The sequence below is a fragment of the Anoplopoma fimbria genome, chromosome 9, assembly GCF_027596085.1.
Source record: "Anoplopoma fimbria isolate UVic2021 breed Golden Eagle Sablefish chromosome 9, Afim_UVic_2022, whole genome shotgun sequence".
NCBI classification, from domain to species: domain Eukaryota; kingdom Metazoa; phylum Chordata; class Actinopteri; order Perciformes; family Anoplopomatidae; genus Anoplopoma; species Anoplopoma fimbria.
The window spans coordinates 12,241,472-12,469,598 of NC_072457.1; the positions used below are offsets into that span (position 1 = coordinate 12,241,472).

The window sequence follows — 228,127 nt, forward strand, 5'->3', positions numbered from 1 at the left end:
ATCCTTGACATAACCACCTCCAACCCCTTTTATCTGTTTTCCTTTTCCTCCCAATCTTAATATTCATTTTGAATATTAAACCACGATCCTGGTCTCCTCTGTCCTTGAGTTTGCATCCTACACAGGAGACCTTGCACTCCTCCCTTCAAGTCACCTTTTTTTTTTTTTTTTTTTACTCCTTCTATACCTCTCCTAGCTTTTGTTTTCCTCTTCATCACATTCCTCCTTTCTTTTTGTTATGTATAATTAACAATGGTGTGAAGAACCCTCCGTTCAGGAATTAAAAAGAAATAATTCCACTTTTTAATCCCCCCTCCCTTCTCGAATATATGCTAATGATGTCGTTTTCCTTTATCTTTTTATAATAAAGGATTAGGCCAGGACTGTCTCTAGCTGCAACTCGGGGACCAATTTAGCTGGGATCCAGGAGAGACAAACCCTTGTGGTTAATTACCATTCATTAACATAGTTTGCATCTTTTCTTCCTCTCCAATACCCAGGAGCCAGCTATTGTCAATATTTGTCCCATATAAATTTCTGCAGTTTTTTTCCCCCGTCACTGTCCTCCAGGGTAATGCGGCTAATGACAAACATTAATAACTCAGAGAAATCCGGTGGCGCAGTGGGTATAAAAGAGCAAAGCATCGGTTGCCACGCAAATTATGTCGGAGCGCCCCCCCACCCCTTTGCTGTCTGACTGTCTCTATTTCTCTCTCTCTTCCTTTTAGCGTGTAATGCATAGTCAACATGTTTGCTCGCCGAGCCCCGGCCTCGGCTGACACACTCGTGCTATTTCTATGACATATTCAAATGTGGGCCCCCTCAGCTGGTACTCCCTTGGGTTTAATTAACCTGGCCTTGCCTCTGACGCTCCCTCAGTGAAGACGTTAAAACGATCTTGAAAACACCCTTCAAACAACCCCCCACCCAACACACGCACACACACACACACACACACACCATGTCTTCCACTAGGCGCTGTATACGATTCATCTCTTCATTCTCTGTGTAGGAATGGCGTGCTGCTCCCTTCTTTTCTTCTCTTTCACTCTCCTTGTCTTCCACCCTTCTTTTCTTGTACAGCTCTCATTAAGAGAGGTTTCCTGTGGGAATTACTTTGATCAGTAGTTCCAAATGCAAAGTTTTCCTCCCTTCCTCTTTTATTCATTCCAACACAATCAACTTGGTGTCATTTTTTTTTCTCTCCGTCTTTATCTCTTTCTCTCCCCCGACTTCTTTTCAAATCCAACTTTCTTGTATTTTTTTTTTTCTTTCCACTGATTCCTGCAGGAGATTGTTCCTGGAGGGCTAGAGGAGGTCAGGGTCACGGGTTGACTTTGGGGTCGATCGATGATTTGTGTATGTGTGTGTGTGTTTGTGTGTGTGTGTTTGTGTCCCAAGGCTTCTCTGTGGTACTTTTAAGTTCCCTCAGTCTGGTGTGAGTGCGTGCCACTTGGGTGGGAAGGCGGGAAGCTCACAGTACAAAGAACAGTCGAAGCACAGACCGAGAATTTCTGCAGCCTCCAACTGATGCACAATTAGTCCTTGCAGATCTCGTCAACCAGCTGTGGAGTGAGTAGAAAACAGCCTCTGGTGATTTCCCTTTACTTCACTGACACAGTTTCACACCCGACTATTGCTGCCAATAATCAGTCTGCTTTGATTTCACACGCGCAGACACTTGGCACTGTCTTAAATAACAAGGTACTTGGGACGTACAGCCAAATGTGTTTTTGACAAATGTATAATGCAACATGTTTACAGTTTCATTGTGTCTACCCTTCATGTTTGATCCATAGGGAGGAGGTTCGGAAACAAAAGGTAGATGCTGAGGGTATGACAGAAATCTCACCACGCTTTTGTATTTATCTCGAACTGTTGTGTGAATTTTTAGTCAAGAGCCTACTTATTATTATTTTCAACTTTTAGATCACAGATACAGTACGACTCCTCAATGCTTCCATGTATAATTTTCTTTTTCATTATATCAGATGCCACCTTAAAAAGAAAAAAGGGATCACACTCTCCTGATGCACATATGCTATGTATACAACATCATTGATCTTCACTTCAACAAGTCCCTTATCCTCCTCTACAGCACTCCAGACATGAAACGGCAGCAGATTATGGGTGGATGCGGCCCGCCGTGGGAAGCTAGGGAGCAGATAAAAAGGCCAGCCACTCCGGGGACTAAAGCTATGTTTTGATGCTGTGTGATAAAGCAGAGGCATAGGGCAAGAGGAAGGGGAAAGTTACAGGATCTATATATATATATATATATATATATATATATATATATATATATATATCATCTGGTTTCTCTTTTTTGGATTTATCTCCCCTCCCTCTCACCTCTTTGTCTTGTCCATAGTAACCAAGCTGTTCCTGCACTTTTCTTGTACTCTGACACTCACACTTTCTCCGTCCCCAGCGGACTGTCCTAAGCCTTGCTCATGGCGGCTGTCTCTCTAAAGCCATGGCCTGAGCTCCTGGGGAGAAAAAAAAGAGGGGAAGAAAGAATGGGAGAAGGGTTGCTCTGGTCTCTAATCCACCTCCTCTTACAGCGTAGGAGGGAAGCTGCAGTCCTCAACATCACCTCGGAGAGAAGCGACTCTTTGAATGCGACCAGCTGAACCCTCTGGTGTCCTTATGACTAATCTGGGATGTTGTCTCTAACGGTGTAGAAAATGTGTCGCTGAATATCACAGTTCAGTCAGACTGTCATTCTTGGCTATACTATATTTTTATCAGAGATTTCATGCTTTAAGATAAGCCAAGCTTCGAAGCAGGGGATTTTCTTTTTTTTTTTTTTTGAGAGGCTCTTGAGTTCATCAATTGGCACACTGTCCAGAGGACCGTTTTGTTTAGTGCATTCAGAATCAAAGTAAACGGCTCAAGCAGTATCTGTCTTCATTGGTCCTAGCTGTTATAAAATAGAGAGCATCCTTTGTTTTCTGCTCCGGCATATATAATAACACCTTAGTCCGCGGTGTATAGCTCCTCAAAGCACCTCTCCACCTTGACTAACTTTTCCAAGCGCTCATTAGCGGACTGGCTGAAGTTTGGAGGGTATGAAGCGGGCTGGCAGATTACCCCCTGTAAAGTAGCACACCTCAGGTAATCACACTAATGAATTCAAGCACCCCCACCTTCTCCCCATTCACCCACCCCTTATTCCTTTTCTCCTTTTCCCTTTACTTACTTTCTCCCTTTCTTCCACAGTGGCGGGTCGGTGCAAAGAGTGCCAAACAACAAAGAAGTGTTTGTTTGCATAATATTAGCACTGCACGCTCGCACACAGTGGCGGGGGCCTGACTGCAGGACTGACTGGAGGCTTCCCATGAACACAGGTGGAGCAGGGCGAGCATCACTGGGACCAATTAGAGCAGAGCACAGGTACATTAGCATGTTTGAGTGGAGTGGGATGGCGTGGGGGATTGGTAGGCATTACGAAACACATGAACACATGACCGTGGCCTGGTGTGTGTTAGTGGTTTGTCTCCAGTGACACCACTGGCATATGTGTGACAAATGACCCCTGGTCCGCTCTCCCAGCCCATCCTGTCTAGTCCATCTGCACCTACACACACACAATTTCCCCACAGATTCTATTGCAGCTTTCGTGAACGCAGCTTGTTCGTTTCTCTTTTTATGATGAAGTGTAAACATGACAATTTGCTAATGTTTTAAAGATTAATTTGAAGGAGTGAAAGTCAGTTTCTTGAGGGTTGTTGCCTCTAAGGCGAACAGAAAGAAGCAGGAAGATGTGATTCAAATGTGACTAGTTCACACATGCAGAAAATGAATATAATTGAGTGTGAGTGTAAGAGCAGGTGCTCCTGAGCATTTAACGGGATCGTCTTAGCAAAGCTACCATGGTGAAATTAAAATAAACAATTAATTAGGTTGTTCTGTGTCGGCCCGTCTGTTGTCTCCTCACAGTTAGGTGACCCCAGAAAAACTGCTACAAAGAGGATTCCTGATTTTTGAGTGACCCTGCAGAGGCCACTTGTACCTCCGGTCTCCTTTTTATGGTGACTGCCAAGAGAGCTTATGATCATACGTGATGGTTGGAACTGGATGGCAGTGGCGTGAAGTTGTAATAAAGGACTCCAGTACATAATATTATAATGGGCCCTAGTGCACACTAGTAACTAGTTATGAAGCTCACACACACTTTTTTCACTGACGCTTTTATGTTTCAAAGGCATGACTGCTCGCTCGGCTTGCAGATCTGCTCAGCTTGTCAGTCTTGACAGATTTGCACCTAAACTAGCTACCGTCTATCATATCGTCTCGTCACATGATCAAATAGTAACTTGACATTAACCAACATTAATATAACCCAACAATCATCATTGCATATATGTATTTTTTTTATTTTTTAAACCAAATAAAAGAAGAAATTGTTCATTTAATTCTGGCGATTTAGGAAGAGAAGCTGGGTAGGGGGGAACTGTTGACCTCAACCAGGAATATTAGGATGTTGTTAGTAACACTGTGCTCTGTGGACAAGATAGAGTTGATAAAGCTGTTGTTGGTAGAGCTCTGAATTTTGTTTTGCTGTCTTGATTTACATGCAGAGGTCATGATTAGTGCTTATTGATTGGCAAATATGAGTAGTGTACCTGTTTTTAAAAAAGTGGAGTGAAGTGGGAACCCAATAATCGTGATCCTCACAAAATGATATACGAGGCTGCTGGAAGGGATGATCCGGCCAAAGCAGATTCCATCATAGTCGAGACAAAGGAGACCAGCTCTTTACTTTTGCAGAGATAAGAGAGGGAGGAGTGGTAGTTTGCCCATCAAGACTACATATCAGTCTGTGATTTAAATGAACACAACGTCTAGGCTCGGGTGAGGATTTTGCCGTTTGGTGACTTCAGTACTGCGTCTGCTCTTTTGAGTTCTGTGGACCTCATTGGACCGTTGATTTTTAGCTGAAACCTCTGGCTCCTGTCATCAGTGTATGAATGGGTGTGAATGGGTGATTGATTGGTAATGTAGGTCTGAGGACAGAAAATATGTTGATCATCAGGTTGGGAGAAAGTTGATGTTCCAAGTGACCGAGTTCAAATATCTCTAAGGCTTGTTCACATGTGGGTTTTGAACATGAGTTTGACAGATATTGTTATGATATCTTTTTAATAGGGTCTTAAAGTTAAAAATATTAACATCAGTTAGCGTTGAAAATGAAGAAAAGCTTTTGAAATATGAATATATATTGGATTCGGCTCTAAATCCAACATATACTGCAAAAAAATAAGATTTTAGAAGTAGAAATATGACTTTCATACATGTTAAAAACGTATCACCGTCCCGTTATAAACATGAACGTGTCAGTAATGTGTTAATCAGAAACTTCATACCGTTCCAAGAGATGATGACAAAAAATTAGACCAGTGGTCAGTGTAATAAAGTTAATGGCAACAATCTCATATTTCTTTTGAGCTCAGCCTCCATCTGTCTGCTCAGTGCAGGTGAGATTTATCGCCTCATGAGTTAAGACAAATGGACACTCACTTCAGGCCACACACGCACATACCGATCACTGAGCCGTGGGACCAGGCACTTTATCAGAGCTGCCCGCCGAGGCCAGCGAGCAGGAAAACTGAGCAAAGAGCTGCACTCAGGTCACTGTCAGCGGGTTTGATGTATCACTCCTAATTCCTGTTAGCCAACAAGAGCTACTCAGACAAAACAGGTGTTCAGGGGGCTCCTGTGTTATATCAAATATACACTCGTACGTATTCAGCTTTCACTGTGGAGCTGGTCGGATCTGATTCATTCAACATACTGTAATCACATGTGTTGCATGGCAGTTTTCAACCTCATACACACATATGCATCATGATTGCTGCATCATTTCCAACCACCAGGTGGAAGCAAAGCATCATAGATTGTAAATTATTGGGCGGTGGGCAGAGCTGCATAATGTATAAAAACAGGAGTTTTATTTGCTTTGAACATATAGAATTGTATAGAATTTTAATTTCGACATCCTCAGTAATTATATATTTTTTTACTTTTGACCCTTTAAATAATGTATTTTTGTGATGTAGACTCTGCATATTGTGGTGTCTCAAGTAAGTAAAAGGGATTTATGCATCAGGGATTTAGAAACGATTTAATTGCCTTTGCAACCCATTTTCAGGATGAACTTCTTGACATTTCAATAAAAGCACAAGTTTTGTTTGGTGACAGACAGACATACGGTTAAATAGACAGATGGATGGATCGATAGATGGATAACTCCTTTGTTCTTCCACAGGATGGCGCCACTAACATACCAAATGTTTGTCCTCACTTTAACCAGCACTGCCTGCTTAAATAATCCGTTGTGGTGGAGTTTGATCATTACAGGACTACATTATTAGACACTTATTTGAGAACAAAAGCACAATATGATGCAGCAATCAAACCGCAGTTTAGATAATGATGGAGTTGTGGAACAACAAATAAGTCATTAAAAAGCTACAAAGAGGTTGTGTGCCTGTAATTAACTTTTAATATTAAAAACACACAGCCTACGTGTGATTTTGCATTCCTAACACCCAGTTTGTGGTCTAATGGGGAGGATTGTGTACACTACTCGTTGAATCGTTGTGGTACCTGGACCGTAGTCGTGCCTCCTGCTGTGAGCCGACTGACACCCACTGCTACTTCGATTATTATTATTAGTCACATTACTATCCCTATTTTCATGGCTATAATTCTACTGTAATAATTGCTGCTGTTATTATAAGTAGTCTTATTATATGAATCATTTATGTCATATACATTGAATGTGTTGTATCTCTGTTATGCTGTTCATTCTGTACACATAACATCTATTGCATTCTGTCCATCCTGGGAGAAGGATCCCTCCTCTGTCGTTCTCCCATAGGTTTCTTCCTTTTTTCTCCCTGTTAAAGGGGTTTTTTAGGGGAGTTTTTCCTGTGCCGATGTGAGGGAAGGACAGAGGATGTCGCATGTGCACAGATTGTAAAGCCCTCTGAGGCAAATTTGTAATTTGTGATTCTGGGCTATACAAAATAAACTGAATTGAATTGAATTGAACTGCACACATTAATTACGGCAGTTTTATGGCCTGTTGTGTACATATATTGTGTTTACTTTTAAATTTCGTATCGAGATCAAGAGACGAGCTGTATTTAAACACTTTTCTAATATTAGAAAGGAACGGGTACATGATGAAGGGAATAAATATAACTTCTCACAACTCTATATCCTAAAGGCTGCATCTCTCGACTGCATATTGTAAATTTCCTACAAGGTAGCTCGAATAATCAGCCTTTATTTGTTTTATTTGGACATTTCATGTCCATAGTTAAGATATAATATCCCATTTTGTGATTGTCACGCAGAGTCTTATTCCAGGGCTGTAACTGGGCCATATGGGATCCGTCTCTGACTTTCCACCCAAAGTAGTCCTACCATAATCGACCAGCCATCTGGTGCCTGTGAGCTGATAAATGTGTGCAGGTGACTTCTTAACTTTAATTCAGAGCCATTATTCGCATTAGTGCCGCAGATCTGTGCAGGATTTTAATCCTATCAGCCAAATGATATCGTGATGACCCGAATTTGATTTTGGGTGGGCGTAGCAGACCAACACAGTGCGGTTAAGAATGTGTGCATTAGCAGAAATATTTTTTTTTAATACATTATTTTTTTTCGTTTTATACACATTATATGACACTTAAAAGCCCACATCCACTATTGTTTGTAAATTATCTCATCTCATCTTCAGTTTGTTTTATATAAAACACACGTGATTTGGAAAGTTAGAAGCTTTGTTTTGTCCACAATGTGGAAATCTGCTGACAAAACAATGTCACCACAAGGTCCTTTATGCAAGTGTTAAGAAAAATGAAAATATGATCATCTACAACTCCATCAAAACGGGGAAAATTCTTGAGGAAGATCGTGTGATACGATCAAAAGCTCCAGAACATCTACTGATGGACCTTGGGGTGAGATTGAAAAAAATGTTGATTGTCGACTGCTGAATTCAGGGTCAAACATTAACTTTTGAAATCGACGTAAATTCAGTTATTAACAATGGATCTCAGTAAACTTCCTCAAGCTGCAGTAAAAAACATAAATGTTGTCTTGATAATTTTCTTTAAAACCAAGGTATGATTTTTTTTATATATATATTTTTTATATATATATATATATATATATATATATATATTCTCATGTGAATGCACTGCTGTATTTCTCTTAGCTCACTTAAGTGTGTGAAAGTGTGCACGTTTGCATGCCTCATTGCTTTTCTTTTATAAGTCCCAGTGTATGTGTGTGTGTAAATAAGCATTTTACACTTTGACATTCTGTGTTTTCATCCATTATTCTGTTTGTACTGTAGAGTCAGTTTCACTGGATGGAAAAGGAGGAGAGTTAGTTACTCTCTCTGTTGATGGGCGCTGTCCAAGGTGCTGGAGTAGTGGTGCCTGTTAAAGGCTTCTCCTTACAAGTCATTCCGACTCATCAAAAGTGCAAGCACTTAAATAACTCTCTTTATTTCTCAGGTGATGGTAGTGTAAAGCCCCTTCATCTGATTTGAAACAAAGACAATAATACCTACAGTAAAGCACGTCACTACAAAAACTTTAAATAGCAATGCTGATTTATGTTATGTTATATGTACTCTTCATTTCATCCTGATGTCAAAGGCTGAGTCTAAACCAGAGGATTCAGATCATTTACCAAAGTAAAAACTACTTATACTCCAATACAAGTAAAAGCCCTGCATTCAGAAACCTTACTTAAGTAAAAGTGTGTAAGTATTCTCAGTAAAATGTACTTAAAGTATCCAATGTAAAAGTACTCATGCTGTATTCACAGTATTTTACTATTAAATGGGATGTTTGGGATTAGAATCCCTGCTGCAAGGATCTGGAAGTTGCATTTTACGGCTGTAGATGTTTAAGGTTGTGTTCATTTTCAGTACTTTATGTACTGCTGGATAGTTTAATATACAGCATTGCACAATATGCTATACTGTAAGATCATGATATGTTTAAGAATCATCTTAAAGCCAACTTTTCATAAGAAAAATAGCCCAGTGTTCAGCTTGGTGACAACGCATTTCCAAGCTTGTCCAAGAGAGTTTTTAATTATTTTGCCTATTTTTCTCGACACAAGGGAACACTGAGGTCCTTTAGTTTATCAGAAAAAAAAAAAAAAAATCAGTTACATGGTTTTCATTGGACAGGAAGGGAATGATACAAAGTATTATCTGAAAATAAACTAAAGCTGTAAAATGAATAAAGTGGAGTAGAAAGTGCAATAGGTGACTCTGAGAAGAAGTAGAGTATCATTTATCATAAGTATTAAAATGCATAAAATGGAAAATACTCATGTACAAGTACTTCGACTTTGCAAGCACAGTACTTGAGTAAATGTGCTTGGTTACAGTCCAGCACTGGTCTAAACACATGTCCTCGTCCATCTACTAAAGCAGTTTAGATTAGAAACAGCTCAGCCTCCTGAGAGAGACGCCTACTCATCCGTGGAAGAGGAGGCGGCCGCTTTAAGAGGAGCTGGCTCCGACGTCAGCGCCGTTTCAGACATGTGTGTCTGCCGTCCAATAGCCTGACCGGGACTTTAGTCAGCCCCCTTTCCTCACAGGACATCCCTCTGCTGAAGAACCAGCGTAGACAGGGGTTAGCCACGATTGCGAGATCATCACCAGATACAAAATTAGGGCCGAGATTTCTGTTCCTCCCTCACCAACCCTCCAGCACCGAGTTCATAATTATTCCCAGCTAGATCCACCGTGCAGCAACCATGTCTGTAGCGGGGCTGAAGAAGCAATTCCACAAAGCCACTCAGGTAAGAGGCAGGCGGACACCCTGAACACCACACATACCCCCCCCTCAGATCTGCATGTTGGAGCGTGTTATTCATACTCATCTTATAGGTGGAGTGGCGTTTTGGATCGTGGAGATTTGTCTTAATTTAAACACCTCGTGATGCTCTGTAACCAGCTGCTGTAGTCGTTTCTCCATCTGCTCCCTCTACATCACTTACTCATTGCTTTCCTGGTGCTGAAATCCGCTTAAAAAAAAAAAAAAAAAAAAAAAAGATGGTGCAGCGTTGCACCAATAGAATAATTGATGAGGAATGCTCGTGTTTTTGCACCGCGTTGTAATTCACCGTGTTGATTTGATGCATTACGCGAAAGACGCGCACGGTTCATTCGGGGCGCGTTCCTGTGTGTGTGTCACGACAGTGTGATGGTCGTGATGATCGGGGGGGGGGGGGGGGTCCTCTCCTCTCCTCTCCTCTCCTCTCCTCTCGGTACCCTTCAGATGACATTCCCGCACAGTAAAGCACCAGAGCTGCGGTTCATGGCAGCCGCTCGGCTCTGATGCTCAGGTTGTTGCCCCCCAAACGAAGGGCTCTTTAAATCGGTGTTTCTTTCACTAACCCTAACCACGGTGGGAATTCCGACGCGCACGACGTTATGCAATCGTTAAGTGCGCCTTGGCGGAAATCCGCTCCTACCAGCAGCTGCACGCAATGACCTCGGCGCCCTCTAAACGCACTTATCTTCTATTGCGGGACACAGTGATATGAATAAAATCACGTTTACCTTTTTCTTATGATGAATCACGTGATATGTTTTTTTAAATGCAGGCCCTTAATGCATGAGAAGATATGCAGCTCAAGGTTACTCAGAGGCTTCCTCAACCCATCCCTAGTTATTTTTGAATCAAACATCGGAGGCCGTCAGAGATCTTAATGGTCAAAGACTGATCTGTCCCCGCAGCCTTCCTCTTACTCCGGGGGCTTTGAGTTGACTTTTATTTCCGGTGATGGCTGGGAGCTCCAGCGTTGGCGGAAGGTTGTCTCTAGGGGTGAGTCACAGTAACACTGGGAGTCATCTTCAGGCCTCACACAGCAGGAGACCCAAAGCCTGGTTGAGTCACACACAAACACACTCTGCTGGATCCTGTTTTTTGTTCTCCAGTTCACCAAGTCTCCAAATTGGAGAAAAGAGTTACAGCTCCCAGTTTGCTTCATTCCTCATCTTTATAATTCTCAATTGTGACACTTGTAATAGCGTATCTCTTGAAGGTCAGCGCCTGTAGAAATTGAAACTCTATTAACTACTTGTTAGACCTGAAACCCTGAGACTAATTCAGCAGTTTGTGAAGACAGGAGTTCATTTAATCATTTAACAGCTGGGATCCAATATGGCAACACACTGGGGTCTAGTGTTGTATTTTTAGTTCATATATGCTGCCATTAGTTATTTATATTTTTGCTAATGTCATGTGACGTTTGAGAGCCTTGTGATGATGTTGAAAGCCAGACTCAGGGATGTTGTTATTGTTGAAGAGCAGCACTTGCAGATCAGAATAAAACGTTATCTGAAAGTTTCATCATATTGAAGGATTAAATAAAAAGAACAATTGAAAAAGCTTTTGTTCTGCTGTTAACATACTCAGTTTTAAAGCTCTTTTGATCAGATTGGAAGCCGACAGCAGTTCACACAGGACATTAAATGGCTGCACAGATTGTGTTCATTTTATGTGATGAGTGTATTGTCACTCATTATGACAGCCCGGTCTCTCCCTGCAGATGTTCCTCTACGGCCTCAAATGCTTCTGTGTGTGAGGCGAGTGTGCATCAGAGCATTTCTATCTGTAAATATGCATACAGTTATGTGGCTCTCAGTGTGCATGCATAAAGAGGTGTGGTTGAGTGTGTAAATATGCAGGAAATGTGCCTGAATTTGTATATTTTTACAGTCTTCATTACTCCGTTTTACTCCCAGTGCAATTATGGCAGCTCGAGGCTCTGAGTTAGCTGTCTCTGTGGTCTCCTGTCGTCTGTTCCTCAGCATTACACACACACACACACACACACACACACACACACACACACACACACACACACACACACACACACACAGTCATGGTCCCCAGACTCCCAGTGGCAGAAGGCTCCTATCAACCCCTCTGTTACTGTGCCACAGCTCTGTAATCCAGGCCCAGACTCACCAAGGCACCGACCCAGCAATCTGGCTACTTACACACACATCCTCCAATCAGACCATGGCAGTGCCTCCACCCCAACACATGAAGAGGGATTAAGGGATGCGATCAGGGATTTAAAAAAGAATCAGACAGGGGTTTGGCAGAATGGTTATCAGCATTAAAGGAATGGTTAGAATTTTGAATAAATCTGCTTTTTCGCTTTATTGCCGAGATTTAGACGAGAAGATCGATGCCACTCACATGTCTGTACAGTAAATATGACTCTACCTCCAGCAACCAGTTATCTTAGCTTAGCATAAAGACGGGAAACAGGGGGAACAGCTAGCCTGGTTCTGTCCATCGGTAACAAAACCTGTTTCCTGGGGGTTTATGTGCTGGACTATGTCTTGGTTGGGACCAGTATCCTGGAGTCTCCGCTGATTAAAACTGGTCCAAGCCAAGAAATTGTCCATCATATAATCCACTGTAAAAAGGTTTATTGACATTTTTTACAATGTGGTTTCTGTATGGATTAAACAAGCAAGATATAACATGCTAATTTGTGGGCTTAAGAGATGCTGGTATGAAATTGAAATACAATAGGTAAATGGCTGGCAAATATCACAATATTTTTAGCTAAATACCTCAATTTTAAAATTGCTACCAGCTTCCACAAAATATTTACACAATGAGACTTTTGTTTAATTATCGTCAGTAATGTGGATATAAGTGGGTAAAGGCGAATAATAGAACATTTAAAACAGTTTTGTAAGTTCAGAACATTTAAGCACTTTACTGTGATGCAGCTTTTACAACCAGGAAAATACAAAACTTATGCCCCATTACAATATTCAAAATCTAAGACAATATCTAGTCTCATATTACGATATTAATATGATATCAATATTTTAACTAGCCCTACAAAAAAATGTATTTACCATTTAATTTGTCTCAAGCTATGGAAAGCAGAGCCGTATGGACAGCAGAGGACAGGACATTTTAGGCCTAATATCTGTGAATACATAACATTAATCAGAACATTCAAATAAGGAAGTGGAGCTGAGATAATGTCAACTGGTTTATTTGTAGATTAGAGCAGATGGCACATCCTAAAATGCTGCATTGACCTTATTGCCCCATGCATCACTAATTTCTAATTAGCTGTGCGGCTTTGTCTGACATTAAGTGTACTGCATCTGCTGTGTGAGAGATGGAAAAATCCTCATTCTTGTGCATGGAGTCTTGCAACATTTCTTCATTATAAACTTTGTACACTCTGCAGAGACAAACGGCCAATAAAACGCTGACAAACACACACATGCTCACACAGCCTCAGCTTCACCTTCTCAAATACATCACTGAGCAATTTATTGTTTATTTAATGGTAAAAAAGTAATTTATTTCACACAACCACAAACACACTTTCCTCTGATGGATGACAACTCTCTCTCTCTAACCCAAGGACATCCGTGCTCATAGTGGTGAATTAATCACAGGGGCCATTTTAAAAAGAATGGAAGCACGGGGCATGAAGGATAAAACCCAACAGGTCTGCTGCAAATTGCCTGTTAAAAGAAAAGTGTATTTATTTATCCAGCCATCCAGTTCTCATTCTTGTGTTATATATGCTTCTTCATACAGTGTAATATATATGAATACCTTAGGACTATTTGTACTTTAAAAATAACATCAGCCTTCTGTAAGAATTCCATCTTATACACTCCTCCTTACCATTTTAAGCTAAGACACAATGTTTCCGTCACGCATATTTTTTATAAAGGAAGCAATTGCTGGCTTTCTACGTCACAAGTCAACTTCACCTCAGAGTCACATGAGTCATGCTTTGAGCAGATGCTACTTTCATGATGGCGCTGTTCTCATGGAGAGAGTCACGTATGTGTGCAAATGGGCTGATATGGAGAGGCTTATTTTTCGGGGCTGTTATATCCTCAACTGATGGAGAAAGAATGAAAACTGCGTTGTGCGTCTACTTAATACTGCTTGTTGTTACATTTCAATCAAACCCCAATTTAAAACACTGGTTTTTATATTTTTCTTACGGCTGCAGAGAGAAAATACTTCGTCTCTGTGGAGCGAGTGTGTGCTGCCAGCAGGAAGACAAAAATATGTTCATTAAGTAGAAACATGAGAGCATGAGAGAGATGGGAGATGGGAGATGAAGAGGACGGCAAGACAGCTAGAGAAAGTGTGCCAGGGTGAGTGAGAGGAGGGAAACAAAAGGAAGAGTCTTTGGGGAGGTTGGTCTTGCAGCTTTTTCCAGATAAAATGGTTGCTTTGCTTCTTGTCAATGTCAGAAAAACGTCATCGAGTTTCCCCACAGGTTTGGCCGCTTACACATGCACGTCATGTTTAAATCTATTGAGTCTGAATCTCCCTTATTCTATTTTTTCCCCTATCAGGTTAGTGAATTTGAGAGTTAGCTGAACACTACATCCATTACTACATCCTTATCGTACCACTTTTAGACCCTGCTGCATCTCAAATACTGAGGAATCCTTTGCTCTTAATCAGGTCCACATTAGTTCACTAAACAAAACTTACAATAAGATATGAAGTATCTGTAAGTGATTATTGTGTGCTAAATATACGTCTATAATCTTAATCTTTATTCCTATTCTGCATACAGTCCATTACCTTTAACATAATAATCATAATCATGAAATGAATGAATTAAATCTAATCATGGTGATCAATTTTGGACGTCAGGACAACTGATTCATTATATCATCAATAACACCAGATTTGAATCAACACCATGTACATTTCATTCCAAATTTAGATACTTGGTGTTTAAAATTTAAAACAAAATACGCAAGGAAATTTACTGGCAGCAAAAGAGAAGTGAGAAAAGTCTGAGTACCCGGCCAAGACACCATTGCTGTAGCGCTGTAGAGACAGCATGAAGTGTTATGTAACCCATGTTCTGTATTTAAACAAAATGATCAGTCAAGGTACAGTAGCTACAGTACGTAATGAATCTGTCTGGGTCCTTTTTAGGTTTTAAGAAACAGCGATCACATTTGGATGGTGTATATTTTTCACAGTTGGTAACTGAGCAGTAATCCTTTGTTTTGTAGTCAGCCCTTGTTCGACTAGAGGTTTTGTGTGCTGAATACTGATGAGTACTACTACACGTCTCACTCTCATTGTATTGTGCGAAACACTATGATTTGGCAATTGGAAACAGTCTTGTTTTAGCTCGTTGCTTAAAGGCAAGTAGTTAAGGAATTTCTTGGTCCATTTAATATGAATTCTTCATTTCCGAGGCATTTCCGGGATTACTTTCCTCACAAAAGGGTATGTGCACGCGTGCATGTGAGTGTGCATAGTTGTACATCCGCCCGTGACGGTGGACAGCAGTGGGGTCTTTGGATGTGACTGACGCCTGCAGGGCTTTAGGGCAGCAGATTGTGAGTGGGTGACTCATCCAGCCTGGATCCTCACTCGGGCCTACTGCAGTGCAGCGTAAAACAGATCCAGCTGGGCGATAACAGATGGGTCGGGAGGGGCAAAGAGAGTGGAGCAAGGAAAGAGGGGTAAGAGAAGAAAAGAGAGGGGTAAGAGAAGAAAAGAGAGGGGAAAGAGAAGTAGAAAGCCTTGAGCAGTAGAAGGGAGTGGCAGAGAGATAAAGGGAGAATTCAAGCCAAGAGATACTGAAGGCGAGAGCAGGAGGAAGGACTCAGCCAAGTCAAACAGGAGGAAGTGTGGAGAGCGCTCGATCTGCAGGGAATTCGGGGATTCATGTTCTTGCAGGCTTTAGGAGAAACTGAATTATCAGGTGCTATTGGTACTACGCAGTTTGTTTTTAACTCGTAATTCACAGTAGGGCTGCAACTGACAATTGCTTTCTCCAATTATTGTGGCAATACTTTTTTTCAATTAATCCATTGCCAAAAAAAATAAAAATGCCAATCAAATTCCCTCAGTGCTTTTCAAACTAACGTCAGTCCAAATCCCCCCCCAAAAAAGACATTTTTTGGAAGCAAAAACAATATTTGTTTGGTATTTTGGCCGGAACTATTAAAATTTGTTTCTAATCAGTTTTTTGTAGATCAACAAAGATTGAGAATCTTTGTGATGTCTACGAATAGTGGTAACCCATTTGCCACATTGGTTTCAAAGAGAGTAGAGTACAAGTACCTCAGAATATTACTGAAGTACAATAGGCTACTCACTTAGTACTTAGTTTCCAGCCATAATTGCATCTACAGCAGTTAAAGCTCGGGTCTGTAACACTGGAGAAACCAGCAGAGGAGGATAGATCTTGAAAGCCCAGTCTTACCAACTAGGCTGGGTTTTTGGGCAGCCGGCGTGCAGGAGAGTAAGTAGACAGGCAGGTTTGTTGTTTCATTCAGCCATTTCTGCCATAATTTCATTTGACTCACATGAAGTGATTGAACAGGTTAATTACAGTCCTGCAACAGCAGGAGTTATTTTTGTCGGAGCATTTGATTTATTGATTGCTGTCAGGATGTAAACCTGAAATGTTAATTTCAGGTTAGAGAGACCATGCGTGAGAGTCAAACGTACTAAGCACTTCTCCACCACCCCGACCCTCTACACCCTCACTTCGTGCCCCACTACACATGTTGCATTGTCATTGAATTTTGACGTTGGAGAAGAAACTTGAGGTACAGAATTGACCAACATGGGCGTGACTGCGATGGATACAGGGCTGAACATCAGAGGTAGACGCTGTGTGGCGTGTCAGGTCCGTCATTTGTTTATTAATCAGAGGACAGAGACTCATTGTGGAAATGATAACTAAAGAACTGAATGCACTCGTCCTATCCGACCTAGAGCTTCTAGTTTGTTCCAAGTGTGAATCAGCAATGCAGCAAAAGTGATGCTGCGCTGGATCCAGTCCAGCAGTACAGTCCCCTGCAGCAATAAACCTCCCATCTTTTTATCTTGATGTATTTCTTCCTTGACAGGTACTCTTTTACTTTTCACTTTGGCTTGTTATTTGACTTTCAGCTTAAAAACAAGTTTTTACACACCGCACTAGAGCCCTTTCTCTGAAATGTCTCCATCAGGACACTCTGCTGTCCTTTGCTTGGGCTTGCTAACCAGGCATACATTTCTTTTAGCCTCTGACAAGTGCAAACTGTATATTTTTCTCAGATATTTAATCCCAGCTTCTGAAGGCTGCTCCCTTCCTGAGGTTTTCAAACAGGGAAATCTTTTTCAGCAGCAGTGACACTTTTTTAAGTGTGAATGAAAAATGTCACCTCCATCGCCTCTAACAAATGCTCTTATTAATTGCCCGGATACCTCATAAATCCTTTGGCGATCATAACAACAACAACAACAACAACATTTTTGTTAAATCTTGAACATGTGATGAGCATGACTCGCCATCCTCAGAGTTGCTGCTACACGTTAGAGGTGTGGCCAGACACAATACGGTAAGTCTGACATGCTGGATATCTAAATCCCATAGATAACTAAAAGTATTAAGGGTGAACTCTTAACAGAAGCTTATAATATACTGTCAGCGGTATTGCTTTTGACAGGCGTGCACATGAAGTACCCAAAGGGTTGAAAACTGGACTGCGGCGTTCTCAGCGTTCTGTCGTCAGCTCTGTTCTGGAGGTTAATGACAGACGGACACCAGTCCTATTCTTGGCACACCCTGTGGTCAGATGCTGGCGGCACATTTTCAATAAGAGCACTGGCGAGGTAAACTCATTGAATGTTAAGCCAGTTTAAAAATCTGTGAAAAAAAGAAACATTGGTGTCCTGCAGGTTTCAGTCATTGTTTTGAAAGTGATGGTCGCTGTTTTGTTTTTGGTTTGTACATAGAAAGTGAGCTGTTGTTTTTCACTGTGCATGGTTTCTCTCTGCTCTTTTCCACTCCCTTATTTCTCATCCTACCTCTTTCCCAACATCAGTATTCAGGCCACGGTTGATGTTTTATTCAAGACTTGCATATTATGTATTCTGGGCAATAACCACTGCAGGAGAGACGGGCGATGGCTTGGGTTTTGAAAAGGGAAATTCCTAGGACCTGTTATTAAGTGATGGGTAAAGGTTTCTCTAATCAAACATAATTAGTAAGAAGAATGAGCTTTGGTACTTTAGTATTCTGCATATTCCCCCTTTTGACCATTAAAGTTCAGTAATATTACCCAACCAAATTATACCATTAGGTTTTCGTTAAATGATTATTCCACAGTTAATATGTCACGATAGACTAAACCAATTTCCTTTTCGTTTTATTTATTTAATCCTATTTAATCCTTTAATTAGACATTCTCATTGAGATCCTGAGAACAAGAAGCATTCACAAGATCACAATCAGTAAAACAGAAGGAACACAACTGCACAATAATCAGGAAATAAAACAGTAATAATACATGGAAATGGCCGGACATTGATAAGACTAAATTAAACCACCTCAGTACTCATAAACACAAACACACTTCTCCTTCGGGGACATTCAGGTCACATAATTATCACAAAAATCTATAATCCAAAAGCCTTTACATACACTCTCATCCAAACTCATTCACCATGTGTGTTATTGGCTTTTGTTGTAACTGCCGTCCTGTTGTAGATATAATGAAGGGCAATGCAAAGTAATTTGCAGATATGGATGTTTTTACGTCCCCAGAGACCTAAAAATAAGAGTCTACAACCACTGTGGCATCTCCTTGAAGCTGTCATGTACATTGTATGTTAGAGAAGAGTTGAAGACTGTTATGGCTTTAGTGATAATGCAATAATGGCCAGATGTTGGTGTCAGAATAAAGGTCTTGGGCAACGTATATCAGGTTGGGAGAGGAGATGTGTGTGGCAGTACTACATCTATTATTTATTTTAGCCCCGTCATTTGTGGCTTTTGCAGAAATATCTCAATAACTTTCGGATGGATTGCAATAGATTTTTTTACACATAACCATGGTGCATGTTGACTCAGTCCTATTGACTTTAATGATCTTCTGACCTTTACTCTAACGACACCATGAAGGTGACATTTGTCAATGCCATCATCAGGTCAAAATTGGTCCAATACTTGTCATATACAAGATGGTGACTGACAGAGGATCCCCAAAGTTCACAAAAAACAAAGATATTGGATTCCTTTCATGACAGTCATAAGATATTTTAATAAAAATACAAATGTCAACTTGCTGTGAGAAGGGTTCATCATCTGGGGATATGAATGTCTGTTAAATTCACAGCAGAATGACCTCTAACCTATGACAAGCATGGCTAAAAACATGAAGAGGCTAAATAGAATGACAATTACATTGTGGATGACGCATTTACTCCTTTGCTGGATATTATGCTGGACATGTGTGCATTGAAATAGTGGAACAGAAAGGAAGAAAGCAGGAGGAAACATGATATAAAAAGGGAATGAAGCTAGCACAGAGCAGGAAGCGATGAGAGGAGGAAGTAATGTAGAGAGGAGCATGATGTTGGTAACAAAAGAGAAGAGGAGGCTTTGCTTACAGGCAGCTGCAGCATCATGCGCTCAGTCTAATGCCTAATTTGGCTCATGAGAGGACAGTAATGAGGGATGGGAGGGAACAGAACAGGCTTCATTCTATTTTTATGTTTGCCAAAGCGAGGGTCCAGCATGTTTTGGGGAGACAGAATGTATCATATTGTGCTTGTATGCTTCCCTTTGTAAAGAAAAGGCCATGTTAGTTGATGTAGCCGTGGACACAGTTGCCCGCTAACCCTGTGCACACACACAGCGTCCTCCCACCAACTGCAGAGCCGAGACGGAATGGCTTGTCAGGGATTATTCTGAGATTAATCAGTGCACAGTGACTTTGCATCCTATATTGGAGCTGTGTGTGAGTCAGAATCAGAGCGCCGCAGTGGTAATCTGTTAAACGTGGCGCATGTGCCGGACCAAGCCGTCAAATGTACCATGTGACGGATTCAGAGAATCACAACCCCTCCTTGTTGTTTCTAGAATATTTTTAGTTGCTTTCCTCTGGGGATTTTAGTGCCGACTTCACATCTATTTTCAAATTATAAATCACCACTTCACTTCACTTTATGTTCCTTTACACTTTACACTCAAAAATGTTTAAGGATGATCATGTGAAGAGGTAGATACAGCATATAGCTTAAACTTTAAGTCTTATCATATGATAAATAATTATCACTAAACCCGTACAACTATGTGTAATTGCTTTAATGCTTATGTTTACCGTGCTGTTGAGTCATGCATAATTGAATCACGCTGGGGCTTTGTGTAAACAAGCCTCTCCATCATCTTCTCGACTGCCTTTCAGACTTGATGTGACAAACACCGCCCACAGACTGAGCTGTGGATTAGACACCTTGAATTAAATGCAGATGAAAAATACATTTCTAATTGGATTTAATTGTATGGTCTACACTAGGAAACATGTAGGTGTCTGTGTTTGCACAGCCATGTAAGCAGGTGTTTGCAGAGTAGATTAATTAAATCAAATAGATAACTGGTATGTTTTGCAGGGACTAAAGTTAAGGAAGTATGACAATCCTTGAAAAAATTAGTCTTAATATTAATTGAATTGATTTAGATTTTAGTTTTTTTTTCTCCTGCATAAAGCACATCTAAATAATATTAAATATGTACAATATTTTTGGAAAATGTAATTATTTGATATGTCATTTGGGCAAGACTTTACCTCAAGTCCCCTCATTTAGAAATCATGAACATTATAAAAACACTCAATGAATAATTTGTAACACACTATAATGCAGCAGATATTTTATTGATATATTTGTCAAAAACTGTAACTTCTCCTGTGATCACCCATAGGTGAAGGTTGGTGTATAAACAGATAATAAATTATAATAGTAAAACACAGTTGTAACGATGTCTCCATTGGATCAATTATGATTGTTGGCAAATAGTGTACATGAATAAATACTGTTTGCTTTAAATTTTCTAGCTTCCTTTTGGCATATTCCCTTAAAAAATCTCATGAAGTTTGTGTCCCACCACTAACATGAGAGCAAACATTATTTACTGAATTTGTCTCTTTCCAGTTTGCAAAATATAAAGTGCCACTGACGGTAAACAAAATCACGGCAGAGCTTTCAATATGAAAAACATTCAAACCTCCACACGGTAAATACACAAGCCATGTAAAAAAACACACAGTGTGTCTGGGCTTGAATCCATAAATTATTGATCCTTAACCTACTTTGTTCGCATGGGCACAAACACTGAAGCATTGCTGACCAGCTAAACTCTGTTGCCAGTTTATGAATAACACTTAGCTAAAACTAATGCAGTTACAGTCCTTCAATAAATCCTACATTCATGAAGGATATAATGTTCAATTTGTTTTGTAACTGTGTTAGAGAAGTGTTGATTCAATTGTGTGGTCATTTAGGAGACAATTATTTGTGTGCTGTTGAATTGTATTGCATTATACTGACAGTAGTTTCTGTTCTATCTATTGAAATATTATCGGTACTTTATTTTTGAATTTACCGATTTTGTTGACCTGTATTTAACCCTTATGTCTTTTCACTGCTAACATTTTTCGTGCTTCAACTATAACTATAACTATGGATTAACTCGCTGTTTATTTCCTCATTGAATAGTTTTGTTAATAAAATGCAAAACATATGCCCATGAGAATTTCCAATCATTTTGATATTGCTTGTTTTGTCTGACCAAGAATGCAAAACCTAAAGATATTAGGGTTTACCATCATGAAGAAAAGCTTCAAATCAGCACATTTGAGATTTTTTTTTTGCCTTGTTTTGCTTGAAAAAGCCACTTAATTTTCTTTCAGAAGACAAATCAATTAATCGAATAATCCTTTCAGCTCTTAATATTGTGTTATTTATTATGATATTAATGTTGTAAAACATTTTCCTCAGTGCATGTCTCTCATTGTATGAAGTTAAAGGTTCTGCAGTACCCATCGGTATTCTGGGTATCATTTTATTTCTGGTCAACCTCCTGAAGTGATCTTCTTCATGGAGTGGAAATCTAATCAAATCAGACCACTGTTGAATAGCAGATAGTCAATATCAAATATAGAGGATGCTGATCTGCTGAGGCTTTTCAATTTTCTCCTCTTTTAAATGGGTCATGCCGGCCTCTGGATGTATTAATATTATTGTTTATTTTGGGAGGAATTGATGCAGCATGATTGAAAGTCTGTTCTAGTGTTTGGAGGGTAAAAAATCTGTTCTGTTTTTTTTTTTCTCCTTTCTTATTGATTTTTGTGTAAAAGCCCAGCTGCTTGCTTCTTGCAGAATCCATTATTGTGCTGCTAGTTGATTTAGCCTGAAGTTAGAAGTGAAGACATTTATCTTCCTCAACAATGATAATGAATCTTCTCTCATGCTAGGCAGCATTTGCTGCAGTCCTATCTGGCGTTGTATGAAAAGCTCTTGTGAAACGATGTGTTGCGTTCAGGGAGCCTAGTGGAGTGTTGGTGTGTCCTGCGCTTTCACAAACGACAGGAACGGCCTGTTCACTCCTGGTGAAATTAATTTTCCCCTAATGCTGCAAACACAGTTTCTCTGCAGGCATGTTGTCAGAGAATAAACAGCCTGATTTTAACATTATTCTCTTATTTGTTCTGTTGCTGCTCCAGATCGCTGACCTTTCATCTCTTTTTTCTAATATGTTTATTTAATTATTTTTATTTATCAAGTTTATATTACATAATAAATTATGAACCGGCCTTGATGTTTGCTTTATTGTTCATTGAGTGGCCTTGCACTTGAATACAACAAAGGTAAATGAAACCACACAACAAATCAGTAGAAAAAACGCTTTCCTCGATACGTAATTGAGAGTGCAGTTTAGTTGGTTGGGAACATTATTTTGTAGGAGACAGGGTTGAGATTTCAGTGAGTTTCACTTGTTTTTGTTTGGCTCTGTGGGAGGATTGGTTTGCACATGGACTGATTGAGTGCAGCTACGCTCTGTTGTTAAGTGATCATTTTGCTGAGTTTTATACTATCGGCACATTTTGAGCCTTCCTGTCATTGTTCAGTGTGACTGTATGTGTGTGAATCAGACAGAGCAATTTGTGTGAAAGGTCAAACAGCTCATGAGGAGGACAGAGCAGCGAGGGTCTCCCAGCTAGGAGACACATGGCAGCATCTTTCCTGAACCTCTGTCACTGTCCCTCCAGAGACCAAAAGGATAGAAAAATGAACACCATGACTTTCATCAACAAGTCGAGGCAGCAGCAGATTTATAAAATGGCCGCTGTTTCCACTGAATATTATTATATGGTTTTTTTTTTTCTTCATTCCCCGCGTATGAAAGCCTTATTGTAGAGTGAACTGAATCCCACTGGGTCACTTATGATGAAGATCAATGTGTTTTATGTAAAACAGTTCAACTGCTCTTTGATAGCAATAACTCATCTCAAGAAATATTATTGATCAGATTGGATATCACTCAAAATGGACAAGACAATATGAGGAGCACTTTGATATAAAATCAATAGAAATGGAACTAATAAAAGCTGAAAGTTGTCCAACGTTTTATGTCTAATAAACTGAAGTGCAACACGACAGGCGGCTGGACAATAATCTTAAATATGAATGATGTGGTCATGACACATCTGTGAATTAAAGATACCCACACACAGTGCCAGCAGCAGCCTGAGCTTTAATAACTATCATCAATACAGATTTTCAGCGCTCATGATCCTAGACAACCCCGTCATTATACCCATGCAGATTAAGCTCATGACACTGATGGGTAAACATTAAAATGATATTACTGTGAACTCGCTCTATGAATATAACATGTTTCCCTTCTCAGTTAAGTCCTGGGAAAAGTTGAGTCCTCTACCGGCCTCAAAGCTCTGTGATTATTTCTTCAAAGAGATACTTTGCGTTTGAAATGGAAATTGCAGAGTGGCGATGGAGTACAGAGAACGAGAGAAGTGTGTTGTTTATGTAGCTTCTACAGTAGGTTTGTCCAGGAGTGTGTCTGAGTGATGGTGAGTCACTCTATGGGAGGATAAAATATCATCTATAAATTATTGTTTCAGGGTCATGGTCCTCTCTCTGTCTGCTGGTGATGAATGGATTTGAGAGACATTTAATATTTTTTTAATGTTTATGCTAATAGCTGATATTTTATGCAAATAGTCATTATCTTATAATGGTCTCATTTTGATGCAGGAACATGTCAAGTATTCAGTTCCTCCTCCAGGCTGTCTCCAGAAAAAAGCCTCTCAAGCTACTTTTTTTTATTGTAAGCTACATTCATTAAGCACAAATGCTTTTATTCTGCAGCGTCCTGCTTCCAGTACGCTGTAGTGTTCTAGTAGGACAACCAGTACAACCACAGTCTTGACCCGTTTGCCACTGAATAATGTTACTTTCTGGAGGAATTAATTATGTTTTTGCTTAAATGTCTTGTTTTTGTTCTATCCTGGTTTCTGGTATCTTGTGTTGTACAAGTGTACAACTTTGGATAAAATGATTTGCAGACATAAAATCTCTTTAATTGGCTCATTTGGTCAATGTAAGAATAATTAAATCTTCACTCCTACCAACCACTTTTGCAGCTTCAGTGTCAACAAAAAATGACATTGCGGGACATATTCATTACTCTCTACGGGCTGGTTACAACAAAATACAACAAAATAACCATCCTCCCAACAAGAAATCAGCTAACATAAACACAATGCCAGGCTGTATGAATGACATGATACAAAATGGTAATGCAGTTTGATTATCAGGCTATAATTATTTATTATGAATGTCTAGAATAAAAGGACAAAGTCTGAACAAAATGAGCAAGAAAGGTAGTAAGGGTTTTGAAAATGATACTGAGAGGGAATTAAAAGAGAGAGTTGAACACATTGAGTGTTTTCACACTTTCTCATGGTTCCGATAGGTGGTCTGGTGAAGTGACTGAGAACACTGAGAATGTTATTGTGTGCTAACAAAGTACAGTTCATTAAGCAACTGCAAAGATAAGCACAATGGATGAAGGATTATTTTCTTTACTTACAGTTCTATTTGATTGTTCACTCCTGTGTTACCCTTCCAATTTCCCAAAACTGAATACACAGATCTGTTTTGCTGTCTTGCCATGAATTGTAAAAACAATAGGAAAAATGCAAGAAACTACAACAACCAAACCTGAAAACATACAAATAATAACTGTCTTGAAGTGAATATGCAGTAAACAGATTCAGATGCATTTCACAATCAATCCAATCCAATAGCTTGACATATCGCAGCCATCATTCATGTCGTGTGTCATTACTCAGTTTTGTCTCATCACTATCATCACGTATCCCAGTGCACACAATCTCTGGCACGCTTTCCTCTCTCTCACACACACAAACACACACACACGGTGCCAGCTGGTCCCCCCCCCCCCTGTTCACCGAGCGGTACATGGATAAATTTGAGTGTGCACACATCTCTGCAGCTACAGACTCATCCCTGCTGCTGTTACATAAGAGCCATGCAAAAGCTTACAAATGAGATTATAATAGCCACAGGCCGCACACTCCGGGAGGATAGAGGTCAGAGAAGCAACATGGAGGGCCAGTGGACTGATGCTGGCGCGAGTCTGAACAGAGGAAATGCTGGCACCCTGTCCTGTCTGGGTCCAGTCAGTTGGTACTCGATCCCCATCTGTCCTGCAGGTATTGAATTGTCGGATCTGAGCATTCAATTTGGGGTTCCACTTAGTAAAACTGTCACCGCTTGTTTGTCTGTTGTTTTGTACAACATAACAACCTTGCGTAGTGTTGAATTCTGTTCCCACTAATGCCGCCCCGGGCCCTGATGCTCTGTGGGATTACTGTCATCCTGAAACAGCCGTAGTTGAAGCAGGAATCAGCCACCCCTACATTGGCTTTAGGAATAACAAATGGATTTTCCTTGATTCCACGAGGTCTATTCTCAGGACAGTCTGTACAATTATAAAGTTGCTTCTAAATCCATTATGAATATCCATCCACAGTTTGGTTCCTCTGCTGCTATAGTTTGTATAGGTTTAACAGTGGCAGTGTAGATTCCAGTTAAGATGAATGTGGTCGTACATTTTGTCGAGCACAGTCCAGCAGTGAATGAACTCAGTGCAGTGTTGCATGAGAAACGTGACAATGAGAACAGGGAGGCCTTGAGGGTGTTTGGAGGTGAGAAGAGGAAAAAAAGGGAGTGTGGAACGAAGGGAGGGAAAACTCAAGAGAGGCAATCTGAAAAAAGGAGACAAGACAAAGATCTTCTGGGCTTTGTTATGCAATTGTTTTTAACTTTTCAAGATTTGTCAGTTTTTTGTTATTTTCCCAACTGACCAAAGCCTTCCTGTTTCTCTACCCCTGACCTCATTCATCCTCCTTTTATTCTCCCGCAACAAAAAAATGGAAGTGAAAATGGAGAGTTTCAAGGCGAGAAATAGGTGAAAAATATATCATTTGAAACCTGTAAATGAGAGGAAGAAACAAGCTTGGAGATGCTTCCACCGGAGTAAAAGCAGGTTGGTGTCAGGAAAGTCAGATCCTCCTGTTATTGTCCGGCAGCAGAGGCCGTCCACCTAATAGCCTCACTAATCACTCTTGTCATTTTTAATCTCCCTCTTCCACCCTGCGCGTATTTAAAGCAGCGGCCTCCATGTGCCCAGCCGGGATTAGACTAGTGAGCAGGGGAGGAGGGAGGAGGGAGGCGTGTGGCGTGTGAGGCAAGGGGGAGGAGAGCAGCAGCAGCATCGGCAGCACACTCCTTTTGCGCCTCACATTGGGTGCCATGTGACTGATGCTAATGCTAACAGTACAGTTGTGAATGCTTAAAATAAAGGCTAGCACAAATGTGCACTGGCTGATGGGTGCACAGCAGTAAAGATGTTATTGAAAAAAACATGTTAACTAGATTATTAGAGTGTTAGTAGAGTATGTTTGTGTCTCAGTAGGTGAAGGATCGATGGACCTCTGTATTTATTCATATATCAATAACATAATGAACCAAAGTCAATTTAAAATTCATCATATTTTTATGCTTCAGCTCTGGCAACTGCCGTGGCCGGAGGCATTATGCTTTTGGGTTGTCTTGCATAACTCCCATTCTCATGAACGTGCTACCTCAGGAATGCCTTAAAGGAATTCCTTCAAATTTAGCACAAACGTCCAACATGTTCTGTGAGGCCAAAGGTCACTTTGACCTCACAGAACATGATTGTGATCATGAAAGATGATCATGAAACACTTTTCTGATCGTTATTCAACATTATTCAAAGTCAAGGCAAATCTTTTTTATTTATATATTCCTGTGTCACAAATCAAAAACTTGCCTCAAGGGCCTTAAATCTACACAGCGACATTCTCTATCCTTGGACCCTCGACTCAGATGAGGAACAACTCCCAGGCTTTGATCTTGTCCTTCATCAAACTGCCAATCTGCCACAGCTTGTTGTAGAGAGGGTGAGCAGGGTGATCCAATGCGTCTTTGATTTTGCCCCCGGTGCCGTCCTCTCCACCACTGCCTCCACACTGTCCAATTCCAACCTGATCACATATAGCATGTTGAGACTGCTGACCTCCAAGCCTTAATGCCACCAACCCAGAACACCACCTTTCTTCAAAGCAGGTGTATCCTTCAAAGTCTTCGCTACATGTATTGTATGTGTCTGGATTAACATGGATGTAAACTGCAACATCACTGGTTGGCCGAGGCGTACTGTACACACATCAGGCGGTCATTCTAGGGTTATCCTGTTTTAACAAACAGTATCAGCTAAATTTTTCTTTTACTCTTAATAAAAATTAAATAATATACATTTAGCAAGAAAAGGCAACACAACTTTTAGGAAACAAGGAGGGAATTGTTGAGGGAGGTGCACAGTTTGTCCGTACATGTAGTCAATGCTTTGAACAATTAGAGTTCTTGTGTTAAGGAATCTGACATGGAATTATTTTTTAGGAAGTCCTTGAAATAAGCCCAAATCTTTTCAAAGTCCTTGGCTTTCCCCTTGATTACAAATGTAACCTTTTCTACCAATACAGAGCTTGATGATTCTTTTAACAACTGAGACACAGAAATGACAGATGATTTTTCACAACACAGCAATTGCTTATTTTGCAGGCAAATAGGAGAAAAACATATTTTTCTTTATTCATATCAAGTAAAGCAAACTAAATTCATAATGTTACGGCTACATATCGGACCATGAATAATGTATGTACACATCACCAGGGTGGAAGTTTACTACATAAATTGAAAGAGAGAGAGATGAACAATATAAGCAGTAGGTTCAGCCCACAAACCAGCACAACTGCTTTTTAGAGTTAATAAGTCCTCAGCCATTTAATAGCATTAGCTCAGGATGTCTTACACAGGTGTAAAACCCTGCTGTTTAAACTCTCCGGCTGTGTTTCCATTAATCTGTGTGAGCAGGTCTCTTTAAGAAATACTGTCAGTCTGCTGATTTCATATAACAGAGTGGGATCCAGTAACTGGTAATGGTTTGTTAGTTTGGGGACAGGAAGATTAATTACAACATTTATCAATGTTGGCTGAAACTCTTAAGGTCTGGGGCAAGACATTCTTCATATTTTCTCCTTTTAAGGAACATTTTCGGAAAAAACATGTATTTGTTTTCTTGCTGAGAGTTATGAGAAGATTTAATGCCACTCTAGGAAATAAATAGTGCTATCAATCCTCTCATGTAAATCTCGTCAAAAAAGTGAATAAGTGTGTTTCTCAAAATGTTGAAATAATGTTTTAAACTTTCAAGGTGTTTTTTGTTTTTTTAAATATTGATGTGAAATATGGGCATTAATCAGTTTAGTCAGTTTGTTCATCAAATCTCCCTTATCTTCTTGACCTCAGACTCCTCCTCAGGCTTAAGCTCTCATATCGCTCTTCCTGCTAAAATGTATTCTCAAAATGTGACTTACAATTTAATACAAACACATGAGACTGCTAAAGATCAATTGTGTCATATTATTTAGATTTACATATTCTTGAAAAACATTTTTAATGTTGTTGTCCCAAGTTTACAGATTATTTACTTTTGACCTCTGCTCTTACTTAAGATAAAAAAAATACTGTGAACAACAAATTATTTAATTGTTAAGTTCAGTCTTTAGTGTCCTGCATGGGAAATTTGCAGCATGGCAAGACACATCAGACTCATCCATCTGTAATAAATAAGAAAAAGAAATACAAGTTTGACAAAGTATCACACAGCAGAAATTAAACATAAATTTAACAAAAACTAAAACCAGAAAATAAGTTAAAGGAGAATTTCCTGACTTGAACTTTTGGGGTTGTGAGTAGAGAATCCCTCTCAGCAGTAAATACACTTTAATTTGACCTGTTACATCAAGCTGGTTTACTCACACCCTGTTTTGTCACCTGAGCCTCTAAATGCTGATGTACTCTTAAGAGATCCACTGTGAGAGCACGTCAGGACAGTCTGTACCGTGGGGTGATGCAAGAGATTTCCACCAGGGGAGGATGCCCTGCAGCCTTTGGACAAATCTCTGGGCTATTTTTTCTCCACATTTAATCTGGTCCGATTTGGTTGACTTAGATGCCAGTTGGAGAGAAAATTCGAGAAGGAGAGAGAGTTAGAGGTTTTCTGTGTGTAGTTCAGGTTATAATTCAGATTTTGTTATCACTGTTTTGTTTTGTTGGCTTAATATTTATGATGGTCGGTCCACCACTTTGGTCCAGATGAAATGCAGTTATATATATATATAAAACCAGTTAGGACTTTATTAATGTTCCTTTGGCTTCCTTCAAATCAGTGTTAAAGTTCCCCTCCAGTCAAACATGTGTTTTGGTTATTACCACTTCTCTTGGATGGCTGATCTTTACGCTGCAGAATTATGTATATGGAAGGCTGTTTTCAAAATCATATGCTGAAGGAGGAATGCTCTTTGACTCAATTTAAATCTGAGTTTATCACGTGGACAAATTTGTATGAGAGCGAGTCGTAGTTTAATTTACAGCTTACATAAGTGTGATATTAAAACTTAAAACCTCCAATGCACAGACAATGACAATTGACTCTTCAGTGAAGTATAAGACTTCTGGTTTCCAACATTTTAAACTTTGAAATGAACAACATCTGCATGTCATATATGCTGGATTTTTCAATGATGAGAAAGAACTTTTAACTAGTTATTTGATACCTTTTTTTAATAAAAACAAAAACATTGTGGACACAAACTATTATTCAAGGCTAGATATGTTTATATGTCTTTAAACATGTCCAAGGCATTTTTTTTATTAAATTATAATACAATGCAACTGCTGAAACATTTTAGAAATAACACAGCACTTGCCCTGCAGTGAAACCTTATCCCTGCATTGCCTCTTTGTCTGGAGGCGTCACATATCAGCTGCATGTTCATTTATTGCATATATCAGCACTGTGCAGGACAGCCTGTACTACTACTACGAGTGCTTTGCATATAACGTAGCAGCCTGTGATGTCCCAGGTTACATATCATCTACGCCACTGCTGTTATTTCCCAGTAGCCAACTGCGCATTCTACTCTTCTCTGTAAGGTTCACTTCACACTGCCTCTACTGCTGCGCAGTTCACCTTGTCGTGTCCTTCCCCTGCAGGAAGGAAGAGGAGTGGGAGGGCCAATAGAGAGTGAAGGGTGGAGAAGGAAAAGGGTGATTTTGGTTGTGGAATGAGGGACAGATAATGGGGACAAAAAGAGATCAGTGGTGTCCTGGTGCTGCTTCCCCGGGAGGAACTAGATTGCTGTTTTTGTTGGGCATTAGGCGAGATTGGTGGCTTGGTACACATTTACCTAGCGTGTAGGAACTCACTGTGGTGAAGGATCAATCATCAGTCCCGTGGTTATTAGCTGTGACGTGCTATATAGTCCTTTAGTGTCTCTGAGTGTGTGCATGTTCGTCCTGGCATGCTTTCCTCATCACTGTACAGCTTGCAGCCATGAAAGCATAAGACTGGCTCCGTCTTTGCTCTCCACTTTGCAAGTGTCTGGGGGTTGAACATGCGTTGACAGCAGCCATGGGCAGCAGCCTGCACAGCAGCACAGTTCCACTTACTCCAAACAGCCACCACCAGCTCATTTTTATTCATTCATTGCTCTTCCCCTGCCAAGCTACACGCATGTCCCCACAGGCAACTAGACTGAGTTGTTTTTCATCCATTTAGCTTAAAAAATAACTGACTTCCTCTGACTCTGACACCCATCACTCTCACTATTTCTGAGGGGACACACAGGCTCACACACAAAAATTAAGCTTTGAATACTCTGGAGGGTGGGTCTTTCTGCTTCACTCCAATTCCCATACTGTTTATTCATCAGTATTGCTCTATCACGTACCAATTACTATCTTAATACTTAATTCACGCACTTTGTGATGAAGTGTTTCTGGTGTAATTATTGTAAGTGTTTCCTGCTCAAAGAAGCTGTGACAAGAGGAAGACATGTAGTTTGAAATGTAGGTAAATTGTTTCATAATTTGTACTATAATTGATGTAATTATTCAATTAGTTTGAAAGCTCATTGACAGGGAATTTGATCGCAGTTAATCGATTTGATCATTAATCATTTTAGTCATTCCTCGATTTACTGAAAGAAATTTCAGATAAATGGACAAGATAATGATTGTCCCTTTAAATCCTGCATGTACATACTACAGTATGCAGGCAGCATATTTGCTGACTACCTTATCTTTCCAGTTGAGTCACTCATGGAAAACAAATGAATGGATAGGTATAAGCTTATTGACACAAAACTAAGTAAACCTACTAAAATGTTTAAGTTCCTGCGTGAAGTCAATTTTTTGTTATATAAATCTTAGTCATCATGAAGCTGTTCAATTAGCATGAATTATTAATCATCATCCTGGGTGAGAATATCGGACTAATTCTCTCTGTACAGACAGAAAACTTGGTAAAATCTCCAAAAGGACCAAATGGTGACTTTGTCATTAAGCACAGCCTCGACTCACTGCTATACACCATGAGAACAAAAGATTAGATCTTCCCAAAAAGTCCTCCTTTTGATGTAATCCTTCTCTTTGTCAATACTTGTGTTTCACCTCAGATGATTAATTAAAGTATGTGTGTCTTTGGTGTAAAGCATATGTGAATACCCGTTTCTTTCTGAAAGGAGGCCATATTCTTTTGTATATTTACGTCACATATACGTCTGAAACCAGGTAGAAATTTCATGTACTGTAACTCCAGTCACATTGTATCCCAGGTGTCATATTGGACAGTACAGTATGTGAATAGACCGCTTGGTTGAACACCAGAAGTGTCACTACGTACATCGATTTTGGTGGCACAGCTGCGGCTCACAAGCACACACACATAAACGTGGACCATGTCAGACATTTACACTACACATCGCTATTTTACAGACAAACTTTCGACATGTACATCTCCATCGTTGACAGCTCAGTTTGTCGAAGTCTTCCAAGCAGTGGTGTCGTTTACATCGTGAGGCTTGTTTCCCTATTCTGTCTCTGATCATCATGGACTGACAGAAAAAAGATTGAGAGAAATAACAGGAAGTTACCGATGCTGAGGCGCGCAGTACACACTGTACCTTATAAGCCAAGCATGGGCAGGTACCTGTTTCCATGGTAACCAGCTAAAGGAGGATTTGAAGACATTGTAGTGATGTGCAGGTGAAGCTAATGACAGGAAATGTGGGTCGCTGTTAGACTATACTATGTGTGTGTGTGAGAGAGTGGGTTTTGCATTGCTGTCAGAATATTGAGCAGTTTCACAAGTGGGATCAGAGGACACTTTGGGTAAGATGACTCATAGAGCACCAATCCTAAGAAAGTCTTGCGCTGCATAAACTGCTGTCACAGGCTTAGTCTTATAACCACCCTCCCTCCCTGCTCTCTATCCCAGATCACCCCTTTTTACTCGTTCAATTTAATCTACTTCCCTATTTCTGTAAAAGTCAAAATAGATCTTATTTTTGCTATATTTCTGGGATGATAGAAATGTGATTGGACAAGCTTTGTGATATGATGCTCAAAATATCTAAAGATATTAATATATATTATGTTATATATTATAATTATTATTTTATTATATATATAGAAGAAGTAAATGAATTGTATCGTTTTTTGTTGTCGCATATTCGAGGAAAGACTTCATCCACTGACCTTACCTTTCATGGTTTCTTTAGTCACGCGTCGTGACGTTCCCTGAAATCTTTTTTCCCTCCCTCAGTCCATCCTCTGAGGGCCTTGTCTGGCCTCGTTGTGTCAGATTGCTGTCCCCTCAAGCCATCTGGTTACATCACAGACTGGAGCTGGATGGTGGCAGAGGTGGAAATATTATGAGAGAGGGGACAAGAGCCCAACGGAGTTATTTCTGTGTTTATGTCTGTGCACGTGGATCTGTGCCATATCTGAAGCTATAAGGGCCAACGCTCTTAGCTTGTTGCTGCCCATACTTTGTCTCTTCCTCTCTCCCGCTGCAAATGTCTGCAGCAGTAATGGAGAATCCCTGCATTGGTTATCAGTGAGCCTTACACTGTCATGTCTAAGGCAGGAGCCAACAGACTGCCTGTGGTTTAGACTGAGTTAGAGAAGTGTATGTGCATAAATATGTGGGTTAAAATATGCATTCCTATTTTAGCTGCAAGAAAAAAAGCGCTTTTAAAAAGACGCATTGCAACAAAGTGTTGAAGATCGACATTGTTGAATTTAAAGGGGACACAAGCTTTAAAAGGTTTGGGCAACTAATGCTGTAGGAGTTTTTTGTCAGTTCTACAGACACATGAAGGCCGTTTATAACACATTAATACCAGTACTAATCTGTTTAAGATCATTAACACTGATGGGAACATCAGTTACAAACTCCTCACATTGTTATCCATGAGCACCGGTGTTACTGCACTCAGAGGTTAGGCTCACATCGCTGTATGTTCATTAATGTAATGGGTTTACGGTTATGTGAGGCACAAGTTCAGGGTGATATTTGTGCCTTTATTGTTAGACATTATCTTAATGGAGACGTTGTGACCCTGATGTTGCAGAAATCAAATCACATAACATGTGATTTACTGTAGAAGAAGAGAAGCATCCAACTAGTTTCTGATAGACCTATGACCCAAGCTGCACTTTTAAATATAAACATAATTTAATGATCCATATACATAATATATATCAATATACATCTCCATTTTGACAAATGCAGTCTGAGAAAGAAAATTTCTAATCTGTGAGATTTCCTTCATTTTTCTGTGCAAAGTATCAATGTGCAATTTACTTTTAAAGTTGCTCTAACAACGGATCACCAATATTGTTTTTGCAGAGGTTTTTATTCTGTGTCATTTCCATTGTGAGCTTCACCTCAGTATTGAGCATTGTAGAAATGGATTGAACTTTCTGGAATTTGCAACATTAGCAACCATTAGACCATATTTTTTTCAAGCTGACAAAAGCTTTTAAACTCAACATGTTTGTGTTTGTTTGTTTTGCAGAAAGTGAGCGAGAAAGTTGGAGGTGCAGAAGGAACGAAGCTCGATGATGACTTCACTGAGATGGAAAAGGCGAGTCTTATCTCTTTCAATTATCACCTTTTGAAAAATTAGTGCTTCAGTTTATTATAAGTTAACCAGAAACTTATCAAAATGTTTTGGGATTTGAACAGACTTGAGTTTAAGAGATATCACTATAACCATATCTGCTGTCATGTTGGAAAACTGCTTGCAAGTTATTAGATAGTTTGAATAAACAAAGGTCCACCAGAAATATTTCTCTTAATCTAAAATGGGAAACATTTCTTAAAAGTCAACATTTTGTGACTGGGTTTTAATGGAGATTCACCTGAAACACTGGTTATGTGCTTAATATGTATAATATGACCAACTCTGGTGAAAAAAATAAAGAGAGCCAGAGCCGTCGGGAGCTGGCGAGTCTCATCACACTAATCAAGAGCATCATGACCAGCTCTCAGCTCTGCACGTCTCTCTCTCACACTGCAGAACAAAGCAACACTTTCTTTTATCTTGTTTCTCTCCCCACCGGATGCATAAATTATTCTATCAGTTATATTCATCTCATCCTCTCCAACAATCCTTCAGTGGTTACCTATTTCTGTTTCTGTCCACATCTTTTCTTAACTGTTATTTCTGTCTCCCTCTACATGTTGTTTTACATTGTGGTGTACAGAAAATGGACACCACTGCTCGGGCAGTGATGGACATCATCACCAAGACCACTGAGTATCTGCAGCCAAACCCAGGTGACATAAATTAGCTGTGCAAGATGTGTAAAATGTGATGTATTGTTTACTTCACTACAGACCAAAGCCTTGTCTCCCAGGAGTCAATATTAGAATAATCAAATAAATTTCAAAAATATACCATGTAGCATTTATGTACCCACACACATCATATATACATAGTCACATTTTTTAACTCAATATGGCGCATCAGACATTGTTTTAAAACATGGCCTAACATATGGCCCAGTGGTGCTTGTTTTCATTAGTGCTTTGCCTTCACAGCCACCAGAGCCAAGATGAGCATGATGAACTCCATGTCGCGTATGCGGGGACAGGAGAAGGGGCCGGGCTACACGCAGACCGAGGCCATCCTGGGAGAGTCCATGCAGAGGTTTGGCAGGGAGCTCGGAGAGGAGTCTAACTTTGGTGAGCTGCAGCCCATTAAAGCTCCTCAGCAGAAACAGAAGAACACTTTTTTTTATATAAATGCTTCACAAGAACATAGTGGCATAATTGTATTCCCTCAAGGATGCAATGTTATGAAAAATGCATGAGCCTATTTTTCAGACAGTGGTGGTACTAAAGAGAAATCCTTGTCTTCAAAATCTGATGTGGATTCTAAGGAGATAATGTTACTGCAGATGAACCTTTTTATATTTTACGCTGAGCTGTAAACTATTCATGTTTTTGGTTTTAGTGTCTAAATGTGTCTTTACTTTTCCAGGCCTTTCTCTGATTGATGCTGGGGAAGCCATGCGTGAGCTTGGAGAGGTTAAGGACGCTCTGGACATGGAGGTCAAGCAGAACTTTATTGATCCAATGCAGAACCTCCATGAAAAAGATCTCAAGGAGATTCAGGTACGAGTGCAGAACACTGATTCACAACCATGAAAAGAAATGCAACCAGTAATCTAAAAGTAATTTATTAGTGAAAGATTCAGCTTTACTCTCTGGACTTCTTTTGCAGCATCACCTGAAGAAAATGGAGGGTCGTCGTCTGGACTTTGATTATAAGAAGAAACGTCAGGGCAAAGTGACCGAAGACGAGCTCAAACAGGCACTTGAGAAATTTGACGACTCCAAGGAGATTGCCGAGCTGAGCATGTTCAACCTATTGGAGAGTGATGTAAGGATTCTTTTTTATCATTTGTCACTTAACCTTGACACAGCAGTTTTTTTCTGGTTTGTTTTTGGTGTTTTGTTGAGTCCGTCAACACATTTAATTTACTATTCTGTCTTACACTTTCTACTTACGTTAAGGCCACCTACCTGAACTATTCCCTTTATACTTTTGTCCTCCCCAAACCATGTTAATCACTGGGGGTCATCACCCTATTCTTGTTTTCTGTATAAACAATTGATCAAATGATTACATGTAACATATTACATGTATTCATTTAATTAAAAGGAAAACGATGCAAAAAATGTCAGTCTTATATCCACCAGGTGGACTGAAACCAGTGAATTCTAATGATACTGTGTCTACTGGATGTGGCAACAGCTGTTTGCTTCAACTTATTTGCATCACTCATTTTTTTATGTCATAATAATAATTTATATATTTTGGAACCGAGGGGGGAAAAAAATTAATACAGTTGTGAAGCCATCAGGAACATTAGTTGAGCCAAATCACCCCAAGGTCCATTAATAGCTGCTCTCGAGTTTTCTATCAAATCACACAATCTACCTCAGCGCATATGAAGGACTTATTGTCCATGTTGGCTTAAAAACATCAACAATTCCGTAATAACAACTAAAGGGCGATAGCATTGGAAGCTCCAAAACAGCTGCTAATGCACCTAGCTGCAAGATTGTTTTGTCTAACTGCTGTTTCTAAGGTAAAAATAAACTGGGATCTCAACTTGTGTTTGCTTTCAACAGTCATCCTGTAAATCACCAAAGAGCACTCATTGTCTATTACTTTTAGCACCTGACTGTGAGTCCAGGTCTACTTAACTATCCTCATAAGAGGTGATGTGTACCAGCAGTCATATGTCAATGAGTAACAGCAGACATCTCTACCAGATTGAACAGGTGAGCCAGCTGGCTGCACTGGTACATGCTCAGGTGGAGTACCACAGTCGCGCTGCTGAGATCCTCACACAGCTCTCCAGTAAGATTGACGAACGGTCAGTACTCGCACTTCCTGTTAAACATTTTATTTTATTTTACCGTACATAACTGAATGAACTAACAATGACATGTAGAATTTCATTGTCATGAACTGATGTTTACCATTGCAGCATTGCCTCAGAAACACGCTGTGGTTTTTTTAATCTCTATTATTTGTTCATTGAGGGGTTCTGTTATTGTTGCAGGATAAAGGACACTTCCGTCAAACCGAGGAAAGAGTTTGCTCCTAAACCACGTACGTCTCTGGACTTCTCCATCAGTGAGAACCACAATGGAGGCATCCATGGTGCCCGCTCTCCAGGTGAGACTCAGAGTACATTTGCTCATGCTCAGAAACATGTCCAGAAACTAGTCCTGGTACTATAAATACACCGTAGTATCTCACTGGCAGTTTCTTCTTAAATTTATGCGAAGTAAGAACAATAACATTTGTTGATGTATTTTCCTGTAAAGGAAAGTTTCTGGGCTAGTTTTCTATGAATTTTTGATCTTTTAACAACCCTTTCTTTGTTTTTAATTTGTACTATAAGTTCTCAAATAAAAACCCAAACTGATGCTTGTGGGTGAGAAAAAATGCAGTAGATGCATAATAGTGCATTGCACACATTGCACACAGTCACATACACGACGGAACACATAACCTGTAAGCCTGGAGGAGATGATAACAAAACAATACTACAAAAAAATGATTTAGTGAAATATGATATAAATATCATTAATCCTATATTCAAACAGGCTCATTGAGATCTGTTTAGAGAACAAATTGTGCACAATAACATATATAATATATATGAGTAGAGACAAAAATACATGTCAACACATAATTTACACACATGATAGATATTAATTCCACATTAAAGAAAACAAATCCAATTGTGCTTCTAATTAGCAGAAGAGATTCATGATTAGTTTTCATAGCATAATATTGTGAAAGTAAAATAGAAAGTGCTTTCATTAATTAAGTAAAAAGGCAGATATTTGAGAATTTTACAGTGTTTGCTAATTGCTTTCTTTTTCCCAACTCTTTCAGTTCCCAACATTTCAGTTATTATCTGTACTGAACAGAATATCCCTCAAACTACAACTAATCAAAACAACTATGCACTCTTCTCTTTCCCCTTTATGATTTTTGATCATTATTCCAGGGGCGAGGTCTCCAGGTGAGCCAGGTCAAACTTATCTGTCAATACGTTTTCTCTGTCTGTGTTCTCACCAATTTATTTCTTCAACATCATCCTTCATTTACACAAAACGAACCCTCAAAATTACTTCTACTGCTTTCCTTTCCCGCCTCCCCCTGGTGTTGTTTCTTCTTAACTCTTTGCAGCAAGGTCTCCAGGTGAGACTAAAGTGAATCTCTGGAGAGATACAACAATATCTCTTCAATCACTTTGTCATCTTTTGTCCACCTCTCTTTTTGTTTGTCTTTGTCATAAGAAAATTGTTGCAATCAAATAAAACAAATGACAACAGAAAAACAAGTGCCGTCTGCTCACTGTTCAAAGAATGGCCCAACCTACGATAACAATGAAAATCTTGGCAGCGGACGAGCATTTGCTGTTTCTGTTTTGTTCTCATGTCAATCTTCTCATCAGCTTATCCTCCTGTTGGCCTCTCTTTCAATTCATTCTCCAACTTGTGTTTCTTCTTGTTTTGTTTATTGACCTTTTCATTGCTCCGCCTGCTGCACATACCCATCAAATCGTCATTTATCCATCTAGAGAAATACAAGTAAACAAAAACGCATCTGCTCTTTGTTCACCTATGTTTTTCCCCTTTCCCCTTTGCAGCAAGATCTCCAGGTGAGCAAGGGTGACTTGGGAAGAGATGCAAAATCTCTCTATCACTCTTATTTTTATCCTTCTTTATTGACTTTTGTGCAAGTGTATTTGTGTTCGCAGTGCAGCTCGTCTGCAGTGCTGTTTCTGTCCTGTATAACCCCTGGTTTCACTTTTGTCCCCTTTTCATCATTCTTTTATTGTTAAAGGAATTGTTTGGCATTATGGAAATGCATTTACTAGCTTATTCTCTCTGAGCTTGATAAGAAGATTAATACAACTCTTATGTCTGGATGCTAAATATGAAGCTGCAGCTAGTTAGCTTAGCATAAAGACTGACAGCAGGGGGAAACAGCTAGAGCTGGCTCCACCCAAGGGTCCAAAACATCTAAAGCTCACAAATTAGATAGTTGTATGTGCTGCACTAGTTTTTGGCCAGGAGCAGTAACGTCTTGGATTCAAAGAAGCACCAGGGCCCAAAAAAAACCAACAATCCCACCTAAATGGCAAATCGTCATTCTTACAATTTGTTTAAATTAAACTTACACGATATAACATGTAATTAATCAAGCTTTAGAGAAGCTGGTAGATAGGTTCTGTAACAGTTGTACAGAGCCAGGCTATCTGTTTCCCCTAGCCCTGTTGGTGACTGTCTCATCCACTGCATGGTGCTGGATAGTTGAGAAACGCAGTTCTAGTAGCTTTTTTACCTCAAAGGCCACAAGGGGCAACAACGAGTCCATCCCACACTCGTATAACAAACTTCAACAAGCAACACTAAGGAGAGATTTATGCTTTATCAAAGAATCATTTGTTTTTTGATAGAGAAAAAACTTCAAGGATAAATACTAGCTGGTTGGTTTGTCAAATGTACGTCTGGTTAACCTCCCGACCTCTGTTAAAGAGCAGCACACAGAGTCGTTTCACTGCGTTTACCACACAGTGTATGACACATTTTATCTCCTGTTTTCAGTCGTAATGCTAAGCTAAGCTAGCTTTCCGGCTATGGCCTTAACAGACAGATATGAGAATTGTATCAATTGTCCTATCTACCTTTAAGCGAGAAAGATTATAAGCATATATCTCAAATGTATAACTATTCTTTTAACCATGGTATGCCTCATTGTTTCTATCTGTTAACTGATGGTCATGTTTTGTGTCTCTCTCTTTTGCTTTCGGTCTACTCCTCTCTGCATCTTCCTCTTCTCTTTCCCTCTTCCAGCCAGATCTCCAGGTGAGCCTTTCACAAGCAATCATTATCTCTCAAATTTTTATGCAACATGTTATCGCTTACCTCGAGTTTTACATCTAACTCTGCTTTTCTTCTCTTATCTCCACAACTCTTTTCTCCAGCTCCCTTGGACCAGCCCTGCTGTCGTGCACTGTACGATTTTGACCCAGAGAATGAAGGTGAGCTAGGCTTCAAGGAAGGCGACATCATCACCCTGACCAATAAGATCGATGACAACTGGTATGAGGGGATGCTGCATGGCAACTCTGGCTTCTTCCCCATCAACTATGTGGATATCCTGGTGCCGCTGCCCCACTAGGACGTCACCATCACCAGCTACGAAGGTGATTAAACAGATCCCCCCCCTGTATTCCCAGTAACCTTTTCCTTAACATTCCTATCAACCACCAGTACTTCGCTTTAAAGGAGTAAAAACAGCAACAACACAATAACAAACGAAGATTGATGACAAGTAAGCACCAATTGAGCGTAAAAACTTTAAATAAGGAAAAATCTGCCTTTATGTTGTTGCTTCCCCCTTATCCCAGGAGGTAAATTCAGGCTTCCATAGTCATTTTATCAATTACTGTCCCGGCTTCTGTCTCGGTTTAAGTTGGCTGTCAGTCCGTCATAATTTTGTGAGTTTATCAGAGCAGCTTTGCAAAATCACGCTTTTCTCTCATTCACTGTACTTTGTGGAAACCTCTACAGTAGATAGAAACTTTTCTCTCACATACTAGGAAAAAAAATGGTTCACGTGCTTCATGTTTGTTAGAGACTCTAGGTCAAGCATGGTTTCAAATGTTTAACGTTTTATCTTATAAAAAAATATGTTGAGCTGATTTTGTTTTGTTTTGAATATTCCTCTTTTTTAATGGTTGTCGGCTTCCACAATTCTGTCCATCGTATGTCCTCACCTTTTTAACTATTCATAGTTTTGACAATAATTGTAGACAAGTTCATCGAGTTGATAACTAACAGCCAAGATTACCCATCCTATTTTTATTTTATACATATCAACATGTGCATGTGATTGGTCATATGTGATTTAGATACCAAAGTTACCTGCAAAAACAAGAGTCAACTCCAATTTTAGCTTCAAGATTTTCACACAGCACGGTGTCAGTGAATCTGTTCGATGTAACAGGATGAAGCTTTGCAATCTGTAGTTCTTTGGTATTTTAATCAGGAAGAGTGAAACTGTATTCTTAAGTATGTGACATTACCTCTCTGAGCCAGTGATTAATGGAGTGATATGAGTGGACATGATTTGCAAAAACAAGTTGTGCAGTTTAAACAGTTTGAAGTGATGTAAGAAATCTTTGGTGCATACGTTTCAATCCTCCAACGTGTATTTTATCAGCAGCTTTTGTGAAAAATGGTTGATGTATTGTGATATAATAACTTGTAGGAATTAACTGCTCTTTGGGGCAACTGTTTCTTCTGCAGCCGAAGGTTAAGTTCTTTTTGATGCTGCCCTACTAATCCGATTGGTATTCTGTAATTTAGCTGTCTATAAGCTATTGATTAAGAAGAACTAGACATGGCCAGAAGTGCACAAATGGCTGTATGGAATGAGAATTTATTTTTTTGTCTTGGTGGAAATGTTTTATTCATTGGAATGATGCAACTTACAATAAAAAAAAAAAAAAAAATTCTCCAGCATAATATAGACTAAAAGTTGCTGGTTTACCCTCATTTAAGTCCTCAGAAGAAATGCAAGAATATATACATTGTTCAATTATCTCTCACCAGCTATATGGTTGTATGCAGTATTGTGAGGGATTTAATGTTAATTTATGTACTGATAATTCTAGAAGTCAAACCAGACTTAGTAATTACAGTACGTTTTAGTCATCTGAGCAGTAAGGTGCTGTCAGGCACACGTTATCCCTGGGGTTTTATTCTCTGTGATGTTGATGAAGTATTAACCCTACTGCAAAATAATCTGTGCAGCAGTTAACACTATGTTTCACCCATCTTGTAGTAATGTTGTGCGTGTACTTTGGGGGAGGGTTTCAGGTTTGCATACAGTGAATGTGGTGCACAGGGACAGGGTTGCAGAGGACATCTAATGTTGAGGTATTTCAGATATACTGTCTCTGACAGTGTTCCACATTAAACAAACATGGATGTCTCTTAAATCAAAGGACCAATTACTTATATTCAGTAGAATTACAATAAATGATGCAAGATCAACTGATACCCATATTAAGTGTTGTTTTTTTTTCAAGGGAAGCACAACTTTAACGGACAGTATACTTGTTTGCTGAAGAAGAAGAATAACAGTTTAAAGGTCATAATTTATTTTTTAAAGGCGAAACAATTCCTTCTTTACTCTTTTCTCACTTTTTTTTTAACAATTGTGTGTGTATCTTTGCCCTCAATGAGGACTGTACAGCTTTTCTTTGATTTGTTTCACCTTGTGTGTATAATTGCGCATCCACAGTAACGTATCTTATTTTTGTAACTGTGACAAGAGTATACACATACAGTATAGATGTATATACACAGTATATTATCCAAAAGCAATGTGAAAGGAGGGATTCTCTGTGCTGCACATGATTGTCTTTGGATTTGTTTTTCTGTTTGTTTTTTTCTTGCAATGGATTCTAAGACTGTATGCTTGATGTAAAGAAAAAATGTGATAAGTCAATGTAATTTATTCAAATAAATACAAAGAAATAGATATGGCCCCGATGACTTTCTGTTCAAAGATAAACACACCTCTTTATTTTAACTCAAGCCAAAAAATATGTTGCAGGCACAAATCTGTTAATAACACCTTTTCAAAATAATTAAGACGCAAGCTAAATGTGAAATAATTTGATATCTTGCGTACCATCTATTTTCCTTCACCACTATCTCGAGCTGTTGTTTTCAGAATATAGAGAACACAGAGCAGGGACTTGGCTCACAAAACCGAGGAAGAAGATAGATGCATTATTCATTTTCCTGCGGGTTTCCTTCATGCCCTCTTGCAAGAATCTAAACGGAGAAAATAAGTTCAGGTAAGAAAATCTCTCCCTAGCACCTCAAAGACAACTTATTAATTATCCTGTTAGTGCACCACTATCAAAGTCTGTCCTAATACTTCAGGCATTTTGAAGACTACAAAAGATATTAACATATGCATGTGTGAGCTGGGATGTACATACAAACTTTGTAAAACACGTTCTATACAAAAAAGATTTATAGCAGGGTTTAATCCTGAAGTAATATAGTGCATCCTAAAATAGCAAGAGTAGTATGTCATTAAAAACATTAAAAAAGCCATAGAGCAGTATGACATAAAAAATGTTCATTACAAAAGTCATTGTATTGTGAAAAAACGTCATAGTACAATATTTCTATAAAATGTTTAAAAAGAATGTCATAGTATAGAATGTCCTTTAAAAATGCCATATAATTATATTATTGTCCAATATCATAAGCAGTCAGAGTATTGTGTCATAATAAAGTCAAAAAAAGTATCATAATATAGTTTGCTATAAAAAGTTATAGTATCTTGAAAAAAGTATTTTTAAAGCATGTTGAAAAAAGTCTTGTAAAATTCATAATTTAGAATGTGCAAAAAAGGTCTCAGTCAAGTATGTTGAAAAAAGTCTTAGTATATAATGTTGAAAAAAGTAATATTAATGTATGTCAATAAAAGTCAGTATAGTATGTTGAACATAATCATTACAAAAAAGTCATAGTATATTATGTAGAAAAGAATAATTAAATCATAATAATATAGTATCACAAAAAAAGTAATGTTATGGTATGTAGAGAAAGTGTTTAAAAAAATGTTTAAATAAGTGAAAAAAAGGTCTAAGTATAGTATGTCAAGGAAGGAAAGAAAAGTCATAGTATAGTATGTCGAAAAAAGGGAAAGAAAGTCATAGTATAGTATGTCGAAAAAAGTTGAAAAAAATAATGGTATAGTAGATTGAAAAAAGTCATAGTATAGTATGTTGAAAAAAGTCATTTAGTTTTACATTGCCATCCTGTTTTTTTAACTGTTGAATTAAAGCTCATGTAATGTTTTTATCTGTATGTCGAAAAAAGTCATAGTATAGTATGTCGAAAAAAGTTGAAAAAAAGAATAGTATGATGGATAAATTCATAGTATAGTACCTTTTACGACATACTATACAATTATTTTTTTCAACTTTTTTCGACATACTATACTATGACTTTTTTTTAACTTTTTTTGACATATTATACTATGACTCTTTTTTCAACATACTATACAATTATTTTTTTCAACTTTTTTCGACATACTATACTAAAAAAGGGGTAAGAAGTTGAAAAAGTTAGAAAAAATCCCAGTTATAGTATGTCGTGAAAAGTAAAAAAAATAATAGTATATAATGTCAAATAAAGTCATATGTAAAGTCGTATGTTGAAAAAAAACAAAAAAAGTCATAGTATAGTATGTCGAAAAAAGGGAAAAAAAGTCATCGTATAGTATGTCGGAAAAAGTCATAGTATTGTATGTCGAAAAAAGTTGAAAAAAAGTCATAGTATAGTATGTCTAAAAAAGGGAAAAATTTCATTATAGAGAATGTAGAAAAAAGTCATAGCATAGTATGTCGAATAAAGTCAGTATAGTATGTCTCAAAAAGGGAAAAAAGTAATTATATAGTATGTAGAAAAAAGTCATAGTATAGTATGTTGAAATAGTCATAGTATTGTATGTTGGAAAAAGTCATAGTATAGTATGTCGAAAAAAAGTCACAGTATAGTATGTGGAAAGAATTTGAAAAAATAATTGGATAGTATGTCGAAAAAAGTTAAAAAAATAATGGTATAGTATGTCGAATAAAGTCATAGTATAGTATGTCGAAAAAAGTCATTTAGTTTTACATTGCCATCCTGTTTTTTTAACTGTTGAATTAAAGCTCATGTAATGTTTTTATTTGTATGTCGAAAAAAGTCATAGTATAGTATGTGGAAAGAATTTGAAAAAATAATTGGATAGTATGTCGAAAAAAGTTAAAAAAATAATGGTATAGTATGTCGAATAAAGTCATAGTATAGTATGTTGAAAAAAGTCATTTAGTTTTACATTGCCATCCTGTTTTTTTAACTGTTGAATTAAAGCTCATGTAATGTTTTTATTTGTATGTCGAAAAAAGTCATAGTATAGTATGTTGAAAATAAAATCATAGTATAGTATGTCGAAAAAAGTCATAGTATTATATGTTGAAAAAAGTCATGGTATAGTATGTGTAAAAAAAATAATTTAGTTTTACATTGCCATCGTGTTTTTTTGAACTGTTGAATTAAAGCTCATGTAATGTTTTTATTTGTATGTCGAAAAAAAGTTATAGTATAGTATGTCGAATGAAGTCATAGTATAGTATGTCGAAAAAAGGGAAAAAAGTAATTATATGGTATGTAGAAAAAAGTCATAGTATTGAATGTTGAAAAAAAAGTCATAGTATTGTATGTTGAAAAAAGTCGAAAAAGTCATAGTATAGTATGTCGAAAGAATTTGAAAAAATAATTGTATAGTATGTCGAAAAAGTTAAAAAAATAATGGTATAGTGTGTCGAATAAAGTCATAGTATAGTATGTTGAAAAAAAAGTCCTAGTATTGTATGTTGAATAAAGTCATGGTATAGAATGTTGAAAAAAGACGAAAAGTCTCATGGTATACTATGTCGAAAAAAGGGAAAAAAGGTCATAGTATAGTATGTCGAAAAAAGGAATAAAAAGTCATAGTATAGTATGTCGAAAAAAGTCATAGTATTGTATGTTGAAAAAAGTCATAGTATAGTATGTCGAATGAAGTCATAGTATTGTATGTTTAAAAAAAGTCCTAGTATTGTATGTCGAATAGTCATAGTATAGTATGTCCAAAAAAGGAAAAAAAAGTCATAGTATAGTATGTCCAAAAAAGATGAAAATAAGTAATAGTATAGTATGTTGAAAAAAGACTAAAAAGGTCATAGGATACTATGTCGAAAAAAGGAAAAAAAAGTCATGGTATAGTATGTCGAAAAAAGAGAAAAAAAGAATAGTATGATGGATAAATTCATAGTATAGTATGTCGAATGAAGTCATAATATCGTATGTTTAAAGAAGTCATAGTACAGTATGTCGAAGAAAGTTGAAAAAAATAATAGTATAGTATGTCGGATAAAGTCATAGTGTAGTATGTTGAAAAAAGAGTCATAGTATTGTATGTTGAAAAAAGTCGAAAAAGTCATAGTATAGTATGTCGAAAAAATGTGAAAAAATAATTGTATAGTATGTCGAATAAAGTCATAGTATAGTATGTTGAAAAAAAAGTCATAGTATAGTATGTCGAAAAAAGTTGAAAAAAAGTCATAGTATAGTATGTCGAAAAAATGATTGTATAGTATGTCGAATAAAGTCATAGTATAGTATGTTAAAAAAAGTCATAGTATAGTATGTCGAAAAAAGTCATACTATAGTATGTCGAAAAATTGTGAAAAAATAATTGTATAGTATGTCGAATAAAGTCATAGTATAGTATGTTGAAAAAAGAGTCATAGTATAGTATGTCAAAAAAAGTTGAAAAAAAGTCATAGTATAGTATGTCGAAAAAAGTTGAAAAAAAGTCATACTATAGTATGTTGAAAAAGTCAAAAAATGTTGAAAAAAAAAGTCATACTATAGTATGTCGAAAAAATGTGAAAAAAGAATTGTATAGTATGTCGAATAAAGTCATAGTATAGTATGTTGAAAAAATGGAAAAAGGTCATTATAGAGAATGTAGAAAAAAATCATAGTATAGTATGTTGAAAAAAGAGTCATACTATAGTATGTCGAAAAAATAATTGTATAGTACGTCGAACAAAGTTGAAAAAAATTATAGTATGTCGGATAAAGTCATAGTATAGTATGTTGAAAAAAGAGTCATCGTATAGTATGTCAAAAAAAGTAAAAAAAAAAGTCATAGTATAGTATGTCGAAAAAGGTTGAAAAAAATTCATAGTATAGTATGTCGAAAAAATGTGAAAAAAATAATTGTATAGTAAAAAAAGTCATAGTATAGTATGTAAAAAAAAGTAAAAAAAGTCATAGTATAGTATGTAAAAAAAAAGTCATACTATAGTATGTTGAAAAAATGTGAAAAAAAGTCATACTATAGTATGTCGAAAAAATGTGAAAAAAGAATTGTATAGTATGTCGAATAAAGTCATAGTATAGTATGTTGAAAAAAAAGTCATAGTATAGTATGTCGAAAAAATGATTGTATAGTATGTCGAATAAAGTCATAGTATAGTATGTTGAAAAAAGAGTCATAGTATAGTATGTCAAAAAAAGTAAAAAAAAAAGTCATAGTATAGTAGTCGAAAAAGTTGAAAAAAAAATTATAGTATGTCGGATAAAGTCATAGTATAGTATGTTGAAAAAAGAGTCATCGTATAGTATGTCAAAAAAAAAAAAAAGTCATAGTATAGTATGTCGAAAAAGGTTGAAAAAAATTCATAGTATAGTATGTCGAAAAAATGTGAAAAAATAATTGTATAGTATGTCGAATAAAGTCATAGTATATTATGTAAAAAAAACAAAAAAAAAGTCATAGTATAGTATGTCGAAAAAAGAGTCATAGTATTGTATGTTGAAAAAAGTCGAAAAAGTCATAGTATAGTATGTCGAAAAAATGTGAAAAAATATTGTATAGTATGTCGAAAAAATAAAGTCATAGTATAGTATGTTGAAAAAAAAGTCATAGTATAGTATGTCGAAAAATGTTGAAAAAAAAAAAAGTCATAGTATAGTATGTCGAAAAAAGTTGAAAAAAAGTCATACTATAGTATGTCGAAAAAAATTGAAAAAAAAGTCATACTATAGTATGTGAAAAAAAAAAATGTGAAAAAAGAATTGTATAGTATGTCGAATAAAGTCATAGTATAGTATGTTGAAAAAAAAGTCATAGTATCGTATGTCGAAAAAATGGAAAAAGGTCATTATAGAGAATGTAGAAAAAAATCATAGTATAGTATGTTGAAAAAAGAGTCATACTATAGTATGTCGAAAAAATTTGAAAAAATAATTGTATAGTACGTCGAACAAAGTTGAAAAAAATTATAGTATGTCGGATAAAGTCATAGTATAGTATGTTGAAAAAAGAGTCATCGTATAGTATGTCAAAAAAAGTAAAAAAAAAAGTCATAGTATAGTATGTCGAAAAAATGTGAAAAAATAATTGTATAGTATGTCGAATAAAGTCATAGTATATTATGTCAAAAAAACAAAAAAAAAAGTCATAGTATAGTATGTCGAAAAAAGTTGAAAAAAAGTCATAGTATAGTATGTCGAAAAAATGTGAAAAAATAATTGTATAGTATGTCGAATAAAGTCATAGTATAGTATGTTGAAAAAAGAGTCATAGTATAGTACAGTGCCCTCCAGAATTATTGGCACCCTTTAGTAAAAATGAGAAAAATGAGATGCGAAAAAAAATCTTTATTGTTTATCCTCATGATCTTCCATTCAAAATATTCACAAAAATGTAACCTTTAACTGAAGAAACATAATTGAAAGAAACATTAAATTCTTATCATGAAACAAATATTTTTCTCAAAAATATATGTGCCACAATTATTGGCACCCCTTCATTTAATATTTTGTGCAGCCTCCCTTTGCCAAGATAACAGATCTGAGTCTTCTCCTATAATGCGTGATGAGGTTGGTGAACACATGGCACTGGATCTGAGACCATTCCTCCATGCAGAATCTCTCCAGATCCTTCAGATTCCAAGGTCGACGCTTGTGGACTCTCCTCTTCAGCTCATCCCACAGATTTTCTATGGGGTTTAGGTCGGGGGACTGTGATGGCCATGGCAAAACCTTTATTCTGTGGTCGGTGAACCATTTTTGTGTAGATTTTGAGGTGTGCTTCGGATCATTGTCCTGCTGGTATGTCCAACCACGGCCCATTTTAACCTTCCTGGCAGAGGCTGTTAGGTTTTCATTTAATATCTGCTGGTATTTGATGGAGTCCATGATACCATGTATCCTAACAAGATGTCCAGGGCCTTTGGAAGAAAAACAGCCCCAGAACATCAAAGATCCGCCACCATACTTCACAGTGGGTATGAGGTGCTTTTCTGTATGGCTATCTTTCTGTCTACGCCAAACCCACCTTTGATGTTTGTTGCCAAAAAGCTCTATTTTGGTCTCATCTGATCATATAACCCGGTCCCATTGAAAGTCCCAGTAACGTTTGGCAAACTGTAGGCGCTTTAGTTTGTTGTTGATTGACAGCAGAGGCTTTTTCTGGCAACCCTCCCAAACAACTTGTGGTGATGTAGGTGGCGTCTGATGCTAGTTTTGGAGACTTTCTAACCCCAAGACTCAATTAACCTCTGCAATTCTCCAGCTGTGATCCTTGGAGATTCTTTTGCCAGTCGAACCATCCTCCTCACGGTGCGTGGGGTCAATGTACACACACGTCCTCTTCCAGGCTGATTCTTAACATCTCCTGTCGCTTTAAACTTCTTAATTATGCCCTGATAGTGGAAATGGGTATTTTCAACTGTTTAGAGATTTTCTTATATCCATTTTCTGATTTGTGCAGCTCAACAACTTTTCGTCGCACATCGTCACTGTGTTCTCGGGTCTTTCCCATAGTGATGAATGACTAAGGGAATTTGGCCTGTGTCACCTCATATTTATACCCCAGTGAAACAGGAAGTCATGGTTGACCACTTAAGAGTTCCTAATCAAACAGGTGAATTTAAAAATGTAAAATATGACTGGAATTATACTTCAGTTAGATTGTAATCATGAGATTTTCTAGGGGTGCCAATAATTGTGACACACATGTTTTGGAGAAAAATATTTATTTAATGTCAACATTTTTTTTTTCTTTCAATAATTTTACTTCAATGAAAAGGTAAGATTTTTGTGAATACTTTGAGTGAAAGACCAAGAGGATAAACAGCAAAGACATTTTTTCACAGCCTGTTTTGCTCATATTCACTAAGGGTGCCAATGATTCTGGAGGGCACTGTATGTCAAAAAAAGTTTAAAAAAGTCATAGTATAGTATGTCGAATGAAGTCATAATATAGTATGTTTTAAAAAGTCTTAGTATTGTATGTTTAAAAAAAGTCATAGTATAGTATGTCGAAAGAAGTTGAAAAAAACTAATAGTATAGTATGTCGGATAAAGGCATAGTATGTTGAAAAAAGAGTCATAGTATTGTATGTTGAAAAAAGTCATAGTATAGTATGTCGAAAAAAGTCATACTATAGTATGTCGAAAAAATGTGAAAAAATAATTGTATAGTATGTCGAATAAAGTCATAGTATAGTATGTTGAAAAAAGAGTCATCGTATAGTATGTCAAAAAAAGTCATAGTATAGTATGTCGAAAAAGGTTGAAAAAAAGTCATAGTATAGTATGTCGAAAAAATAATTGTATAGTATGTCGAATAAAGTCATAGTATAGTATGTTGAAAAAAAAGTCATAGTATAGTATGTCGAAAAAAGTTGAAAAAAAGTCATAGTATAGTATGTCGAAAAAATTATTGTATAGTATGTCGAATAAAGTCATAGTATAGTATGTTAAAAAAAGTCATAGTATAAGTATGTTGAAAAAAAGTCATACTATAGTATGTCGAAAAATTGTGAAAAAATAATTGTATAGTATGTCGAATAAAGTCATAGTATAGTATGTTGAAAAAAGAGTCATAGTATAGTATGTCGAAAAAAGGGAAAAAGGTCATTATAGAGAATGTAGAAAAAAGTCATAGTATAGTATGTTGAAAAAAGAGTCATACTATAGTATGTCGAAAAAATGTGAAAAAATAATTGTATAGTACGTCGAACAAAGTTGAAAAAAATTATAGTATGTCGGATAAAGTCATAGTATAGTATGTCGAATGCAGTCATAGTATTGTATCTTTAAAAAAAGTCATGGTATAGAATGTCGAAAAAAGGGAAAAAAAAGTCATAGTATAGTATGTTGAAAAAAGTTGAAAAAGTCATAGTATAGTATGTCGAAAAAAGTCATAGTATAGTATGTCGAAAAAATTTGAAAAATAATAATTCATATGAGGATAATAATTCCTGAGTGTCAGGTTGGATAAATGATGTAATTCCAATTCACTCCTAAACATTGAGCCTAATAAAATAATTCCAGTGTTTGGGAGAAAACAATCATATTCTGGATTATTTAATATTGACAGCACAATCCGAATTTCAAAACATACAGACGTTAATAATTAATAAATAAGACAAACGCATTTCGCCGGTAGAAAAATGAGCAGGACACAGAACATAGTATAAATACTCAGAACACAGTATAAATACGCAGAACATAGTATAAATACTAAGAACATAATATAAATACACAGAACACAGTATAAATACTCAGTGCAGTTAGTTAGACAGGGCTGCAGAGAGAAATACATTTCTACTCGGCAGTGATGATTACTTTGTGTCTTTATTAATATTAGTACAGTGATCATGTGTGCAGACATAAAATCAAAAGTCTCTCCAGTTGTTAAAGCCGACTGACAGCTGATCCGCTGTGATCAGCGGCCGCCGTCATCAGAAACGGACGTCGCTCCACGTGATGCTTCGGAGGAAAGGACGTCTTATGTCTCTTGAAACACATTTCCTCGTTTCCTCTCTCCTCGCATGCGTCTCTCCATGCATCCCTGGTGGGAGGGACTAAGACGCAAGGAAACGATGCAAGTGAGGAAATCGAAGAGACAATTTAAGAGACTTGGGATGCACCCATAGTATAATATGTCGAAAAAAGGGAAAAAGGTCATTATATAGAATGTGGAAAAAAGTCATAGTATAGTATGTTGAAAATAAAATCATAGTATTGTATGTCAAAAAAAGTCAGAGTATAGTATGTCGAAAAAAGTCATAGTATTATATGTTGAAAAAAGTCATGGTATAGTATGTGTAAAAAAAAAAATTTTAGTTTTACATTGCCATCGTGTTTTTTTGAACTGTTGAATTAAAGCTCATGTAATGTTTTTATTTGTATGTCGAAAAAAGTCATAGTATAGTATGTCTAAAAAAGGGAAAAAAGTAATTATATGGTATGTAGAAAAAAGTCATAGTATTGAATGTTGAAAAAAAAGTCATAGTATTGTATGTTGAAAAAAGTCGAAAAAGTCATAGTATAGTATGTCGAAAGAATTTGAAAAAATAATTGTATAGTATGTCGAAAAAGTTAAAAAAATAATGGTATAGTGTGTCGAATAAAGTCATAGTATTGTATGTTGAATAAAGTCATGGTATAGAATGTTGAAAAAAGACAAAAAGTCTCATGGTATACTATGTCGAAAAAAGGGAAAAAAGGTCATAGTATAGTCTGTCGAAAAAAGTCATAGTATTGTATGTTGAAAAAAGTCGAAAAAAGTCATAGTATAGTATGTCGAATGAAGTCATAGTATTGTATGTTTAAAAAAAAGTATTGGAAAAAAAGTCATAGTATAGTCTGTCGAAAAAAGAAAAATAGTATTGTATGTCGAAAAAAGTCATAGTATTGTATGTTGAAAAAAGTCATAGTATAGTATGTCGAATGAAGTCATAGTATTGTATGTTTAAAAAAAGTCCTAGTATTGTATGTCGAAAAAAGGAAAAAAAAGTCATAGTATAGTATGTCGAAAAAAGGAAAAAAAAGTCATAGTATAGTATGTCGAAAAAAGTTGAAAATAAGTAATAGTATAGTATGTTGAAAAAAGACTAAAAAGGTCATAGGATACTATGTCGAAAAAAGGAAAAAAAAGTCATGGTATAGTATGTCGAAAAAAGAGAAAAAAAGAATAGTATGATGGATAAATTCATAGTATAGTATGTCGAATGAAGTCATAATATCGTATGTTTAAAGAAGTCATAGTACAGTATGTCGAAGAAAGTTGAAAAAAATAATAATATAGTATGTCGGATAAAGTCATAGTGTAGTATGTTGAAAAAAGAGTCATAGTATTGTATGTTGAAAAAAGTCGAAAAAGTCATAGTATAGTATGTCGAAAAAAGTCATAGTATAGTATGTTGAAAAAAGAGTCATAGTATAGTATGTCAAAAAAACTAAAAAAAAAGTCATAGTATAGTATGTCGAAAAATGTTGAAAAGAAGTCATAGTATAGTATGTCTATAAAAGGGAAAGATGTCATTATAGAGAATGTAGAAAAAAGTCATAGTATAGTATGTCGAATAAAGTCAGTATAGTATGTCTAAAAAAGGGGAAAAAGTAATTATATAGTATGTAGAAAAAAGTCATAGTATAGTATGTTGAAAAAAAGTCATAGTATTGTATGCTGAAAAAAGACAGAGTATAGTATGTCGAAAAAAGGGGGGAAAAAACCATAGTAGTATGTCGAAAAAAGTCATTTACTTTTACATTGCCATCCTGTTTTTTTGAACTGTTGAATTAAAGCTCATGTAATGTTTTTATTTGTATGTCGAATGAAGTCATAGTATAGTATGGTGAAAATAAAGTCATAGTGTAGTATGTTGAAAAAATTTAATAGTATTCTATGTTGAAGAAAGTCGAAAAAACTCATGGTATAGTATGCGGAAAAAATATAATTTAGTTTTACATTGCCATCGTGTTTTTTTGAACTGTTGAATTAAAGCTCATGTAATATTTTTATTTGTATGTCGAAAAAAGTCACAGTATAGTATGTCGAAAAAAGTTGAAAAAAGTCATACTATAGTATGTCGAATGAAGTCATAGTATAGTATGTCGAAAGAAGTTGAAAAAATAATTGTATAGTATGTCGAATTAAGTCATAGTATAGTATGTCGAAAAAAAGTCATAGTATTGTATGTTGAAAAAAGTCGAAAAAAGTCATAGAATAGTATGTCGAATGAAGTCATAGTATTGTATGTTGAAAAAAGTCGAAAAAGTCATAGTATAGTATGTTGAAAAAATAGTCATAGTACAGTATGTCAAAAAAAGTTTAAAAAATCAAAAAAAAAAATGTAAAACATTAAATCACATGATCATTGCTCAAACATGGTTCATGTTTATCTCTACATATAAAGATCAATTATACAATGCGACATGTTCAAAAATATTTCTCCCCATTCAAATAATAAACTTAACAACATCATTGCAACATAATTGCTAATCACTTCTCCACCACTGCATTACACGTCTTTTCTATTGGTAACTGTCAAAGCATTGTGATGAATTCCAGTCCAACAGTTGCCTTGGCTCGTTTTGCTTTGGCAGAATTTCAATGTCAGTGCAAACAAAGTGTAATACACTAAATCATTTACACATATTACTTGTTTTAATGCTTATTACTAAATGTACTGATCACTTAAACAATGCAACTCTAAATGCAACAAATTCTCCTTATTTTAGCATTATTGCAACATCACTTCACCAGCACTGCAAACAATTCGAACAATTCCTTTTTTACTGTGGAGTAAATTGTTATTTACACTATTAAAATAAAATAGTATTACATGACCTTGCTGTATTTTTAATGAACAACCTATGATGAGGGGTAAAAATATCTAATATTTGAAGTAAGGATAAAAGAAACACTAACTTTGTGGAAGACAATATAAAGAGTAACGAACATAAAGACAAGTAATAATAATTTCGTCTCATATTAATGGAATTATTGTATTGTTAAACCGGACTTCTGAGTACAATACTAGATTCCTACTCCAGTGTAATTTAATAGATTAAAAAAAAGTTTTCTAAAGGAATTCTAACACAATGATATTTTAGATACTTCTGTGTAAATTGGAAAAAGAAGTTTGCTGCTATTTGTAAAATCTTTCAAGTAACCATTGCACAGCTTGCATATGTTTTCAAGAGGATAATGACCATTTTAGTTTTAATGCAATTGTGATTCAAATTTATCAATAATAAAGAAACACAATGTTTTGGTGTTTCTGATGAACTTGTAAACGCATTTAACATGGGCCCTTAATTAAGTGATTTGCACAAAACAAACTCTTTTGTAAAATAGGTGCAAATACATTTTCAAATACCTGTGATAATATAATATACTCTGCCTTTCCTGCATCAGATATGAGGGACGGTGAGACAATCTGATAAGCCAGCTCATAACTGTATGACAGTTGTTAACATCAAACCTGGGGTGACACATTTAGGTCCCCACCCATTATCTGTCACGACCAGTCAATCTGGCTACACCCTTTCTTCAAGCTAACAGTTTAACCCTACTCTCCCCCGTTACACACATACAAACATATTAAACACACACACTAAAATGGAGCCCTGCTGTGTTGACACTGGTCCAGTTTAGGGGTCTTGCAGCTGGATTAGTCAGCCAGGTCTTTTAACAGCATCAGAGCATGTCTCCCTCACAGTCACACACCCTGAGCCTTTCGCTCTACTGCAAACTCAAATATAGACACAGCCCACAGTTTGTTTGACATTTTGCAGGTAAGATAAGTCTACAAACACTTGTGCCAACCACAAGATACAGTGGCTGCCATTGTTATGTGTGTACAGGTGGAAACTGTGAATATAGGGCGTCTCCTTTTAAATGCTGTGTTTGAAACGGTGCCAGCTTGGTGTTTGATTCGCAGTCACTCTGCTGCTGGGTAAAATTTACTAGAAGTGAAGCGTCCTCTAGTGGTGGAAAACTACCTGTGCTCAGTGTGGGGTTTCACACATAGGATCACAGGTAATGACTGAATCTTTACGCTCTAAAAGTGAAAGAGTAGAATAAAGGGAATTACGGATCCATAACACAGTAGGGTTTAAAAAAAAAGACACAAGTATTACACTATACATCAGTTACTGATATATACAGGCAAACCACACTGTGTTAAACATAAAAGTCCTCGAGTCCCTATCCCTATTGATTGGGTCACTTGCAGTAGGTCACTGAGCAAGTGGCCAAAGATCCATAAAACTGTTATTTCCTTTCATTTTTGCAGAAACAAAATCTCAATACCAGAATGTTTAAGTGGAAGGGTGTTATGCATTTTTTTCAGCAATTAGAAGCTTCTCAAACAGTTGCAGTTTTATATATTTTATGGTAGGAGAAATAAACACTCCTACTCTGGAGCTCTGATCTGTTGATCAGACAAAACAAGCAATTTGATGACATCACCTTGCGTTTTTCACTATTTTCTGACAATTTATAGACAAAGATTAATCCATGAAAATCGTGATTTACGAAACCTCAGTTGACATGTGCAAATTGCTTGTTTCATACGACCAAGAGTCCAGCGCCCAAAGATATAAACTTTACAGTCATAAACTATGAAGAAACCAGCAAATATTTGCACATAATCTTGTGAATTTTCAGATTACAAAAAAATGTAAGGTTCTCCTTCATTTTAGCATTGAACTTTTCTAAATCTTTTGAGTTATTTACATAATTTTCTGTCCATTGACTAATCATTTCAGGTCTGTATCAACTGTAAGAAAAAGAAAAGCCCTATTGTGCAGTCTTTCCTTAAATAGTCTGTCAGCGAGATGGATAAAAGAAAAAAAGGAACCACCAACTTAAAACCACAACACTGGTGGTCAGAGTGCACGTGGAAAATCAATGTCCAGGCAAACAAAAACACACTGACTACACGCACAAACACACACTCCTCTCTTCCAGGTAATGTATGTAATGGCACTTCTGACGCATGCCCCCCCCCCCCACACACACACACACACACACACACACACACACACACACACACACACACACACACACACTTACACACATTGTACACACACACACACACACACACATTTACAGACATTACAACATTTACAGACACACACACACACACACACACACACACACACACACACACACACACACACACACACACACACACACACACACACACACACACACACTGTAGGTCTGAGGAGAAGGGGGGGACAAGACAAGCAATCCGGTAAAAAGCATTCCTCAGACCCTCTCTCCTGGTGGGTGGCCCGCTTGGACGCTGCTCTACAGAGAGACAGCAGCTCGTTTTCCAAAAAAATCCTTCACAGCCATTGTGTCTGCCCCCGTTGTCCTGTGTAAGAGCCACTGACTCACTTACGTAGCTGCTGAACATTTCTAACAACTGATCTTGATGTGTTTAAACGCCAAATGATCCTTGACCACCACAGACACAGATCTTTTTAAACACGTGATGACGGACTGGTTGTTTATCAGCTGCTTATATGTATTTTAGAATAAAGCTAATCTTGTGTTTTTAATCAGAGCAGCTTATTTGATCTAAGTTGTAAAAGTCCTTCCTTCCAAATCTCTCTTAACAGGCCTGTCTTGCAGGAGTTGGGTTCAACGTTTCATTTAGTTCGCGTGTAAAGAGGAGCGATGCAGCACACTCAGTCAGCCGCCCAGCTAGCCTACCATGGCAAGCTTAAACTGGCAGTGTAGTCAGACACTCCATCATATCTGACACTTGAATCAGCCACAGCTCTTAATGCATGAATGGCAAGCTGCATCTGTTTTATGGCCAACCCCAAACCGCAGCAGACCGCAAGACACCCACACCAGTTACAGACATGTTCCACATATTCACGGAGGCCGAGGGAACAATAAGTATCAAACTCAGGTAACTCCCACGACAATAAACTTGTTCTACTAGTTAACTGCATATGCAATAGATACTGAAAACATTGTGTATATTCTCAAAAGGCATTTGATGACAAACAAAACACCCTCATCAAACTCTAAAAATTACTCTAAAACTAACATTGAATCAAATTCATCTTAATTGTATTTTTTTTAACAGCATTGTGTTATACTGAGAGGTTTTTCCAGTTTTTGTCAACCCTTATTTGGTAAAAATGGGGTGGACAATTTTTTTTTCATGGCAGCCCTCCATGTGACCTATCGTCTCCATTCTCAGTCGCAATGTTAGTGTCGTTAGTGTATATTTTACAGCGTTTTTAATATGGTGATTTTTATATTGCATCTTTCGCTCCCTAACTTCCAATCAACTTTACTACTAACTGTAATAAAGCCATAACAATGCACCAGAAAGACTTATAAAATGTACAGTAAATAAAATGAAAAATAAATCTCTGGCATTCTAAAGGCACCCAACTTTGGGTAGGACTGTATAAGACTGCATTAGTTTTAGTCTGGTGTACCTAATAAACTGGCAGGTGAGACTGTTTTTAGGAATTGTGTTATCCTCCAACGAAATGGTGTAGTCATAACAAAACGTCTTAGGTGTGCATATTTGACTCGATATGAAGCACTAAACAGCGGTTGTTTAAAGGCATGTAAAAGTAAACAAGTATGAACAGCTAAATATACTTGCAGAAATAAAAGTAAAGCACTCTTTATATACGTATGAATGAAGTATTTAATTGTTTCAGCTGGTATAGGTGGAGCTAGTTTTAACTACTTTTTGAGTCACTAAGCAGTTTGATTTAAACATGGCATCATTATTTACAAACTTTTCAAATGTTTCGTATGAATAATCTCACAAGAAGTATAAAGGAGCAAAAAATGGATACATTCAAGTAAGGCACTGAGTATAAGTACTTCAAAATACCAAAATGACCCTTTGCTAACCCCCGTCTACCGACGCTAGTCCGTCAAACTGTCAGAGCTACGTTTCCATGGAGCACACACTTACTGCACTCACTGAATAAATACCATTTCATTTTTGGAAAAACAAAAAAGGGATTTCAGAGAGAGGCAGAAAGAAAGGGTGTACAATATGTGTTTAAATGGAAATAGGCTAATGGGATAGGCCATTTTCTTCATTAATTGAAACTATCTGTAAAGTTTAGGTCTTTTAGTTTAGCAACATTTTGTTGTAATGTAGGATTTTTACTTGTAATGGAGCAATTCTATAATGTGGTATTGCTACTTTTACTTAAGTGAAGTCTGTCAGTTCCTCCTCCACTTCTCTCCTCCTTTTACAAACACTTAAAATCACACACCTTCGAAGAAGTTCCAGGAAAAAAAGTATAAGAAAAGAGAAATAAAGATAAGCGGAAAAAGAAATTCAAAAAAATTAAGAGTTAAGAATGCTGAGACACACACGCACACACTCGTCCACTCTGAGGAGCAGCTGTTGGTGGGAGTGTGCCAGTGTGTGTCATTACATGTTTTCCTGTGGCGTTCATACATAGTTTCTCTATTCAGCAGGAAAGCCCAGCTCTCAACACCAGACAGAGGCAGCTAATACCCCTGTCTGTCAGGACCGCTCAAAGAGCAAGTGATTGGCGATGACAAATGAGGCAGTAAGACAGGTCCAGCAGCTACACGGCATCAGAGAGAGGGAGGTAAAAGGAGAGGAGGCGTGGACTGGAAGGAGCATGTAAGTGCCAACAGGGCCGAGGTATTTCGGGTGAGTGTGTGTGTGTTTTGCATATTTGTTAATAATACCGTGAGGGTCTCTGGGGGTCTGACGCCACGCTTGTCCGTCAGTCTGAAAGAGGATGAAGTTTGTTTCCGGCTCGGGATTCACTTCCAAAACCCCGGCTCTGTCCCCATGAGGGTCTCTGTCAGTCAGGATTACACACTGGAATCTAAAAGACGAAGAAAAAGTTTGTGTGTCTGAAAATGTATCCACAAACTCCTCCATTTGTAGAAAAAAGTCATAACCTTGGTGTGACAGGCCTTACCTCTCCTCAGCAGGCTTCGTTTTGGTACAGAACGGTGTTTCAAGGTTGGATGTTGAATCAAAAAGGGTTAGAGGCTTCTTAAGGACCTGCCCTGATAATGAAGTACATCAAACTACATCACACAATGATTGTGAAAGAATACTTTTACTCACTTTATTCACCGTTTCCATCCTTAAACTTTCATAAGGTACATCACACAGGAAACTGACACACATGGTTTATTGTAGTCCTCATTTACACTTAATTTCTTTATCTATTATCACCAGATAAAATATAAGTTACCCTCATTCCACTGGGGAAACCCTTATTCTTCTGTTAGGAGAGGATCATATTGATGATACACAGAATGTGGCTGATGTGAACACATCTGTTAACTTCTCACTAACTTATAACCTTGTTTCATGTGGGTAGTTTAAAAGGTTACTTGTAAAATAACTTCAACAAATTAAATAAATGTAGGTATGTTATATGGTGCATTCACGGAAATAAGGCTTTTGAAGGTCAATATTTATACATATATATCTGAGTCAACATTTCTGATATTGAATATGTTGTCATGATGATCAATTATTTAATATTTCTTGATTTTAAGTATACAACTTAAAGTTAATAAATTATTTAATCTCTGTATTTAAAGCCAAAATGTTGTTTTTTTTAGGCAGGTTAGAAGCTGTTCAGAAGCTGATAAGATAGGTTTAATTAAATAATCAATTAAATTGAACAAATTAAACATGTTTTAATAGCTTTCTACACTATTCCTCCAAACATAAACATTCTATGTCTTTCTTTCCCTTTTTGGAAGCTTTGACCTTTTTCACAGTTGCATAATCATTTTCAGGTGACAAAAGGAACAATTTGTATCTTCTGTCCTGTTCATCTGTCAGTTAACGCAAGAGTACACAAAGACATAAAATGAAGGCAAAATACTTGAAAACACAAACAAAAAAATATGACATATATCTTTTGTGGAAATTAATTGAAAAAGAAAAAAGTAGCATGAAAGATTTGACTTAAATTGTAAAATTTATTAAAAAAGGTAAATCAAGACTTATAACCAAACCAAGGTGCAAAAAAGTACCAAGTTTAACTGTAATGATATACAATGATGTGAACAATGATAACAACAACAAAAATAATAATAATAATAATAATAAAACAGTTTTAGGCTTAAAATACATATATTAATAAATAATATGTGAGGTTCATAATATCAGTATCTTCAGGGCTGATAAAACACCTGCAGACTGGATGACGCTTCTGTTCGGTTATATCTTATGTACACTAAACAATTTGCTTACCCTGCACTAAACCCGCCAATAGAACTGGGTTTTAGATCATTTATTTTTTTAAGACTGAACTCATTAACTTCAGTGTAGCTTATTCCTGGTCATAAATAGTTCACAGTGGTTTAGCTTGTAAAAGGTTTTTGAAAGTGTGAGCCAGAGAAAAGGGCTCTTATCATGACAAATGGTGCCAGACAGAGCGCCAGCCGCACAGCATGCAAAACATTACAATGGGACAACATTTGGTGTGCAAATCCACCAGTCCATTCAAATAGTGTCCATAACAAAAAGTTGATACACAAACAAATCAATTAACCTGAGGGAGGGGAATGGGGGGGGGGAGTTTAACATTCAACAACTCAGACTTAAACAAACTAAACTTAACTCCCACTGCTGCAGATACTGTGTCATTAAAGAGTGTGAGGATTTCTCTGATCGGTGTTAAGGAGGAGTCTCAAAGCGGTGGAACCTGTCCGTTTCTGGATCTATTCTCCTGCTTTAATCCCGGAGACAGTCACACCCATCACACTGCCATTGTGCAGCTGAAACCTCTCTATGCATGACAGAGTGTGGGTGCTAGAGTTTATCACCCTAGAAGCTCAGCCTGAATCACACACATATACACACACACACACACACAAATGTACATGTATACATGTGCAACCTCACGTGCAACCTCAATGCCACACACGCAATTCAAAGCCTTGGCTTTAAGTCCATGTGCATTAATAACCTAAGAACTGTTTACCTACAGATTTAGGGCCTCAACCTTTATCTGGGTGTTAAACACTACCTCTCATTCTCGCCGATTCTGGTCGGATTTGCTCTTTATGGAGAAATTAAGACCAAGACATGAAAATAAAGTCTATTATTTTCTGACAGAATCCAGAATAACTGGTCTGGCAGCAAAGCCTCAGCCTGATGTTACATGTACAGATGAATATGTTTTCCTTTACCTAGACTAAATCCTTTTCTTTTCAGATTTGCTAATAAAACATCTTAACTCCTTTCATGCCAATTCCTGTTTACTATAACTTGGGTCTTGTTTTTGTAGTTTTGCTTATGGCTTGTATCGGTTATGCTAACATTGTACAATTAAATTTATGAATGAATTGATTCATTAATTGCTGAGATCTGGAACCAGAGCAACCTCACTAGAATGCATTACGGCAGGGCAAGAAATGTGAGCATTCAGATGATCAGTCAATAATTAAGACAGATTACAGAATATAAACCAATTTTCTTTGGAGGTAAAGCCGAAAGTCAGAACACAAAATAATCGCTTATTACACATGAACAACTACAGTCAGCAGAGTACGTCAAATTTTAACCAGGAGCTCGATCTGTAAACTGTGATTGACGTTGTCAACAGACAGTTTGTGAAATAAATTTACCTTTCACCTTCGTTTTCTCCCCGAATAAATTTGGCTAAACTGTAGGTTTGTTTGTCTAATCTTCTTGACTGCTCGTTTTCTTGCCCAGACAGAATTCTTACTTTTAAGTCATTAGCTCTCAGCAATTAACTTAAACTTAAATGGTAAATAGACTTGTATTTGTATGGCGCCTTTCTAGTCTTCTGACCACTTTCACAAGGTGCCAACAGCACATCAGGGTTTAATCTAAATATACATTCACACTATGATGGCGCAGCAATTAGTGATTCAGTATCTTGCCAGAGGACACTTTGACATGCGGCATGGAGGAGCCAGGGATCTATCTCCATACATTCAATCTGTATCATATGAGCTTTAAATGTATTTGATTTGTTGATATTTGGCTTAATGGGCGATCTTGCGTCACAGCAATAAGGTTCTGGTTTTGAACCTGTCAGCCAGCTGCGGCTTTACTGTGAGGAGTTTACATGTTCCACTGGTGACTGTGTGGGTGCTCTGGTTTCCGCCCGCAGCCCAAAGACATCCATCAGGTTTGGTTAAATGGCGACTCTAAGATGCCTGTAGGTGTGAATGTGGGGGCGTGAATAGTTTGTCTCTACTGTATGTGTCAAACCCTGTGACCCTCCAGGATGAGCGGTTATAGCTAATGGATGGATGGATGATCAGGCATTGAATCTTTGTGAATACAAAGTTTCCCACCGACACACTATTAGAATGAACTTTTTCGATGACCTCCCTACTTCTGTCCTACCTATTCCATACACAGCATGAATAAAAATAGACATACAGTTTATTATGTCAGTTGATATAAACCCCCTGACAGCATAGATGATGAACAGACCATGACAACACCTGTGGAAGCTAAACAAAGAAAGGGAAAGTGTCTGCTTTGGGACCGACTTCCACCTGCAGCTGCACAGTGAGAAATCCAGGTGAGTAGGTTTCTAATGAGAGAGATTATCATCATTGTTCAACAGTATTTCCTCTCATCTCTCTCTGGCTTACTCACTCGCACATATTGTTTCCCTCAACTGTTGACCCACCTTTAACCCGTGTTTGCACCTGAATTTCGGCTATCTTTGCCAAGCACAAGCACAGGGCACCTCATGAAAAAACCTCAAAGACCATTTATCATCCAATGCACTAAACATCAGCAGGATAAATCCTTATTGTGTCACATTAGGCATCAATCTAAAACGGTTTTAAGACAATATTGCTTCAGGGTGTCAGTGTGTGTGTTTTTTTTCAGTGTTAGATTTGTAATTAGGAAGGGTTACATTGAAATAACATTCTTTTAAATGTATAATTACAGCAATTATACTGGTAGCAGATCTTTAAAAGACTGTGTCCACAAAGGGAAAGATATGTTGTGTTTGAGTGCCTGATTGCTTGCACACAAGATGTGGCTTGTATTGGCTTTTTCCTCTAAGTACAGATAATCCACATGTGTCAGTGATTGAGGAGGTACAAATCCCACTGTAACAGACACACAGGTGGCACTGGAAAGACACAGCATACCAGTCTAGATTTCTCTCTCTCTGGCCAATTGCCATGCACGGCTGAGTCAGAAGGACCTCCCTCCGCACAACCAAGATACAGGTATGCATGAGATCTACAACACCCAAAACACTGATACCTCTCTTTTATTTTTAAGACACACACTCACACTCACAGACACACACACACACACAGACACACACACACACACACACACACACACACACACACACACACAGAGACACACACACACACACACACACACACACACTGATACAAGTTGACCGCTCTGCACCGCATCCTGTTTAAGTGGTCATGCTCGAGAGTCACAGTCAATTCATCCATAAAATTGTGCTGCCACCAATGCCATGCATGTGTGTTATCTCTCGTAGATCGAAGGAGCTTTAATTATCTGGGAATAAATTGTTACCAGACAATGCAATGTATAACTTCTCAACGATAATGACCCATAATTACTAATAAACATCCAACAACAAAGGATATATTTATCTTAACCTTCAAAGAGCTGAGGCAGACTCTCATCCAGCTTTGATACTATATAACATAATTGAGTACTAAATAAACTCATAAAGAAGTGTAAATAACACTTTACAAGTGTGCGGTTCTTGATTTATGGGCTGCAATATGATTGACAAGATTGGAAAGAAGAAGAAGGAAAAGCTCAGACATTAGTCAGCTTGAGATAAAGCATCAAAAACAGTCCTTGCTTGGCAGCTATGGTTACCATGAAGCCATAAAGTAACGTGTATCACATGTATCTAACTTTAAGACCTTCCAGCGGTGTATTCAAAACCCGGCGACCCACATGGCCTTAGCATCAAGGATTTATTTTTAATGTACTTCTATGTATGTGTTTTTAAGATGTTTTTTAGATTAGTTACAGTGGGGCGGCACAGTTGGAAACATAGATATGAAGGTTGGAAAGCTCACCAACCATCTGTTGGTTAAAATGTGATTGCACTTTAGGAAACAGCAGGTCTGAGATCTGTGTTCTTTACCCTCACACTATAGTTACCTAGCAACCTTAGCTAGCCAGCCAAACTGTCAGTAACGGAATCTGTGTTATAAACCCTTTTAAGATTCAAATCCGGGATTCCGTCCGTGACTCTGTCATCAAAGAAACTATTTGGCACTATCTTAATGCTGTCTTCAGTCTGACACTGGCTCACGCCAAGCTCCCATAAAAAAAATTACTTTTCTGGATTAAACCCTGCATTCATTTTTTTTTTCGACAACTCTTAGACGGAATGATTTCAAAATTGGTTCCGACATTCATGTCCCCCTCAGGATGAAATGTAACGTTAATGACTACGGTGATACCCTGAACTTTCCTGTTATATGTATTTATGTTTATGACCAAATACCATACGACGAATACCTGAAAAATGTATGACATTAACATCAACAACAGCTGTACTTTGTGTTTCGTGCTAATAATCAAATGTTAGTAAAGATGATGAACATGTTAGCATGCTGATGTTGTTTGCTCAGTGCACCGCCTTCTCCATCATAGTTAAAGATAGATAAACTATGCAGTTTCCTCATTCAACATATCCTCCTACAACCGTTTGGCTGTTATCTTATATAAAAAAAAATTCAAGTGTTCCCATATGAATATCAAGCAACATAAAGTAAGTGTTTGCTTCGTAACTTACGTATGTGGAGCTTATTAAGTACCTAAGTTGTAACAAAAGTAAGTCTCCTGTGTGAAAGTCCTGTGTTTGTTTGACCCATCCATCCATCCCGACCTCCTCTCTATGTGGACCCGTCACTCTTTATACTATGTCACCCGACTTTCCTAGAGCCAGCCAAGAATTTACAGCTCACGATTACATGAGTTTTATACAAATTATAGTGCATTTGGATACTTTTCGTAGGTATAAGTACAAACAGTGAATGAAAATAGCCTTCGTCATTTAAGGAGGTTTTAACAATTATTTTACAAAATCCACTTACTGTTTATGATTAATGTATATACAAATCATTCATCTCTTCATATTAAAAAAAATCAACAGGTTCAACATCGTACAATGACAAACATGCATTTTCAGAGCCAAGGCCCTTTCCACAATTGCTTCATCTGCCAAGCTTAAAAAGACATGTCAGGAGTTTGACAGCTGAAAAAACACACCACTATGCTCAAGGATATCGGTGGAAGCTGGATGAATACCTGTATCTTCCTGCTTAGGAATCAGAGGATTTAGGCGGCGGTGAAAGCCTGTCAGCAATGACACACACTAAAACCTTGTTGTGCATCAATGAAAAATTGCAATACCTGCAACCAAAGAAGCAATGAAGTTAAGATAGAAGAAAAAACTGTAGATTATTGCTGTAGGATGGAGATACTATTATGACAGGGTGTCTTTCTCTTAGGTGGAAAATTGTAAGTGTGTTTGTTGATTTTGGGACATTTGGGAAAATGCACTTGTTTTGCTTTCTTGCCCAAAGTTGCTGGGAGTAGATCAATTCCACTATCAAGTCTATGTGGTAAATATGAAGCTACAGCCTGTAGCCGCTTAGCTTAGCATAGCATAAAGACTGGAAACAGGGGAAAAAAGCTAACCTGGCTATGTCCAAAGGTAACAAAATGTACTGACCAGCATGACGTTATGCTAAGAATTAACCATGTTAATAATACATTTTGTTACTTTAATACATTAAATTAAATTTAACATGTTACATATCATTTTGTTTATTCTGTACAAAAACAAAATATAAAAACAGTCATTTGTGGATCTACCTCGAGTTATGAGCGGAATTGTTTCCTGCAATTCTTACAAATTAAAAAATCAAGATGTTAATGAATGAACTTTAGAGCTGCAAGTAGGCATATTTCGTTACCTTTGGAAGGAGCTGGGCTAGCTCTTCCCCCTGTTTTCAGTCTTTGTGCTAAGCTACGCTAAGTGTCTGTGGGCAGTAGCTTTATATTGTAGGGAGTGGTATAAATCTCCTCATCTAACTCTACATGAAAGGAAATAAGGGTACTTCTTAAAAGAAAGACTGAAGTTTTTCTTTAAAAGTATTTTTTTAAACGTTATGTAGAACAACCTGCTTTTAAAGCTAGGGTAAAAATTATGACACAACGTGGGCAACTCGCGATTAAACCTTAAAAACAGAATGCTGGATCCTTGATGTCAATAGCATTAAAGGACAGAAATTGCCAAAATACGCCCAAAACGTCCGTGAGGCAATATTTAAAAGTCAAATTGGTCCTGGTCCTGGTCTTTTCTTTTAAATCTAGTGTAGGCAAATTATCTATAAGTATTTTTTGTTATATCTGTTGAAATTCTCATTCTTTACATCCCGTCACTGAAGCAAAAACAAAATAAATAAATTTGCTATCTTTGGATGTCGCTGTCCATTTTGCCAGTATGAAATGTTTGGCGCTCTCTCATGGACTCGTCCTTCATCAGTAGTATAAACTCGGTGCACGTACATTGATTTTGGCTTTCGAGGGAGGCCTGAAGGGAGGGGACAGTATTCTTTGGGTTGGATACTTAAAAAAATACTAATTACTCTTGCTGGTTTCTCCAAAGTTGCCAACCCCAGCTTTAAATGACATGACTTTGTAGACTGAATTGCGTGCCATTATGTGCCCACACACAGAAGGCGCTGCATTGCACAACGCAAGAGGAAAGACAGCCAAAGCTTTACTTCATGGGAAATACTTTGCCAAAGCCACAATAGCTCTGTGTGGTAACAACCCATCTCCGCTGACTCTTCCCCGCTCCCCCCTCCTCTCTACCTTTCTGTGAGACAGCAGACACACACACAGAAATGAATCTGTGTTAATGAAGTAGAACAAAATAAGGAGGATAGTGCTCGACTTCTATAACCATCCCAATGTGCGATCCTGTTGTGCAGCTGTGGTTCCTTTCAGGTGCAGGCACGGGTAAAAATGCTCATGTGCAGCCGCCTGGACTCTGTGCAGGCTGAGACATCTACGAGGTGTTGACACATGGATCCTAACAGTGCCCAACTGACATAGATGCACTGACATTTGCAACCAGGCATGACTATAATTGTGTGCTCTGTTACAGTGCAGGAGAGAGATACTGTGGTAAGCAGTGAGTCATTCTGAGTATGAATCATCCAAAGTAAACCTGATCCACAACTGACTATGAATCGCGATTTAAAAGGTGTATCATTTGATAATCTACTGATAAATTCACTGAATGTATAAATGAATAGATAATGTATATTCTCATTATCTTGGTCATTTTCCTCCTCAGATCTTTCCCTCAGCTTTGGAATCGCACCTCTCAACTTCCAGCATTAATATGTGTTGATCTTTTCAGTGATAATTAGTTGACAAGTGCTGATTGAAGTGTCACTGGCTGACTCATGGAGCTGGTCTTGCTCTAATGCAGCTGTATAAATTAAATTACGTTGAATGCAGATGCAGTGTTTGTTTTTTAAGCTGTTTGGTATCGGCATGTTTACATAGATTTTGTGGCTGAAACCACAGACTTTTAAAGTTTTAAGCCTGTACAAACAGCACAACTAGTATTTTTAGGAATGAAGACCTAAAAGAGTAAACATTTTTCCAGGGTTGCCAGTAATCCAAACAACATTGTCTATCCTAGTGCTATGCAGAGACTAAGCATAACCTTCTTTTTGGCCTTTATTTGACAGAAGGATAAGAGGATGTTGACACAGAAGTCATATGATGAATTGACATGATTTCAGATGTGAAGAAATGTGGAACTTCTTGTCTGAAGGACTTCAATAAAGCGCTGTCAGGAACTTTCAGCCTTAATGCCAATTTATGCTCAAGAAGAACTAGTTCGTACGACATGTCGTCTGAACATGCCAGAAGGCAAACTGAGAGGAGGAAGTTGAAATAATTGTTTGGACAAATCGTTCCTGGAAGGCATTCATAGTATTGCACTTAAGTATGCACACAAAAAGTGACAGAAGTAGTAGTAGTAGTAGTAGAAGTAGTGCTTATCACGGCGTCAAGTAAGTGAGTGGGAATCAGCCGGTGGTTTTGCTAGAGAAATACAAAAGCAGTGAAGTTACAGCAGCATTGTAATTAATTAATTTGGAGTCGACCTGATGAATGTAATGCCAATATCCCCTCTCCTTTTAGCTCTGCTTTTGGTCTCTACCAACGCTTGAGGAATATATCTGTCTTTTTAGCTGCAAAATTTTCTAAGAAGTTCACCAGCCAGTTGCTAGTAGTCCATCGGTGTGGACTGGATGTTGCATGAATGTTAGTTAGAGTCTGATGGTGGCACCTTGCATGGTAGCCTGTCATCAGTGTGTGAATGGGTGAATGATATGTAATATACTACTGATTGTAAGTCGCTTTGGATAAAAGCGTCTGCTAAAATGACTGTAATGTAATGTAATGTCTTTTTTTTTTTAGCTTTCCATTGAAAACTGTAGCTTGTTAAGGCACAAAAAATTAAACCATGAGATTGAACCATAAACGTTTAGTTGTCCTCTCAGTGAGTTGTACTGATAAACTATAAGCTGAATCTCTATAAAGGTATTTAAAGGTGCTGATTCAGGTCATAATTCTAAGTCTTCACATTTCTATCTGATACTTTGTTATTAGAGAAATATATTAAAGCCTTAAAGTTTATATATTATGGTTTAAAAAAAGCCCAAAATATATTCATAAAAAGGCATGATTTATTTAATATACAATATAAATAATTTAGAAAGAGAAGGTTTCCCTTTGTTCAAGCAGTGGATATCATGTTGTTAGATGGACCCTTTTAAGTCTATTTGAAATTGAGTCTACTGCTGTTTGTCTGTGTGTGTTTGTGTGTGTGTAAATGTGTGTGTGTGAATGCTGACCCAGTCAGGCCACTGTGAAGCAAGTGAGAGTTTCTTGTTTGCATTAGCAGCTGCAGGGGCTTGGTGAGGATGCAAAATCCTGACGGTTGACTTGATCCAAACCCGGGCCAGTTTACATAACTGAAGCACTGCACTGCCCGGGAGCCTGCCGTTAAATCAATGTGTGTGTGTGTGTGTGTGTGTGTGTGTGTGTGTGTGTGTGTGTGTGTGTGTGTGTGTGTGTGTGTGTGTGTGTGTGTGTGTGTGTGTGTGTGTGTGTGTGTGTGTGTGTTTGTGTGTCTCTCATAGACACATTTCCAATTAGGAATAAACATGTGGATGAAGTATAAGAAAAAGCATTAAATAGATGATTCACCTTCATGATGTGGAGCTAAACAGGAGCTGACTTTCAGCTCATCGTTTAGCTGTATGGTACATTTTTTCATATACGCCTGTCAATGATACTCGCTATATTAAAAGTAATCTCTGATCTCTTAAGATCCTCCATTGTCTGCTCTTTTCCCCTACTTTTGAACATGTGCCCTGTTTTCATCTAGTATCGGCCTTAAAGTCATCCACCATTTGTATCTCTGCAACCATCAAATGGTTAAAGGCAAAAGTGTTCAAATTCAAATGTCTAATTTGTTTGTCTTTGTTTGGAGAGAGCCGTTTCTCTCTGGCACAGACAGAAGTATATGTGAGACACAAAGTGAAGGGCTCTTCATTTGCCTTGGCTGCAGCCGTGCTCTCCTGTGCAGCTGTCCCAGCCTCCAGCAGTCATTTGCTTCTCCACGCTGTGCTGTGATGGACAGGTGGAGGCCTCTCATGGCGGCATCAATGCATGGCTCCAGGGCCCTTAGCTGCGGAGGCCCTAAAGTATTCTCAGTGATGCCAAACACAAGTACACTTCAACAGGAAAACTCAGTTTGGATGCACGCTGAGTTTCCATGTGAGAATACAAAGGATAGACCAAATTTATGAAAAAATGTACTAAAAACTTTAAGGTAATTAAATCTCCATTTCAAGTACAACAACAAAAGTGAGTTATCAATGCATCAGATTTGTCGACTTTCATACTACAGCTTACTAACAGTCTGTAATGACCTCGCAAGTAATACCCTCCAGCTCTGTATTGGTCTCCACTAACTCTTGTTGGGAATATATGTCTGTTTAGATGCTAAAGTTCCAGGTAGTTGCTAATTGTGTCGTTTTGTTTCGCTGTTTGGTGCAAGGGAGGAGGTGTACAGTTGGTTTTATTTGTCTGGGCTGGAAAACCAAAACAATGAGCCAAGAAAAAGCTCCATAGACCTGAAGGCAACTTTTGATTTGAATAATAATGTCCTGTGGGTTTGACGCTAGGAGTGTCATTTCATCCGTTGTTAATATAGAAAAAGTGATAAGAGCAGTTTTAAGAGTTAAGAAAAACAAGCAATTAAAAAGAATAATTATAAGATTTGTATTCATCGTTAGCCAGTAAAATATTGATTTTGAGTGAAAGTTTGTTTTCTTTCTCAACAAGAACTATCCTTTCAAGTCACACAACACAACCCATTTGGCACTATTGTTGACAGTAGTCACCTCTCAGCAGTATAACTCATATTTTTAATCCACTAGCACGAACACTGAGATAAAAGGCTCATGAACAAATATTAACAGTAAATGCTGTGCGAGTGCCAGATTGTGAGGCATAAGCAAACTATGGCAACTATGAGCCTGAGCTCCCATAACAACAACTGCCTGAGAAATTGCTCACCACTAATTGTTCGTTGCAATAAAGCATAAGAAGCTGTCTTAAGTAAAGGGTGAGGTCCATCACATCTGTCAGAAGTTGAAGTGAAGAAACCACACAATCAAACACATTATTAGAGTCATTTGGATTAGAGTGCATTAATTTAATGCAATATTCCCAGTGTTTTCATTGTGTCTTAAGACAACAAATGTTCTGTTTAACATGTGTTTAAACCAGTTTAAACTTGTTTCTATTTTGTCTTGTTTTATTTATTTCCGTGCACATATATCTCTCAATTCTTGTATGTGTAAAATGATGTGTATTTGTGAAATACTTCGGTGCAAAACCTGTTGGCTTTTAAAATGCTATATACATTAAATTAAATAAATACAAATGAAATAAAAATTCTTTAAGATTTGTACAAAGAAATTTGTTTTGATTTTAAATGCAATAGATGTCTTATTTTTATAAAACAAAAACTGCCGCTTTAAAAACTTCATCCTTATTCCTACTCTATGTCACACTTTGTACTGTATATTTGCACTTTATACTGTATTCTTTGATTTATTGTTTTACCATGTGTTCATTGTTTTAATGTTACATTGTAGCAGAAAAATAAGAAATCAACATCTATTTTCCTACAGATGTTAACTCTTGTTATTGTTTTGAATAATGGTGCATCTAAGAGCAGCTTCATAAACTTGGTCTTTCACCTCTAATTTAAGTATATTGACATATTGTTTTATTAGATTTTAGTAATATTTAGATAAGAGAACCAAATTGAAAATCCACACTCCCATTCTTTCATTTAAGTTTTTCGATTCCAGCCTAGTATTAACGTTAGGGCTGCAACTACTAATTATTTTCTTTATATATGTTGATTATTCATTTAATTAATTGCCAAGGTGACATATGTACAACACAATTTTCCAGAGCTCCTTGTGACATCTTTGCTCCTTTTGTCAAAATTCAAGTTTTGCTTGTGAAACGACTTTAACGATAATCAAAATAAAGGAATTTTTGCCAAATGTATTTACATTTTGGCTGTAAATTGTCAGAAAATAATTCTATCCACTGGGATCCAGTAGCAAGTGTATCCGCCTCTCCTTTCACTGACGGAGTTGTCAGGTAGCTTTGCATGCCCTATGCACACACACACACACACACACACACACACACACACACACACACACACACACACACACACACACACACACACACACACACACACACACACACACACACACACACACACACACACACACACACACACACACACACACACACACACACACACTGTGCGCTTTAAGAGAAGTACATGCTTGGTTTCAATAACGCATACAAAAATAACAGGATGGTTATAAATCACAGACTAAGGTAATATAAACATATTCTAAATTAAATAACATCAATAATTGCACAATTCTGCAACTGTGACTTCTAATGAAAGTCTCTCTCATTATTTGATAATAATCTTATCATAATATTTCATAATAATAAAATAAAGGAATAAAGACCGATAGATTATAAAGATATCTAAAATATTTCTGGATATACCTGGATATTTCAGAGTGTAAATTGAAATTGTTGTGCAACTTAAAATTTTATTTTTTTAAACAATCGTCTTGTTTTTTTTCTAGTTTTTCTCTGTTTTTAGGAAGATGCACAATCTTGGAATGACAAGACTTTGTTTTGCATAATTACAAATTTGAATTCCAACTAACAGGTGTGTGGACTCTCATGTTAGCCCATCATAAACCCCACAAAATCTTATAACAGGATGCTGCAGGTCCAGCCCAGGAAAGCCCAGGAGAGCCACAGGACTAAACCTTTCATCAGGCTGTTTGTCTGAGCGAAACCACGCTCTCTCACCACGCTCCCGCTCTGACACATGCCCGCAGTGCTAACCCAGCCTGGTGATGAGCGGTGGGAGTGTGCTGCCGTGTTTTTCTCAGTTTGTTTAAAAGATTAAGGTGGTGAACCCTAGCCCTGTGGAGTCGCCGGACTTCATACCACCTGAGCTGCTCAGAGAGTCAGCATTGTCTCCATCATTGCTGCCGGTGAAATTTAATAGTGTTTAAAGTAAGCTTAAAAGCAGATCTTTTCACAGATTAGACTTTCCAAGAATGGGCATGGTAATTTAAAAATCGCATGAATGTCAGCACTTAAAAATAAGGCTAATGTAGAGAAAAAACGTCTAAACATGTCCAGCACATATTACCAACAATTCCTTGAAGAGGCACTCACAATAAAAATCAATTTCAATGAGAAAAGTCAATGTTGAGAGTTTGTTATTCCCGTCTCTCGGGTTGCATCCAGGGATTGTGATGATGGCCTATATTTTGCATGCTGAAATCACAGGACGGCCTTTGTCTGGAAAACATTTACATCTCTTAACACAGCTGGCTCGTCCAACCACTGGCACAAAACAAACAAGGAAGCAAGGTAGAAAAACAACACGTAGATTAAGTTACCACTAAAGAGGTCTTTTAGTGTTAAACGTTTAAACAACATGGACCATTTTGGATTTTTTAAAGTAAACCGAGGTCGACTTGGTAGGAACATTTGAATATCAAGAGGAAACAATATTTGTTTGGACAGTTCTGGTCTATGAAACTAAAAAAAGGCCCTGCATTGAATAAATATGAAGCAAATACATAAAATGTACACAAAAGTGAACACTGAATATTCTGTGCTTAGTTTTTTGAAAATTTGAAAAATAGATCTTGATTCACTTTTTTTTGCCATTTAAGGACATAAAAAATGTATTACAGCTACATTTAAAATACATTAAAAAAAACCTTGAAATAGAAATTACCACCACAAAGTATGCAGACTTTGACGAACCTGAACAATAGACCCTTATAGAGCCGAGGTATGTCAAGAGCATGTGATGCTTATGGGGGTGTGGCCCTTCAGGTGCTCTGTGGAGGTAATACACTCCGACGCTTAGTGACTCATTCTCACACACACCTTACAACATCACGCATGGTGCTCTCACACCTTAACTCTTCAACTTCACCTGACAACAAACTGTGGGAATTTGCTAAACGAGCACAGCGCTTATTGAAACGGGATCTCTTTTAAAAAGCTAATTATTTCCATTGCATTTGAAGAGCTGCTGGATGTTGGACTTAAAGGCAGTGAGTTGTCGTTTACAATTGTGATCTTTCTACCGGGATAGGCTGCTCTGCTGATCTCTTGTTTTGACTTCCACCATCCAGGAATCAATCAGAGGGAAATTCATCTAAACTGAGGAAGTAATAATACGGTGCAGCATTTGCAGTTTGCTTTATATTCTTTCTTTTGTGGGAAATTTCTGAACTGTTCATGACAATGCCGGTGGTCAAAGTGGAGAAAGACTCTCCAGCAGACAACACCATGTCTGCCTCCAACCCTCTACAGCATTCAGAGGAGCAGCCCAGAGGTCGGAGAAGGAAGAGACCTCTCCAGCGAGGGAAACCCCCCTACAGCTACATTGCACTCATTTCCATGGCCATAGCCAACTCCCCGGACCGCAAGCTGACTTTGGGGGGAATCTACAAGTTCATCACAGAGCGCTTCCCTTTCTACAGAGACAATTCAAAAAAGTGGCAGAACTCAATCCGTCATAACTTGACTCTCAATGACTGCTTCATCAAGATCCCCAGAGAGCCGGGGAGGCCAGGAAAGGGCAACTACTGGGCCTTAGACCCGAACGCGGAGGACATGTTTGAGAGCGGCAGCTTCCTGAGGCGCAGGAAGAGGTTTAAGCGCTGTGACTTGAGCACATACACCTCATACGTCCACGACACTCCAGTTTTCTCTTCTGTCCAGATTGCCAGATCGGCTGCATACACCAACTCAGTCTACAACAACATGACAGTCAATCCGGCCTACGGGCAGCAGCTGACCTCTGCATATTACCCCTCTTCCTCTCCTTCTGGGTTTGGACCTGGTCAGACCCGCATGTTCAGCATCAATAACCTCATAGGACACCAGACTCCATCCAGCATGTTGGGAGGTCAAGGGCCAGAGGTGATGCAGCAGCCTGGCCGGAGCTTCAGTCCCGAGGGTCTCCCAAACGGATCCAGTCCCTGCAGTCTGGGGGCCCCAGCTTTCCAGAGCCAACCATGTGGAGGGTCGGTATCGTCGCGGTCCTCTACGCATCCCGGGTTCACCTACTCCGGGCCAAACGGCCACCCACACCACCATACACACCAGGGCTCGTATGGACAGGGCCACACCCAGGGGTATGCAGGGACGGGACGCCTCCACTCCTCAGCCCACGGGTCTGTGGAGAGCATGGACCATTACGGGAGGGTCTCCCCAGTGCAGTTGGGCTCTTTCTCCCAGTATAACAGTGCTGCAGGTCCTATCCCCAACTCTGGGGGTTATCTGAGACACCCGACGTACCCGGGGAATATGGACAGGTTTGTGTCTGCTATCTGAGCTACTGAGAATCTAGATCGGAGCATCTCACTACCTTGTTAATAGAACATCGGAGATTTGAGACGGCGCCCAGTGAGCCGGACTTTTCTGCGCACAAATGTGATTGTTTTTCTTTGTACATGACATTTGTTAAGGACAAAACTGAAAAGACACCTCTCCTGACACAACTGTGATTTACCAGATTAACACTTCAACCCATTTTCTTTATTGTTGATGATAATTTACTTTGAGATACATGTACTATAAATGTGGATTTTAATGTCAAGTAGTCCTCACTGCATGTGAGTGTAAAGATTGTCTAATATCTTGTGTGGTTGCAAGCTTCTTTTAGTGTCATGAATTGAATGTGCAAGTCTATATTATACAACACTAGTGAGTTTAAATGACAATCTATGAAATATTATTATAAATTATTATGTTTCATGGTCATCGGTTTTGCAATAAGTGGCTTGTATGAAGAACGTCAGCTTTAGTTAATTTGCATGTAATGTAATGCATATTAGGTTGCCTTTTTGGAAATAAACAGAATGATATAGCACCTTGGTTCTTCAAGAATAAAATATTTAAAATATTGCTGTATTTTTGCTGTTACAATTTTAGCATGTGTGCCAAAATATTACACCAGAATTGCTATTTTTTTTATGTCTAATGGGGAAATTGTGGTTTGCCACATATTTAATTTATATCAGTTATATTTGCAATAGTTATAAAAATAAAATACAACATTTTAAAGGACAAACAGATCAAGACATTTGCCTTCAGGGACAAAAAAAAGGCCCTCAAACATCTTTTTCTTTTGTGGTTGCGTTGTTTGGTTCACTGTTTCAGCTCAGCTGGTTTGAAGTGTTGTCTGGAGCCACAGTATTATCAGTCACTGTGACCAGCCTCAACTATCATGTCCAGACATCAACACAGCACTTAGACAGACGGACAGTTAATCTACCACAAAGGTCTACTAATCAAGAAAATGAATTGACTTGTAACTCGATATTTCGGCCTATAAAGTTAAGTAGTGGGAGTCCTTTATCTCAACACGAGAGACCTCCCTTGAACAAGGTCTGCATATCTGACAAGATGAGACTCGTAAGGAATCGCTTCATTATTGTGAAGACACTTGATTTTCCTATCAGTAAAGAAGCTTTGTTGATAGACGTGGGGGTTTTTTCCGTAGTTGAAAGGGTCCTCGTTTTTCTTGAGTGCCACTGAATCTCAAAATCTATGTGGATTAAATGAGAATAGCAGTAATCAGGAAGTGTCAAATTATAATTTCAGAAGTACAATGATTTATTTATTTTTAAGACCTGCACTTAAAAGTGACAGGGCTGATGGGCAACAAAGATTTGTTTGATAATCTCCATCTTGGGTTATGGTCTACATGGTAGACTAGAAAGAATTAGGTTGATGTTCACACAGTGCTCTATTTAATAGTATAAAATTAGACAAGCAATATCTAAAAACATAGGGCACGGAGATTTAAACGAACTAAGGTATCGTCGACGGCATAACTGATATTAACAAAAAATGTTTGCAAATTAAATATATATTTAATTTTCGAAGACAGACACCGCATCAACACAGCAGGTATAAAGAACACATCTGCTGAAATAAGTTGTGTAATTTGCATACCACATTGTTAAAATTAAATACTGAGCCAAGATATTAACTCAATGTAAAACATTAAAACAAAACCAGGTTACTAAGACACAAGTTTGACGCCTGGCACAGGAAAAATGTGTCACATTCACTGTTCAGCTTTGGACAAAAGACAACCGTTTTCAGCAAATATGTAACGGTTGTAAAACCTTTACATACCATACCTGTATTAAATGTTTTTTTGACACAAGGTAGACAAACATTTTAAAAACCCTTATTTAATTATATAAATGCAAGTGGCCTTGAAATAAAAGATGTTTCAAATATAAGGAGCAAAGACAATCAATAAGTTAAATTTATTTTATTTAAATCATACTAAAAATAGGAACACTTACAGCGAGGACAAGCTAAAACATTACGGATGTAAATACAATGAACACAGGTGACAATAACAAACATGTCAACCGATGTATTCAACAAGCTGTTGGAGTTGTTCACAATTCTTCACGACCACCGGCAGTGACATCAGAGTCTGTGTGGAGGAAATGAAAACAATCAGTACATCAAATATTCATATATAGATTCAGTATTTACAGTACAATAGACAGTACAGTGTTGACAGAAAAAGGCACCAAAGCAATATATAAAGCATCTCTCACCTCTCTGACTTTATTGATCATTTTGTTTAACATCTGAAGCTCATTCTCACTCTTCTGCTGGTTGGTCTGGTGGATGTTTTGCTGAGAGAGGCATAACACACTGGATTACATACTCATTTTATGACACTTTTTCGGCTTTTTATAACATATGGAGATACTGTTAATTTATTCCAAGAAGTTAAAGAAAGATGCTGGTATGTAGCGAGCAATATCAGTACCTTCTACTGGTCATACTGGTACCAACTGATACTTACATGTCTTTTTGCTCTTTCAAGGAGTTTTACTCTTGCCTGCTCCACCTCTTGAAGACTCAACTTAAGTCTTTCCACCTACAGACAAAATAATCAAAGACCTCAAGTATTCACTCAATTATTTATAAAAAAGTATTATAACTATACAGTATCTGGCAACTCTCAGACTATAGGTGACAGGAACATACCTCTCTCAATAACTGGATCTTCTCTTCCATGAAATTAGCCGGGTTAGCAGATTGGCTACCAGCTTTTTTCAACTCCTCCCGCAGGAATTGAGACTCGACCTTTGACTGATTGAGAAAACGACGAAGTTCGACCACCTCCTTTCGCAATTCCTATGAAAAATTTACAAATAAAAAAGAAACTGTTACATTTATCCAATTGTGTTTTTAAAATATAGATATGGATTCTGTGCCTTACGTTGCTGTCAGTCTTGTGTTTATTTAGCATTTCCTGGGTCTCTTGTATTTCTGCCATCAGCTTTGTCACAGTTTTCTCATCCTGTGTAAAGACACATTTTTAAAGACACTTTTCAGTGCTTCTTCAGCTCTTTTCTAACCCATTTTGAATTTTGTATGGTATCATAGATGAAAAAAAACATAAGTAATTCTTACCTGAGCTTTCTGCTGCAGCGCTAGATTTCCCTTCTCAAACAGGCTGTTCAGACTGCTGAGTTGATGCCTCAGCTCAAACACCTCCGCCTCATGTCTGTTGTTTGCAGCCTGCTGCTCCACCTGCAGGCCAGAGCTGGAACAATGCATTAGAAAACGTTTGAATATAAAGACAACATACACGCACCACATTGTAAAATAAATAAATAAAGAATAATAAATAATGTAATAAATATGAAGGAAACTTGGCAACTTCACAAATACATTCCTCTTAGAGGCAAACTTTATAGAAAATAATCAGAATAGAAAGCAATCTGATTTATATTAACACTTTTATCACCCCTTCTCTGTACAGATTATCCATCTTTGTATCAAACCTCTGACAAAGGCACTATATGGTAAAACAGGGTGAAGTGAAATCAGTTGACATTACAGACTCGTATTTTTTGGTATTTCACACGCAACTAATTGAAATTAGTAGCAACAGTAAATCTCAATCAATGAACTGATGATGTAAGTCAATCAAACAAAAAATGCCAAACATTCACAGCACTCACATGGTTTTGTGCAGCTCCTCCAACTGGGCATCTTTACGCTGCTGCAGCAGCTTCAGATTGCTGACGAGTTCTGAGACGGTGCTGCCCAGGTCAGCGAACAGCTCTGACACGCTGCTCTGCTCGTCCTCCTCGGCCTCAAACTCTACTGAGTTCAAATTCTTTTTAGGGGTGACGGCTGCAATGCGTGTGAAGGCGCTTGTCTCACTGAACAAAGTGTCACACTGTGGCCTGGGGGAGTCTGAGGGGACAGTGAACTTAAACTTAAATTGTTGATTGCCATAAGTCATTGGTTGACATTTAAGCCCCATTTGAACTCAGTTTGAGATGTGTATTTAGATGTAGATGCACAATTATTGTCCCTGTAGCTAAGATGCTATCTCTGCAAATCAATAACTGCTTCAAAATGACTTTGAGACATGTTGATTCAAAATACATTGGGCAATTTAAGCAGTATATCATCTATGGTCGTGCTAATTATCCATAGGGGGAAATCTGATCATTTCAACAGCATACAATATAAATAGAACAAGTGTATTATAATATTGAAGAAAGGGTAATTCACAGCATGAGAACACGCCATTGTCACTGAGAGGTTGACTCATAACCCGCCTCCAAAGAATGATATTTATATCGCCCTTTAATAAAGGGGACGGGACAGCAGAACACACATTCAGCCCATGTTGGAGCCATTCAAATCAAACAGCTGTCACAGGATAATGTCTGGGTGTCACTGTTCAGAGACACTTATTTGCAACTGCTAAAGAATATAACTGCATTGCACCATATTAAATAAAACGTTTAAATCACAGATTGTCCACCAAAGCAGTACAAGTCTGCGACCCAAGTTTGACCCAGGTTGGGAGGAGGATCATAGAGCGAGGTTGGATAATGCACCTTGAAATATTCAGACTGACCACCAGCATGGGTTTAACCAGCATCGATGTGTCAGTCAGAATGTTGCTTAATGTGTTCAAGGTTAAAAAAAAACAAAAAACCAGAAACTAAGAAACTGGCTGCTTTATAAGCAAATTAAACCTTTGAAGTTTCATTCTTGTCTTTTAAGAGAACCGAGCCAGTCTTTTTAGGGCATGAGCTTCACTTCACAAGTTACATGCAGGTTGAGCTACAGTACCTGATCCAGGAGGTGTTTCTGTTATGACGTCTTCCTCCTTCTCAGCAGTTAATGCAACCATGATGCGGTCGACAAAGGAGCTGGAGGGGTGACGACGTTCCACACTCTGGAGTAGTTGAGCCTCCTTCTGTGGTTCTGGTTTCTGAAAATAATATAAGCCTGTATGAAAAATAACTTTTTCTCCACAGTGATGAAGTCCACTTACCTGCAACTCATTTGAATATTTTTTTAATGTTTTAAACCATGAAGTTTGACACCATAGGTGAAGAGAACTGAAGAGTCTCTCTCATAACTGAACTTTAACACAATTAAGTGTAGCAGTTTACTAGAAATACAGTTATACCCTTGCATTCTGTGTCTAAGTGTTGAATATAAGCATTGACACGTATATGAAAATGAGACAAATATGTGTTACCTGGTCATCGAGAGCTGTATGTAGTTCATTGGTCAGTCCTCGCAGTGTATGATGCAGCAAAGTAATTTCAGTGACGGCCTGTGCCAGTTTCTGTCCAAGCTCCAGCTCGGTCGCATCGGCTCTGGACTTCGTAGTTTCCAGCTCCTCCTGCAAACTCCTGTTCTCGAGCCTACGTCACACACACGCACAAGTTATCATTCAGCATACAGACAAAACGTCAGACAACTTTCATATGTTGTAAGATTAGCACCATATTTGTTTAAGTTTAAATATAGACGTATTCACAACGAGAGACTGAGTGTTCATTTTTTATCTTAACCAAATTGACCAATATTTACTTTTGCTTCATATTTGCTGATGCCTACAATCAGGTACAAATAACTAAGTATGTTTTTGACTTACCCTAACAGAAAGCAACGATGCAACCCACTTAATCTAATCAACATTTCTAACTAACGCATTGATATAAAAACAGCATATAAGATCATTACATGGTCGTTGTTAACGAAAACTTACTGAAGTTGGCCAAGTTCTCCTTTTAGGTCCTCACACTGGATGTTCCTCTCCCTGAGGGCCTGCAGGTTGGCCCTCAGCATACACTCACTCTCAGCCATCTGCTCCCTCGCAAACTCATTCTCCACCTGTAAGAACTGACACAAACACACGTACATCCAACAGGAAATCAAAAAATGAAGTCACACACTATGATGAACTCATCTTCATGTTGGTTCATGGCACAAGTGTATAAGGTGCAGGAATGAGACTTCAAGCAGACCAGGTTAATAAACTTTTAAAAAATGATGTTATTCTTCAGGCAGTAAGTAAACTTTCTTAATCACAGAAACATTCCAAGTAATGGTAGTGTAAAGTATATAAATCCCAAAGCTTACCTCGTTCATCTCCCGCACACCATTGAGCTGTGTGCAAACCTCCTGGAGCTGCTGGATCTGCATCTTCTGGGATTGTGAGAGGACCTGCAGCTGACTGAGTTGCTCCTCGCTTTGAGCCAGAGCCTGACTGAACTCATACGCACGCTGCTCTGACTGACCCAGTGACGTCTCCATACTGAACACGAGCGCAGACGACACACAGGCAGGGGGGCATTAGTTGCAGTATTTTTATATGACATTTGTAGATGTGTGGCAATGAGAAAGTTTTCTTTCTGAGAACACGGCTGTCCCATTCTTCTGTCATAATTCAAGTTATTTAAAATACTATACTTGTCTGTTTATATACTGCATATGGACAACGTATCAGTGGCCGAAGGTTTGTTACTTACAAAACAGTATATGAAAACAGAAAGTACGAAATACATAATTTTACTAAATAGGGCTATGGATGCATTCAGATTTTTTTAAGTTAAGACGAGATATGAAGAAATCTGTGACAAGTTTTTTTACTGTAGGTTTTAACAGGTATACACTTTTCTTCAATCATGTTTGTCTTCATTGTGAGTTTGCTCAACATTTCATATTAAACCATGAACCCATTTCAACTTAGACTTAGACTATAGTCTCCAATGAGTAAATCAAATTATTGTCCCCACTTACTCATTTGCTCTGTCCTTGGCTAGCTGGATGTCCTTCCATGACTGCTGCAACCTGAAACAACAACATTTTTAAAACACCGTGCTGTATTTCAGTTAGTATTTGTTTTTTTTTTTGCTTCAAGATCCCCCCTTGATAATGTTTCAGTATGCATTTTCATTTATATTCCTGAGCATGTGATCAACAGATTTGAGTTGTTTTAGGATCATACTTTATGCTCTCAGCAGCAAGGGCCTGCTCCAGGAAAGTGTAGGAGGCCAAAGTGGAGGAAACTGTGGCGGACATCTCCGTCACCTTCCTATCCAGCAGACCACGATCTTCCTCTCTTTCTGATAGCTTCTGACGCAGCACACCCATTTCTAAAATTGGATAGCCAGAAAAGAAAGAAATGTTCTCAATTATATAGGCTGATTGAGAAGACAACTTTGTTGAAAACAGGAGAACTGATAGGACTAAAGCAAGTTTTTACCTGAAGTCAGAATTGTCACCTGCAGATTTAAATCACTGATCTGTTCTGAGGCAGTTTGGAGATTCATATTAGCTTGTTCAAATTCCTCTTCAATCTGTTGGGTACAAGTTCAAAAAAAAAGTCATCATCATGATTTGCAGAAAAAGACAGTGCCTTTAAGAGTAGAGTTAAGTAGAGTTGCCAGGCAGTAGTTGTCCAAATTCACTTAAAGACATTATAGTCATTGGACCTGCTCTCTCTCTTCGACAGCTTGGTCTCTTGCAGCGAGGTGTTCGTCCCTCTCTCTCAAAGCATCCGCTGCCTTCTCATTCAGCTTCAGAAGCATGGGAGCAGTTTTCTGCAGAAGGGCTCTGACTGCGCAGAGCTGTGAAGAGAACAGACAAAAGCATCAGAATTCTGAGCATTAATGCATTTAAAACAAAGGAAATGCTGCCACCATTCAAAAAACCACATAAGAAAAAAAGTATACAAAGCTATTTTTTTGTTGTTGTTAAATTGACTGTTAATGTCACAGAGATCAAACTACAAACAAGAGTTTAAAACAAAACACTGCTGATGCGGATATGAATACTTTTTCATCAGATTTCTGTTATTTCTTCTCACTTTTAGGAATTGCTACAAACTGTGTGTTGCTATTTTTTTTATTTGTCAACCGTAATTATTTGAGTTTCTTTTAAATATATATATATTAAACATACTTCTTTCATTAAAGTAGAGTGTTCATCCATGGTTGTAGACAAAACATCAGAAGCAGAGTTCAGCATTTCAGTGTAGGCCCGGTTTAACGCAACCTGCATTAGTGTAGAAAAAAATAGAAGTTCTGATGAATGTTATGCTGAATAGATTAAACAGCCGTTTGTTTTTTCCTTGTTATAAGTACCTGTTCTGGGTAGGTCTGGTCTAGGGCAGCTGACAGTTCTTGCTGAGACCCTACAATCCTCTCAAGCTCAGAGATTTCTGTGGCACAGTGTGTCCTCAGCTGTTCCATCGCACTGAAGGCCTGGAAACGGACAACCAGACACACGTAAAGCTCCTGGAATAAACAATGCTACAGAAAGCCAACAGCATATTGCTGGCAATAAAGATTTCAAAAATGTAATTCAAAATGTAGTTTGAATATTCTCCATTATCATTTCTGTCAACAAAATATTTTTTACTTATCTTTTCACAACATAATCATGACAAAGTATAGCTTGGGTTTTTAAATTACAGGCTTTATCAATACGGAAAAGAAAAAAAACTCCTCAGCCTACAGTGTTACCACTTTTAAAGGATTTGAATAATCATGGAGCGAGAGACAAAACATACATTGAACTACTTAAGTCAAATTAATTAATTCATTTAATAGATTTGTCCCTTTGCTTACCGCCTCCTTGGATGTGAAGGCCTCCTCCATCTGCATCCTCATGCCATCTCTTTGGTGAAAAGCATCTTTTACCTTCTGCATCAATGTTGTCTGGGTCTCCTTTGTTTTCTCAAATAGAGACTTCATCTGACCGTACTAAAGAACACAAAGAAAATACACATCAACTAATTTGCTCCTGCTGGATAATGACACAGAAGCATGCGAGACATGTCTACATACATGTGAGACAAGGCTTTGATGGTCCCCTCTGACAACGTCTCCTATTTGCTTCATGTTAGAGAGAGCAGCATCCGTGTCATAACTCAAAGAAGTCTGTTGGGACAAAAGTGCACATTTCAGTTATTAAAGAGCAAAATCAGGAGTAAATGCCTCTTTCGCAATAATGAAAATCATTAAAAAGCATTTGCCACAGCTATTTATGTAAAATTATTTTGCAACAAAGATGAACACACATGTGTTGCATCAATGTTTATGTCTCACCATGGTGGCCCTCGTGTCCTGCATACGCTGGATGAGGTTCTGTAGAGAACTTCCATCCAACTCCAACTCACCAATCCTGCTCAGAGCCTCCAAATATAGGTCTCTGTACATCGTGGTCTACGTAAAATACAAAATAAATGATCAACTAAAACAAAGATTGTGCATGAACTCAATTACATGCAAGATATCTTCATAGCAAAATAATAAATCTAACAAAGTAAAAACTCTAAATGCTTCACATCTCCACTGTGAGCCCCTTAAAAGATGTATGAATGTGTCCCTTACCTGGCTGAGCTCAGAGTGGTCTGTCTGCACTAGTTTCTCCCTGAGGTCTGAAGGTGCAGGGCCTGCAGAAGGACATCCATTTTTCCCGGAAGCAGCCAGTTGCTGCACCAGAGCCTCCACCATGATCATGCTAGACCTTAACCTCTGCTCCAGCTCTTGTCTGGGGAGACACTCCAGGCTACCTGGAGGTAGGCTGAGGGCAAGTCAACAGAAGCAAACCGTGAGAGGCAGACACAAAAAACAACAGAAATCTGAATTAACCATGTCATATTCAGAGAACATTGAAAACCTAACTAATCCAGAGCCAACACTTACTTCCACAGCAGAGGGTCCGTTAGAGTGCAGGAATCAACCATAGAGATATTCCTCTTTCTCTCAAATTGGCCAGATGTATTGACGCTGTGGTCTATCCATTTAACAGGAGTGGTGCCCACACAGACACTGTGGGATTCTGCAGAAGTAGCTTTTGCCGACGGGACCATGACGGCAGAAGGAGGCGGAATGGGAGCAGAGACAGCAGCAGGAACCATCTTCCCTGATGCAAAGAAAAGAAACTCTGCCATCTGCCGAAGCTGCTGCTGCAGAGGACCATCTGGAATCAAAGGTATATCCAAAACTGGCTTCTCCACTTCAGGCTGAGGCATCGCACAAGGCTTTGCAACCACATCCCCGACTGGCTCAGCGACTGGGTCTGACTGAGGCTTGCAACTTAGTGTTGTAGAGTTAAACAGAGGTCGTGGCATGGGGCTCTCCATGTGCTCTTCCCATAACACGCTCTTTTCACCCTCAAGAGCGGAATCGTCCGAAGCAGGTCCCCTAAAGGCCTTTAATGCAGCGAGAGAGGCTCTTCTAACAACAGGACTGAGGATCCCAAACTGAAAAGCAGCCGATACTGAGGGACACTCTGACAGAACTTTCAAACGATTAGGGAAGTTTTCTGACTGAGGTTTTTCTGCAGAGTTGTAAAGAACAGCTCCATTTCCAGATGCACCCAGAGCACTGTCTTTTGCCTCACTGGATTCATGGGGCCCAATGCTGATTTGCACTTGAGATACATGTTCCACATGCACATCGACAGGTGTAGGAGTCTCTGCTGAAGTCGCAAGATGGCTGCAATCAGAAGACTCTGTTCTACGAAGCATTGATGGCAATGCACTCTCCTCAGGATGCATTGAGTCCTTTTTGGACATTTCTTGCATTTGACAATTAACTGATTTATCATCCAATGCCTTTAAAGATGTGTTAGTCAGGGAAAATGTACTGATAGCTGGTGGGTCAGTATCTACCACAACTTCATTGTTCTCCACATGGCTGTTAGATTGTTCACTGTCATCCTGAATGTGTTCCAGCGTAATGGAAGTAGGTGCACTGTTGTCATCAAGGGGCTGGCAGATCACAGCCTGTTCTTCAGGCAGAGGTGACGTCCTCTGAGACAATCCATCTGATATTTCAACATCACTTCTGGCACTGATGAAAGAACTGAATGTAAAACCTTCTTGTCTGCCAGTCTGGCTATCAGGTACCACTAAGCTTATCCGTTCAACATCCTCCACAACATCAAGGCTGAATGGTATTGGGTCATTTTCAATATTACAATAAGGGTGATCTAAATGATCATTATTGTTTTGCCCATCTTGGTCACTAGCCAACATGCTTGGATCAATATCATAGTTGTATGACTCACTGCAGGTCGCAGTTTGGTCGGCTGGTAGAGGAACAGTCTCATCGGCAAGTTTGGTGCCATCTGAAATTTCAATCACACCTCCAGTGCAGTTAAATGATTTGAAGGTTACATCACTCGGTCCATCAGCGGGCTTTTCAGAGCCATTTGTGGTTTCAGAGAAGGTGTCGATGACACAGACACCATTTTCACTGCTAAAGTAGGGATGATCTGCATGTTCAGCTTGACCTAGTTGGCCACAGTCAGAGAGATTTGTTAAATTTACACTGTTGTCATGTAAAGGTTCAACCAGCTGAGCCTTAGGCAGAGGAATGGTCTCATCTTGTAGTCTGGTGACATCAGGAACTTCCACCTCACCGCCATCACAAACAAAGGAGTTCCAAGTGACATCTTTCTTTCCACAGTATTCATTCTCAAAAGCTCTGAAATCTTGTGTGACTTGTCTATCATCCAAGTCTCCAGAGGCCAGTGTAGGGTTTGAAATTTCCCAGAGACATGCTGCGTCAATGTCAACCAAGGAAGCATCTTTCTTCTCAGGATTGTAATAGGGGTGTTCAGTGTGGTCACTGCAGGATTGAACTATCATGCTGTCAGAGATGACTGTATCTTCCATTTCATGCATGTTGTTTATAGCCTGATCCTTGGGCAAAATAATACTCTCTTCTGCACACACCAAGGAGCCTGTAACCTCAACCTCCCCCCCGGGACAGATGAAGGACTTAAATGTTACATCTCCGAGTCCACAGGCTGTCTCAGTAGTTGTTAAATCGATAGTGGAAGCATTGATTTGATTTGCTTTGGTGGATGGAGAAGATTGCAAGCGGGCGTCAGGGTCACAGAGAGAAACGCCACCCTGTTGATAACAATGAATGGAAGGTAAGAAAAAGTCACAAAAAACATGGAATACAATAGGAGCAATGCAAAAAATAAGGATAACCTCACCTTTGTCCGTTCCACTACATCAGCACTGAGCAGTGATTTTGATTTGAACCTCGATGATGGAGTTGACAGATGAAGCATTTCATTCTGCACACTTCTCAGAGGGGTACGCTCTCCACATCTGCTTGGAGGCTAAAATGAACAGAAGTCAAAGAATTATAAGCTTGATCAGTGATAATTTTACAACAAATTGTGCACAAAAAACGCATAAATCTTACCACGCCTTCCCCACTAAAATGTGACTTCCTGGACGACATCACTCTGGAGTACTGGGAAACTTTGTACAGCTGCAAAAGGAGGAGAAAATATTTTTCTATTAAACGTGCTTAAAATATAAAAAAAAAAACGTTAATCCGTTTCTCCAGATAAGTCACAGTAACCACTTAGCTATCTAAGAAGCTTCTACTATAACGCTAAGAAACGTTACAGGCAGTTGGCCAGAAGTAACTTTAGGCTTCTTAGCTCATTCATAAGTGTTAATAATTACACAAACCTAGTTTTAAAGTGTGATGTAACGTAACACAAAAGTATCACACAATGTGTTACCAAGAATAACGTAAGCGAGGGCGTAGGACTAACAAAAACATCTGTTTTATGAAAGCATTAAAGAAGTCGTTAGCTCACGTAAGTTACGTTGACTCATGTTAGTTTGCAAACACCTGACCTCGGCAGCTAACGGACATTTTAAACCAAACAAACTGTGATCTGTGAACTCAAGTTATACACATTACCTGCTAAAAAAAATGACCAGCAAACTTCAACCAACGTTGCAAAAGCTACGCGGATAGGGTAAACAAACCTTTAGCGTCGAGCAGCCATCAACCGCGTTTCATTCAAAACACAAATGTCAGCTCTGCTATTGGTCCATTTATCTTCTTCTGTGGTCGTGTGACGCACTGGGCGGGCGTAGCGCGTCCTGCCGCACACTGCTGCCACCTACAGGCGGTAATTGTCATTGGCCTGGTGGTTTTTCCTAAAGCCATGAAATCTAAAGCTTTCCTCTAAATGTTGCCTTTAAGATATACACAGGCACATATTTTCTTTACAATTGAATGCAGGAACATAAAAATAATTCGTATAAGTCACTGTCAACTACTTTTCTTGTCAAAATACTTTGCAGTAAAAAAAGAACACTTTTTTTAACTTTACCTATTAATGAATAATGCCTAATTCGGGTTTTTATATTTCTGAACTCCCGGGTTTGACATTCAAAACCCTTTCCTCTCAGTTACATGAAGAAACATATTTGTGTTTCCACCAAATATTTCTCAAAGATGGGGTCACAATATTTTTTATCATTGTTACCCTTAATTCAGCTGATTCTCATTAAAGTTATGTAAATGATTTGCCTAATTATTTAAATACTTGTTTTTCAGATGTAAATCCATGCATCCAACAGCTAAATCATATATATTAATATATTTTTTAATTAATATTAATATCTTTCGCCACAACTCTCTTCCTCTCTCCGACTCAAATGTTTCTGTTGGGTAGTAGGCCAGACATGAAATAAACTTTTACACCAGTGTAGTACAAGTCTTGACCAAAGATAAACGTGCAAACATAATCATGAAGATGTATGGGAGAAGTGGGCAAGCATTTTAATATTTCATAAAAATAACTTGATAATTAAGTTATTTTGATAATTTACTAAATTCGTACAATCACTCCTAATCCACATTCGACCGTTTCAGCAATATTGTGGCTTACCGTCAGAAAAAGAAAACATAAACAAGGAAAAAAAAAGAAAAAAAAGAAAAAAGAAAAAGCCTTTATGTTTCAAGATTTTTTTATTTTATCTACTAATACAAAATTGAATGCACATTGGCTTTCATGTTTCTGATTTTAGAAGGTCTTAAGGATTTTACCACTTAAATATATAAATTACCTGGAAATGTCGAGATGAGGCACATTTGACAGGCTCCGATTTTGTTTCTCAACAAACATGAAAACTGAGTCTTTCCAGCTCTGAAGCTTTCCCAGAAAGGGGTTCTCACATTGAAGCAATGTGTTGCTCAACGGGTCGGACCTGCAGTACCTCAGCAAAACCTTGTCCAAACCAGCAAGTGATGTCAGCCGTGTCCAGAGTGAAGAAGAAGAGTCTGTCTCTGCAGCGTGTCCTCCTGTAGACCGACCGTGGGTCTGCTGACAGCACCCCTCTGATGGCGGCAGCAGCCTCTTCATGACTGCGAAGAAACTTGAACCTGGGTCTGTTGCTTTCAGAGGGCCCTGTGTGACATGCAAGTTGGTATTTTTTTTTTCAATGGCAGCACTCTGATCATTTAAATTATCATGCATCCATTATTGTTGAATATTAATCCTGAAAGCTGTATATAGTGTATACAGACATGTATACATGCATATACCGTACAGAACCATGCACTTCACCCCTCGTTTTTTTACATACTAGTTCTGTTATTGTTAATAATGTTGATGGTTTTGTTCAGCTTTGTTGTCCTTGATTCTAGCTGTATGTCTATTTCTATCTTCCTGTAAGTACATTGAGTGCAACCTAAAGGGTCAAAATTCCTCAAGTGTGAACACATACTTGGCTAATAAATAAAGCTGATTCTGAATGACTGTTTTCATATTCATCTCTTTAACAACAGCACTCTCTTGTGGACAAAAACACAACATCACCCTTTTCTCTGGAAGTTTGGTTTACCTGACAGGTGTGAGGGAAGGAAGTCTGCTAACTCCCTCTCAGCCTGAGGAGTGAAGCGCACCTCCAAACTGCTAACAGGAGGCTCTCTGATCCAGCCGGCAATGGCACTGTAGGCCTCCTCTCCGTAGCAAGGGCGGTCCACAGTCGCATCTGGTGGTTTGGTTTTGGGAGAGACTGAAACTTGATCCTCTCCTGCACAACTCAGCTGGCAAAGGTCCCTTTGGGTCACATAGGCCTTGACCTCCTCCAGCACATCATGTAGGTCTTTGTGGAGTGAAAACTGAGCACTGACTGACTGAGATGAATCTGTGACTGGAGTATCAGCCTCAGATTTGTCTCTTGAGAGAAAGTTGTCATCATCATCACCACTTCTTTCCCTTTTTAGGCCTGACTGGTCATAAGAGTCTTTTTGGGGGTTTACTATATCTGTTGTCTCATCTGAGCTCATCCTGGAGTGGGGGTTGTCGTACTCTGGGATGTAGGGTTTGATGTCCAGGACTGGGGTTCCAGCAATCATGTCAATGTTTGACAGATGTATTGTATCACCTAGAAAATAAAAGTGGGACAGACTTAGTTTCTATTAAGCAACATGTTTCTGTGGATGAGGTTAAAATTGAATGTGAACATTTAGACTTTGAGTGTATTTAAATTAAGTGCAAGCAGGGAAAAATATTCTATACCTTAGCGTGTTCGAGCATTAAGAGTTTAAAAAAGGTGTACATAGATCCTCACAAAGACAAACACGCATTTTTGCACACAATCAACAATTAAAGACACATTTTTGTTAATCACACTCACCGTCGATTTTATCAAGTCTAGCTAGCGTTAGGCCCAAGGCATTTGGTCGGTGGGGACTGCGTGTTGAGTACACACCAACTCTCTGACCATTGAGTCTAGGAGGTTTCACTTTGGCTTTGCAACTAAAGTGCCCATTTTTGTGAAAGAGAAAGATGATCCTGAAAAGACCAAATGAGGGAAAACACACATATGACATGACATTAAGAGTGGATACATAAAGTCTATATGTTTGCAGAGGTGGATTGTTGAAATTGGCAGAAGAACATATACCAAATGGGAAATTAAATCCTAAATCATAAGTCATCAAGCATTAGATAGGTAGGCAACCAAAAACCTATACTGCTTCTATCAGAGGAATAAAAAAAGCTACTAAATATTACATAAAAAGTGCCAAATAAAGGTTATTTATACAGCCTTTACACCAGTCTGATATTGCTTTATACGCTCTTATTATGTAGACTCTTAATATCAACTGTATATGTAACTCCTGAAGGTCCAAATTAAATAATGTTTCTAGGTACAACTCAAAAACCCACATTCAGCAAATTGAACTTAAAGTGCTTCAATAGGGTAATAATGAAAACATTGTCCCTTTTGAGTCCTAGTCAGTGGAATTAAAAACATTGCTTCAAAACAAGCAGCAACACTTTTTGGGTCCTTTTATTTTGGGTAATAATAACTCCAAACCATGGACTGGACTTTGAAAGACATACAGTATGAACACACAGTACACCAACTGCATGAGACCTACCAGACATGGGAGTATTGCTCCAGACCCACCAGAGCGTGCTCGGGGTTATTGAAGACACTCTGCCGGATGCGCAGTTCGGCCCTTGAGGGGCCACAAATGGTCGGCTGTCTGGGTGTCCCATTCTTCACAGAGAAACAGGAAGTGATGTAACCAATCGGGACTGTCTGGATGTTTCCTGGAGTGTTACAGAGATAACAATATTGTTTACATTTATAACATTTTAATCAACAAATATGTATAACATTTTGTAAACTTGCATCTTTATTGATATTTTATTTTTGCACTCTTTCCTGCTTTGTACTACTACTGCTCCAGTTTTCAATTCCAAATGACTGACATAAAATCAATAAGATTTGCTGCTTTCCTCTGATTCATATCACTGCAAATTTAATATATTCAGATTTTGGACTGACAAAAAAAGCTAAATGATGATGTCGCTAATCAAGATCATCAATAATGATGTACCCAATAATACCTGACAGATAATGATAATGATAATGAAAAAAAAAAAACCATACATTTATACACATACATTTATATTTATTCAGCCTATTTGGCACAAAAAAATCATTTTGGATAAAGAAAGTTGTAATGCTGTCTTATCTTATAGGATGAGATGCAGTATTATAACATATGAATTAAATAAAAGTGGGACAAAGTGCAGATATTTTCTCTGAGCAACGTCTGGAAAACAAAACTCTTACTTTTCTTTATTTACATTATTATTGTGGCTGACTTTACAGTGGTACTGATGGTAATTACCTCGCTCTAATGCAGCCTGTGGTGAAGACAGTGGTGGTTTCCGGTCTTTATCGGGTTCACAGAGTCCAACCTTTGACACAGCAGACTGAATGGATGACATATGTTTGCGATGACCTCTAACCGCACTGTCCAACATCTGCCTGTCAAAGAAGAGTCAGATACAAGTAAATACCATGTCAAAATAAAAAGATATATATACTGTTGAATGGCATGTCAGCAAGGATAAAGTAGCCGTGTATATTAATTACACGTCTAAAGAAGATGACAGTCAACTTTAATTAACACATGTCCAAAGAGAGAAATATAGAAAGTTAGTAACAGCTGTTAGAAAGGTTTGTGGCACATTCCTATCTCTACCAACCTCAAGTTCTTCATTTCTTTCCTCATTACGGAAATCTGCTGATTCAGTTTATTAACGTGCTCGCCGCAGCAGTCACACAGAGGACTCATCTTACTGATATAAAGGATGGCATAAAGAACAAAAAAATCGGAATAAGTTAGCTTTTAGCTAGCTGGCTAAACAGCAACAAACCACCGACGAAACACGTGGGAGTTTCTCAATGCGGAAGCAGGAGTTTGACTTCCGGTTGGCCAACCAGGAGTGTTCCAGGTGACAACATAACTGACAATCTGAGCTTTTATGAATACCTTATAGTGTGTTTATTGTGTATTGTGACGTATATGTAGTTAGAAAACTCGACTTGCAGCCGATACATATAAATCACGCAGGAATGTTGCAGAAGTCATGACACGTTGGCACTAGTTTTGCAGCCCATTGCATGTTTAATTATTATAATTATTATAATTATAATTATAATTTTTATTGTAATTTTTATTATTTTTATTATCATTATTATTTTTACAGCAAAGTTATTTTTGTATTAATTAATAAAAATAGAACAGTTTCTTCAAATATAGCCAACATGACCAAACATGACATTCTGGTTACACTGCATGTTTTATATCAGCAGAGGGCAGCCAAGAGTAATGTCACACTCCTTGTTTACTTTTTTTTTTTTTTTAAATAAGCTTTATGTATGAAAACAGAACAGATAGCCAACAAAAAAAAAATCGTACAATATAGTCAGTAGTGGTACACTTGGTGCTATAGAGTATTTGCATTAACTTTAACACTACTACATTTTAGATGGAAATATTGTTCTGCTTTTATCTGACATCTTGTTACTCTACGGATTAAAATTTTACATATAAATTATAAGATCCTCTTTTAATAAAGTGTGTTATTATAAATTAAGCAGAATAAAGTAGTTACAGTTGGCTCGTCCTCGTTAGCTATGACATTAAAATTCTGCTTCCATAGTAAATCTATCAGTAATTATTATAATATTATGTTATGTTATGCTGGGGCCGTTCTACTGCATAATGAACAATTACATTTGTTATGCTTTGAATACATTTTTGATAATAATACTCATTATGAATGCGGGACTTTTAGTAGCAATGTTAGAGTTATTTTACATTATGGTATAGTTACTTTAACTGTAGTAAAGGATCCAAATATCCAACCACCTCTGTATTAAGTTAAGAACTATCAGCCAAATAATTAATATATTATAAGAGTAGTAATAATAGATCAAATCGATTAAACAAAGCACAGATGAAATACATACATTCAGATATTTTGTTCCCACTGTAAGCGATATTGAAATACACTTGCTACATTTATCAGATGGATTGATTATTGTTGGATAATAATAGTAGGATGTTAGTATTTTATCAGAGTAAAATTTGGCTGTAATTTAATTTCTCCATTTTAGTGAAGAAAGATGACAGATTCTGAAAATGTGTTAAATCAATCATTTTAATAAATCAAAATGAAGTATATTGTCTGTGCATTTTTTTGTAAGATAAAGAATAGAAGGATTAACGTCTATAAAATCATTTAAAGAAAATCTCTTATATTTATCAGTGATTGTTTTTCTAACATAATAATGAAGACAATTGTGACCACAGTCAGATGATTGTAAGCAGTGTATTTTATTAGGGGAAAAATAACTTTTTACATAATTCTATCAAATAAATCCATAATTACAAATACATCGTTACCAGTGATGTATACCATTTACTCTTAAATAAAAGAAAGCAAAATTAGCTGATTACTGAATGCAAAATACAAAATAGAATTCATGAGCTTCGCAGTGAAGAACAAACCAGAATAAATAAGCATACAGGTTTGTTTGAATTGATACTTTTGTCAAATAAGCAATGCATATGCTCAGTATGTTTGTTCATTTTAACCAACAGGCTGCACACTAATCAGAAAAATACTTGGATACAAACTGTGATCATAAAGGATTTAGCCTGAGCTGAGGAAGTATCTGAAAGTGTGTTTTAGAAAATTAGAATAAATTTCCTGGGAAATATTTTTGGGAAGGAGGCATTGGAGACAAAGTTGGAATGGAGAACAATTTGTTTTGTTCAGGTACGTTGGTCGACGATGTCCCAATCAAATCTAAAAAAACACAAAAAGACAGGATACAATTAATATTAAGACAAGTATTGAGACAAAATGAAAACCCTTCAACTAGGTAATGTTGTTTTTTCCACACCATTCATTCTCCTTGCAGTCTAGTTTTCCTCTTTAATACCTTCATCGGCTCTTTTGTCTTGAGATGAAGAGTTGTCCTCCTCCTCATCTAGGCCCAAGTCCTTAATCAGGACCTGGTCAAGGGCATCCCTGCCTTGGGCCTCTGTGAAGAGGGTCTCCACCTGAGGAGGAGCTGCAGCAGGAGCAGGAGCTGGAGCTGGAACAGGGGCTTGAGTCAGGACGCGGACTGTGAACGGAACAGCATCTGGACCTGGAGCTGGATCTTGAACAGGGACTGGAGCCGTATCTGGGACTTTGACGGGAGATGGAGCAGGAGCAGAGGGTGAAAAAAGGGCTGGAGTCGGGTCAACCGGAGCCGGAGAAGTCAGAGTCGGAGCAAAGACTGGGCTTTGGATGGATTTGAGCAGTGGCGGCGGTACAGGGGCAGCAGGGACGGATGAAGGTTGTGATTCCACATAAAGTAAAGGGAATAGAGAGCCTGGTGTTTGATCTGGGATGACCTCATCAGGTTCAGGGACCACCACCACCGCAGGAGCTTCCTGGGGCACTGCTGCCTCCTCCTGAATGATAGAGATCTCCGGCGTAGGCTCACTCTTCTTGGGCCTCCCTCTCCTCTTTGTGCCACTCTCAGCCCTGGCTCTTTTCCTCTGGCTCTCCACCCTGGGAGAGTACAACACATTTGATTAACCTCATAACAGTGGGCATTGATACAGCTCTGTGTGATACTTTTGCAAAGCTAATAGTACAAAGTCCCTGACCTGGATCTGGGGCATCAATAGAAACACAAGAGCAACCTTTGGTTTCCTCTTGCTCCATATTCAATATAAAGCAGAGGAGTGATAAGCAGCTCGAGTGCAGATAAGGTTCTAACCGTGCGATGTGGAGTACAGTGTTATATAGAAGCAAGCTTTCTTAACAAAGCCTTATTAACATTTCTGATTTTAAATGTTCTATTTCTAACCTCCATTGCATTAAAGCTAATATTTACTGTATCATTACAGGGTTATACTGTAGATTTTGTCTGCACTGCTAAACCTATGATGGATACTTCAAATGAATATAGCTTTAAATGTAGGTCACTGCACTAACATTGGCTAATCCTTTCTATAACTTTACCCATAAACCCACTGGTTAGTCTCCTTTTCTTCTGCTTCTGCTTTCCTCTTCCTAAGAAGATCCCTGTCCCTCAATCGGCGACGGATCCCACCTATGAAACAGAGAAACAACAAGGGCAGCATGAAACTAAAGAGCAGTATTTTTAACGCATGACCAGCAAATGTGGTGGGTGACTGATGGTGTATAAAGATCGGGTTTAAAATACAGAAAGAGTAGTAACAGTAGCTTAGCTGTTGATTAGAGTATTTCTGTCTGACTTGATCAAAAGATACCACACAACTTTCTAGTGTAGAAATACTGAAACCAGCCTACTTTATTTCAAGAGAAGAGAAGAAAAAATTTAAATTTACCCAAGTCCTCATTTGAATTGTTATATTCCGAGTCTTGTTTCTCTTGCTGCGACGTCTCCTCCATTCTGAGTCCTGCTTTGAATGAATTCAACTCATTGAAGGCGGGCAAACGCAGAAAGAAGTCAAAATAACTTCTGACTGTTTTCTTTTCCCACCCCTAAATGAATTATCTGGTTAACCATTACCATAGTGCTGGAAGAGTTCTTGCCGCTTTGGTCTTATCATATTTGTAAAGCTGGAGGAGTTGGCACAGCATTGACAGAGAGAGAGAAAAAACGACTGGAGCAAGTGTGTGTGACGGCAGAGAGTGTGATAGGGATAAAATATGTGTGAGGTAAAGGGGGAAATAAAAAATATTAAGTTTATTAGACTGAAATGTTGTCTTAATTAAACTAGTAAACAAAAAGGAAAATAAAAAGGACTATTCTGTTTTGCATACATGTTTATGCGCAAGCCAGCAGCTGATAGTGAAGCTGAAATGTCGCTGTTGCTTAGCAATGGCAGAAGTATACTTTGACTGAATTTATATAGACAAATATTCAATGACTAAATTACCTAATATTGTTGGGAGGCACAAAGCAGTTCCACAGTTAAATTAAGTTCTGAATATGAAATAAATGAGCCAATATCCCAAAGCCCTGCATGTCTCTTTCTGCATAAATAACAATTATCACCAATAAACATACTAAAAAACTGTCTTTATTTAATAAAGCAATATATCATAAAGTACTCTGGGTAGACTAATGTGTTGAAAAGCCACCAGACAGCCTGAGATCAAGCAAGCCGGAGTGGAGGCATACCCATCTTATCTCACAGATGGAGAGCTGCTCAGTTGGGGCGTGTTCTCAATCTTCTCCGAGCACATTGAGGCCTGATGTGTGTGTTTGAGCCACTCAGAGAATGAAGCTGTCCAGCAGAGTCAATAACACTCAACTGCCAATTGCCTCCAGCACTGTAGGGGAAGTGTTGAGGGTCTCTTGGTTAAATTCAAGGAGCTTCTTGCAATGCACACTCTAAACTTTCTAAAATTATATTTAAAGAACTGTGTTTAAATCTTAACTACTGTCTGTTAATACTTTCTTTATGGATGTACTTATATGACTGCAGACAAGTTGTGGGAAATGTACTCATTCACCTGTTTTGTTCAGGGTGAATTTCAATTTTTTAAAATTTTTAAATCATCTTGGACGGCCATACAATGCCAAGAATTATAACCTCTTTCTCTGGGATGCACTGACTGCGATGAACAAACTGTCTCATTGTTATACTCAAACAGAAACTGACACTCACACACACAGTCACACATTTAAACTACCGTGAACATTTAGCAGCACCTACAGTATCAAGGTCAACTTCCAACTGGTTTAAAAGACCAGAGGCTAACAGACACAAGACTACCAAGTATGCAAATCCTTAAAAAATGACAGATTATTATCAGCACTGCTGCTACAACGACACTCAGTAAAGGCTGTCACTCACATGCAGCCCTACTGTTGCACAATGCAACTTTTATTTGAAGAATGTCAAAGCAGATAGTACAGTGCCATCTTCTGGTGTACATTTTCTACTATACTAAACCCTGATTTAAAAACAATCTATACACAAATATCATGAACAAATAACTTGCACAAGGCCAAATACTTGATGGATGTTGTACCCTGTAGACATAGTGGATATACAACATTGTTGTTTGGAGCCTATGTTTATGTGTTAAATATTTACTATACTACTAACTAACCTTAAAGTTATATCAATATCCTACCAAAATGCAGAGTATAATAAGTAATTCATATTTTAACTTATAGAGGGCAACAACTTCTGCTCAGTAGACTTCTTCTTGAGGGCTCTGGTGTTTCAGGAAGTAACAGGGGGTGGAGTTTGGGGGGGTTGCCCTACTCTCCATGTGCATATACAATGCTCTCTTTACTGCAAACCAAACACACCCCTCCTTTCTCGCAGTGTGTCCAAACGGTTAAAGAAATCGGGCATTTATGAAGCAATAGTACAACACAATGTATCCATTCTGAACTTTATTGATAAAAATGGTCACAAGGATCATACATTCATTATTGTCTGGGAAACAATTACAAGTGTGCATTTGTCAAACAAAGGAAGGCAACAGGTTTGAATAATAATCTAAACAGGATTTATTTATGATGTTAGATATTCACCTTATTTACTCTTTAAATGTGAAACAATAACAATATAACGCTTAACACATCAAACATGGGGATGTTTTCAAGCTATGGAACTGCAAGTGAGGCAGATAAACAAAGTTGACCATATGACCTACTTTATCGACGTCTAATTGGTTGAGTGGTATTCTCAGTAAACTTGGCCCATAATGATGACATTCTCAATATACTAAAACTGAATTCACAGACAAAAAAAATAAAAATATGGACTTCACTAAACATAGCAAAGCACTTTTCTTGCAGAAATAAAAAATTGCACCACAGCACTGTTTCGGGGCAGCGTCATGTTTTGTGACTGCAATGCCTTCATGGGGGCGATGGGCGTTTCTGGACGCAGATGGCGCTGTTGAGCATATATTTTGTTTCAGTCCCGTTTCCCTCCATGGTTTCTCCTCTCTCCGACTAACTTAGCGTTTGGCTCAGTTCATTATACAGTCCTATATTCTCCCTCCATTAGGGCATCTCTGCCTTTGGACTGAAGATCCCACCAAAACCCAGGAGAGAAAAGTTTTACTTTCATTAGGGCAAGATGGACATGAAAAAGAGGATCCACTTGGAGCTACGAAACAGGACACCGTCTGATGTGAGTCGTGCTTTTTTAAAACCAACCCTTAGTTTTCTGGCTAGCCTCGCTAGCCTGCTTGCTACTTTTTTTTTTTTTTTTTTTTTTGCTTTGCGAGTGACCTGTGTGGCTAACGTAATGGTGACCACATGGGCTTTACATTGTGTTTCTGCGTTATAACAGGGCGGAAAACACTCGCACTCGCTGGATCCTTTATAGTGGATTGGGCGTAGAGGAGAAAAGCCACAACGTTATTCAATCGTTACTTTGAACCGACGGGTCCTCCGCTTTGCTCGCGTTATTGCGGTGCTTTAACCGTCTCAGCCTCCCGGTCCAGCGGTGCTCTCTCTCACACGGTCCGGCCGCTCTCCTCTTTGTACCACGGCCACTAAACTTCTCTTTACGCCGACATATCGGGGGGGAATGTGCATCCTGCGCCGCGTTTGGCACTCACAGAGCGGCACATTTCACACAGACCTTGGGAGCCATGTTTGCTGCTAGCAAAGCTGCTAAAACGAGGCTCTTCTTCTTCTTCTTTTTTATTAAAGAAAATCACAAAATGCTGTTAAAACTCCCGAGACGTCCGTGAGGAGGCTGAGTTTGTGTTACATGTACACGGGGCCATCGGCGGTCACGAGTCTTGATTTGTCGATGTAGTAGGTTAATATTCAGCAGCGACAACAAAAAACACTTGATTCACCAGTCATCATACCTGGACCAGTCCACTCCGAGCCACTGGTACACCGGCCACCAGTTTACACAAAGTAGCAAAAAAGACACATATGTGTGGTCTCTGGCTGTTTAAAGCAAGTTTTTAAAGGGAGTGTGCAGCGGGGTGTTCACCTGTAATATCTGGCATACTTGTACAGCAGCTATGGTAGCGTTACCCGTCCCCTGCTCGTCTTAAACTCTTATTTAATCAAGTCTGGAGCTCCGAGGAGACATCTGAGGAGACATCATCCACATCTAGTGTTTCTGTTCCCGCCACATTGCCCCTCTGCTCAGAGACACCTCCGTGTATCAACGTGAACTCCAAACGCAACCGTCGTGTGTTCTAAATGCAAACTGAAATAAACTGCCGTTGATTTGCGACCAAACGGCTCAATTTGTTGACCGTTGGTTTCATTAACGGAGATCCGGTGCACCGCGCTTCATGCGTGGGCAGCCAGAAGCTCGACGCCCGGCGTTTCCTTTAAACTCATGCATTTAATAAAACTGACCCAACACTGAGAAATAACCCGTGTAACGTATAGGTAACGATAATTACTCTTTATAAGCAGTGGTTTGTGCCCGTTGAAGTGTTCAGATGAACTGCATACTGTGTCTCAGGAGTCGCCATGTTGTCGTTCTGTCGTCTTTGAAGCTCTGGGAGAAAGGAGCGGTCTCCATCTTTGTTTTTACTAAATTTCCGTTTCTCAGTATATTTCCTTCGACCTGAAAACGACGTTGAGCCCTGAAACAAACTGACAATAACGGTCGTTCGCTCGACGACTTTACTCCACTTTCCCAAATGAAAGCTGGTTTAAGGAAAAAAAAAAAAAGGACATCTGTACTAAGGGTGTATTCGCAATCCTGTCCGTTGCTGTTGGGTTGGCTAATGGCGGGCAGGCAGACTGTAGCTGCTCCTCTGCTGCACGGCAGCGTTTAAAAGGGGCAACGGCTAGCATGTAGCGAGCTAACCTAGCTCACTAAAAACCGTTGCGTTTGTCATTAGTGACTGCATCAGCGGGCTGTGGGGGCCAACGGCCGCTCTGCTCTTCCTCGTTTCAATGAAACCAATAAAGGATCCGTCGTGAGCGGACACATGAAGCACACGGTGGTTTTTAGGTGGACACACAGCCCCGATTTAGGAGTTTTTACTTGATGAATCGTAATCTTTGACGTTTGCCACCAACTTTTTTTTGCAACGTTTTTCTCCAACATTGAATTGCGCAACGAGTGTTAGCTTTAACCGACTCAAACTAACTCCGCCTTCAGACTTGTTTTGTAATATTTTACAGCAACTTGGAAATACAATTTAAATCACTTTAAACACATTAAAGGTTCATTTCCCCCAAACAACACCACCACCCCCCTATTAAACACGCCATGTTGTCTGTCTGTTGTTTTCTCAATGATTTTGTCTTAAAAATGTACATTCTTTTGTTTCAGAAAAGAGTTTGTAAAATATTTGATATATTAAATATAATTAACTTGTTTTGTTTTAGAATAGATTGTAATTATGGAATAATAGAAAGTGTAGTTTCACTAATTGCATAAAACTGGAGATGATTATTTTATGTGATATATTATACTTTTCTATATTTCAGGTACGAGAACTTGTCCTTGACAATTGTCGATCAGTTGAAGGGAAAATCGAAGGCCTCACAGCTGAGTTTGTCAACCTGGAGTTCCTCAGTTTGATAAATGTCGGCTTAATGTCAGTCTCCAACTTGCCCAAACTAGCAAAACTCAAAAAGGTAAAAAATGACGTTTCACCTTCTTACCTCTATGTTAAAGCTGAATTGCGACAAAATGTCAGCTGGAATAATATTTTTTCTTCTACCCTCTTTCAGCTGGAGTTGAGTGACAACAGAATCAGTGGCGGCCTTGATGTTTTAGCAGAGAAACTACCCAACCTCACACATCTAAACCTGAGTGGCAACAAATTGAAAGACATTAGCACATTGGAACCATTGGTATGTGTTGAATGATATATTCTACATAATGTGTATGCTCAGTTTTAGGACTGGCAGACATTGGACTTTTTGTTATCTTCTATCATGTTAATATAAAATTAATTATTAGACAAAGCAAAAACATTAATACAAATCTTGTCATGCACACAACTGTATTATTGTAGATGTGATCAGAGTAATGAACTGTTCTCAATCAACAGCATACAAATAACATATGCATTTCCAATTTGAGCATGGCTTTCTGTATACTCTGATATAAATATTTAAACTTGCTTTTGTTAGACTCAACATACATTCTTCTAGTTAAGGGCGCAAGTGACTGGAATATCTGGAAATTCAGTTAAGAAATGAATTCTCTAATCAGGAGATTTAAGTACCTGAAAATCAAGGTAGTTCATCACATTGATGGAGTTTTGTTAATCAAGCATTGCATCAAAGTAGTTCTGCTAACAGCGTCCTAATAAAACCAGATATAAAAATGATAAACAACTCTGTGTAAATGGTATAGCAAAATATCCACAGGTTGACACAGTACACACTGTATCAGCCAGCCTCATGCACAGCATGATATCAGTAACTAGCTGCTTTAACCCTTAAAATGACATGCAGCACTTACTCATCATGTTTTTTGACTGAATTTGATCAACAGAAAAAGCTGGATAACCTGAAAAGTTTGGATCTCTTCAACTGTGAAGTGACAAACCTGAATGACTACAGAGAGAGTGTGTTCAAGCTGCTGCCACAGCTCACCTACCTGGATGGATACGACATGGAGGACAGGGAAGCCTCTGACTCTGACGGAGAGGTGGACGGAGACGGCGTAGATGATGATGAAGATGAAGGTAAGAAGCTTTACTGATCCTTAATTCCACTGTAGCTGGAAAGATATAAATATGAGATCAGAATACTGTTAAATAATATGACAATACAGTTTAACCTCAACATGGCTGCCTGTCTTGAACTTTGTTATGATTTTCATAGCAACACGATTTAATTATCTGTGTCGCTCACTTTGAGCATGGAGTCTACAACTGATTGAAAACTTGACTACAGCACGAATCCGTTTTGTTTGTGGTTGACCGCTGTTGTTGCTTTTGTAATTGCAGAGGGAGAGGAGGAGGAAGATGAGGATGGAGAGGAGGAGGACTTTGATGAGGAAGAGGATGACGAAGACGAAGAGGAGGTAGAAGGAGAAGAGGACGATGATGAGGTCAGCGGAGAAGATGAGGTAATTAAAAAGAATACATTTAAATTATTTGGCAGAAAATCTTGCAAGGAGTTTGGATTCATATTTTTCTGTTAACTTTTTAAACCATTTTTGTTTACCAAGGAGGAAGACTTTGCTAAGGATGGGGAAGTAGATGAAGAAGATGATTTTGATGAGGATGAAGACGGTATGTACCATTTCCATAGTTTAACACCATGCCTTTTACATATCAGTACGCATTCAAACCAAGAGCACCTCAAACTTTGTTCAACACAGTTAACTAATAGTACAAGTACAACACAACACTCCGGCCATCTCTCTTCATTTCACAACTCTAAACCTCCACAAAGCCTAGGACTGGTTTATGTTTTTAACGTCCTGAGATGTGGGATATTGCATATAATGCCAGATCGGGTTAGAGAGATGTTTCTTCTTTAAAAAGGCACAGAACTGTTACAATAAATACTGCAGACTGAGACTTTAATCCACTGATACTAATATAACTTACTGTACACAAAATGTACTAACTTTAAAGTGAGTCAAAAGTGCATTTACTGTTAAGTTACTCCTTAATATTTCTCTTTTTCTCAATTTATTATCATATTGTAATTTTAGATAGTATCATATTTCCTTTTTCTAAATGTGTAATTAAAGTAATTAAAAGTCAATAGTCTAATGTACTTAAACAGCTGAAGTCCAGTTTTGGAAATTACTCAGTTTTGCTATTAATAGAAAGGCAGGATGGCCAATAAGGACACTGTCTTTCAGATTTAAAATATTATTTTTGTACAATAGCTCCAGACTTAAATAAAAGAAATGTGTGCACAGAAGGGTAAGTGCATGTACATATGTCGGTGCACTTGATCATGACTAATACAAACTGGATATCAGGAATAATATGACACCTGGTGGCGGTTCTGTTTAATGAGGAAGCTGTGCAGGAGAGTTCACAGGGCATTATGAAGTGGCATCGATAGTTATTGCCCATCACTGACCATTCATAATATAAGTAAAATAAGATAATATAGTATGATCAATTATAAAAAACGGTATGAGAATGTTAATATATGTTGAGGCATATATAAAAAAAAAAAAGCTTGTCTGTGTAAAACATCTCAGGAAGGTCTGTTAAATCCTTAAAAATGTCAATACTGAAGATACATATCTGACACTGTTTATTTTCAGCTCCTTATGGTGTAACGTTAGATCATGTAGGGGCAGCAAAACATGATAGTGACCATTCTTAAGCACTGCCCACACTCACTATGATCCCACTAGAGGATTGTAATGCTGAAAGATCCAAGTCGTTTGTAATAGTTAACACTGAATAAATGTAAAGAACCCTGTGTATGTATAAGATATGTAACACGTTAAGACTATATTATATGTAGAATATATAGAGAGTGATTCCTGCATGATGAAAGGGTGAGACTGAGTCTGGCTGTTGTGCCTGCAGATGGATTATTACATTTTCACTGTTTTGCTGAAAGTGAAGTTTTGTGGTCTTGGCACATGATGACACAGATTGTCTCTTTGCCCCAGAAGCAGAAGCTGGCAAAGGCGAAAAGAGAAAGCGAGAACCAGAGGATGAGGACGACGACGACGACGATGACGACGATGAAGACGACGATTAAGAGCAAAACTGAAAACGAGAGCCTACCGAGTTTCCCTCCCTCTCCCACAAACCCAAACGTCCGCCCTCCTACAACTCGCACCGCCTTTGTAATCCATGTCTACCCCCCAGCTCTGAGCTCTTTTTATGGGGCAAGACTGTACCGGATGGGTGGGCCGAGTGGAGCTGCCACCCCCCTTTTTTTCCCTCCCCCTCATGGAACTGAGAGCCACCCAACACCCTCCACCTCACCCACCCCACGGCCCAGAGGTTCTCAGGCAGCCCAGCATTCCACAATTTCACTGTCAATCCCTCTTTATGTATTCCCGTGTGAGGACTTTGGGACTGGTATCTAGTTTTGGGTCTGTGCTTTTAATATTTTGTTGGATGAATTATTTTTTGTTGTTGGGTTTATTATTTCTCAATTTTTTTTGTCCTTTATTATTTTTTTTCTGTTCCTTATTTTTCCCAATAAAATTATTGCTATAGCAGCTGTGCAACCAGCGAGCCATGATTTTTAGTGTGGCCGCCTGTTGCACAAATCAAGGTTGTAGCTACATTTTTACTTTCTGTATGACAAAAAAACAACTTTGTAAATAAAATGTTAACATTTGGTGCTTTTCTCTCTTCCTGCCTTGATTTTTCTGGTGTCCCAAAATGAACGGTAAGTGACAGAATGAGGGCCATCATCCACCCCTTGCTGTTATTCTATTTATTCTGATGGTGACTGCAAATAACAGTCCACAGAAAGGCTATCTAGTCTTCAATGACAGATTCAGATTTTATTTTAACAAGTCTCCTTTGATGCAATACTCTTATGCCACAATGTAAGTGGAAATAGCTATTTGTCACTGTATCCATTACTCCTCAACATACTTGTCATGAGCTAACCCTCATGTTGGGGACAAAAGTCTGTCTCATTCTGTCCTGAAATTCATCTGTAGCTAATACTGTATAAGGCCTTCACAGTCTGAACAATTTAAATTAAGTGTTTGTGTTTTTAGTATGAAATCTCCCCTGTTTGTATCACAGAAGTGATGTTTTATTTAAGACTCAGGATTTATTTTAAATCTCAAGATTCCCTTGATTTGACTAACTCAGACCGCCAAAGTTTCATATTAGCTTTGGTAAATGCATTTTTGCCCTCAATGTTAAGATAACTCTTAACATTGGACTTCAAGATGGGACCTGTTTATGGCCGTTGCCCATCCATTTAACCGTTATCCTGTTCAGGGTCGCGAGCAGTGCTGGAGCCATTCCCAGCTGACAATTGGCAAAGACAGGTTGAACCCTGGACAGGTTGCCAGATTATCGATATTGCATAGATACATGTGGACAGACAACAAATCACGCTCACACTCACACCTAAAGGTATTTAGAGTCATCAATCAACCTGAGCTGCTCCCGTCTCTAGATTGTGGTAGAAACCCGGAGAGAACCAAAACACAACGCAACCTCCGTACAGAAGAGCCGTCCGACCCGGGAATCGACCCTAGTGCTTGCAACTACACCACCGTGCAGCCTTCATGGCCATTATGGACAGGAAAAATGATCACAGTGGTGGCTCTAAGCCCCTGTTTGGCTTGATAAGCCCTTGACAAAGAGATGTCTGCTTGTGGGACTCATCACAGCCTTTATTATAACTCTGAGCTGTGAGCAGTCAAATCTTTGCTGGGTGTTTCATTTAAATATATTTTATAGGGCTGAAGAGTCAAAATTGTGGAGGAATTCACAAGAATTATAAAATATACATTTTGTATGTAGCAAACTTATGGTATTATTTCTTATTTCGTATGTTATTAATAAATGAATGACCTCTTCTTGTGACATCTTGGAGAGTTATATATATAATATTTGGGCACTTGAGTATTGTTTTAAGACAGACACAAAGTTAATGCTGTACTAGCTAGTAACCCGAAGAATGTATTCTAAATCAAAATATGATCATTATACCCTCTCCAGAAACAATAATGTTACCCTGCAATAGAGAGCACTGGTCTGAAACGCCTTTATTTTTAACATTGAGCCCAACTATAGCACCTAAACTTCATTATGTGCTTTTGAGGAACAATAATTGGTTTCTAAAAGAGTTTATGGCTGCTGATCTTCTCCAGGCTGCTGCTTCTTCTAAAGCAAGGCATTCGTGTACAGATGATCAATGTTAGCCGTCTACACGCTGCAGCCTCAGAGACTCTAAATAGTCAACAGTTTACTGAGGGAACAACAGGATCCTGCAAGCAGCACTGCTGATTTTGTAACAGAAATAGCTACCTTCTCAAATATTAATGTCTTTGAGCCATTAAGTTAAATGTTTTTACACAATTTTTTTGTTTTGGGAAGGACAATATTCTGCTCTATTAGAGAAGAGACATAGATTTTCCAGAAATATAAAATTATATTTATGTGATTAATATATAGCATAGCATCTCTTTCAGTTTTTTTAACTGAAAATTAAAGGAAATCACAACTGCATTAAAATGCATCTAAGTGTGTGGCTAATATGAACTGTGCAACAATACTTTAATTAACTGGTTTTATGAAATCAGACATGTTCAGACACTGAATCCTACAGTCGACTCTGCAGCTACATTATTGCTCCAGTATAACATAAGAGACTGTCAGTGTGTTCATGCTTTAATACCAATAGGTCTCTGGAATGGATTGATATTGTTGTTCTCATTTGGCATGTTGAGATGTTTTTCGGAGGACTCGGTATTGGCCACATTAATAATAAAACCACAGAATGATGATCCATCTATTACAATTTTTAGTACAGCAAAGCAATCATTACTTTACCAAATCATTGCGATGATTAATTCATAACATAACTTGGAGAAAACAGCAAGAAAAAGATTTGTGAAGAAATAACTTTTCCATTCCCAATGCTTATTGTTAATAATTCATTCTAAATGTATGAAAACTGGGAATTTAAATGATACCCTAGTTGCACAGGCACAAGGGTGGTACACCACAAATATCAAAATATATGAGTGGATATTTGTTGATCTAGCTGGCAGTGAGCTCATTATTCTGTTGTCTTAGTGTCATACTGTTGCTTTGAAATAGTGTATTTTAACCAAAACATTATATCAAAATCCATCATGCATCAATTTAAAGGAGTTCTCCACCAATTTAGTGCTGCACTTAAATTAAGCTGTTGAACTCACAAAGAGAATGGTCAATGTTCCTTATTATGAGTCAAGATCGAAAATGCTGCAGCCTCATTTCCCATGATGCAACTAATAACATCATTTTTGTTTGACTCTACATAACAAGCAAGCACCCATGTCTTTCTACATCAAACACAGCTAGTTTGTTACACAAGCTTACCGTTTAAAGAAGACAAAGGGAATTATTCAACTTTGAGCAAAGATGCTCAATAACAAAGATGAAGTACTACAAGATCCACCAATGGTTTTGAAACGATACACACTTATGTCTCCTAAGTGGGCGCGGTCATGCTGTGTTTTCCTATGCCCCCCAAGCTGAAACGATAAACATTGGCAAAGCATTATCAGAAACTATTTTAAGAAAGAAACAAACATTTTATTAATTTAGCTTAACAAGGCTGCAAATGCTACCCACCTAGCTGGCTTACTAGCTAGGCAGAGTTGGGAGCTTGGTTTATAACTTAGAATCAAAATGAAGAGACAGTAGTGGTAGCAGGCTTGTTGATGGTCAGAATTATCTCTGCTGATTTTTGATTAAAAATAGCATACTCAGAGAAAGAACCACTACTGAGACAAAAAAACAAGACAGACCAACAGGAACTAGCTAACAATGCTTAAACACTTCACTGGGCAAGTTCACTTGGTAGCATAATAATAATAATAATAATAATAATAATAATCAATCCTTTATTAGTCCCACAATGGGGAAATTATTTCTCTGCATTTAACCCATCCCGGAGGAGCAGTGGGCTGCAATGAAGCGCCCGGGGAGCAACTTGGGGTTAGGTGTCTCGCTCAAGGACACCTCGACATGTTGCCGGTAGAGGGGTTTGAACCACCAACCTTGTGGTTACGGGACAAGCGTTCTACCTCATGTGCCACAGCCGCATGAGTAGCATTAGCAGATAAGTTAAGCTAAGACGTAAAAGGTACAGAAGTTTAGTGATTGTCTGTGTGCTTTTTATTTACAGCTGAAGCCTCTAGTTCACATTTGCTCAAAGTACAGCATGCTGGCCTACAAAAGATAATTTTGTGTGGCCCCCGCACTTCAGACAAATATGCATGCATTACACTATATTTCAAACATCCGCGGCCCTTTTCAAGACTTTCACTTTTAATATCTTAGCCTACATGTAATACACTGCTTTGCAGTGTCTGTCAGGTCTGGAATGAACTTATAGAGAGCTACAGGTTGCATGGCAACTAGTGGCACCTAGCGAGTTTCACGGGAATTACACTCTATTATCAATGCTAATGCTGTAAACTAAAATTAGCAATTCTTGGTGGATAACTCTACAGTTTATTGAAGAAGTGAAATGCATGTTTCCTATGCGGCCCACAATCCTATGCTGGCTCAGTCACATTGGCACTCAAGTCATCAAAACTTTGATAACTCCTGCTTCAGGATTATAGTACACTAACAGGCTAAATTTGGTAGCAGTTGTTGAGCTTGCTGGCTTAAGAGGTAATGCTACATACGTGACATCATGAAATAAAACGCGACATGAAATGTGTTATCAGGAAAAACGCCATCATGAAATAAAAACAGACTTTTGAGAATTTAACTTTAAAAATAAATATTATATCCAAATATAATTGAGTCATTATGAAAATAAATGATGAAATAACATTTCACAATAATGAGTTAAGTTTTAATAATTATTTTATTTGTATTAAACAATTTATAAATATGATTAATTCATAATGGGTTTTTTTTATTATTAAATATTGAAAATTGGGAATTTCCATAGTTTTTGGTCACACAGGTAGTGAAATGGGCCAGCAGTTAAAAGTTATTAAAAGTTCAGTCACGATAAAACGAAAAAAGAAATTAGCTAAAATGGCAGCTGCTTTGTTATTTAGCTAGAGATATGCAGTATATATCTGTGGTATAAACAGCATCAAGCATTGAATTCCCAAGCTAACCAATGATTGTTCTTTAAATGCACAATTTTGGCAGACATCAGTACATCCTTTTTTTATTTGCATTTCCAGACAGACTTTTGAGAAGGAGAAATATTATAAAAATACAAATGATTAGTTTTTGGATGGGGATAAAGCCATTTGAATAAATTCTGAAGGAAACATTGACACGATTAAGCTGGTTGGAATGGCTCTGGAAGTACAATCTACAACTGCTGTGATGTGTTCAAACAACCAAATCAGCCCTTGAGCAAATCACGTCAACTGCAAACACAGCAGTGCACTGTGGGAATGTGTTGAGACTCATCCACCGACAGCAGTGGGGTTAGAGTTTACTACGGCCGGGGCGTTGCTGCTCCTGGACAAAAGTCAGCCAGAGATGAATCTGTGCTAGAACTGTCCTGCCAGAGGTCAAAAGGTTCACAATTGTATTGAGGCCAGTGTGTCTGTATGTGCGTGGGTTGGTGTGGCAGTTTCCATGCGTTACATCTTTCACAAGAGGCCATGAAATGTAAGCCAAATCTAGGATATCGTTATGGTGCTTGTGTTTATGACTACATAAATACAGGCATGCATGATAATGTGTGCTGTATCCGAGTGGTAAATTCGGGATAAACAGCTATACTGTTTGTGTTGCCTAATATCTGCAAGCGCTTCTGTAACCTCTATGCATATTTACATGGCAGAGAATTGTTCCTCTCAACATGGAAACAAGGGAATATTTAAATTCTGTAAGCAACAAATATGAGAAACTGGTCTGACAGCAGGGCGGCAAAAACTATGAACACAATTCAGAAGTTCCTTAAGGGAAAACCTATTTTTAAATGCCTTTAGGGTGGACTTCACTAAGCGATCAGTGTGACTTTGTTTACATTTTAGTTATTTAAGTTTAAATGATCAGATCATCACAGCTAGGCATTTAAAAACAAAACATTGAGTTCCCTGTCACATTTAAGTAAAATGTTTATTTTAAGAGATGAAGACCTGTCTTCTGCTCACTTCTCTTCCACTAGCCTCATCCAGACTTTGTCATTAAACACAGAGGGTTTCTTTCAAAGCTGAAACATCATACTGGGAACTCTCTGTCCATCTTATAAAAAAACAAATAAATATCTACTCATCCACACCACTGAAGAACAATTAAAGCTCCAGAACATGCGAATAACTGATGAGAAGGATATTGTTTTTCCAGCGCTGCTAACAAGGTCAGAAATGAACTGTCAAGCTAAATAATGTTTTTTGTTAGCATTCAGCAAATACAAATCCTGCATAGGGAATAGGCAATATAAATAAAATCCTTTAATATTGTTAAATTTCAGATTTTAATATCAATATATATCATGATATATTAAATTAACTGGAAAAATCCAATGTACCTATACTGAGGAACTGTATTTGAATAATATAACCAGATGGGAAGTCTGCTTTTTACTAATCCAGAAAATAAAACAGCGGAGATTATACGTGGTATCTCTGACTGTAGACACATTTCTATCATCTCAATATACATCATATCTCCCACATGAACTCCCACTATCACCAATCAGAGCTATGACATGCTCATATTTTAATATCCACGAAATTAGCAGATATTCTTTCATCTTAAAATACGAATGGAAAATCCCAGTGTCATGTTTCAGGTTTTTACAAAGAGCAATAAAAGATGCCTTATTAAAGAAAATACACTCAGAACTGAAAGCTAGTGGAACACAAACTAACCCAGAAGTGGTGCAGGACTACGGCTCTACAATGGCTTTTAAATGTTTCTTCACCTTCTTGTCCTTTTAAAACAGTTATTATTTGCAAAATAACAATCGCAAATTAAAGTACTTGAACCAAAGGTATTTTTTCTTTGCCTGTATTTTAAAATAAATATAAAAATTAAGAACTGCTACATGGCATCAGTTACAGAATTGGCTTACACAATAGCTGCTGTGAAACACATGGATTCATTTTACATTTTCCAGCTCAATGAACACAGCTGGGATCATGATATTGTCATTCATTTAGATTGCTCTCATTCAAGCACCCATTCAAGCATATATTAAAAACACCACAGCCACCCCCACTTACAGTAGTTTAAATATTGGAGAAAAAAAAAAACAATCACCAAGCATAGAAAATAAACTCAGCGTTATCGCACAACCACACAGGATGTCTGCTCCTGCCTTGCAACAACTTTCAAACAACACGCAGTCCATCATTCAGCCAAGACAGGCACAGACATCCTTTTTCATCTCCAGCTACAAAAGAGCATAAAAAGCTAAAAAATTACAATTAACTTGCATAGCTGTGAAGCGTACAAAAGAAAGGTAAAGGTCAACAGGTGCAAATAGTTTTAAATCATGTTACAGCTGGGTGAGACTTAGTGTTTGAGTGTATGTACATGAACAAAGAATATGTGCACCATGTGAGGAACAGACAGACCGAAAGAAAACACGAAAGTTGAGGTTTAAATCACCCCTGTGCAGTGAGTCATTAAAGGTAAAGAGGTGAGTCTGGACCCTAAGAACAGGTGTCGTGGTTTGAAGATGGGGTTAGTAGGTTTGTACAGTAATGCATGTGTTCCTGGAGGGGGTGAAGTTGATCCTGAGGGGTCGGGCAAAGTCTTAGAGTGGGCTCTGGTGAGACTGGGAGTTTTTGATGTTCTTAATCTCCAGCTCCAGCTGTTTGACGCGCACGTCCCTCTGGTTGAGGAGCTCCCTCAACCGTCGGATCTCCTCCTGCTGCTTGTAAAACTTCAGTCGCAGCTGTGGACAAAACACATGCAAAATATATTGGAATATATCAAGGGTGTAATTTTCACAAGAGACGGGAGAGAAGTTTACTTTTTTTGCTACTTTTAGGTTAAAGTTTTAGTTTGATTTACTCACTAAAATCTCTCAGTTTCCTCTAACTGTCCAGCTGCTATAATCCAGATGATGCTGATACGCTCATCAAGGTCCCCCTTTAATTATTATAGTGAACGCTGCAATATTGAAAGAGTAACTTTGGTCCTTTTCATCCTGGACCCTATTTTCTGTTTTTGTGCAACAATTTTTGAAATTGGTCCAGTATTAAGGGAGAAATCTACAGACAGCAGACGCTAACAGGCATGTAACAACATGTATTCATATCAGGCAACTGTGTCCACTGAAAGTGCTTGTTTTTTCCACTGACAGGCTCAGATTGTTATTATAATTGTCTGACAACATTATGGAAATTACCCTACAGAGAAATAAAACATTTTCTTTACCATTTGCCAGTCTGTTTGTTATTGTGGGTCTCATTCAGAGCAGTCTTGTTCTTAAATCTCACGTAACATCCACCTTGTCAAAATCAGCTAAATAGTCATCCATGACAAATATTTGTACTTTGTACTGCAACTCAAAATTGCCTCTCCTCTCTCAAACTGCACTCATGTTTTCCACTGTTGTCCTCCGGCAACAAGTCACATGAGGTGATTACAAACGGAAAGCAAAAGAAAAATGTTTCATTTGTCTGTATTGTCCTTTCCATAATGTTGTCAGATACTTATAATAACAACCAGAGCACGTCAGTTGCAAAAACAAGCACTTTTAGTGGACATAAATTGACGGTGCACAATTGCCTGATATGATTACATTGCAGCCATTTAGCGTCTGTCGTCTGCAGCGTCCTCCCTAAATACTGGACCATTTTCAAAAATTGTTGTCACCATTAGTCTCTTAGACATAAAAACAGAGGAACATAGGATATAGTTGAAAATTTGCCAAAGTTACCCTTTAAGGGTAAGGCTGATGATTTTTATGTTTTTTATATCTCATGAAAAGACCAAAACCAACAATTTGTTGGTTAGCGCCAAGCAATTTATTCCTATTAAATATGTACATGTTTAAGAGGAACACGTTATTTCCTTAAACTGCTGAAAACTGTAGTTTTTAGCAAACATCACTCAAACAGGAGTAAGTACTTGACTCAAAATAAACTACAGAGCCTGTGTTTATTGTAACGGAGGAACATATACACACACACAACGACACACACACATATATATACTGTATGTTGATAGACAATAGTTAATACACAGCAATAAGATATATTGGTCTCTAGATACAGAGACAATACCTAAGTAGGATTACTTTAATGTTGGTTTTGGGATGTTCATGGGATTTATTGTCAATCACAAACATCAGCAGCCTTTTCCTTAAGCTTTCTGAGCAGCAGCTGTATGTATTGGACTTGTTTTTAGCCAAGGTTTTCAATTTTTCCAGTCTAATGTGAATGGTGGAGCTCGTTTACGCAGCCTGACAGGACCCAAAAACAACTCAGCCTCGTCCTCTGCATGTTTTGGGGGAAAACATCTTTAAATTCATATTTTTATTTACCGCTGACAGTGCAGTTTTATCATTCTAATGAAAGGATGCCAACGGAACATCAATCAAAGTAACGACTCTAAAATCTTTTCATTAAAGTTTCAAAGTCTTGTCATACTTCATTCATTTTATTCCATCTTTATTTTATGGTTAGAAAACAGCTCTATGGCAGTCTCTAAATATATATAATACTCTGTTGGAAAAAGTTATTTATAATTTCACCATTACTTGTAATTACCTAGGTTGTAAATAAAGAGCATTGACATGTTTTTTAGACACATGCCCTTGAAAAGAAAACTCGAAGAATGACCAAAATCTTCAGGTACCTCATTCTCTGTCCTGGGTGCCGAGCAAAGTGCGAGTTCTTCTCCGTTGCTGACGGGTGTTCGACTCCTTTCGTCCTCCGTATAGCCGCTGTCCTCCTTGCCGTCTTTGGATCCCAGTTGGTCCTGAATGTACGACAGCTGCAGCATGCCCGGTCTGCTGTGAGACTTGCGAGCGTCCAGTGAGTTTTCCCGCCCCTTGCTCATCTCTGAGTACGACTCTGCTATTTGACTTCCAGGCTTCAGAGACATCAGCACCGGACCTGGAGGACAAAGAAAGACAGGAGGACGATGAGCTGAATGATCCTGAAACGTTAAATAAGAGAAAATGTTCTCAGAGATTAACCCTGAGGAATTATTATAAATTACAACTACCTGACATTATATGAAGTAGTTCAAATCAGTGTACTTTTACTTAAAATGCTGAAATATAGGATATTCGTACTCGTAAAAAAACTTTGAAATTAAAGTAGGAACTCAGAATAAAGTTTAAAATCTATGACTTCCATGAATATAGTATATAATCAATGATTGAGAAAATTAAAACGTTTTTGTTTTACATACAGTATGTGAAGAGTTTTGATCAAACAATGAAATGTATTTAACATAAGTTTGTTGATTTTACATTACATGTTTTAATACATTTTTCATGCATTAGCCATCTCAATACCAAATCAATACTCTTGTAAACATTGTTTTCTTGATTCCACTGAGCCATACTTTCTTTTCTTTATTGGTATATTTGAACCCTGATTATGATTTAGTTTGGAGCAGTTTACCACCAGACCTGTAGACCTCGCCATCATCTATAAATGTGTCACACATACATTATTTCTGACCTTTATCAATGCCGCTGAGCCACTCCTCTGCAGACGAAGCAGGCTTGTTACTAGCAGTCATTGGATAGATGTCTTCTTGGTATGACTCTGACTGGAAACACATGAACAGTGCATTTCAGACATACGTACTTTACGCACACCAAATAAGGTCTAATAAGCTTTGAAATTGATGCATTTCTTTAACATATATCCCCTGGTGTTTGTGGTTTGTGTGAGTGGATGTGCTCTCACCCTGCGAGGTACGATCATGGAAAGAGGCTCAATAAGACTCTTGATTGTCACCAGTTTGTAGAACCTGAACACCTCACAGGAGCTCACATCCAGGCCTCTCTTTGGCATCACACCTGAACGAAGACACACAGGCCGAGGCATTTTTAATCTGTTACATAGAAAGCCCACTTTTTCTGCTGCACTACTGTGCTTTCATATACTTATAGTAACTTTTAGTAAGATATTGTTGAGTATTAAGAACATTTACATTACACTGTGTGCTGACTGATGGAGATAAGGTAGAAATGTAAGACAACAACAAGGAAAAACACAACTTGGTACCAAACACAACAAGATGTAGTTTAATCACATTATGGCTTGAAAGGAAAGAGAATAATGGTATTCATTTTGCAATATGCAAGAGTGTTAAAAAGCCCTTTCAACAGGCGCACGTCATGTTGAAATTGATAAATCAAAGGTGGCTATGCAGGATCATACAACAAAATATTGGACTGCTTTCAAGTTCTTAATTCTCATATGCACAATAATTACAGGAAAGCTATCAATAGCAGTGAACTTAGATCTTAGATCTGAGGCTCATTTAATATGTGAAAAAAACATGCACGTAAAAAATGAAAGAATCTACAACATATAGCAGTGCAAGTTAAAGTTAATGGACACCATATGTTTTAAGTTTCAGGTAAAACTGGATTTTTTTTTGCAACAGGACTTTAATTTGGAAAATAACCTCAATTGCTGAAAATTTGTCTAATATAAGAAGTTTCATGTAGAAACGTACTGTTGTAAGAAACTGGCAAAATTGTGAACTAGGATCTAAACTTCTCCCATTTAACTCTACCCTTGTTTTGAGTTTAAAGTCTAAAACATGAGTGCACGTCTGACTGCATGTCACTTGACATGATCTACGACTTTACCTTGATCAGCTGGTTTGGCTATTCAAATATTGCCGGCTTATTTGCACAGCAGCTTTGCTTACAGGTGAAAAAGAGTCAACACGGCGAGAAGGCAGGCAGAGTTTCCAAACAGTCACGTTTAAGTGGGTAAATTGTTAAATTCAACATTTTGGAGCTTGATTAAAAAACACACACACAATCCCAGTGTGTGTGTGTGTGTGTGTGTGTGTGTGTGTGTGTGTGTGTGTGTGTGTGTGTGTGTGTGTGTGTGTGTGTGTGTGTGTGTGTGTGTGTGAGAAGGTATTTGTATGTCTTACCCATTCCTTTCTGAGGTAGGTTTGAGCGATACTCTGTTAGGTAGTGGATATATGGTTTTTCTGAGCTGACCTCATAGTACCTAATATTTCCGTCACCCTGACAGAGACAAGAGAAGTCTTTGTTACAATAATATTAAAAGTATTTTGTGTATAAAGACTTTCTAGTTGCTTTAAGAGACCCACCTTCCCAGCAAGGTAGAGCATGTGTGTGTCGGGGTCGTAGAAAGGAAAGAGGACTCCTGACGAACCATCCAGGTTCTCTTGTGACAAAGGCACAGACAGATCGTCCTGCAAACACACACAAGGATAAAAAATAAACACTTAAGCACCAGCAACATGGACAACATTCTCTAATATCAAAAACACTCAATCATTTAAATCCACTTCTACATAAGAAGCACTCTTTGGCGTAGAATTAAAAACACTGAGTGCTCAATCCCTAATCCCTGTTTTGGCTATAATCTTCCACCCACGATACACTCTCACACATCAAAACACACCAAAATCCACCAGTTTGTCCACTAGATGGCAGAGTTGTGTTTGGGAGAGAATTTCCACTTGATTTTCAGCATTGTATTAGCCTCTTTGTATTAACCTCAGGGATCACACATTTGTATTTGGTTTTTTTACAGTCCAAGTATTTGGAACAAATTCTGATGAACCAATGATTTGTTGAACATCATTTCCCAAAGTTTGTTGTCTTAACATTTCCTTTGTATACTTATCTCAATATTCAACTGTCCTTTTACTTTCATCCTGAATCTCTACTACTCAGAGGTCTTAATGACATGGGCCAGGAAATAGGCCTGTCTAGACTCGGGACCTCTCTGCCCAATATGATATATTATGAATTCTCTACTACTGGGATTGTTCTTATTTCGCAGTCTTTGCTCTTATTATTTTGTCTTCTTATGATTAATGTCTACATGCACTTCTGTAATCAAGGCATCTCTGTATATCACCATTTATTGTTGTTAAAATTAATAAAACAATCAAGTTGCAGTTTCTATTCATGTACGTCTAAAAAGTCACAATTTGTAACCTGTTAACCATTTCTGAGAACTTTTCATAACTAGCAGATGAATTCTTAAGCAACGGCCTAAATAAAGTTTTGTGAGGTCCCAGTGACCTTTATCCACCAAAATCTTTGAGTCCAAGTGAATGTTTGTGTCGAATTTGAAGAAAATTGCCTCAGGGCACTCCAGAGGTGCTGCGTTCCCAAGAATGGGGCGTAGTATGTACAACCAAAAACATGATGCCTCCGTCCACGGCTGTCGCCGGCACAAGACATAAAAGTCAATCACAAGCACCGTATTTAGTTGAGCATTTTTAGTAAAGTCACACACAGACTGGATGTACTGGTTGTGCCTCAATCCAGACTAAAGGACGTTTGACTTTTACCATCAGAGTACTCTCAGTAATCTTGGGTTGCCCTTTTTGAGCAGCCACTTACAGGAAAATACAAATAAATTATTGAATCTTTGTAAAGCTGCAACGATTAGATGAAAAAACATTTAACCACTTTTCAAGAAAAAATGCCCAACTTTAGCTGATTATCCGACAGTGGACTAAACATTTTGGACTGTTGATCGAATACAATAAGATACTTGAATAAAAACGCAAAGGTCCACCTTTAATCTTTTTCAGAGCGTCAGACTGCATCTGATGGTCTTTATTAGTGAATGGAGCTGGTTCAGGTGTCACCACATGACCAAAGTGTGGAACTCCAGTCACCTGATCACAAGTGATCGTATGAGTCATCGCGTGACTGAAACTTCACATATTGAAACCAGATCCAGCTGCCAATTTTCTGATCAAGACCGTGAAATGTGCAATAAAGCGCACAAAAAGCAAGTTTGTGGACATTTGAGTTGAGATGATTCTGTCACAAAACACTTCCTGTACTGTCATTTGCTCTCACCTGATCCCACAGAGCAAACTGTCGGTCGTTGTAGCGTGAAGTGCCTGATGTGAAGAGCATCTTCAGGTTACCCAGGAACAGCACCTTACTGGCTTTGTGCGTCTTGCAGTTGGCTTCCTGCAAACACAAAATGCTTAAAACAAAACACCAAGCGTACTAAACACAGTTTTTTAAGTAATCTAAAAATGTATGGGGTTATAATAATAATAGCTCAACATTACAGCACTGTGACGTAATGCTCCATATGTGTCCACATGAGCTTGTTTGGCAGGCCGAAGTAGTGAGAGCAGACTGATGTAAAGTGAGTGAGTCACTGGCTGGTGACCCACAGGTCTGTGGAGCTATTCAATGGGCCTGCTTGGCCAGAGGTGTCAGTTTTGGCTGTGTGGTGCTGGATGAGTGCCTGGGCTGGGAAGGGGGGAAAGCAGCAGGAAGTCCCACTTATGCAATATTGGCTGGGATGCTTATGTACAAGACAACTAAGGCTTGTCGTTTTTAGACTTTACTGATTTTCAGTGAAAAAAATATCTTGATTTTTCAGAAGGAACATATCAGTTTAGCTGATTTTCACTCCGATTTCATGACAACATTTATCAGAAATTGTGTTTTCACCCCACAAAAAACATCCAGTTTTTTCATTGCAGTTTTAAAGTACATAAGGTCCTTTTACAAAGAGTGCATTTGAATTGACTGCATCTTTGTGGATAAGTTGAATTTTTAAAAAAAAAACTATTTTTTACATATCTAAAATAAACACAAATAAATTCATGTTTTTCATTACAGTTATTTAGATTAGCTGGTACAGAGCAGAGTAACTGCCTTTCAAAATAAAAGCACTCCCAAATTTAACCACAGATTTGTCTGAAAACAGGTAAAGACAAGACACACACACAAAAACACACCTGCTGTAGGTTTCCTGAGCGTGGATCTATGAGTCGGACCTTCCGGTCCTTGCAGGTGGTGGCCAAGAGGCTGCCGTCTGTGTTGAAGGACATGGAGAGGATGACATCTGTGTGGTGGCTGATTGTCCTTACGGGGTTTTTTATCACTTGCTCAGGACAGTCCAGGTTCCAGATCATCACCTGTAGGTGTAAATTAAACACACATACAGAAATTTAACAACCAATCACCAGTTAGAGAAGGACTCAAGTCTTAAACTCAAAGTTTTTGTACTTGAGGCTTGGCTGAAAAGAATTGAAGGAAAGCTGTTTAGAGATACTCATAAAAGCAGAGCAAGATCCGCATCAATCAGTGGGTTGCATTGTCATAGTGAACAATCTCTATCATGATATATGAAAAAGAACTTGGACGCTGTGACCTGTTTGGCTGCATTGTAATACATAACCCATAATAGCTTGTAGTTTTGTGTGGCTGTGTTAAGGTTAGTGTGTGTGTGTTACCTGGTAGTCATAGCCCGTACTGAAGAGGATGTTGTTAGCGGTGGGGTGCCACTCAATGAGGCCCACTCTGCGGCTGTGACCCTGAAGCTCCTTCCACGCTGCTGTGATGTTCTTCAGCACGCCATGAGGAGGGATTTCCCACACTTTCACCTGTAGACACACAGACAGTACTTTTTCCTTCAAAAAACTATTTGACAGCTTAAGTTACTAGTTACTTCACAAATTTTGATGAAGATTTGGGAATACAAAACATATGAAGAAAATATGATGTATTTATGTTAAAAAATTAAACTACTCAATAGTTTATACAAGTGCAGCTGACTTTATTAGTCCATTAACCAAAGAGTCAATTGACAGAAAACTAATTTGGTACTATTTTGTTAATTAAGTAATTTTTAATGTGAAAACATTTCATGCTTCCTGATTCTCAAATCTTTGAATTGTTTAAGAATGAATCTAATAATTTTGTTGGTTGGGCAAAACAAAGCATTTTCAAGGTGTCACTTTTGGATTCGGCGCCGCAATGCACACAATTTGTGGAATTTCTTTACAAACCAAACATTCAATCTATTGCTTGAAAAACAATGTTTACTGAGGTAATAAATCAAGTCAGGAGTTGGATCATTTTCTCATCAAAATCTATACAATCAGACTTCTTTTTGCAACCAGAGGAGACGCCCCCTGATGATCGTTTGAGAGAATGCAAGTTTAAGGTACTTCCTCATTGGCTTCACTTTTCAGACCTGTAAAGTTGCTGCCTGCTTGTAACAATGTTTTTACAGTGTGGTATTAGCAATTTTCACTTGAGTAAATAATCTTAATTCCTCCGCAAACACACACACAAAAAACAAACACTCTCTGCATTTAATACCTCTAAATCTATGAAAATAGCCATTACATAAATAATCAAGGATCAATATTATAGGGAAAATGAAAGACACACTTTAAAAAAAATTGGTCCTAAACCCTGTTGCTTCTTCTTTTGCCTTACTGTGTACAGGGATTTGTTATCTGTCAAGTCAGAGCTGAGGAATGTGTGGAATGACTTCCAGTTCTTATTGAAGGCTAAACAGCAAGGCAATAAAATTATCTCCCTGCCACTACACGTTCATAACTCAGGGTAATGATAACACATCATTGAACCATTTTGAAAATGTTCTTTGTGTGTGTGTTTGAGTGTACAAACCGTGGTGTCCTCGGAGCAGGAGGCGATGCAGTAGTCGTTGAAGGGATTCCATTTGACGTCTAACACGTTGCCTCTGTGGCCCGATATTCGGGGCTGATGAGGATCCACTTTACCTGTCTGATAAACAAAAACACAAAAATAAAAGAATGAAAACACATGGAATATTAATATACTAATGTGTATTGCTGGGTTGAAGGAATAGTTTGATATTTAGGGAAATATGCTAATTTGCTTTACTGCCAAGAAGATTGACAAAACTCTTATGTCTGAACGTTAAATTTGTAGCTAGTTGGCTTAGCATAAAGACCGGAAGCAGGGGGAAACAGCTAGCCTGGCTCTCTTCAGAGGTAACAAAAACTGCCTACGAGCCGCTGTACAGCTCACTAATTAACATGTTACATTTAATTTGTTATGGGCCATTTAATCAAAAATGTGATAAAACATGCTAAAAGGCCCCGTGGAGATCAGGGGAGCTGCAGAATCTGATACAAATGATATGTGGTTTTACTTTGAACAACCCCGTTCACATGACATGTTGTCATTTAATTCATTGTTAAAATAAAACTCCATTGATTTAGCATTGCACTCCTATTACATTGTTGGACTTACAGTGGACAGTAAAAAAAAAAAAAAAAAAAAAAAAAAAGGATCAAAATAGATGCCTCAAAACCAGAGATATCGTCCTGTGCCTACATTACCCACAATGCAACTCTATCACTACCAGTTCGGGTGGAGATAAGGCTATGTTTGTTTAGTAGCGGCTAATTTAGCCTCAAACTGCTAGCTTCAAACAGAGATGAGGAGCAGGTTAAAGAGGTCTGGTAAAATCAATTCTATATAAGGCAATTTATTATTATTATTATTCAGATTTTTCGTTTTCAGACCAAACCAAGGCATCAGACTGCTTTGCACAACTGTTTGCACCTATGCAGTAGAACTTCCAAAGTCCAGTAAGCTGACTAATAAAATCAAAACATCCCCTTTCATATAAAAATATTGGTTCAAGTAGCTTTAGAGATAGCCGGATGAAATATAGAAACAGGTCTGGTTGATCGTTGCAGTTTGGTGAAAGCGTCCCAGCTTGCTTTGCAGTCAGACTCCTCTAGACATCAACATGAAATCCCTCAAACTGAAGGTGGAATTACAGAAAAAGTTTTTGACACACACTCTGGTTTTCCATGATCCTGTTACAGGAGTCTTGCTTAAGATTTTCTGCCTCAACAAGACTGCTAATTATGCAATTATGTTTGTAGGAACAAAACATCCCTCTACTGACTCTATACTCACACCTGCAGGCTAGATTACTGTGCAGGTAAAGTGTGTGGAACATGGTAATAATGTGATAATTATCTGTGCTTTATTGCAAACCTGACACATGCACAAGTAACTACAACAATACTTTTTTTTGTTCCATGTGTAAACTACTTTCTCCACAGAACAATAGCTTATCTGTGAGTGCACACACATGGATGGGAGGTGGAACGTAGACTGTATATAATAAGAGGTGAAGGGCGGCAGACAGTGAAAGGAGGGGAAGTAGGGGGGTTAAAAAAAAGAGTTATGTCATTCCTAAACTCATATGCAGTTCCAGCCCATGCCAGGAGGTTGGTCATAACTCACTGAGACGATTTAAAAGATGGACACAGACGGAGAGAGGGAGAAGGGAGAGGTGTTTGATGAATGGCTCTGGACTGGAGATATACAGTAGGTCCGTAAATTTAACCGGCACACGAGTGAGGAAGTCTGGCTCAGTTTATTTTAGAGATCACTATTGTTACTGATAACACCAGTGGATGTGATAATGTCCATAAATAACGTATGTAAGAGTATTTAATTAATCACAATTAAGGTGAGTTTGGTGTGTGAGATAAGATAGAATAACGAGGGGGGAAAAAGGACCACATGCAATGTTTAAGTTGGAATCAAAGAGCTGCCAGGGGTTTCCTGGAGATTTTTTTGGCTCCACTGCTGACATCCTATTTATAATCTGAGAGCAGAGCTGTATTTTCCAGGTGTGCTGTTCGTGCAGGAGCAAAGAGAAACCATGGGAGATATTGAACCGTCAGTAGATGAACCTTGTAAAAATTTTTTTGCCAGGGACAAAAATAACAATAAAAAAACCTGTTCTTCCTAATCACTTCTGATGTGAACTGACACTCTCATATATTTTTGTAAAACAGCCCAGCTTTTTGGTTGCAACTAACTTCAGTTATGAGTCCATTTTTTATGTTGATATTCCAGATTTCTCCTGTTATATGCCTGCTAGGTAGCTCGCTGGAAGAAACCTTAAGCAGTCTACTCATTTGCAACAGTATTAACCATCTTTTGATGCTGAACTAAAATAATAACTATGAAGAACTAAAGGGACCATAAGCATTCCTGCAAAGTACTTTTTTGGTTCGTTTGCAGAGATAACGCTGTCTGACAGACATTATGTTCATGTTAGTTGTCTCTTTTGTTTAGTTTTGCCTTAACCAGTCGCTTACGAGTGATGCATCTCCTTTAGCGGTTTTTCACAGAGCTCAAATAAAAATGAGGATTTAGGAGTTCATTATTAGCCATGCAGCAACATGTACAGTTGTCATGTCAATCGCACGTTGCTAATCTTGATTCTTTTTACATTTATGTAGCTTCCTGGAAGTACAATGTCAATCTCTTATGAATGTAGAAAAGTTAAGTTGTGTTTTAGAATGAGAATCCTATATTTGGGCATTTCAAGTGTAAAGCTGTGGAGAGGAATGTTTTTGCAATGTCATTTTATATGCAAGTTCTTGCCTGACAAATGTTTCACCACTGCACCTTTAAAAATGATGTGTGTCCAGTACAATGACCCTCATCACAACCTCAAAATGCATAAGCTGTGTACACAACATTAGCCAGGCCTTTTTCCCTGTCACTTCAGAGTACATATCAGCAAAACATATCACAGCATCCATTATCAGCATCCTGAGAGAAATGATGCAATTGCCACTTTAAAAAGCTGACATCAGTCTGTAGAATCTGCCTGGAATGGAGATACTCACATGATTGACAGACAGCACCAGGAAGGCCCCTCCCCCGGCACACTCAGTGATGACTGCCAGGAAACGTGGGTTGACTGCACAGAAGTTGTTGTCCTGGACGCTGCATGTGATTGGCACGCCATCATAGCAGCTCTCCTTGGTGGCGGCCTTACCAAACACGTGGCGGAACTTGGAGCTGCGGTACTGAGGACGCCATGTCATCTGAGAGAAGAGGGAGGAAGGGAGGGAGGAGAGGAGGTCAGTCAAGGAGAATCCTCTCTCACACTGGGGAATGTTGTTGATTATTAGCAACCTGGACATATTGTCTTGGTTAAGCATTCACTCATTGTCCTCGTTACACCTGCTGTACATAAATACCTTTTATATACCCTTTTCATATTAGATAAGATAAGATAATCCTTATTAGTCCCACCTCGGTACATTTGCAAGATTTCAGCAGCAGAGTGGATAATGCAAATGAACAAACAAGAGACATAAGTAGAAAAACAAAATCAAAACAAGCATAATTAATAAGTAATCAGACAGTAAGGAATAATAAATAGGTATTAAGCTACTTATCTTACCTACTTATTTAAATTGTGATTCTTAATTTCCTTTAAAATGACAATTTCTTGTGGTGTTCCACAGGGTATTTGTTTTGTCCCACTTTTATTCCCATACTCTACTCTTAATCGTTAAATTCTTATTAGTCGGACCCTTTCGTGTCCCAGAGTAAAACGCATATGGTAAAAAAACACTGAGCGTGTCAGTGCAATGTGTCCAAATGTAAGATGTAATGGAATAAGCATTTAAGCACAGACATTTGTTAATTATAGGGGTTGTATTTTAGGTCAACACGTGTCTGGTAAGCATCTCAGGAACTAAGTAACACCAGTCATTAGTGTAATTTTGACTTTGACTTTCTGTTTATGTTGTTTACTTCAAAGCTTCATAGAGATAAGATTTTTATATTTTAAAATACATCCATTAGACACCTTCTCATGTTGCATTCTCAAAGCCAGACAGGGTCGAGTCATTTTGGTTGTATCAGTCAATGGAAACAACTTTGAGTTGGCATCAACACATTGACAAATGTTAAGTGTGAAAACCTTATTCATGGTTTAAGAATAGGATCTATGAGCTTTGTATGTTATGTATTAGAGTATTTGTTTATGCGTTGAAAATGACAATATGATAGTCATGATTGTAAACATGTTGCTACAACATTTAATAATGTCAGTAACTTTTAGGCGTTATCCTTGATTCATAATTCTTGGCCTGCAAATGTAATTTCTGTATGAAAAAGGTTGTTTTTAGGACACTCAGGCAAATATTTTTATGGAACATAAATACGGTGAAGAACACCAGTGAAATTCCATAATCCTGAGTCTCTTCTTAACCACTTTCCTTAAGCAAGTCGATGCATATGTCATTATTTTGAGAGATAAGTGGCTCTGGTCCGCTGGGACGTGGTCTGACCAGCCGGCATGTCTGCTCTGCTACTCTGCCTGGCTCCCTGCCTGCCTGCTGCATGGTCATTACTTATGAATTAGGGGTGGAGGAGGTTGATGGACAAGATGTTAACGGAAAACGGACCCAAACAACAACAACACAGAAAGCAAGGAAGTAAATGGAAATAGGCTAAATTAAGACAACATGAGGCACAGCACAAACTCATCACAACACACTGTTTTCTTAGAAATCACACCTAAAAACAATGACATCATTCTCCTGTTTTATGTGGGCTGCCCGCTGGCCTTTCTGATGATAGCTAAATAAATACAACCAAGATGTAAACATAGTTATATGAAGTAAAAATCACAGCATTTGTTTGGCATGATGGAGGTGTGGCTGCAGGATTCCTGCCTGGAAAGAAGCTGAGCAGGGAATGAAACTGACACACGGAGCAAATGTGGTTAAAGAAATTAAATAAAGAAGGAGACACTCGGAGTAACAGAAACGCACAGGTGGAGATTGTGACTCTACATGTCTCGGTTTACCCTTCTCACCTTCTACCCCGAGGCCATCACAGAGAGAGCCTCATGCTGTCACACTGGAATGTCTCGCTACCTGAAGAGACGTTTCATTAAACTATCAGGTGTTTAAGAGTCTGAGTGCCTCTAAGACACGTTAAGTCACATCCATATGTCCGTCCTTGCAGTTGACCACAAATTTAATGGAAATCCATCAAAACCACAAATATCAACCTTTTGTTTCAGTCAATTATTAGATTAACCAATCGTTTCAGGTCTTCACAGGAACACATACTTCTTTCCATAAACTCTGGGCATACTGACTTGCATTCCTAAATATATATACATAGGAATATATATAAAAGGTTGCTGTAGAAGTAAGTTCCTTCTGTGAACTCAAAATACTCTAATAACACATGTGTTGCAATGCATAGGCACCCAAAATACATTCTTGATCATTATCACCTCTTTGTTCATGCGTTTAAAAGATAGGTTACCTGCTACAATAACAAAACTAATATTTAAAAGGTTACTTCCGCATTCGAACATGAATATTCCAAACAGAAAATGAGGCAGACACCCATAAAGGCATCTGAAAAATCCACTCTTGACATCATTGAGAGAAACAAATCGTTTCCTGCTTTAGCACATGCTATGCAATGCACATCTAGGTTGATACAATCAGCGTTCATGTATCGCTGAGGCTTACAAGACCAGAGGGAGAGGCTTCCAGGGCAGAAAGCTAAGACATCTTGTCACATCTAAAGCAGGTTGTAATCAGGCCAGTGGCAGCTTCCTCTATGCTGTGTCTTGCAGCAGGTACACAGCAGGGCTGCATAGTGGGCGGCCTGTCTCACAGAACTGATGACGAAAACACTACTGTGGCTATTTTTACACCAGTTTTCTTGCTGATCAAAAGACAGTCAGACACGTTTCACTGACAGCAGAAAAACAGTTTTACACACAAGGCTTTCTTCGACAGGCTTTATGTCTGGCAAAATAAAAAGAAATGCAGCTCTTTTTGTCGGCGGGGAAATTTATTTTAGTCTGTGACCAGTGAGTCACAGCAGCAACCGCAATAAGGGGGCTGTAAAAACAGTCATAAAACTAAACTGAAAACACAGATATGACTTTCAAAAAAAAGGGATATTGTACATCTGGTTTGCGCTGCCTGAGTTCTGGTGTGGGTCTGTACTTGTAGATAGACGTGCAAAGCATTTGTATGCACCTATACCTCACCTACAGGCTGTCTTTTAAGCACCTCATAACTCATAAACGCGTACACTAGCAGCCACTCCTCTCTTTTGCTTGCCAAGGCTTGATGCTGCAGGAGTGGTGTTCAAAGTTTACTTACTGGTGTCAAGATATCGGTTACTCAAGCAGCGTTGGGCCTAAAGCTATGAGCAGGAAGACAAATTGGACTCATAGACTCTCAGTGATCTACTATCAATACCTCCAGCTGATTGTCTGTAAGGACTTTCAGCCCTCTCCTGTCCCAACAATGAAGAACACACAATCGCAAACTTAACCTAAAAACCCACTACTCATATAGCCAAGCACACACCAACCCCGCCTTCTCAATCTGTAGATGTAATGTTTTGTAAATGCTCCAAGTGAAATTCAAGACGGGGAATGTGCAGGTGTGAACACATCTCATGCCAGTATGTTAACAGTACGAGTGTGTCCACATGTTCATTGTGTGCGTCTGAGTGAGAGAGACACACTTCCCTCGGTTTAGACGGTCTGCTATCGTACACAGATGACAGCTTTCAACCTCTTCTTGTAATAGGATAACAGCCACATTGGTAATCCAATAGCTGCTTCATTTCTATGTAGCGCACGTGTGTATGAAAAGGATAATACAGGCTGTGTCTGAGTGTGTCACTTTGTTTGCCTGGAGAATCTTTTAGATTTGTGTATGCACGCAGCATTTACATGCAACAATCCACGTAACGCACATTGTTTACGCTGTTTTGTAGAGATATCACACAATCATGCACACAAACCCAGGCGAACATAAAAACATCTTGGTTTCCATTTTGTCATCAGCATGCCCGTGCATTGGACCACATACTTTGCTTTAGTGTTATGATTGTGTCTGTTATGTTTTAAAGCTCTTTTGGAAGCCATGGCATCCACGATTGCACATTTAGATGTTCAGATTAGCTCACAATAGTCCTTTATTCTAGAAGGCGGTTTTACAACTGATTTTTAATGATTAACGTGTACAGGAGTCTTGCCAGAGTGAGAATGGATAAAAAAAAAACTTTCCTGTGGGATATAGATGATACATTTTAATAATATTGAAAGAAATTAGGTTGTTTTGGAAAACCAATGAATTCCTGATCAGACTTTCTTTGGCAGCTTCTGTGAATCCACGGTCAATATGATAGCTGATCAAACCCATGGACAAAATAAGACTGAAAATGACAACATGAATCATTCAAATGTGTTGGCAGTTGAGTTGCATTTTGGGTAATGTAGGCACCCGGTTTTATCAAGGAAGAAATCTGGTAGAATTGGATATGTAGCACTAATTAAAGGATTATTAAAATGTATAACATGTTGGGTCTTGTTTTGGCCATCATTTCTGAAAACGAGTGACGTTGCTACTACAAAGTAACTTAGAAGTCAGACAATCATCAGTTTAGACTTATCTAAACCATTTTAACTGGAGGTAAACGCTTAAGTGCACCTGAAATGTAATGATCCCTCATTGCACAGGGAAAAAGTGTGCATGCAGAGAGACGGTCTGTAAACATTCATGGATGTTTATAATAAACATCATAATCCTAAAATTAACAATTCACTTTATTTTCCTGTTTTAACACAAATAAATAACCTCCAAACTATAATGTGTAATCTTCAATACAATAAGATACACATCAAGGATTCACTTACACACAGAGAGTCTCACTATAAACCGACACAAGACTCAAACTTACTCACTCAAACACATTGGCCAACAGTGAGCCTGCGGGTTAAAAGAACAATATAATAAAGTTGATTTTATAGCACTAATTGAAACCAGCATTACAGAGTGCTTTAACACAAACACAACAATAAAACACACAATAATGTTTGAGTAACCAGGCAAGCATGAGGGAAAAAAAGAAATAACTTCAAAACAATGGATGATTGCACTGAGAATAAAGAACAGTGGAACTGATATGATGGACAAATTATCAAAGAGCCTTTCTATAAAGATAATTCTTCAAAAGTGATTTAAAAGTAGATACTGATGTAGCAAGCCAGAGTTCCTCAGGTGGTCGTTCAACAGCTGAGGAGACTTTTTTAAGCTTTAGATACCTTATTGATGGGAATATAAATGTGTTTAACCTTTTTTTAATTAAATAAAATGTGCCAGCTAGCTCAACGCATCAATGTTAAATAAAGAACTTTGCCAAAGTTAGAATGATCAAAGAAAAAGTCAAACAAGACCCAAAATCTGACCGAGCATTCAATTGCAACTTTTGACACTGATGCTACACACACACACAGTTTGGTCAATACCCCAAAAGTCTTGAGGTTGGAGCTCTAAGCTTCACTTCCACAGCTGTGACGAGCAGCTCTGCATGCTCATAGGTTCATAAACCTTTACGTGAGAAACAGGATACCAGGCTTAATGAAAAGACCTCAAACAGACGGCGATTCAAACCACAAACCACATATTTCAGTGAATGGCAGTGTTTTGAAGGGTGGACGCCACCGTAAATAGACATCTGTGGTGGTGGTGGAGATGACTTGACTGGGACGGTGGATGATGATGTCATAGTCACTGTTGTGGAACAGCTTAAGTTTCATATTGACATTTTTTTTGGGGTTGTCAGCAAAAAATAGAAATACTTCCACGCTTATGGAAGCGAATGAGTGGCTACACTTGTCCAAGTTTGAGCAATAGGATAATTAAACTAAAAGGAGCGCAGGACGAGCGTACCTTCAAATAAATCTGTGCTGTGCAGGGAAAGTTTTTTAAAAATAGTTTTTCAAATATGCAAAGATTCAAGGCTGGTTTAAAGACAGACTTTTGTTTCATCTTGTCCAAGCCTGTCTTCATGCACATCGACTTTGAATCCCCAGGGGAAAATGTGAGACACACACACACACACACACACACACACACACACACACACACACACACACACACACACACACACACACACACACACACACACACACACACACACACACACACACACACACACACACACACACACACACACACACACACACACACACACACACACGTGGACAGAGGTCTAAAGAGTAAAAGATCAATAACAGCATTGCAGAGCCAGGAGGGAGCAGGACATGAAAGATATCTAGAGAGATAGACAACAAGGATGAGAAAGAAAAGAGTGTGCAATTAAATCATAGGGAAGTGTGAGGAAGTCAAACTGGGAGTTCAGCAGCACTCACCCTGTCGAGAGAGTCGACACTGGCACAAGGAGGAGCAGTGGGTCCTTAAGTGAGTGAGAAAAAGTTGCGTCTCTGCCTCTGAGTTGCAAACCGCAAGAAACAACCCAAAAAATTAACTTGTCTGGTTTTATCTCAAGCACATGGATCAACCCTTTCCCTCTAAGCACACACACAAAAACAAACACACACACATACACACACAGTCAGTCCAAAATCTGTCACTGCTGTCCGAGCAGAGTCCTAGGCGAGCTTCTTCTTTGATGTGCACAGTCCACACAGACAGTCAGAGGAGACGGTGGGTGTGCGTGCAGCATGAAGCCGAGTGCGTGTGTGAACAAGCAGGAGGGGAGAGCGCAGGAGTGCGTACACTCCCTAAGAGGGAGGTGACTACAAGGAGGGAGAAAAGAGAGAGAGAGAGAGAGAGAGAGAGAGAGGAGCAGGTAATCACGCTCCCTCCCTCCCTCTCTCTCTGAGCGCCACTCCCTCTCCTCACTCCTCCACAGTGTTTGCTCAATCAGGATTTCTCACTTGATCTTTAAGAAGAATACAGGAACGAAAGAGGCAGAACCGCTTTTCTTCACCCTTGTTGCTCAATAACAAAATGTATTTTTCCTAAATTTGTAGCTGATAAACATTCATAAATGTCTATTTTTTAGAAAGTCTGATAAAGTTATACGATGACAGAAGTATTGGGTTTACTTGTATGGCAACTTTCAAACACAACAGAGTCAAATCAAAGCACTTTCTAAAAAGGCAGATAAATGCATTTAACAGTTTTTAAACAATATACAGGATATCAAATTAATTAACAGTGTCAAATACAAATACAAAGGTTCAGCTTGTCTACTGTGCAGTAATAAGTTGCCCCGAATTTATAAAAGGTAAATAGCAGAAGAGAAAGTAACTAATCAAAAGAACAGGAAAACAGGGCATCCACATGACCATTATGGGTTTAAAGGACCACTGCAGTGATTTAGTATTGTACTTCCACAAAGCTGAGAACCCTGCAAGTAGGGCTGCAACTTATTATTATTATCGTTTAAAGCATATTCTACAAATTAGGAACTACTTTTCTTTCAAAGAGTGAACTGACTTCTCAGGCTGGAGTCTCACCAGGGACCTTTGATGCATGTCATCCTTCCTGTCACCTCCATACGGTCTCTCTAAAAAAGGCAAAATGCAGTTTTTAATATAGATTTGAGCAAAACTAAAGTTGGGACACATTTGTCTTTGCACTCCTCACTATTAGCTGTTTTATAGATTTAAAAATCCACATTTATTGTATCGTTTAAACCGTTCATAATTTTCAATGTGTGCAGGCCGGATGTTGAAACTGATATTTCCACTTAAAGTCATAATCTTTGGCAGTCCCTCTCAACCCATCTGTCCTCTGTGAAGTTCGATCTGACGCCCCTCCGATTAAAAACCTTCAAGTAGAAGAAAAATGTTCAACATGCACTCAAAATTAAATTGGCTGGATTGTTTGGCCAAATGCCCAGCTGCTACTAAACCCATTCAGCCAATCACATGGCATCAGATGGACGGCGGTGGTAATCACTCTGAGTCAAACTGAAGTATTACATAATGGTACATTAGCACTCGAGGATAGGAGAAGCTAACGGGTCAATAAGAGGACGAGCTGAAAAAAGCTGGCCTTCACGCGGCCAAACGGGGTGTAGCCTAGGGGCTCATCAATCTTGTTATTGCACAAATGTGAATGCCCGCACGCCAGTTCTAAAGTGATCTGCATTTATTCCTGAACCTGCAAAGGTTAGATGTTACTGAGGTGCACATATTTAAGGTTAACTTAGCTTTTATACCAATTTGTTGTGTTTTTATTTATTTATTATGTTGTTTTTAGATTCTATTCTGGATTGCTGTCATTGGACCACCCTTTATAAACAAAGGTTAAATTAACTTAATTATCTACACTGTAAAAATACTCCCCAAAAAATTATTGCATTTAAAATGTACTAACTAGTAAAAACAACATACAGTATTTCCAGCTTAAGAAAAGTTAATCAGAACTTTGACAGTGTGGTTTGATCAGACTCATCAGAAGAAAATATAATCAGTATAATCATCATCATCATCATTATTCAGCATGACCTCTTTTCTTTTGTATATATCAGTGAATTATTACTGATGAATTCTTGTGCAAGCAGTAGCTGCTTTAGGTGGAGCTAATTTTAACTACTGTTTAGACTGCAGATGTACTTAAATCTATGGCATTGCATCATATCTTGTAAGAGGATGTTTTATAAGTAAAATATACTTTCAAAACATGCATTCTGTAGCTCAAACTTGTACCGAGTGCTTGGGAAAATGTACTTATCACACACACCCACACACGTATATACACTGCTGATAGAGCTGGCCACAAACACATCTCCCCCAAATACACAACAAAGTCCAACGGTCACAAAATGTCTCTGAGATAAGAAACAGGACACACAAACTGGTAAAGATGTGAGAAGAGTTTCATTAAATGCAAGAGTTTGACTCAACAATCTTTGGGGGGAAGAACGTTTAATGTTCACGCAACTTCAATATGTGACCTTTAAAGTATCTGGGATTATAAAGATATTGAATAGCTACTAGAGATACTTTGATACCTGAGGTTTGTATAATCTGACCAAACATGGCACACGCACATCACTGTGCCAGAGGTGTGTCCAAGGTATCAGGCAGACAGACAGACAGACAGACAATTGTCTGATGGCACAATGAAACTGCTCCTTATATCAAAGCTTTGATTTATGACCACTTTGCTCCACCAAGCTCCACTTGTTGCGACAATATTGTAGGGATAACTGTTGATTGGTTACACAATGAGTCATTTTGATAAATAACCATCAGTAATGTGGATATAAATACTAAGTGGGTAAAGGCCAATAATGTAAAAGCTATAACTGTCTGATAAGTACAGAAAATTACATCACTTTACTGTAATGCAGCTTTTAAAACCAGGAAAATATATTTATGCAATATTAAGATATCCAAAGTCTAAGAAAATATATAGTCTCATATCACAATACTTGGGATGGGCGTTATGATCACAATCTTCTATAATGATACAAATAATTCAATATCTCAATAATTTTTATATGTAATTATAATGTAGCATGTTTTCTGGTAGTCAAATAAATAGTCTGTATAAAATAACCACATAATAAAGTTAGCTAATTAAATACTTGACAAATGAAAAGTACTGAGTAATGTCTAATTTAACTTTAGTGCAAAATGAATGACAACTTCAATTGAAATCATAAAAGGAAAAAATATATATTTCCATATATACACCTGTTAATATAAATGACATTCCCTGAAAAGATTTCATATCAGATTTCCTGACAAATTTACGTTAGTGTGCGTTAGTTGCTTATTGTCAATTCAGACAAATTAGTGTATCACGATATCTCGATACATGATTTAATCACGATACGACTCCATTGCAAGGTGATAAAATTAAATATTCACCCATCCCTGGTGTGTGTTGTGGTAATTATCAATAAGGACAGGGCATGACTTCTAAAAGCTTGTGACTCCAACCACAAAGGCTTGCTCGCTAATGACAGATCACACTGTGACAAACTAATAGCTGGCAGCTGTGAGAAAATAGGCCGGAGCCTTTGAGACTACAGAGACACAATGACCTTCGCCTCCTCACTTTGTCGTTGCTGATTATCTGTCTGACTCTGTTGTGACTGTAAAACACCTGGTTTCAGTGCCAAGTGCAATCCCCTGTCTCCATTTGGGGCCTAAATTGCTGGAGTGAGTTTTAGGTTTTTTCACTGTGGGCTTTAAATGCACAAGTGTTTGCACCAACTGAGCAAATAGTGCAGTCCCATTCAAGAGTCCCATTCAAGTATATACTTAACTGAACAGGTGCAGTCGATAAATGAGTCCAGTGCACACAGAAACCTCCATTAAAGACAGATTAATTTACACGAGTCACTCAGAAAGCAAATAAATGTCTAAATGACGGGCTGGGGCTACACCTTCCTATGAATAAAACCCTTTTGTATCACTTCATATGGAACTAATATGCGACTACTGAGCACATTTGTAGAGCAGCTTCAAGCCTTTTCCAATTTATCTTTCATTTGCATGTTGTTTATGCTCTGGTTTTGATGCTTTGCTGTGCAAATGAGGAGCCACACCTGTCCAGAAAGATACTGATTCACTCAATTCTCTAGTAGATTCTAGTATCAATCAATTAATGGTGTGATTGAGGGTTGTTTAGAGACTCCAATGTTGCATCATTAAATGCAGTTAAAAGGTGTATGTAACATTATTTATAAAAGAGTAAATGTGATCTCATAAATGTATTTATATTTTACAAATATATTGTCCTACCTTTAAGGTGCTCTTTTATAAATTGTAATGTAAATTTCCTGCTCCAAGGAACTATGGTTGATTGTGATAAAAAGGTAGATGCAACTTCTTTCGATGGAAAGACAAATTTATTTTTTATTTGGCTGTGGAGATCAATTTTAACGCTAAGGTTGGCAGTATACATTGTACTGTCAGACATTATGCTATACTGTTGTATCATAGTAGGAAATGTCTGGAGTGGAATAAAGTTTAATCAATCTGAAACTTCAGGGAACAAAAAAAAAAAGAAAAAAAGAGTGGACTGATGTTAGCAAGACTATAAAGATAGGCTAAAAAATGTGTTCGACAGGCAAACCAGAGTCAAATCCTCATTGTCACTTGTGTTTGGCTGTTTTTGGAGACCCCCCCCAAAAAAAAAAGTTATTTCAATAACATTCAACATAGCTTGATTGTGATAAAAGTCTCTTATCTGTAAAGAGGAAAGGAGATGATAAAGTTGCCTGAGCTTTTTCCGCTTCCAAAGGAGAGAAAACAGAAAAAAAGTTTTGGAAATATTGAATATGCAGATTTTTGCGTCATGTTTTTAAGTTATTAAATTCACCGGATTTGTCAAAAACTAGACATGCGCATGAATCATTTGATTTTCAAATGAAAGTTGCACAAATACAAATATTGGGCAGAAACTGACTCTGATGTATTCATTTTATCTGTATATATAATATACTGATGTTTTAAGTCCAATTTGCTGCTGAATTAAAAAGGTTTGCATTTGAATTGTAATTGATTTTTAAATCATTCAAAATTAAAGAACAGTAATAAATCAAAGAAAAAAACCCAGTAATAAATCAAAGATACAGCATGAATGATCAAGTTTTAGATCATAATCTACTCAGGTGTCTCAACAGATTTAGACTGTGACTCAAGTTCACGGATACATTCCCTGAGTTATATCTTTGCCAGACAAAGTTTGTTTTCAGGTAGTTTATCAAAAAGAAAATCAAAAAGATGAGCCTTGTTGGCAATCAGCAAACAGGAAATGATGCTGCCAATAAAGTATTTGATAAGAATACAACAGTCATTTAAAAAATATGTTGCTGATGTCTGTGGTTTTGAAATAAAGAACACATTTCATCATATGGACCTCTAAAGTACACCATGTAATGGTGATCTCATCTCAGGTTAGCTTGAGTCACACGTGAGCATGCCTCTGCAGCGCACCTCATTCTTTAATATCTGATTCACTCCAATATCTGCAATACCACAGCTGTTTCCATTCAGTGACATCACAGCCTCACTCACCTGCTTGCATCGAGTTTTGGCAGTGAAAGACGGTTTGTACAGCCAATAATCCCTGAATCCACATCAAAAGAAACGCTCAGGTAAACTGCATTTTACTAGCTCGCTTGTTTAAATCTGTTATACATATATATTGAATCATTTGTGCATACTTTGATGATTGTAGACACAGAGAATGTAATCTAGCAGACAAACACACAAACGTCTGGCATCCAGGAGTACAACTACAGCAAACATCGTCTGGGTTTGACGAGCTGGAAACCAAATCAATTCCTTTATTGGCTTACGGTAAGAGGGTCCAGCCTCAAGACAGGCTCAATGGAGGTTGTATTGCAAACAACACATAAATGATCAAATCACAGACTGGAAGAGCACCAAATACAGTTAAACCTTGGGTAGAAGTACATGTACTTCCCATCAGTTGATTTGTTTGCTAAATGAAACTAGAACTACAATTACCATTTATTAAATAAATCCTGTAGTTTACTGATCATTTCATAGATGGGTAACTGTATGTAAAGAAAGGACTGCAATTGGAGGAAAGAAATGTTTCCCTTTATGTTCATTTGACAGAACAGAAAAAACAAAAAGAAGTCTTAACTGAATGTGACGTTGACCTATTAAGAAATAGCAGACCACTTAAAATAAAAAGGAACCCCCCCAACATCATATGAGGTAATTATAACATGGGTCATGTCACATCGTAGCATGAGGCAAGACTGTGTCTCAGGTCGTAGCCTCCAGAGGGTTCTGTTATCTAGTATTAATTACCACTAAGCCAAGCTGCTCTGCAGACAGCCAGTGGCCGCTGCAGAAAAAGCCTCTGACACAATTAAAAATATTCAGCATCAAAGAGAAGAAGGCAGAGGAGAAAAAAATGTGCAACAGCACAAAACTAGGTTTGATGTTCTAAAATTAGCTCAAGACGTGCTAATCAAGGATTTGATATGGTAAAGAGATGCATTTTATTGCAGAATTTACTATTTCTAATAAATATTAAATGACAAATAGGGTGAGGGTTGATCAATTATTCAGCAATGGCTTGTTCCTCAGAGTGGACCAAAGAAGTCACAGGGATCCTGATCACTTAAATTAATACAGTCAGTGAGCCTCACCAGCCAAGGTCATCCATGATAACCATAGTAACTGTAGCCAAGGTGAGTTTCACTTTCTGTGACTCAAGGGGATTAGCAGGCCTTTATATAGGCACAGCCTCTCTCTATAAACAATACACAGACGGCGTTCTGCAGCAGTGCACGCCGTGCCATCAGGCTGAGGGAGGCCATCGCTAATGAGATCTAATACATTAGCTAACTGCATTAACGTGTTGTGATACTCGACACACAGAATGTGCAGCACGCTGATGTGCTCATGCCAAAGTCTGTTGTCTGTGACATCTCATACTGAGGAGTATAAAGTCATAATAATAATACTTTGAGAAGTGTACAATCACAACATCCAAAATCTTGGCTAGAAACTCAGAAAGAGTCGCTAAGAGCTCAGTCAGGCTGTAGCTTAATGCTGCAGCATGCTAGCACAATCACAAAGACAATGCTAACATGCTGCTGTTGAGCAGGTACAGTGTTTACTATCTTAGATTAGCGTGTTAGCATGCTAACATTTGTAAATATGCACTTAAGTCAGAGTAAGGTTGATCAGAATGTTATCAGTTGCAGATTTGGTCAATAATCCAAAATAATGGAGAAATTAAATAATTTTGCCCTGATGGAGGTGCAAGATTACAAATAAAAGGATTACAGAAGTTATTTCAAATCATCTTTAGGGGAAAAGAAATGTCTTAACCAAATTTGGAAATGTATTCAACAGCATTAAGCATTAACAACATTTCACTAAAAACTAACACCACTATTGACCGATAGTAGGATTTTAATAATTGGATCAGGACAACTTTTTAACTGAGCATCCAAGTTGAAATAATAATTACCTTAATAAATTAATATGGATCATTTGAAGTTGGCATCAAATGAAAAGTTGGCAGGTCACCAAACACATAAGCGTTCACCCTCTGGGGATCATGAATGTCTTTGCAACATTGCTTCAAAGACCATTCAATGGTTGCTGAGATATTTCAGTCTGCACCAGTGGTGGATTCAAAATTCCTATCCCTATTTTACAATAGACCTAAAACATGAGCTGCTTTAACCTGCACATAATATTAGGGATCTAGTCCATTTACTGCAGGTTGAAGCCTTCCTTATGTTTCTCTTGTTGAGTCTAATAAACAAATGTACACAGAAGACTTGTCAGGGAGCAAACATACATTTGCTCTGACAGCATTTTTCATGAGGTACAACCATTAGGGCTACTTTAGGGCTGTGGAATCAATACTCTGTGTGCACACACACACACACACACACGCACACACACACACACACACACACACACACACACACGCACACACGCACGCACACACACACACACATCTACTTTTCTTTATGAATAATTAATCAAACTCCGCTGACCCATCTGCTTCAGGATTAAGACCCTCTGACTACAGAAAACAACAACAGGAGCACACACACTGAAACAGTGCTGCTTAAATAAATACATCCGCTAGCTGCTGATGTACGTCATTACCAGAAGAGCAAAAAATCTATTTGAACCTTGATGGAATAAAAGCTGTAGGTCGGTGGGTCCCGACCTTGGACCAAGGTGATTTACAAGTAAAGAAGGATAACAAATCTCTACCACTCAAAATAACAATAAAAAACAAATAGCCGGTGATTTTTTGAAAAACACAGTAGATGTAAAAAATGTATATTATATTCCAGAATCACTGAAACATTTTATACCAACACTAATCCAAATAAAGATGGTTGCCGAATTTGACATAAATGTTCTTACTCCATTTATACAAGATAAAAATGTAAAGTTTTATCATGAGTAATATGTCTCTGTATGGATGTAACTTGGTAATATTTAAAATTTCCATACAAATGTGTTTCTATACATTTCTTTCTTGGGTAATATAAAACAAGCAAGGACCATTTCAGCCACCAGGATAGGAAACAGTCCCAACTTGAGAACTGCGTTAAATATCTTGGGCTTTTCAAAGATTGGCATGTATTTTTTTGGTTGAAAACCTTCGCTCAGGAAGCTAAGACCTAAGTGGCAACAGAACATTTCCTAACCAGCGGTGTCAGATTATTGACAGTTTGATTGACTCTGCCTCTTAATGGAGCTCTGAGATTTCCTCTTTCCTTTGGCCTTCACAGAGTCTCCTCCCTGCAGCCTGAAAAAAATTGCACAAAAGCACTGTGAGCACGACATTGCACAAATCCACAGACTCTCTCTCCCTTTCTGATTTTTTTAAATAATCCCCTCCATGTTTGCCCCACGTGGGAGCAGTTAATCCCCAAACAGTCGGACAGCTGTCATGTCAGAAACATGCGGGACAACCTGCCACGACTGATCGGAGTGACAGTGATGTATCAGTAAAGAGAGGACTGGAAATACAAACAGGTCTTTTTTTTACAAACTGTTTCAAAAGTGATTTAGCTTTGTTGTGTTAATGACCAGGACCGGCAGTGACAAATAACAGCAGTTTAGTTATAGGGGTCAGCTGGTGGTCTTTCTGTTCGTGACAATAGCATTGAGAGATTCTGTGGTCACGTGCACACTCTCCGCTTACATAAGAGCATTTTTGGAAACCATAAACCATTGTCAGGACAAGTACAGTAATCATCCTCAGCATCCACCAGCAGATTGTCTCCTAAAGCCTGAGCACTCAAATATGGCAGTTTGGTTTCAATCAGTTTGGTTGCTGCCTTGAGTGCATCAAGTGAATATGAAAATCCATCAACAAAAATCATCACTGTAATTTCAGAATGTTAGAACAAAGATGAAGAATTAGCACCGATTGATGAAGAGTGTTAATGATGATACAGATCAGACTTATATCTTGATGCAAAATAAAAAAAAGACATGAATCAGACAAAACCGAGCTTCTTATTCCATTTTCTTATTTTTATAGATGACTAATCACGACAATACTTGCCAGAATAATCAATAATATCTGTATTTGCAGCCATAAAGAATAATTCAAGCTGCCACTAGTAGAATGACCATTAGATTATTAGGTAAAGGAAGCTTATGTTAGGATGGTTCATGCATAAATGATTGATTGATTTTATGTCACTTTTCTACTGTTGCACTACATTACCAGTGTTTACCATCATTGCGTAATTTTCCTAGAGTGGTCAACCTTCAGCAAAGTTACATAATGCGAGTTAAATTACTCAACTGCACTTCAAAGAACACAATGAAAACATAACTCATATTCTAAGGTAATGGGTTTTTGAAGACAAAATCATAAATTCAACAGGTTGTTTCTAGATATTATTATTTGTTTAAGACTCCTGACAGAGGGAGTATGAATCTGTCTCAACAGGTTCCCTGACAGTTTGAGAACAAACGGGCACAAACAACATGAAGTCACCTCGGCCCTGCTGGGCGGAGAGGCAAGCCTTCACTTGGTTCAGCGAGGAGCGGACCACATGGGGGGTGGTGGTGATGGTGGTGGAGGAGTCAGAAGCCCCCTGGGGGCTTTGTTCTGGAGGTATAGTCATGTATGAGGCATTTAGTGACAACATCAGGTTCTGCACCACCTCCAGGCTCAAAGTGTGGTTTGACTCTGATAGTGAAGCAACAGAGGACATGTGAGGTGATCTCATTCACCTTCAGGCTGTTTTTAACTTGTTACTAAATCAGTGATATAATCCAGTATAAAAGGCAAATGGGAACACATTTATTGATTTAGTTGCTGCAAGAAGACACAAGTCCACACTTTTATTTTGCTAATAGAGAAAGATAATCAATTAGTTGGTTCCAGCTGCTCAAATTTTCTTCTTTTTTTATGTTGTCTTTATTTAATATCTGTGGGTAAGCTGGACAAAACAACTCATTTGAAGACAATGATGAGTGGCAGACCTCTAAAATGATCATAAAGCAACAGATTAATTACTATCTTTTGTCATATTTAGCATTCTGTACACACCTACCGAACACACACAACAGTTGGTTACATAATCGCTTAAAAGTACCACCCTTTAAAGGGTTTCTTCACCTCAGTGTGGAGTAACACCTGATGACCCATCAAATGCCACAAACTCAACACATTCTGCAGCTCAAACACTGCTGAGCTGCAGCTCAAACACTGCTGAGCTGCAGCTCAATTGGGCCTCTTCTCATCAGTCAGATGCCCAAGGCGATCCCTTTAAATATCTTATTTTGTCTGACCAACTGTTTCAAAGTTCATTCTTGACCTTGACAAAACAATCTAACCTCAAGATCCATTGAGTAGCTGTTCGAGAGCTTTCTATCATTTCACATGATCCTCATCAGCATGCAGTCTATGCCCAGAAGTCAAGGAAATGTGGATGTTAAAATGTTCATTTCTACTGAGTACTTTAAAAATGTATCATCCATGTTGGTTTAACAGTCCCAAATCCCCCAAATCCCATATATCAATAAAAAATGATGTGATGTAATGATAAAGCTCCAGATCAGCTGTTTATTTGACCCAACGATATTAAGTGTCCGATCAAAAGGTGACAGGAAATATTTCCATTCGAGAACCTTGAACCAATTAATTTGTTAAAAAATGTTTTATCATAAAATGTCAAACAAAATTCTTGCAACTGATTACCTGTATCATTTTCCGCCCATCAACTAATCATCTAATCTGCTATCTGTTTCAGCTCTAGTAGCTACAACATGTCCTGCATATTTTGTCTCATGTTACCATGAGATTAAAAACTATACACTTGCATGCAATTTTAAGAATAAATATCAACAGGCGTCTGAGGTAATTAATGCACACTGTTCAAAAACATACCTTCTGTTATTTGGAGATCACTTTATTGCACAACAGCAGCCTGGCAGAGACAAACAGGCCAATAAGGACCTCAGGCTCAAGGGCATATTTGTTTAAAAGCACGCCTTCGATTCACAGCAGTAATTACAGGTAGGACTTTGACACTTGTAACCGTTTGTGTACCACCTCAGAAAACAGAACCCAACTCTAGTTGCTGTCGTTACATCACAAGATAAACAGTAAATAACTTTGCAGAAAAGGAAAAGAGCCTCTGCTGCTGAGCTTCTGAATAACCACATAGCAAACAGCACAACTCACATGTTGGACAAAAGTGGGAGAATCTCAGGTATGTGTTAACAGTCTGGATGATAACATGCCAGAGATAAAAGGCGCTTTATGGCACAAAATGAAAGCGCACAACAGATTTCCCAAGAGACGAAGTAGATTTAAATAGAAATAAGGTAAAGTGTCCTTAAATGCCAGAATCTCCTCATTAAAAACCTGTACAAGGCCGTGAAGATGTGTTGTTCTGCTTGTGAGGTTTAATTCTGTCTGCTGGAGGTTTCTGTTTCCCACAAGTGAAGATGTGATGCAAACTCATTAGTCTAATGCTCATTTTGGCAGCAGTATGCCTTTAGGTAGCTGACAAACCTACTTAGACAGATCTAGAGCTGGCATGACACCTCTTTACTCCACAAGCCGTGACTCACACTGTCTCACTCAAACTCAACATATTTCTGACTGAAACGACACTCACAAGGTTTGTGAATGAAAAGCTGGTGATCTCACATCAACACACGCAGGTTGCTTAGCGATACTGGTGCGCTGTCTTGTTAGGAGACTACATATTTGCATCACAACACAAGCCAACATCCCCTACATTTTTGTACAAGTAATCTTCCCAAACATGTCTGCACAAGCCAAAGTGTAACTGACCTAAATGTTAATGAGCCAGGGCAGAGAAGTGGGCAGTATATTATTAAAGAGTGAATAAAAATGCTAAATATGTGGCTTAGACATGACCTGTGATCTTTAAGGGAATGGTTAAACTTCTTGCCAAAGGTTGGAGGAGGGGTTGATACTACTGAGGTATCAAAAATCTCAGAAAGAAAACATATAAGTGTATTTCCCAAAATGTTGAGCTCGCTCACTCACAGAACAAGTACAGAACTTTCTGATACGTCCTGAGCCAAATGTAGAAGCTGACTTTACTGTATCTGTGGTCACAGTTATGCAAAACATAAATGGAAAGAGAATAAAGTTTGTTGCACATGAACTTGTCAGGCTACTCAAATAACAGTTAATTTATAGTATTCCATATTTTAGTGGGTCTGGAGCCCGATGGGCCTCAGGTTGTTGGTGAAAACATAAATATCACAAAAAGAATATTGTTCAATATCAACATATACCATAATATGGAAAATAAGAAATAACATTCATATTGAATTATTGGTCAGATCAGCGTTAAACTACTCAAGCCCAAACAAGTGGCAGGTTCTGGAGCTGCCTCTTTTGGAAGTGATGCCATGCTAGAAGAGCCAGTTGGCACTAAATCCTAAATTTCTCCAACTGTTTCCACATGTGGTGACCATTAGACTCGGGTCATTAACCTCAGAGCTCTCAAACTGCTTTTTCTTTTGTCTTAAGTTTGTTTACGTCCGTCCATACAAAAGTGAGCAAAAACAATGGATCCAAACCATCTGGTGGACTGGTGGACGGACCGGGAACAACCACCCACAGAGCCAAAATAATAGATTTCACTTATACTGATGATGTGTTGCAGACATGGAGATGACCTTCACTAAATGTGTACAAACAGAATATTCAAGATATTTTTTGAAGAAACTGTTTGTTGATGGGATATATGAATTTTAAATCTTTTAGGTTATTCAGATCATTTGTTCTGTCAAATACGCAATGATGTATGTTTGAGAAACTTGATATAAAGAATTCATCAATTATTGAGTATTCTTGGGGATAACTTAACTTTCAGTCGAATAATCATTAATCATTATATAGTTCCTGTGAATGACAGACATTTTATGATCTACCCCTAAAAAGAATTTGAATCTTCGCTTTCTAAATTTGAAACTTCAATGACCCTTAAAGCTAAAATGATTAGTCAATAAATCTGTCAATCAATCAACCAAATCATTTAAAATTGATCAACATTTGCTGATTTAGCATCTAAAACATGAGGATTAAATGCTTTTCCTTAACAAATAAGATGTCAAGTGATTCTGTTTTGATTTTTGGACTGTTGGTGGGATAAACCAAGAAATGTTAAGATTCGTCTTTGGAAATTATTGTGGTCATTTTAAGTATATCAGGAAAATATCAGCAGATTAATCATTAAATAAAAGAAAATAATTTGCATCCCCAGTTTGTTTTGTCCAACTTATTATCAAAAACCCAAAATAGAGAAAATCCTATAACATTCAAATAGTTGTAACTAACTAAAACTTATTTTAATAATAAATCAATTAATCAACTATTAGTATTATTTGTGATTAATTTTCATTTAAATCAAGTTATCAACTAATCAACTCTAAGTTGACTCATCTTTTCAGTGCTACATATGAGTTAGTTTGTAGATTCAGCAGTTTCCAGTTAAATGCTGTACATTTTTACAGATCAATGTGAACTATCTCTAAAAAAAATAATCAGTCTTCCTCAAAACAAAATAAAGAATCAGCTGGTATCATTTATAGTTGAAATAATGAATTGATAAATAAATGTCACTGAACTAAAATAAAACAACAGCATGTAACAGTTTCAGTCATTTCCAACTTCTCAAATGTACCAAGCATTTGGTACTTTTGGCTCTATAAGTTAGGACACTGAACATATTTGGGTTTTGGACTCTAGTTCATATACAACAAGAAATTTGCAGATTAAACTTTAAGGTTCTGAGCATTTTTGTCCAGTTTTCTGGCGTTTTGTAGGCACATCAAATAATCTTTATCTATAGCTCATCTGTGAGTGAAATCAGTAGAAACAGCTGTGAACTTCTCTAACAGATCATACAACAACATCACAGTATGCTGTTCAGTATATTGTTATTTTCACAGGGAGAGTCTGTTTTCGGATTTTAAAAAAAAAAAGTAACAAAACAACCAGCTAAAAACACCCACACACACACACACACACACACATGAAGCCGGGAGTTGTGAGGCAGTGAAGCCGCATGGCAGAGCTGCAGGAGTAAAGCCGACAACAGTGCAGCGCTGCAGAGACAACACGTCTGCAACATGACAAGCGAGCACCGACGCGCTGCAGGAGTTCACACTGAAGTAGACTCACCTTCGAGACGGTCATATGGTGCGATAGGCGTCGGCAGGTGCTGTTAGTTTCCCCTGGAGAGGTCTGGGTGAAGTGCAGCGGTGGAGGTGGTGGAGCAGCAGCCGGGCGGAGGAGACGAGTCGTGTTAAAGCACCGGTGGTTGTTGCATGGTGGTCAGTGGAAAGTCATGATGCCTGACTCGACCTTGAGAGTCAACCCCCCCCCAAAAAAAAACCAGACAGCAGAAATATAGCTGAGTGAATTGGCTCAAATCCAGAGCATGTGCGCCTCCTGAACACACCGCACAGTCACCATGAAAAAAAGAAAAGAAAACAAGAGCAGGAGGAGGAGGATGAGGAGAGACGAGAGCACAGGATGCGACGAGAGAGGAGGAAGAGGAGGGAGGGAGGGGCGAGGCAATCCGGGTTGATTACAAGCAGGACTGTAGGCGTCATTATCATTAAAGGGTGATAACAATATTTTCATTCATAAAACTATCACATCGACTTATTGTTTTAATATTAAATTGTGTATCTTAAGCAGTTTCAGTATATTGTTTTTGTCATTCTAAACTGAACCACCTTTATAATAACCTTATATAGAGTTTCTACAAGGTTACTCATGAGGGTTTAAAGGTGTAGTTTGCCTCAGGGCCTTGACGCAGGTGTCACTGGTGAAGCCTTAGTGGATGAAATACACAACATTCACTCTGACTGCCCTTAATATAACAATATATATATATTAGTCATATCAAATTAGGTTTTTTTTAGGTATCTTTTACCCTTTTTAACACATTTGATTTAATCCATCTTGCATTCCTTATATCATGTCTCTGCCTTGTTTACATTGTTATTTCTCTTATTGTTTCTGTCTTTACCATGTAATGTGCCGTTAAGTACCTTCTAAAGCGCTCTACAAATAAAATGCATTATAATTATTATTATTATATAATATTTTGAAGAGCACACATTTTGTCATTTTGTGAGTGGTGTTTGGTGCACATCTGTTTTTGAGGGCGTTTGTCGCCTCCCAGTGTTGATACACCGCCATCACAAGAGGATTCATGACAGCAGGAGGCCACCAGGAGGAAGACTCACTTCCTTATTATATCAAAAAGAAAAGAAGGCAGTAATCTGACAGTATTGATATGTTGGTTTGTGGCAAACAAGAGTTTTTAATGTCCATTACAGGAAACAGGTGCGTTTCACTGAATATGAGTTGAAAAATACATTTGATGATCCTTTTGGATATTTTTACTTACAACTAATTTAACAATTATAAATATAATCAAGTATAAATAATTGAATGATAATAACTGCTGACTTGTCTTCATCAGGCTTCATGTGATCACATTAACACTAATAAACAATGTGAATGTGCCTTTAGCAGGTCAAACATGTTAATATTATTTTAAATGTTTTGTCATCATTCATGAGACTCATTACTTAAATTGCACTGTATGAAAAACATGAACTATTGTTTGCTGTAGATAAATTAATTGTAAATGCTTTATTTGCTCGGTTCATATGTGAGACGGTGTCCAAATATAGCAAGGAGTGAAGATTCAGCAGTTTGCCTCCTGATCTGGGCAGAGCCGTGTGGAAACACAACAGACAATATTTTTTTATCTACATTAGAAATCTTCAGACTGCTTCCATCGCTTGAAGGCGTAGTTCACCCAGAAGTGTGAACTACGTAACCAGTCTCCTCGTCCCCCAGAGGCTCCGTGGTCGAGTAGTTGAACTGTTCTGACAAGTTGTCTGAACAAACACAAACATCTTCTAAAGACAGTCGTGGGTATGTAAAAATGTTCAGGGAATATAAATTCTAAAAACTCCCAAAAGGCACAGCACAACAGTAACATTTTCTGCAGAGCATGCACTGCCTCAAATTCACTCAGGCAAAAACAGAATTTAAAAGTTAAACTCAATAAAATCCAGCATATAGTATTGCTCTGCAGCGTCCTGATGGGCATAAACTAAATTAGCTTTCTTATGACAAATGGAGCCAGAAACTTTGATTAGTATAAACTTATGTATTTAAATTATTGCTCCATTTGGGCTCAATTTATGTTCAGTTGACTTTGTTTGAAAGAGGGTTAATCCAACAATTCCTGTTGAAGATTCACTGTTAGGTCTTTCAGTTTGTCCAAAACTTCATATTTTTCAGAGACTGTAAGGTGCTATCTGTTTTTCAGCAATAGAAGAACGACTGGACTCAGAATAAATATTCTCAGGAACTAGAAGAGTTCTGAAGAAATATCTGCATAGGAAAGTGTGTGATATTGTTACTAAGAAAATAAATATGCAAGTTTTTTTTCTCAGTTCTTCCTTTTCTACGAAAGTCCCTTTGCATTTATGATGACCGCTCTCATTTCTATCTTCGTGTTTATGAGGCGTGGAAATGAGAAATTGGGGAGAATTTCTTCTGGTTTACAGTGTCAATGTTGTCCAGTGAAGCAGTTTAGAGAAACATTTAAATTGTAGGTTGATCCGTCTTTTTGTCATCCTATAATTATCATGTTTATTATCTGATCATTAGTCACAAAAGGGCTGCGTATGAAATCTGTTCTTTTTCAGAACAAAGCAAATTTTGACTGAATCAGCGAGCATCAGAAGCCTTCAGTGGCTTAGTGGCAAGACGACCACAACGCCTCCGGTTCAAATACGAGTCCATTGTTGCATCTCTCTCTTCCTCGTTTCCGGTCGAATCTTGTGAATCGTCTAATAAAAGCAAAAAAAGTGCCTGAATATGGCACTGAACGCTTCATGCTTTACTCATACTTATTTTGAGATTTACCAAAACTTGCCATAATGTGTTTGGTAGCGAGGACATGACAATACCAGGCAGATTCTGAAACTAAGGTAAACATGTGCGATATGTATTGACATGTGTACATGTTATTCAACCCTATATTCAGGCATAAATGATCCTGAAAAGACAAAGACAAAAGTCTCATTGTGGATTTAGTAAAATTTAATTTATCTACAATTATCCCTCCGTTCAGGCAAACAGACTGATAGATTCTTTATTCATTTAAATGTGGCTCATAAACTGATAAGTTACACAATATCATACAGAAGCTGAATGCCAGTATTGGACAAAAAGTTGCAAAAATATCTTTTTTGTCTTTACATGTTTTTCTGTCAGTGTTTTGCAGCATATTGTAGAGAGGCTGAGCTTGTGTTGTCAACGTGAAAGGGAACAACTGAGAGTGTTGAAATACTGTAAAACTCTAAACTCGAACTGATTCGGGTGTGAAGATAAATTCAGGGAGCAGCACACAGTCACACGTTGCAGGTGACCCCAATGCTGCAGAAGCATGTCATGTTTATGCTAAAATAAGAATAATATCAAATCTGTCTACAGTTGCATATTTGCTACATTTTTTTCCAGATGTCTTGTGTGTCAATGTTAACCTAGCGTTTATTCTTGTGATTACAAACTATATGACAATACATAACAATAAACACAAGACTGGTAAAAAATCCATCACAAACTAATGGTAAAAGTAGCAGAGATGAATGCACTGAAAATGTTCAAATCTTTTTTGCTGTCACTGAAAACTGAATGATGATGAAAAAAGTCCAAATAACTAACACGTACATGTGATGTGACGAGAGGGTAAAGAAAAATGAAGATAGCATGGCAGCTGGAGAGAGAAACTGCATCAATATATTAGTCCTATTCTTCCGTTTCTCAGGTGTGTTTCTGCAAAGTTTTTTTTTTTTTCTTGCCTGTTGGCAGACAAATATTCCCATCTCTCCCTTTTTCTTTTCTTTCAGTGTTTTGTCCTCTAGTCCTCGTCTTCATCATCCTCGTAATCGTCGTCTGTTTGGTCCCGGAGATCGTCTTCATCGTCCACCTGTAAGGAAAGTGTCACAGTCTAACTAGAGCAAAAATACAAAACACAGCTAAGTGGTCGGGACACAAAGTGATGTCTTTGAGGTTGTAAAGCTTACTACTCACAACATCTGGGCTACCACAAACTACTAGTCTATCTGGGAGCTGACCGTAAGATTACTAAAAGCTTCAAAGTCTAGTTTTTGTCTTGATGGTTAAATTAACGAGTGAATATAGAGGACAGCATGCTGGTCATCAGGTAGACTGAGTGCTGTCACACTTAAGCCGTTTGGTTTGGTTACAACAAACTCAGGTCCGTTTGCATCGTTTCGGCTGGTTAAAGCTGTAATCGATGTTAAAGCTGTTAATCTGACCCTAAGGGCGGACCAAACAACCAAACCAAGTCAAAGGTTGGTCTCTAATGCGGTTCGTTTGTGGTGTGAAAGCAAACAAACCAGCCACGAGACTTTATGATGCGATTTTAGCATGATTTAAAACGCTAGACAACTAATAAATCCATCAGCTGATTGTGAAATCTGTTCAGGAAACAATCTGATGATTGATCTGTATTAACAAGGCAAAATCTGTTAAAGCTGCTGTGCTGGTATCCGACTCTGTGTACTTTGTCAGTTCATTACTCTATTACAAAGTGTGACAGCGCATCACCGAATCATTTCTGTAAAGGACTCCTCCTTTTCGTCGTGTCGCTACCTTTTATTCATTAATCATAATAACACGGGGTCGATTTGCAGTCTAATAATACTAATAATGATCATTAATGTTCTTCGTGACACCAAAGAACATTAATATACACATCAGAAGCATTAAAGTGCTGCGTAATCTTCTGTCAGTCAGTGGAATTTGATTTCCCCACATTGGTCCTGATGAAACAGGATGACAAAACCCAAACTGTCCAACCAACGAGTTACCTGTCAGACTGTATAACTTCATGTTTACTGCTCTTGTTTTGTGAACATTAATTGGACCAGAACTAAAATGCAGAAATTATTAATATATTTTCTCCCCTTGGTTTGGACCAAATTAACTGAACTACAGGTGTGAAAGCGCCCTTACAGTTGCTATAGGAACATGCTCCTTTGTGCTGCATGAGACCAAATCTGCAGGGGGGTCATTTGGAGACATTTGCACAGCTGTTTCTTTTTTCCTTTTGTGTTTTAAACCCATTATCTAAAAACGGCTGGATCGACTCTGAAAGCTACAGTTTACCCATAGCAAAGACGTTGAAGTTCCTAGAAGCATAATTCTAGCTAACCTCTGCAAACCTGTAGCGACACCAGTTCTTATGTGTGATGCTACCAAAGCATAGATAACATCCATCAAAAACAGCTGGACCTGCTAATGTTTGATTTAGATGGATGTAGATGTCGGGTTATTTCAAATGTTATATCATCATTTTCTAATCCTGTATTTTACCATCTCTCTGAAACCTCGATTCTCCACAAGCTTGGAACTCTTATAACATAATGAGGACCAGAGTTAAGACTCCTGGATGAACTTGGTAAAAAGTTATAATACTGATTGTCTACCATCTCTCCCAGGTCTTTAAGTTTCTGTTTGAGGCCGTGGATCTTCTGGTCCTGGTCTGCAAGCAGCATCAGCAGGTCGTCCTGCTCCTTCTTGGACTCTTGCACCTCCGTTTGCAGCTTTGCTTTCTCCGTCTGCATGATGGCCACCGTGCTGGTGGCTGAAGCCAGCTGCTGTTCCAGCTCCGCCCGGCTCTCTGACAAACTCTTTGCCTCCTCCTAGAAACCAAAGTGGAAGACGGAGAGTACAGAGGAGGACCAGATAGAATGATTAATATATACAAATAACGGGAACCAAGGAAAAAAGAAGTCACAGCCAAGTAGTTTTAAAATATTGGAAGTAATTCAGAGTGAAGGGATGCTCCACAGTCACATTTCTTGATGAACAGTTATTCTACACACCTTGAGTCTCTCTGTCTCAGTCGTCTGTGCTGCCAGTCTGCTCTCTACTTCTGCCATCTTGGCAGCGTCTAATGAGCCGTCACTGCTGGAGACTGCGTCTGAGGACTGAGAGAAACCATTCACTTAGTATCTGTCAAGAAAAATGTGATATATTTGGCATAAAATGTCATATTTGCATGATATTTACCCCAGCTTCCGCTCTCCTGAGCAGTTCTTGTCTCTCTGTCTTCATCTGGTCGATTTCTGCCGACTGGGACTGGACCTGACCCTTCAGAGTTTCAAGCTCCTGAAACAAACAAAGTAACAGTTGCAAAAATACAGTTAATTTATGAAACAATGACCTGATAATATAAAAAAAGATTAAAGTCTTAGGGTTATGTCTGGTGATATTCAGGGAACAATCGGTCCCATAGCTGAGTAAAAGTATTAACTCATTACGTATTATGAATTAATTGTCTTTTCATGGGATTTGTTGACAAGAAGAGAAATGTAGAATAATGCCAGCCTCATCCTTTGAACATATATTCATTGTAAATTAAAGGTGAAAGGAGAAGTGTATATTTGATGAATCCTACCTTGAGCAGTTCTGTGTTGTCGGATCCTCCTGCTGAACTTTCTGCTGGCTCTGACTTCTATATACAGGGAAAACAAATACATTATTGAAGCACTATAATGTCATTTTCACTGTCACAGGACTAAAGTTAAACTCTACATCCAGTTCAAATTGTAGGATTATATTCTAATTAAGGCTGCAACTAGCAACTATTTTCACTGACGAATAATCTGCTGATTATTTTATTATTCCTAAAATTGTAAATGTCTTCCATCAAAGTTTTCCAGAGCTGAAGGTGACGTATTTAAATGTTTTGTCAGACAAATGACCCAAAACACAAAGAAGTTCAATTCAAAATGATAAAAAAAAAAATACAAAGAAAGGCAGATAATCATCACATTAAAGAAGGAGAACAGTTTTGAGTGTTTGCTTAAAAAGAGTCTTAAATGATAAATCAATCATCAAAAAACAGTCGCCTATTATTTTTCTTTGGATTAAATCAACCAACTGTTGCAGCTTTCTGTCTTACAAACACTGAAGTCTCCAGGGAAATGTTTCTCAACCACATATAGTTGGAAGTTCTGTTGTAAGAATGTGTTTGTTGTTTTAAGGAGTTTTAGTTCGCCTGAAAACTGTAGTTGGTGATTAATACTGTTATGTTGTCTGGCTGTTACCACGATAGTGAAGGTGTGGTTTGATGGATCTGACCAGAGAACACTAAACACTGTTTTTGTGACTACGTTGAAGGCAGTTTGTCTGTCAATCCTTCTTATTCTGGTGTTGCTGTTTGGGAAACTATGCCCAGGGTGCCACTGCTTCGTGTCTGGAGGGTGTGTGTGATGTTTTTCCTTCACAGCTCATCCTCCTCCGCTTGAAGCTTACACAAATAAAGAAACACTGTGTGTAGACGTTTACTAACCAGGGTGTTGATGAGTGTGTCTTTGTCAGCGAGTTGTGTCTGAAGGAGAGTGTGCTGCCTGCGTAGCTCCTCCACCTCCTCTCTGAGCTGCGTGAGCTCCTCCGTCTGCAGCCCGTTCACATGAGAGGCATCTCCCTGGCTGTTAGACTGACTCTGGTTGTCCTTACCTGAAGTTATAAAATCACACACACACTCCGTTAAGATGTGGGAATGTGATAGAAATGTTGATTTATTTGTGATAGGTATGCACACATATTAACAAAAAATTTGTATACTGATTTTTATAATTGGGAGTTTGAATTAATCTGATAACGATCTATCAGCCTGGACTATTGATCAGAGTGGCTCTAATACAGTAAATTATTACATTAAGGGAAGAGTTTAGCTTGTTTAAGTTTCTCATTGTGTTTAGAGGCAAGTCTGTTTACAGCTATTTAGTTATACAAGCATAGATTTTAGCCATCAAGATAACTCTTTACCCACTATCTTTAACGCTTTAGATTAGGCTTTATGGACTCTGCTAGATTCAGCACTAAGACAGAGAAACGAGCCACATAAGCCATTTCAATTTAACAAATCCAGCTGAACCACAATTACTTCTGAAACTATCTGTCTTGAACATCCAATTGATTTCGCTCCTTCCTGGTTGGATTCAGAGCTTTTGTATAGTTGTACATACACATAGCATTAGACTGCACTGGGTCAGTCTGATGGACAATTCTGGTTCTTTCTTTTCGATTTTTACTTCTGAATAAGTGATGGAAGCCCGGGTGACGCAGCAGAGGAGACAGCTACTGACCTCAGACAGCACCCACCTGTCACCAAAAGCAGCCCCACCCGTAATATGCCTAACTTTAAGCCTCGATATAGTTTAAACAGGTGAGATAGATAAGTATTAACACCCCATACAGCTGTCATACAATGAGAAAATAGCTATTGAGACCAGACCCGTATTTTGTACCAGGCTGTAAACATGTTTATTTCTGCTTTAAAGTTGGGCTTTTTAACATAGAGGTCTACGGGGGATTGACTCGCTTTTGGAGCCAGCTTCAAGTGGCCATTTGATGAACTGCAGTTTTTTGGGGCTTCATTTTTTCAGCACCAGAGGTTTTGCCCTGTCAAAAATGTTGAACTACTTCTTTAAACCTTCAGTGTTTGCATTTTGCACACACTGTTGTTAAACTGTATCTTGGGATGTCTCTGCATATCACTGTCGCCCCATATCTCAGGAATGAAGCAGTAAAACTTTATTATCAACAGGGAAGGTGGCCACAGATATGAAAACATGACCAGAGTTGTTAACACTAAATGAAATAAAACATAAAAATATATTTAACCTTGCCAAAATCACTATGGTTGATTCAACTCACAAACCAGAAATATAGGACTTATTCCTAGAGGATACAAAAACACTCGTTATTAGTCGCCTGATGAGGTGACCCACCTAATTTCAGCTTGAGGATGTTGTACTGATCTTTGTGCTGCTGGATCTGGGACAGCTGGTGGGCGACTGTAGTCTGCATCTGTTCATTTTGAGACGACATGGACGCCACCTGCTCCTTCAGCTCCTGGATCTGAGCATCCTGAAGGTCGCACAATCACAATAAAAAGGTCAACGGGAGAGAACATTAAATATATAAATAACATAAAATACACAGAAATGAAAAACAAAGCACATGCAACGTAAGTCTGTTGTTTACCTGTTCTCTGATCAGCTCTTTATACTGAGTCACAATGTTGTCATGTTGTTCTAATGTCTTCTTCACTTCCTCTTCCTTCTTTTCGTCCTCACTGGATTTGTGAACTGCTTTAGTGATCACACCTGTTTAGAGAAGCGGGAGAAACGTTTAACTTTTAAACTGCCGTGACAAATGTACTATCACTGGATGTGGAAGATGGTCTCCTACTGACCCTCCAGTTCTTTGACCAGCTTGGTGAACTCGTGGTCGAACAGCATCTGCTCCGGAGACGGGAAGACTGGCTGCGGCTTCTGAGCCGCCCGCGAGTAGAGCTCATGTTTAGTGATGAAGCCCAGTTTCTCTACAAAGTTTTCCTTTCCAATCCGCTTCTCGATTAGCTGCTTTAGCTTCTCTCTGAGGAGAACAGAGACAAAGAGGTAGCTTTTAAAAGTCACTGTTTTGACATGGCTTCAGTTGCCTGATCTTTGATTTGCTTTATAAAGTTAGGGCATTTAGATAACTTTGGCTAGAGCACTTATCCATGCATGTGTTTTTATATGTTAATATACTATATGTTAACATTAATGCATGACAAAGACCCAGGGAAATATCAATGTAATAATGTGGAGAAAGAAAAAGAACAATCCTCACGTAGCTGTTGTTTGTACCCATATAATAATAATAAACTTTATTTATATAGCAATTTTCAAAACAAAGTTACAAAGTACTTCACAAGACAGAAATGATAAACAATGACAACATTAAGCAAAATAGCAGTATACAGTCATAGTACAATAAGTTAAATATATTTGAAATCAATTAAATAAAAGTTAATAAAGGTGTTAAGAAAGGACTTTACAGATTAAAGTGAAAACACTTCTAAAAAAATGTTTTTAAGAAGGATTTAAAAGAGGATTAGTTGCATCATGTCTGCTTTTAGGGAAGTTGCTCCAGAGAGTGATGGAATCCAAACCGGCTTGAAAATAATTTGTAACCGTGCTCGTTATTAACGGAAGTCCTACACACTAAATAACTCAGTTACCACAGAACTTCAGCCCATTTGTATGTCTCTCATAGTGCATCTGTTTATATCGTGAATATCAAACTGTGTTTCCACTATAAAGCTTCAGTCATTCCACATTCAGTAACTAAAATCAACAATATGTTGTACAACTGCAAGTTAACTTGGGTTTATACTTATAAGACAATAGCTGTTAATGTAGATGTGTTATCGAGTCATTTTCGAGGTTCGTGATAACCGACACTTACTTGGTGTAGTTTTCCAGCGAGTTGTCGTTGTAATAGATGCAGATGCCGAGCAGCAGTGCACACAGGCCCTGCACCAGCCTTTCATCCTCCCCCAAGTTCTCTGAGATCTGAGCAGTCAGCTGCAGTCACACCGAGTCAAGGATTCATTCAACACCAGTCAGTTTCACACTATAACACCCCTTTTTTTTACCTGGAAGTGGAAAACGATGTTATATAACACACAGCCGTCAATCTGATCAAGAGGATTTAACTGAATTCCTCAACAGTTATTAATTAAAAATGAAAATAAAGGATTTGTTCGAAAGAAGTGAATAATGAGTAACAGTTTGTTCACAAAGCTATGACCAATTACAGACATTTTTTGTTATGAAGTTTGTGGATGGCTTGTAAGCTGCTTCAAGGATACAAAGGGAACGTTCTCCTGATTGTGTAGAAAGTGAGTGACAGCGATGGGACAGTTGTTGATCCATGTACACAGCAGCATGAGGAGGCCCACCCTGGTCTGCACTTTACTGCCCTGTAGAGAAAAAAAAAGGAAAAAGCAAATGTCAACATGTGCAAAAACTGCTGACATGAGTCCAAATATGTAATATTCTAGAGATATATTAACCATTTTTGGTTCAGGCAATACAGAATCAAATGTAGGGAAGATATATACATTAGGGCACGTGATTATAACCACGACCAGAATAGCAAATAATATTTAAATGAATTAGAATTTGAATCCTGGTTATAGACTTTTGGATTAAGTCTAGATTGGTTCATTAGTTAATTAACATTTCTTTAAAAGAGCAAGTTATATTTTGCAACTGAAATCCTACAAAATGACTGCCAATGTTTTAAATTCAAACAGAAAAAAAAGAAAGTAATAAGGGGGCAGGTAAAATGGCAACAAAAGTGCTTGGATATGGGTTGGTGTTAAAAGAAGCATACATTTTGTTGCCACATTTCTATCAATAAGTCCAATTTTCTTCCCATCCTGACATACTGGTAGTAACAGGCCGCATTTGATTTCCCAATCAACAAAAATCAGTAAATGGTTAAATAAACCCAACATGTAATTGCGAGCACTTCCATCACATCAACCATTAGTAGTTAATAAGGTTATCACAAACAAAAAACCAGGATCAGTAAAAGGTTAGGTATACTGTATTTAAAAAGTCTGTGAAGCCAAAGAAACCCTTATCTTAACCTCCATCCATTAAGTATTCAACAATTTTAATTAGTTTGTGGTTTGCAATTTCAAATCTGCGAATGGCTGATGACTTGAAACAAAAGCATCATGAAATCTTAATTTCATTTAAATTTTATCTGTAATTTCAGCTATCAGCACATGCAAAACCCAATAAATGTTCTTTTTACAAATGAAAAAGTAACTGCAATAATAATTAAAAGGAATCTTATAAATATTCATGCATTGCCACGAAAACAGCTTCGAGAAACGGATAAAAGAGGCTTCAGATCTGCAACAGACCTCAACCTGGATTTTATTACATTCTTTAAAAAGTCTGATCCACATTTATAGGGAACGTATGCCAGTAAGTACGTTTCAAATTATTATTTTTATCCAGTTGCAGAAAAAGAGAAGCTGATTTTCATGAAGTTGGAATGCAAAATGATGAAAATCAATACAGATTAAAACAAATATGATCTGTTAACTCTGCACTGTAGATTAAAGTGGCTCAATGTGAAATTCAGAGCATGTCTATTGCCTCCACACGGCTCTAAGATAGGAGTGTTAACCTAGAGGGGAAGCAGGGAGGGCGCTACGCTTCTGCGCTGATGCCCTGGTCTGGGAAGGTGTTATAATCAGTAACCACCGTATGAGCACAGAGCAGCCGCCATGAGCTAGATGGTGGGGCACGTTCATATACACTAACATGCACTAAAAACCAAATAGCTGTTTGCTGCTATATCAATGCTCTGAATATCGCATAGAGATCCTTTGAGGCTTCTTATAAGCTGGTGCATTAACACTTAATGCACATTATGCTTAAGGAAGAGCATCTTTCCTGTAATGAAATGCCAAAAATGTATTAAATATGTAGATCTGAGTAATGACGGATTGGGGAAAGCTTATCAGCATTACAAACTACAAAAACTTACAAAATCACCTTTTCAGATTTAGTCTCCAAATGTGACGTAATGCAAAAAATGGAAAGGACAAAAAAACAAAACCTTTTTTAGTATTGTGGCGTCAACCAAAACATAGTATACTGTGCTACGTGTCAGTTTGGGTGATTGTAATTAAAACTACAGTCTTAGGGATAAAATCAAAAGACTCAAGTGAGAAAAATAATATCACTTCCTTCAAAACTGAAAACCCCATTACAATGAGTTTTAACATCAACCATTACAACCTCGGTGCTTTCCCCTTCAGTTCTTCTCCTGGCTGAACTTGACAAAATAACGTAGGTGCACAGGACAGGGTCACCTCACTTAAGACCAAGCTAGCCGAAAGCAAGGCGTTTGTCAACAGAGAGCAAGAAGTTTCACCAGGAAGGTGCACAAAAGTTTTTGCGTATTAGCTGACTGCCAAAGACTACGACTGAATAATCTACAATGTGTAAAAAAAAAATAATAGAAGAATTGGCAGCTCCAGGGGATTCATGACGTGAGTAATGCAAACTGAGTAACTCGCAGGAAATCCGGGGGGTTAAGTTGAACTAAAAAGCTCATAAGTATATTTTATAACCAACTGAAGAAAGAGAAAGAGAACCAGACAAACAAGAGTGGAGCTCTCTCACTCGGACAGGAAAAGGCCCAAAACCTACTGCTGTAGCACACTTGCTAAACACATAAATAGGAGCTTGCAGCGCGACAAACAAACCAACCTCACAGCTCAAAGCAGGTGTTAGGATGACAAAACATCTACTGTGTCCCTTTTCTCTTCACTTCTCTTGTGTACTTTCCCACAAGTGAACACAGTGAGAACCACTAGAGCTTCCAAAAGCCTGTGGGGACGAGTGCACCCGTGTGCCACCCTATTGAGGAAGAATCTGGTCAAAGCTATAAGTTAGGACGAAAGAGGGGTCAGTAAAGAGTTAAAAGCGACACAAGATCCCCAAACATGTGTGCCAACGAGAACTCTACTACAGATGCCAAGCCAAAATAACCAGCAAGGGTGCCGCCCAAACACTCACAAAACACGTTACTTACCCGCCGGACGATCTTATCTCCCTGCAAAACCACAATAACGTGACACTGTTCTAGTCACTGTTGTTGACACTTCAGTATTCATTTGACAAAAATCTTCCTTCCTACCAAGGTACACATGACCTGTAAAAAAATCTTCATTCTAGCAGCTGAGTGGCTCTATAATGGTCCTACCTGGGAGAGGATGTTGGTGCACTGCTGCAGCAGGGAGACGGGGGGCTTTCCCAGGCTGGTGGCTAGCTGGACCCTCAGCAGCTGCTCCTTCTGAGTGAGGTTGTCCTGCAGGGAGTGAGCCAAGGCCACAGCGGCACACCAGTTTGACAGAGAGTCTGCCGAGAAAAGGCCTCCACACAGCAGCTGGCCCGCTGAGATGGAATTGGCTAACGGGGAAAAAAAGTGAACGAGTCAGTTAATGAATAGTGGTAAATATATAAATTAAGCTGACGGCAGAATAAACAATAGTCCATCGATCTCTAAATATGTGTGCATCGTGACAGAAACTCCTGAACCCAATTCAGCTCCAGGCCAAACTCCCCAAAAAATATTAGAAGAAGTCCACATTGTTGCCATTCCATATAATACAATTTATTGTGATTTATACTCAACTAGCAACAAGGACACTGAGCTTTACAGTGATGATGTGGGTGAAACCTCCTTCAATTTAATGCACTGCACCTCAAAAGCTCAATATAATAATAAAAAAAACATACTGATGGATTCACTGGATTTATCAGTTGTAATGACCTGTGAGCAAGTAAATCATCTACACCCTGAAGTGGTGCAATTTTCTATAATGCATTTCGTTTTTCCTGCATTACATTACGCATCAGCCTGGCAATGTTTTTAAATGTGCTGAGCCCTAAACAAAATCACTAATATAAAACATTATAACATTAAATGAAATTACTGCATTCCCGAAAATATAATGCCTCAGTGGTACGGAGGCATAAAAAATAAATAATTTACAGATATAATTAAAGCAGGCACGTCAATATTCTACATGTTTATAGTGGGAGGAAGATTTTAAAAAATCACTAAAGTTTAACACTAAGGGATCATGTTAGTACTAATCAAACTTAAATGTTGCTCTCAAAACGTGCTACATAGAAATCTGTTTAAAAATCTGCTTTTAGAAACTGGAGAACTGTTTGTACAAGAAAAAAATATGATGATTTATAAGTGCAAAAATGATAGCAAAACAACGGATAATGCCACTTATAAAGTTCTCGACTTGGTGTAACTGACCATCGATGGTGGAGGGCAGCAGCGTAGCCACGATCTCCCCCTGTCCTTTCTGGTTCTTATACAGGAAACACTGGAAGCAGTAGAGGACGGCACAGCGAAGCACAAACGGTTGTCTCTCATTCACCATGGACATGAGCAGCACCACAATGGCTGGTCTATGGACAAAAGAAGAAGAGATATCAGAGAGAAAGTTCGGTCAGTTTACCATCAGATAGAAGTGGCTGATTTAATGTTCTGGTTCAGTGGTTGCGTCTCACCTCGGTGGGTTTGAAGGAGCGTTGACAGACGCAAAGTAGTCCTGGTTGACCTGTGAGCCTCTGATGACCTCTGATACGGTGTTGATGGTCTGAAAAAAAGTGTCCAGATGACAAGCTTGAATGCAATACGTCTCACAAGGAGCCAAGCCATTCTAATCGGGTATTACTTTCTGTTATTACCTCAGTGAGGATGTCAGCAGGCACACCTGTGGCCATGAGGATGGTGCACAGCTGCTGCAGCAGACCACACTGGTACATGGACTTCTGACAGCTGGCTGAAGCTCCAGGAGAGTTCACTGGTGACACCATGACTCGCACCAACTGGGAACAGAAGATTGTGAAAGATTATAGCAAAACAAAATCCCATTGTTCCACTTGTTCAATTTGTTAAAATTTTAACGCAACGCTTCAGCATGACTGTCCTGCGTTACCTGTAGCATGAGGTGGAGGTTGGTGACCTTCTGTGCAGACCAGCCAGAGTTGTCGTCACCAATTTCAAACCAGGGCTTCATCCTCTGGATGTAGGAGCCCTCCTTGAAGAAGTTCTGATTGGAGCTGTTGTTCTTGAGCAGGTTGAGCAGTAGCAGCAAACAGTCCTCCACCACAATACCTGCAAAGAGGGAAAAGGATCAGAACATATCTCACAAGAAAAACAATAAGAGGGATTGAATTTACATCTTTAGTGACAATTCTTGTTTTAAGATCAGAGACTTCCAAATCTCCAAATCCTTTTACCTCCGTCGCTGCTGCCCTCTTCTGTGATGATATCCAGAAGTCGTTCAAATGCGTTTTCAAATGCTACAATTTTCTGAATGGCAGCATTGCTTTTGGTCAGCTGCTGAAGCAACAGCAAGCCCTGTTGAAAGCCATAAAAACAGGTCGTCATGCATCCGACAAGAGCTGCACTACACTTGACGGGGGTTCAGACCAAAATCAGCCCTGCTTAAAACACTATAGTGGGCTCGGTGATTCGGGCATATTGTTTATGGTACAGGTTAGAGAGGATATATGATCTAGGACGTCCAGTTTGAGTAACAAATCTGTGATTTTAAAGGCTTCTCGAACGCCCAAACAGCCGTTTATAACACTATTGACATAAGAAATTTACAACTCTGGAAATTGCAATTACTAACGTGATTACACATGTAATAATCACATTATAGCGTAATTCAACAGGAATGTGCGGATGCATGGATATGATTGCTCAACACAGCGCCTTGCTGGATGAAGTCACAAATCGCTGCATCACAAATTGAGCCGGAACAACCTTTTTCCCAGCCGACTGACTGACCTCATCGAAATGAACGAGGTCTGCGTTTTTTCACACTGTACTAAAGTGGGGCTGAACGTGACAGCAGAGAAAAGTACTCACATCGTTGCGAATCACTTCTCTAGAGTCTGCCAATAAGTCCATCAATCTGGAAACACCTGAGAATGGAAATAAAAACATCTGTTAAAAACTGGTTGAAGTGGAGAACCCCTTATTGGAAAAACTGACTCTTTCTTTTTGTGTGAATTATTCAGCTGATACAGACGTGTTGATAAAAAACTGAGGGTGAGTAAAACCCAGACATTACAAAACAAGTTTGATCAGATGTTTCAAGGAGAAACTCACCCATGGGGCTGACCAGAATGATACCCTGGACCTGGACACACTGGTTCTTTAGGAGAGCAGTCAACAGCTTCACCCCGGGCCAACGCACATGGAAGTCAAACTCCTAAAGATCATATCAATGGAGAAAATACGTTAGGCTGTTGTTCTGACAAATTTAATAACACAGACGTCTAGCCACTGTAGCAGAAACAGTTTAGTACCTCCAGCAGAGAGAGAATCAGTGTCACATGTTCGGGATCCTGAACGAACTGGTCTGTGAACTGGGCTCCCAGGTCATCCGACTGCTTCTGGGCCGTCTCATCTGTGAAGGAGATTGAAAGCTGAAAATAAATATTACAGCACGAGTCTATCGAGGGAACCAGATGGTTTGTTCATAGCAATCAGCCCGAGTCGGTGAGCAGTACAAATTGGATCTGCAACTTCTCAAAACCTTCCCAGAGTCTCTATCACTGGTTGTTTTCTGTTATTGATTAATGCCTTTATATTTGAAGCCAATCAAGAAATGTGCACGTGCTCAGGGTGATTCTTGTGAACATGCCTTCTGGGAAAATAAAAGGGTGACACACAGATGAAGGGACAGCTGTAGGGAAGGGTGAACAGGGAGAGCTCAGTAGGGTGACTGAGGAATACACACTTAATGTGGGACGAGCTGAGAGCTTCAATGTGACAACACCACACACAGAGACTAAGAGAATAAGAATAGACCCACCTAGTAATCTGACCTTTACTTCAAAGGATAGTTATAGCTAAGCGGTATCTAACAATGCAGAAAGTTTAAGATGCATTACTCAGTGTTTTGATATATCCATCTCTAAGATTTGGCCACTTTGCTAACATGTTTGTCATAACGACTTCATAACCGGACCAATATAAACTAAAGTAATGCAGGTTGAAATGTGACTTTAAAGAAACTATTGCTCTGTTACTTACAATCCACAGAGCTCAGAACAGAAAGTTAGATGCCACTTTAGGTGACGAATTATGATTTCTTTTTGGTTATTTTGGTGAACCGATACTGGAAAAAACAAACAACACACATCAAACTAATTTGTGTAATTTCACCACAAGAGTGCAAAAACAGTCAGGTATTAACATGTGAGTCAAATGAAGGAGCAATCAGACATAACATAGTAAAAGACAGAGGTATTAGTGAAGCAATCACCACCCAAACAGCTTCCCGTCACTTTTCCAGTGCCAACTGATTTTAGTGAAGTTAATTAAATAGCAGTTCTATAACTACGGCAGGGATAGCTTGGTTTCAGTACTGACCAGGCATGGGAACATTCTTATGCTTCGCTGAAGCAGAGACAGGAGTTACTGCGTCTGCGAGGGCAATGGGGAGAGGGAGTTTATAGCTCACCCAAAAGCTAGCCATCATTTTCAACCACTGAATAAGTTTAGAATCAGCTGACAACAACCAAAACACAGCCTAGAATATGATCAGCTTTAAACAACCCGTGTAATGTAATACAGTTATAGTGCTCTTTTTCATCAGCCCAACCAAAAACAACGTATGATTTTTAAGTGCTGCTGAAGTTAGGGGGTGGCATCATGCACAGTCAAAGAGTTTTACCTTCTGATTCATCTGTAGAGTTAAAACATGGAAGAGAAAAGAGAGATGAGAATCTTTACATAAAGCAGTCATTCATCAGTGTACAGAGGAGGGGAATGCAAATTACTGATGTCAACTTGACATGAGTACACCTCATTTACACATGCAAAACAAAACAATGGATCAGTCACTGTTTATAGTAGCCACATAATTAGGAGGAATTATCTTCAAACGATAACAAATTTATGGTGAATTTCATATTTTCTAATAATTGTGGGAGCTTTTAATACCTTGCTCTTCCTCCTCATCATTGCAGATGATGTTGTACAGTGTGTCCAAAGCATAGCCGAGGATTTCAGAGTCAGACCTGTTTAGGCAGCAGGAAGAAGCCGAGTGTTAAAAACATGGAGGTTTTATTGTAGCTTGATCTAAACGAAAACACAAAGCTATTTTTAGGACAACAGGAACAAACAAAAACACAAACGCCACAATAACATACCTGTCAGTTTGCAGTATGTTAATCAAGTGATCCATCGCCTGCGTGCCAACTTCCATGCGATATTTCTATAAAAGATAATGGGTCGGGAAAGGAAAGGAAAGTTTATTTGTAAAGCACTAATTCAACACCAACACAAGTCAAAGTGTTGCATAGAAGAGATATAAAAGAAACACAAGGCAATATATAAAAGGCACAACTTTTTCAAAGTTGTTGTCTTTTTAAAGCGCGGCTTTAAAACAGTGCAAGATATGACTGAACGGTACCAAAAGTAATTTCATTTAATGTGCTGGCAAACAGAGAGACACATTTTATTATGTTTATTATGGATATGTTGTGCATTAAAATATGCTTTATAAACCAATACTAATAAAATAAATGATCCACTGTTGACAGGACAAGACATTTTTAAAATGAAGGAATTTCAATCCACGTTGAAAAAGAAAACTAACAATCATTAACGTCATATTGTCTTTCATTTAAAATACAGGAAGCCAACACATCCGTGTTTGTGATTTTGACCGGCACTGACACCACTGCATGTTAATGCGCTACCCTGTGCCTCCTAAACCCCTTATTCATGCCTGATAAACTCATTACTCATGGTTGATGTGGCAGCCAATAACAAAATTGTCCATGAACTGAACTGAGAGTTGGCTTTGCAGAGACTTATATGAATGATTAGTTCATTTTAATCAGCTGTTAGACAAATGAGCTTTATCCATGACAGTGTGACAGAGGAGAAAGCTTTCACAAATGTCAACACAAACCCCTTTGTACACTCAGTTGCCCTCTTTAAAAATAATCAGTCAATACTCAGTCAAGATAAAAAATAATGCGTCAAAAACAACAGCCCTGAAATAAATCAAACTTTTATGAAGGTTATAGTGTTCAGTTTTTACTCAAACTACTTTTTATAGTGAGAGGTGTAAACCGAAACAATTCAGCAAAACCACAGACTAAAGTAAAGTTGATTTAACACTTCTAAGTTGGCAAATAAGTGTATTTCTACTGCACCTGTTTCCAATAACTTCATCTTTACACTTTACTGTACCTTAGAGAGAGACTTAAGAGCCCGGACTGCATCTCTGCGGTCTTCTAGGAGCGTCGATGAGGCCACTCGGTCACACAACTTGTGGATCTGTCAATAGAAGAATCATTATTTATTTATTATGCCTCATAAACATCCTAGAGAACATATCTGTATTTACATGTCTGAATAGTTTGGTCATTTTGAAGGTCAGTGAATGTGATGTTCCCTCATATTTCAGAGCAAAAAATGTTGTTGTTGTATATTTTTCATATATTAACATTCTGTTACACAGAAATGCATTTTTTTTTAATACGTTTCGCTAACAAAAAGACAGCACTGATGTGAAAATTCCACACAGTTTCTTGATGAATGTTCTGTGCATTCTGCAGAAGCGACACGCTGCCTTTCTGAACAACTATGACAGCAATGTGTACACACAAAGGCTATTACACTCCTGCAATGCCTGAAATACTTTGCGTGCATAACATGTGCTGCTGTGCACTACAATGTTTATTGTTTCATACTGGGATTATACCCTGTGAAGATTCAGGATGTATGTAGTTAATATCACTGGAAATTGAATATCTTTGGGTGCTTAACAACACAAGCACCTTGGACCTTGGAAGGTGATGATACATTTTCACAATTTTATGGACTAACAATTTAATTGAGATGACTACAAAAGCTACAATAGTAACCGTTAGATGTAGACCTACATTACAGTACAAGAAAAAGGCCTATGTTTGATGTGGTAGTAAATGCCATTAGTTTGGGATCGTATCGATGTTCCCAAGGTCCTTTATGGATATGTCATCTTAATATGACACATAAACAAAACCTTTCAAAGGGCTTTATGTTCTCAGCAATGTATGTCAAGTGTTGAAATCACCCTCCTACAGCTTGTAGCCTACTGATGTTATACAACCTGAAACCTACGACCTCAAATATGTGGAAAGATGGGTTTTCTCTCTCTTTCATGGGGCTTTGATATGTGCCAGTGGCTGAATGACATATACCATTCAAAGAGCATCTGACACGTCCACCTCCCTTCATTTGTCTTCAATTTGAACAGTGAAGACATCTCTCTCAATGTTTACATCCAGAACAAAGGGCCTCTGGACACACAGGGATGACCCCTCATCTTATATGCTGCATGTGGACATATTTAGCTTCTGTATTGCTGGATGTTTGAAAATAAGTGTATAGTAGACAGCAGATACTCCTTAAAGTCCTCATAGTCTGTGTTTCTTTCATTCATTCTGCCATTCATCACATTAGAGCCACACGTAGAGACAACAGCTGGTGTGTCAGACAGCCTGCTGCCTCTGACTGACAGGTATGCTACGTTAGCAGTTAGCTTTGTGACTAGCTCGGTGATCTGATTTAAGGAGGCCCAAGACTCAAAACATCCTGGATGTTTTATCGGGAGAACAATAACCTTCAGTGTTTAAACACGCGTTGTTTTGTTTATTGCTGACGTGTGTGTGGCCTCAGTTTTTCGGATACACAGCGGTGGAAATGTGAGCTAGCCGCAGCTAGCCGCAGCTAGCCGCGCTGGTCTCCTACCGTCTCCGCTCCGGTAGGCTGCGGCCCGGCTCCCTGCCCCCCCATCACTCCTCTGAAGAAGTTCATCTCTACAGACGTCCTCTCGGTGCTGTAATCAAACCGTCTCTCCTTCTGAAAGAACCCCACTCTGCCCCTCAGTGGTCCGTGTAATAACTATGTGAATACAAGAGGAGAAAACTACACAATGATGATTGTGTTTTATACTGTGTACACTGACTGTCGACCCCGGAACACAAATGTGAGGGCAGTGCGCATGCGCGCAGACGTGGCGATACGTGGCTGATCAGCAGACACTTGAGTTCACTTATTTAAAGGGAAAGACAAAGTAATTGATTACAGTGTGTGTGTGTGAGAGATCATGCACCAAAACAAATACCAATTCATACAATGTGTCAATGTAAGGAATATTAAATAAATGCAGTAATGGAAGAATGATGCATACTAATGCACAAATACAGTGAAAGTACAGGTGTTTTATCAAGAAAGTACTCAGTCAGTGCGATTTTACTATATATTATACAATTATACAATTATTACAAATATGTAGTGCTGTAAGATGCATTATATGAATGTGTTATATTTATTTTAAATACAGTGGCCGTGGTTAAATCCTTTACTAAAGTAAAAGTAAAAATAATACCATGGTCAAAAAATACTCCTGATAAGTAAAAGCCCCGAATTCAAAGTATTTTAAAGTACAGAAGTATTATCAGCAAAGTTTACTGACAGTGTCAAAAATATTAATTGGTTACTCATTTGCATTATTCAGTTTTTAGCACTTACAAATACATTAAGAGCATCTTAACGTTGAAATATGTCCATGTGGACCCAATTTTAGATTTTGGTGATGGATATGGTGTTAGATTTCCTTTCTATACTGCCGAGTAGATTAGTAGTATCGTAATCTATCAAATCATATAAACACATTGTATGTTTTTTATATAAAAATGAATTGGAATATTATTGGAGAATATATAGTAAACATGACTACATTGTCCTTAAAACAAGTTACAGCCTCGACCAAAGCTGCCATTTCTGCTCTAATGTCTGGGTTCACCACTCACTCATTGTGCTGTTCAGCAGCTTGTACCTTTTTTACACTCACAGGGCCAAAGCACTGGACTGGGCCCAGACAGTTTCTTAGTAAACTTTGTTTCTCAACTCTTACGAAAAATAAGACAAGCTGATTCACGTACACTCAGTAATTAAAGTAATTGAGATTATGTTGATAAAGTGATGCAATCCAGTGTGATTATATACATGATAATTGCATTATATACAGAGAGTGATTCAATGCCTGAGTCATAACACTAATGAATTAACTAAACAAATAAGGTGTCGCCCCTTGTTTTAAAAGCTTCTTGGAGGGTCTTCAGAAAACACTTTCCAACAGCGATGGATCTGATAACTTCAGCAGCTATAATCTTTCTTCTGATACACAACACAGGTAAGACTCGTTTCAGCCATCATTCTTAGAGACATTTTTTGAATAGCATATTTCAAGAGAGATGATGTTTTGGCATAGCTACCATTGTAAAGCCCGTTGAGGAAATTGGACACATATTTCATACATACATACATATTTTGTAGTCTGACTCCAGTATTTTTAGACTAAATATATTAAATATATACATTTAATTCAGATTTAGAAAATGAAAAAGGATTAATTATTTACCCTTAAGAATTTGTTTTTTTGCATTGCGGGCTGCACTTTGATACAGTATTTAGAGCTTCATACTGGGGGTCAAAAACTATAGATAATATGACTGTTAAAAGTTAAAGCCTCTGAGTCTTATTAAATATATATAACCATCTTAGTTTATTCCTTCTATTTGTTTTATTATTCGTTTTAATGTCCTTGGTTCATATTATGAACAGTTAACTGAATACATATAATATTGAGCACATTCAAATCAATGAAATGTATTAAAAATATATATTTGTTATGTCTGGTCATCATTTTCCAGGTGAGGGGGGTAATTAGATTAATGACCTTAGTGTTTCTAAACTCTTGGTGACGGCAATTAATTTAGTAATCCTTAAAAGAAAGGGAAATGACTAAACAATATTAAAAGACATATCATTTCCATTTTTCTTCAAGGAGCTCTTCCTGTCAGGCGTAACCATGCCAACAAGAAGCTTCAGGAAAAGGGCAAACAAGGTACAACAGGAATTCATTTCTCAGCACTGTAATTTCATTTTCTCACATGGATGAATTATAATATTATTGTATTCCTTCTCTTTCAGGGTCCTTTGTGAAAAAGACTGTTGCTGCTAACATAAGAAACGAGGACCCTCCATGTCAGATTATTCCCATCACTGATGACGCTTTGATTACCACACCTCCACCTGTGATCTGTGTTAATAAACCAGGACAGAAGCCCCCTCCACCTCCACCCAATGTCCTCTACCAACCCATTAGGCCTTATTATGTTCTCCAGTACCCAGTCAGAGGAGGTGCTTATGTACAGCGACAAGATGCCTCCGGTCAGCTTCTTCCACACTCACCTGTTGGTGCATCTGACCCCCTCCGAGCTCCTCGATGGTTCTTGGATCTTCAGAGAGGCCCTCAAAGCAACCCCACAGGAAATCAAAGAGGTCCCCTCCTGGCTCAAAGGTTTGATCCTCAATCAAGTGAAACGTCATCTGAAGAGGATAGTGACAGTGACTGAAGAGATGCTGGAGGATGAGACAGATTAAACCTTTTGATCGTACCACTTGTTAATGAATAACTGTATTAAGAACTCCCACAAATGCATGCAGCTGTTCATTTTAGGTACAATGTGGAGTTGTAATGTTTCTGTTCAACAATTTGTATTACTCACCAAAACAAAGTGTCTCTAACAAGCAGATTTATGCATTTTTTATATCTATTTTTACTAGACTGGAGCCTTCTATCCATTTCCTTTGTAGATGCATTAGTGTGTCTCTTGACATGTTATAACCATATGTAGATCAGTAAAATAACGTACAACCATTGGCTGGCATGTAGCAAACAAAAAGAGGAATTGCTCGTAAACACAACACTCTTTAAAGTTAAATGTGGTCACGATAACCTTTAAAAGGGATGCTGCATCAATTCAGCATCACACTACAAAAGTATTTCCTCACTGCTTGGTAAACACCCAAATATTTCAAAGTTCACACCTCCAGTTTGTAACACAGGATTTGAATTATCAATGTGTAGTGATCAAATTCCAGAGCACAGAATACTTACATCAGACAGGGTAGGAATATCCATGACAATTAGCTGTACTTGCTGTGTTAAGTCTGTGGAGTGTCCCTTTAATTTTAAATACCACAAGTGTAACACTTTCAAAATAAAAATCTGGTTATAACCAAAACTTCAGCTGTCAAATCTGCACCACAGATCAGCTCTTCTACTACAAAACTTGCCGGGGGGGAAAGGGCTGTGTTGTTGGTTTTGGCAAGCTCATTACTGTGTACCAACAGCTTGTTATTTAAATTATCTTTAAAGAAGAAACCTGTAAACATGACAAACGGTATGAGTGGTGCTGATATCAGTAGTTTATTGTATGTTAAGTCCAACACATTCAAAATAGAAAGGAAAAAAGAACAAAAACAAAACAAAAAAAAAGATTCTCCACCTGCAACACTTTTGTACTAGCAACAAGTAAAGGGTAAACACAGTAAAATTAAGATGGCAGCCAACTGTTTACCACACCTGCTAAAGCCAAGAAGGTACTTTTATTTCCATTCAAACGGGACTGGAATGATTCACAATGAGGATCTGCGTTTTTTTCTTTTGAAGATCCTTTAAAGGTTTGGTTTGGAAAAAGGGTGGGAGGGTTGAAAACCTCGGTGAAAAAGGAGAACTATCAAACTGTAAATTTATATCCTCAAACATTTTGCCACCATTGTGAGGTGAAAAACACAAATTGGTCTGAAAGCATGATGGCTCTTCTTCGTCACCCTCTTCATTGACCGTTGCTGTAAAAAGTAGGATTGCAGGCAAGTGCTTAAATTAAGCAATTACCTGACAAATAAACATTCGGGTAGAGGTACCAATCAGAAACTGTCTGTTAAAAACACTCTAGGAGCAAGGGGCGGTCATTTTTTCTGTAATATTTAGTCAAAGACTGATGGTAACAAATTAAAAAGGTCTCTATTGAAAACTAATCTCACATCTGAAAATATTTAATCTCAACTATAAAGGGAGAGCAGCCGGTCTTTACTGTGGAAAACTACATTAAATATGCCATGTCTGTACATCAAATAATGTTTTAACTGCAAGAGAGCAGATATTATTTCATGCGGATAATTTTGTTTTTTTTCACTGCCAGATGAGGAATTTGGAGAGTCTGTGTTCAAAATTACAGATTGTCCCAGAAATGTTGTAAATAGTGCAATACCACCAGACAAGGAAGACCTCATTAGTATATTTGTCCAGAAAAATGCTACATCGATTTTACATCCCATTTCAGTGCAAGATAACAAAAAAAAAAAAAAAAAAAAATGATCTCATGTTTTCCTTTCCAGCTGAAACCAAAAGGTCTTCCCTCCCAACCAAGTGGTAAAAGAAAGCGCATCAGAGGATAAGCGAGAGACGACTAGTATGGCTTTCACATCAGACTTGCCTTGTATGGAAAAAATAAACGAGCACAAATAAGAACAATGAATAATCAGCGTATGAAAATACAAATGCATAAACGGCTAGAAAAGTGAGCACAATTATTCGCTAGTCGGTGGACTGGAACTACGGCCAGCTCACCCACCCACACAGATCATTACAAAATTGTTGCTGAGAGAAGAACAGTCTGACAACTTTTAGGTCTAGGTATTAACCCCGAGTGCTACCATGAGTTGCAAAAACTACGGTCAGACTAAAAGGAAGTTTTAACAGAATCTGAATCAGATTGTTTCCAAACGGCAAACCTTAGTTCACTGAATTATTTTTTGTGTAGAGCTTTGACTTGTTAAACCAGGGAGCAAACATTTTCCCACATTATCTTTAATGTACCTTTTGGGGGGGGGGGCTGGAGGGGGTTGTTCTTCAGATACAGCTCTTAACCATTTAACAACAGAACTGGAGGCACCTATTGTCTCTACAAAACCCAGAACAGACACAATACAAAACAAATGTACAAAACTCACAGCAGATCATCTTAGGTAGTAGAACAGTATGGAAAAAATGAAATATGCACCTGAAAAAAAACAAAAACCTTAAACTTGTGAATACTGCGGTTTCTTTTTCTATATGCTCCCAAAAACAATTCAAATGAGCAGCTCCACATTAAGAGGCAGAATGCCTCGAACCGCTTTGCTCTAGTAAGACTGGAAAAGGTGAAATAGAAGGCACCATTCATGCTTTTATCAAGTCCAGAGAGAAATGAAAATATACACAGAAAACAAAACATACAGTAAACTATGATTTCTGCTGTACATTTATTCTGTTACTCCGCACTTAAGAGAGGAAGGGAGGGAAGGTGTCGTCCATCCCGGTTTTGCGGTCTAGCTGGCAGGGAAAAAGAAACTTGGAATCAAAAGAAAAAAAACTGAGCGAGCCGCCATCATTACCACCACTCTTCTATTGTTCAACTTTGTTTCTTGTGTATCCTTTGTCCCGCCACTCATTTGGTGAAAGTCCAGGATTTGAGCTTTTTTTTATTTTTTATTCGATTTATAAATGAGAAAAAAATATAATGTAGATTTGCTCGTCATCTTGTCCATCCAGCGGTAATTGAAGCTTGTTTTGGGTCATAGGTGTGAAAAGTACATTGGTCACAGCAGACAGGCTGTGAGCGAGGCCTGCCCCGGAAAGTCGTATCGCCTTGAGACAAAACAGGTCTCTCCAGCTGCGTTCCAAGCATTGATGTCAATGTAATACGACAAAAGTACCCATTAGTGCATATTGATGAGTGCATTATGCAAATTTGAAGCAGTGGTCTCTCAAAAAGGAAAAAAGTAAAAGGCAAGCTTTTCCCCTGGAACTGCACAAATTTTGCATCTCACTCTTTTCCAACAGTAACGGGCAGAAAACTACCATATAAAATGTGCAATAGAGGGATTTCGTGAAGCAGCGCCCCAGTTAAGTCAAGGCATATAATCTCTTTTCCAAATGATGGGCTGTATTATCGTAGTTAAAAGTCTTATCAGTCCCTCCTAATGTGGCAGATTACTCCTGGTTGGTTCGCCTTTTTTCCACAAATTTACAAATTAAAGTTTGTGAATTCTTGAGATACCCGAAAAGGACGCTCAGCTCACAACTAATAAGCGCAATTTCTGTTTGCTTATTTTGTTTTGTCTATTTCACAAACAAAGGTTGACAGGCTATGTCACATTCCAAAGCAAAGAGGGAACAAAAAAATAAAAAAATAAAACAAAAACCAATATATACGTTCATACATGAAGATTTCTTTTCGTTAACGAGAACGGTTGAAGATGAAGAACACGGTACTACTTCCACACTGCAGGTGGCGCTGTCCTCAGCGACGCTGGGTTGTGAAGCGACCCTCTCCCTGGCCACCAGAGCCTCTTCCGGAGCCCATGCCGGGTTTGGGGGCCATGCCGCCTCGCGGTGGTGGTCCCCTCCCGTCACGCTCTCGCATCATTCCACTTCCCACGATGCCTCTGGAACCTCCGGGGCCTCGGTCGTTGCGCCTCATGTCCCGACGCTCATCTCCTCCACCACGGGTCTCTCGTTCACGCACCGCCCTCGTCTTCTTCTCCTCCACATTCAGACGCACCTCGCCTCGAAACATGATAGGCTGCAGGGAGAAACGCACGGTCAATACGGGAGAGACTAACAATGAATATTCCCCGAAAACATTTCACAGCCCACATCATTCACTGGTTTGCACACATAACTTTGTCGATCTGTCTCTGACCCCATGTAAGCTCTGCTGTGTCACAATGGTCAGACCTGACAAGTTCTGTGTCCCTGTCCTTTAAACTATGTTGTTCTAAGGCTGCTGGTCTTGTGTTATTTTATTTTTTACTTAATGCTATCGTTGGTCGGAAGATAGCCTTAGAAAATCTGTTACTGACATGACAATGTGAAATTGCATATGTATTATAACAGACAATGGCTTTAGGATATACGAGGTATTTCCTGTGGGGCGTTTTCCCCCTACTTCCTCAAATTACTAGTTGTAAAAATGTGTCACCAAACCACCACCGAATGAAAGTGGGTAATAGATGTAATACATGCCCCTTCTACCTTGGCCCCCAGGATTCTTTGCACAGGATCAGAGTCGTCAAAGACCACAAATCCAAAGTTGGGCAGCTTCCCACCAACGCCCTTGGTGTTGATCCGCAGCTCCACAACATTTCCATAAGCTGCAAAAAAAACGAAGAAAAAAAAAACAGTGTAATTTGAATAATATTAATTCGAACGCAAAAAACAGCTTTGTATAATTTTGCAAGGTTATGGAAAATGCATTAACAAAGTGTTGCTTTTTTGGGGAAACATACTCATGAAGAAGTCTTTGAGCTCGCTCTCATCAATGTCATGTGGGAGGTTGCCAACAAAAAGCTGGTGACTGTCTGGGTATCGGACGATCCGCCTGCTGTCCATTTCACCAGGTTCAGCATCTCCCCGACCACCTGCAGGTCAGAACAACAGGCAGAAAAACACATCAGATCAGCTCACATGCATGATCTGCATCAAAATCCAAGAAAGCTCAATTCTCTGCATCAAGAAAGTGAAAGAGAAATTCTAACTGAGTAGCTAAAGAAATTCTAATACAGGATTAAAGATTAATTTAGCTGTGACTAAAGGGTCATGTTTACCTTTGTTTACAAAACTCAAGTGTGGTTTCCCCGTTTGTGACTCCGAAGATGCAACACCATCTAATTGTGACAGAGAGGTGAAAGCCGTAAGAATATAACAAATGAAAAGCAAGAAAATAAAAAGTGAAGTTCCTAATCTGGGGAACAAGTGTTGGCATTACCAGGCCTGGGACCCCGCGGAGTAAAGGCAGGTCTGTCACGTGTGCGCTGGTCTCTGGACCGAAGAGGGGCAGTCTGTGTCTCCGTCTTGGTTTCAACTCTTGGCTGCATGGGGAAGGGGCGTCCCACAAAAACAAAAAAAAAAGACCACATCAACCATACATCCTTTTCATCATTGCTTTGACATGGTGCGCCAGGGAATCAGTTTAGGTCTCCCCACTTGAGCTGGTTATGCGTTTAGTCTCAAGTCTCTCAAGGCACTTTGCTGCCGTTATTTTTCAACCACCAGAGATTTTAATCATACTGTCGGTTTCTTTATTTTAGGGACTTTGTTTAAAGTGCAAACCCTAATTGTCCTAAACTCTTCACAACAGAAGAAGCGTTGCAAAAAATTACCAGGACACAGTTCTGTCAAAGGGGCTCCATGCACAAATGTCATCTACTGCTGCTGTTAATCATCATCTAATCTTCAATGCAATGTATGACTGAAATAAACACTATGGTGAAAATAGTGACCCATTTTCTAATGTGCTCTGAGGGATCAATTAGAAAAATTGTGAATAGTAGGTTACCTGTGAGCTTGGAGCTTTAACAACATGGGGTGGGATTCCAGAGGAGGCAACTGTTCCGCTGGGAGGCAGGTTTTTACTGGTCACCGAGGCCCACGAGAAAGTCTGTGAAGGATGCAGTAATCATGGGTAACAGCAATAACCACTCAACACCTTACTCTAACATTAGTATGTGCATCTTTGGGTATGTTACTGCCATCCAATAAATCTCTGTTGGATTTGATGACATGGTACTGGACTGTGCATCACAGAATTACTTTTAGTATTTTAAGCAATTTGAGATTCTTGTACTTTATATACATTTTAATTTTAATGTAAAACATTGAATAAATATCAAATCTTCCTCAAGTTGCCAAACATAACAAACAGCATTTTATCTATTTGATGAGTCTTTTTTCTTATTTTATACAGAGGCTAGACCCAGCACTGCACCAGCTCGCTGTGAGTCAGGGCGCTGGGGTTTTTTGCTGGCTGAATTTGAGTTGCTGCAGCAACCTTAAGTTAGGGACAGTCATTTTGGCTCTGCAGTTTAGACACACATACAATCCAGTGAACTCTGACTCCTATGGCCCCTGATAATCTCATTCAAGGAAACCACTGCGAAGTAAACCATAAAGAGAGATACATCCGGCTTACCTTGGGAGGCTCCTGGGTGTTTGGTGGAGACTCCACAGGGACCGGTGACGGGGCTTTCTCCTCCATCTCTTCCAGAACCTTCTCATCTACATCAGGCTTTATCTCCTCTACTTTGGGCTCTGGTTCAGGCTCGGGCTCAGGCTCTGGAGCCGGCTCCTCCATGGGCTCCTCTACTCCATTACTACACGGCACAAATCTTGCGGTCACTTACACAGATAAACTAAGTCTAAAATGTCAAAAATCCTTCATGCAAGATCTTTTTTTCCTAAAAAAAAATGTCAAATACCCAAATATATATTTTTGAGATGTGATAAAGTTTTAGCTTACGCGACAGGGTGAGGTTCGTAATAAGTGGTGCTGTTGGGGCTTTCTTGAAGTGGCTCAGGGGATGGCTGCCTCTCCTCTGGCTCCTCTTCAACTTCCTCCTCTGATTCTAAAGAGAAACAATATGAAAATTATTTGAATCATCACCCTCACATTTAACCATGTAAACATGAACTAAACACTGACCAATAAAAAAAAAAGGTCTGTTTGGGATATTCGTTAATATCTTACCTTCATCAAGCTCAGCTTCAGAGTCGCCAAAAACCTCATCTTCGTAGCGAAAGATGTCATTGTGGACGTAGAACTTGTTCGCCACAGAACCCTAAGGAAATACAACATGCAAGCAGTGTCTCCTTTTTAAAAATGAAAGAAACCTACATTAAATTGAAGGATCATAAAATGTATTTTGCACACATTGGTGACTCAAATTATCTCCTATATCTGTGAGTAATTTCACTCCAGATACCAGCTCTATCCAAAATTTCCATTTCCATTCATTAAGCCAGAAATCATAGCAAGAAATTATTTGCTATTGTTATAGTCACTCAACCTCAATGTCTGTTAATAGTACTAAAAGGTAGAGGGGTACTCACTTCTGGAGCAAGCACGAACGTTTGCATAAACTTCCTCATTGGCTGACCATTGTTTGACAGTTCTCCCAGGACTTGCACCACCACTCCATCACTCAGTGTGGCATGGGCATCCACATGCCTGATCTTTGTGTGGCACTCACTGAAATGCAGGGACATGACCTTCTTGTGGATTTCCTAAGAGATACAGAGAAAGTGGATAACCAGAAAAATTAATCAAGACAAAAGGAGAGGACAAATTTGTCAAAATGATCATCATTTTGTAAATCAAAAGGTATTTCCATGATATAAAATGTGATTTCCATTAATATCAAGAATTTGGCAGTTAGCAACTTTACTTTCACATTCCTTACTCAGCTCAACCCTGAAATCAGGGAAATGATGTATATGTTTTATGTCTAGCTCCATTTTGGTCAGACCCAAGCAACTGATAAATGTAAATATAAGCTGTTACAAAAAGGCTTTTTATATGATTTGACAAACCTGTCAGCATTGTTTCTTCCTACATTTAGTCATTTCTAAAATGCTGACAATCATATTATTTACAATGTCCATGTTCATTTTCATAAAAAAAAAAAAAATTACTACTTCACCACAGTGCATAATATTGTACCATATTTGGGGCCAAATCACCTACCGCTTGCCCGTACACCGCTTCCGCCAGCTTCCCACTCGGGTCAAGTCCTCCATGAACATAGGAAGAATTCCTCCCATAAAACCTAATGGCACAACAATAGGAAAGTTAAACAGCATTACCAAACACCTACAAAATGATTGTCTTCCACATGACATTTTGGTAGTTACCTGTGCAGGAAATCTGGTGCCTTGTTTAACAGTGTGTAATACTGCCTCACAAACTCCCGCCCTACAAGCAGGGGACTTGGCTTCTCCATCACCATTTCTTTGGTAAACAATATTAAGTGCTGAAACAGAAGATAAACAAGGAATTAATTGTAATAATGAGATCTATAAATGTAATACACACACACACAAACTCAGTTGGCAGTTTATTAGGCACAATATATATATTTAAAAAATGTAGTAGTTTTTTTTTTTTTTAGAAGAGATTGGACTTTTTGGTCGTTTTAGAGGATGAAGTGTAAGGTGCTGGTGAATTGTGTTACATTATATTGAGGAGGTTTTCTAAGATTTAATCTTAATATAAACATCTCCAACATTTTAACTTTCATTAAGGTTAGATTTGTTGCAAGCTTTTGTATAAGACTGTAATCATCTGGCTCGGCTTACCTAACGAATTGGCAACTGAGTGCAAGATGTGACTTGGAAAACTAGCTCAATGCAAACGTCATGTGAAATATTTAAGAAAGACCATTTTGGTAGTCGTGAAGATTTGTTGTACAAACAGGTAAACAACAGAGGCGTTTGAGTAGCAAGTAACTTAACAGGAAGTACAAAGGTAAATCACGTCTCCTTTTCAAAAGAACGACGTTTCACTTTTTGTGTCTCATTAAGGCCATGTTTCAGCAGACCCACATCAATCATAAAGCAGGAACAAGACAGATGACTGGTAAGCTAGCTCGCTAACACACAACTGCGCCATCACGTCCATCCAATGAGACAAAGAGGGAAACCGGCTGTACATTAAAAAAAAAAGGGGGGGAAGTGATTGATGCAGGTGTTTGAAGTTTGGCAGCAGAGAGAACGAACTTTACTCTGATTAAATCCCTGTTTAAACAGTGCATCATATGAGTTACACACATGCGTGAACCCCTTTGTAGAAAAGTGGCCTACTGTACGAGTGAGGCCCTTCATGTCCATGCTAACAACATTTAGTCTTTGCCCTCATCTGTCGCATGAATATCAGCCAAACGACGTCACATATTCATCATTATTATTGTAGGTTCCTGTGCTATAAACTGCCTTCCTACACTGTCAGCTAGATCAACCCTTTTCTACACTACAAACCCACGGACGGGACAGACTCTACTCTACCGCCGGCCTCTTTGCTGTCATCTTAAAATGGCTAACAGCTAACGTTAGCCCCGGCGAACACTGCTAGCTAGCTGGTTAGCTAACATTAGCTTAAGCTAACTTGTGGCGTCGTCGTTTTTTCCTTCAGCCTGCTTACACATTTTTTTTTTTCCCAACCCAGGAGAAACATATATCAATAAACACACCGTCACTGTGGATAAACACGGACAATGGACAACAAACAAGGCGTCACGTTGCTGTGACATAAAACAAACACAACGTGGTTTCTCGCTGGTGGAGAGCGGGGAAAACCACGGACACACAGCCGTCCACGGCAGGACGACCAAGCTCCGCACCGGACACAGCTCGCTTATGACCGGTTGTATCCTAGTCGACACAACTCGTAGGTGATATAAAGTTGCCTCAAACTTTTACATAACCCCCCCCACACACACACACACACCTAGCATCGACTGTCAAACCATCAGCAGCGCTATGCTAGCTCACAGAAAACAAAAGGAGGGCAGATTTCACCAGTTTAATCGACACTCGTGATCTGTAACTAAACATCTAACGTGGGCGTTCTGTCTAGTAACGGGATGCCTGGCTACATGGCAGCGTTGTACGACGACTACTACGAGGGAGCAGTCGTGGTTTGGACCAGCGTGAGACAATGCAGCAGCTAGCGTTAGCCTGTTAGCCGTCTCATAGCTTAGCTTAAAGGAGGCTCACTTACCTTGTGAAAGTACTATCTATGTAGACAGAATTATGTTTAATAAATATATCTAGTAGAGTCACCGGCTGTAAACTGCTCTGAACTGTCCCGGCGTAGCAGTGACGTTTCCCTCGCTCCACTAACTAGTTTATGATCTCTGCTGAGCCAGAGATTGCAGATTTAAAGTGATAGGTTCTATTTATTGTTTTACCCCTGCAATCCGGGGCAGGGAACCCCCATCACGGAGATTCAGCCAATGGACTGTTTACACTAGGCAACATACATTATGACGTCACACAAATAACCCCGCCCCCCCACGAACTTTCTGTTAAGGTTGGCCCAGAAATAATTGACACGAATGTACTGGTATTGGACATAAAATAAGATCAGATAAGATAAAATAAGATAAGATAACATTTTTAGTCCCGCAGCGGGGAAATTTATAGGATTACAGCAGCATAGAGGGTAGTGCAAACAAGAGACATAGTAAAAAGAAACAAGATCAAAATAAGTATTATAAATAAGCAAATGAGCAATAAAAAACATTTAAGAATAGTAAAGAATCCACAGTAACTGAAATATTATATATACAGACAGAAACTATTATAACTATTGTATTGCACAGTGTATTAGTGTCGTGGGGTCTACTGGGAGCAGAGCTTGTTCTGCTTCCATTGGAGCTTTTTTGTTTTTCTCTTTTTGATTTATGACTTCAAGACCATCCTCGTTCATTTTTCTCGGAGTCTGCACTCTGTTAACTGTCAGTTCTTGTTTTATCAATTCACTCTGTTGTTGTTAAAAGAGAATGCATGTACAGCCAACCTGATGAAATAAATAACAATAGGCTGACAAATCAGCAACAGCATGGAGAGAGAGAAAGAGATAAGACACAGAACCCACTGAGACCACACAAGGAAGTAGGCCACTTAGAGGTTGTGGTTTTACACAAAGATGTGGCGTGTTATAAGATGACAGTATGAGCAGGGGATGTATAGGAAGAAGGGGAATATAAGCTATTTAATCAATAGTGACCAATAGTTTAGTTAAAGAGGTCTTTTTTTTCTTCAAAAGTGGTCAGTGGTGGATATTAGACAGACTGTCATGTCTCAATAGGCTCCATGGAAAAATGATATATACACATCACTTACTCCCAGAAGCTTGATCAAAAAAGAGTGCTTTGATGCAAATGTACATACATGCAAGAGTGGGATTATTCTTGATGTTTACAATAGTCTTGTCACTACTGTAGGCCTAGCTTTATCAAGTCTGGATATTGAGCACCACCAAGTGGTCAAAAAAACTTTGTGTTTTGACTTTTGGTAATGTCAGACTAAAAAACAGAGTAAGGCACACCATTCTTTTGCCATCATTTTGAAAACAAAGTTCAAACATAAGTATTCTTACAACATTCAATGAAATAAAAATAAATACAGTATAACAGACACTTTTCTGTGTTTTGCTGCTCTGATAAAAAGAAGAGTGATACAGTACCAGTCAAAAGTTTGGACACACCTTCTCATTCAACTACTTTGAAGAATGTAAAATATAAAACATATTCTGGTTTGTTGAGCATTTGTTTGTTTACCACATAATTCCATATGTGTTCCTTCATAGTTTGGATGTCTTCAATATTAATCCACAATGTAGAAAAAAAAATTAAAATAAAGAAAAAACATTGAACGATAAAGGTGTGTCCAAACTTTTGACTGGTACAAAAAATGATCTCATGATGAATGTACATCAGCAAGTAACTGTTTTCTGCTAACAATTTAAACAATGCTTTATTCAAAAAAACTTTATTCAAGAAAAAGTGAGGAAAAAAACACATCATCGTGAAGTTGTGGTTTTATCCTCATAACAACATCTAAAAAAAACAAAAAAAACATTCATTGCATAGCCCCCTTGGGTTGGTTTCAAATGAAGACACGCTCCTTATTAGTGAACTTCTCGTAGGCCTCGATGCACTGTTGCCATGACAACCGTGGAGCCAAACACACAGCGGTTACGTAATGCCAACGTCTACATCCATCTTACTATTTTTACTAACACTTTAAAGTAAAAGCGAGGCTTATTGGTCGTGTTAAAAGGCCTCAGAAGACTCTAAAAAAACACTTCCAAAGACAATTATAACTTTAGGAAAAGTAATTCACACACTTTACCAATCAACAAAAACAAGCAAAAAAATATTAAAGATGTATATTCAAACAATCTAAGAGCACTTGGAATAAATGAACCCAAAGTATGTGTTAGAAAATAAAAAAAAATGTCTTTTTTCTGCGACGCCATGACTTATCCCGGAGAAATGAGAAAGAGTTCTTCTAGAGGAACAGTTGCAGAACAAGATGGCTGTCCTGGGGAGGAGAGGCTCTTTCTCCCTCCACGTAAAAACGGCCTTTTAACGCAGCCGTCGTCATGTGAAAGGCTCATTAGGCGATAGCTCCGACAGCTCGTAGGGGACGACTTTACACGCGTTAAAGGCGTCGCTTTGTCGGGGAGGACGTCGTGGTGTTTTGAGACGGAAGGTTTTCCTGACGGGTTTAATGGTGTCTAGATGAGTTATGGTCTAACTCCACAAGTGTGTCAGAAGTTTTTGCGTTTTTTTGCACAACGTTTAACTCTTGCGTTCACATGCCCCGCACGACATAGAGACAGAATAACATGAGCTCAGCCCGAGTCAGACCGCAGCAGCCACCGCAGAGCCAGACGGGCAGGGCGCCGCAGAGACTGGACCCGGGAGAAGGGATCGAGATGGAGAACATCCAGCATCAGGATCTGGGGCTCGGGGGAGTCATAGGCACCCCGTCCCCTCCGTCGAGACAAGCCTGGAGTCGGGACAACCCCGGGTTTGAGCCCGAGGACGAGATTATGGAGGCAGACTGGCCTCCGGCGAGTCCCGGGAGGAGGTCGGTGTCCACGGCCTCCAGCAGCAGCTGCAGCAGCGGCCTGGGCAGCTACACCGGAGCGGGCAGCAGCACCCACATCACCCGGGGAGGACTGTACCCGACCCCGACTGTGGATGCCCGGCAGCAGGACAGGCACGACCACCGCAGCTGTATGAAGCAGATACTCCAGAAGATCAGAAGTTAGTCACTCACTTTATGCTTTGTAAACTTCATAGAAAAAAGTGTGCGTGTGTGTGTGTGTGTGTGTGTGTGTGTGTGTGTGTGTGTGTGTGTCTATATATATATTTATAGTATAGCCATCAAACTAAAAGGAGAGCTTATATTAAACACACCTTATCTTGAGCAATATAACATAGGTCAAACAAATTCCAGTAATGTAAGATAAAAAATAATAATAAAGAGACCATTTAAGTACAATTAAGTGAGAACAAACAGGATAAAGTATTTCATTAAAGTGTGTCTTAAGAAGACATTTTACCAAATCTTTTTTTTCTTGCAATCTCTCCATAAATCACAACACATTTTCTGAGGTCTGTGTTCTAATGTTTATATGTGTGAATCCCTAGTGTAGCATGTATTTCTGCTGTTTCTATCTCCATAGCAAATTTCCCCACTGTGGGACTAATAAAGGATTATCTTATTTTATAGATAAGTCTTTGGCAGAATATTCTGTACGTTTTACATCAGTATTTATGTAATCATGCCTCCCTGTATTACTGTACAGTACATGCTAATGACCTGTTGAATTGTTGTTTTTTTCATTACAGTTCTGTGGGGTACAGAGCTGATGGAGGACAATGACAGCAGTCGAGAGAGGTATCTCAGGAACGTACTGAGGGAGATGATTACATACATCACATTCCTCATCACTATTTGTATCTGTAAGTAAACACTCAAAAAGCCTGAAAAATGACATGAGATTTATGAACAAGGCCGGTCGTCCGGAACGGTCGTCAGAGAAATACACCTGACAGGAATAAGGTTTCTGCCAAGGCATTTTAAAACTAAACTGATGTTTAGGTGAGTAACCAAAATAGGGGGAAAAGTTCTAGCAAAGTCTTAAACTGTGTCCCAATTCCACTCTTCATGCAAATTCTTGTTTTTATTGGGTGTGTAGTTGGTTGTTTGTTTACGCTGGAAATAGTGCAAAAGTAGGTATTCTCAAAACAGTTGGTATGCATATGAAACCAGCTTGATTTTTGAAGCAGCAAAACATTTTAATAAATTGTTCATGGTGATGCGACAGATCTTAGAAGATCTTAGAAAAACAAAAACAAAGTATTAACCCATTACATAATTTCCTGTTAGTTCAAGACAGTATGATTCCTTGTTTAGTAACTGAAAAAGTATACTAAAACATAACGTTTACATACTGGGCAATAGGACATGTGGTGTAAACATAGCTTTAGTCACATTGTTTAAGGATCATGGCCTAAATATGTCTAACATTTGAGGACATATCTATAAAGTAAAATATAAAGTAGTACCTTAAATGTTAGTCCAGGACTGAAGTGAATTGACAGTTGATCCAAGTGACTCAGAGAAAGCACTTTAAAATATGCCGACCTGGGCACCTTTCTTGTAGCTGAAAAGTTATTTTCCAAGCTCACAGTGTATGCTTAATGGTTTTGGCAGCTGAAAATCGAAACTCTTACACTCATCAGGGGGCTTAGATTCCAACAGCAGCATACATTTGATGGGCGCTTTTTGGGATGGTAAAAAAATGTATGGAAATCCCAAAGTTAAAATGTATGGGATGAGAAAAACTTGTGGTAACGTTTTTCTACTCTTTTTTTGCTGCGATGAAAAATGCCAAATTACGGTTTAGGGTGGATCAGGAAATGGTTTTCTGGCAGACTGGTTTAAGGCATTTTCTGCCAAGCAGAGCTTGACTATTAAACACAGTTTCCAGAGCTGCTCCCTGATGATTACTGAATGCTACAGAGAATAGTAATGCATAGGTGAAACACAATTAAGTTTAACCTAATGTTAAGTTTATTTTCTGTTTCTTCAAGACTTTGCATCGTCATACCGCGATGTAAAGCGCACATTGATATAAACAAAAAGCATTCACTCTCTGTTAATTCTTCTGTTTGTCACTGTAAGAATCATTAAGGGCTTGTAATGTAGCTAAAGACAATGGGGAATATCACTTTCAGTAATGGTTGTTTTATGTTGTGATTTGCTCTGCAGTGACTTATGGGATGGTGAGTGCCAATATGTACTACTATACCAAAGTCATGTCTCAGCTTTTTTTGGACACTCCGCTGTCTGCCGGGGACCCTTCCTCCTTTAGAAGCCTCTCATCCATGGATGACTTCTGGAAGGTAAAATGCAAAATCTTAGAAAATTTTGGAAACTGAAATATCTTCTATCTTAGACATAATTTGTATCACTGTGTTACATCTTGTGAAAATAAGCTTCTGCACATATAGGTTGGATGCAAGTAGACATTTTTAGAAAATACACATATTTTCTATTTGGCTTTATATTTACAATCCTCTCATGTGACTTGCAGCAAGAATAAAATTAGTGAATATCCAAAAATGTCTAAATACTCCTTAAATTAAAGAAAGTTTCAGTCTACAGAACTTGATCAGGGCTTAATGTATAATAATGCCATCAAATAGAGCACATTTGTGCTTTTTAATGTGAGCACACATGCAGGTCACACAGTTTTAGTTCCATTTAAGTACTTTTCAATACATTTCAGTGAAAATTTGTATCACAAGTAAAACAAGGGAAGGAAATATTGCTTCAGCATTGGTAAAAAGTGCAGCACCTATAACCCCTAAACACCAACTGTGATCAGAAGCTGAGCTATGTACAATACACATTTGTGTCTTGATTTATTAATAATAAACTTCACAATGTGTGCTGTAGAATGGTTGATGATTGCAGGCATTTTTGGTGATAAACAGAGACAAAAATTGAAATCACCATAATATACCTTCAGGGTATCTCTCTTTTCTGAATGCCTCAGTCTTGCCTCTTCTGTGTCGTAATCCTGACTGTCCTACACTAACAGTTCACAGAGGGACCTTTCCTCAACGGCATGTACTGGGAGGTGTGGTACAACAACAAGAGCCTTCCAGAGAATCAGAGTCTCATCTACTACGAGAACCTCCTCCTTGGGGTGCCACGGCTCCGGCAGGTCAAAGTCCGAAACGAGTCCTGCTCCGTCCACGAAGATCTGAGAGACGAGGTTCTGGACTGCTACAACATGTACACCCCAACCAACGAGGACACGTCCCCCTTTGGCCCCAAAAATGGAACCGCGTAAGTCCATGCATTTATTTGGATATCGTTCAATTATATTATATTATCAGTTTTAAAAGGAGGCTAGATCTGTATCAAATGTATTACACTAACAAATGTCTACATCCTAATTATTTTCTTTCGGTTTCCTCTTAGTTGGGTGTTTACAGCAGAGAATGACATGAATGGGAGCAGTTATGTAGGCCAGATATCTAAATATGGAGGAGGAGGATACCACCAAGACCTGTCTCGTACTAAAGAGGAGTCAGCAGCCCAACTGCAGTTTCTCAAAGACCAACTGTGGTTGGACAGAGGCACCAGAGCGGTGTTTCTCGACTTCTCTGTCTACAATGGGAACATCAACCTTTTCTGCATCGCCAGGTAAGAATCTTAAATCACCACATCTATTTACAATGTTATCTCTAGGTTTCAGATTTACTGACATGGTATGGAATACAAAGAACATACAATAGTGACAGAACAATGGCAGCTTTTTACATTTAACATTTGGTTTATCCATCATTGAAAAGATAAAAGGTTTTGTGTTTGCTGCAGAAAATTTGCAGTTGAAAAACTCATAGTGGGTATCTTCCTAGCTCCTTGATTTTTTTTATTCTTCGATTAATCTTAGGAAAAAACTCAACATCATAAAATGCACATGACAATTTCAAAAGTTGTCATCTTCACATTGTTTCCACTGTCTGACAAACATATCCTAATCCAAAGATATTCAATTTATAAGAATAAGAAACAGAGAAAAGTTACAATACAATAATGAATGTTTGGTATTTCTGCTTGATAACTGACATAAATAATTCATTAATTATCTAAATTGCTGTGAAATTTCTGTCAGTTTAAAAGACAACAATTCGAAAGCCACAATTAATATTTTGGGGTAAAGTACAAATTATTTTGTGAAATAAATTAATACCTCTTCCTTGCTATTTTATTTTGTTTCTTTATTTACATAGCCGTGCTTTATTATTTTAATCTATGCATTTGTCAGGTTGTTGGTGGAGTTTCCTGCTACTGGTGGGGTGGTGACCTCCTGGCAGTTCCAAACAGTGCGTCTGATACGATATGTGTCCAGCTGGGACTACTTTGTGGGTCTGTGTGAGGTGGTGTTCTGTATATTCATCCTCTACTACATGGTGGAGGAAGTGCTGGAGATCCGCATCCACCGCTTGCATTACTTCAAGAGCCTGTGGAACTGTCTGGATGTCCTCATTGTCGTGGTGCGTATCACAGTAATTAATGTAATTTCATAATCATTTAAAAAAAGACTGACTGAGTTTGTTGTTTTCTTTGTCTGCTCTTTCTTCAGATGAGTGTTGTTGCCATTATTATGAACGTAACCAGAACAGCCATGGTTGGCAACCGTCTGAAAGGCCTGTTGGAGAACCACACTGCTCACCCTAGTTTTGAGGCTTTGGCGAACCTGCAGATCCAGTTCAACAACATGGCTGCAGTCATCGTCTTTTTCTCCTGGGTCAAGGTACAAATCTTTTCTCTTTGGTTCATACTCAGTCCTAAACCACCATAGGGGAGAAACCAAATACTGTACTACAGATCGATAATTTCTTAAATTTTTGCAGCTTTTTAAGTTCATCAACTTCAATAAGACCATGAGCCAGCTGTCCGGCACCATGTCTCGCTGTGCCAAGGACCTTGTGGGTTTTGCCATCATGTTCTTCATCATCTTCCTAGCGTATGCTCAACTAGCCTACCTGGTGTTTGGAACCCAAGTCAACGATTTCAGCACTTTCCAAGCCAGCATGTATGTAATTCAAAGTTAAGTTCCCACATGTTAAAAAACATCTGATGTTTTCCTGTTGTTAAAAAATGTTGTTTCTGTTTGTATAGATTTACCCAGTTCCGCATCATTCTGGGAGACTTTGAGTTCTCAGAAATAGAGGAGGCAAATCCAGTGCTTGGACCCATCTACTATACAACCTTTGTCTTCTTCATTTTCTTTATCCTCATGGTGAGTACGGATTAGTCATCTGTTGTGTTGAACTTTCCTCATGTTGTTTACATAAACCCCCTCACTAACAAAAGAACACCTATTCTCATCCTCTCTGTATAGAACATGTTCCTGGCCATCATCAATGACACATACTCTGAGGTGAAGGCCGACATGTCACAGCAGAGGTCTGAGATGGAAATGACGGATCTCCTTAAGAAGGTATTGAACTACATATATCATTATTTTTGTCTAGGCAGATTAAATCCGTTAAATCAACAGTAGCAGCCATGGCAATAATGACAGGACCGCTCTGGAAGTTTCTCCAAATATTGCAATTTTTCGGTCTGGTTGTATCTACAAAGAATCAGTTATTGGGAAAATGTTATTAGGAAAGATATCAGACAAGAATACGAATATTAGAGCATGTCACGGTTTTCTCAAGGAAGTGCAGCCATTCGTTGGTTTCCCTGGAGCTTGATATATTTAATAAAACGTAAATAATTTCTTCTGATTTGAGTCAAGCCTCAAGTTGACAGCAGGAAGCCCTGAATTTAGCATCTGATCCTGGGAACATGTTTGCTAGTTTATGTGTAGTTTTGTTATTACTTTAAACTGATTTATTTAGGTAAATCCAAATTTAAGTTTAATGACCCCTCTCTCTCAGGGCTGTAACAAAGCTTTGATGAAGTTGAGACTAAAGAAGACGGCAGTAGACGACATCTCCGACAGTTTGCGTCAGGCCGGGGGAAAACTGAACATTAATGAACTCCGGCAGGATCTTAAAGGGTGAAGAAAACTTCAAATAATGCTAAAAGCTATTAACTTTTATTATTGTATTATTTCAATGCTACGTGTCCTGAGAGTGTTTTGATTGTTTTCTGACCTCAGAAAGGGCCACACAGACGCAGAGATTCAGGCCATCTTTGCCAAGTACGATCACGATGGCGACCAGGAGCTGACGGAGCATGAACACCAGCAGATGAGAGACGACCTGGAGAAAGAAAGAGTGAGTGACGATGCCAGCAGCAACACATGGAAAAAAACACAACACACCTGCATGTATGTGGTATTTTACGCTCAGCAAAAGCAACACTGCAGATGTTCAGTGTGTCTCTGCTCGCTTGCCAGGAGGACTTGGATCTGGAACGCAATTCGCTGACTAGACCCAGCAGTGGGCGGAGCTTTCCTCGCACACAGGACGACTCGGAAGAAGACGATGATGAGGATAGCGGCCATAGCTCTCGTCGTCGCGGCAGCAGCTCAGGGGGTGTCTCCTATGAAGAGTTTCAAGTGTACGTAGCTTTTATTATTATACAATAACTTACATGCAGGTTAACCAATACTAGATTTTTTAAAACCAATATTTATATTTTTGTATACAAAGTCAGATAATAATATATATTTTTATACATTTAGAGGATTCCTACTGAGCACGACATTTAACAGCCTATACTTTACAAATATAAACTTGTCAGTGCTTACATGGTAGTCAAACTATGAAATGGAGATATTTATTTTCTAAATTACCTCAAATGTATCCGTAATTTCATGTTGCTTATGGGCAATAATGTAAAGGGAACTAACGTCTCTCTGTTTCTCAGGCTGGTGAGACGTGTGGACAGAATGGAGCACTCAATCGGCAGCATTGTGTCCAAAATAGACGCTGTGATTGTGAAGTTGGAAACCATGGAGAGAGCTGTGCTCAAAAGAAGAGATGTTCTGGGCAGACTGCTGGACGGAGTCATGGAGGTGAGATGCTTTGGAGACACAGTCAGAGTGAATTTAGTGAATTTTCATACATAAGGTGGCCAGAAATAGAACTCAAAACACATGAATCTGTTGATCCATATCTGCTGGATCTGTTAATGGGCAACTGATTACTAGTCTGCAATATCAACTTAAAAGGTGATGTCAGTGGTTTGTTTACAGATTGTTTCTGCTGCCCCCAAGTGGCCCAAAAAAATCTGTTATTGCAGGTTTAAGTAGCTGGTTTAAGCCACCTTTCTTCAGTGACTCGACTTCTTAAATGCATTACCAAACACAGCTTCTGTAATCGTGGAAAGGAAAACCTGATTTCCTCAGCTGGATTTATCTTGGAGAAAGCATATTTCTTTGTAAATCTTACATCATTAATACAATTAACATTAATAAGGCATGTTGCATAAATAAGTTGGGCGTCTGAGAGAAATGGGAATACTGTCCTGCTGCATTGACTGTGTATGCAGATCTACAGTAATCAGGTTAAAAGAGTTCACATTGTCAGATAACTTATGTAACCTGGTTTCTTGTGTGCATGTAAAGAAGCCGTAAGACTTTATCTGTTGTCGTCTGTCAGGATGAGCGTCTGGGACGGGACACAGACGTCCACAGTGAGCTGATGGAGAGGCTGGTGAGGGAGGAACTGGAGCGCTGCGAGTCTGATGATGTGGTCTCACAGGTCAGCCACCAACAACCCGCCACTCCTGTCGGCCCCCGGCCCCGTCCGTCCTCTTCCCTTTCCAGCGACGGCCTCGACATGACCACAAACGGGAGCAACCATGTGTGAGGACTTGGCCCGGTGAAGGATATTCCACACTGGCAAAAAAAAAACTCTCTAGTGGAAATATCCATGAAGCGGAACAAGAAACCAAGACAATATTTTATGAGGGAACTACAAAGGAGGTGACAAAATCAAACGCAGTTCACCTCAAATACTTAAATGCACTGAAAGTGAGTGAGGTTCTCCTCTGAGACATCTAAATGTATTCACTAAAGCTATTATCAAGTATTACTTAAACAGGATGATGAAATATAAAAATGTGGAAGAATAACAAAGGATTTACAGTTCAGTGTTACATCACAGTATTAGATACAGTATTGGATATAATACACCAGCCTGCATTCATACTCAGTTGTAAAGCGTATGATTTTATTATTCCATGAGAAATATGCTCACCTGCTTTTGATTACTGTATCCACACATTTACACAAATACCAAAAATGTATTTCTGTTAATTATTGTTTGCATAATTTTAATACAAAGTAGGTACAAGTGTGGCACATTCTGTCATATTTACTTATCCTATGTACATCAATTAAGCTTCAAATTAAATAGCTTATCTTATTATGATACATATTGTAACTTAAAACAAACTTCGATTTGGAGTGCATCTAATGTTCATGGGAAACCCATGCATTTATTATTTTTCTCTGTGCCTTACATTTTTTACAATCTATTTCTTTTTTTAATCTGTTATGCCAAATAAAGTGTTATTAAAAAAATAAGTTTGTTTTATTTTTAGCGCTTTCTCTGGCTTGGATTATGATTATTTTTAAGTGACAAATAAACAACCATAATTATGACTCATTAACCAAATGTATAACACATTATCGACCTTTTAATACATATTAAAACAATTTATACCACATGCTTTATATATTAAGGATGAGGTTCTCAATCACTATTGTTCTTTGGTTTCCTTCAGACTATATCTGCAGTTTATTGAATGGAAATGTTATTTGATATTATCACATTTCCTTTCTTGCATATGCTTCAATTGTAGATAGATTAAAATTTTAAAATAATGCCCCATTAAATATCTAATTTATGCCCCAAGATATTGATAACTATTTAATGCAACAATTTATATATGACTGTAAATGTACAACAGAGGAATCCGTTCAGAAATGTGACCTGCTGATGTTCAAATAATGTACTAAACGATTAAAGTATTCAGTAACACTATTTTATGGATAATCCCTAATAATCTTGAACTGATCATGAAAGAAATGCAAACCTTTTTTTATTTCAGTTACTGTATTTAGCTGCATTGAGTTTGAAATTAGCTGTTTATTTCCTTGAAAGCATCTTAATTTAAATCAAGGAAAATATCTTTCCTATATCATGATTCATGTATTATTGTAAACATTATTCTTTATGTTGAATTGAATTTTAACTTGTAATTAAATATCACATTTGTGCATGTTCAGATGACCTGCTTTGCACAGACAGCACTAAATTACTTGTGGTTACACTCGCAGTTAATTGGATTTTACAGATTTGAACTGTACCAATAAACACTGTCAGATTACAAAATTATATTGTTCTTTCTGTAAAACATCCCTGGAAATTATTAGGAAACTAGGCACCCTTAATAAAAGCATTGGCAAGTAGCCTTTTCTACATGATTATTACCCAAAACTCATCAAACAATCACATACCTTTGACAGAATAACTGTAGTTAAAAACATTAAAACACACTGCACTGAAAAAAAACAAAGTACAATGTTACATGAAAATGTTTATACATGTTTATAAAAGCAGTATCATAATATAAATCGGTGGTATTTTTACTATAGCCGGTGATTTTTCATCAAACAGTGCTCAGATCTGTTTTACCTAGATTCCACTAGCATTCCCACATCCCCAACAGAGGAAACAACAGCCTGGACCATGTTTACATAAATATTCCTGGCAGCTACAAAGCACTCCCATATTTCCCTGCTTTTGCTGCCCACCTTCTACCAGCTGATTAATCTGGCCAAACCATCAGAAAACAAACAGTTTAATTGTAGACAGATGAAGCTACAGACTGTGCAGACTGGCACATGTTCAGGGATGTAGCCACCCAGGAGAACAACAATCTTAAGGAATATACATCCACAGTGACATCATATATGTTGATGATGTGGTGACCACAAAGACAAATAAAATCAGTCCCGAACCAGAAAGCCTGGATGAATGGAGAGGTGAAGACACTATCCAGAGCCCAAACAGCTGCTTTTTGATCAGGTGACAACGAACGCATCACTGGAACAAGGTGGAAAACGCGCATCAAAGAGGCAAAGAGGCAAAGCGGAGGCGACAAGAAAGACTTTAACACCAACAACACTAAAAATATGTGGCAGGTGACCCAGAATGTTACAGGTTACAAAGGCAGTATTGCCCCAATCATGTGTTAGGTCACGTTGCTAGATGAGCTCAACACCTTTTATGCTCACTTTGATCTCCTCAACAAAGAGTCAGCTGTCAAGTCTGCCCTGTTTCTAAAGGACTGGCCACTGTCAGGATCCACAGTGCAAGAAAAACCCAGATGAGAGTGATTATGAGCTGGTGGTCATCACTGACATTTTCAACATATCACTGTCACAGGAGAGTGTTTTCCCACATGCTTCAAGAGACCCACCATGATCCCAGCTGACCTGAACCCTCACCAGTCTGCATACAGAGCCAGCAGATCCACAGAGGATTCTGTCTCCACTGTTCTCCACTCAGCCCTCACTCATCTTGAAAATAACAACACCTTGTTGATTTTAGCTCAGCGTTCAAGACAATCTCCCCCATGAAACTGATTGATAAATTTAGCAATCTGGGTACCTAGTACCTCACTCTTCACTGGTTATTGGACTTTCTTACAAACAGATCTAATTGGCACACACACCTCCTCCACTCTGGTATTGAACACCAGAGCCCCCCAGGGCTCTTTGCTCAGCCCCCTCCTGTTCACGCTGTACAACCACAAAATTCCATTGCCAAATTCTTCTAAACTTCTACAGAGGAGCAATGAAAAGCATCTAGACTGACTGGACACATTAAGAACTGGCATGGGATCTGCACGGTCTCATGACAGGAGGGCTCTACAGTGGGTGATTCAAACCGCCCAGAACATCATTGGTATCCATCTACACGGCATTAGTGATATTATTGACAAGAGGTGCCTGCAAGAGCCCAAAGGATGTTATAAGACATTACCAAGACCAGCCACGGCCTGTTCACCATGCTGCCGCAATATAGAAGTATCAGCTGCCGTACCAGCAGACTTCAGAGTGGCTTCATTCCTCAGGCTGATTGACTCCTAAACTCATCCTCCACCTTTGACATATATGATAGTTTTGCATGTTTGTGTGTTTTCTTATGTATCAAAATTGGACTACAAACTGCATTCTTTTGTGCAACCCTGTGTTGCACAATGACAATAAATAAACCTTGAAATGTTAAATGTAGGCTTTGTATAGAAATTTTCTTTGGAACAATAGAAAAGTTTAACACATACTATCTATGAGATGTAATCACTACAATCTACATTTATAAATAACCAGTGATCAGTTAATAACAAGTGTAATTTGGAAACTGTACAAAAGCTGAAGAGTCAAGACTACTGTGTTATAACAGTTCTGCAAAAAAAGCATAGCCTGGTTTTAAAATAATGGAGCGCTTGTTTGCACCCAGGTCAAAATAGTCCCACAGCAGCTATTAAGCCATTAATACGCTGCCAAGTTGAATATGCTATATACTAATATGCACTGTCGATGTCAGGTTTAAAAAACAACTCCAACAGTGTGAAAAATAAAATACATTGTCAAATTGCTCCTAAAAAGTTAACAATTTGGAGACACAAGGTTTTCACCAAAGATGACAAAACTGATGTTTGCATTCAGGTTTATATTTTAGCTGAAGTGAATATCCAGCTATATAAATGCAAAATACAGACATTTTGGGAAATATTTGCTTATTCACTTTGAGTTAGATGAGAAGATCAATACTCCCATACCTAGATATGAGAGTAGTTTCAGTCAGCAAATAATGGTGTACCATCCTTTTAATGGTGAAGTTCTGGTGAACATCTTTTGGCCGGGTTCATTGAAGACAAAAAAAAAAGATGCATAACAACACATTTATGTGAATTTCTTGATGTAGCGGAGTTTCAGATAGGCGATGATGAGGTATATGAACATCATAATGATCAGAGCCACATGATTCTCCCACAGTCCCCAGGTGGTGTGTTCGATTCCCTGGTAGTCCAGATACTGCTCTCCTGTGCAACTGAAATAACAATCCCAACTGGTCACTTACACATAAAAAAACAATATTTAAGCAGATTTAATAAATGTTTTTCAACTGGAATGATGCTTGCGACGGTAAAAATGTCTACGTTTAAAATTAAAACATGGTGGACTAGCTAGACCCGGAAACGTCCTTCTTTGTCGCAGGTGGTATATACCAGTAAGATACAAGCAGAATATACACAAAGCATGCAGGTTTACTCACGTCAGGCCGACTGAGCTCACGCTGCTATTTGTCCTTTCAGGGGACGTGTTGGTGTTTAGGATCACAGCCTCGTCACAAAACGTCAAACCCACAAACTCATTTATCTGCAAGGCCTAAACATAGACGACATAATCAATGAATGCTGAAAAGATCATAGTCAATATAGACGTTATAGATTCTAGATTCTAGATTCTAGACTCTGATCTCTGTTGATCAATGGAGGAATGTGGTCATCTAATTATTAATAATCATTGTCCAAAAAATGTGTCTTTGGCAGTATTTTTTTGTTTTGTTTCTCTCTTACTATGTTTGTTGCCTACTTTGCAATAAAATGTTGCTATAAATATTACTAGGATATAGTGTATCGTATGTACAGTCCAACATTTTATCAGTATTAAGATGTTACGTCATCCACAGTTAGACTTTGCATGTGAACAGGGAGAAAGAAGTGCACATATTAATTATAGTCAGATAAATCAGGGCCGATCTATAGACTGAAATCAGCTCATTGCAGGTGTATCAGTATATGTTTATCAGGTATATGTTGACCAATAAGTAACAAGACATGGAAGTACAGAAATTAGATAATTTACAAACAATTTGTTAACCAAAGAGGTTTCTGCATCTCACAGTCTTTATCAGCAAAGAAGGAAACAGTGACACGGATTGAAAGCTCTGGATAAGCCCAGTAAGTGGACTTTGAGTTACCGTTAGTTTGTGAAATACTGTCACAAGATGAAGAATACATTTTAATATCGTTATCAAAAATGTCTGTGTATATTATGTGTTGCTTAAAAGAAAATAATGGCGGGCAACTGATCTTTGTCAGATTTTTCTGAATATTGATATTGCCCTTAGCCTCGACAATCCAATATCTATCTTGCGCTAATAATAAATATGTAACACGTGTTGTTTTCAAACATTGTATATTTAAAATGTAAATATTTTTGGATAAATGATGACTGTGTGCTGTTGTAATTATTGGCTCAATTTGGGACCAACTCCTGCTTAATCAGGTGATACAGTATATGGACCTTCACATGCTGAGTAGACCTGTTGAAGATGTGAAACATCAAAGTTGGAATAAATAAATAAATATATATAATTTTTAGTAGCAGTAATTTTTAACATTTAGTTCTTACTATTAGTTTTCTTGCAGGTCACCCTGTCAAAACCTTCCTTTAATTGTGACTTACTGCAAAGCTGTAGCGAGGAATGCTAAAGTACCGCAACCAAGCCAGCCAGTCCTTCATGCTGGGTAGGTTCACCAAGAGACCTGAGAAAATCTAAAAACACAACACAAACTGAAGCTTTTTTCTCACAAAAGGAAAAATCTAATAACAGCATTGGTACTTGAAACCCATTAATGTGCATCTCTGTGTTTTTCTGTGTGTCTCTCACCATCATGAAGATAAAGGTGATGGTCATGTAGATGTTGGCCAGAGCCACGACGCTCTGGTCAGCTGAGATGGCAAAGGTCATGGCTGTGGCTGTGTAATTCACCAGAGTCACTGTCAGCATGAAGATCAAAAAAGGTGCAGCTGTGGATTTGAGCCCTGAGTGGATGGACGGACACACGGACACACACACAACGACACACACTGTTATCTCAGGCAGGTGTAAGCTGTGTGGAGATCATGCATTATGTCTGTGCATGTGTGTCTGTCTGTCCACGGCTAATCTGTCATACATCTGGATTTAACATCATAATACCTCACACTTTTTGAAAAACACATCAACAACTGCCTCAGTTGCAAAAGGCATTTCTGGAAATCAGCTGGTTATATTTTAGCCTTTGTCGTGGCTCACAAATTGACATCCCTATTAAAGTTTGGTCTTATTTTGAACTGGAGCATCTGCAGCTTAAATTCATACCTTATATGTTATTATCCACTAAAGTGAGGCACGATACGAGACGAATAAGTCTCTGTTTTAGTTACCTTTAATGCCATCTTGACTGTAAAGGTCAAGAGGGAGGTGCACCTTACTGAGATCTGCACTCTACTAAGAGCACTTTTCTAGTTTCTAGACTGAAAAATACTGAGCATCTGCATTTAAAATTTAGTATTCGATGTAGTGCTAAATTTCCACACATTAATTAGTTAATACATTGGTCAATCTTACCAATCATGAAGTAGACAATAGAGCTGAAGATAACAGAGGTGATGGTGCGCAGAGTGATGTTAGACAGGATCTTAGAGAGGAAGTAGACAGACACTCTGTAGTAGCCACTGATGTACTCATGCCTGTCACAAGAAAACAAAAGCAGAAATCTAATTGTAGCTCTTATATATTTGAGAGATACCTTTTGTTGTCATCGACCTCTATTACATACACAAACAGTTTTCTCTCGACGATGAAGAGCTCAGCTGCAGATATCGTGCTGAAACACTGGTTGACTGAGATGAAAAAGAGGACGCCCATCCTGTTAGAAAAACAGAAAAAAACAAAACATGATCATTAAGTCTCTACTTCAACAAGTAATATAGGTTCTGGTTCCAGATTGAAGTTTTGTAAATAATACCTGGTGCTTCTCACACTTTGTTGTCAGTCTGCCAGACACTTATATACTTAATTTTGTGTCATTTCAGACCCTTCCATTCCCTCCCTGTCCAGCAGTTGTCCACAGTATCTTCCTGCCAGTTTCCATCCCCTGATCTCCACACACACCTTCTGCCCAATTCCCTCAATAGCTTCTTGAGCATATATACCATCCTTTGTCTTGTTGTTATTGCATGCCTTAGTCTTTGATCTTTACCTGCCCTTTTTGGACTGGTTTGCCTGTTTTGACTGCCTGTCCATCAAACAAATAGCTTGACATTATGGGTAATAATCTTATTTGCTTTATTGTAGAGATTTAAAATTGATAATGGTGCTCCGATTTTCAATGATCACTGGCAGCAGAAGAACAGGGAACAGGGTCTATTTAAAGCCATTGCTCCACTCCGGTAAACAAGCGATTTTGCTCTTCTGCTCGTTGTTTGTGTTGGTGTGTGTGTCGGTCCACATGTCGTGGGATATTTCAATGTCTCTGACAAATGGGAAAAATTCTGGTCAAATATTATCTGTGTTTATTTAGCTTAAAAACAATTGATAAAGAATGACAGAATCATGAATGATCAACATTGGGGTCTTTTCTTTTCAACTGGAGCCACGTGAACAGCGTTCTATTGTTGTCAAGCTGTAAAGTCCAAAAGTCAACATTTATTAAGAAAAGACAGATGTAATCTTTTCCAAAATTACAATAAAAAAAAGAAATACAGCTCAGCACCCTGTTAGCTTAGCTTAGCATAAAGGCAGGAAACAGGTGGAAACAGCTAGCCTGGCTCTGTCCAAGGTGGCAAAATCTGCCTACCAGCACCTCTAAAGCTCACTAATCAATATGTCATGTCTAGCTATTACTATCTTTATCTCAAAAGTGAACATATAAAAGCAACACATTTTTGTTTTACAGGAGGTTATGGGCTGTACTATTTCTCAGTTGGGCGCAGTTTCTTCCTGGGGTCCAGAAAATTCTGCTTGTAGTCTTAAATACTAATTACACTGACAAGAGTGGACTCTAAAGGAAGAGTTGGCTAGAGATTATGGCACTACATGTGATGTAGTCCACATGTACATGCCGGGACTTTAAAGGTGACTGATACCCTATGAAAAGGAGGGAGGGCTGAATAACTTGAGACATTTAAGCCGCGTAGATATGCATTGATCATGAATGTAATGACATTAGGTCCTTATATTCCACTGAACCATACACAGAAAAGAAAAAAGAAAGAGAGGAGACCATTGAGGTTTCTGATGTGCTTCACTGAGTTTTGGAGTACCAGGTTGTGCTCAATAAAACATGGTTAGAGGATTAGCCTTGCAGGAACTGCTCTACTTTTCACACTTCCATGTTAAAAGCAAGTGACCGACTTGAAAACCTGAACAATTATAAGGAAACTTGTTTCATTAATCACTATGCGCTTACTATATAGGCGTATAGGGGTACATTTAAGTGTGTCGAGTCTTAAAATATTTCTGAGGACATGAACAGTATTTCAGCAGCTTTCTCACCTGTTCTGCATACCACTCTGATCATCTTTGACCCCGAAGAAAATGGCTCCGACAACGAGGGCGAGGAAAATGCTGACTCCCAGCTGCACAGACAAAAAACACAGGATTTTAATAGTGATCTTATATGAGCATATATACAGGGACAAAACCCTTACAATGCTTGTAAGAAGAAATGTATTGTCTGACCAACGGCCTTTGGCTTGTGGCCTACATTAAGATCAACACTTTGCAAAGAACAAGATTAGTATAAAACAAAAGGATTTTATATTTATTTCTTTGAAATCCTGTTTTAATGCTCTTTACTAAGTGTTGCATGATGACTCTTGTGAAGGTGTCATAGTGACATTGTTTTGACAATGTCCCTCCTTTATGCACATTGTAAGTAGTTGACGAGCCAGAAACACCCACTATACCACTATGGATCTATATACATTCAGAATTGAATGAGAAAATGCTTTGAGATGTAAACCATTGAGTCTCATATCTTTCTTTGCAATCAGTGCAGGAATTCAGTCCCACAGTTCTTGTAATTGCGGACTGCCATATGATATGAATATTATATTTGAAGAATGAATATAAGATTTAGGCAGTATCCTCTTTGACAGAAAAGCCAATGATTCTGGGGATCTGGGGTCAAGTGGACACCCCGCTCCTCCTCCACACCGCTCTAACCAGAACTGGTGGTGGGGAGGATGATGGAAAAGAGTGAGAAAAGTGAAAGCGACACAAATTTTAATCCTAACAATTCACAGATTATGATGGGACTAAGTGGTTCCCAGGGTGAAGGGATAAGCTGATAAGGTTGAGCCTTTGTCACCTCATTCCCCGCAGCCCCTCATGTGAAAGCAGGGCGGTGGAGTGATAGATCATGAAGGCATCATGTGATGAGACCCGGACCAGGGCCAAGCGGCTTTGTCCAGATATGATATCAGTTCAGATCCTGGCCCAAAGAGGCAAGAGTGGGGTCGCAACAGTCACCAAAGCCGATTATGGCGCCCACGCCACCTAGAGCCTCTCTTGTAGGATTATTTTGACTTATTTAGGGCCAATTAGCTGTTAATAATTCTTAAAGTGAGGAGAATTCTGACGGCATTTTGCCGCCATGGGGTGACTAATGAGTGCATTAAGTCTCGACCCCTCCAAAGTGTTGTCTATGCATCCTGTTCAAGATGATAAAAGCACTGACATTGATTATTTTTCTGCTATTTACACTCTTTGGAGTGTTTTGATCAAAGTAAAAGTGACAGTGGCACAACATCATGTTTAAAACTTTAACCTAAAAACAGAAAACTAAGACGTTAATTAAATATTCATCCGTCAGAGCTCGAGACTTGGAACTTGGAGTCGCATTAAAGTCACGAAAATGAGGACTTGATTTGGTTCAGACATGATGGCAAAATAGCTGAGGAAACTTTACCTCAGATCAATAAATATACAAAATATTTGGTGTTGTGCATAGTTTTTGCCTTTTGAAACATAAATTATATAACTTGTAACCGGAATGTTACCATTCAAACACTTGCAGATGTAGCTGCTGCGCCAAAAACAAATTCAGAATGGAAAAGATTGGACTTTCACTCTTGACTTTTTTGGGAATTCCCGTATTTGCTTTTTTTTTTATTACACACAAAATTCTACAGATAGCAGCCAGTTAGCTTAGCTTATCATAAAGACTTGAAGCAGGAAGAAACTTCTAGCTTGCATCTGTCAAAAGTTTAAAAAGTCTTCCTACAAGAGATGGGGCAAACGTTGGAAACAACTCCACAAGTTGGAGCAGTGAAGAGTAATTGATCAAAGATGTGCTCTGTTATTTTTTTCTGTTATTTATATGAAAATATGTAAATTGCAATAAAAACAAACAATGGCTTTAGGTTCATGACTGTGATATTCTTACCACTGATGATGAGTGTTTTAGGAGAGTAATAGGGATGTATATACCTCAGCCACAGACGTCTGTGGGTTCAGCATGAGGTCCTGGAAGGTTCTCTTGAGAACCCAACGTAGCTGGTGGAAGAAGGAGCTGTTGTAGGTGATGGGGTGGGATGTTGAATACGAGATACACTTTTTCTCCTGGACGATGCGCTCCAGCTCAGCTCTTGTGTCGCTGGAGTAGCTGCTGTTCCTGTACTCCTCCACCAGGTTCTCCTCGATGCTCTGCCTGGAACCGATGAGCTCCTCAAAGTCCAGATCTGTCCGTGCACATGAGGAAAATGAAAGATTTAAGAAGTGGAAATAATCTCCTTCAATAGAAACTAAAGATCCCGTAAAGCACTGGATTAAAAAAGAAATTAATAGTGTGGAGTGTAGTTGAAGAATAATCTTCAAAATCCTGCTGTTATAGACCATGAAAAACACATTATGGTTTGGCTCATCACTAGCTTTCTGACTTGCTCAATGACCTGATCAGACATTCAGGTCTTCTAACTGGACCCAGAATTGTAATTTGTATTGCTCTATTTAGTCTGTTTTATTCAATTTTAGCTTGTTTCTATCTTCTATATTTGCTCTTTCAATATCTAATATACGTGTATTTTTATTCCTTGCGTTTCTTTTATATCTCTCCTTAATGCCTTTTATGTAAAGCACTTAAATCTAACTTCTTGAAAGGTGCAATTCAAATAACTCTTGATAATAAAAACAACTGATCAGATATCATAAAATTGCATTAAATTGCTTTCTGAACTAGTAAATAAAGTCTGTTCAAAAGAAGTAAAACACAGAAATATATGACGAGCTTCAGGTTAGGATAGGTAGGTAAAAGTCCTATTTTATCTTTTATTTATACAAAAAAGCTTTTTTTTATGTTAACAAATCGATCCTTTTATGTAGACAGAAATTTGTTGCTTATGACATCATGTTGACAGTATATATTTTTCTGAAATGGTGTTACCTTCAGAGCCATGGCCTTTGGTCATGTTTGTGGTGGAGGATGCTCCATTAATAACATCCAGAAAGAAGTCAGCCGGGTTGTTGTGGGGCTCACAGAGGTAACCTGGAACACAGATCACAATTATTACCATCTAATATCAATACGAGACCAGTGTTCTATCAAGACTGCTTTTTTTCCCCATTGTCTGATTAATTTATTGCTGCACAACCATCTAGATTTATTTCCAGGTGACATTTAAAACATAAGTAACAGTACAAAGATGTTTGGTGGTACCTTGTGTTGATAATAGTTTCCACATACTCACCGATGTTTGCAAAGTAGTCCAAAGCGTTTGGCGCTGGTCCATGGTAAACCATTTTACCACCAACCAGCAGAGTCAGAGTGTCAAACAGTCTGTAGATGGAGTATCGGGGTTGGTGGATAGACATAATTATGGTTCTTCCTTGACTAGCCATTCTGAAAGGACATAGTAAAAATATAAATCAATAGTAAAAACAATAAAGATTCTTTCTTATTGTAAAAAAACCACAATGAAAAACTCTTGCACACCTGCCTTTTATTTGCTGTTTGTTTCATTATATTGTATTTATGATAAAGAATAGTTTGATTAATTTTTTTATTTTAACTGTATCAATGAATTTATTATAATTTAAGACTGTAAAAGTCAATAATAAATCACTGTGACATTACCTTTTAGTTAGAAAAAAAACCAAACAAAGTTTTGTGGGAACAATTCACAATATGAGTAGTTGTAAAGCATTCAGAAAAAATATATAATCCACAAATTTCCTTTTTACCTTTTCAGCAACAGCAGGACAGAGTTAGCGGTGCTGGCATCCAGTCCCGTGGTCGGTTCATCCAGAAAGAGAACCGGGGGATCAATAATCAGCTCCATGCCGATGTTTGTCCTCTTCCTCTCTCCTCCTGAGATCCCCCGCATCATCTGTGTGCCCACCTGAGGAAAACACCTGCATAAGTCTGTCATGACTCTCACCTGATGTCTTTTATAAGAAGATAAGTATCTGTGTGCGTCTTTACCTTGGAGTCAGCCACCTTGGTTAGGCCCAGCTCTTTAATGAGGTGGTTGACCTGAGCCTCCTTCTCACTCTGAGGCACTGAGCTGGGCAGCCGCAGAGCTGCAGAAAAACGGAGATTCTCCCTCACAGTCAGGGTGCCCATGACCACATCTTCCTGTTATAGGAGACAAGAGCTTGAGGTCAAAGGTCAGGGACAGGGAAGATCATTTGTTTTGTAGTCTACATTTCCAGAGTAATGCAGAGAATTGATGATCTAACAGTATAAACTAGCAAACTATATATTTAAAGCTACTATAATCATTGTTTTTATATCAACAAGGGCTCAGTCACCCAACTCTGCAGTTCAACTCAGCTTCATGGAGCTTTTTAGTGTCTTTCAGCTCATTGTTTTGGTTTTATAGCCCTTTACTGTTTAGTTTCAAGGCAGTTGTTTTCAGTGAAAAAGGTTTAATAAACACACTGTACACTTCCTGCTCAACGTCAAACACCAAACAGAGAAAGTTAGCAACAAGCTGACGAACATAACGGACTATTTAGCAGCTGAAGAGATAGATATTTGCCTCAGGATTTAGTGGAGACCAAACCAGAGAGAGAATATCAGAATTAATTTATTTTTTTACCTGCATAAAAATATATTTCATGCAGGTTGAAGTGATTCAAATACTTCAGATGTACCTGAACCACATAGCCAGAGATGCACTTGAAGTTTGGAGGCTGTGGTGCTTTGTCAATGAGTACTTCTCCCAAGAGACCTAAAGGATCCTTTCTCGCAGCCAGAATATCCAAGAATCTTTAAAAAAAACCAAAGAAAACAAAAAAACTTTATTAAACAATTTACAACAACAAATGCAGGTGACTGTTTCAATTTTTTTCTTGAAGATCAATGTTGTACTCACGAAGACTTTCCACTTCCAGTAGGTCCAAGAATGGCGTTGAGGCCAGGCCTCATAATCCCACTGCAAGACAGTGACACACAGCTCTCTGTAAACAATTGAACTTGGATAAAATAATTAAAAGGCAACAATCAGGGGATACTAAAATGGTTTGCATTCCTAATGTAAGATATTCACTTCACTCTTTAAGTTTATGATAAAGAATTGTGAGGAGTGAAAAAAAGAAAGTGATTCTTTGACATGTGATGAAACACTTTTTTCCTAAATGCACTTTTTAATAAAATAGATTTTTTCCCTCATCCCAAATAAAATGATATCGCTTCACAACAACAACAAAAAATGATACTGTGGCATAAAAAAAATTCAGAGAGAACAAAAGAGAAAAGAGAGAGGAGAAAGAGTCAGCGATATAAAATGGATTTAAAAGACTTGAATAAAATCCTGGCAGTGGATCACGTGACTGTGTTTAATTCGTTTCCCTGGCAGACTGCTCTTTAGTGCACCAGAGAGATTATATGCAAGAAACCATGCTTAATATCATTTAATTAACTCTGAGGCGGGAAAAGACCTAAAAACTTGTGTGAAATGATTCATTCCTCCATGGGAAATGTCAGTTGTATTTAATACCATCAGAAAGAAACCAAGGTAAGATTCTATTCACTATTGTTCCACTTTTGGATTAGCACCGTCTCCTAAATTAAAAATGTTTTTGTTTTGTTTGCTAAGGAAATGCTCGTAATTAATCTACTTTAAATGGTCAAAGAAAGCAACAACTGATCAATGTGCCTCATTTCAAAAACCTATGGATCTCTATGAACATTTGGCTTTTGTTTTCTGTAATTCAGGCAGCATGTTAGTGTGTGAATAATAAGAAAAAAGAAAGAAGAGTACTTAAAGAGACAGATGCAACTGATAAAAGACACAAAACAAAAAGAAAAGAAGATAAAGAGGGTGTACAATTTTTTACAACTGACTTGAGGTCGAACAGTATTTCCCTGTGGCTGGTTTTCCTTTTGCATAAGAAGCCGCTCCTCAGCTGAACTTTGTACTGGATGTTGTGGAAGCTCACAGTGGAGCCACACTGCGGCTTGTTCTGGCCCACGGCTGTGACGACCTCTGACCCGGCCGTCCCGTTGGTGCCGACATCCTCTGTCATTGCAATGTTGATGTGACAGCCTCGCTCCATCGTCCTGTGCAGGCAAATGTGTCACCTACTGGTGTGATACAGAACAATATAGACAAAGTGTGAGTAAGGAATGCATCTCAGGGTTTCACACAGCAAATCTCACATTTATGTGGCTGCTGTTAAATTGACCAAAATATGTGATGTGTTAGGATCTGTGTGGTTTACAGTAACACAACAGCGAAAATAAATTATTTTGGGAATTCCAGGTAATGCACACGCACTTTTGGTTATGGCACATTTTCAATAGGAAAATAATGCAACAACAACAACAACACTCCCCACCAATGTTTCCGCACCAAACTAGTTTTTCTAGGAAATGTGTGCTACGAAAGATCAATGTTCATTATGGTGAATCAACAGTTTCAACAAATGCATCTCAAAACTAATAACAAAAAATTAAATCAGTGACGTTGAGCCACTTAAACGTATGCCTGTTAAATTTTCCTTTCATGTAATTGTTTTAAGTATGCTCTGAAGTGACATCCACATTGAACAGCTTATAACTTAAATATTTAATGACCATATCAAAACGCCATCATGAATATCAGTCAAGTATCTTTAAATGTAATATTCTCAGAGGATGTCATTAATGTATTCAACAGCTCCCTTTTATTTAATGTACTTAAGACTTTGGAGAAGGACTGATCAGTAAAAATTAAAAAAAATGTAAAACAACCAGTCAGCACCAAAGAGATATACTGATTTTTCAAACAAACACGGCAATTTAAAACAAGTAAGAAAGTGGTCAAAAGAAGCAATCTTAAACAGAAATAATAAAATACAGTGAGCTTGTGTCCATGACTTCCAAACAGACTTCCTAGATCTCATATAGCTTCAAAATAAAAACAGGTATAAATTAAAAACTATAATAAATAAAAACATACTGGTTCTCCTTCCTTTCCTTCTTCCTATTAGTTTTAAGTATCATAAGTGATCATTGAATTGAGTTATTCAACCATGTAGAATATTTAATACTCAGAAGACATGGCTCCAATTCCTCAGGGTAATGCTGGGGCCTTTTGTTTTTGTTAACCGTATTATTTTGGGAACGTTGCATAGTGGTATATTTTAAATGTGCAGCATTGTGGCATATGTGGACTTATATAAACAATATAACCGTTTTTTTTGTGTTGTTGAAAGAAAATAGCCTATGATGTTGTATTAAAAAACAAAATAGGGAACATATAATATATCATAAGCACCCAATCATGACTGCTTTTTGTTTTTACAGTGAAAAGGAGCTTTAGTACTACTAATACTTTAGGCAAGTAGTACTGCAACTGTAAGCATCCTGGTACATTATTTGCTAGGCAAACCAGACAAACAACCACATCCTATTAAAAAAAAACACCCACAGGACACAATTTCTATATTCATAAATTCTTGTTATGACACCGATTCTCACAATTCTTGATTTTAATATAAGTCGTTGTGGATTTTAAGCACTAAAAGGGCTTTAAAACTAGAGCAGCAACTAATTCATTACTTGATAATGAAAGATTCTTTTTTTAGATTAACCAATTAATTGTTTGGCCCATGATATCAAAAAATAGTGAAAAATGTAAAATCCAATTACTCAAGCCAAAGGTTGAATGTCTTGTTTTTTCTGTCCAAACCCCCCAAAATAGTCAGTTTAATAGAATATCAAACAGATAAATGCAGGAAATCTATATATGAATGGCTGAAAACATTAATTTTTTCCTCTTTTTGCATGAAGACATAAATCAATGATCAATCGATTATCAAAATAATATTTTTGTGTCGATCAAATAATGAATTTAGTTAATTATTTTTTAGGAACTATTCCCTCTTTCTCCATCCTCAATTAGACCAAGCAACCAATTCTTACAGAATCAAAATGTAAAGCAATAACTTTTATTATCCGAAATCCTGATGTTGTTATCAAGAAATGTAAAGTTTAGTTGCAGAGACTTACCGGGCCGTAAGACTCTGAGAAGTCTGCTGGTTTGGAGATCGTGCTGCTGCAGACTGACAGAGCACAGAGACTGTGCAGGCTCACTAACATCAGCTAATTACAGCAGGGACAGGTGCCTCACCATCCAGACACACACTCTGCTGAGGTCTCACCGAGCTGCACAGCAGTTTAACCCTTTGTTAACCTGTGGCAGAGATAGTGGGGACTGAAACTTTGCAAATGCATCAAAGGACTTGTACTTAGATTTGTTAGATGTTAGTGCTGCATTCAACACCATTGACCATAACAACCTATTACAGAGACCGGAAAATATAATTGTTATTAAAGGAACCAAATTATCAAAATGTTAAGAGTTGCAAAAATAACCATTCAGCTTATTAAATGGTATCCAAATTATGCAACTTTAACAAAACACTGACGGGCCTGCAAAAATTAACAGAAAGAAGGGAAGACACCCAGACCAAACCACACAGGGTCGTAGGATCTGAGCTCTTCCCTCGATCCTAAACCAATATTCACCTAAACCGAAACAGTAATAAAGCAACGAAAACACAAGAAATTAACAAATGAAACCAGAAATCAACTGCTGTTGGGGCTATAATGTGGAGGGAGGGAGAGAGATTTGCTTAATTTATGTTATTCCATTAGAAAACACTCCATAAAGCATCATTGTTATGCAGATGATAGCCAAATATATCTATCAATCAAGTTAGTTAAACTCCAAACATGTCTTTAGGACATACAAACCTGGATGACCTGCAATTTCTTGATGTTAATCTCGAAGACAAACCTGAAGTTATTGCTCTTGGCCATGAACACTAAGGCAACAAAATGATCTTGAGAGCAGTGTGCTCCCTGAATGCAGCGTTACTTCTGGTTCTTCAAGTCTCTTGTTTCATGAAGTAGAACGTGTTCCATAGCCTTCAGCTATCAAGGTCGTATCCTGTGGAACCAGCAGTTAAAGTCCAGGAGTCAGGCATGTAACACAAGAGATATAAAGAATTTAAGGAAACTAGTAAAGTAGTAAGAAAAATGTAATATATGACTATATTGACTTCTGGTGACTAGTAGTTCTCTTGAATATCTATGTTGAATACACTTATTGTAAGTCGCTTTGGATAAAAGCGTCTGCTAAATGACTGTAATGTAATGTAATGTAATATATATATATATATATATATATATATATATATATATATGAAAAATACTCCAAGATTAGATGCACAACTGAATTAAATATAAAACAATTTTGAAAACTAGAATTACCACCTCACGGTTTTATGCCTCAGCCAGCAGCACAAAATGTATCACTTCATAATTGTATCCTGTTATTGACATTTGTGTGAAACTGTCAGAATTAGCATATCAATTTCTGAGTGGCAAAAAAGTAAGTTTTGTGAGGTCAGTGACCTTTGACTACCTAAGTTCATCCTTGAATCGAGGTGGACGTTTGTGCCAAATTAGGAGAGGTCCACAATCATATCAGAGATGTAATTGGGCCCAGAACCTCAGAGAGATTTGAAGAGGATCTGCTAGATTTTGAAGGCAATGTTCTGAGTGACTGGAAGCCAGTGTATGTTTGTTTAAAACTGAAGTCTCTGACTAAAAATCAAGCATTTTTTAACAGCATTGGCATATTTCTTTAAACCAGCAGATTGCCACTCGGATAAAATGTGTTAAATACAGTTTGGAATGCAGGACATTCACTTGTAGAGGAGTATTTTCACAGCATTGTACTGCTTTTTCTACTCAAATACAGGTTTTGAAAAGTTCTTCCACCACTTGATATTGAGGTCTTCTGCAAAAATCCACCATCATTCAGGCTCTTTTAACAGTAATGACATTTATGGCTATAAAATTGACGATATTGAAACGTTTCTGGATGAAATGGACAAGAAATGAAATGTGTTGATCATCTTTGATGTTAGGTTTTTAATTGAAGGGACAATCCATTCAGACCAGGAATACATTACTAACATAGTGTTGTTGAAACAGTCACATTTAGGTCCCAGATACAGGTCCACAGTTACAATAGTTGTATTTAAAAGGCAGTGAAACAAAATACAGTAAATTAAAACTGAGCACGCTGTGATAGATAACTTTAACGATAAGGAGGTTTGTAAGGAGGACGTGTTAATTATAAGTCCATATGATATTTCAAGGTTTTCATTCAATATGCGAATGAGCAAAACAGTATTTACAAAACATCTACAAATGGTGTTTGAGGGAAAAAACTGATAGCTACACAACATTTGCAAATAGAACAATGAGGATAAATAGGAAGTGTTGCATTTCTCTAGCTTTAACAACCACAAAACAAAAGCTCAACAGTGAACAAAAACAGGAGAGTCGATCTGATGGTTTAAGTCGGTGTATGTATCCACTCACACGAGGTCAGCAAAGACAACTCATACATCTCAATAACTTCTATACCCTGCGTGGTTTGATTGATATTTCTTAGTCATGGAGGGCATTCAAGCAAACATTCACATTGTCAAACATGGCTCTTGGCTGAACAATTCTTTAGCGTTGCATTAAGTGTGCTTTGATCTTTCTGAGTGACACATAAATGGTGTAAATGAGGAATTAGATTGTAAAGAAGTTACAATATAAATGACGTAGCTTTACACAATGAAAGCACCTAACTAAAGTCCTGTGTTGGTGAAATGCTCTGATAGGAGACTTTCTTTAGGAGGAGTTGTTACGTAATGAGAACTACCAGTTTTCCAGATGTACATAAATATAATTATTTACAAAACATACACTGTACATTTCTTTACTCTGAACACTTCTTAGTGCACCCACAATACCTGTTTCAAATCAGTACAGATATTAACACTCATACAGCACAAAACATGAATATCTTGTAGCAGCCACTCAAATGCTGTTCATTTAAATAGCATTAAGCAGCTTCATTCACACTATTTCACAAGATCAGAGAACATTCAGGGTTGATTTTGCCAGAACCGTCAAGAGTGTGCCATTGAACATTGACATTACTTTTGGTGCGTCAGTAATTATTATAATTACCTCGAAAAACATTAAGTGCATTGTTTAAGTGGAAGCCTTTAGAAGAGGAGATACATGTAGAAGAGAATACTTAGAAGCTTTGACCCAGATGACGATCAGGAAACTGTACCGATACTAAAACCTTGACCTGACTTATTTTGGTCGTGATGCTAATTTGCTTCAGAAGTGGTGACGTTTCTATTTACATTTAAAGGTGCAGTGTGTAGGATCTGGAGACGTCTAGCGGTCAACTGAAACTTCTCCGGTTTGCCAAGCGTGTAGGAGAACTACGGTGACCGATGCAGAAACACAAATGGTGATATCTGGAGCCAGTGTTTGATTTGGTTTCCCAACAATGCTTAGTTTCAGGTGATTTTACACATTATATAAAGAAAACATGCTTATTGATATCACAATCCATTTCTGCCAATAGATCCCCTTAAATGCTCCACACTGTACCTTTAAGTAGATTTTGCATTCTCATGCAAGAATTCAATTAATTCCAATCAATTGACAAATGAACGCAGTTCAATTGTTGTATTTTCCCCACTCTCGTCTATGCATGTAGTCCCACCCTTGAGACTGAGAAATTGAAAGACTGCAGGCTTCAAACGATCTAGATGCACTATTTTTGAAATTGCAACTCATCAAAGTTGTTAAGCTGCAAACTATTCGGTACAGCCCTACATGTCTTCCATTCAAGCACCTGCTTTTAGCAACCATAAGGTCATTGGCTTGCTAGTAGGTAAAATAATTTATAAAAGAGCATATTTTTGATTGAGTGCACATCATGAATCCACTGCCTGTTACTACAACGAGGCTAATATATATCATATATCATATATATATTGTAATCCTTAGGTATTATTGTTCGGGCAAACCACACTCTTTATAATGTTTTCACAAGGGCACTGTTTTTTTCGATTGTATTGCACAAATGAATTAGGTCACACACCACAACCTTTCCGTCCGACGTCCTGATGACTACGCCCAGCGACCGCTCGACACAACACTTCTGCTGAAGGAGAAAGTTGCGTCCGAGCTCTTGTGCTTTCCCCACGCACCAAAGGGCACCACGATAATCGTGCTGTTGTCCTCTGAGCCGTACTGAAGAGACTAAAAGAGAAAAATAAAGCAACATGAAGGAAATCAAATTTCAGCAGGTCCAAGATTGCTTTGAAAAATCAGCGTAGGACATAAGCATTAATGTGCACTGTTTTAATGCTTTTATCTTAAGCTGTCTCGCAACTAAGACAGGCAAGCTGTGGACAGTAAACAGGGCTTTACACAGGGATATGGAGAAGCAAACAGAAGAAGAGAAGAGAACAATAAAAAAGCCATTTAAGCCCATTAAAATGTGTTTCCTGCAGTAACATTACAGCTGTGAACGTAGCAGTGCAGTATGTTTACATTTGACTTGATGGTGGGTTGGCCTTGAGGATACAACCAACTTTGGCCGAGGCACAGGGGCCGACCTTAAATGTAGGTCAGCTGTTCTCAGTTAAGTGACAGTTTGTGGAGCCAAAGTGCGACACCTGGTGGTAAATAATAAACAACCACGGCCATTTAAATCACAAGGCTCTCCTACTTTAAAAGCATTGTGTGGTTTCACCATGGGCACATTAAAAGCTAAGTATGAACGTCTTACCTGGTCAGAAATTCTCTGAGCCGCCTCCTTGGGGTCGTGGCACTGGTTGATGACATTGCAGATCTCCTGACTATTCATGATGAAGTTAACGCCGTCTGTGGTCAGCGCCAGGAACGAGTCGTGTGCGTGGTGCAACTGAGGAAAGACCAGGCAATATTTAAAAAAATGTTTTTACCTTTTTGAAACCATTGTCTTCTCAAGTGCTGCTGAATTATTGCTGGCATTTGTAAAGGAAATTAAATAAAACAAAACCTCAGGAGTGAACCTTGATGTAAAAGCATGGAACGATAATAGAATCCTAAAAAAATACCGAATTTACAATACCTAATTATGCTACGTCTTTACAGAGATATTAACATGATGAGACAGATGCAAAAATGTAAATTGGTGGTAATTCAGGTTGGCAGATAGGAAGGCAGCAATAATGTGCAATATTTTTGTAATATTTACATAATCACATTTAAGATGGAGGTAAAACGTGCATATAAATGTGAGGACATGCAGACTGAAATAATTACACTGTAAATATTGGTACTACAAGTATGTGTTGTCATTATGTTATTGTACCTTCATTATTAACAAGAAAAAGATTAAATTCACAGTGCATTGAATTTTACACTGTACCACTTCTTAAATGCTTTTGTATAAATTACCTTAAGAAAACGAGTGGACAAATAACAAAAATACCCAAAATTGCGACGAACTCCACTTTAATAAACCTACCGATACTCTCTTGGTTTCAGGCTCAGCAATGACCCCTGTGCTCTTCAGGTCAAAGTCTCCGATGCTGCGCGTCATTGCCAACCTGCCATTGACGTTTGGCTGTCCCAGACTGTTCCAGGTGATAAAACCCCCACTTTTCTTTACCCTTGAGGCAGGTGCAGAGGGAGAAAGGTAGATAGAGAATTGCGTTAGTTGACAGAGAAAGAGTGCTTTTTACATAAAAGTAACCATATCCTCAATTCTGCAGATGCAACTCCATCAGCACTGATTACACAAAAGAAAGAAAGTATTTTGAAGCTCGCTGATGTTCTTTGACTAAACTGACAAACATGGCATTACAGACAACTTCTTTGTACCTCTCTTTCTCGTCCTTCCTATCAGGAGTGTGGTCCACAGTGAGTTTAAGGGCCTTGCCCTTGCGGCACAGCATGGCGCGGCTATCACCCACACTGCCCACCACCAGCTCGATGCCGTCCCTCAGCAGCGCCACAGTGGCGGTGGTTCCTGCATTCATCCCGGGTACTACAGAGACATAAAAGGAAGCATCAGAGCTGGAACGTGCCATGAAACGTTCACACAAAAAGTCACAGTTCACAACATCCACAGTGTATCTCACACTCTTGCATTCAAACGTTAAAACATTAACACAAGGGGGGGAGTCATATAGTGGATTTATAGAAGACTAAAGATTACAGCAGTAAACAATAGAGGAAGAAGTCAAACATGCAGGTTGAACTGTTTCAGCATAGAGTTGAGGTCCAGAGCGAATTTTACAGCAGTTAGGTTTAAGACTAAAAATAAAAATAATCAGTGTGTAAAACACTCATAAGTGTCCAGAACTGATCTTAATATTCAAAAACACACATCTAAAAATGAATGTTTTTTGCATGCATTCATCTAGAGTTACAAATGTGAAAATTCAATAATCTGTCATAAGGAAAGTGATATTAAATATAATGACTTTGTACTTAGTACTTTCTAACAATTCTTATTAATGCAGGCCAACAGTAAAATGTCACTTTAACATTAAACTAAGCAACATGGTTCCAGTCAAGTTGGACAAATTGGATAAAACAGCATCAAATGTCATTACGTGGAATTATCCGCTGGCATTTTTAGACACAAGTCTGCATTAGACCTTTTTTCTTCTTCAGAGAAAGAAATTATTTTGAGCCTAATCTGCATTTTAAACATGCTGCATCTCATGGACTAGATCTGTCATTGACAACATACAACTCACACAACTTGTCAAACTGAAGCACTGTCTCACAAGAAGCTTTGCATACACTTGGTGAGAGAAGAAAGGGAAGAGAGAGAGAGAGAGAAAGAAATTGGAGTGAGAGAAAGATAGGGAACCTTCCAGTAGTCCAGGATTTAGGACCCGCTGGACTCTCCTTCAATATCTAGCCTCTCGTCATCCACATTGGTGCCAAGGGCCTCCAGCTCTTAGCTGGGTCAGCAGCTGCCGTAGATAACATGCACACACACACACACAGGCATATTGGGACATTTCACACAGCGTGGCCGATGAATGGCCACATTAAAGGTATACTAGCTTATATATTAACAGATAACCTTAATCAGACATGATTCTGTTTACGAAATGTCAACCTAATTTGAAAAGTCTCTATATGAAAGGGCAAACATGTAGACCTTGTGAGAGAAATGTGTTGCTTTAATTTCTTTAACTGGTGCTCAAATTAACCCGTATATCACATACAATGCCTGTCCTAAACAAATACTTTGCAGATTGAAAAAATATCAACAGAAGGGTGACAAAATAAAGGAAAAAACAACAATAAGTGACTTCTTGAAGTGTTGGACCACAACAGGACTTTAGAACAGTTCCGGTGTTTGTTTGTTTGAAATATACAAGTCCCAGGACCTCTACTGAAAGATGTATATGCCATTCTTTTTTTTCTTTTTGATATTCTCTCATGTGGTGTTTCTCATGGTGGTGAAGTTCACTGTCTAGCACGCCAATCCACAACCTCCCACTGGTGTTAAACTGGGTTGAGATCTGGGGACTATGAAGACCATAGAATATGATTCAGATCATTTTTATAGTAAAAAAAAAATGTATATATCATTAACACCTCATGCCCTCTCGTGGAAAGATCCCCATTCGTTATGTTTATCCACACCATTGACTGACGACATGACAGCTGTGAAGTAGTTCTTATCACACCGATTTATGTTCTAGTATTAATTTTTTCTGAAAAGTTTGGTTTCCGTTATTTGATTAAAAAAAGCTAAAGTCTCAGGAATTGTTCATAGAGGTTCAATGTGCTAACAAATAAGCTAGGAGGCGCTAACTAACAAGCGAGACCTCCATATCATTTCCACGCGACTCTGGCTCCAAATTACATCAAAAGTGCGAGATGGCTGCTCCCGAGTCCCGGTATGTTGGCTTTACTTTAGTACAGTGGGAGGAAGGTGAGACACATCGTCCATCGATATATACAGTCTATGGTCCACACATGTTCTCAGGTTTTTCCTTTAATTTGTTGCCTTTCTGTTTCAGTAAATGTGTAGTGAAGCAGTGAAGAACTGGTGTTTGCTCTACTTGTAGCTGGGTTATTGTTCCATCAGTTATTGAGTAACTTTCGTTTAAATGACAGACCTCGAACCAAAGTTCTTGGACCGTGACAGTTGAAATATCCAAGGCTTCAAAGCCTAAGTAGGATAAGTAAGTTAGGTTTTGAGGAGAGAAGAAAAAAATGTCATTACGTAAATACATGCGTGTGTTTATATACACAGTATATCTATGTGCATGTAACATGAAAGCCCATCAACCTACCCTTTGGACAGAAGTGCAAGTGCCTTGCAAAAGCTTTGTCTATTTCAAGGAAGGCCTTCGTTAAAACTACTTCCAGATTGGACTCCTCCGCCACAAGGTCCCTGAAACGACAACCAAAAGACTACCTGTTAGTTCATCCAAATATCAGCTATGAAAAGGAGTGAGGTTATGTTTTGCTATCATAAAATTTCACACATTCAAGTTGTTAATAAGTAAATATGTTTCCTGTGGGTTTGATATCTGATAACAGCAAATTTAATGAACCCCTTACTTGATGAATTTCTCCATGTATTTTTCACAAAAGTCAGATGCTTCTGGCCCACCGTGCCCATCAAACACAGCAAAGTAAAGGATGCTGTCAGTCATTTGGGAGACCTGGAAGCGGTCTTCATTCTCCTTACGTTGACCGATGAGGGAGGAACAGCCTACCCTCGACAAGCTGACTTTGGGAATGGGCTTGCCGTAGCGAATACTGGAAGGCAGCAGGATGGGCTCATCAATACGATTGTCCCAGATGCCAAATGAATCCCAAGTAGTGGGTTGGCCACTGCTGTCTGCATCAAAGCGTGTGTTGCTGTGCAGTTTTCCTGAAGGGCTGTAAAGTTGTCTCTGGAAGATTGTGAACTGGGGGTGTCTGACCTGCTGGAATGGGACTAGGGCCGTCTGTAAAAGACCACTAAGTCCCACATGAGGACCACTGCACCTTGCCAGGCGCCCGAGGCATGCAGCTGACATCACCCTGATAGCACAAACACTGGAAAAGCACTGGATGCAGAGGTAGAGAGATTTTCTGTCCGAAGACAATGAGGGGGAAAAACACGGTTAGTCAGAAAAGATGCAGAATTCTAATGAACATTACATAACACTTTGTTTGTTTTGGAGCGCCACACAGGACCAGAATGTGTCAGCTGTTTACACCAGGCCTGTGTTATTTGTGTTAAAGGTCTCTTCAACCTAGACATCATTATGCAAATGATTTAATTGCGGTTATCTCTAAAAAGGTAGGAACAAATTAATAAGATACAAACCCTTAACTTGTAAAGGTGCTAAAAAAAATAAGTGAGTTCACAGCTTTCAAATCTGACCAGATTTTTATTTGCAAGTGTTTGTCTTAACGATGGGAAATAGTCACTTATCAACTTGTTACTATACGTGCAATGAAATAAACTATTTTGCAAACATTGCTGAAGTATACAACATATGGATTTGAATACAATCTAAAAATAATAATGAATGTAATAACATAAACAGGCAGTGCACCACATGTATATACTACAAGACTCACAATGTAGCAGTATCGTTTCTAATCAAGATCCATGTAAAGTAACGTTTAGATGAATGTTGAATGATGCAACTCTTCACTCAACACAACATATATATATATATATATATATATATATATATATATATATATATATATATATATATCCTGATACTGCAGACAAAAGTCTTAAATGTGGTGTGCTCGTGTTTCTGTAAGAACACTTCAATCATCATAAATAATATACAGTTATTGCATGTTTGTAAAAAGCGACCAGACAAATGTTTATGTTAGGAGCTTTTTGTTTTGACTGACGTTTGCTAACATGCTAGCATGCTACCATAGCTAGCTAGCTGGTTAGCATTAGCTAGAAGTTGACACCACCGGGACAATCCCCTCGACCTTTCACTGGTGCGTTGACTAAAAACCGTACCTTTGATATGTAAGTATCCTCTGCACGCTTTACTCCCCTGCTGGTGTTATTGATGGTGTTATTAATAACCTACTTAACGCCGCAGTCCTCGTCTCGTCCTGTTTCGGAGCCTCAATGTTATCAAACACAGCCTGTGATGTGACCGCCAATCAGCAGCCGAGAACCGTCGACTCCCTCTGCCACGCCCACAGCCTGCGTGGTGACGCACAGAGAGCACGTTAAATATCAATATTGATATAACACAGTCGTCTGCTATGATTCATATTTAGTTTTATTCTCCATTCAGTGTAGTAGATTCGGCCTATTTAAAATATACCACGTCGGTCGTGGAGGGGGCGGAGTCAACGTGACAGTCGTTAAACGGCTCTCGACCAATGGCTGCTCTCCTAACGTCAGCGTTCAGTGACGTAGGCAGATGTGGTACTTGCTACTTCCGCGTTTGTTTTCTGAGCTGAACCGAAACTGGACGCCAAAGATTCAGAATGCATCAATCCAGGTAGACACCTCCCTTTTTGATTTGGGATCAATCTGCTGCGTTACAACGCTGTTTCGCTCACAGTTGAGACGTCGGTTAAGCAGCGGATGTGTGTGTGTTCGGCCGTCACACTGACAGTCAGCGTGTCAGTAGCTTGCTAAGGTTAAACAGCTAACTATGAACTATAAGGGCTCTTGTGGGTCAGCAAGACGTCTGGTGTGGTTCCGTTCATTATTGTTGAATCAGCTAATGCCAGTTAGATATGTGGAGATGTCTTGGCTACGCCTGCATACTGTGATTATAATGTCTACACAACGCAGGCCACTCCTCTTCACTTCCCTTCTCCACAACAGAGAGCTAACGTAACCTCACATACACGTCACTGCAGAGGATGATGATCCTGTGGACCATCTAAGGGACACTTAAACACAGCTAGTTAACGACATTCACATTGAGAAAATTTTGATTGCAATGGGTTATGATAATAGTAATATTAATAATAATAATAACCCACATGTAATAGACATGTATTCAAACAGGCTCCTTGTGTTTACTAATGTGGTGTTATTGTTCATTTTATTGTCTGGCACTCTTCTCAGTATATACACAGAATTGACTGGAGGTTAGTGCGTACCCTCTGCTAAATATGCAGTCCAATAATACAACAGCCCCCCCTCCCTCATGAAGGTTTCTCATTGAAACTGTAGAGAAGCTTTGATGGTTGATTCAACTTCATTGTCATTTTAGAGGCTGCAGATTGCTGTGCGGTTGAGTTGTATTGCATAAGGTAATAAAACTGCTACTACTACTAATGGTTACGTTTAGTTGCTATATGCTTTACAAACATAAAAAAGTAAGACGAATCAAGTAAACATTCTAATAATATAGCAAGAAAATGACAAATACAGAGCAGGGTTTCAAATATTTAGTTTTATCAAAAACTATACATCACAACTAGGGCTAACAATAAACATTTATTCTGATTGTTGTTGTTATCTGACAGTTATTTTCTGATGTATCTTTATGTCTATAAAATGTAAGAACATGGTCAAAAAGGCCGATAACTTCTTAGAGCTCAAGTTGACATCTTCAAACTGATTGTTTGGTCTGACCAACAGTCTAAAACTTAAAGATATTCAACTCACTTAGAAGGATGAGGAAATCCAGCAAAATATTCACGTTAAAAATTCAGGTCAGATGTCTGCAGTGTTGCTGTGGTTGTCCTTTGTATGAATTTATTTGGTTATCCTGGTTTCATAGCTTCTAATGAATTTGATGAGGTGACAGATCCTTGAGTTCATTTTCATGCTGCTTTTGTTATTGTCTTTCTGTCTCCTAATTCATGACATGTAAGTTGTTTCTTACTGTGTTCCATTCCCATTTGTTTATTACCCATGGCCAACTCAAGTCAGTAACATCCATGTATTGCATCGCATGTGGATCGACAGTAAGGCTGCATGGAGCTGCTTAAGCCGGGATTACACTGAGAGTTTATTTAAACACACAGCCCTGTTCTTCTGTCATACAGTTTACATCATTCTCAAACACAGCCACACCTCTCAATCCATTGTTTATCTTAAAAGAAAACATTTGGGTTTCACACATGGAGCACAGTGATAAGCATGTACTTCCTAATGAAGAAAGATTACATAAATGCCATTTTTTTGCTTCTTCCAGGGTTGGACTTTACATGAAGAGGAGAAAGCGGGGCTGCTCTAAAGTCTGAACATTTTGTTGACTTCCTCCATCTGGCCATCACTCTCTCCGCCTCTTCAGATTGGTCCTCATCCTCTCTTCCCTCGCCGACATGCTTTGTTGGGGGAATTCAAAAGACGGACAGCTGGGTATTGGTATTGAGAGAAACCCCATGTTTGAGCCCAGGAACTGTCATGTGTTCAGTGGCAGGGGACTGAAAGAAGTAGCTTGTGGAGGGCAACACTCAATGTTCCTGCTGCATGATGGCAGCGTGTATACATGTGGTTCTAACAGCTGTGGACAGCTGGGCCACAGCAAACCAGGGACTTCCCCAGGTAAGCCTTTGTCGTGAACAGCATATTCCCGGACCTTTGATTAATTGAATCATTACAAACTGTGTGCTGTTGCACCACCCTGCTGCACTGCTTTCAGTAGGTGTGAGTGGAAAGTTACCCAGGATTAGCATGACAAGGTGTGTTTACAAAAGCACTATAAACAGAGCATGCTAATATTAGCATAGTGACACGCCAATCTAAGATAGTGAAATGGTAAACAGTATACCTGCTCAACAACTAGCATGGTAGCAATGTCAACACTTTTCTAAGGTTTAGCCTCATAGAGCTGCTAGCATGACTGTAGACTCCTAGTATTGTTTCTGCACCGCAAACATTAAAGTTTGAAATGACAGATATGGTCTTAATTTCTAAACCTTTTCTATTTAAATACATAAGTGACTTGAAGAAATTACTTTAAAAAACGTATTCAACCAAAAGACAACATTACAGGGGCAACTGGACTTTCTGTGGAAGTTACACTCTTGTGTGAGGATATATATATAATGTTTTCCAGATCACCCCATCTTTGTGTAAAACTGATGAAGGTTTCCAAAAATGCAGTGAAATCTCTTGCTGGTCAAAGCAAGTTTTTCTTGTTTTAAAGCTGCTAGACATCACAAGATCTAGATGACTCTTACAAAGTATGAGCAAAAATGTTGCAATGTCATAAGCTTTATTTCTCAACTAATGGACTTTATGTAGTTGTATTATATATTGAAGTTAACTGCAAAGCAAACTGTGCTAAAGATCAATGTTTACGCAGTTTACACAGTTACGAAGTGTCTCCATTTCTGAGAGGGTTCATTATCATTTCTAGGAGATGTGAAAAACTCTCATGGCTTGTAAAGTGATTGCAGACAGTGGTGGGTGTGTGTTGGTGATGTGGGAGGAATTTGTTATACTTTGTCTCGGCATGTGGGTGAAGCTTTAGCAACAATGAATATATGCAGGAATCGTTGGAACTTGAGCAAGTATATAGACCTATTCAATAAAAGATTTTTGCATACATGATATCCTACATATTGACACATTGTATCAGCACTTTTACTCACTTTATACTTGATCATATTAACAGTTTATTTACTTGAATATATTTTTAATAAAGCCTACAACATGTAAATTACTGATTAAATGTTTCCAAATCATATTGTATTATACGCTCAATTGAAACCCCAGTGCCAGAGTTGTTATGTATTTGTAGTTCTTCTGCAATTGTAGCTTCCAACCCAGTTAATCTTCTATGATAAAACAGTTCTATAGCAGGAAACCACACAGAAAACGAATCTGATGGAGACAAGTCCACTGACTTAAATTAAAATTAAATACCATTTGAATCTGTAGCTTGCTAAGTGAAAGGAAAGGTGGTTTAGCTTTAATTAGCAAAGTTTTACTTACTATGACAATCTTGGACCAGGTTAGTGCATACCAAATGAGATTGTATCTTGATTTAATTTAAAAGTCAATACATTTATATCCTCTCCCTACATACTAAGATCTATTTTATTTTTTGTCATGAAACTGCCAACGTCTGACGCTCTTCCTCCTCCTCTCCTCAGAGCTTGTAGGAGCTCTGGACACTCAGACGATAACAATGGTGTCGAGTGGTCGGTCCCATTCAATGGCGGTGAATGAGCAGGGTCAAGTGTTTGCGTGGGGAGCTGGTGAAGGGGGCCAGCTCGGTCTGGGGACTGCAGAGGCGGCCGTTCGAATCCCAAGGTGAGTGAGTGGACCATCACCGAGGAATTCAAGCTTTTAGCCTGACTGGAGGTTTGAATATAAGGATTACCTCTGGGTTCAATTTGTATCGTACCATAAAACCAAAATAGCAATGATATGTTTTATTCTGTTCCCATGAAATAAGAACTATTCGGATGCATTGAATTGCCGGCTTTACTATTATATAGTATTTAGTATGAAACATTCAGACTGTGAAGTAGTTTCTTATTGTTGGTCTGACAGTTTAGCTCAGGGACTCGTCTATTTTGAAAAATACATTTTCCTGAAAATTAAAACTGATTTACAAGTTAGGTCCCTTACTCCTGGATATGTTACTATGGAAGCATTTCATGATATCTCCTGACAACTGACAAAGAGAGAACATGAGTTTAACTGTTTTCTTTGTAGACGTGTTTTATATTTAATGATTAACAAATGTTTTTCCCCCTTAGGTTGGTCAAAAGACTGTGTGAACAGCGGATCTCTCAAGTAATGTGTGGGAATCAGCACTGCATTGCACTTTCTAGAGGTATGAAAGACAATCTCTTTATAGCACACCAGCCCTGTTTATGTCCGTACTCTTGTATCCACCTACTGTTTGGATTTTTTTTTTCCTTTTAATATTTTATTTATCACAGAATACCGACTCTAAAATTAAAATGGCAGAAATAAAATGTAGGGCACTACATAGTACATTTAAACTGGGACACAGCCATTGACTTTTTTTCAGAAAGAAGTTAAGGGCTTTACAACCTTTTTTCCCCATTTATAATTTTCTTAAGGCCATTGTTTGGCATCTTGCCTTTATTTGGCAGTGACACAGAAGCAGATTGGAGAGAAAGAGAAGGGATGTTGGGAGATGTTGCAGATTCATGTTGTACATTTTAGCAACCAGATAGTTCCACATTACCAAACAAATGTATATTTGCCTGTACTGGCAGTAACTGGTGTAGATGAACGTTAACCTAGTTTTTACTTCTCTGTCCTTTCCCCTCTCAGATGGCCAGCTGTTCACGTGGGGCCAGAACACCAGCGGACAGCTCGGTCTCGGTAAAGGGGAGCCCAGCAAGCTGTTCCCTCAACCCCTGAAGTCTCTGTCCGGTATTCCTTTGGCACAGATAACCGCCGGGGGAGACCACAGCTTTGCTCTCTCTTTGTCCGGAGCTGTATTTGGTTGGGGCAAGAACCGAGCTGGACAACTTGGTCTCAATGATAAACAAGGTGATAATGAGCTGGAGAGAAAGAAGTCAAAAGGACAGTGAAGTCCCAGTTTACATTACTAGAGTCAAATGGAGAAGTTGCCATGTTCCTCTAAGTCGTGACACTCATTTGTAAATACATCCACCAGTGTAGAACAGTGTGACCTTTGCTTGTTTATGTTCCCCTTATCAGATCGAGCTGTCCCGTGCCACATCAAATTCCTGAGATCTCAAAAAGTTTGTTATATCAGCTGTGGAAATGAACATACAGCAGCCCTCACAAAGGTAAGAATACGGATTAACCCCCACCATCGCTTCTCAGTTAAACAATCCACATAATATGAGAGTATTTAGCCACCAAACGTTACATAGGACAGTTTTGTAAGTTGCTGTTTGGTCAGCTGTCTTATAATAGTAACCCATGACTTGCTGCATGTGACCTTTATTGCACAGACAACATCTAAATCTTATTCCAGCCGGACAGCCTAACTAACTGATCTTAATCCAGCACCTCCACACACGGTCCTGGAGAAAAACAATATTTTACTTTGAATAACTACAATACTATGCCAAGAATCTCTGTCTCCAACAACAACAACATTCATTCTGTATTGTGTTTCTGTAAGGACGGCGGCTTGTTTACGTTTGGTGAAGGCTCGTGGGGTCAGCTGGGTCATGGCTCCACCAATAATGAACTTTTACCCAGACGAGTGCTGGAGCTCATGGGCACTGAGGTGTCCCAGATCACCTGTGGCAGGTACTGACTCTTTTAAAACCTGCTCACTGGTTTACTCGGTACACTGTTACAATCTGATCCATCTCGATACAATTAGAAATCTTTGGTGAAGCTTAAACTGTGACAGAAAGGTGTTGATTAAGCTATATAGTCACTTTTTAGGCTGTAGCTACTGGTGATGTTTTGTTGTTCTGCTTTACATTTAAAAGCATTTCAAAGTTAAACACGTTTGTGAAACAGTATGAACAAAAACTAAAGATCAGAAGATCACAAATGAACTGCAGGGGGATAGGATTGTCTTGAATTACAGTGCATCTAATAAACTCAGTGTATTAGAGGCTTGTTCTGTCCTTCTGCATCCTAAAATTTTCTTTTTTCCCACTTTTGTCAGGCACCACACGTTGGCATTCGTGCCTTCCTCTGATGTGGTGTACACGTTCGGTTGTAACAGCCATGGCCAGCTGGGCACCGGAGTACTGGGGGACGCCAGGAGCCCGTTTCCTGTGAAGGCCAGTTTCCTGACTGGAGGTTCACACAGAACAGGTGAGCAGAAGAGTCTGTGCTCACTTTACAGGATACAGTAGTGTGGCTGAAATTGCTTTTTTAAAATCACAATGCTGATGTACAGTTATAAACTTCAATAAAAGTCAACTATAACAAATAATGAAACAGTACTTATACTAATAAAATACACCGTAGTTTGTGGTGTTTGAATTATCAGAGTTCAGCTTGTAATGTTAATGTGTTTGTTTATAATCTAATCTAGTGGACGTCTGTCAAAGGAGAATGTTTTTTAGGCTGAAATATGACAGTGAAAACTATTTTACAAAGATACAATGTTGATCATTGCTTGATGCATTCACGGGATATTATCTTTTATCCTTCATAACTATGTGCCAGCAGTAAACTAAAGGTCATGTTCATTTTTAAAGCATAATTTCATACAAATGCAGTTGAAAATGCTCTTCTCTATAATAAAAAAGCAAGAAATGCAACTACTCTCTGTAACTATTTGATTAACTGTTATAAAATGTTGGAAAGTTAACTGTTTCTCTGTTTATCTTTACTTTATTTTTTAGAATCAAAATATACAGTGACAAAAATCATCTGTGGAGGAGACCATAGCTTCTTATTGTACTCTGATGACCAGGTATGTGATTTTATTAAGGTTTTAGTAACCTTCTCTCACTCTCAAGTTGGTTACCTGAATAATAATTATTGTTGTATTTGCATTGTTTGACTTCAAATCTATCAAAACAAACGTTAGACCTTTAGTCCTGTTGATTGCTGTCACGGTTATTTGGTGACAGAATTGAAAGCCTTATTATGAAAATATCAGAATGTTTTGCAGCATTGCAATTCAACATCTTATTTTGCATTTTAATGCATACATGCTGTATCAACTAAAGTTAGAAAACATTAAGAAATGTTTAATGCAAAGGGGAAAATCAAGTGTCAAGTCTCATGAGGATAAGAGAAATCTCCAGTCCACTCAATATATTTCCTCTAACCATCAGCACTAAACCCTCAACATAAACCTTAATCTAATCACAATTATAAAACAAACAATTTCAAAATACGCATCTTAATATTTAAAAAAATACCCCCAAATAACCTCTGATGTTAACATTTTAAGATATAATCAGTTTCAGTGTTTCACCACAGGGTGGCATGAGTGTGTACTCTTTTACTAGTTCCTCATAAATAAGCCTTACTGTATTTGTCTGCCGCAAATAGCTGTGCTCTGATAAAGACATAACACACACTCAGCCTCTACTGCAGAATATTTAGACTAAAGGTGTGGACTATTTGTTTTATCTCCATGCAGGAAAGAGACACAACCGACTGAAGAACAAATGCAAACAATCTGCCAAATGTTTGTACTGTTATCTTGTCTCTGTTTATCTTCCTCTCTGCAGAGTTCTGTCCCCTCAGAAGACTTCAGAGTGATCAATGTCAGCAAATCAATCTCCCCATTCAATTATGAAAGGTTAAATTCATGGAGGTTAAAGCTGATGTACAGCACAGATTCCAGTGTCACAAAGTAAGTCAAATAATGAAAGTGATTATTTTAAATGTATGAGATTGAACTGTATATAAACATATATAATACATATAACAATTGTAGATTCTCTTTTATATGTTTAGTATTAGGAGTGGTTTTACTTAGATTTTCACACTCAAGACTTGACTAGTTAAATCAATTATATTTGGTCTCTGTTCTCGTTGGTCAAACATTTCTCAAAGTGAGGCTCTATTTTATGTTTTTGTGCTCAGCGACATTATAATTCAGCTCTCTTCTACGGCTTGTTGGAACGCCAGCTTTTTGGACCAAAGGTACGTAAATGCTTTGTTTACTAAAGTAACTAAGTACTCAAATCAAGTGCTGTACTTTAATAAAATGTAGTGGTACTTGTATTTTTTTTTATTTCAGATTAAGATGTATCAATTTTCTCTACTCTACGTTTTTTTTTTTTTACCTCCACTTTGACTGCTGCAGTTATTAATAACACTTCAGGTTCAGATTTGACAATAAACACACGATAATCTTGGTAAAAATATAAAGCATGAAAGATAGACTGTAAGGTCAAATTGAACAAATAAAGAGGTGATATCATGCTTGACAGCCTCATGCTGGTGCACCTAACTTCAGGACTGTAGATTAAACATCTGCTGTCTTGAAGGGAAAGCAAAGGCTACAGACAGACATTTTTATTTTCTCACAGCAAAATGGTCTTCAGAATATCTGTTTTGCTGTGTTTACTGGTTGAGAATCTATCATCAAACTGGTTTTCTGAGAGGTCTACCTTTAGCTGGACTGTACCTCCAACGTTTGTTTTGGCAAAAATAACAGAGGATCTTTGGACTTGGTCAGACTCATATAAAATCTAGACTCCTGGGAAGTGAATCAGCAGGGACCTCACAGGGTCCCCATCACAGCAGGCTGTCTTATCCACCAAAACATGCTGATTGTCAGAGCTGGGAAAGATGCTATCTGTTTGGTCGCTGACTGATTTCTCTCACCATCACTGTGTGTTTTAAGGTGTGTTGGCTTTTAAGTACAGACTCATCAGCAGATATTTATCGTGTCCAGGGAACGAACAGTTGAGGCCATCAGGGTGGAAAACAGAAAACCTAAAGTACTTAAGACCGTACGGTCTGCTGAAACCCCTCAGAGATTTGTAGTCACTGAAACCATCAGCCAGTTTTCACATTAAACCAGTGGGACATGCTGTGGTCGGTGTAACCAAGTACATTTACTCAAATGCTGTACTTAAGTACAATTTTGAGGTACTTACACTGGAGTTTTTCTATTTCCTGCTACTTTATACTTCTTCTCAACTACATTTCAGAGGCAAAACATTATATTTTACTCCACTAGATTTATTTAAAAGCTTTAGTAACAAGTTGCTTATGCACATTTTACTACAAAGCAGATAAACTTTACAGCTAACACTTAAACAAACCGCACTACTCCTGGCATTCATTTGTTTATATTTGTTTGTGTTAATCCCAGATAATATCAAGTCTGCAATTATTTTACCTAAAGTAAATAGATTGTTGTACCACATGGGAATTAAGGGAACAATGGTTGGCTGGAATTGTAGGAATAAAGATGCATCATAAATCCATAAATAAAACATTATAACATGCCTTCAGACATGGTCAGCAAAAAAAGAAAAAAAAAAGAAGTTTGCTTCAACTGTAGTGGGGAACGAAAACGTGTTTCTTGTTTAAAGTGTTGTCATTTTCTTTATATTTGTGTTATGTATCAGAATATCTCCTCTGGTTCTTTAAGCTCACGGAGTTCTCAAAATAAAGTGGGTCAGTGCTCAAACTTAGTGTACTATCTGCATCAGTGTTTTTTGTTTGGCAAACAGTCTCCACAAGATCAGATCGGCTGAATTGGTGTTATGACTTGCTATAATCCTGAGCTATAAGAATGTGAAGGCTTACACTGTAAATAGTCGCTGTCCTTCATGCTAAGGTTTTTTTGGGGCTTTCTGCATTAGTCTGTGCTCACTGTCCTCGGCTCTCCCAGGCCGAAGAGGAGATCTGCTGAGGGATTGACTTAACTATCTTTTAGGCTGTGTGTTCACCTCACCGTAGGCGTTTAATCCAAAGTAACATGAGCCTTTAACATCGATGCTTCGCCTCAAAGTCCCTGAAAAAGAGCTCCGACATATTTTTCCCCGTTAGTAACCACTGAGACATCCCTGACATAATCATATGTTTGCTTGCTTTCTCAGTGATGATACCCACTTCAAAACCAACCCAAAGATCCCCGGCATCGATCTCAACTCTGTCAGAAAGCTCTTTGAGACGCTCAGCAAACCTGCTTTCTCTGGACTTCTGGAACAGGTATCAAATAAAAGTGTATTAAAGAATTAGATATGTACAAAAGCTAATAACACGTTTCTCTCTTCTGCTCTTCTGAGCCAAAACGCGACATAAGTTTGTTATTGAGCAAATACTCAAACTAGCTTCTTATTTGGGTTTCTGTCACCATAATGCAGCAGTTAAAGGAGGAACTCTGGGATTGTTACTCAGTATTGGATTACTAGCTCGCAGTAACCAAAACATTCATATGTGAATATTGAGCTCGTTTTGAAAGTACATCAAGTTCTGCTGCAGACTCATTGCACAAACAGCAAGATTGAGTCATAACCTCTAACATTAGCTCAGTAATCATAGGTTTGGGGTTCACGATGCTGTTCAACACAACATGAGACCGAGGCCACAATCCAACCACTAAAAGCCTCTCCTAACATTTAGTGATGGATATTTTTGATCCAAGCTGTTTTGGAATTCAAAAATCTCCCCTTTATTGATATTTGTAGCTTTCAAACACATCATTATATAGTACATTACAAATACTTTCCCCTCTATAACAGTAAATATTGTTCCCTATATCTGTGTAATTAGAAGTAGATTTATACACAATCTGTTAAACATTTCCTCCCTCGTTCTGTGTCCGACTCTCTGTTTAGGCCACCAAGAGTTTTGAGAGTCTGTTGATCCCTCAGCTGCCGCGCTCCCCTCCTGACGTCGAGGCCATGAGGATCTACCTCATCTTGTCTGAGTACCCGGCCCTGTTTGACTCCAAGAACTACATCCGCCTCACTATTCCCCTGGCAATGGCCATCCTCCGGCTTGACGCCAACCCCAGCAAAGTATTGGGTATCATACTTTCAATACCAAGTGATCTAAATGGTC

The 228,127-nt window shown here is 38.4% G+C and overlaps 13 protein-coding genes across 28 annotated transcripts in view; 5 read left to right on the forward strand and 8 right to left on the reverse strand.

The window, feature by feature from the left end:
• Window positions 1-34,471: 34,471 nt before the first annotated feature.
• sh3gl2a (SH3 domain containing GRB2 like 2a, endophilin A1) lies at window positions 34,472-40,714 on the forward strand. Its single transcript, XM_054604506.1, has 9 exons — window positions 34,472-34,495; window positions 35,118-35,190; window positions 35,455-35,598; window positions 35,897-36,030; window positions 36,140-36,298; window positions 37,198-37,301; window positions 37,491-37,540; window positions 39,557-39,596; window positions 40,384-40,714. The coding sequence occupies exons 1-9, from the start codon at window positions 34,487-34,489 to the stop codon at window positions 40,631-40,633; spliced, it is 963 nt and encodes a 320-aa protein (XP_054460481.1). The 5' UTR covers window positions 34,472-34,486; the 3' UTR covers window positions 40,634-40,714.
• A 34,174-nt stretch (window positions 40,715-74,888) lies between these two features.
• On the forward strand, window positions 74,889-75,989 carry foxe1 (forkhead box E1). The gene has a single exon (XM_054605209.1). It carries the CDS (start codon window positions 74,889-74,891, stop codon window positions 75,987-75,989), a length of 1,101 nt encoding a protein of 366 aa, XP_054461184.1.
• Window positions 75,990-77,972: 1,983 nt separating this feature from the next.
• spag5 (sperm associated antigen 5) lies at window positions 77,973-88,834 on the reverse strand. Of its 2 annotated transcripts, none has more exons than XM_054604250.1 (25): window positions 88,777-88,834; window positions 88,196-88,264; window positions 87,981-88,109; window positions 85,673-87,891; window positions 85,358-85,550; window positions 85,073-85,189; window positions 84,812-84,904; window positions 84,593-84,727; window positions 84,107-84,226; window positions 83,925-84,017; window positions 83,456-83,590; window positions 83,227-83,320; window positions 82,969-83,116; window positions 82,761-82,811; window positions 82,101-82,275; window positions 81,727-81,860; window positions 81,211-81,379; window positions 80,796-80,937; window positions 79,664-79,901; window positions 79,110-79,242; window positions 78,916-78,996; window positions 78,681-78,830; window positions 78,496-78,570; window positions 78,242-78,322; window positions 77,973-78,114 (listed from the first exon to the last, which is right to left on the reverse strand). In XM_054604250.1, exons 2-25 carry the CDS (start codon window positions 88,232-88,234, stop codon window positions 78,043-78,045), a joined length of 5,016 nt encoding a protein of 1,671 aa, XP_054460225.1. In that variant the 5' UTR covers window positions 88,235-88,264; window positions 88,777-88,834; the 3' UTR covers window positions 77,973-78,042. The 2 variants fall into 2 exon arrangements, with proteins under 2 accessions (XP_054460225.1, XP_054460226.1); XM_054604251.1 differs by having other exon boundaries at window positions 88,709-88,777.
• A 929-nt stretch (window positions 88,835-89,763) lies between these two features.
• On the reverse strand, window positions 89,764-93,549 carry trmo (tRNA methyltransferase O). The gene is made up of 6 exons (XM_054604821.1): window positions 93,315-93,549; window positions 92,954-93,093; window positions 92,192-92,366; window positions 91,441-91,598; window positions 90,643-91,188; window positions 89,764-90,206 (listed from the first exon to the last, which is right to left on the reverse strand). Exons 1-6 carry the CDS (start codon window positions 93,401-93,403, stop codon window positions 89,971-89,973), a joined length of 1,344 nt encoding a protein of 447 aa, XP_054460796.1. The 5' UTR covers window positions 93,404-93,549; the 3' UTR covers window positions 89,764-89,970.
• A 1,381-nt stretch (window positions 93,550-94,930) lies between these two features.
• hemgn (hemogen) lies at window positions 94,931-97,170 on the reverse strand. 2 transcript variants are annotated; one of them, XM_054605154.1, is made up of 4 exons: window positions 96,989-97,170; window positions 96,639-96,729; window positions 95,563-96,182; window positions 94,931-95,426 (listed from the first exon to the last, which is right to left on the reverse strand). In XM_054605154.1, the coding sequence occupies exons 1-4, from the start codon at window positions 97,050-97,052 to the stop codon at window positions 95,314-95,316; spliced, it is 888 nt and encodes a 295-aa protein (XP_054461129.1). In that variant the 5' UTR covers window positions 97,053-97,170; the 3' UTR covers window positions 94,931-95,313. The 2 variants fall into 2 exon arrangements, with proteins under 2 accessions (XP_054461129.1, XP_054461130.1); XM_054605155.1 differs by having other exon boundaries at window positions 96,651-96,729; window positions 96,989-97,167.
• A 1,871-nt stretch (window positions 97,171-99,041) lies between these two features.
• Window positions 99,042-105,728, forward strand: anp32b (acidic (leucine-rich) nuclear phosphoprotein 32 family, member B). Of its 3 annotated transcripts, none has more exons than XM_054605158.1 (7): window positions 99,042-99,766; window positions 102,055-102,204; window positions 102,301-102,423; window positions 103,073-103,265; window positions 103,530-103,651; window positions 103,754-103,817; window positions 105,179-105,728. In XM_054605158.1, exons 1-7 carry the CDS (start codon window positions 99,713-99,715, stop codon window positions 105,262-105,264), a joined length of 792 nt encoding a protein of 263 aa, XP_054461133.1. In that variant the 5' UTR covers window positions 99,042-99,712; the 3' UTR covers window positions 105,265-105,728. The 3 variants fall into 3 exon arrangements, with proteins under 3 accessions (XP_054461133.1, XP_054461131.1, XP_054461132.1); XM_054605156.1 differs by having other exon boundaries at window positions 99,043-99,766; window positions 105,173-105,728; XM_054605157.1 differs by having other exon boundaries at window positions 99,043-99,766; window positions 105,176-105,728.
• Window positions 105,729-111,280: 5,552 nt separating this feature from the next.
• coro2aa (coronin 2Aa) lies at window positions 111,281-146,319 on the reverse strand. Of its 4 annotated transcripts, XM_054605159.1 has the most exons (13): window positions 145,947-146,319; window positions 132,287-132,336; window positions 124,803-125,003; window positions 121,780-121,896; window positions 120,594-120,743; window positions 120,096-120,275; window positions 119,194-119,310; window positions 117,456-117,560; window positions 117,273-117,369; window positions 116,063-116,175; window positions 115,832-115,922; window positions 114,996-115,255; window positions 111,281-113,085 (listed from the first exon to the last, which is right to left on the reverse strand). In XM_054605159.1, the coding sequence occupies exons 2-13, from the start codon at window positions 132,302-132,304 to the stop codon at window positions 112,945-112,947; spliced, it is 1,590 nt and encodes a 529-aa protein (XP_054461134.1). In that variant the 5' UTR covers window positions 132,305-132,336; window positions 145,947-146,319; the 3' UTR covers window positions 111,281-112,944. The 4 variants fall into 4 exon arrangements, with proteins under 4 accessions (XP_054461134.1, XP_054461135.1, XP_054461138.1 ...); XM_054605160.1 differs by lacking the exon at window positions 132,287-132,336 and having other exon boundaries at window positions 145,947-146,318; XM_054605163.1 differs by lacking the exon at window positions 145,947-146,319 and having other exon boundaries at window positions 132,267-132,338.
• A 2,548-nt stretch (window positions 146,320-148,867) lies between these two features.
• On the reverse strand, window positions 148,868-167,318 carry uso1 (USO1 vesicle transport factor). Of its 4 annotated transcripts, XM_054604895.1 has the most exons (27): window positions 167,055-167,318; window positions 165,510-165,596; window positions 164,459-164,523; window positions 164,250-164,326; window positions 163,981-163,992; window positions 163,677-163,730; window positions 162,608-162,708; window positions 162,408-162,510; window positions 162,165-162,220; window positions 161,528-161,648; window positions 161,224-161,402; window positions 160,973-161,113; window positions 160,793-160,881; window positions 160,536-160,690; window positions 159,465-159,670; window positions 159,294-159,314; window positions 156,541-156,651; window positions 156,135-156,253; window positions 155,098-155,279; window positions 154,887-155,008; window positions 154,631-154,769; window positions 153,187-153,353; window positions 152,290-152,346; window positions 151,902-152,000; window positions 151,715-151,819; window positions 151,316-151,531; window positions 148,868-149,790 (listed from the first exon to the last, which is right to left on the reverse strand). In XM_054604895.1, the coding sequence occupies exons 1-27, from the start codon at window positions 167,118-167,120 to the stop codon at window positions 149,722-149,724; spliced, it is 2,919 nt and encodes a 972-aa protein (XP_054460870.1). In that variant the 5' UTR covers window positions 167,121-167,318; the 3' UTR covers window positions 148,868-149,721. The 4 variants fall into 4 exon arrangements, with proteins under 4 accessions (XP_054460870.1, XP_054460871.1, XP_054460872.1 ...); XM_054604896.1 differs by lacking the exon at window positions 159,294-159,314; XM_054604897.1 differs by lacking the exons at window positions 163,677-163,730; window positions 163,981-163,992.
• A 3,240-nt stretch (window positions 167,319-170,558) lies between these two features.
• On the reverse strand, window positions 170,559-179,903 carry g3bp2a (G3BP stress granule assembly factor 2a). 4 transcript variants are annotated; one of them, XM_054604378.1, is made up of 13 exons: window positions 179,753-179,903; window positions 177,889-178,007; window positions 177,722-177,803; window positions 177,088-177,261; window positions 176,726-176,816; window positions 176,498-176,603; window positions 176,171-176,351; window positions 175,538-175,639; window positions 174,968-175,070; window positions 174,807-174,866; window positions 174,489-174,620; window positions 174,235-174,353; window positions 170,559-173,782 (listed from the first exon to the last, which is right to left on the reverse strand). In XM_054604378.1, exons 2-13 carry the CDS (start codon window positions 177,981-177,983, stop codon window positions 173,501-173,503), a joined length of 1,527 nt encoding a protein of 508 aa, XP_054460353.1. In that variant the 5' UTR covers window positions 177,984-178,007; window positions 179,753-179,903; the 3' UTR covers window positions 170,559-173,500. The 4 variants fall into 4 exon arrangements, with proteins under 4 accessions (XP_054460353.1, XP_054460351.1, XP_054460355.1 ...); XM_054604376.1 differs by having other exon boundaries at window positions 174,226-174,353; XM_054604380.1 differs by lacking the exon at window positions 174,807-174,866.
• A 2,166-nt stretch (window positions 179,904-182,069) lies between these two features.
• Window positions 182,070-191,110, forward strand: pkd2 (polycystic kidney disease 2). Of its 2 annotated transcripts, none has more exons than XM_054604208.1 (15): window positions 182,070-182,813; window positions 183,402-183,515; window positions 184,828-184,961; window positions 185,663-185,913; window positions 186,049-186,273; window positions 186,899-187,127; window positions 187,217-187,387; window positions 187,488-187,669; window positions 187,756-187,876; window positions 187,979-188,077; window positions 188,523-188,644; window positions 188,747-188,864; window positions 188,987-189,150; window positions 189,460-189,607; window positions 190,194-191,110. In XM_054604208.1, exons 1-15 carry the CDS (start codon window positions 182,390-182,392, stop codon window positions 190,401-190,403), a joined length of 2,712 nt encoding a protein of 903 aa, XP_054460183.1. In that variant the 5' UTR covers window positions 182,070-182,389; the 3' UTR covers window positions 190,404-191,110. The 2 variants fall into 2 exon arrangements, with proteins under 2 accessions (XP_054460183.1, XP_054460184.1); XM_054604209.1 differs by having other exon boundaries at window positions 188,990-189,150.
• Window positions 191,111-194,415: 3,305 nt separating this feature from the next.
• abcg2d (ATP-binding cassette, sub-family G (WHITE), member 2d) lies at window positions 194,416-204,944 on the reverse strand. Its single transcript, XM_054604660.1, has 15 exons — window positions 204,733-204,944; window positions 203,762-203,821; window positions 203,541-203,655; window positions 202,867-203,019; window positions 202,626-202,783; window positions 202,133-202,284; window positions 201,829-201,930; window positions 200,877-201,127; window positions 198,939-199,021; window positions 197,221-197,310; window positions 197,010-197,131; window positions 196,287-196,441; window positions 196,082-196,171; window positions 194,886-194,998; window positions 194,416-194,660 (listed from the first exon to the last, which is right to left on the reverse strand). Exons 1-15 carry the CDS (start codon window positions 204,942-204,944, stop codon window positions 194,513-194,515), a joined length of 2,004 nt encoding a protein of 667 aa, XP_054460635.1. The 3' UTR covers window positions 194,416-194,512.
• A 3,809-nt stretch (window positions 204,945-208,753) lies between these two features.
• ppm1kb (protein phosphatase, Mg2+/Mn2+ dependent 1Kb) lies at window positions 208,754-217,046 on the reverse strand. Of its 2 annotated transcripts, none has more exons than XM_054605197.1 (7): window positions 216,828-217,046; window positions 215,332-215,850; window positions 215,061-215,161; window positions 212,617-212,782; window positions 212,261-212,405; window positions 211,538-211,672; window positions 208,754-211,005 (listed from the first exon to the last, which is right to left on the reverse strand). In XM_054605197.1, exons 2-7 carry the CDS (start codon window positions 215,793-215,795, stop codon window positions 210,874-210,876), a joined length of 1,143 nt encoding a protein of 380 aa, XP_054461172.1. In that variant the 5' UTR covers window positions 215,796-215,850; window positions 216,828-217,046; the 3' UTR covers window positions 208,754-210,873. The 2 variants fall into 2 exon arrangements, with proteins under 2 accessions (XP_054461172.1, XP_054461171.1); XM_054605196.1 differs by having other exon boundaries at window positions 216,755-217,046.
• Window positions 217,047-217,151: 105 nt separating this feature from the next.
• The window catches only part of herc3 (HECT and RLD domain containing E3 ubiquitin protein ligase 3), a 24,139-nt gene continuing 13,163 nt past the window's right edge, over window positions 217,152-228,127 (forward strand). Inside the window, exons 1-13 of the mRNA XM_054605195.1 lie at window positions 217,152-217,250; window positions 218,907-219,259; window positions 220,816-220,975; window positions 221,428-221,504; window positions 221,975-222,196; window positions 222,368-222,459; window positions 222,801-222,931; window positions 223,302-223,453; window positions 223,990-224,060; window positions 224,830-224,954; window positions 225,188-225,247; window positions 227,161-227,272; window positions 227,902-228,091. Coding sequence (XP_054461170.1) covers window positions 219,037-219,259; window positions 220,816-220,975; window positions 221,428-221,504; window positions 221,975-222,196; window positions 222,368-222,459; window positions 222,801-222,931; window positions 223,302-223,453; window positions 223,990-224,060; window positions 224,830-224,954; window positions 225,188-225,247; window positions 227,161-227,272; window positions 227,902-228,091 — 1,615 coding nt within the window. The 5' untranslated portion in view covers window positions 217,152-217,250; window positions 218,907-219,036. The remainder of the gene's footprint in view (window positions 217,251-218,906; window positions 219,260-220,815; window positions 220,976-221,427; window positions 221,505-221,974; window positions 222,197-222,367; window positions 222,460-222,800; window positions 222,932-223,301; window positions 223,454-223,989; window positions 224,061-224,829; window positions 224,955-225,187; window positions 225,248-227,160; window positions 227,273-227,901; window positions 228,092-228,127) is intronic.

Coding starts and splice junctions, on each gene's coding strand:
- anp32b (XM_054605156.1), top strand. CDS start 99,713: ATGGACATGAAAAAGAGGATCCACTTGGAGCTACGAAACAGGACACCG. Junction 99,767..102,054: donor GAAACAGGACACCGTCTGAT/GTGAGTCGTGCT, acceptor TCTATATTTCAG/GTACGAGAACTTGTCCTTGA. Junction 103,652..103,753: donor AGGTCAGCGGAGAAGATGAG/GTAATTAAAAAG, acceptor TTGTTTACCAAG/GAGGAAGACTTTGCTAAGGA.
- coro2aa (XM_054605159.1), bottom strand. Junction 120,744..121,779: donor CCTGCTCCGAGGACACCACG/GTTTGTACACTC, acceptor GTGTGTCTACAG/GTGAAAGTGTGGGAAATCCC. Junction 120,276..120,593: donor GTACGGGCTATGACTACCAG/GTAACACACACA, acceptor TTACACCTACAG/GTGATGATCTGGAACCTGGA.
- spag5 (XM_054604250.1), bottom strand. CDS start 88,234: ATGTCGTCCAGGAAGTCACATTTTAGTGGGGAAGGCGTG. Junction 85,551..85,672: donor ACGGACCCTCTGCTGTGGAA/GTAAGTGTTGGC, acceptor ACTTGCCCTCAG/CCTACCTCCAGGTAGCCTGG. Junction 83,117..83,226: donor GGTGACAATTCTGACTTCAG/GTAAAAACTTGC, acceptor ATCCAATTTTAG/AAATGGGTGTGCTGCGTCAG.
- foxe1 (XM_054605209.1), top strand. CDS start 74,889: ATGACAATGCCGGTGGTCAAAGTGGAGAAAGACTCTCCAGCAGACAAC.
- trmo (XM_054604821.1), bottom strand. CDS start 93,403: ATGAGTCCTCTGTGTGACTGCTGCGGCGAGCACGTTAATAAACTGAAT. Junction 93,094..93,314: donor AAAGAAATGAAGAACTTGAG/GTTGGTAGAGAT, acceptor CTTCTTTGACAG/GCAGATGTTGGACAGTGCGG. Junction 90,207..90,642: donor CCTTCCCTCACACCTGTCAG/GTAAACCAAACT, acceptor CATGTCACACAG/GGCCCTCTGAAAGCAACAGA.
- pkd2 (XM_054604208.1), top strand. CDS start 182,390: ATGAGCTCAGCCCGAGTCAGACCGCAGCAGCCACCGCAGAGCCAGACG. Junction 187,388..187,487: donor TCTTTTTCTCCTGGGTCAAG/GTACAAATCTTT, acceptor AAATTTTTGCAG/CTTTTTAAGTTCATCAACTT. Junction 187,877..187,978: donor TCATTTTCTTTATCCTCATG/GTGAGTACGGAT, acceptor CTCTCTGTATAG/AACATGTTCCTGGCCATCAT.
- hemgn (XM_054605154.1), bottom strand. CDS start 97,052: ATGGAGGAGACGTCGCAGCAAGAGAAACAAGACTCGGAATATAACAAT. Junction 96,730..96,988: donor CAATTCAAATGAGGACTTGG/GTAAATTTAAAT, acceptor TCTGTTTCATAG/GTGGGATCCGTCGCCGATTG. Junction 95,427..95,562: donor AGACAAAAGAGCCGATGAAG/GTATTAAAGAGG, acceptor GTGTTTTTTTAG/ATTTGATTGGGACATCGTCG.
- g3bp2a (XM_054604376.1), bottom strand. CDS start 177,983: ATGGTGATGGAGAAGCCAAGTCCCCTGCTTGTAGGGCGGGAGTTTGTG. Junction 177,262..177,721: donor AAGCGGTGTACGGGCAAGCG/GTAGGTGATTTG, acceptor TGTATCTCTTAG/GAAATCCACAAGAAGGTCAT. Junction 173,783..174,225: donor TGGGGGCCAAGGTAGAAGGG/GCATGTATTACA, acceptor TTCTCCCTGCAG/CCTATCATGTTTCGAGGCGA.
- ppm1kb (XM_054605197.1), bottom strand. CDS start 215,795: ATGTCAGCTGCATGCCTCGGGCGCCTGGCAAGGTGCAGTGGTCCTCAT. Junction 215,162..215,331: donor TACATGGAGAAATTCATCAA/GTAAGGGGTTCA, acceptor TTGTCGTTTCAG/GGACCTTGTGGCGGAGGAGT. Junction 212,406..212,616: donor AGGAAGGACGAGAAAGAGAG/GTACAAAGAAGT, acceptor ACCTGCCTCAAG/GGTAAAGAAAAGTGGGGGTT.
- sh3gl2a (XM_054604506.1), top strand. Junction 36,299..37,197: donor TCAACCTATTGGAGAGTGAT/GTAAGGATTCTT, acceptor CATCTCTACCAG/ATTGAACAGGTGAGCCAGCT. Junction 37,541..39,556: donor AGAGTTTGCTCCTAAACCAC/GTACGTCTCTGG, acceptor AAGAAGCACCAG/GGCCCAAAAAAAACCAACAA.
- abcg2d (XM_054604660.1), bottom strand. CDS start 204,944: ATGGAGCGAGGCTGTCACATCAACATTGCAATGACAGAGGATGTCGGC. Junction 203,656..203,761: donor ACTGGAAGTGGAAAGTCTTC/GTGAGTACAACA, acceptor TTTTTTTTAAAG/ATTCTTGGATATTCTGGCTG. Junction 201,128..201,828: donor CAAAGGCCATGGCTCTGAAG/GTAACACCATTT, acceptor GTGCACGGACAG/ATCTGGACTTTGAGGAGCTC.
- uso1 (XM_054604895.1), bottom strand. CDS start 167,120: ATGAACTTCTTCAGAGGAGTGATGGGGGGGCAGGGAGCCGGGCCGCAG. Junction 159,315..159,464: donor GCACCAACATCCTCTCCCAG/GTAGGACCATTA, acceptor GTGGTTTTGCAG/GGAGATAAGATCGTCCGGCG. Junction 156,254..156,540: donor ATCAGGAGAACGTTCCCTTT/GTATCCTTGAAG, acceptor GTGTGACTGCAG/CTGACTGCTCAGATCTCAGA.